The sequence below is a fragment of the Typopeltis vanoorti genome, chromosome 13 (genome assembly GCF_054136105.1).
Source record: "Typopeltis vanoorti isolate ZY-2024b chromosome 13, IOZ_Tvanoo_1.0, whole genome shotgun sequence".
NCBI lineage: Eukaryota > Metazoa > Arthropoda > Arachnida > Uropygi > Thelyphonidae > Typopeltis > Typopeltis vanoorti.
Genome location: NC_143561.1, coordinates 120,986,604 through 121,221,554, shown reverse-complemented (window position 1 = coordinate 121,221,554; position 234,951 = coordinate 120,986,604). Strand labels below are relative to the sequence as shown.

Below are 234,951 nucleotides of genomic sequence, written 5' to 3'. Positions count from 1 at the left end.
AATCTACCCTCATAGGGAACATCCCACAGACCTGCAACAATCTTTGTAACCCGCCTCTGAATCCTCTCTACCACTTCCGCATCACCAAGAAATCCTGGCGACCAGATCTGTGCACAATAGTCCAAATGCGGCCTTATTGATGCCTTATAGAGTGGAATAATAACTTCCCTATACCTGCTTGTTAGTGTGTTCCTCAACAACCATGTAATTTGATGTGATATTTTGGCAATCTTAGCAATATGCCCTTTAAACTTAAGTTCTCTGTCCACAATAACTCCCAAGTCTCTTGTCTCATCAACTTCCTGCAGTTCAGTTCCGTTAATATAGTAAACAGCATGCGATGTCATCCTCCCGAAGTGCATCTGACGTTGAAGTTGAACTGACAGCCATTTACCTCAGTCCATAGCGTCAGCCTATTTAAGTCATCCTGTAAAATATCCACATCATTTGAATTGATTATCGCTATTCCCAATTTTGCATCATCAGCAAACAAGTGGATATTTCCACTCAAAGTATTTCCAATATCATTGATGTACAAATTAAACAATAGAGGACCAAGAACTGAGCCCTGAAGTACACCACTAGTCACTTGCATTTTCCTGGACTCAGCTCCACCGTAAACCACTCTTTGATATCTGTCCTCCAGCCATCCTTTAATCCAAATCACCATCTTCGGATCCAAACCCATTTGCTCTAATTTATGTAACAGAGTTCAATGTGGAATCCTGTCAAAAGCTTTTGCAAAGTCAAGCAGTATCACTAAGTAAGGATTTCCTTTATCCAACTTTCCTTTATAAACAGATTTCTCCATTAGAATATCACGTACACGAGCAACGCGCTTTGCACTTATCGCTGACCCAGCAATAAACACTTTCTCCGATTTTATGTTCATTTTGTTTGATTGTTCGAATTGTTGATTCATTTAAATTCAAAGTCCCTGCAAAAACTCCTGGTTTTTCTCTATTTTTCAACCGATCCAAGAATTTGAATATTTTTATTTGAAAGAAATTGGTTTTGGCAAAACCAATTTATTTATAAAGGGCAAAACCAAAATTATTTGGTTTTGCCCTTTTCTTTGCAGTTTGTAGCGATTACTATAAAAATAATTTTTTTTACACAAAAAAGCAAGCATTACATATTGTACGTAACTCACCAGAAAATAAAGTGCTCAGCTTGAGATGAACACACACACATATGATTTTTAATGCACTTTCCTGGCAGAAACGAGAACAATTTTCAACAATAAACGTTTTATACGGTAAACAATTGAGGTACATGCGTGATAAACGGTACGTCCACTAATATAAATTCACTACTTATAATTACATGCGGGATACAGGCAGACACAAATTTAACGAAGATAAAATTTGATTTTTAAGTCGCGCGGTGAAAAACATGAAACGATAAAGGTTACTACAATTTGTAGACGGTGTTTTTATTGGAACCGTGTTGTATAAGTACAGCGTTCAACAAAGGTTACTACAATTTTAGACCGCGTTATACAACGGTTACCTGTATTAAGAAATTTATGTACATTTAATCATACAAATACAACATTTATTTTACAAATGATATTCTACCTTTTCAATTTAGCTACCTTAATACAAATTCTACCCTACAGTTCTACTTTATGATCTGGTCAATAACATTATCATAAAAAGTTGGTTGTAACTTAATTTTCCCAAGCAACACGCACACTTGTAAAGGCTGGCTGAAGCTTACTGGCTAGACTACTTTGACTGCGTATGGCCCGTGTTCAAGCAACAGGGTGAGATGACGTGGAGGGAGCAGAAATGGCTATGCACGCGTATGAAATCACAGTGCTGAAACGAGGACCTGGATGCTTCCACAACCGAGCAAGCCAAGGTGGCTTGACTAGCTTCGGCTTTCGATACACAACGCAAAGCTCAATTATTGCCGCGCAAGCTTAAAACGTATTCTGTCTACCTAAATGGAATTTATTTAAGTTAAGGGATATTATATCCCATATTGTTTCTTAGCCGAATAAGAAACTCAAAGAGTTTCATGCCGAATATAGAAGCTATATAAAGTTCGGCGATTCCAAGCGTAGGCAAATACCTGAATAGTGCAGTACCTGACCCTTGAAGGTAGTGCAAGCTGAGGCAACTCATAGAAAGGGAAGCTGAGACAACTCATATGAACTGCCTTAGCTTGCACCACCTTCAAGGGTCAGGTGCTGCACTATCCGGGTATTTGCTTACGCTTGGAATCACCGAACTTTATATAGTTTCTATATTCGGCATGAAACTATTTGAGTTTCTTATTCGGCTAAGAAACAATATGGGAAATAATATCCCTTAACTTAAATAAGTTCATGTCGCCGAATTGTAGCCTTTGGCTCTTCATTATAATTAGTAGCTAAATGGAATGCTTATAAATGCATCGCTTTAATAACAAATAAATATTACTTCTTTCTCAATTAATGAGCTTGCATGGCAAGCATGGAGAATTCGCCACTGCTGGTATCTCACCATCAACCAATCTCTTATCCATATCACTAGCTTTATGTCCATACACAGTTGATGTAATTTATGTGCAAAGATTCCATGCCGAATTCTATCAGACGCCTTCGCGAAGTCCGATAGTATAACGTACAGCCATTAACTTTATTAAATTCAACTGTCACCCTATAACAAAACGTGAGTAAATTACTCTGAAGCATGACCAATCCTTCACAAAGCCATGCTTCATGCAAGCCGCTAGCTGATTTTATTATTATTATTATTATTATTATTAAAAATCGGCAACTAATGTTTGTTCCCGCATAGGGAATAGGCGAGGCCGTTTTAGCTCTATCTAACTTTTGGAGACTAAGTGGGCTGTTCAATCTCCACTGGTAGCTAATCAGAGATAACTAACCCAAAACTATCACTAAATACTCGGTACACAGTGAAGAAGGCGGCTAGCAAGTGCTGCCATCTCGTGGTCCCTAACCCTAATATTATATTTTTAATGTCTGAAAATAGTGTGGGTTCGACGGCCGATTCTCTTGAGTCTACGGGACGAAAAACCCGAGTTGCCTGTGCCAGAGATCGACTAACTCGGGAACCGGTCGAGAAAAGGCTTAGAAAATGTTCCTCTAGTCGGCGGCTAGTTTCGAACCAAAGTCTTTCGTCGTGCGGTCAAGCGTCGATGAGTGCAAGCGCAACTTCTACTGATTATCAGAAAATTAATATTATCAGAATTAAAATGATCAGAATAGAATATTATCAGAAAATAAAATAGACATAAACCTAAAAATTGCAAATTATTTAAAATAACAGGTGTAATTAACTTTATATTTAAGCCAAACCTAGTAAAAATAAATAAAATAAAAAAAAACGGACTAAAAGTATACAATACATTTGCCCTACCAGTCCTATTGTATGGAAGTGAAATCTGGACAATAAAACAAAAAAGACAAACAAAGATTAATAACAGCTGAAATGGAGTTTATGAGAAAACTTGCAAAGTATACTCTATTTGATCACAAAACAAACGAGGGAATTATGAAAGAATTAAACCAGGATTCAGTAATAGAAAAAATTAAAAAATATATAAACACAAATGATTGGTACATGTTGAAAGAATGAAAACAGAAAGGGTACCAAAAAAAAAGCCTTCAAGTACAAAGCATTAAGAAAACGAACACTAGGATGTCCTCTTAAGAGATTCAACCATGACTTCTAAGGCCAGAACCACAGAAAGATTATCAATAAAACCCCTAAAGCATTAAGAAAAAAAAAAAAAAAAAACAGGACGTCCTCTTAAGAGATTCAACTATGACTTCTGAGGTCGGAACAGGCCACTCTAGGCCTAAATGGCATGATGATGATGATGATGATTATCAGAACCCTAGGAACTTACAGACAGCTGAAAGAGGCGCTATATAAATATTACAACGAGACTGCAAATTAGAGGGAAATTACAGTACTCTCTCTCTCTCTCTCTCTCTCTCTCTCTCTCACACACACACACACCTGTAACAAACCCCTCTCAAACATCATTACAAGGATAAAACACGCCATATCCAAATCTTGCAAAAAAGTTAAACCATGCACAAATAGTGGCAGTCCGTGACTGCCTGTATTCGCCTCTACATGTTAAACGAAAAAAAAAAAAATATATATATATATATATATATTAATCTTCATTATTTACTCGGTAGAACTGTATATAAAAAGGATATTAAATGACCAAGAATGACAAGTTCAATGTTAAGATACAACTAGTTTCGTTGAATATATCAACCTCTTCAGGTATCACTGGCAAAGAATTAAATAAAAAATAACAGATACATGATAAAATACATTAACAGATCTAGAAATAAAACACACAAGAACATTTACATTTAAAAGAGAGGAATGCGTGCTTGAGTTCCAACTGACGTAGACTACGTGCGACAGCTGGCGTGAGTGCGCCAGTATTGAATAGTGGCAACGTGTGCGTCCGAGATATTATAGCTAAGGCTATTGTTAATATTAGATGAATCAAGCGATATTTCTCTTGATTCAATTATTTTTTTTTTTCAAGTTCATCATAGCACACATGGATATTAGAAGTTAGTGGCCAGTCTACGAGGTGTTGGCGGCCCTCATCCGAGTTGATAGGGAAGAGAACGTGGCTAGAAAGAGCGCTGGCTCTGGTTCTCTGGATGAAGGACGCGAACTTGAAAGAAAAATAATTGAATCTAGAGAAATATCGCTTGATTCATCTCATATTAACAATAGCTTTAGCTATATTATCTCGGATGAAAAGGTTGCCACTATCCAATACTGGCGCACTCACGCCAGCTGTCGCACGTAGTCTACGTCAGTTGGAACTCAAGCACGCATTCCTCTCTTTTAAATGTAAATATACTTGTGTGTTTTATTTCTAGATCTGTTAATGTATTTTATCATGTCTCGGTTATTTTTTATTTAATTCTTTGCCAGTGATACCTGAACAAGTTGATATATTCAACGAAACTAGTTGTATCTTAACATTAAACTTGTCATTCTCGGTATAGAGTAATTTAATTTCCTTATATATATATATATATATATATATATATTATTATTATTATTATTATTTATCATAATTTACTCGGTAGAAAATATATATAAAAATGAATTTAAATGACTGTATACTGAGAAAGAAAAGTTTAATTAGTAAAGGTGGAGCAAGCTCCCTCACTAAGGAGGGAGCTCGATCCACCTTTGCTTCGAGTTGCTTTGCTGTTGTACTACCAGGTGGTTACTTACGCTTGAATTCGCCGATAGTTCTTCGGCATGAAACTCATGTCGTAGTTTTCGATCTTAGAGTTTCGCATACTGGCTGTAAAATAATAAGGGATTTTTATCCCCTTAAATAGCCGTTTGGCTTTTCATCTTAGTTATAATATAATATAATATATGAACACACCTTTCCGGCATTCGTATAGTGAAGGTATACAAGTTCTTTTCACTTAAACTTTGATATCATAGGACTTAATTAATACCATTGGAGGATAATCGATGGCAATGCTGTAGCCAATGGAGTTCTAACTGAGGCTCGGATATTCGTGTTACCCTCCTGCCATGATCAGAGCTTTAATAGCTCAATAACACCTTATCCATACATTGTCCTCTACAGATAACGGGGAAGATGAAAGCATTCTTGCTTCGCCCCTTTAAGCCAGTCCTTATAAGGATAAAGACTTTGATATCATTCAGGTCTAGCTACTCACCGATGAGACCTCATAAAAAGGTTGAAACCGGTGTGGGTAGTGACCTCTCCTCATAATGTAAAGTAATATTATATTACATCTCCTAGGAGCTGTGTGTTTTTACATTATGAGAAAATATCAAGGAAAGTGAGGGATCTTGCTCCACCTTTGCTTCGAGTTGCCTTGGTGTTGTACTACCAGGTGGTCACTTACACTTGGATTCGCCGAGAGTTCTTCGGCATGAAACTCTTAGATCGTAGTTTTCGATATTAGGGTTTCGCATACTGGCTGTAAAATAATAAGGGATTTTTATCCCCTTAATTTAATTGACTTCGCCAGAAAAAATAGCCGTTTGGCTTTTCATCTTAGTTATAATAGTAATAAATATAATACAGTATTATTATATAATAACATACCCATAAATATGGGAAAAAACCAGTTAACATATTTTAATCCAGACCTGTGTAGCTCAGTGAAAGTGGCGCATACGTCCTCTGCGTTTGGTCGCTCGAAGTTAGACTTAGGTTCAAGTCTAGTCGCCGACTGGAGAAACTTAATCTAAGCCTATTTTCGACCGGCTCCCGAGTTAATCGATTTCTGGCACAGGCAAGCGGGTTATTTCTCCCTGAAACTCGTGTTTTTCGTCCCGTAACTTCAAGAAAATCGACAGTAGTATTCACATTATTTCAGACAGTAACATATCCTGTTAGGTACCAAGAGATGGCAGCACTTCTTTGCCAGCCACTTCATCGGTGGCTGCCTATAATTAGTGATAGATAGACATGGGCCAGCTATCTCTGATTGGCTACCGATAGAGATTGAACTGCCCACTCAGTCTCCAAAAGCTAGATAGGGTATAAAGGCCTCGCCTACTCCCTGTGAGGGAATAAAAGGCGTTAGCTGATTTTCTAAATCTCTACCAGTAGCAATTCAGAGCTATCTGGCCCAAGTCTGTCACTAATTACATGGCGTCCGATGAAGAGAGGCTACTGAGAACTGCTGCCATGTCGTAGTTCCTAATCCTACTGCTATGTTTACTGTCTGAAAACAGTGTGGGTTCTACGGTTGATTTTCTTGAGGTTACGTGAGGGAAAATCTGAGTTTCCCGGAGGGGAAAAAATCGTCTTGCCCGTGCTAGAGATAAACTAACTCTGGAACCGGTGAGAAAAGGACTTAGTATAAGTTCTCCTAGTCGTCGACGAGAATCAAACTTACGATGCTCTCTTTGGGCAATTTAGCGCCTAGACCGCACACGCCACTTCCACTGAGCTACATATGTCGAAAAGGAAAGTGCACAGTGAGTGGGATGGGAGAAGGTAAAAAATGATATTGCAAGCCGAATTAGAAGAATGAAAAATTAACAAATGTATTTTAACAATCTCATAATATTTTAAATGTTAATGTGATCAACTAGTATTCCCCGTCGCCATCATCGCCCGTGAAAATAAATGTTGATGCAGACGTCATTGGTTCCTAGGAGTTTGAAGAAATACCGTCATTCGTTTGTTCAATTATATCTGCATCATGAAGTTCGGCATCAACTTATCAACATTAATAATAAAAAGGATGCATTGTATGCATCCGAAGTTAATCAGGCTCGTCCATCAACTTCACAGTGTTTTCAAATATTGCCATGTATAAACCCCTAGATCAGTTAAATTTACAATATTTCTGGTAGCTCCGATAGTTTTCTTTCTGTGGCGTTATTTTCCTCATCCTCAGATGAACCTGAAGACAATAAACGCAAAACTAATAGTTGCTTATGTCAAAAACAGGATAATATAATTTATTATCTTTTTTTTTCTTTTTAAAAATTTCGAAACAACGTAACTTTAAAGGGTAATTTCTGAATTGTCAGAAATTTCAAAAAAAATTTGAAAAATCCGTCGGCATCAAAATTTGAGTTAATCGCAAATGAAGGCTCAAAAATGAAAAGGGTTTGTTGAAACATCTTCTAAAAATAAACGAACTGGAACTCGAAGAAAAATCCCGAAGAAATTAATTATATAACATAGAGAAAAAAATTTGAAAGAAAAGTCATATAAATGCGTATAATGTAACAATGGACATGCTACTTCATTGATTTAACTGAAGATATTTCAAATACTCTGTAATATTTTACAAAGAATTTTCATATTGGATACCATGGATTTTTCCCTTATAGGAAGTAGGCAAGTCCGTTTTAACTCTATCTAGCTTTTGGAGACTGAGTATACAGTTCAATCTCGACCCGTAGCCAATCAGGGATAGCTAGCTCATTGCTATCACTAACTATAGGTGGCAACCATTGAAGAGACGGGCAAACAAGTGCTACCACCTCTTGGTACATAACCCTAACTGGATGTTTTCTGAAATAATGTGGGTTTTACGGGCGATTTTCTTGAGTTTACGGGACGAAAAATCCGAGTTTCATGGAGAAAAATCTGCTTATCAATGATAGAGGTTAGCAATATTGCAAAGGAAAGATTACAAGCAGAGTTCATGGATTTTGCAAGAAACGGAGAATATTCCAGCTCTTGCTAGAGATCTCTGAATGGAAATGTTGACACAGACAATGAGACAATGAATGACTGCTATAAAAAAAAAATATTACTAGCATTGTAAACTAAATCTGGAAAAAAACTGTACATCATGCTACTATCAGCTTTTAACTACGATTTGCAGACTTCGGCATAACAGTGTATTTCTTAACCTTGAAATATATTATTACCCTAATATTCAGTTACAATGCCCATGAGGCCTATAAGTCAGGTATGGCATTCGAACCCAGGTTATTACAACCAAAGGCATCGTGGAAACCGACTGAGATATGAAGGCTCCCAATACTTTAATGATACCTTATGTCAGCACCTTATTTTCAAAAAAGTTATCCTGTAAGAGGTCTTTTTCATAACCAAACTACACTGAAAAATTGATTTCTACAGTCACATCGTGAACGTTCATGTTAATCTCAAAAACACGCATTCAAAATGAAGTTACGATGCTTTCTCCAACCTGTTTGAGTTAGCATCTCTCATTTATTGATGAACGAATGGTATGACTTGTTCCCAGTAAACGTGTAAATAATCGTAATATGTACGAGAAGCTGTTCTTTAATAAAGTTTTGTACGCAGATTTTTGTTCTTCCACAGCGAAGAATTTTTCCAGGCCTACTAATAACAGAGGCCTTACTTTCTCTCTCAAGATTTTCTTGATGTACAGAAAGATTATTTTGAAGTGGCTTCTTTGTGTGTGTGTGTGTGTGTGTGTGTGTGTGTGTGTGTGTGTGTGTGTGTGTGTGTGTGTGTGTGTGTGTGTGTGTGTGTGTGTGTGTGTGTGTGTGTGTGTGTGTGTGTGTGTGTGTGTGTGTGTGTGTGTGTGTGTGTGTGTGTGTGTGTGTGTGTGTGTGATTTCAGTTCACTACTCAGAAACAGATCATATTTGGATTTTGTGTATTTATTTAATACTTCTTTCGTACTGGTATCATCTGTCACCGAATAGACATTCTGGCAATTGCCTGAAGACGCGCGATTTCCTGCTGTTTTAAGCCAATAATATTTTTTTTGGTACAATTCGATCCAATGAAATATTTGGGGAGCCTGACACGTTCATGTTTGCCTGCTGCAGAATTTTAGTAAAGTGTCTTTGGCAGAGTTTGAGCTTCTGTGGCAATGATACAGATTTTCTTCTGGGAAGATATGCTGCTGTTAAAGTTGCAACTGATCCTCTAGACCTTCCCTCCTCTGGCTTCCCTTCCCTTCCCTTTGTGGTATGAAGAAACGCAGATTTTTTTATACCACAAAACAGACAAACCGGCCATAAGAACGCAAAACCAAAAGACATAACACCTGGCACTCACACTTTGGTTCCTTTTGTCTTAATTACAATGTTCAAACTAGTACACATGATCCACATTCGAACGCAGAAGTGTCAGGAGATTTTGTTGTATCGTCAAGTTTTCACACACTGTGTCGTCTCTTTTCATTGCATCATTTTGTAAATCAAAGCCTGAAAGTTTTATTATGTATTCTGAATCTGAACGAAAGTCATTCTTGAAGATACCATAAATCTAGCTGTAATAGATGATTTGAGGATATTAAAATGTTTTTTAATGATTGGTTAAAGAGGCAGAGAGAGAGAGAAAGCAGAAGTCCATAACGAATATCAGAGATACTTCTGATCAAAGGACTTCATTAAAAGGTATGTTTAATGGCATGATACTTATCCATTGAACTACCAATCAGTCATGATAGGTAAATCAGCATTAGCTGTGTTACTGGGAGGTGTTATCTGAAAATGGTAGCTCCTGAAGACGCCAACAGCTCATTTATGTTTACCATTGTCTCAAGTCTGTTGGTTAATGAATTGCGATGTTCAGCCTTTTTCTCTCTGTGTATTTTCTTCAGTAGTGTTGTCAAACTTTTTCTTAATGAGAGCATGTTCTTGAAATATGACGTCGTATCAATTCTAAGTTATTTTCCATTTTTTAAATATCCTACTAAAGGGAATACACGCAAAACTCTCCTTTTAGAAAAAGGAGAGTTGTTATGTTGGAGTGAAACCGTATGAGACATATGAGTTGACTCGTTTTACGGTATTGCCTTGAAATTTCGTGGCGTAAATTCAAGAAAATTGATCGTCAAATCCACACTATTTTCAGACATTAAAAATATTGTGTTAGGGTTAGGTACCACGGAATGGTGGATCTTGTTAACCATCTCATAACTGCGTACCAATTAAATTATTGATACTCTTTGGCCAGTTATTTCTTACTGGCTACTAGTAGAGATTGAACTGTCAACTAAGTCTCCAAACATTAGATAGGGCTAAAACGGCCTCACCTACTCCCTATATGTGAAAAAAGGCATTAACTGTTTTTTTATTTGATTTATTTTTAATATACTTTTATTTTTATTCATATTACTCTGAAGCCTTTCTCTAAAGTCCAGGCGATTAATTTTTCAAGAAACTAAACACCTAGAGCGATAGCCTCACTTTGGATGTTGGAATTCAGATCACACCTAAAGACATCAAACACATCCATGAGCACAATCAAATATATATATATATTTTACGAGTTTCACAAGAAATGACCGACATCTATCCTTGAAGCTTACTGTCTTGAAATTGGTTGGGTTGGTGATGTTTCCGGACATTGTTCCTCACGTATCGTTCCATGTCATCCCACATTTATCTCCAATGTCCCTAATCCTAACAGTATGATTTTTTTTTTATAAAAATATTAAAAATAGCGTGGGTTCTACAGTCGATTTTCGTGAAGTTAAGGGACAAAAACCCACTGAGTTTCGAGAAGAAAAACCCACTTGCCCGTGCCAGAGATCGACTTCGGGATCCCGTAAAAAAAAAGACTTAATAAACTTTCTTCTATTCGGCAACTAGAACTTACGACACTCTTCCTTCGGGAGGTGTAGCTCTGCAGTGTATTAAGTTTAAAGGTCAACTCAGAAAATTCAATTTACAGGAACTGCTGAATAGGAGACGTGGTATATTATTGAGTATATAAGTTATTTAGGGGTTGTTACTAGATTAATGCAGAGGAGCTTTTGCATATAATGGAGAAAGAGAGGTGGAGAAAACAAAATGGAATCCTGGGAAGCTATATCATATAATGAGGGCATGAGCAAGAGAGTGAGGAGCAGGATTTTTGCATAGGGAGTTGTGAGTGATAGAATGCATTTCCCAAGTGTGGTGAGTGCAGAGACAGCGAACATATTTAAAGCGCTGTATTTGCGTGTGACAGTGGGACTTCCAGCGATGAGTCATTTGGAGGTTTGGTAATAATAATAGATTATTATTATTAATTTGCATATTAAATAATAATTTTATTTTAAAAATCTGCTAACGCATTTTATTCCCCTATAGAGAGTAGGTGAGGGCGTTTTAGCCCTATCGAACTTTTGGAGACTGAGGGGGAATTTCAGTGTTCACCAGTAGCTAATCAAAGATCGTTGACCCAAGACTAGCACGAATTATAAAGACATACAGTGAATAGACTGCTGAAATGTGCCGTCATTTGCGCTCCACAACAGTTAGCAGTCCACAGAAAGAACTAGTTCAATTTTAGTCACCGACTGGAGGAACTTAGATTCTCCAAACTTTTCTTCGAGCTTTTCTCGAGTTAGCTGATTCTGGAACGGGCAAGCTGGGTTTGGCTACAAGAGATTAGGATTCTTCTTCTCGTAAACTCAAGGAAATCGACCGTATAAGCCACACTACAGTATTTCAAATAATAATTAAATTTTATAATAATATCATTACGGTCGATTTTCTTGAGTTTACCGGAGAAAAACCCCAAGTTTTCGGGAGGAAAAACCCGCTTGCCCGTGCCAGAGTTAATCGATCTCTGGCACGGGCAAGCGGGTTTTTTCTCCGGTATACTCAAGAAAATCGACCGTAGTACCCACATTATTTCAGACAGTAACATATCTTGTTAAGGGGAGGTACCAAAAGATGGCAGCACTTGCTTGGCAGCCTCTTCATCGGAGACTGCTATTAGTGATAGATAGACATGGGCCAGCTATCTCTGATTGGCTACCGGTGGAGATTGAACTGCCCACTCAGTCTCCAAAAGCTAGATAGGGTATAAAGGCCTCAACAAAAAGTTAAGTAAGCTATGGGAATAAGATGATATTCTGCTTTTGGCTTTTGATGAGAACGGACGTATTATTTTAGACTGAGCATGATACATTGCATACAAGTTTTCTCAGTAATCTCACATTGCACTGGCGCTGACACAATTTGATTCCTTCTGTCTTCCCTCTGCATGAAACATGCAAGAGGTCAAATGGCCAGCAGGGCCCACCCGCAATGAGAATCTGGGGTGAGTTTAAGGTTTTATAGGAAGGTAGGTTTCCAAACTGTGGCCAAGGGAGATACTGATACCCCTTTCCCCCAATTAGTAGGTCGCAACAAGACTGAATTTTGCTAGCAGACCAACTCAGTCTACAGGACTTTTGCTAGCAGGCCCGTAGCCTGCGGGATTACATATTGCTAGTAGTCCATCTAGGTCTACAGGATAACTTTGCTGGCAGGCCCGTAGCCCTGCGGGATGATTTATAGAGCTATCAAACAATTTCTGCTGGCAGGAAATCGCCACTGATATGGAAAACATCAAAGAGCAGAACCAGATCGTTAATAAGGAGCAGTCCCTAGAGGTACTGAAACAGATAATAGGAAAGCTTGAATCTGACTGGCCGGGTGTTGTAAAACAGTACATTCACTCTACTGATCAGGATGGAGAGGAGGAGGAGAATGAGATATAACAAGAAAAACTCATTACTGCTGTGTCGCCAAAATACCCCTGTCAAAACCGCACTCAGGGAAAGTATTCTAACAAAAGACAAAGAACCACAGAGGACCAGATGGATGAAGACTCACCAACACCAGACGTCCTGAGGAACATCGAAAAGGTTCCATCTGTTATACTAAGGGACAAGGACAAATGGACCACTGTCACATTAGCCCTTACGGAACATAAAATATCATATTCCTGGGTTAAAAATCAAAATGTAGGAGGTAAAATTCAGCCAGCCTCAGTCACTGACTACAGAAAATTGACAAAACTAATGGATAACAAAAGTATTTCTTATCACACTTTTGTTTTATCCAGTGAAAAGAATCTCAAAGTAGTACTTCGCCGGGTAACCGAAGGTGTCACCTCTGAAAAAATCACTGCTGACCTTATGAGTCTGGGAATAACACCAGTAAAAGTGAGCAGGATGCTCAGGTCAGATAAACAGCCAATGCCACTGGTGCTCGTAGAAATTGACAAGGCACAGAAAGAAATATACGAATTGACAAAGCGATTTGTCAATTATGCGATCTGTGGCCTCAGAATTTCTACTGAGCCACTTAGGAAAAAGTCGTCAGCTGGGCAGTGCAATAGATGCCAAAGGTTTGGCCATGCCCAAAAACTTTGCAAGGCAAATTATAGGTGTCTGAAATGCGGCGAGGGCCACCAGACATCATGTGTACCAAGCCAAGATCCACACCAGCTAAATGCGCCAACTGTGGAGGACCTCACCCTGCCAACTACAAGGGGATGCATTACACACACCGAAAGAACCAAGGGTCAGCCAAATCTACCCTTCCAACACATTCCAGCAATGCTCAAGACAGCCTTGCAGGTCGCACCGCAGTCCAAATTATCTGCAGCTTGACAACTCAGGAAAGAAAACAAATGCCCAAAACTTATTCAGGGGAAGCACGAACAAAGGCTTCTCCATCCCATGATCAAATAAGCTCAAATCTAACATCAGTATTAACTGCCGCACTAGCTACCATGCTACAAGAATTCAGTATGACAAATCCTCCGCCATCCTCCACGAAAAGATTTCTATGAGGTACCCACTCAATTCTGACAGCCCTCAATAATGAATAAAAGAAAATTCCATCCCAACGCTCTCGTGATTGCTGCATGGAACGCCAATGGACTGAATAACAAAATCATAGAACTGCAAGAATTCACTCACAGACACAATCCTGTCATAATATTAGTAAACGAAACACATCTCAGGCCAGCTAATAACCGCAAGTTACGGAACTATATTATGTACAAAACAGACAGACTTACCAGCAGTGGAGGAGGAACAGCCATATACATTAAAAACTACCTAAGCCACAACGTTCTGACCAATCCACAAACCAAGAACCTGGAGACAACAGGCATTGAAGTTCATACCAACAATGCTGGCAGTATCAAAATCTATGCTGTATATAATCCACCTAGCATTCCATTACTGGTATCTGACTTAGACACCATTCTCAGCTTCACAGACTCCATCATCATGGCTGGTAACTTTAATGCCAAACATACAGCCTGGTATAGCTCCACAATCAACGACAAAGGTCGAACTCTAAACCATTACTCAATACAAAATTCTATTGTTGTAGTCAGACCCACCAAGCCCACCCATCATAGCTCAGCTGGAAGCTCAGATGTACTTGACTTAGTCATCCTCAAAAACATCAGATACCAATATCAGTTGGAAACATTAAATGAACTTTCGTCCGATCACAACCCTATTCTGCTTAAACTCCATACACAAATGCAGTTCTCCCCTCCCCACTCTTTCCTATCTTGGGACAAGCTCTCCAGAATTCTTCCTGATCACAGTGGCCCAGTCCCTGCTATTCACACTAAAGAGGAGATAGACTTTGCTGTAAACAACCTAGCCAGTCAAATAAAAAAAAGCAATAAAGTCAGTTATCCAAACTACAGTCTTTCACCCTAGTGGTCGGATCCCCGAGGAAATCATGGATTTAATCAGACTGAAAAACAAAACCAGAAAGAGGTACCATAACACAAGAGCCCTGCAAGGTAAAACAAACCTGAATAAATTAAACAGACAAGTCGGTGAAGCTCTCCAAAAACATTGAATCCAAGACTGGAAATCCAACTAATGAAACTAAACCCAGAGGACAACTCCATTTGGAAATTCCTGAGAACCTTCCGCACTAAAAGGCAACTTGACCCCTAATTCAGACCAAGAAGGGAATAGCCCATACTGACAAGGAAAAGGCAGAGACTCTGGTAGACAACTTGGAAACTCAATGCAACCCCTCTTATGAAAATTTGAACATCAATCTTATCTAAAAGATTCATCGCCGAGTCAGGCAGGCCATACCATAACAAAAGGATGACCTAGAACCTGTCACACCCACTTCTCCGACAAAATTTATAAATATGATAACCCACATGAACAACAATAAGGCTCCAGGTTCAGATGGAATCACAAACAAAATAATCAAACTACTACAAACAAAAAGCCATTATAAATCTAGTCAACATAATCAATGCCATCCTCAGACTCAAGTATTTTCCCTTAACATGAAATATAGCAGATATCGCGCCAATCAAAATGATTGGAAAAAACACCCAGCTTCCTGAAAGCTACAGATCTATCAGTCTTCTGTCGAGCCTTGGAAAGATCGCAGACATAGTAATCCTTACAAGGCTTCAATCAGAAACGGATAAACTAGGTATAATTCCTAATGAGCAGTTTGGATTTAGAAAAAATCACACCACCATTCAGCAGAGCCACAGGCTGATCGAATTCATCTCCGAAGGATTCAACCGGAATCTCCACACAACTGTGGTCTTTGTAGATGTTGTGAAGGCTTTTGATGAGGTGTGGCATCAGGGTCTTCTCTATAACCTCATCATATTCAATATGCCTACAAATCTAGTTAAAATAATTCACTCATACCTTAAAGACAGATTCATGCAAATAAATGAAACTGTGTCAACCAGACGCAAGGTCCTGGCAGGTGTGCTGCAGGGCTCACTCCTGGTCTTGCTGTTTTCTATGTATATATAGCTGATATCCCTCAAAACCCAAGCTCAACAATCACTGCATTATATGCAGAAAGTACTGCATTATTAGCAAGATCTCCCAGCCCCAAATTAGCCATCAAAATACTGCAAAACAGTATTCACACACTAGAGAAATGGTTGGTGGACTGAAGGATCGAAGCAAATCCACAGAAGAGTTCATCCATACTGTTCACTAGAAAGAAGCCTCAGATCAAGGAAGATATACGTTTACTAGGAGTTAAGATCCCATGTCAGAATACAATCAAATATCTCGGCGTAATGCTCGATTAAAAAACTACTATTCACCAGTCATATAAAACACATAAGCTCAAAAACATCCAAAGTAATTCCGGTGCTCTACCCCATGATCAACAGAAAAAGTAAACTGGATACTCAGAAGAAGCTACTCATATACAGGATGGTAATACGCCTAGTCATCACTTGCGCATCTCCTACATGGAGTGATACCTCGGATACAAATATTCAAATGCTACAAAGAATACAGAACAAATGTCTGAGAATGAGTTTGATGCAATGGTTTATCAGAAACTCCCAGATTCACAGCGAAGTTAACATTCGCTACATCACATCCCTCCTTCATGACCTGGCAGAAAAGTTCTTCATCAAGACAATCATCCGAATCCACTCATCAAGCAAGCGTCAGACTACAATGAATCAGATTTCTGTAAATACAAAAGACCCAAATCAATTCTATGCTCAGCTAAACACAGCTATCTCACTGCCCTTTCAGGGCGAGCTTAAAGCTCAATAATTCTCCACTCAAAGAACTTTCGTTCTCAGACAAAGGAGAATATGAAAAGCATTTATGCTTCACCCATCAAGTCAGTATTTTTCTGCTAATGGAATAAAAGACGTTAACTGATAAAATAATTATATTTTATTTCCCCAATCGCATAAATAATTATGTGTGCGATTTCTAAATATCTTCTAACAACAATAACTACTACAATTTATTTGTATCTTCATTAAAAATATAAAAAACACTAAATTTCAAATTTCAAATTACCTCTGATGGTTTATGGAAATTTATTAGTTTCTACAAGAAAGCTAAATTCGTTAGATTTTATAAAAGAAAACTATAATGTAAGCATCTGCCATATGAGTTTTTTTTTTTTTTTTTTTTAAGTTTGATGCCTTGAAATGCGCCGAGATGAAATTGGCAACTCTCGGAGATGGCATTAAAACAATGAAGCTGAGGACTGTTTTAGGATAATTTCGGGTTTACGAAAGCAGCACGTGTTATCGTGGTTTAATATTTAGTTGTCGATTGTTGTTCGTATTTAGAGTGTTTATTTTCGGTTTTGGTCCTTGTTTGTGTATGCGCAATAAACCTTTGTTATGGAATCATTCCACTTTATTTTTAATAGGTACTGCGTTGTTTTATTTAAATTCATTTCACTGTAATAAAGCTCTTGAGTAAGGAGAGGTACGTTGTTTATGATAATACAGTAATTTTCGTTTTGTCAATTAGGAACATGCTTATTCAACGTTCACAATCAGCGTAGATGTCGTATCAATGGCGCCTCGGAAACTGCCCCAATGCTTAGTGTTTCTATTCCACTATTCACAGTAATATTCATACGTTGATTTTTACTGTGAATGTTAGTTGCCATTCGATCATAAATACTACTAATTCGGTCGGAATTGCTTTTGTGTAAATGTTAATATTAAATTAGCAACTTTTTATGAGAATCTAAGCAACGATCAATCGTTTTAATACCGTGGGCCAGCTAAAAGATTCAGATAATCTGTGTATGCTGTACAGACCAACCAGGTACTTTTTTTTTTCTTTCATGCCGTTCCTCCAGTAAACAAGCTGTTGGTGTCGCATTAGTTGCCGAAAATCGTTTAGAAAGCTTTTCGTAAACGTCGATGCTGTAGTGAATTCGAAGCGACAGCTTTTTGGTTGGAGTACGGACGCAGTGTTCTGATGTACTGCATTTACTGTTGATTTCCGAAGAATTATATTGTTGCAAGTTTTAGAAACTGTTATAACGAATTTTTGAGGTTTGTGATATCGCTTAGTCATGCACACACTACTGCAATTTCCTCACGATGTACTCATAGTTCGTGTGAACGTGCACCAGCACGTTTCAAACTGCTATGTAGGCAGCTCGAGCATTTTCAATCTGCTATGTAGGCAGCAATTTTTTATAAAATACATTTAGTAACTTAAGTTTTATCAGTCTCTACTTTTCTGCCTATTAACCAAGCTTTGTAGCCTATGCATAAAAACATTTCACATACACACACAAAGTTATCTTGATTGCTTACCTCTGGATTCCATTCATCCCTTCAGCATCTTCAAGAAACCTAGCCTCATCAGATTTCTGCAGTCTACCGCCATTAAACTAATGCACAACTTGTAATCTTTTCATTTCGAAGTGTATAATCTTACTCTTTACAACATTGAACCAGCAACTATTATGATATTATGAACACATCAAATTATGTAAATCATCCTACAGGATTGCCACATCACTTTAACTGTTGTCTCCTCTAGTTCCTGCTCAAATCCTTTCATGTATCATTAATGAGGAAATTGTGGGAATAAATGATCTATGTGGACATAAGGAGCATGTGAGGGTGAATATTAGGGGGTTATTGAGAAGAGAGTGAAAGAAAACTAGTGGGAAAGGTTGTCAGTGTGTTGTTTAGGAATGACAATGATGATTTGGGAAGGATAGCTAAAATCATGAATGGTATACTAGTGGAGCTGTGTGAGGAGAAGAGAGTACAGTTTGTGGATGTATGCCATGTTTGAGGGAAGAATTAAATTATACAAGTGTGATGGATTGCATTTGAATGGCTGGAGTAAGTGTTGCTGGATGGAAGCACTGTGTGTGTGTGTAGCAATTATAGTGTGTGATGCATGCAAGAGATTAAGTGAAAAATCAGGAGAGTGGTATTGAAGAGACAGAAGTGCTTGGTGGTGAAAAGTAGAAGTAGTGGTGTGAGAGATGAGGAGAAAACAAGAATGCAAGAGGAACAGGAAAATGGGTGTGGGGGAAGCCTGGGTGGACAGGTAGACATAGCATAAGGATTGTGGATGTTGAAAGTGTCAGCGACTGTGTGTATGAAGATGGAGTATATTGCAATGTGAGTGAGGAAGCTGAGACTGAACAGATATACATGGTAAGTGGTGATAAAGGTGATTGGGCAGGTATGGTGGAGAAATCACAACCAGCAAGTGACTTGGATAGGACTGGCTATAGATCTAAAAATGAATTACTGTGTTTGTTTACAATTGCCAGAAGTATCAGATGAAGTGGTTTCACTGATTGAGTTTATTCGCCCCCAAATCATTTGAATAAGTGAAAAATGGTTGAATGAAGATGATATTCCAACGAGAATAGAAATGGAAGGATACAGTATATTTTGCAAAGATAGAAAGGACAAGAAGGGAGGGGGAGGTGCTGCTGTCCACATAAGGTAGTCATGAAAGAGGGAAATAGTGGCAATGGTTATGAGGCAGTGTGGAGGTTGACAGGAAGACATTTAGTTGAATGTTGCTATAGGCCTGGAAATGTGGATGGTGATGAAGAAATGTATAAACAACTTAGATTAGTGAACAAAGAAAGGGTAATTATTATGAGTGATTTTAATTATGATGGTAATCATAATTAAGGAGAGTGCATTTGGGAATAAGGAAATTGAATTTCTTGAGTTCTTGAGAGATAGCCATTTCAGGCAGCATGTAAAGGAGGGCACACAAAGATCAAGAGTTTTAAATCTGATCATTTCATCAGAGGATGTAATTGTGAGTGGGGTTTCACACTTTCTTCCAGCTGATGAGAATGATCATGAAGTGATCACCTAGGTTGTAGCTAGCCACATACAGACTGTTATTATTCAGACATCCATTGAGTCAAAAAGTGGGAGTGCTGGTGTCTATTGTGAGGATATTATGTGGAATTATAAGGCTGGTGATTATGACAAGCTTAGGACAGCTTGGTGCTATAGCATGGAACGAGGAGTTGAGCAGTAAAGAAATCAGTGCTGCTTGGGAACTGACAAAGAAATACATGACAGCTTCAATGGGGGAATGTATTCTGAAGCCAAAAGGCTGAATAAGGTAGGTAATATGGATGAATGAGGAACTTAAGCATGAAATCTGGAAGAAGGTACTTTGGAGACAGTTCAAGATGAATAATGGTAATAATCAGTTACATGAAGAGTATAAAGAACAAGCCTGGAGGGTGACTCAAATTACTAAGGAAAACAAAAGTGCACTATGAACAGAAATTGGCAAATCAGGTAAAGAAAGACTAGAGTTTTTTTAGATATGTGGCAAGTAGAAGCAAGAATGATCATGGTAAGATGATGTTAATGGATGAAAATGATACAATGGTAACTGCTGCAGAAGGCATTGTTGAAGTATTCAGTGATCAATTTATAAGGGTGTTTCATCCTGATCATGAACTTAAGTGCAGGGGACGTAGGAGGGGATGGTGTAATTGTGAGTGAACAGGAGGTATTTGAGGAAATAAATAACCTCGATGTCAATAAGATGATAGGATTGATGACATATCACTACACATCTTCAGGGAATTGGCATGCCTGTTAGCACAGGTTCCAAGGGGGGTGGAAGGAGCGTAAAATTGTTTCACTACATAAAGGTGGTGATAAGGCTGTATCTTCAAATTATAGGCTAATCTGTATATCTGGAGTTGTGGTGAAGGTACTGGAGAGATTGGTGAGTAGAATATAGAAATCGGTTGTATTCTGTTTGATTATTAGCATGGGTTTTTAAAGGGAGATCATGTTTTACTAACATGTACTATAAGAAGGTGACAAATATCTTGGACAGGGGAGAAGCATATACAGTGGTGCGCTTGGATTTTGCAAAAGCTTTTGATAGACTGCCACACAACAGGCTGTTAAATAAATTGAAAGGGAGGGGACTGGATAACAGACTTCTGAGTTGGATCAGTGACTGGCCATCAGATAGGTATCAGAAAGTTGTATATGGGGGTGCAGTATCTCAAAAGAGAAAGGTATCTGGTGGTGTACCGCATAGAAATGGAAGGATGCAGTATTTTTTGCAAAGATAGAAAGGACAAGAAGGGAGGGGGGAAGTGCTGCTGGCCACATAAGGTAGTCATGAAAGAGGGAAATAGTGGCAATGGTTATGAGGCAGTGTGGAGGTTGACAGGAAGACATTTAGTTGAATGTTGCTATATGCCTGGAAAGAGGTTAGTTTTGGGACCATTGTTCAATTTTTATATTAATGATATTGGGATGGGTTTAACTAGTGATATGCAGAGCCAAGTGGATATTATAGCCTTACAAGAGGACTTAAATAGATTGCATGAATGGGCATGTAAATGGAACTGTCAGTTCAATGTTGGAAAGCGTAAGGTTTTGAGATTTGGTTAGCAGTGATGAGGAAGGACAATGGAACTAAAGTTTCTCCACCAAGTGTATACCTAGTGGGGAAACTTTAAAGGAATTAGAGGAGATGAGAGATCTAGGAGTTATGGTGGACAAGGACCTGTAGTTCAGGGTCCATATTACACAAGTTGTGAAGACATCACATCGAATAATGGTAATGATGCAGAGGACCCTAACATGTAAAAAGGTTATGATGCCATTGTATAAGGTCTTGATCAGGCCTCATATGGATTATTGTGCATAGATTTGGTTGCTGGGTTTAATGGTGATGAGAATATGTTGGAAGGGGTACAGAGAAGATTCACAAGGTGGTCAGTGGTCTCTGGAATGTGGAGTACAAGGACAGAATGAGAGAATGTAAGTTGCAAAGCCTCATGAATAGGAAGGGGGGGAGGATATGGTTGAAACATATAAGTTCGTCAGGGGTTATCAGGTTGACATCCAAGAGATTTTTCAAAGGATGGGAGAAGGGGGGGGGTGAAAGAAGAGGCCATCGCTGGAAACTATATAAGGATGGTGAGGAACAGGTTTTTTGCATGGAGAATGGTTGGTGAGTGGAATGTATTACTTGAGTGTGTTGAGAATATAGACAAAGGAATTAGAGGAGATGAGACACACTGAATCAATTTAAGGGACGGTTGGATGAGTATTTTGTGCAATAGTGTGTACCTCCCACGATGAGTCTCTGACTCCCTGGAGGTCAGATGATAATAATAAATTAAATAGCATCTCTCCAAGTACAGAGTCCTGTGACATATAACCAGTGACATGCCACTGGTTATATGTTTGACTCGCATTCACACTAGTTTTCTCCCATTACCTAATAGGTTATTGTTCAGTATATCATGGGATGCTTTCACAAAGTTCATTAGTATCATAATGTAACTATTTCCCCTATCCAACCTAACTCAACTGTCACTTTATGAAAGTACAGATTGCTACGGTATGAACTTTTAAATTATTCTTAACTACTGCTCTGGAGTAGTTAAGATCAGTCTATAATTTTCCACCTTAGTCTTGGAGAGTCTCCTCTGTATAATGAACTATCTTACTTACAGTTATTATTTCTGGGAAAACTCCCATGTTACTCCTCTTAAAAACTATTATTTTTCAGACTATTTTGCCTGCTTTTGTTTAGGAGTGCTCCTTTTTTTAATGTCATTGGCTTTTTACTCAAGAATTCTTAGGGCATTGCAGATGTACTTTTAGAGACAAATATATGTAGCATAAATAAAAGAAAATTCACACCTACCTTTTCTTGGATGTTGTTGCCTGTCTTCTTTCTGTGGTGTGCATACTTCTGCTGTTATGGTGTTGAAAGGGGAAGTGGGGGGGGGTAGGCAATGTGGTAGAATTAATTTGAAAAAAAACCAGATTTTTTTATATAAAATATATGCATATATTATTTTTAAGGGTGGGAAAAAGATGAAAAAGGGGCTGAAAATAGGAACTATTTTTTAGAGAAAGGGGAAGGGTTTATGAAAATCTCCCCAGCCCCTTTTTTCCATAAACCCTTCCCCTTTCTCTATGGAGATAACTACAGTACCATGTTATAGGAATAACTTCAGTTTAATATAAATCAAAATAATCACCTGACATTTGGAATTTATATCCAGGTCATCACCTGGAGTATAACATACAAAAAGAAATGAGATATTTTACAATACACATAGGATGCAAAAGTCACGCTAATTTGGTCAATCGTTAAACTTCTGGCCTGACATCTGATGAAAAAAAATGACTATATCAAAGCTAGAGATTAGAAATTAGACTAGAAATTACTAACAGATAACAAAACTGATTAAGCAGGCAGGGATGCTGAGGTATTTGCCATCAGCAATGACCTATCTCAGATCATTAATCTTTCCACCAGAATGCTAGACAACCCCTCTCCAATTTGCTAACACACTTCGCCTCTTCCTAATAAACCTCCATTCCAGGTATACTGCAGCTGTCGGTTCTCCTCTTGGAAACTCAGACCACAACCTCATACAAGTCTCTTTTGCTGCAAAACAACCTACACCCATCAGCTCACATCCTTGAAGCCTTTGACCCTACAAGGGTGCCAACTGGGATGATCTCTGACTTCTATTCCTCCTTCCCATGTTCCAACTACTGTTTCAGTTCTTCTGATCCAAACACCTGCTCAGACCAAATAACCGAAATCATCCTCACAGGAATGAAGGCTTTCATCCACTATTCCAGTACAAACTCTCAGCCACCACCCAAACTTTGGTTCTCAAGAAAAGTGTGCCAATGCTGTAAAAGAAAAAAAGCTTCTGCTTATGACAACTGGCCCAAGACCAAAACTCCTGATGCCTTCTCTGCTTATACTTTGAAAGGACCAAATCGTAGTCGCTTCTTCTGGTCCCTTGCTAAGGCCATTGAGCACAACTTCTGCCCACCCAGGTTTCTACCACTACTACAGTACCATCCAGATGGTACTCTAGTCACCTCACCAAAAGACAAGACCAACTTACTTGCATCACCCTTCATCTCCAATTCCTGCATTTAATGATCTGGGCAAAGTTCCTTCACTTCACAAAGAATGGCTCCTTTCATGTCACCCACATTCTTCTAGCAAAAAGAAATCTGAAGAATCCTTAACATGAACACAAACAAGGCATTTGGTCCTGACGGTATCCCACCTATTGTGTTAAAAAAATTGTGCTCCAGAACTAACACCTATTCTGTATTGCCTCTTCAATCTATCCTATCTGACAACATGGAAACAGGTCCACATCCAGCCCATCCCAAAGAAAGGTGATAAAAGTCAACCTATGAACTACTGTTCAGATGCTCTCACTTCTGTTCTCTCAAAACGTATGGAGAAGGTCAACAACCAACTCTTGAACCATCTAGAGGCATATCAACTAATCAGAGACCAGCAGTATGGATTCTGCCATTCGTGATCTACATCTGATCTTGCTTTAACCACCCACCTATGGACTCGAGCCATTGAGAAATTCACATGGCTCGAATGTTTCTCTCTTTCAAAGCCATTTGAAATATTGAGGGCAATAATATCGGGTTTGGCACAAGGGCCTACTCACCAAACTGCCATCCTATGGTTTGCCTTCCCCATTCTGCAACTGGAATGCCAATTTTCTCACTGGTCGCTCGTTATGTGTCATGGTTGATACCCTACTATCCTCAGATTTCACAACTCAATGCATGAGTATCCCAGGGTTCTGTTCTTTCACTCATTCTCTTCCTCTTGTATATAAACAACCTGTTCTCATAGACTTCCAATCCTATCCAGAGCTTTGCTGACAACAGTACACCCCATTCCTACTTCTCATTCAACAAACCTGTTAATGCTTAAGCATTAGAATCCTCGAGATCTATCATGACCAGGGTCCTAAACTCCGATCCCTTAAATATATCCCAGTGGGGCAAGGACAACCTTGTAAACATCAATGCCACCAAACTCGGTTGTGTCTGAACTCGTGCATGAAAGAGCTCATATTCCCCCCCCCCTTTACATTCAGTAATATTGAGATATTGAAACATGATCAGATTTCTCTTCTTGGACTGAGTTGCACCTCCAGTCTTTTCTGTCACAACCATATTCCAACTATAGCTCCTGCGACCACCAAAAAACTTGGTGTACTTTTTTGCACAAGACACTACTTCATAGCTGCTAACTCTATACTAAGTCCAAATCTTCCCAGCCATGGAATATTGCTCCAATATTTGGGATGGTGTACCAAAATCCTCTCTAAGATTGCTCAGTTCTATCCAGAAGAGGGCAATCTGGCTAATTAATGGTCCCTCTCTCTCACAGACCCACTTCATTCCCTCTCTCATAGATATTTGGTTTCTGTCTTGTGCCTCTTCTGTAGATACTTTCATGGATAGTGCTCTGCTGAATTGGCCGTTATTACTTCTCCACTCTCCTCCAAAATCATTAAAACAAGTGCTACTGCTAACCAACACCCTTTTAACAGTCCATTTTAAAACTCACTGAGCCAACTTCACTTCCTGCTTCTTTATTCCATCTACATTGTTCTTTAGAAGTCTTCCCACTCTGCCTTCCCTCAAAGGTTACAACCAACCCTCAGCTGTTCAGCAAAATGTGAACAAACTCCATCTTTCTTGTATTCCCACACACTCAGCACTAATGTGTTATAAGTGTTATGGCCTTTCATGTGTGGACTAGATGTTAAAAAAAATTACTTTGAAGCACACAATATTTGAGGTAATAAAAGGTATCAAAAGCTTGAAATGTGGAAAGACAGCTGGAGTGGTTTATATTTGACCAGAAATGCTCAAAGATTATTATTATACAGAATCTCTGTAAAGTCTGGAGAATGTCATAGAAGAACAAAATTGACTATTATACACACAAAACCTATCATACCACTTCTTAAATTCATTCACTACTAACTAACACAAACTCAATACTAACAAAACTACTCTCTTACACAACTTCCATAGATGACCCTAGTTTTCTGAATATTTGTCATATATTGAAAAATTTTCTTTGCATCTATTTTATAAAACCCCTCTAATATCTTCGTGTCCCCCTCTTCTCTACCTATCAACTAAACTTTGTAATGCACCCAACTTCCACTGGTGCCCAAGAAACTCAGGTATCCAAATCAGTGCACAGTAGTGAAGATGTGGCTGAATCATTGCTTTATAAAGAGGGATAATAACTTCCCTATATTTACTTCTTAGCATGATTTTTAACATCCAAGTAATCCTTTGAGCTACTTTACCAAGTTTGGCAATAAGCCTTCTAAATTTTCCATTTAGTTTTCTGTCAGATGCCTTTACAAGGTCCAGCAGTATCATGGTGTAGCCATTTCCTTTATCCAATTCCATTGTCACTTTATTATAAAATGTAAATAAATTACTAACACAAGACCTATCTTTACAAAGCCATACTGTCAACTACATAGTATCTCATCCCTTTCCACCCAATGTTGGATTTTACCTTTAACTGACTTTTCAAATACTTGAACAACTACTCTCAATATGTTAATTGGTCTGTAGTTTGCTATCTCTGTCTTGGAACTATGTTTATATAATGGAACTATCTTGCCTTCTTTCTTCTTCCTTGTGTGAGCTGAGACTTAGATTGAAAAACTTCATCAGAAGCAAATTCAGTTTCTCTTGCATATTCATAGTACATGGGCTGGGATACTACCATCCGGTCCCACTGCTGTATTTGTATTGATATTTTTCAGTATGCTAAACACCTCCTGTTCATTTACCTCAAGTTTGGCATGAATCGCTGTCACATCATCAACTGATTGCCTTTGTCTCATCAGCATGTATTAGTCATCCTACCACAGTCATTTTTCCTCTGACTTGCTACATAACATAAACTCTTTTGGATTTACTTTGGGCTGCTTAGCTAATTTTCTCTCATAATCGATTTGTCTTTTCTTACCATGTTAATCTCCCTCCTTGCATTCTGTACTGCTCATGAGCATGCCGATTACCTTTTTCTTTATATTCACTCTACAGTGTCTTTTTTTTTTTTTTTGCAGCTGCTGCTTTATATCTCTACTCATCTACTTAATCTCCGTTTGGTTCATCCTCCTCTTGATCTTGGGTATGCAGTCTGATACTGTTTCTCTCAAACAATCCCTGACCACTTCCCATTCACTATTAAGATTCTTTCTTTGTAGTTTATCAAGACATAGCTCTGCTCTTAGATGACTCCTAAGTGTGTCATAATTACCAACTTATAGTCAAAATAAATCCTTTAGTGACAGAGAATTCCACATGTTTAGCAACTTTCCAGAACAAGAACATCCTGATTGGAGACAGAGTTGATGCTATAGCATGTTGTTTCAGGTAATTATCCTTTAGCAACTATATGAATTTCACTTCTATCTTTCCATATCCTCTATTTTCTCTCCAATCTATGTTCTCATAGTTGAAGTCACCCATAATAATTGTTCAGTCTGCACTGAATGTGCTAACCTGCCGATGCATGCCATCAGCATCTTTCTGTGGACTCTCCCCCTCTAGTCTATAGTAGCAACCAACAGTATATTTTGTCAAGTTGGCCTCTATTTCACACCAGACAGTTTGAAATGAAAAATCGACATAAGGACCTAAAATCCTCTTTAATTTCTAATTTTGTTGATTTTAGTTCTTCAGCTATCATCACCTCTGTATGAGATCAGTTAATCACCTTTGGTTGAAAAAGCCCATATAAAGATTTATCTCATAATGAGAATTGCAGTGTTTTCCAATCGAAAGCTGCATTGTCCCATTGTGCTTTTAGTTTTGTTACAGAGGCACTTAGAAAGAGTTACTGGAGAGACTCTCTCTCATTCTCCTTGCACAAGAAAGAGAGAGAGAGAGTAAAGACTTTAAGTTTGTTTTTAACTTTAACTTTAAGCTTCCATGGTATGATAGTAATGAATTAGGAAGAAGGGACACTTCAAATAATATTCATGCAAAGATTGTGCAGTGAAATAGTATGCAGTTTGACCAGGTATACACAACCAGTTTTTGTATATATTTGATATGATACAGTGGTTTTATCCTCGTTGAAAGTTTTTCCACTTTGTTATACTATAAATTTAAAGATGCCAAGAAATTAAATTCTTGGTCTAATTCTTTATCCAAGTGTAAGCAAACAAAGTTTCAATGTGAAGCAACTTCATGACTGGGCAACTCTTTTATAGAGGATAATGACTTCACATCACTTGCCTTTGTATCCCATAATTATGTCATTAGTCTCTATAAACGAGTTGTCCAGTTGTGAAGTTACTTCATGTGTAAACTTTGTTTGCTTACACTTGGATAAAAAATTAAACCAAGAATATAATTTCTTGGCACCTTTATGGTTTTATCCTCCATGAATTCTGATCAAACACTGAATAATAGTTATGACACCTGTAGTGACAAGTAGTGATCAATGATAACTAATCATGTCTGATTAAAAAAAAAAAAAAAAAAAAAGACCAGATTAATAGGTGACTCACTCTATAAGTGATGCATGTGTATATCAAAAATGTTTTTTAGATACATTTATTTAATTGAATTTTCTATAGTAGTCCCAAATTCAGAATATGGATGCAATTGGGCCACCAGTGCAACTTGGCACATTAAGTCCTGCGGGTAACATTTCTTAAAAAAAAAATATATATATATAAATATAAATATAAAAACAATTAGTACTTTGTATTAAATTTTAAATATTACAATTTATTTTTTACTCTATTTTTTTGTGAGAGTGATATGAGATATATAACAAGTACAATTTCAAATAATTTTTTTTTTTTGTCTAATTTTCCTATTATTATTATTATTACATAACATCTCCAGGGAGTTCAATGACTTATCGAGGGAGGGTACTCTCCATCTCCACCAACCGCAACTACCTTCATCATCTGCACCAATGCTATCTACTGTCGACTACCACCACTAGTATTTTCACAATCACAAACATCCATGCCCACAGCGGGACCCGCAGCCTTTTGGCTGGAGAGCAGACACGCTAACCACTCGGCCAGCCAGGCCGGCATATTAAAATGGTCCCATGGAAATCAAAATTATTCTAAATTTTAATAGAGATCCAAGGTTGCAGAGTTTATTAAGTTGTATGTAATATGTAATAAATTTAGTTTAATCCTTTATCCAAGTATGAGCAAACAAAGTTTGTACCTGAAAGTATCTTCAGGACTGGGGTAAGGTGGTACAACACCGGGAAACTCGTAAAGGTGGAGCAAGCTCACAACACTCCTATCTCAGTATCTCCCATAATGCAAAACACATCTCCTTGCAGATATGTATAATGTTATGCTTTAAGGGGAGGGCCACTACCCAGACTAGTTTCAACCTTTATTGAGGTTTCTTCAGTGAGAGCCAGGCCCAAGTGGAAGTACCAGGCAGAGGCATTAGCAAGGTCATCTCTACCTATAGGAGTTCCAAACGGTGTGCCACCTTTTTATTAAATTACTCTGGATTTAGAGAAAGATGTTGAAAGTTTATTTTTCACTTGGTTAGACTATAATAAATTTAGTTTAATCCTTTATCCAAGTGTGAGCAAATAAAGTTTGCGCCCTGAAAGTATCTTCAGGACTGGGGTAAGGTGGTACAATGCTTCTGCCTGGTATCTCCACTCGGGCCTGGCTCCTGCTGAAGAGACCTCAATAAAGGTCGAAACTAGTCTGGGGGTAGTGGCCCTCCCCTTAATGCATAACATTATACTTATCTGCAAGGAGATGTGTTTTGCATTATGTGAGATACTGAGATAGGAATGTTGTGAGCTTGCTCCACCTTTGCAATGAGTTGCCTGGTGTTGTACCATCTTACCCCAGTCCTGAAGATCAGGCACAAATTTGTTTGCTCACACTTGGATAAAGGATTAAGCTAAATTTATTATAGTCTAACCAAGTGAAAAATAAACTTTCAACATCTTTCTCTAAATCCAGAGTAATTTAATAAAAAGGTGGCACACCGTTTGGCAACTCCTATAGGCAGAGATGACCTTGCTAATGCTTCTGCCTGGTATCTCCACTCGGGCCTGGCTCCCACTGAAGAGACCTCAATAAAGATCAAAACTAGTCTGGGTAGTGGCTCTCCCCTTAATGCATAACATTATACATATTCGCAACGAGATGTGTTTTGCATTATGGGAGATACTGAGATGATTTTGTACTGTATTTTCAAGGACAGTGTTCTACTGAAGTGGTCATGATATTTTCTCCACTCTCTTTCAAGAATATAAGAACATGAATACCTGTTTGTCAGTATTAATTGATGTTGTCCAGCTTCAAACTTGCCAAACTAATTTCTCTTTCATTCCATCTGCCTTGGTTTTTTGGAATGTTAGAACATCTTCTTTCACTCTGTCTTCCCCAAACCATCAGTTGTTCAAGAAACACATGAACAGACCCCTTTCTCCTTAGCATTTTTCCCCACACATGGCACTGATATACTATCTTGTTTGAAAGTTTTCATATGTGTATTTGAATATATGAGGGTGGTCTGAAAAGTTCTCGGCCTAACAATGAAAAAACAAAAAGCCATCAAAGGCTTGAAATGTGGAAAGGCAGCAGGAGTAGATGATATTCGACCAGAAATGCTGAAGTATGGTGGTATAAATGTCTTACAGTGGCTGCACTCATAGTTCAGAAAGCCTGGACAGAGGGACGAATTCCCGATGATTGGAGTAGAGCTCTCATAGTACCCATATATAAAAAGGGAAATAAAACTGAATGTGAGAATTACAGAGGTATTTCCCTACTGAGTGTTCCTGGCAAGATCTATGCAAGTATACTTGAGAAACGGTTGAGAAGAATTGTGGAAGAAAAGCTTGGTGAAGAACAAGCTGGATTCAGGCCAAATAGAGGCTGTCAGGATCAGATCTTCACTTTTCAACAAATAGTCGAGAAAGCATGGGAATATAACAAAGATCTGTATTTAAGTTTTGTCGATTTGGAAAAGGCATATGACAAGGTGCAAAGAGAGAAGCTATTCAATACGCTGCAGTTATATGGTGTCAATGGGGCATTATATCAAGCAATACTTAGTCTTTATTTGAGTTGTAAGTCAGCAGTTAGAATTGAAGGAATTACAGGAAGATGGTTTAATGTTAAATCTGGTGTGAGACAAGGATGTACATTATCCCCTCTGTTATTCATTATCTATATGGATCACATTATGAAGGAAAGTGGTATTAAGCCTGATATCAAAATTGGAGATGTTAATGTCAGCTCTTTGCTTTATACGGATGATGTTATACTTCTAAATAAATCCGCTACAATTCTGCAAGATTCTCTGACTAAATTGAATAACTGTTGTAATAGATATGGTATGAAGGTCAGCAATAAAAAGACAAAGACAATGAAAATAGGCAGAATCATTGAAAATGTCAACTGTGTTGTGAATGGAGAACCTGTGAAACAAGTAAAACATTTCAGCTACTTAGGCACAATTTTTACTGAAGATGGTAAATTAAATATAGAAATAGACAACAGAATCAGCATAGCTGGTATGGTGGGAAGTCGATTGAATAAATTCATATGGAATAAGAGAGAAATTAGTCAGAACACTAAATTAGCTGTATACAAGACAGTGTTCAAACCAGTTTTAACTTATGGATCTGAGAGCTGGGTCAGAAGTAAAACACTTGACCAAAGACTAGAGACCGCAGATATGAGAGTCCTGGGCAAGATTAGAGGCGTGAACAGATGGCATCAATGGCAATATCGTATTAAAAATGAGGATATTAGGAAAGAACTTGACATTGTCAGCATCCAGGAATGCATTAACAGAGCTAATCTCAGGTGGTATGGTCACTTAAATAGAATGGGAGAGGAAAGATTAGCAAAACAAGTGTTCTCTGCCAGGTTGGCAACAAAATGACCCAGAGGAAGACCAAGATATAGGTGGATTGATACGGTACAAAATGCCTTAGACGATAGAAATATAAGATCTGATAATGTTGGAGTCTTGACAAGTAACAGACTGATTTGGGGGAAAATTGTAGATAGGAAGTTAGTAATGATGTAATTTTTTCATGTAGTACTATCATATCCTGTACACCCCTTGAGGGTACATGGCAGGAATTTGATGATGGTGACTAAATTATTTTTATTTTTCAACATAATCTCCCTTAAGACTAAAACACTTATTCCAGCGATGCTCCAGCACCATTATCCTCCCTGTAATGGTTCTCAGTAAGATCTGCAAAATACCCCTCTACAGCTGCAATCACCTCTTGATTCGAAGAAAAACGCTGACCAACGAGGAAGTTTTAGTTTTGGGAAGAGATAGAAGTCAGAGGGAGTCAAATCCAGAGAGTAGGGTGGATGTTCCAACAATTCATAGTGCAGTTCCCTTAATTTTCCCATTACCAAAACACCTTTGTTTGCAGGTGCATTGTCCTGATGAAAGATGATTTTTTTCTTTGCAAACTGGGTCTTTTCTCACAAATTTTTTCATCTAGTCTGGTTAAAAGATCAGAATAATATTCCCTGGTTATTGTTTTACCCATTTCAAGATAATTAATGAACAGAATGCCTTTAGCATCCCAAAACACCAATGCCATGACCTTTCCTGCTGATGGAATCGACTTTGTCTTCTTTGGTGCTGAACAGCGCTTCTGTTCACTGTTTTGACTGTTGTTTGGGTTCTGGTGTGTAATGGTGAATCCAAGTCTCATCCATAGTATTAAATCGATGCACAAAATCAGTTTTATTCTTGTTAAAATGCTCCAAGCACCAGCACATTCGAGAGGGTGTAGCATAGAGGCAGCCTGCCTCACTACGCTGCTTAATAAGGGCGCTCGTTCAGCCATATTGCGGCAGGTGGCGTCGCTACATTAACAATTCCTGGTAGCGTAGCAATTGCACGAAAGAAGTTTTTCCAAGCCTAAGCTGATTAAAAAAGATTTGCGAACAGTAATGACCCAAGAAAGATTGGTTGTTCTAGCAACTATATTGATAGAGGCAGACATAGTTTATTATTTAAATTTAGAAGATCTTATAAACAGTTTTATTGTGTGATATCCCCATAGAGCAAACATTGAATTCATATTATTTTATAATCGTTTTGCATTAATGTTTCTCTTATAATAAAAACAAACTAGCAATTGGACTTATCATTTCAAATTTAACTTGCAAACTCTACTAACTTGGGCTGAAGTTGCAAGCGGCCTAAAAGCAATCAGTGATGTTGACAGAAAAATATTCAATGTTGATGAAGATGAATTCTTTGATGAAGTCAGCCATATAAATATTGTTGTGAACTTCTAAATGGAAGGACACAAATGCTGAAGTGGACAAAAAGTGCTGTGACGTGTTTAAGGTGCTCCAACAAAAAAACATCCATTACAAAAACATATTGCCAGTTGCTGAGTTTGTTATGGCAATCCCACGAACTAACTCTGCTGTAGAGAGAATTTTTGTCACGTGAGTTCTTTGTGGTCTGATGAAAAGAACTGCTTCAACACCAAGACTGTGAAAGCAATAATTGTGATCAAGACACACTTTGACATTTCATATATTGACTTTTATGAGTGCATCTTGAAAGAACCAACACTTTTGGAAGAAATAATGTCTTTATATAAATATAATAATAATGATAATGCACACTTCAGTCTTATGTACTGTAATTATAATTATATATATTATTCCATTTTTATTTACAGTATACTAGAAGTGCCCCATTTTTGTCCCTTTTTTTAATTGCTGAAAAATTCAAAACGTCTCTTTTTTTCTTTTGAAAATCTGGTCACCCTGTACTAACAGCTTCGAACATTTTACCAATCTTGATCTCTGTCAAATATTTAGGTCTATGTGCTCGTTTAAATTCATTTTTAGGTTGAATGGAATGAATACAGTACAGAGAAGCAGTTACATTAATGGATCCTATATGTTTGTCTCACTCACACAGAAACACCCAAAACAAGTGGAAAAATTTAGACTAAAAGTCTCAAGTCCTATGAGGGGTGCCCTCAATGGGTGTTCTTGATTTACCTTAGCTGTTGGACAGGAGGCCTAAGAATTAGTTTCTCAAATCTTGGGAAGTTTAACACAATTATATTTAATAATTATATATATAATTAGTAGCATAGCCAAGTGAAAAAAAACTTCCCTACAGTTATATTTATTAAGATTTTTTCAAATTTGCTGCTGATTCTAAGAAAAGTCTTTCAAATTTCAAGTGGCTTGAGACATCAGTTTCAGTTACATCCTACACAGTTGTCACAACACTTGTAAAGCCATCATTAAAAGAGTAAATTTTAAATTCAACAAGGATAAATGTAGAAAGCTTGCTACTTGTGTGACTGGCAGTCATTCCTTCTCATTCCTTGTCAAAGCTATTGAGTTCAACTTTTGTCCATCTTTGCTACCTCCTCTATCTCACCCTCACAGTAGCATTGTAAGCTCACCTAAAGATAAAGCTGATCTCTTGGCTTCATTCTTTTCTTCCAAATCCTCTGTAGATGACCATGGCAAATTACCTTCTCCTTTGCCCAGTACATTTCTCCTGCCAGAAAGTCATCATAAGAATCTTGAATAACTTGGATGCCACAAAGGCAGCCAGTCCTGATGGAATCCCACCTATTGTAATGTGCTCCTGTTCTTTATCGTCTACTCACTAAACTGTACGCATCTACCCTACAGCACAGAAGAAAGCCCATATACAACCAGTTCCCATATGACATTTATCTCCTTTTTAGTGATAAATGTTTGCCATCAAGTTATCAACCTGTTGTTCTCACATCTGTTTTGTCTGAAATAATGGAGAAGGTTATCAACAGTCAACTCTTCAACACCTTGAGAACTGCTTAATTAATGACCACTGGTATGGATTTCTGCCATCCTAGATTCACATGAGATCTCCTGGCCTACTTCACTTACACATACCTTTGGACCCATTACATGGAAAGGTTTTGAGAAACTTGTGCCACTGCTTTTGACATCTCCAAGGCTTTCGATAGGATTTGGTAATGGGGGTTTTCTCACCAAGTTAGCATCATTTGAATTGCCTTCTTCCCCATGTCAAAGGATTGCCAGTTTCACTGAATTGGAAAATTAATGTGTTGTTCAGAGAGCTCACCACTTATGAACTGCTGGATTATGGTTTCACCAATTCTTTGAAGAAAACACTAAAAAGGTCCCATCATTGCCTCCTGAAATAGTTAAACTCAATCCTCCCCTCCCAGATATACAGATTGCCTAAAATTGATAAATCTAATAACCCTCTCCATCCTATAGTTTATGCTCTTACCCCTCCCCTCCCTTTTCAGTTAGTGAAACACCTAAATTTTTAACTCCACTTATCAGTCATACTTCACCTTATATTTAAAATTCCGTTCATTTCAGATATTTAATTCATTATTTAGATTTAAATAATGATATCGTGGCGAGCTTTGATGTCAGCTAATTATTTATCAGTATCTCCCTTTGCAACACTTCAGTATTTATTGAAAAATGCTCCCCCCCCCCCCCCGACATCATTAATCTTTTTAATTTTGCTATCCATGCTGGCTACTTCACTTGGAAGGATGCCATGTATAAACAGGGCAACCATGGTTCCTCCCTTTAGCCAATTTCTATATGGAACATTTTGAAAAATATGTCCTTGATACTGTTATTATCAAGCTGCCTATTTGCTAAGATGAATTGATGATGCGTTCTATATTTAGCCGCATATCTCAAGCACATTAGACTCTGTCCTCCTCCTCAGTCTCAACACAGTACCCAGAATCCAGTTCATCTTTATTTTTCAGTTTACATAAACTTTCCCATAACTCCCTCTCGTCAATATGGTGTTATCAAAACCTTGTTCCCTTGTTTAACAGCATAAAGGCATTTAGTATCCTATGCAGATTTTAACTTTTGACAAGTATCATTAACAGATTCTGTAGCTCCTTGGGTAAGGATACACAAGTAGGATCAAATCTAGGACTGGCAAACCTGGGCACTTGTCCTAAATGACAACTTAATGTGGAAGTGAAATACAAAACATTTGTGCTAAAAACAGTTACATTTTTGAAACTTTGATGTGGGTGGCAGAAATTGTTCTTTCCTCTCTCAGATTCTTTCTGGATCTTACCTCTATACATCAAGAGGTATCTTATTCATTACAACTACTTTGTTTTCTTTACTGCAATAAATTCAGTGTATTTTATCATCATCATCATATCAATAGCTTTCTCCAGTCCATTGCTGGATGAATGCCTCTCCATGCTTCCTCCATTTTAACTGGTCTTATATAACACTCCACCATAAATGTCTACAGCATCTTGTTATCACATCTTACCACTGGTCTTTCTGGTTTCCGATAAACAGTTATTGGCATCCATTCTGTTGTTCTCTTTGTCTATCTATTGTCAGACATTCTCATCACATGCCCTGTTCAGTGCCATTTGTTACCTTTTATTAATAAAGCAATGTCCATTACTTTTGTTTGCTTTGTTATCCAAGTATTATTCATTTTATCTAACAAGGTTATTCCAAAAAGATCTACAACCAGTACACACTGGTTGTAGATCTTTCTTTTTAGGCAGTTTGGTAAACTGCTCTTTAATATCTCAATAATGGATAAAAACTTTCCATCCTGCTGTTATTCTGGCTGAAATTTCATTATAAAGTTTATGTGTGTGTTTTTTGCCCACTACTAAGCTACATATGCAGCTCCTTTTTATTGTTGGTTAGTTTAAATATACCAATCAAATACAGGTGACCCTCATGTAACGTGGATGTTAGGTTCCATAGAAATTCCGCATTATATAAATCGCTTTATGCAAGACTCGGATCATATGGAAAAAGTAGGGTTATGTTCCAAACTTTCCCTGCCATTTGGTTGGATGTCATCTACTGGCATGCTATGATGTCTCTGTCCTCTTTACGAATGTCCCAATCAATAACACAATCCTTCTTTACAGAACAAATTCTCTCCAAATATCATGGCACTCTTTGCGCATGTATTACGTTCTGGTTATTTTGTATGGTAAAATGCTTTCTACCTACAAAAAGAAGTCTCAGCCATGGGCTCACCATTATCTCCCCCCCCCCCCCCATTGCTAACTTTTATATGGAACATTTTGAGCAACATGCTTTAGATTCCTCTTCTTTAAAACCCAAAGTCTGGCTTAGAGATACGTTGACGATGTTTTTGCGATCTGATCCCATGGCTGCCAGACACTAGACACCTTCCTTAGCCACCTAAACAAGCAACACAAATGCATACAGTTCACAATTGAGATTGAAAAACAGAACACACTTCCATTTCTTGATACACACGTCTTCCTTCTAGCAGTCTTTCCTTCACTGTGTACCAGAAGCTGACACATACTGGCCAATATACACATAAACTCCTACCACCACCCAACACAAAAATTAGGTGTCATTAATACTCTAAAAAACAGGGCTTTGATGATCTACTCCAATGGACAGACGAATTTAAAGTTATCAGCAATACTTTTCTAAAAAATGGTTATAGCTAAAACACTATTAACAAAATTCTCTACAAGACCTCAATAAAAAAACATTATAAACCAGACTACAATAAAACTATAACCATTCCTTACATTAAAGGAACATCAGATAAAATAAACAGAATACTACAAAATACAACCTCAAAGCCACCTTTAAACCTCCTGCAAAATTAAAAAGATTACTCAACTCATCCAAAAACTCACTCCCTCCACTGGCCCACCCTGGAGTATACCGTATTTATTGCACCTGTAACATACCATATATATAGAGGAAACAGGACACACAATTCCTATCAGTTGTTTACATCACACTAAAACATGGTATGAATGCAAATTTAAGGAAGTTTAATGTGAGATCATTGTCAACCACCCCAATCTGAACAATGATGGTCTAAAAATCCCAAACATATGGTAGGCACATATTCAACCCACGGAACCTTCCTCTCTAAGAGTGGCTACAAACAAGACTGTAGATAATCCAGGATCCTAAATCAAAAATAACAATTGTAATTCTAAAAATAGGACATCATTGCTACTGAAAGAAAGCTATCTATAAGAAAGTATGTTTGCTCATGGTATCATAAATAAAATTTAGCTTGATGTAGTTTCTAAATAATTAATTTTTTTTTTTTTTTCACTAGAGATCATGCCTGTAGAATAACAAATCATTGTTTCTCTAGCTTACTGTATGTAATGTAACTCAGCTTGTCCTGTATACAGTAATCCCTCGATTAATGCGCTCCCGATTAGTGCGTCATTTTTTTTCAATACCCAAATTCGATTAGTGTGCCTATATACATCTTAAAAATAAATGTTACAGATTTTAAAAATTTTTTATCTATACATTTTTATGGCTAACTATTTTAAAAAATCAGTCACCAGAATGAAATAATTTAGTTACCGATTTAAAACATTTTACAAAGTTATTTTAATGGCATACTACACTACTTCCATGTACACTATGTTCCAAATTTTTACCGCTAAAATTTATGTTGTCTGCTATAGTACGCCCACAGCTTCGAGACCCTTCAACACTTCTGCACACATCACAAAAAAGTAGAATCCATTCTGATAATAGGGTAATAAATTCGTCTTCTGGGATGAGTGTTTATTATTATACGTCTGAAAAATTAACTTCTCTTTTATGATCATTAGTTTTTAAAGTGGTAACTATTTTGCTTGTATAACAGTTGGGAAATTTTATCTATAAAGCACGTGATTTCGCATGTTGACGACCAATTCGTACGGCCTTCATTTCCTTCTCCCCTTCAATGATAATGTCCAATTATCATTGAAGAATTGAGTGATTCTGACCTGCTAAATTTAGATGCACAGCGGTAAGATACCGAAGAATATGAAGAAAATTAACCACTGATAGTCAGCCAAAAGAGATTTGACAGAAACATTTCAAAATATTTTCTGTACAGTCGAAGTTTTTAAGCAGCAATGCTTAAAGGCTGACCCTGATGAAGAGAGAAGCAGTAAAATTTGCAGAAGAGTAGAATAGGCAATAGGGCCATATTGTCGGTTGTATGAAAAAGCCCGCCAAACTACATTAGCTCAATTCTTTGTTAAGAAGTAGAATAATAAATTTATATTCTGAATATGTTTTATTGTCTTTCAGCTTCCTGATACCCTAATTCTTTTATAAAAAAAATTAAGGGTCAAAAAAGAAATCTGAGGAACGAATTATACATTTTCCCATAGGTTATTATATTCGATTAGTGCATTTTCAATTAATGTACCTGTTTTAAAGAACGCATTAGGCGCACTAATCGAAAGATTGCTGTATGTGTATATGCTCCAGATGATGATCTTAATATGAAGATAGAAATGTCAGGAAGTTAAAAGAGTTATTTATAACACGGTTGAAAAGTCCATAATTTCTCAAATGAATGCTGATCACTGTGGAACTAAAAGAAAGGATGAAAGTGGTAGAATTGTAACTGCTGCAGAACATTGTTGAGATATTCAGTGATCAGTTTATAAGTGTGTTTCATCCTGATCAGGGTGGAATCATGAGTAACTTAGGTGTAGAGGACATAGGAGAGGATAGCTTAATCGTGAGTGAGCAGGAGGTATTTGAGGAAATAAATAACCTTGATGTTAATAAGGCAATAGGATTTGATGACATATTACCACACATCTTAAGAGAATGTTCCAGCGAACTGGCAGTAGCATTAGTTTCAAGGGAGTGGAAGGAAGGTAAAATTGTTCCACTGCATAAAGGTGGTGATAAGGCTGTAGGTTCAAATTATAGGCCAGTCTTTATATCTGGAGTTGTGGTGAAGGTCCAGGAGAGATTGGTGAGAAGTATGTTACAGAAATAGGTTGATAACAGCAGTATTCTCTGTGGTTATCAGCATGGGTTTGTTAAGGGGAGATCATGTTTCACTAACTTATGTACTATTACAAAGTGACAAATACTTTGGACAGAGGAGATGTATATATAATGGTGTACTCAGATTTTGCAAAGGCTTTTAATAGACTGCCACATGACAAGCTCTTAAATAAATTGAAACAGATGGGTTTGGATAACAGACTTCTGTGTTGAATCAGTCACTGGCTGTCAGATAGGTATCAGAAAGTTGTATATGGGGTTGCAGTATCTCAAAAGAGAAAGGTCACTAGTGGTATGCCGCAGGGGTCAGTTTTGGGGCCATTGTTGTTCAATTTGTATGTTAATGATATTGGGTTGGGTTTAACTAGTGATATCCAGCTTTTTGCGGATGATATAAAACTGGGGAGAGTAATGCACAGTCAGGCTGATGTTAATGCCTTACAAGAGGACTTGAATAGATTGCATTAATGGGCACGTAAGTGGAACTGTCAGTTCAGTGTTGCCAAGTGTAAGTTTTGAAATTTAGTAAGCAATGATGGGATGCAAAGTATACACTTGGTGGGGAAACTTTAACAGAGGTAGAGGAGATGAGAGATTCAGGAGTTGATGGTGGACAAGGACCTGAAATTCAGGGGCCACATTGCACAAGTTGTGAAGACATCACATCAAATAATGGAAATGATGTGGAAAACCCCCGACATGGAGAAATAGAGAGGTTATGATCAGGCCATATATGGATTATTGTGCACAGATTTGGTTGCCAGGTTTTCATGGTGACGAGGATATGTTGGAAAGGGTACAGAGAAAATTCAGAAAGGTAGTCAGCAGTCTTTGGAATGTGGAGTATGAGGACAGATTGAGGGATTGTAAGTTGCAGAGCCTCGTGAATAGGAAGAAGAGGGGGGGGGGTTGATTGAGACATATAAGGTGGTCAGGGGTTGTTATCAGGTAGACATGGAAGAGATTTTTTCATAGAATGGGAGTGGAACAAGAGGCCATTGCTGGAAACTATATAAGGAAGGTGTGAGCAAAGGAGTGAGAAGCAGGTTCTTTGCATGGAGGGTGGTTGGTGAGTGGAATGCATTGCCCGAGTGTGTTATGGATGTGGACACATTGAATCAGTTTAGGACTCAGTTGGATGAGCATTGTATGCAATAGTGAGTACCTCCCACGATGAGTCTCTGACTCCATGAAAGTCAAATGCTGATAATAATAATTACCTTTGGTAGTCAGCATGGATTTGTTAAAGGAGGTCATGTTTTAGTAATCTACTTATTACAATAAGGTGATGGCTTCCTTAAACAGAAGAGAGGGATACACAGCAGTATACTTAGATTTTGCAAAGGCTTTTGATAGATTACTGCATGATAAGTTGATAGTCAAACTAGAGTGGATGGGGTTGGATATTAGACTAGTGCATTGGATTTGAGATTGGCTATCTGATAGATAGCAAGATATCATGAGGAAAGTCACTAGTGGTCTGCCTCGGAGAGGGGGGGGGTCTGTTTTACGGCCATTGCTGTTTAACCTGCATATTAATGATATTGGGGAAGATTTGGATGGGGATATTCAATTGTTTGCAGATGATGCAAAGTTGGGACAAACTATAAGGAGTAGAGCTGATGTTCTGACCTTACAAAAAGACTTGAAAGATTAAGTGAATGGCGTGGAAGTGGGGATGCCAATTCAATGTTGCAAAATGTAAGGTTTTAAAATTTGGGAAACAAAGGTGGGATATATTGTTGGAGGAAATAAGAGATTTTGGGATGATGGTAGATAAAATTTAGAGGACACATTGCCAAAATTATGAGGACAAGAAATTCTGGGACTGATGCAGAGAAACTGACTTGTAGAAGTAAGGAGATTCTGGTTCCATTGTATAAGGCCTTGATTAAGCCACATGTTGACTACCGTGCACAGATTTGGTCACCTGGTTTTCAAAAGAACGAGGAGATGTTGGAAAAGGTCCAGAGGTTATTGACTAAGGTAGTTTCTGATCTTTGGAATGCTGAATATGAGGGAAGGTTGAGAAGGTACAATTTACAGAATCTAGTGGACAGGAGGAGGAGTGATATGATAGAGATGTACAAGTTGGTAAGGGATTGTTACAGGATCAGTGTTGAAGAGGTTTTACATAAAATGATTTTTCATAAAACTGATCATCCCTCAATCTCCCCTGATGGGTGATCAGGGGAGAACGAGGGATCATTCCTGAAAGCTGTATAAGAAGAGTGTGAGCAAGGGAGCGAGAATCAGGTTTTTTGCATAGAGCATTGTGAATGATTGGAATGCATTGCCTAAGAGTGTGGTGTCTGCAGAGAATTTGAATATATTTAAGGTAAGGTATGATGAGCTTGTGTGTGTATGACAAAGGGACCTTCTAGGTGAGTCATTGACTCCAGGGAGTGTTAGGATAATAATAATAGTTGTCTGAATTCACTATTTCAATCCATCTTTGGTTTATTTCGAATTGTTTTTGTTCTAAGTATTTCCATTATATATTATTTTTGATTTATCCATAATTATTGCTTATATCCAAACCTACTTCATTTAATTCAGTCATCATATGTTCTTGCTTTTTTAGTAATGTTGCCATTAGAATGATATTCTCAGTGAATCATAGATTGCTTAAGTATTCTTCTTCAATATTCGGTCCTCTTTTCTAATAGTTTTATTTTCTCATAGCATATTCAAGGACTGTAGTAAATAATTTTGGTGAGATAGTGTCTCCCTGTCTGACTCCTTTTTATTTCTATTTCTTTCTTTTCCATTTAAATTTATTACTGATGAACATCTCATATATATTAGTTAATATATTAATATAAATATCATCTATTTCTGTATGATTTAAAGCTTCAAGCATTTTACACAGGTCTATTGAGTCAGACTTTTTCATAATCTATTAAAACCAAAGAAAGTGGTATATTATATTCTTTTGTTTTTTTCCATTACTTGATTTTGTAAATGATCTAAAGTTGAAAAGGATGTTCTGAAACCTGCCTGTTCTTTTGGTTGATGAAAATTTAATACTCTTTATTTTGCCATCTGTAATTTTTTGTAAACAGCTTATGAAGGACTGGTAGAAGGTTTATAGGTCTGTAATTTCTATAATTAATGAATAATTAATAGTATTATATTATAAAGTGCTGTTTATGATTCCTTTCCCCTGCATAAATTTTTGATGTGTCTTCTCAAGGCCATTTGAGTGACCTGCAATGCTTCATTTCTAGGGTCTCTCCATGTTTCAAAATTTCAGGGTATGCTGCTTACTTTTTCTGTGTGACACTTTCATGTTACACTATCTACTTTTAAAATAATTTTGCATTTGTTAGTGTATTTAAGTAGGTACTGCAAACTGAAATACTATATGTTAGAAGGCTAATAAATGTTAGAGTGCTGACATGATGCATTGCTACAATATATTACCATTAATCTCCTCAGATGGATGTGTTAAAGCCTCAACTAATATGGCTAGAAGGATGTTGCTATAGAAAGAATCCCCATAAAAGTGGTGGTCAGTCTTTTGTAGAAGAGACGTCATGTACTGGTAAGTGGTTTATTTATTTTATTAAGTATTAACATGCTTCCATAAAGTAAGACTCATCACAGATGATCTTACTCTACCAGTAATATTGCTGCCGTATTGTATCAAAGATTCATTTTCATACTTTGCATTGACAACACAGTTTGGTAATGCATTCCACTTTCTCACCACCTTGCTTGTAAATAATGTACTCCTCACTCACTTTCACCACACTGTACAATTTCTAAGAATGGCTTCTTATTCTTCCTGCCCTCTCTCTCTCCATATTAATTTGATAAAAACCCTCTTACAATCTTAAGTTTCCATGATATCATCTGTTCTCTACTTATTCACTAATTTACATTTTCTCAATATCTATGCATACCTAGCATTCTATACTTCTCAAATTGTCTTATTTAATTCTCTTTCGCTGTGTTCGGGGGTATTCCCCTTTCCACAAATTTCCTCATCACAACAATAAGACAGACTTGCAAGTAGTTGTCCTCTTGGTGGGGTCAGACCAAGACATTGTACAGTAGTTCATCCACCATCTTATCTTTACTTGTTATCATAGAAGCAGTCAACTATGCAATTTTCCCCAACTCTTGCAAAGTATCATTTGAATCTGCAGAAGTTCAAAATGGCACATTAAGAGAGACCTCCAGGAAGTCAGAGGCTCATCAAGGAAGGCCATACTATCTGCTTCACTATCATACTTGCACTTGAATTCATTCACAATAGTTGCAGATACCACATCCACTGCCAATCTATTCTAATCATGTACCACTATATGAGTGAAAAATCTAGCCTCCCCCCCCCCTTCTTGATAGCATTCACTCTCAACTTCCAAGGATGCAAAAGGCATCCTTAGAAGTTGAGAGTACTATTGATATTATCCTGATGACTTTTTTAGAAGTTTATGTCTCAATCATATCACATCTTTCTCCTTTTGTTACTGTCTGCAGTCTACAAATTCTCAAAAATCATTTAATAATCCTGATATCATTTTAACACTCTCCTTTACACTCTCTCCACTTTATCAAAATCACCATGAAAACCAGGAGACCAGACCTGCATACAATAGCCTGTGAGATCTTAGGAAGGGCTTTTTCCTTTATGAGCCTTAAACTTCAACTTTCTGTCTACTAAAACTCCAAGATCCCTAGCTTCATCAGTCTCTTCTTGCATAATCCCACCAATATAATATGGCATTGGTTATCTAATCACCCCAAAGTGCATGACCTTATATTTATTAACATTGAATTTCAATTGAACAGAACAGAAGTTCAATTTCCTTGCATTTGTTGTTGAACTATAGTTCTTTTGCAATCCTACATTCTTTCCTGATCTCTTTGTTTAAGTTCTTGTATTCAGGATGATTTTTGTGTTTCTTTCTTTCCTCCATCATTTTCAGTATCTTGTCATTCATCCAGGGTTTACTCATTTTCTTCTCAAATTTAGGAATTCTTTGTTTTACTGCCTTTTTTTATCATCATCATCAAATTCCTGACATGTACCCTCAAGGGGTGTATAGGATATGATAGTACTACATGAAAAATTTACATCATTACTAACTTCCTATCTACAATTTTCCTTCAAATCAGTCTGTTACTTGTCAAGATTCCAACATTATCAGATCTTATATTTCTATCATCTAAGTCACTTTGTACCGTTTCAATCCACCTATATCTTGGTCTTCCTCTGGGTCGTTTTGTTGCCAACCTGGCAGAGAACATTTGTTTTGCTAATCTTTCCTCGCCCATTCTGTATAAATGACCATACCACCTGAGATTAGCTCTGCTAACGCATTCCTGGATGCTGACAATGTCAAGTTCTTTCCTAATATCCTCGTTTTTAATATGATATTGCCATTGACGCCATCTGTTCACGCCTATAAACTTTCTCAGGACTCTCATATCTGCAGTCTCTATTCTTTGGTCAAGTGTTTTACTTCTGACCCAGCTCTCAGATCCATAAGTTAAAACTGGTTTGAACACTGTCTTGTATACAGCTAATTTAGTGTTCCGACTAATTTCTCTCTTATTCCATATGAATTTATTCAGTTGACTTCCCACCATACCAGCTTTGCTGATTCTGTTGTCTATTTTTATATTGAATTTACCATCTTCAGTAAAAATCGTGCCTAAGTAGCTGAAATGTTTTACTTGTTCCACAGGTTCTCCATTCACAACACAGTTGACATTTTCAATGATTCTGTCTATTTTCATTGTCTTTGTCTTTTTATTGCTGACCTTCATACCATATGTATTACAACAGTTATTCAATTTAGTCAGAGAATCTTGCAGACTTGTAGCGGATTTATTTAGAAGTATAACATCATCCGCATAAAGCAAAGAGCTGACATTAACATCTCCAAGTTTGATATCATGTTTAATACCACTTTCCTTCATAATGTGATCCATATAATATAGATAATGAAAAAAAACAAAGGGGATAATGTACATCCTTGTCTGATTATATTTTTCTATGTTTAGAGGTTTCATTGTTTTCTTTAATTTTATTGCTGCTTTAATGACCACAGGGTTGTGATCTGATCCAATATCAGCCCCTGGGTATGTTTTGGCTTGTAAGATGTTATTCCAGAATCTTTTTTTTAATCATTATATAGTCAATCTGCTTCCTACAGCTGTCTCCAGGACATTTCCATGTGCAAAGCAGTCTTCTAGGAAGGTGGCTAAATAAAGTATTTGCTATTACCAGATTGTTTTCTTTGCAGAACTGTATTAATATTTCTCCTCTTGGATTTCTGTGTCCCAGGCCCTGGTTTCCCATGCAGGAAGAAATCTTTTCTGAGCCTACTTTAGCATTTAGATCTCCCATAACTATAGTTATGTCATCTGATTTAGCATTGTTTAGTGCATTTTGAATGTCTTCATAGAAACATTCTACATCTTCATCTGGGTAATCAGAAGTAGGTACATATATTTGGACAATAAAAATATTAAAAGGTTGAGCTGCAATTTTAAATGCAATTATCCTGTCACTTATGGACCAAAATCCAAGTAAGGATTGCATATTTTCTTATTGCATATAATCTTATTTTTGAGTACAAATGCTACTCCATTCCTGTGACTGTCTCCACATGAGTATACAATAGAATGGTTCTTACTGTTTATTTTTCCACTATTAGTCCATTTGACTTCACTGATACCAGCAGTGTCAATTTTCATTGCTTCAAGTTCTTGTATAAAGTTATCTAACTTCCTAGCTTCATATAAGGTCCTTACATTCTAAGTTGCAAGCCTTAAGAGAAGATTCTTGGTTTTCAGACATGAAGGATCAGGAGATACCCTCTCTGGAGGGTTTATGGCATTCGTCATATTCTATTTTCATAGTATCCATCTTACATTTCCGAGTTTCTTTCTCTTCTTCCCTGTAATTTCCAGGAGACAAAAGTTGCAGAGGGTCCAACCTTGTCTCTATTACTTAAATCTGACATAGTTCTCTGTTTCATGGTTTACTACGAAAGGTTACGTGGTGAGGTTCCTGTCTCTTCCAGGGTGACTGGCCACATCTTTGTTTTGTCTCGGAGTATGCCCAGACTATATCATAGGTTGCTGTCATGCCTTCATTACCATTGTCAAATTAAATTTTGGTCATCTGCTAACTCAGCCATTCCAGTCTTCAAGCTACAAGGAGGAGACACTCTCCTTCACTACAGCATAAAATGCTGACCTACCCATTAGTAAATTCAAGTCATGCTGTTCATTGCAAAGTTTCTCTAACAACCAATTCCTGTATCCAAGTTCTAATCAACTTCACCACCACTCCAGACATGCTGATAGGTCAATAGTTGGATATATCAGTCTTTACACCAACCTTGAGCAATAGCATTGCCATACATTCTTTCCATTCCTGTCTAATCTTCTCTGTTCTGAGAATCAAATTATGTAGCATGGGCAAAAGAATAGCCAGTTCAGCTGAATACTCTTTTAGCATCTGTGTTGATATCTCAGCAGTCCCTATTTCAGAATTCTTATTCAGTTTATGCAGCAGCCCTAGTACCTCTTCCTCCTGCACCTGAATTTCTTCATGCAGTGAAGATTGCAAGTGAGCTCAATGTTGCATACACCAGGTTGATAGCTTTTAACAAAATTGAACAGTTTTACTAAACAATCTCTTTTGCATCTGTCATCCACATACTATCTGCATTCAGTAAAGTTATTCTTTCATATTAAATCTTTCTTTTACTTGCAGCATAATGATAAAATTATTTTGGGTTGTCTTGTCTTTGGCTTGCAGAGCCAGTTTCTTTTTATACTCACTTAGTTTTCTGCATGACAGTTGTGGCTCTTCTATCTGCTGCTTATAATTTTTGTAGCTGACATCATCCTTATGCACGTAGTATTGCTCCCACATCATCTTTTTCTTACAAATGTCTTGCTTAATTAAATTACACATTCATTTCATCATTTAAGTATTTTTTAAACATTTCCAATGCATTATCAACATCCTTCCCATCTAACAAGTGATATCATGCACAGAACCCATCATACTCCTCAGGTGGTAATAATTTCCTGTTTTGTAGTTCAGCATTTAACCTTGTCTGAATAGAACATTTGTAAACCTAGCCACTTTCCAGGTGAGTACTACATGATCACTGTCAACAACCAAAGGCCGAATAGTTCTTTAACTAAAATCCCCTATGACACAATAATCAGATTTAACACTTTGAACTTGAGTTCCTTCTGTCACATGCTGCTTGAGGAACTTGTCTTTCAACAACTCAATAAATTCGGTTTCATTCTTCTTATGAGATTTTACAGCTACCGAATCAGTGTTTGGATAATTAAAGTCTCCCATTATGATTACTTGTTTTTCACCCATCATCTGCATTTATTAATGCATTTCTTCATCACTAACAACTGATCCACTAGGTCTGTAACAATATTCCACTATCTATGTGATCTTGTTAGACTCCACCTCACACTAGATGGCTTCAAACTCACAACTACATGAAAAACTGTTACTAGTGCAGTCATAGGTCTCAACTCCAACTGGATTCAAGTCATCTAATATCATTAGCAGCACACTCCTCCTCTCCTATCCTATCTATCCTTAAAAATATCATACCCTTTATACCAGATAGTATGTCTGCTTCTGATAGCCAGGTCTCACTAATGCCTACAAAGAGGCAACAAGGCAATAGATCAAGAGAACACAAACTCGTGAGACACAGTTAACAACTTTCAGATCTCTGTTCTTGTATACTGCCTTACTTATGCAGACATATTTGCACATGCTTGATAGGTCCAAACTGGATGAGCACAAAATCATTCTCTCTTCATAATCATTTCATTAATAATACCCATTCCCATCATTAACACAGTTACATAACATTGTCACACTTAAACACAGACTCTCACCATTCATCCCATAATAATTTGGTTTCCCTGGCTCTCTGTGATGATGCCCAATTTTTTATTATACCAGGAATTAAAATTTGATACTTTAATTCCTGGTATAATAAAAATCTGAATCTTAATAAAAATCTTAATGGTAAAATCTGAAAGTGAAATTGTGACATCATATAAAATCACACACACACACACACACACACACACACACACACACACACTGTAAGTTACGAATTAATTATATACCACCCCCCCCAACACACACTTATTTTCCAGGTTAGAGACCAGAGCACCAGCAAAAACCAGAAATGGGCATATAGTAGAACCTAGTCTTTATTTTTGTTGCAAATGCATTTTGACTGTCAAAAAAACATAAATAAAACACCGTATATCACTTTTGAATGCATGTGAAAGCTAAATAACATACTAGGATATACATAACTACAGTAAAAATGAACAAAAACTTACCTTTAAATAAATTGATTCTTGTGAGTCGATTGAAAGAAGAAGCATGTAGAAGGTTGGCGAAAGAGCGAACCACGTGGAAAGTATAAGGATCATGATTATATTTGAAATGGGAAAAAGAGTGGAATGGTGATAAGCAGGGGACTGCTGTATTATCAGTTTGAGACATTAGTATTATTATTTTTCATCATTGGAATATTGCAGTTAATATTTCTAACAGAATTATATATTAAAAAAAAAGGCAACTGGTAGATTTCAAAACAAGTTCAAGTCAAGTAACATATATTTCGGTGTATAAGACAATTTTGAAGTTAAAAAAAAAATTGCTGAAATGAGGGGTCGTTTTCTGGGTATAAAATCTGAACCTTTGAATTGGGCAATAGTAAATCAAGTGATTGTCTAGTTCTTAGAATAATGTACTATACTGTACTGTACAGTGGTGTTATGTTAGATGTATGTACTATGTTCTATAAACTTTTGCTTTATGTTTATGTGAAACCTTATTAGCATGATGGTAGGATGGCTTGTGTAGGACTGGCCATAGACCTAAAAGGGAACTACTGTGTTTATTTCCAAATAGCACAAGGATCAGAAATAAGAGAGATGAAATTGTTTCACTGATTGAGTTTATTCATCCAGAAATCATTGGAATAAGTGAAATATGGTTGAATGAAGATGATATCCTAATGGGGAATAGAAATAGAAGTGCAGTTTTTTTCATGAGGATAGAAAGGACAAGAAAGGAGGGGGAGTGCTGGTGCTGATGATAACACGGGAATTACGTCCACATAAGGCAGATGTGAAAGTAGGAAATAGTGCTAATGGTTTTGAGTGGATATGGTTAGGTTAGGTGCAGAAGAAATGTATAAGCAACTTTGATTAGTAAACAAAGAAAGGGTGATTATTATGGGTGATCTCAGTATGGTAGTTTAGATTGGAATGAAGAGATAGCATTTGGGAATATGGAAAATAAATTTCTAAAGTTCTTGAGAGACAACTGCCTCAGGCAGCATATAAAGGAGTGCATGGGAGCATCAAGAGTTTTAGATCTGATCATTTCATTATAGGATGTAATTGTAAATGGAGTTTCACATATTGCTCTAGCTGGTTAGAGTGTGATCATAAAAGATGTTGGAAGTTTTTTTTTTTACTCCACTTGGTTAGACTAATAAATTTAGTTAATCCTTTATCCAAGTGTAAGCAAACAAAGTTTGTGCCTGAAGTATCTTCAGGACTGAGGCAGCTTGTGGTAAAGGTGGACCAAACTCTCATCACTCCTTGTATTAGTATCTCCCATAATGCAAAGCACATCTCCTTGCAGACATGTATAATGCTATGCATTAAGGGAAGGGCCACTACCCAGACCGGTTTCGACCTTTACTGAAGTCTCGTCAGTGGGAGCCAGACCCAGAGGTGGCGATACCAAGGTGGAAGCAATGGAGACGTCATCTTTACCTATACGAGTTGCCAAAAGGCAACTCGTATAGGTAAAGTCTCAGTCCTGAAGATATTTCAGGTGCAAATTTTGTTTGATTACACTTGGATACAGGATTAACTAAATTTATTATAGTCTAACCAAATGGGGGAGAAAAAAAAAATTCCAACATCTTTCTCTAAATCCAGAGTAATTTAATAATAAGCTGAGACACTTTTTGGCAACTCGTATAGGTAAAGATGACTTCTCCATTGCTTCCACCTTGGTATCGCCACCTCTGAGTCTGGCTCCCACTGACGAGACCTCAATAAAGGTCAAAACCGGTCTGGGTAGTGGCCCTTCCCTTAATGCATAACATTATACATATCCACAAGGAGATGTGCTTTGCATTATGGGAGATACTAAGACAAGGAGTGATGAGAGCTTGGTCTACCTTTACCAGAAGTTGCCTCAGTCCCGAAGATACTTTAGGCACAAACTTTGTTTGCTTACACTTGGATAAAGGATTAACTAAATTTATTTGTGATTATAATGTGATCACATGGGTGGATAGTTATACGAAGACTTCTGTGAGTTAAGGATATGTATAGAAGTACAAGACTGGTGATTATTACTATTATTATCTAAGACCTCCAGGGAGTCAAGGACTCATCAAGGGAAGCTATAAATCACCCAAACCAGCTGTCATACCTTCCCTTAAATTCATTCACTCTAGATGCACTCCCCAAAGATAAACTATTCCACCCTCTCATTGCTCTGTGAGAGAAAAACCTTACTCTTACTCCTTTCTTGACTGTTAACAAACTTAACTTCCACGGATGCCCCATGTTCTCTCCCACCTTCCATATAACGAAAAATTTCATCAGAACACTATCCAATAATATCCATTCAAAAGTTTATAGACCTCTATTATATCACCCCCTCTTTCTCCTGTTAACCAGAGTCTGTAATCTACATTCTTGCAATCTGTCCTTATAATCTAAATTCCATAATTCAGATATAATCTTTTTTAGCCCTTCTTTGTACCCTTTCCAAAGCCTCTTTATCCCATTGGAATCTGGGAGACCAAATCTACACACAGTAAGGAAGCAATTGAAAAACAGAAAAGAAAAAATTGTTGGAAGGGGCGAGAATGAAGAGTGAGAAAGTAAAAATCATCAGTATTTTACCTCAATATGATAAAAATGAATTAAGAAAAAGGGCTATAACGGCAAATGATTCGATGCTGTGTAGAAGGAATGGATGTGAGTTTTTGGATGTGTGGAGCAAGTTTGAGGGAAGCTTGGATTTGTATATGAGAGACTGCTTACACCTGAATGCATTTCGTATCAAGAGTCTTCAAAAACTAATAACTGGTATCCAGTTAGAGTTGAGACCTATGATTGTAGTACTACTACTAACAGTATTTCATGTGGCAGTGAGTTTGAAGCCATCTAGTGTGAGGTGGAATCTAACAAGATCAATTACATAGTGGAGTGTTGTTACAGACCTGGTGGATCGGTTGTTAGTGATGAAGAAATGCATCACCAAATAGTAAGGATGAGCGCTAAAAGAGTAATCATAATAGGAGACTTTAATTATCCAAAAATTGATTCAGAAACAGTAAGATCTCATGAGAAGAATGAAACTGATATTGAGCTGTTATGGGACAACTTTTTCAAGCAGCATGTGACAGAAGGAACTCTAGATTAAAGAATGTTAGATTTGATTATAGAGTCAGAGGGCATTTCAGTTAAAGGCATAACTATTCTGCCTCCAGTCAGTATCAGTGATTATGCGGTAACCACTTGGGAAGTGACTAAGTTTATGAATGCTCCATTCAGAAAAGGTTACGTGCTGAACTACAAAGCAGGAAATTATGATCAGCTGAGAAGTATACCAAGTTCAGTGGATTGGGATCGGTTTTGGATGGAAAAAATATCGACAATGCATGGGAAGCAGTGAAATAATACTTAGATGATGTGATATCAGAATGTGCCCCAAGAGTTTGAAGAATAAATAGGGTAGGAGTCAAATGGATATGTAATCTTATTAAGTAAGAGATTCATAAGAAAAGGATGATGTGTAAGGAATACCATGTGCATAAGGATGATGTCTGTTATGAAAATAATGGACATCATAAGGAGCAGGCTAGAATAGTCACAACTGCTGTACAGAAAGTAAAGTCTGAGTATGAAAAGAAACTGGCTCTGCATGCTAAAGACAACCCACAAGAATTCTATCGATATGCTGCAAGTTAAAGACAGAATGAACATGAAAAAATAACTCTTCTAAATGCAGATGATGTGAGATTACAGATGCAGAACAGGTTGTTCAACTAATGAGTGCCCATTTTGTTAAAAGCTATCAATCTGGTGTACACAACATTGAGCTCACTGCTACCTCTTCACTGGATGAAGGAACTCCTGTGTATAAGGATGAGTTGTTGTGCAACAACTTATTCAGAGTTGTTGCACAATCTGAATAAGAATTCAGCAATAGGGACTGATGGGATATCAGTCCCTATTGCTGAACTCTATTGATGGACTGATATCTTGTGTGCTAAAAGAGTGTTCAGCTGAACTGGTTATTCCTTTGACCAGGCTGTTTAATATTAGTCTCAGAACAGGAAAGATTCTGCAGGAATGGAAGGAATGTATGGTAATTCCGTTGCACAAGGGTAGTGCAAAGACCGATGTATCCAACTATCGACCAATTAGTACCTCAGGAGTGATGGTGAAGATCTTGAAAAAATTGGTGTGGGCTTGGATTCAGAAATGGTTTGAGAGTGAATCTCTACTTTGCAATAAGCAATATGGGTTTACTAAGGGAAGGTCATGTTTTAGCAACTTGCTCACATCCTATACCAGTGTTACCATTGAACTAGACAACGGGAATGGATACACCATTATACTTTTGGATTTTGTAAGGCTTTTGACAGAATTAAGCACGGCAGACTGTTGCATAAATTGGAGAATATGGGTTTAGGTTATAGAATATTAGCATGGATAAGAGGATGGCTGACTGACAGATATCAAAAAGTGGATGGGGGATGTGAGCTTGCAAGATTTAAGGTAACCAGTGGTGTACCACAAAGATCAGTGCTTGGTCCACTGTTATTCAATCTGTACATTAATGATATTGAAAAGGATTTGACAAGTGACATACAGCTATTTGCTGATGATGCAAAGATAGGTAGGTAGGATAATCAGGAATGCTGCTGATATGCAATACTTGCAGAATGATTTGAGTTAACTGAAATTGTAGGCATGAGGAAATGGATGTGAATTTAATGTCTAAGTGTAAAGTCATGCACTTTGGCATGCTTAGATATCCAATTTCGTATTGTATTGTTGGGATTATGCTAGAAGAAACTAATGAGGCTGGTGATCTAGGAGTGTTAGTAGATAGGAAGTTGAAGTTCAGGGACCATGTAGCAAAGATTGCAAATACAATTCAAAAGATAATTGCAATGCTGAAACGAACATTCGCATGTAAAGATAAGGATATGATTTTGCCTCTTTACAAGGCCTTGATAAGAGAGGTCTTATTAAAACAGACTTTTTTCCATAGGAAAAAAGTCTGTTTTAATCAGCCTGCAGAGATTATGAATCAACTATATCCCTTATCATCATCCCTCCCAGTTTTTCATTATCAGCAAATAAATCACTATTACCCTCAAATTAGAAATCCACCTGCCCACTTGTCTCTGTTACCTTGCCTGTAGTAAAGGCGAGGTAACAGAGACAAGTGACTTTTCAACTTAAGTGCACTCAGAATATATTATTTATTTATTTATTTTGCATAATTAACACTTTTTTGTCATTTTAAAACTTCTCACTTACTCTCACATAATTTGATCATGGGTGGGCTGCCAATAAATTTATTAAGGAAGTTTTATTTTCAGAGAATCAGAAATAAATCTTCTAGATCTGAAATCCTTAATTTGAACATTACATAGTTCTCACGTTTCCTTTAAAGAATCTGAGAAATGCTTGCAATTTTAGTTGCTGGTTTTCTTTAAAATTCATAACAAGCCAATTATCTTCACTTTCATCCCTCCTTTTATCTTCTTTAAGGTTCAGAACTTTATTTTGCTTTCTATATTTCTATAGACTGTTCGTTTTTTCATAGTAATTAAAAGTACATCCTGTCCCCCCCCCCCAACAGTTGTCATTTTCATAGCGTGACAATTGATAGTGTTTAAACGTTTTTCTTTCTATATGAATGACTTCATAAATATCTGCTTTTAGTTCCAAAAATCTCATTTCTCTCATATCAATATTATAAGGTTCTTTTCACACTATGCATCACATGTCCAGTTTTTATTTCATCATGAAGCTAGAAAATAAGCTGCCATTACATGTTGTGGTTATGGCACTGCACTTGAAATATTAAATCTCACACACTGGAAGTGTGGGAGAAAACATGTAAGTTTTTCATATCATATATGTATTTAAATTAAATTGCAGTTATCATTTTCAATAAATAACACCTGCTTAAATGATAAAGGTGTTGGAAGAATAAGATGTATAGATGCACTACATTAACAAAACTGGTTTATTTTGTTAATGAAATTAACAAATTATAAGAAAAGTACAATTAATTTTTTTTTTTTTTTTAAAGAATAGATTGTCTATAAATATAATGTTGGAGGCTTAATGGATTTTTTACAACACTCAGAAAGGATTAAAAAAGAATTTAATACTTCCTATATTTCGTCCTAGTCACTAGGACATCTACAGGGATTACAAAAATAACTAATGTAACATGAACACAAATATCATGCAATACTAAGCCCAACCACGTGGGTGACACTAAAGTCCTATCTAGGTGGAGCGCCCTCTAAGGGCGGTTGTAGGTGGACTGGAATGTAAGATGGGATCTCTGGTGATGAGTGTTCCCCAAATCTTCGGAAGCTTAATGCAACCATATTTATTAAGATTTGGTTGATTTCTAAGAGCTGCTGCTGCTTCTAAGAATAGTCTCTCTTTCTTGAATTTGCTGTGATGGAGCATAGTGGTTTTCTTCCATGATACCCTGTGGGTGGTGTCCAAGGTCATTCAAGCTTGGCTGACCATGTCTTGGACACCACCCACAGGGTATCATGGAAGAAAACCACCTTCTCCATCACAGCAAATTCAAGAAAGAGAGACTATTCTTAGAAGCAGCAGCAGCTCTTAGAAATCAACCAAATCTTAATAAATACGGTTGCATTAAGTTTCTGAAGATTTGGGAAACACTCATCACCAGAGATCCCACTTTACATTCCAGACCACCTATAACTGCCCTTAGAGGGCGCTCCACCTAGATAGGACTTTAGTGTCACCCACGTGGTTGGGCTTAGTATTGTATGATATTTGTGTTCATGTTACATTAGTTATTTTTGTAATCCTCGTAGATGTCCTAGTGACTTGGACGAAATATAGGAAGTATTAAATTCTTTTTTAATCCTTTCTGAGTGTTGTAAAAAAAATCCATTAAGCCTCCAACATTATGTCCTCACAGCACTTAAGCCTCTACACACGATGTCTATAAATATGTTGTGCATAATGTATATATATGTAAGGTTAATATCAAACTAAATGAATGCATTGATCTGATTAAATTTTATTTATTGAAAATGATAACTGCAATTTAATTTAAATGCATATATGATATGAAAAACTTACTTATTTTGCAATGAAAAACTTACATGTTTTCTCCCACACTGGAAGTGTGGAAGAAAACACCACATCAACACATTCAAACACAGGTTTGAGTTTGCTGATGACTCCTAGTTTTTGTGTTGGATGGTGGTATGAATTTTTATGCATGTATGTGTAGGTTTGCAGTAGACCGTGAAGGAGAGGCAGCCTGAGGGAAGGCATGTGACGAGTGTGTCTAAAAAAGGAAGAGAGTTGTTGTTTTTGATTTTGATGGTGAATTGGATATATTTGTGTTGTTTGTTCAGCTGGCTTAGGAATGTAATTGATGTTTCGTGGCCGTGGGGCCAAATGGCGAAAATATCATTCACATATCTGAGCCAGACTTTGGGTTTTAGGCTGGCCAAATCTAGAGCTTGTTGCTCGAAGTCTTCCATGTAAATGTTAACTATTTGGTGGGGGGGGGGGGGAGGAAGTGGTGAGCCCATGGCAATACTTTCTTTTTGTAGGTAAAAATTATTTTGCCACACAAAATATCTGGAGCGGAATATGTGGGCAAAAAGGGCCGTGATATCGGGTGAAAATATGTTTTTAAGAGAAGTATAGTATTATTGATAGGGACATTAATGAAAAGGGCAGTTATGTCAAAGCTGACTAATAAATCTTTGTCGTTCAGTGTGATGTTTCTAATCTTGTTTATGAAGTGTTGTGTATTTTTTATGTAGGAGGCGGGAATGACCTACCAACTCCTTGAGTGTGGCCACTAATTTCTTGGCTAAATGATAATTAGGCCTGTCGATTCCTTCAACTATCAGTCATAGTGGTGTGTTTGTTTTGTGTATTTCTGGCATACCATAAATTCTTGGAGCATGCGCTATAAGTTTTTTGGTGATCTGATTAATAGTTGTTTTCTTTTTGATGTGGTTTGTAGGGGTGTAATTTACTATTTGGTACATGTTGTGGTAGGATACCAGTAGGTTCATTTTTTCTGGGTATACTGTCCGATCAAAGACAGTGGTAGCATTACCTTTATCTGCTTTGGTAATCACAATGTCTGGGTTATTTTTTAGGGATTTAAGTGCCAATTTTTCTGTTCTGGTTAGGTTGCTACTTGGTTGTTTATTGAGTTTAATATGTACGATGTTTCCATTTGCATTATTTCGGCTAAATTGGAGGGGAGGGATTTTAAACCTCTTTCAATGTGATAAATAAAATCTAATTTTATTTATGAATTACACCATTGCAACTGACCTTGTTGCAATGTTGTAGTTCAGGCCATTCTCTAGAAGTGCGAGTTCTCCGGTGTTAAGGTTGTAGCTGGATTTGTTGATCTCTTGGCCATGGTTGGTGGTTGGTGGCTCCTAACTTCACTCGCAGGTGATTGGCTCCTCCTTGTATCATTGGTTTGTGATTGACTGTTCCTCTGGCTATTGCATCTGGATTGTCTGTTGCTTTCTAGTTGTTTTAGTGCTTGAAACTTTGCTATTAATTTGTCTTTGTTCTTAAGTAACATGTGCTTTGCCGAGTTGTCTGTAATCCTCTCTAGAAATTTAAGAGGGGATATTCAGAAGTTTACTGATTATGCAAAACTGGGGAGAACAGTAGTTGATAAAAGTGATGTAGATATCTTGCAGGATGATTTAAATAAATTCTCATTATGGAAAAAGGATAATGATTGGCAATTTAATGTTGCAAAATGTAAGGTTATGCACTTCGGTTTGAAAAAGTTGCATATGGTGTATCATATTGATGGTATTGGTTTGCAGGAAATTGATGAGGCTAGGGATTTGGGGATAATCGTGGACAAAGAGTTAAAGTTCAGAAGGCATATTGCAAAAGTTGTAACAAGTAAAGATAAAGAAATTATTTATCCCCTCTTTATAAAGCTATAATTCGGCCACATCTTGACTACTGCATGCAGATTTGTTCACCTGTTTTTTTCCTAGGGACCAGGAGGTCATCAAAGAGATTCATAGACAAGTGACCAAGATGGTGACAGCTCTGTGGAATACTTTTCATGAGGATAGGTTGAAGATTTGTGGGTTACAGAGTTTAGTTGATAGGCAGAAAAGAGGGGACATGATAGAAAGTTTTAAAATATTAAATGGGTATTATAAAATTGATGCAAGCAAATTTTTCAATATATGACAAATAGTTGGAGAACTAGAGGCCATCTGTGGTGGAAGTAGTGTGAGAATGTGGTTAGTAGGGGTGTGTGGACCAGATTTTTTGCGTGGATAGTGGTGAGTGAGTGGAATAGATTGCCAGAATTGTTTGTGAATTCCCTGATGGTGAATAATGGATTCAAGGAGAGGTATGATATGATTTGTGTGTATGATGATTGATTTGGATCTCCCTAAATTCTTGATTGATGATTGATTTGGAATTCCCTGATGGTGAATAATGGATTCAAGGAGAGGTATGATATGATTTGTGTGTATGATGATTGATTTGGATCTCCCACGATGAGTCTTCAGACTCAGTAGAGATGTCATAAAGAATAATAATTAATCTGGTAGTAACCCCTTACCAACTTATATATCTCAATCCCCCCATCCACTAGACTGTGAATTTCATTTCCTCAATCTGTCTTTAAATTCATCATTCCAGAGAAGACCAAGCACAACTTTAGTCAATTGTCTCTGGATCCCCCTTCCAGTATTTTCCAGTATCTTTCTTCCTTTCAAAAACCAGGTGACTAATTCAGTAATCCACATGTAGCCTAATCCATGCTTTATACCAGCGTTTCCCAAACTTTTCTTACTACGTTCACAAATCTTGAAATTTTAATGGAACACCTTGGTTAGAGTCGAGTATCATCGATCTCGTATTCAATGTAATGCTAAGCTCACACTACAGGTGTGCCGGCTGCAGCACATTGCATTGACCTTGCTTGTGACCACATGTTTCCTGGAATAGATATTTCCATACTTCTCTCGTGCTCGGAGGTGTCGACAACAGCGGGCGGCTGAGTCAAGGCCAGCGTGTGCTGGCCTTGATAGCACGATCTACACGCAAAGTGAGGAGCGCCTGATTTTCAAACATGTTTGAACTTGTCACAGCATTTAAAATTATTCCAAGCTCATATTATGATAATTTTTCACAGAATACTTATTCACTTTCTGCAGAACTTTATACAATAGAAGCATAGAATTCTTACTTCTCTGTATGGCATCTACATCATCACCATAATCTGCTGACCTGTCCTCAGAATTTTAGTAATGTGTTGCCAAAAGTTTGGGTCCTTTTCCATTATCACTTATAGATGCCTTATTCTCCTCCTTCCTTTAAAATATCCTACCAATTTTTTTTTTTTTTTTTTTTTTTTTTTTTCTGAATTTTAAAACCTTATACTTTGCAACATCCCAATAGTCCTCTATGGAAGTGAATGCTGGAATCTCAAAAAGGCTGAAGAGAGAAAATTATTAATTACTGAAATGGGTTGGCTAAGAAGATTACTTGTAGTATCTCTGCTGGATAGACTAAGAAACGAAGACATAACGAAACGACTAAAACAAGAAATAACAATAATAGACAAAATCCAAGAAAGAAGACTGCGATGGTTTGGCCATGTGACCAGAATAGGAACAGAAAGACTACCAGCTAAAGCCCTGAATACAACGATGGAAGGTAAAAGATCCAAAGGGTGGCCCAGAATTAGATGGATAGACAAAATAAACGAGGACCTGAAAACCATATCACAACAACCGACACAAACTGGAGAAATTCTTTGGACTCTCCAGGAACAGACAGAAGTGGAAAGAGTTCATTCGGCCTCATCATCATCCACATAGACGATGGAAGAGAGAAGAAGACACTTTGTAACATTGAACTGGTAAACCACACTCACTTGCCCAGTTATCCAGTTTATTCAAGTCCACTTGCAAAACTGCATCATTTGCTCTACTCCTCATAGTTCTTTTCAGCTTTAAATCATCTGCAAACAATGGCATATTAGCCATTGAAACCTTTCCAGATAACATTACTATACAAAATATCCTACCAATTGTTTATCTTTGCTTCATGAATTTTTAAATCTTACACTTTGGAACATTGAGCTGGTAACCACACTCACTTCCTCACTTACCCAATCTATTCAAGTCCTCTTGGAAAGCTACATCATTTACTCTATTTCTCATAGTTCTTATAAGCTTTGTGTCATCTGCAAACAGTGACATATCAACCATTCAAACCTTTCCCAATATAATCACTCTACATATTAAACAGCAATGTCCCAAAGCATTAGTGACTTTCTTCTTTTTCAGCTTCCCCATATGTTTATTGATACCTTTCAGATTCAATCTAATCTCCAATCCAGTGCACTAATCTGCTATTCAACCCTATCTGTTTCAATTTGATTACCAGCTTGTCATGTGTCATTCTATCAAAGGCTTTTGCAAATTTTATATATACGACTGTATGTGCATTTCCCTTGTTGAATGCATTTGTTGCCTTGTTATAACAAGTAGTTGCTAAAACTCACTCTTCCTTTGCCATGAATAAAATTCTTCAAAAAAAAAAAAAAACTGCTAACACCTTTTATTCCCATATAGAGATCAGGCAAGACCATTGTACCCCTATCTGACTTTTGGAGACTGAGTGGGTAGTTCAATCTCCACCGGTAGACATTCAGAGATAGCTAGCATAAGACTATCACTAATTTTAAGCAGCAAACAATGTTACCATCTTGTAGTCCTGAACCCCAACACAATATGTTATTGTCTGAAATAGTGTGGGTTCTACAGTCAAATATTCTTGAGTTCATGAGATGAAAAATCCCAGTTTCTGGGAGGAAAAAAAAAAAGCTCTCTTGCCTGTGCCAGAGATCGACTGGCTTGGGAACTGGTTGAAAAAGGCTTAGAAAATATTCCTCTAGTCAGCGACTAGAATTGAATTAGGATCTTTCTTCAGGTGGCCTAGTACTGTGGAAGCACATGCTACTTCCACTGAGTTACACAGGCCTTTTCTTTAAAAAAAAAATAAACAAAATTGGAAATAATGTAGATTACAGTAAAACTATAGCCATTCCATACATTAAAGATATCATAAAATAAATAGAATGTTACAACCTTTATACATCCTACAAAAGTGAAAAACATATTCAACATCTCCAAGGACCCCTCCCACACACACACACACTTTCCTCCCCATCCTGAGGTATAGTGAATCGAGCACCTGTAACATACTTTATATTGGCGAAACGGAGTGCACGACTCCAACCCAGAAAAAGAACACACGATGCATTAAATTTAATAATTTTGGTAATTCAGGGCTTTCTGATCATGCTCTTTGCATTCTACACCAAACTGATTGGAAAGGAACCTGTTTCTAAAACTTGGTATGAATGCAAATCTAAGAAAGCATGTGAAATTCTAATCAACCATCCTAATCTAAAAAAATAATGATGAACTAAAAATCCCAATAATATGGATTTCATACATTTAGCCCACATAACTTTTGTTTCAAGTTCTCCAGCAAACCCTCACTTCAGTACTGTTATATCTTATATTGGCCATCACTGGTTTTGTTTTGTTTTTAATTTATCTGTTAGACATTTAGTTACATTTAAATTGTTGTGTACAGATTTGATTGCACAAGTTTCATCAAAATTATAACTAGTCTTTGGAGTCATCCCTGCATGTATAGACAGAAAGCTTGTGGGTTACAAAGTTTAGCTGATAGGTGGAAAAGAGGGGCTATGATGAAAACATGTAAGTTAATAAAAGAAATTTGTAGAATAGATGAAGAAATATTTCAATACTTGACAGGATAGAAGAGAAGAGACTGTTATCTCTGGAAGTATCATAAGAGTGTGGTTAGCAAGGGTATCAAGACTAGATTAGATTTTTTTTGCTTAGAGATGATAAATGAATGGAAGATTGCAAAAAGCAGTTATGCGCACTTTCTGACTAGATGAGTTGTGCTACAATACTACTACTAATAATAACAGTTACCATTAGATTATAATAAAATTTATTAATTTATTCATAATTGTTAATGAATTAGATTATTACTAATCAGTTTTAATTTTTTTTCTTAAAAATATTAATATTTTTATTTTTAGAGATCAAGGATTCAGATTATTTTGAGGAGCCATGTAACAATATACTTATAGAAAACATTGAAGGAGGAAGACTAAAAGCTTCTATTCCAATCCCTAGTGCTTTTTATAGGTAAAGTATTTTTAGTATATTATGACCAATCGCAGTGTAGCTTCCTCCAGGGAATTACATTGTGATTGGTCAATGAATTTAGCACGCTTGTAAAAGTGATTTTTTATCTGTTTTGTTGTGATTTTCCCTTAAAAAATTAGCATTTTATAGTATGAGGGACGTCCAGAAAGTAAGTTCCAAAAAGTTATATTTACAAAAAAAAACTTTATTGGAAATTAAAGTAGACATCTTTCACTACTTTTCTACATAATTTCTGCCATTGTTCAGGCACTTATCATAACGGGGCACCAGGAGTTGTATACCTTCGTTGTAGAAGGTTGCCACCTGTGATGCAAACCATGTATTAACTGCTTCTTTGACCTTGTTGTCGTCTTGAAACTGCCTGCCACCAAGGAAAGATTTCAGATGTTTGAACAGATGAAAGTCACTTGGCATGAGGTCAGGACTATATGGGGGATGATGGAATTGTATCCAGCCGAAGGTGGTGAGAAGTTGTTGTGTTATGCCAGCCGTGTGGACGAGCGTTATCATGAATCAAAACAACACCCCTGGTAAGCATGCCATGTTGTTTATTCTGGATCGCACGATGCAGTTTCTTAAGGGTTTAGCAGTACATACTCTCGTGTTGTTTGTGGAGCCTTGACCCAAGAAGTCTACCAGCAGAATTCCTCGTTTGTCCCGAAACACAGTGCACATGATTTTCCGGGTGGAAACCATTGTCTTCAATTTTGTCTTGACTGGTGATGAGGTGTGAATAAGAACAAGACTTGGGTGTTGCATACCTTGTCCCCGGTGACAAGACTGCTCAGGAAAGCATCGCCATCCTCATGGTAGCGTGTCATGAATTCCAATGCACTGCCCAGCTGATTCATTTTGTGTTGTTCTGTAAGCAACTTTGGCACCCAGCTTGCACACAATTTTTGATAATTCAGTTTCTCTGACACAATTTCATGAAGACATGAATGTGAAACTTCTGGAAATTGCAGCGAGAGTTACATCATAGTGAATCCCCTATTCTGTTGAATCTTCTCTTCAACTGAATGCACCAAATCGTCAGTCACTAAAGATGGTTGCCCACTCCATTCATCATTGTGCACACCTGTCCTTCCTTCATTAAAAGTCTTACCCATCTTCGTACCATTGAATTACTCATTGCATGTTCTCCATAAACCTCAATAATTTGCCAATGAATTTCGGCTGCTTTAACATTCCTCGCATTCAAGAAATGGATAACTGATCTAATTTTGCATGCATTGGGCGATTTGATTTTCTTAGACATTATAACTGCTCGACACACACTGAGAAGCGAACACACTACGAGAATGTCTGAAAATGGCACCAACGCCTTGCTAATGAATCAACAAACTCAGCAATCATGCACCATTGCGATTCCTGTGCTGCAGTGAAAATATTTAAAAATGGAACTTACTTTCTGGACATCCCTTGTATATTAGTATACATTTTTGTGTTTTTAGTGTATTTAGTGTTTCATAACATATTTTTGTTAAGATATTACAGTAAAATTGCACCAAAAACACACAAGAAATGTAACGCTAAGAAGAGCAGCGAAGCTGAAAATGAGATGGCTTGCCCCGCTAAGGAAGATATTAAAGACATTGAGGAGGTCATTGAAAATGAATTAACTTTCAAAATAGTGGCATTAAAGCAGATTATTAGAGAGACGGCATGGGAATTACAGACAGTCAAGCAGCATTTGAATGAACATAAGGAGGATAAGAAAATTGAGGCAACAAAATAAGAAACAGCAAAGCATGGAATCAGGTAAGTAATGTTGAGTATAGCTGTTGATAAGCAGGTTAAACTTCAAGTTTTCCCAGATCAAAAATGAAAAACATAGCACATGCAATTCAGAAAATAAAAGAAAAATGAGATTGTAATTGTAGTGGGTACTAATGACTTAACTAGCAATAAGTTCAGTATGAAAGAAGACATGAAATGGTTGTTGGAAGAAACAAGAGTGAAGAGTAAGAAAGTGAAACCATAAGTATATTACCTCAATATGATAAAAATGAATTAAGAAGGGCTATGATGACAAATGATTCGATATGTAGGCTATATAGAAAGAATGGATGCAAGTTTTTGTATGTGTGGGGTGAATTTGATGGAAGATTGAATTTATATAAGAGGGATGGCCTACACTTGAATGCATTTGGTATCAGGGGTATTGAAACCTAATAACAAGTATGAGACCTAACATGGAGGAATGGTGAGAATATGAGGAGTGACAATGTTATGTAACTGTGTAAATGACAGGAATAGACATTATCATAGAAATAATTACAAGGAGAGAACGATTTTGATTTTGTGTTTGTCCAGTTTGGACCCATCAAACATGTTCAAAGATGTCTACGTATAAGGCACTAGAGAAGAACAGAGATCTGCACGCTGTCCAACTGTGTCATGCAGACTACAGTCAAGAGTATACAAAAGAACATGCAGGTAGCTTATTAGGTCTGTACACGAATAATAGGAGAAACAAAGTGGTAGAGTTTGTTGCCTTGGTCAATATGTATGGACCTCAGATTTTAGGTATTAGTGAGCCTTGGCTATCAGAATCAGACATACTAACTGGTATTGAGTGTAAAGGTACAGTATTTTTAGGAAGGATAGACAGGAGAGGAGGGACATGCTGCTATTGATATTGGATGACTTCAATGCAGTGAGTGTAGAGAACTATGATTTTAATACTACTAACAGTATTTAATGTGGCAGCGAGTTTGAAGACATCTGGTGTGAGGTAGAATCTAACAAGATTAAATACATTGTGAGCTGTTGTTATAAACCTAGTGGATAGGTTGCCAGTGATGAAGAAATGCATCACCAAATAGAGACGATGGGCATGAAAACAGTAATCATAATGGAGGACTTTAATTATCCAAACATTGATTGGGTAACAGTAAAATCTAATAAGAATCGAGCTAAATTTAATGAACTGTTGTGAGGCACTTTCTCAAGCAGCATGTGACAGAAGGAACTCGAGGTCAAAGAGTGTTAGATATGATTAGCGTCAGAGGGCATTTCAATTAAAGATGTAACTATTCTGGCTCTGGTTTGTGACACTGATCATGTGGTACTCACTTAGGAAGTGGCTAAGTTTATGAATGTTCCATTTGGAAAAGGTTATAAGCTAAACTACAAAGTAGGAAATTATGATTGACTGAGGAGTATACTGAGTTTCAGCTCACTGGTATCAGTTGCTGGATGGGAAGGATATTGAGAGTACATGGGAAGTATTTATTATTATTATTATGTGACACCTCCAAGGAGTCCAAAGATTCATTGAGGGAGGGAGGGCACCTATTCTACAACTCTCCGTCTGAGCCATTCAATCCACCAACTACAGCAAACTGCATCATCTATACCAATGGCATCTACCACCCACCATCACCACTATTATTTTCACAGATGTCCATGCCCATAGCGGAATTTGAACCTGCAGCCTTTTAGCTGGAAAGCGGATACACTAACCATTTGGCCAACCAGGCCAGCAAGTATTTAAAAAATACTTAAATGATTCAATATCAGAATGTGTCCCATGAGTTTGAAGAATTAAATAGGGTAGGAGTCAAATGAATGTGTAATCTTATTAAGCAAGAGATTCGTAAGAAAAGGATGATGTGAAGAAATACCATATGCATTAGGATGATGTCCATTATGAAAATTATAAGTATCAGGCACCAGAAGAGTCGCACTGGCTCTGCAAGCTAAAGACAACCCCAAAGAATTCTATTAATATACTGCAAGTAAAAGAAAGCATGAATATGAAAGAATAACTCTATTGAATGCAGATGCAAAAGAGTTTGTTCACCTAATGAGTGCCCATTTTGCTAAAAGCTATTAACCTTGTGAATGCAACATTGCACTTAATGCTGCCTCTTTGCTGGATGAAGACACTCTGGTGTATTAGGAGGAGGTATTAGAGCTGTTACACAACCTGAATAAGAATTCAGCAATAGGGACTGATGGAATATCAGCACGGATGCTAAAATAAAAGAGTGTTTAGCTGATATGGCTGTTCCTTTGAGGGCTGTATAATTTGAGTCTCTGAATAGGGAAGATTCTGCAGGAGTGTCCATATGGTTAGCCTAGTGGCTATGCACTTTGCAACCATATGCCTGGGGATGGAGTGTCCTAGGTTCGATTGCCGTTGACGACGCGAGGAGCTTAAGGATCTTCCTCAGCCATAGCCAAGTTAGCCAGTCTTGAACGTGGACAGCAGGGTTTTTTCTGCCAGTTTATCTGGGGTTTTTCATCCTGCAAGCAGGCAAACTGGCCCCATGAACATACACGGATTACAGTCAGGAATACTGACCCAGCCATAGATCTGATTTGTCAGCTATGCCGGTTCCAGAGCCTGGATAAAATTTGGGGGAGGACTAAGATGGTGCCGTACCTCCCCATAAAGGGGACTCACGGCCATGTATCATCATACAATTAGTAGTAGTCTGCAGGAGTGGAAAGAATATTTGCACAAAGCTGTTGCAATGACTCATGTATCCAATTATCGACCAACAGTATCTCAGGAGTAGTGGTGAAGATTTTGGAAAAATTGGTAATGAAAAATCATATTCAGAAATGGGTTGACAGAGAATCTCTGCTTTGCATTGAACAGGATTTGTTTACTAAGGTAACGTCATGTTTTAGCAACTGGCTCACATTCTATATTAATGTTACCACTGAGCTAGACAAGAAGAATGGATACACCATGATACTTAAGGATTTTGCTAAGGCTTTTCACAGAATACAGCATGGAAGACTGTTGCATAAATTGGAGAATATGGGATTGGATTATAAAATATTAGTGTGGATAAAAGCTGACTGACAGATATGAAGTGGTATGTGGGGGATGTGAGTCTGCAAGATTTAAGCTAACCACAAGGATCAGTGTTTGGTCTACTGTTATTCAGTCTGTACATTAATGACATTGGGAAGGATTTGACAGGTGGCATGTAGCTATTTGCTGATGATGCAAAGATATGTAGGTAATCAGGAATGCTGCTGATATTGCAATACTTGCAGAATAATTTCAGTAAGCTGGAATTGTGGGCATGGGGAAATGGATGTCACTAAATGTAAAGTCATGCACTTTATCATGATTAGATATCCAGTGTCTTATTATATTTGTAGGATTTTGCTAGAAGAAACTGATCACTCTAGGGAACTTGGAAACTGATCACTCTAGGAAGTAGAAATTGTAAATACAACTCAGAGAATAATTGCAATGCTGAACTTTGACATATAAAGATAAGGATGCTGTTTTGCCTCTTTACAAAGCTTTGATAAGACTTCACTTCGAGTATTGTGTATCTGGATTCCTCTTTTCCATTGTGATTCTGACACAGTGGAGAGAGTGTTTAAAAATGATATCAGGATTGTGGAATACTGATTATGAAGACAGATTGAGAATTTGTAGATTGCAGATACTAGCAAACTGGAGAAAGAGAGGTGATATGATAGACTTGGAAAGTTCTGAAAGAGGTGGTAAGATATTCTGGAGGTTGTTGAAGAAGCTTAGAAATGGAGAAAAGAGTGCTGTAAAAGGAGTTAGAGATTATAAAGGTGACATGAAAACAGGAGAAAAAGATATCCTTGAAGTATGGAGTAATTACTTTAAAAAATTGCTAAATGAAACAAGCAGTGATAGCACAGTGGTAAAAAAACACTCAACAGGCATACAGTCAGGAATACATATCCATACTTGAAATAGAAAAAGCCATCAAAGGCTTGAAATGTGGAAAGGCAGCAGGAGTAGATGATATTTGACCAGAAATGCTGAAGTATGGTGGTATAATAGTCTTACAGTGGCTGCACTGCATAATTCAAAAGGCCTGGACAGAGGGGTGAATTCCCAATGATTGGATCAGAGCTCTCATAGTACCCATATATATATAAAAAGGGAAATAAAACTGAATGTGAGAATTACAGAGGTATTTCCCTACTGAGTATTCCTGGTAAGATTTATGCCAGTATACTCGAGAGACGGTTGAGAAGAATTGTGGAAGAAAAGCTTGGTGAAGAATAAGCTGGATTCAGGTCAAATAGAGGCTGTCAGGATCAGATCTTCACTTTACGACAAATAGTTGAGAAAGCATGGGAATATAACAGAGATCTGTATTTAAGTTTTGTCGATCTGGAAAAGACATATGACAAGGTGCCAAGAGAGAAGCTATTTAATATGCTACAGTTATATGGTGTCAATGGGGCATTATATCAAGCAATACTTAGTCTTTATTTGAGTTGTAAGTCAGCAGTTAGAATTGAAGGAAGTACAGGAAGATGGTTTAATGTTAAATCTGGTGTGAGACAAGGATGTACATTATTGCTGCTGTTATTCATTATATATATATGGATCACATTATGAAGGAAAGTGGTATAAACATGATATCAGAATTGGAGATGTTAATGTCAGCTCTTTGCTTTATGCGGACGATATTATACTTCTAAATAAATCTGCTACAAGTTTGCAAGATTCCCTGACTAAATTGAATAACTGTTTTAATAGATATGGTATGAAGGTCAGCAATAAAAAGACAAATACAATGAAAATAGGTAGAATCATTGAAAATGTCAACTGTGTTTTGAATGATAAACCTGTGGAACAAGTAAAACATTTCAGCTACTTAGGCACGATTTTTAGTGAAGATGGTAAATTAAATATGGAAATAGACAACGCAATCAACAAAGCTGGTATGGTAGGAAGTCAATTGAATAAATTCATATGGAATAAGAGAGAAATTAGTCGGAACACTAAATTAACTGTATACAAGACAGTGTTCAAACCAGTTTTAGCTTATGGGTCTGAGATCTTGGTCAGAAGTAAAACACTTGACCAAAGACTAGAGACTGCAGATATGAGAGGCTTGAACAGATGGCATCAATGGCAATATCATATTAAAAACAAGGATATTAGGAAAGAACTTGACATTGTCAGCATCCAGGAATGCATTAATAGAGCTAATCTCATGTGGTATGGTCACTTGAACAGAATGGGTGAGGAAAGATTAGCAAAACAAGTATTCTCTGCCAGGTTGGCAGGAAAACAACCCAGAGAAAGACCAAGCTATAGGTGGATTGATACGGTACAAAGTGCCTTAGACGATAAAAATATAAGATCTGATTATGTTGGAGTCTTGACAAGTAACAGACTGATTTGGAGGAAAATTGTAAATAGGAAGTTAGTAATGATGTAAATTTTTCATGTAGTACTTTCATATTCTGTACACCCCTTGAGGGTACATGTCAGGATGATGATGATGTTGGAATTTTTCATTTTATGGAAGTTGTGAAAAGGTCAAGAGGACATCCTTGGAAGCTGAGAAGGATGAGTGCTAGATTTTTCTCTCATAGAGTGGTACTTGATTGGAATGGATTGTCATTGGATGTTCTGTGTGCAAGTAATGTGAATGAATTCAAGAACAAGTTATGATAGTTGGTGCATGTAGTATGTAGCCTCCTTTGATGAGTCCCTGACTCCCTGGAGAGCTCTCTTAATAATAATAATAATTCTGTAATTGCTGTTCAAATGATTGCAATAGTAATATTTATTATGTTAGCATTAAATGATCATGATCGGTGGTTAAAAAAAAAATAGAAGGGAACAAATTTCTTAGTTTTTGACAGTAGTACTACATATCAGTGAAAAGTAGAGAAGAAAGAAGAATTTTGATAATGCTATATTTGAAAACTTGCAGATTGTGTTTTTAGGAAATACAGTAATCCCTTCATTTCTATAGGAGAGGAGCAACGTCAGTCAGGTAATTTAAATGTTGGATAACTAACAGTATAAGTACACAGTGCTATACTAAAGTCATTTAACATACTGATTGATTCAAGAGTTGTTTAATTGAAAGTTGATATATTTGAAGATCAGATAATTGAGAGATGGATTTATTACAGTGGATAACAGTTGTACGAATGAACATAAAACTGTTCTGTTGTTTTTGGAGTTGAATTGTTGTGAAGGAATATTGAATGGTTGCACTGGGTTTTCACTGATTTTGAGGAAAGCAGGGGAATTACTGATGCCACTTATGGTGAGTGACCATGTAGAAAATGCATGCACCAGCAATGAATTACTAAGCAAGCCATTAATCAGTCAAATTACTCTTCTTTGCTACTGCTCAAGAGTAGGACATATTTTATGGGTGTACCAAATAATAATATTCAATGGTTGGATGGATTTGTGATTTGTAATGGTTTTTTTTTTTGTTGAGAAAAAAAAAAAAAGAATCCAATTTATAGGGGATGCAGCAATATTTGTGTTGTATCCTCTGCTCTATGAAAAATCTCCTCCACATTAACCTCCTCACCAACTTATACGTCTCAATCATATTCCCCTCTCTTTCTATTCACAGGGCTCTTCAATTTTCTTTCCTTTAATCTGTCCTCATATCCTACATTCCATAGACCTGAAACCGGTTTAGTAACCTTCCCTAGACCCTCTAAATATACTCATCCATTTGAAAACCAGGTGACCAAATCTGCATCCAGTAGTCTATATGTGGCCTGATTAAGGTCTTATACAAGGGAACCATAGCCTCTTTGCTTATGCATGTCAAGGTTCCTTCTCATCATTGCCTTAATCTTTTGTAATGTTCTTACAATTTGTTATAATACCAAGAAAGATTATTCTGAGAAGTGGAATCTCATCTCATTTATAGATTTGAGTATTACCAGAAGTAATGATAGGAAAAATAGTGTTTTTTTTTGTGAGAAATAAGACAAGTTTTTGCTGAAGTAAAGTTACAAGGGTGGTTTGAACTCACTGAGGAATGGTTTGGAAATATTTAATGTTGCAGAAGTGGATATTCTATTTCAGGCATTTGTGTAGTGTCAAGTTAGTCAAATGAAAAAGAGTGCAATGTGCTGTCAATTGCAGAACTATTAATTGGATTTGCAATTGACTGAAGAAAAGTCATTAATTTAGAAATAGGTGTAATTCAAAGACTGGAGCTCTTTGAGATTGTGGTATTATTTGCAGAGTTCATCATTATGTAATGATCCATTCATCATCACATAATGTGCAAAAGTAAGAAAAAAAGCTAGCAACACAGACCATAATATGAAAGCTTACTTGACATACTCTCGTGCCAAACTTGATGAAATGTCTTACACATAGCAATGCCAAATATTTGTTATTCTCCAAAATTTTCCTTGGTATTTGTCAAAAGGTAGTTGTGCGATATAAACAGGAATCTCTGTTGATTGACAGTGGCAATAATCATACTGGCACTCATTTATTACATGTAAAAGGAGGAAAGAGTATGGAAAGATAACATTAATGAATACAGATGCTGGGTGGGGAGGTAGCAAAAGAAATAGTTGAATTACTGAGTGATCACTTTGGGAGGCAGCATTATCCAGGTAGTTCTAAATGTGATAGGGAGTGAAGTGAGAATAGAGGAAATGAACTTGGAGGCATTGAGCATATTAAAAATATCAGTGTGGATACAGACTGAATGAGATATCAGCCTATGTGTTATGAGACCAGGCTGTTTAAATGCCAGTACTTTAAGAGTGGATGGTAGATCATAAGATGGTAGTTTGGTAAGTAGACCTCATCATCATCAAATTCCTGCCACATACCCTCAAGGGGTGTACAGGATATGATAGTACTAAATGAAAAATTTACATCATTACTAACTTCCTATCTACAATTTTCCTCCAAATCAGTCTGTTACTTGTCAAGACTCCAACATTACCAGATCTTATATTTCTATTGTCTGAGGCACTTTGTACCGTATCAATACACCTATAGCTTGGTCTTTCTTTGGATCGTTTTCCTGCCAACTTGGCAGAGAACACTTGTTTTGCTAATCTTTCCTCGCCCATTCTGTTTAAGTGACCATACCACCTTAGATTAGCTCTGCTAACGCATTCCTGGATGCTGACAACGTCATGTTCTTTCCTAATATTCTCGTTTTTAATATGATATTGCCATTGATGCCATCTGTTCACGCTTATAATCTTTCTCAGGACTCTCATATCTGCGGTCTCTAGTCTTTGGTCAAGTGTTTTACTTCTGACCCAGCTCTCAGATCCATAAGTTAAAACTGGTTTGAACACTGTCTTGTATTGTTATGTGCCCTTACTCTGCTTTTCCTTTTATTTCTTTTCTATATCTTACACTGCTGGTCTTTATCTTTAATTTCGTCTAATATATTACTGTAATATATACTTATTTATCTCTATTCGTCTAAGTCACTTGATATAACGTTCTTTCTCCCCTTTTTTCTACTATATACCCTTAAATAAAATATTTACTTATTAATATTTTCACAGCTGTCTTAATTCTCTCACACATGCAAATAAAGCATATACTTCCTACCAAGTATTCTTTCCATTAGTTCTTTGCAGTCTCATTGGCCTCTTTATATCTTATGTTTTATCTAATCACACAACAATCTGATGGAGTTCACCCAATAAGTATTAACAAAATTTATTTTTTTCACTGCACCAGCTAATACCTTGGATAGGCGGGATTCTTACCCAGGGTGACCCTCTCAGAGTGATACATGAAAATTAGATCGAATTTAATCTTGTCCCTCCATTTTCTTATTTCTTCCTCACAGTCGTGGCTCGCTTTATGAGTTTATATACAAGGATTTTACCTGCTTGGTTTGTTAGTATTTTATGAGCGGTAGTTTTGAATTCATAAGATAAAAGCAGATCAGGCATTTACTTGAATGAAACATTTTAATAAGCATGAGGAATTATGCAAATATACATTATAGACATTATTAGGAATGCTCTCAAGGTAAATCAAAGGCTCAATATTCAATACACTAGACACACATACAAACTTGCATTGACCACTATTACAAGCATCTTCAGCATAAATTCCTAGGCTAATATCATACTATCTTAATACACGTGATCATAAATTAACACAATAACAGACTCCTTATATTAAGTTTAGCTCGTTCAGAGATATTCTCGGCCTAGTAGGACAAACAAATCTTAACACAACCTTGGCTCGTACTAAGTCATAGGCTAATCTTACAGTTCTTTAATTTTAGTCCATTACAAAATACTTTGTTAGGGGATCACACTCTTCTATAGCTGGAAATAGGAATTCAAAGGTTTACCTTACCGTCTCTGATCTTGATTTTCTTGACCTTCTTCCTGCCTTGTCTGGTCATCAAGGTCTTCTGTTTTAGTTTCTTATGAGGATATCTCCAGTCGGACTGTACGAGTGGAATCTCAGCGGGAAAGATTGGAGGTGACACAGTAACGTCGCCTTGACCGGACGGCATCCATTTGGTTTCTCCATCGCACGACAACGCACAGCTGTCCTAGTCCAAGGATATAGCTTGGCCCATTCTTAACGCTGCGACAGATGAACCAAATGCCTTCCACAATTAGCCAGGAACTTCTCCGACGGCAAACTCGACCACTGGCTGCAAGATCTGGAACCAGGAATCCAAGGAAAAAAAGCCCGGAATGGTGCTTGCATGGCCGTTTTGTTTAATTTTCTCCTCTTGGTGTTTCTCGATCTTCGCGATGCACGCCAACACGGTCACGTGTGTTTACGTCAATCTCCTTAGCTCCCCCTATTTAGTCACACGTGTACCTGATTTCTCTTCCTGGAAGGCGCTTTGGTTTTTCTTTCCAGTACTTCTTTCCCTCCGTTCTTATGCATAATACAGGATGGCAAAGGTGACCCTTTAACCCTGACTCACAGGCTTAGCTATTTTAGTACAAGAGATGGAGTTCTTAGGTGGATTTGCCAGCTTACATTGATCTTTACATCCGGCCCTCACTTAATACAGATTATTTTTAACAGCTCTATATACAATTTTAAATTGATTTGCATTTACAAACAGCTTACACTTATTCTGTTGCCAATGTTCCATATTCTCTGCCTAAGTTGTATTAAAGTTGTGACCTGAATATTTTATTATAAACATTTTTTAGCCTTTTCAGGACACAACAGAATACCACTAATTTAGTGTTCTGAACTAATTTCTCTCTTTTTCCATATGAATTTATTCAATTGACTTAATACAATACCAGCTTTGTTGATTCTGTTGTCTATTTCTATATTGAATTTACCATCTTCACTAAAAATTGTGCCTAAGGAGCTGAAATGTTTTACTTGTTCCACAGGTTCTCCATTCACAACACAGTTGACATTTTCAATGATTCTTCCTATTTTCATTGTCTTTGTCTTTTTATTGCTGACCTTCATACCATATCTATTACAACAGTTATTTAATTTAGTCAGAGAATCTTGCAGACTTGTAGCGGATTTATTTAGAAGTATTACATCGTCCGCATGAAGCAAAGAGCTGACATAAACATCTCTAATTATGATATCATGTTTAATACCACTTTCCTTCATAATATGATCCATATAGATAATGAATAACAGAAGGGATAATGTACATCCTTGTCTCACACCAGATTTAACATTAAAGCATCTTCCTGTACTTCTTCCAATTCTAACTGCTGACTTACAACTCAAATAAAGACTAAGTATTGCTTGATATTTGACACCATATAACTGTAGCGTATTGAATAGCTTCTCTCTTGGCACCTTATCATATGCCTTTTCCAAATCGACAAAACTTAAATACAGATCTTTGTTATACTCCCATGCTTTCTTGACTATTTGTCGTAAAGTGAAGTTCCGATCCTGACAGCCTCTATTTGACCTGAATCCAGCTTGTTCTTTACGAAGCTTTTCTTCCACAATTCTTCTCAACCGTTTCTCAAGTATACTTGCATAGATCTTGCCAGAAACACTCAATAGGGATATACCTTTGTGATTCTCACATTCAGTTTTATTTCCCTTATTATATATAGGTACTATGAGAACTGACTTATTTGCTAGGAACTTTTGATATGCTCTCTTCTTTTCCCTCACTGCCTCTTTAACTTCCTGTGTCTCCACCATGGAGGTCTAATTTTTCTACCCTTGCAGACAACTTCACCATATGCCTCTCTAGCAGAATCAGTCTGGGTTTTCTTCAAGGCTTGCCACTGAATCTCCAAGGTATGGTTCCTGTTCTCAAACTGTTTCATTTTTCCTTCAATAATCTTTGTGTATTTTAGTCTACAATTCACATCTGAGAGCTGCTCAACTTTTATTCGCTTTAAAACTTTCTTACATGTCATTCTTTTCAATATGAAATTCAATTTTATCCTGCTCAAGACTAAATAGTGATCACTTCCAATTTCAAATTCCTCTATACACTCTGGTGTCCTGCACCAGGGAGAAAACATCACTATCAACAATAAGATAGTCAATGAGACTTTTCTTATTCCTTGCCTCTTCTCTCCATGTGAATTTGTACACATTTTTATGTTGGAACATGGTGTTAGTAATAACCAGTCCATGTCGTGAGCAGAAATCCAACAGGTATTTGCCATTATTATTAGCTTTGCTCTTTTCTCCAAATTTTCCCAAAACATTTTTGTATGTCTTACAATCACTTCCTAGTCTGCTATTTAGATCCCCAACAAGGGCCAACTTTTCCTTTTTCATTGTGTCAGTAGCTTTCTCTAGAGCCTCAAAAATTCCTCCACTTCTACCTTAGTAGAACCTTCTGTGAGACCATAAGCACAAATAAGTCTCATTGTCCAGTTCCCCATTCTCATATTTGCCCAAATCACTCTACTTGACACTGCCTGTGATTCAAGAAGATGAGCCTCGTATTTTGTGTTGAATACTATGGCTACACCTTCTTTTCCTTGATTGTCGTTGCCTGAATATAACATTTTGTATTTATTGCTCAGAAAGATCTGACCAGTTTTTGTCTTTTTTGTTTCAGTCACCCCTATTATGTCGATCTGGTACTTATCTAATTCCTCCTCTAGCTCCATTTCTTTGCCATTCAGGCTTCTTATGTTGATAGTACCGATCTTGAACTCTTGTGATGTTGAGTGATGATGATGGTGAAGCTGACTTTTCGCTGTTCACCCTGGTTCCCTGGCGAAAACAATGGGGGCATTATTTAACCGGGCGACGCCCCAGCCGGCATGAAATTTTGTCATGTTGCACCATCTTTTTGTATTTTGGTTTAACCAATAGGAATACAATTTGGTCGGCTAAATCCCAAATTGCCAGCCCATCCTCATTCGTTCAGTATCCAGGTAGATACCCAATAGGGTGCACCACGAGAAGGTAAGGATTGGACATTAGGTCATAAGCCCTGGTCAGTTCTCCGCATTCCTTTAAAGGCTATGTGGAGGTCTCCTCTCACTTATACTGCTTTGACCCTTAAGCACCCCGGTAAGTAGACCTTTATATATAAAAAAAAATGTTAAGTGAAATCAGGAGTTTGTCCATACTTTTCCATCAGTGGCTTTCTGTTACTTCCCTAGGAAATATAAATATTTTTTTAAAATATTACAAATGAGGCATCTGTGGTCAGCATGTATTGAATAAGTACAATATCAGTGTTTGAGTAAGTACTATATCATGTAATTATTAATAACAGAGGAAATGAAATTAATTCTAATTTTTTTTTTTATAAAAAATTTTGCTTAAGATCGTTATTTCGGCTTTTTTATTTTCTTTTATTTATTTTGTTTTACAATACTCATGATTTATCTTCATTAATTTAATTTTTAAATTATTGTAGTTACATCATAGGAAGTAAGGGTGCAACTAAAAAGCGAATTGAAATGGAAACAAGAACCAGGATAAATATTCCAAATTTTGGTCAGGCAGGTGACATTGGTAAGGTTTTATCTTTTGATGTCTTGAATTCTTATTATAATTTTCTTTCTTATCTGTTAAGGCAGGTTGAGGCTACCATGAACAATAGCTTTCCGGTCCAATCTTTCAGCAGCTAAGTAATTTAAATTTCCTCAAGAGTTCTGACAACTTATACTCTTGGTGCTTTCCTATTCATTTTCTTCTAAACCTTCTGGACAGCTTTTTTCCTTCTATTCTTCCATTTTGGAGAATTTGAGGAAACTTTTTAGTAGAAATTCTATACACTTGTTCACGCCGCTAACTATTTTTCTCTGATTCTTGTTATTGTTGAAATATTGTATTGTAATTCTTCTCTGATATCCTGATTGTTTTTTATTTCAGTCCATGATGTTTTCTTTATTTTCCTCAAACATGTTTTTGAAGATTGTCAATCTTTCTTCTTCCATCTGTTTGATAACCCCAGTCCCTGCTCATAAAGAACTCCAAAGGGAAAGTTCTTTGGAGAGAGAGAGAGAGAGAGAGTGAGAGATGCATAGTTTTCCATATTATTATGGAAAACTCTGAGGTTATGGCTGATTGTATACCTAGGGTCTGAATAGGAAAACAAGTAGCGGTTAAATGGATGAATAACACCATTAAGCTTGAGCTGCAAAAAAAGAAACAACCATGGAGGGAATTTAAAGAGAAAGGTGACCTGCAAGCACACGAACAGTATAAAGTGCAGGCCAGAAGGGTAACGAGTGTGGTAAGAAAAGCAAAAGCGGATTATGAATGGAAACTAGTTATGCAAGCTAAAGAGAATCCCAAACAGTTCTTTCAATATGCTGCAAGCAAAAAAAAAAAACTGTATGAATGATTTAAGGAATGCCAATGGTAAGGAGGTCACTGAATCAGTCGATATACTGGAACTACTGAGTGAGCACTTTGCAAGAGTATATCATCCAGGTGGTGACATTGAAAGAATGAAGGAACCATTAGTATATATTGGAATTGTGGTGAATGAAGTGGAGGTGAATAGTCTATTACAGAACCTTAATGTAATTACATTTGTGGGATTGGATGGTATACCAGCACGGGTCTTACGTGAAGCGGCTAAAGAATTATCAGCGCCCTTGACCATGTTGTTTAATCTGAGTCTTGGGTCTGGTTTAGTCCCAAAGGTGTGGAAAGAGGGGAAAATAGTTCCACTGCATAAAAGAGGATCCAAGACTACTGTTGCAAATTACCGACTGATCAGCATATCAGGAGTCGTTGTCAAGTTCCTGGAGAAAGTAATCAAGGGAAAAATACAGGAATGGATCGATGAAAATGAGATACTGTATGGGGGGACAGCATGGCTTTGTGAAGGGTAGATCATGCCTCAGTAACTTGTTAAAGTTTTATAACACATTGACGGCTGAACTTGATAATGGGTTTACAATGATACTGCTGGACCTCGCTAATGCCTTTGGCAGGATACCACATGGAATTCTAATCCATAAACTGCAACATATGGGAATTGATATAGGGTTGGTAAGATGGATAGGTTGGTGGTTGATGGAGGGATATCAGAGAGTAGTTTATTCAGGAGTTGAGTCCAAAAAATGGCCTGTGACTAGGGGTGTGCTGCAGGGTTCTGTTCTTGGACCATTACTGTTCAATTTGTTCATTAACGATATAGGGAGGGGTTTTTAAGGGTCAAAGCTGTATAACTGAGAGGAGACCTCCACTTAGCCTTTAAAGGAATGTGGAGAACCGACCAGGGCTTCTGACCTAATGTCCAATCCCCACCTTCTTGTGGTGCACCCTGTTGGGTATTTACCTAGATACTGAACGAACGAGGATGGGCTGGCAATTTGGGATTTAGCCAACCAAATTGTATTCTTATTGGTTAAGCCAAAATAAAAAATGATGGTACAACTCGATAAAATTTCATGCCGGCTGGGGCGTCGCATGGTTAAACAAGGCCCCCCGTTGTTTTCGCCAGGGAACCAGGGCGAACAGCAAAAAGTCAGCTACTGGAACAAATCTGAAAACACACCCCAACTCAACATCACCAGAGTTCAAGATTGATACTATCAACATAAGAAGCCTGAATGGCAAAGAAATGGAGCCAGCTGAGTAATTGGATGAGTACCAGATCAACCATAATAGGAGTGACCGGAAAAAAAAGGCAATAACTGGTGAGATCTTTCTGAGCAATAAATACAAAATGTTATATTCAGGCAATGACAATCAAGGAAAAGAAGGAGTAGCCGTAGTATTCAACACAAAATATGAGGCTAATCTTCTTGAATGGCAGTCAGTCTCAAGTGGAGTAATGTGGGCACATATGAGAATGGGGAACTTAACAATGAGACTTATTTATGCCTATGGTCCCACAGAAGGTTCTACTAAGGTAGAAGTGGAGGAATTTTTTGATGCTTTAGAAAAAGCAACTGACAATGAAAAAGGAAAAGTTGGTCCTTGTTGGGGATCTAAATAGCAGAGTAGGAAGTGATTGTAAGATATACAAAAATGTTTTGGGAAAATTTGGAGAAAAGAGCAAAGCTAATAATAATGGCAAATACTTGTTGGATTTCTGCTCAGGACATGGACTGGTTATTACTAGCACCATCATCCAACATAAAAATGTACACAAATTCACATGGAGAGAAGAGGCAAGGAATAAGAAAAGTCTCATTGACTATGTTATTGTTGATAGTGAGGTTTTCTCCCTGGTGCAGGACACCAGAGTGTATAGAGGAATTTGAAATTGGAAGTGATCACTATTTAGTCTTGAGCAGGATAAAATTGAATTTCATATTGAAAAGAATAACATGTAAGAAAGTTTTAAAGCGAATAAAAGTTGAGCAGCTCTCAGATGTAAACTGTAGACTAAAATACACAAAGATTATTGACAAAAAAATGAAAGAGTTTGAGAAAAGGAATCAGACCTTTGAGATTCACTGGCAAGCCTTGAAGAAAGCCCTGATTGATTCAGCTAGAGAGGCATGTGGTGAAGTTGTCTGCAAGGATAGAAAAATTAGAACTCCATGGTGGACACAGGAAGTTAAAGAGGCAGTGAAGGAAAAGAAGAAAGCATATCAAAAGTTCCTGGCAAATAAGTCAGCTTGTGCTCTTAGAGAATACAGAGAAAAATGCAAGAATGCTAAACACTGTGTCAAACTAGCTAAACAAAAGTCATGGGAGGAATTTGGCAAGAATATAGAAAATAAATATCAAGAAGGTGGCAAAATATTCTGGTGGTTGTTGAAGATGCTTAGGAATGGAGGAAAGAGTGCTGTAAAAGGAGTTAGAGATGATAAAGGTGACATGAAAACGGAAGAAAAAGATATCCTGGAAGTATGGAGTAATTACTTTGAAGAACTGCTAAATGAAACAAGCAGTGATAACAGCACAGTGGTAAAAAAACACTGACCAGGCATGCAGTCAGGAATACATATCCATACTTGAAGTAGAAAAAGCCATCAAAGGCTTGAAATGTGGAAAGGCAGCAGGAGTAGATGATATTCGACCAGAAATGCTGAAGTATGGTGGTATAAAAGTCTTACAGTGACTGCACTGCATAGTTCAGAAAGCCTGGACAGAGGGACAAATTCCCAATGATTAGAGTAGAGCTCTCATAGTACCCATATATAAAAAGGGAAATAAAACTGAATGTGAGAATTACAGAGGTATTTCCCTACTAAGTGTTTCTGGCAAGATCTATGCAAGTATACTTGAGAAACGGTTGAGAAGAATTGTGCAAGAAAAGCTTGGTGAAGAACAAGCTGGATTCATCTCAAATATATGCTGTCAGGATCAGATCTTCACTTTACGACAAATAGTCGAGAAAGCATGTGAGTATAACAAAGAGCTGTATTTAAGTTTTGTCTATTTGGAAAAGGCTTATGACAAGGTGCCAAGAGAGAAGCTATTCAATATGCTACAGTTATATGGAAGGAAGATGGTTTAATGTTAAATCTGGTGTGAGACAAGGATGTACATTATCCCCTCTGTTATTCATTATCTATATGGATCACATTATGAAGGAAAGTGGTATTAAACATGATATCAAACTTGGAGATGTTAATGTCTGTCTTTACTTTATGCAGATGATGTTATACTTCTAAATAAATCTGCTATGAGTCTGCAAGATTATCTGACTAAATTGAATAACTGTTGTAATAGATATGGTATGAAGGTCAGCAATAAAATGACAAAGACAATGAAAATAGGCAGAATCATTGAAAATGTCAACTGTGTTGTGAATGGAGAACCTGTGGAACAAGTAAAACATTTCAGCTACTTAGGCACGATTTTTAGTGAAGATGGTAAATTCAGTATAGAAATGGACAACAGAATCAGCAAAGCTGGTATGGTGGGAAGTTGATTGAATAAATTCATATGGAATAATAGAGAAATTTGTCGAAACGCTAAATTAGCTGTATACAAGACAGTGTTCAAACCAGTTTTAACTTATGGATCTGAGAGCTGGGTCAGAAGTAAACCACTTGACCCAAGACTAGAGACCGCAGATATGAGAGTCCTGAGAAAGATTAGAAGCGTGAACAGATGGCATCATTGGCAATATCATATTAAAAATGAGGATATTAGGAAAGAACTTGACATTGTCAGCATTCAGGAATGCGTTTGCAGAACTAATCTCAGGTGGTATGGTCACTTAAATAGAATGGGTGAAGAAAGATTAGCAAAACAAGTGTTCTCTGCCAGGTTGGCAGCAAAACGAACCAGAGGAAGACCAAGATATAGGTGGATTGATACGGTACAAAGTGACTTAGATGATAGAATATAAGATCTGATAATGTTGGAGTCTTGACAAGTAACAGACTGATTTGGAGGAAAATTGTAGATAGGAAGTTAGTAATGATGTAATTTTTTTCATGTATTACTATCATATCCTGTACACCCCTTGAGGGTACATAGCAGGAATTTGATGACGATGACTACATAGGGAAAGATCTAAGAGGAACAGTTCATTTGTTTGCTGATGATGCAAAGTTGGGTAGAGCAATAGTGAATGCAGATGTTAAAATCTTGCAGGATGATTTGGATAGATTGGAGTTCTGTGCTAAGGAAAATGGATGTCAATTTAATGTGAAAAAATATAAGGTTATGCATTTTGGGGTGAAAAGATTAGCAGCAGTATAGCACATTGGTGGAACTGTACTCCAGGAGATTCATGAGGTCAGGGACTTGGGAGTGTTGGTGGATAGAGAGATGAAGTTTCGGGGACACATTGCGAAATTAGCTAAATCAGCTCATCAAATCACTTGGTTGTTGAAAAATAGTTTGATGAGCAGAGACCAGCAAGTTATTGTTCCTGTATACCAAGCCTTGATAAGACCTCATCTCGACTACTGTGCCCAGATTTGGTCACCTAGGTTTCTTCTTGATGGGGAGGAGGTGGAGATGATCCAGAGGAGAGTGACCAAGATGATCGCAGGTCTATGGCATGAACCTTATGAGAACAGGTTGAAGATTTGTGGGTTGCAGAAATTGGTTGATAGGTGGAAGAGGGGAGATATGATTGAGACATTCAAATTGCTGAAGGGTTTCTATAGGAGTAATGCAGAGGATATTTTTGAGATCAGTACTGGTGGTGGGAGAACTAGTGGACATGTATGGAAGCTGGGCAAGAATGTGGTTAGCAAGGGTGTTAGAGCTGGGTTTTTTACTTTTAGAGTGGTAAATGAGTGCAGTAAGCTGCCAGTCTGTTGTGGGTGTTATGACAGTGAATGAGTTCAAGGGAAGGTATGTTAGATACTGTGTGAATGCCGAATAGTTGTGTGGACATGATGTTTAGCGCTTCCCTCGATGAGTTTAAGGACTCCCTGGAGCCGCCCATAATAATAATTATTATTATTATAATGGAAAAAATTGTCTAATTGTCTACAAATGGCTGTGTGGTTCATTTGTCAAAGTCAATGTAAACCATTTTGACATAGACAAAAATTATCAAGAAGGAAATTTTAGAGTTTATCAGTTCTAATTAAATTTTTTGTGTTGATCATATCATGAAAGGTTGGAAATTGACAAGATTGAACCATTGTTAGGTCAAGGATTAGATAACCCATGAATCCTACTCCAAAGATCAATCACATTTTTTTCATATTATTTGTGATTCAGTAAGCAATGTGGCAGTGCTTCAGTGGATGATTAGAAAACTAACACTGAAGTTAGTCTGTGTAGCTCACTCAGTATCAATGATGGTGTTTTGTTAGAATGACCTGGATTCAAATCATCTAAGATGTGAAGAGCCTTTATCAAATCTTCTTTGAACTGAAGGTGAGTTTGCTGGTCTCATATAGAAGTGGCATGGTTTCCCCTCCTTAAAACTTAGATTTTTCATCTTGAAAAACAGGCAAATTGGGCAGCAGAACATAACATAATTTACAGATACAGAAGACAATCCAAATAAGATTAACTGAGCCTATCCTAAGCAGTAATCAGGTTTCTAATAATAATAATAATAAAGAAGGGAAACTCTCATTGAAAATATTGATATTAATTTTAAAATTTCTTGCATATGTTTCACAGTTATCATCAAATACAGAAATGGAACATCAAATTATACAAATAACAGAACCATTCTAAAAAGTGCCATCATACAGTAAGGCAGTGTTTCCCAACCTTTTTGATGTCGCGGACCCCCTGTAGCGAATGTTAATTCACCGTGCTCCCATAAAATCCAAAATGGAAATTTTTTATATTTTACATATCATAAAGATGAAGTAATAAATTACAATTTTTCAATTTTACAACACTAAATGTGTCATTTATGACAATGCAATACTGTTATAAATGGAGATATTCAGAAGAATATGAACATATCAATTAGGCCAGGTGTGAGCAACATGATAAGATAAAATTTAATGAAAATAAATTATCCCACAGACCCTCTTTGAATTGCTCGTGGACCCCCAGGGGTCCGCAGACCACAGTTTGGGAAACACTGCAGTAAGGTAACAAAAGTGGTCAACAAAGGAAAGATGAGTAGATTAAAAAAGTACTATCTTCTATAAAAGAGATAAATGTAGACCATTAGATCTATTTAAGTTTGGGCAATGACAACATTTCATAAGTTTCGTTATAAAGAAGTTCATAAGAAACCTGTTCTTATGAAGGATTTCCGTCTTATTCCAGAGAACTTTGTTTGGTAGAAATAGCATGTTTAACAAACTCCAGTTGTTCAGGCTCAAGGTACGTGATATAAGACTTATGCTGTGATTGATAAAAGTAGGTCTCCTCCTTCCTCTCATCTCCTAATCAGGGCTGAATTAACCATTAAGCAAAGTAAGCACGTGCTTAGGTCATCATGAAAAGGGGGACACCACAGAATTTCTGCTTTAGTTAGATGCCGAATTTAATTTAAATTAACTTTTAATTAGTTTTTCATTGTTTTTATCTTTTCTTACTGTTACCTACTTTGTTTCAATAAATAATAACGTGTAGAAGGCCTAATAAAACTCTAACCACGTGTATGACGGTTCGTTTACACCGTATTATCACTCACAATGCTTTCTGGCACTACCATTGCATCAAATGAGGTAATTTTTTTATAATTAATGTAACCATTTTAAATTTTATTTTCCTGTCTGTTTTTGGTCTTGTTTTAATAAATTATGTCTTATAAAAGGCTCGAGAAGGAAATATAAAACAACATGTTCAGTTAAGTGGTGCACAAAAGCGAAAACTATCAAAAAAGAAACAAGAGGAGACTTTGGAATTAGATTCCAAGATTGCAAAGCTGATTGATTTCTTCACACAAGTTCCACAACATTATATACCAATTCCTGATCAGAGCCAATCTCTGTCATCAGAAGTGGACACAAATACCACTTTGATCACTTCAAAATATGATGATGTTGGAATCATCAAGGTGTCACAAGCAGGTTCATCTAGCACATGTCTCACTACTGGACCTCACTTTGTCTGTAAATTCTTTTGATATCTCTACTGCAAATGTTGATGCAAGTTAAACATTCTGAGATTGAAATAATTGCTGAAAATGAAAGTTTAGTGTGCCATGGTGATGGTGGTGAAATGATTCAGTCTGCAAAAGATGAAGTAAATATAGCAAAAGATCCAGGGTTGTGGCTTGATTTCTCTGCTGATGATGTGGCTTATTGGACCGCTTGTGGACCCAGTGACTGTCAACACCACAATGGGCCATTTGACAAGTCTTACCGACATTTCAGTAGTGGCAAACCAGTAAAATACTGTTCACAGAAACTTTTTGTTGGGACAAAAGCCAATGATGAGGAATACAACAGAGAGTGGTTATTGTATTCACCATCAACGGGATCAGTTTATTGTTTTGTATGTAAACTGTTTGCTCCTAAATATTTCTCACATTTTGTTACAAGAGAAGGGTTCAGTGACTGGCGAAATACTATTGTAATTGATCAACATGAAAAAAGCACTACTCACTGAGACTCTATGCTAACATACCTAACTCACAGACAAGGTGTAGGGTTGGGACAACAGTTGGAAAAACAAATTTAGGAAGAGTGTGATTACTGGGAACATGTCCTGAGGCGTGTCATAGCTGTTATTCGTATGTTAGCTGAACGTGGCTTGGCTTTTCGAGGAACAGAAGAAAGATTTGGATCATTGCAAAATGGGAACTTTTTAGGGCTGCTTAAGCTCATAAGTCAGTTTGATCCATTTGTAGTAGGTCACATTGCGAAATATGGAAATTGTGGCAAAAAGGAAATCCGTCTTATCTTTCCAAAGCCACCTGTGAGGAACTCATTCAACTGATGGTTCAAAAGGTCCATGTGCTTATTGTTGATGAAGTAAAATCTTCTGGTTATTTTAGTTTGTTAGTTGATTCAGCACCAGATCTGTCACATATCGAACAGTTAAGTATTGTACTCAGGTACTTAAAAGATGGACAGCCTATTGAATACTTTTTAACCTTTCTGGAAATGAAAAGCCATACTGGTGAGGAAATGGCAAATCAGGTGTTGCAGTACTTACGTAAATTTTGTCAGTTAAACTTTTCAAAATGTAGGGATCAGTCTTATGACAACGCTGCTAACATGTCTGGGTGGTATAAGTGGATGCAGCAAAAAATTTTAGAAGCAAACAAGTTTGCTATATATGTGCCCTGTGCAGCTCATTCGCTAAATTCGGTGGGCCGAAATGCTGTTGACTGCTGTCAAGAGGCAGTTAATTTCTTCTCTACAGTGGGTTTGCGCTATACCTTTTTTCAGCCTCAACCAGCAGGTGGACAATTCTTAAAGGTTGTATTGGAAATGAAAATGTCTTAAAATCCCTCTCTGATACCAGATGGAAGTCACATGCTATGGCAACAGCAGCAATTTTGAAATCTTTCCTTCAAATTTTAGAAGCATTAGACTGTATAGCTGAAAACCAGTCACAAAAGGGAGACACTAGAAGAGAAGCAGATAATATTTCAAATAAGATGCAAGAGCTAGAATTTGTTTTTATGTTGAATTTTCGGGATGAGAATTTGCAAAATTTTCAGAGTAAGCCAAGTTCTACAGAATGAGGATGTCAACTTAAAAACCTGTACAGATCTGTATGGATCATTAGCTGACCAATTTGTGCACTTCACAAAATGAATTTGAAAGATTTGAAGCAGCTACAAAGGAAGTGCTACCAGATGTTGATTACAAGGAAGCTCAAACTCGCAAACGTATCAGAAAGAAGGTACCCAAATGACGGAGATGCTCCAGAAGTATATCTGAATGCCAGAGAAATTTCGTATCACCACCTTTTACACAATTGTTGACAAACTTGAAACTGAGATGAGAAGAAGAGGAGAGATATACAAAGAAATATCAGAGAGATTTTCTTTTTCTAAGTGATGTGCAACATAATGTTACTTCAGTGACTTCATCATCTACTGAAATTGAAAGGTATTCTCAGTGTTGTCAAAAGCTGATTGATGCTTACCCAGAGGACTTGAACACTAATTTCTCAGCTGAGCTTCAGCTGTTTCACTGATATGTGTGCCATAAGTTCAGTGCAACAAAAAAATGTAAAAACAAAATTTAGTCGTGCTGAACTTTATAAAATAATTGTAGAAGACAATATTGAGTGTGCCTTTCCAAATGTAGTGTTAAATTGTGAATGAAGATATTCTGTATATTATAATACTTCATTCGTATTTAACATAATCCACCATGCCATAAGCAAGACTTGTAAATATTATTTGTTGTTAGTCTTTTACTTGTAATATATTATTCAAATAAATGCTTTGAGTTTTGTTTGTTATTAATTAATTGTATAACCTTAGGATATGTAATAGTAATAAAAAGACTCTATATAAAAATGACATTCAATTTATTTACTTAATTCTGTAAAATTTATTATAAGAAACTGTGTGTATATAAATTTAAATGTACCTTATGTGAACCACGATATATATTTTTTTGTTATTTCTATAAGTAAAGGTAATTTTATGAAATTCTACTGATGGGATTTGATTGGCTACTGACAGAGAAACAGAGTTTGTTTTAGTTAGCTCTTGCTGAGAGTGTGAGCTACTGTGTATAAAGAGAAAAGCCAGTTGATATAAGTTGAACGGGTTAGAACCAGATTTTGGCAGGAAAAGGAGAACGTAGTTGATTGGAAAGAAAAAGTAAAAAAGAGAACCCTTGGAGACAGCATAGAGATCAGTAGTGAGTGGCAGAAGGGGAATTGATATATGCCGTAAATTGACTAGGAAAGGACCGGGAATTAATAGCCGTTTCGAATTACTTCTATGGGAGTTCTGATACTACGATAAATTCTGAATGTTTAATGGAAGAATAGTGCAGAATTGAAGTTGATACATAGAAGAATATAAGGAATTAGTAGATAACTTAAACTAAGTGCTTCAAGACTTGTGTATTTCTGTGTCTATAAATCAGTTATTATAGTGGAAGATTTCTTTTGAATTGTGTTGCCATAAAGTAAAAGTCGACAAGAATTTCAAATGTGCCTATGCAAATTCGATGTGTAGAAGCTGTAACCCAGTAAGAGTTGTCCTTTCTATAACCTGTGTGAAGCAATAACAGTTAACTCCATCGGATATATTTTGACCTTAGCTGTGGTGTTATATTAATTAATGGTCGGATGTAAGATATACCGAAGTACTTTCCCCTCGAAATGATAAGTGCTATGTTGGTCTATTAAGTGTTAGCTGACTGCGAGAGAATATAGAGAAGCCTGTCATAAGATTAGTTATTGTAATATTTGGAAAGTTAAACTTTTAAGAACTATTTTCAATTTCATTGACTGAGCATAAAGAACTGAAAAGTGAATGTTTGATAGTTAAAGGATTGTAATTATTCTGAATACATTGAACTAAGCTGATATATTTATGATTTGATTCATCTAATTGGATAGAGAGAAATATGTGAAAGAAATACTAATGTTTTAAGAATTCTTCTTCTTCTGCAAACTTCTCTCACTTAAATGGGGTCACTGTTGATGATTAGTCTCCTCCACATCCTCCTGTCTTGGGCTGTCACTACATCCAAGTTCTTCATCCTCAAGTCCTCTTCTACCAGCTCCATCCATCTCTTCTTTGGCCGCCCACGCTTCCTCCTTCCTTGCACATCCATCTGCATGACCCTTCTTCCCACATATTTGTCCTCTCTCCTCATCACATGACCAAACCATCTGAACCTTGCCTCCTGTATCTTCGCTCCTAAGTTCGTAACTTTCACTGTTCCCCTCACATAGTCATTTCTCAGACAATCTTTTCTGGTCACACCGCACATCCACCTAAGCATTCTCATCTCTGCTACTTCCATCCTGCTGATGTTATTTTTCCTCAGGGCCACAGTTTCTATAGCATACGTCATAGCTGGCCTCACTACTGTTCTATAGATTTTGCCTTTCAGATTGATCGGCACCCTCTTATCTCATAACACTCCAGCCATCTTGTATCCTGCATCCCACTTTCTTCTCAGCTCCTCCAATTTCTTCCACTGTTGAACCTAAGTATCTAAAGTCGCTCACCTTCCTGATGACATTTCCTTCCAGTTCCAGGTCTGTCTCCTGGCCACCGCCCACTGTGCAACACATATACTCTGTCTTACTTCTGCTCAGTCTCATACCTCTCTCTTCCAGTACTTTTCTCCATCTTTCCAATTTAGGTCCTGCTTCTTCTCTCGAATCTGCACACAACAAGATGTCATCTGCATACAACATTGTCCAAGGCATGTCTTCTCTCACCTCCTCCGTCACCACCTCCATCACAATATTAAAGAGAAACAGACTTAATGCTGACCCTTGATGCAAGCCAACTGTTACTTGAAAACTTTCTGTCTGTCCTAGACAGATCCAAACACTTGTCTTCACGTTTCTGTACATCTCCCGCACCAACCTGACATATTTCTCCAGAACCTTCTTCTCCCTCAGACACCTCTAGACTTCTTGCCTTGGCACTCTATCGTATGCTTTCTCCAGATCAATAAATGCCAGATGTAGCTCTCATTGTTTCTCTTGAAACTTTTCCATCATCTGCCGTAACACAAAGATAGCATCTGTTGTTGATCTACCAGGCATTAAGCCAAATTGTTCCTTTGCAATCTCCACCTCCTTCCTCAATCTTCCATCAAGAACCCTTTCTAGGATTTTCATTGTGTGGGACATCAACTTTATTCCTCTGTAATTTTTAGAGTCTTGTGCATCCCCTTTACCCTTATAGATGGGGACAAGAGTACTCTCTCTCCATTCCTCGGGTATATTTTCCTGTTGGCAACCTTTCATGAACAGGTTCCACAGCAGGTCAATTCCCTCTTCCCAGTGCCTTCCATGCCTCCACTGGAATCTTGTCAGGGCCCACCGGTTTTCCATTCCTCAACCTCTTCATGGCCTCCGTCACTTCCACTCTACTGATGTTCTGCACCATCCCCTCAGAAGCTGCCCATCTTCTCTGTGAGTCCTTGCATTTTCCTCATTCAAAAGTCCCTCAAAGTATATTCTCCATCTGTTTCTTATGTCCACATCCCTCCATAATACGCTTCCTTCAGCGTCTTTGATCTGCCTCACATGTAAGATGTCCTTTGCTGCTTTATTTCTACATTTTGCTAGTTGGTAAATTTTTCTCTGTCCTTCCTTTGTTTCTAATTGATCATTCAGATCTTGATATGCCATGGCCTTCACCTGTGCCACAACTCTCTTGGCTTCTTGCTTTCTCTCTCTGTACGCCTCTCCGTCCTCTTCCACTCTAGACTCATCCCACTTCTGCTTTGCCTTCTCTTAGCTGTCACTGCCATTTGTACATTATTATTCCACCACCAACTTCTGCTCTCTAATCTTTCCAGATGTCTCACCAAGCACCTCGATTGCACAGATCAGGATTACTTTTGAATTATGTTTCCACCAATCTTGTACACTTTCCAGTCCATCTGAAATCCTCTCTAACACCCTCTCCCTAAAACGAAGTGTTAACATTAGTCATAATCCTCAAACCTAATTGAAAAGTTACTAATATTAAATGTGAATTTTTGTATTTTTTCAATTGGATAATCTTTTGCAGATAGTTATACTTTGATGTATATGTTGTATGATTCTACACTAAATGTTTTCTTTTATTGAGTTAAACATCGTGTTTGCCTGATTTTCCTTGATTGCACTGCTCATACAATTAATTTGACCTTTGCGGAAGCCTTAAATGATAATAATAACCTCGGCCTGAAGATAAAGTGATAATATAAGTATAGTTAATGGTTGATTCCGCTATATTATTTAGACTAATCTGAATATAGGGTGGCGCAGTATAATACAAATTTCTTTATATTCAGATGAGTATCAATCAACAACTAGCAAAGAAAAATGGAATTTAAAGAGGTAAAGATAAGATTAAAAAACCAACAAAAATCGAACAGTCAGTTAGGTAGGACTCGCAAACGTATCAGAAAGAAGGTACCCCAATGATGGAGATGCTCCAGAAGTATATCTGAATGCCAGAGATAAATTTCGTATCACCACCTTTTACACAATTGTTGACAAACTTGAAACTGAGATGAGAAGAAGAGGAGATATATATACAAAGAAATATCAGAGAGATTTTCTTTTCTAAGTGTTGTGCCACATAATGCTGCTTCAGTGACTTTATCATCTACTGAAATTGAAAGGAATTCTCAGTGTTGTCAAAAGCTGATTGATGCTTACCCAGAGGACTCGAACACTAATTTCTCAGTTGAGCTTCAGCAGTTTCACTCATATGTGCACCATAAGTTCAGTGCAACAAAAAATGTAAAAACAAAATTCAGTCATGCTTTATAAAATAATTGTAGAAGACAATATTGAGTGTGCCTTTCCAATGTAGACATTGCCTTTCGTATATTTTTAACATTAATGATCACAAATTGCTCAGTTGAAGTATATTAAAAAACTCATCAGAACAACTATGCAACAAGGCAAGTTGAATGCCTTATCTCTACTAAGTATGGAATCAGATGTGTTATGTAAGATTAATTTTGAGGATATGATCAAAGACTTTGCAATTAAAAAAAAGTAGGAGAAAACTTTTCAAATCTAAATAAAGTTGAAGTATACAAAAAAAACATTTTCCATCTTACTATAAGTTTTGTTTCATTTTGAAAAATAAAAATTTATTTTATGGTTTATTATTGTTTATATTTCGAATTACATATATATGGGGCACCAAAATCTTTTAAGTGCTTAGGGCTGCTATGGGTCTTAATCCGGCCCTCCTGCTAATGACAAGCTTCCCCCATTTGGTTTTCTGGGTATGCCAGATTCCTTGCTCCAGTTGCTTACCTTCTTATGGACAGTTTGGAAGATCTGCTTTTTGTAATTCAACTAGAGCAGAGTTATTTCAGTATATAATTTAGGCAAATTTTTTTGCTCTTCTGGGCAAATTTTTGTATCTATTCCAGATCTTGAATTTCAGTAAAATCCATTTACCTTAGCGAACTAGAATAACTTGCATATGAATGGGTGTGTAAAGAACCTTATTTTTTCATTGAAGGTGACATAGCCAGTCTCATGCAGGAATTTTACTACCTGGCAAGGTTTTTCATCCTATTAAACAGGCAGACTGGCAAGAAGAACACATTCAATTTGCAGATAAAATGCAATATCTCTTTTGATGTTTTGATATAATTCCATGGACGAAATAACTGATATTTGCATGTTCATTTTGCAGATTTCCATGATGGACACTGGAAGTAGCAGGTCCACTTCCAGTAGAGACTGGAGTATATAAGAAGCAGTCTCTAGAAAGAAAAAATCATATGCTGAAAGTATTCATAGTAAGATCTGTATCTCTAAGATCACATGCTAACTTATTAATAACTAGTAAGCCAACATGTTCACTTAGAGGATATAGAAAAATGTAGCAATGCAGAGGTATATGTAAAAATAACTAAACAAAAGTCTTGAAAGATTTGGGAAGGAATATAGGATATAAATATCACAAAGGTGAAAAAATCGTTTAGAGCCTAGAAATGGTTGAGTGTGACAGAGGATTCAAAAATTGAAACAGTGATATCAAAACTGAAGATAATGGTATTTATTCTGGATGTCTGGAGTAGTTATTCTGAAAAATTATTAAATGAAGTAACAAGTGATGAAACATAAAAAATATCTAGGAGGAATGCAATTAACAGTAATTGCATTTTTATTAGATATCATCATCATCAAATTCCTGCCATGTACCCTCAAGGGGTGTACAGGATATGACAGTACTACATGAAAAAATTACATCATTACTAACTTCCTATCTACAATTTTCCTCCAAATCAGTCTGTTACTTGTCAAGACTCCAACATTATCAGATCTTATATTTCTATCGTCTAAGGCACTTTGTACCGTATCAATCCACCTATATCTGGGTCTTCCTCTGGGTCGTTTTCCTGCCAACCTGGCAGAGAACACTTGTTTTGCTAATCTTTCCTCTCCCATTCTATTTAAGTGACCATACCATCTGAGATTAGCTCTGCTAATGCATTCCTGGATGCTGACAATGTCAATTTCTTTCCTAATATCCTCATTTTTAATATGATATTGCCATTGATGCCATCTGTTCACGCCTCTAATCTTTCTCAGGACTCTCATATCTGCAGTCTCTAGTCTTTGGTCAAGTGTTTTACTTCTGACCCAGCTCTCAGATCGATAAGTTAAAATTGGTTTAAACACAGTCTTGTATACAGCTAATTTAGTGTTCCGACTAATTTCTTTCTTATTCCATATGAATTTATTCAATTGACTTCCCACGATACCAGCTTTGCTGATTCTGTTGTCTATTTCTATATTTAGTTTACCATCTTCAGTAAAAATTGTGCCTAAGTAACTGAAATGTTTTACTTGTTCCACAGGTTCTCCATTCACAACACAGTTGACATTTTCGATGATTCTGCCTATTTTCATTGTCTTTGTCTTTTTATTGCTGACCTTCATACAATATCTATTACAACAGCTATTCAATTTAGTCAGAGAATCTTGCAGACTTGTAGCGGATTTATTTAGAAATATAACATCATCCGCATAAAACAAAGAGCTGACATTAACATCTCCAATTTTGATATCAGGTTTAATACCACATTCCTTCATAATGTGATCCAGATAGATAATGAATAACAGAGGGGATAATGTACATCCTTGTCTCACACCAGATTTAACATTAAACCATCTTCCTGTACTTCCTTCAATTCTAACTGCTGACTCACAACTCAAATAAAGACTAAGTATTGCTTGATATAATGCCCCATTGACTCCATATAACTGCAGCGTATTGAATAGCTTCTCTCTTGGCACCTTGTCATATGCCTTTTCCAAATCGACAAAACTTAAATACAGATCTTTGTTATATTCCCATGCTTTCTCGACTATTTGTCGTAAAGTGAAGATCTGATCCTGACAGCCTCTATTTGGCCTGAATCCAGCTTGTTCTTCACCAAGCTTTTCTTCCACAATTCTTCTCAACCGTTTCTCAAGTATACTTGCATAGATCTTGCTAGGAACACTCAGTAGGGAAATACCTCTGTAATTTTCACATTCAGTTTATTTCCCTTTTTATATAAATGGTACTATGAGAGCTCTACTCCAATCATCGGGAATTCGTCCCTCTGTCCAGGCTTTCTGAACTATGCAGTGCAGCCACTGTAAGACTCTTATACCACCATACTTCAGCATTTCTGGTCGAATATCATCTACTCCTGCTGCCTTTCCACATTTCAAGCCTTTGATGGCTTTTTCTACTTCAAGTATGGTTATGTATTCCTGACTGCATGCCTGGTCAGTGTTTTTTATCACTGTGCTGTCATCACTGCTTGTTTCATTTAGCAGTTTTTCAAAGTAATTACTCCATACTTCAAGGATATCTTTTTCTCCTGTTTTCATTTCACCTTTATCATCTCTAATTCCTTTTACAGCACTCTTTCCTCCATTCCTAAGCTTCTTCAACAACCTCCAGAATATTTTGCCACCTTCTTGATATTTATTTTCTATATTCTTGCCAAAGTCCTCCCATGACTTTTGTTTAGCTAGTTTTACACACTGTTTAGCTTTCTTACATTTGTCTCTGTATTCTGTAAGAGTAAAAGCTGACTTATTTGCCAGGAACTTTTGATATGCTTTCTTCTTTTCCTTCACTGCCTCTTTAACTTCCTGTGTCCACCAGGGAGTTCTGATTTTTCTCTCCTTGCACACAACCTCACCACATGCCTCTCTGGCAGAATCAATCAATGTTTCCTTCAGAGTTTGCTACTGAATCTCCAAGGTTTGATTCCTGTTCTGAAACTCTTTCATTTTCTTTTCAATAATATTTCTGTATTTTAGTCTACAGTTCACACCTGAGAGCTGCTCAACTTTTATTCGCTTTAAAACTTTCTTACATGTTATTCTTTTTAATATGAAATTCAATTTTATCCTGCTCAAGACTAAATAGTGATCACTTCCAATTTCAAATCCTCTGTACACTCTGGTGTCCTGCACCAGGGAGAAAACATCACTATCAACAATAACATAGTCAATGAGACTTTTCTTATTCCTAGCCTCTTCTCTCCATGTGAATTTGTGCACATTTTTATGTTGGAACATGGTGTTAGTAATAACCAGTCCATGTCCTGAGCAGAAATCCAACAGATATTTGCCATTATTATTAGCTTTGCTCTTTTCTCCAAATTTTCCCAAAATATTTTTGTATGTCTCACAATCATTTCCTACTCTACTATTTAGATCCCCAACAAGGACCAACTTTTCCTTTTTCATTGTGTTAGTTGCTTTTTCTAAAGCCTCAAAAAATTCCTCCACTTCTACCTTAGTAGAACCTTCTGTGGGACCATAGGCACAAATAAGTCTCATTGTCCAGTTCCCCATTCTCATATTTGCCCACATTACTCTACTTGAGACTGACTGCCATTCAAGAAGATTAGCCTCATATTTTGTGTTGAATACTATGGCTACTCCTTCTTTTCCTTGATTGTCATTGCCTGAATATAACATTTTGTATTTATTGCTCAGAAAGATCTCACCAGTTTTGGTCTTTTTTGTTTCAGTCACCCCTATTATGTCGATCTGGTACTTATCTAATTCCTCAGCTAGCTCCATTTCTTTGCCATTCAGGCTTCTTACGTTGATAGTACCGATCTTTAACTCTGGTGATGTTGAGTTGGGGTTTGTTTTCAGATTTGTTCCAGTAGCTGACTTTTCGCTGTTCGCCCTGGTTCCTTGGCAAAAACAACGGGGGCCTTGTTTAACCGGGCGACGCCCCAGCCGGCATGAAATTTTGTCATGTTGTACCATCATTTTTTATTTTGGTTTAACCAATAGGAATACAATTTGGTCGGCTAAATCCCAAATTGCCAGCCCATCCTCGTTCGTTCAGTATCAAAGTAGATACCCAACAGGATGCACCACGAGAAGGTGAGGATTGGACATTAGGTCAGAAGCCCTGGTCGGCTCTCCGCATTCCTTTAAAGGCTATGTGGAGGTCTCCTCTCAGTTATACAGCTTTGACCCTTAAGCACCCCTTTTATTAGATATTTATTTATTTATTTATGTTTTTGTCAGTCCCACCAATATATTACAGGGTACAACTTCTCCCACATGCACAGTACTTAGCACCATACATACTCTTGGTTTAGAGGAGACCAAATGCAGAAGTTGCAAAACCTGCTCTAGCTACCAAAAAGTACTAATGTACTAAAATATTTATTAATTCATACACAGTACATTAGTGTCATGGGTGTCCAAAGTTAGAGTACATTAAATAATTATTCTAGAGCAGGCAATTTTCAACTCGCAGCATATGCTAAACAAGGCTGCTAAAATTGTGCAGGCATGCCATCATCTTTTTTAAGGAGAAATTTTATCATTTAAACAACAAGTATTAGGAAAAAGAAAACCAGGACGTCCTCTTAAACGATTCAATGTAACTTCTAATGCCGGAACAGGCCATGCTAGGCCTAAATCCTTGATATGCATGATGATGATGATGAAAAAACAAGTATTAAGATTGTGCTTAAAAGTTCAGTAACTAAAATTTTAATTGTGTTAATTTTAAAAATAATGTTCATCATTGATTTCAAAAGATTTATTTTTAAAATTTATGTTTATATTTATTATTATTCTAGTTATTGAAGTGAGATATCATTAAAAAGATGTCATTTATAAAAAAAAAAAAAATCCTAATGACGTATTTCATAGCAAACTAATGAAATATTCCAAAAACTTTATTTTAGAAGTACAGAATGGATTTAGAAAAGGACGATCATGTTTAGAACCAGCCTTTTGCCTAAAATTAATAATAGAGAAAAGAAGAGAATACAATTTAGAAACACATATTGCATTTATTGACTGAAAAAGCATTTGACAGAGTTAAAAGAAACATATTATTTAACATATTAAAAGAAAGACAAATACCAAATAATATCCTAAAAGCTATGACAAGTACAGGGTGTTCGGGATAAATTTGACATATTTATAATTAATTATATTTTTCCGTAAGTTACATGTATTAACACACACTTCTCTTCATTTAAAAGTTTGGACCCTTCTTCATTCATATACAAGATGTCAGAAAGGATGGATAGCTGGAACCCACCTGAATCATGGAAGAGAATAACTTGTATCATGATGATTCGTGCCCGCCATCAAAATAAGGATATTACGACTGCTGCCCAGTGCTCCCTGAATACAGTAAAAACAATCAGGCATGAACTAGAGACTTGCAATGGTGACTACGAGGATGTAGCAAGAAGAAAGATCCCTAGCAGACGATCTGATTGCGTTCGTACAGCAGAATTCCTCGCAAATCTGCAGGAACAGGTGTTGAAGAACCCTGGCATTGGAATTCGGGCTTTGTTCGTGGAGTTGCTAACTGTAGTCAAGCCCTGGATAACAAGGGTAGCCAATGGTAGGCCGTATGTATGGCAGCAGGATTCGGCCCCTTGCCACACCTCTGGGAAAAGTCAAAAATGGTTGTCTGAAAATTTCTACGACTTCACCAGTCCAAATGTTTGGCCTCCAAACTCCCCAGACCTTAACCCCATGGATTATTTTGTATGGGGCGCAGTTGAAAAAGACACCAATCGCATTTCCAGTAATACAAAAGCCCAGTTAATGGATAAAATTAAAACAGTTTTTGCGGCCCTTCCCAGGGAGACTGTAGCATCAGCTTGTTCGAGGTTCCGAAGCTGTGATCGATGCTAATGGTGGTTATTTTGAGTAAATCTGTGATTAAAGCTGTGATCGATGCTAATGGTGGTTATTTTGAGTAAATCTTGTTGATAGTATTGTAATTAACTCTGCCTGTAATGTTTTTTTGTCAATTCATTAAATTTAATAGATACAAAGAAGATTTTCTTTTTCCTTACGAAACTGTCAAATTTATCCCGAACACCCTGTATATATAAAAATAATCAAATACAAATAAGATTAAATCACGAGCTATCATATACGAGAGAGATAAACCAAGGAGTCCAACAGGGATGTCCCCTCTCAGCAACTCTTTTTAATATTTACTTAAATGAAATAATAATAAAATGGAATAAAAATATACATCAAGGAATTAAACTTTCTCCTACAGTGAACTTAAACACCTCCTTTTTGCCGACGACCAAATAATAATTACAAATTCTGAAGATAACTTACAGAAAGCCATTTTAGATCTAAATGAGATAGCCAAAGATTATGGTATGATAGTATCAACAGAAAAATCAAAAACTATGGCCTTTAAAGGACAAGATCCAGCAAGAACTAAAATAGTAATAGATAACAAGATCTTAGAACAGGTGAATTCATTTAACTACCTAGTATGTATGATCACATATGAAAAAGATATAAATGTAAAAATTGCAAAATATTTAAAAATAACAGGTATAATTAACCTTATATTTAAACCAAACCTAGTTCAAAAACAAACCAGACTAAAAGGTATACAATACATTAGCCTTACCACTCTTAATGTATGGAAGCGAAATCTGGACAATAAAACAAAAAGATAAACAAAGATTAATAACAGCAGAAATGACGTTTATGAGAAAAACTGCAAAGTATACCCTATTTGATCACAAAAGAAATGAAGAAATTATTATTATTATTCAGGCCTCCATGGAGTCAAAAGACTCATCGTGGGAGGTCCTTCCTAAGAAACACAGTCTATCAAGACTCATCGAGGAGAGATCCCCCCCCCCCCCTGAATAACACAAAGTCTATCATACCACTCCTTGAACTCATTGACCATTCTCGCTTGCACCACTCCATCAGCAAATCATTCCATGGTTCAACTACCCTCCATGCAAAGAAACCACTCCTCATCCTCTTGCTCACAGTTTCCTTTCATAACTTCCAGGGATGGCCTCTTGTCATCACTCTTTCCCGCTGTTCAACCAAGCGAAAGAACTCCCCAGTGTCAACCCTGTGACCACCTCTCACCAGTTTAAAAGTCTCAATCATATCACCTCTCCTTCTTCTATCCACCAAACTCTGCAGTCCACATTCCCTCAGCCGATCCTCATAACTATCATTGTACATTCCTGAAACCATCTTTGTTACCATTATGAAAGAATTAAACCAAGAACCAGTAATAGAAAAAATTAAAAAATATGAACATAAATGGATGGAACACGTTCAAAGAATGAAAACAGAAAGATTACCAAAAGAAACCTTAAAGTAGAAGCCATTAGGAAAAAGAAAACCAGGACGACCTCTTAAACGATTCAACTATGACTTCTAAGGCCGGAACAGGCCTAAATCCTTGATACACATGATGATGACGACGTATTTCATTAGCCTCAAAAATCTGTCCCCTTATTTGGAATTATTGCTTGGTTTACCAGTTAACAACACACCTAGTTTGTGGCTTCTCTTCTCGAGTTGAAATTAATCCAAAGGACAAATAATCTTAATTAGAGCGGCAATGTTATATAACTGTGTTAATGACAAGAATGGGCTTTATCATGGAAATGTTGACGAGGAGAGAATAATTTCATCTTTGTGTTCATCCATTTCTGACCCATCAAATGTGTGCAAAGATGTCACATTAGAGAAGAATAGAGATCTGCAAGTTGTCCAATTGCAGGTAGATTATTATGTCAGCACATGAATGCTAGGAGTATCAGAAAGAAAAGGGTAGCTTTAGTCAATATGTTAGGACCTCAGATTGTAGGCATTAGTGAGACGGATATCAGAATCAAATGTACTAACTGGTATCGAGTGTAACGGGTACACTTTTTTTAGGAAGGATAGGGGGGGTGCTGCTAATGATATTGGATGACTTGAATCCAGTTAGATTTGAGACCTATGATTATAGTACTTCTACTAACAGTATTTCATGTGGCAGTGAGTTGGAAGTCATCTGTTGTGAGGTAGAATCCAACAAGCTCAATTACATAGTGGGGTGTTGTAACAGACCTGGTGGATCGGTTGCTAGTGATGAAGAAATGCATCACCCAATAGAAAAGATGAATACAAAAAAAGTAATCATAATGGGAGACTTTAATTATCCAAATATTGATTGGGTAGCAGTAGAATCTCATGAAAAGAATGAAAATGCATTTATTGAGCTGTTGCAGGACAACTTTCTCAATAGCATATGACATATGGCAATTCCATTGCACAAGTGTGGTGCAAAGATTGATGTATCCCACTATCAACCAAAAAGAATGTGACAGAAGGAACTGGAGATCAAAGAGTGTTACATTTGATTATAGTGTCAGAGGACGTTTGAGTTAAAGATGTAACTATTCTGTCTCTGTTTGGTGACGGTGATCATGCAGTACTGGTACACTTGGGAAGTGGCTAAGTTTATAAATGTTCCATTCAGAAAAGGTTACAGAAGAACTATAAAGCAGAAAATTATGACCAACTGAGGAATATTCTTCCCATCCAGCAACTGAGATCAGTTTGTGGATGGGAAGAATATCGACAGTGCGTGGGAAGCATTTAAATAATACTTAAATGATGCGATAGCAGAATGTGTCCCAAGAGTTCACAAAATAAATAGAGTAGGAGTCAAATGAACGTGTAATCATATAAAGCAAGAGATTCATAAGAAAAGGATGATGTCCGTTATGAAAATTATAAGTATCAGACACCAGAAGAGTCGCAACTATTGTATGGAAAGCATAGTCTCAGTGTAAAAAGAAACTGGCTCTGCAAGCTAAATACAACATAAGAGAATTCTGTTGATATGCTGCAAGTAAAAGAAAGATTGAATATGAAAGAATAACTGTTGAATGCAGATGGTGTGAGGGGTGATAGGTGATAGATGCAGAAGAGTTTGTTCAACTGAGTGCCCATTTTGCTAAAAGCTATTAATCTTGTGCATGCAACATCGCACTTAAATGCTGCCTCTTCGCTGGATGAAGACACGCGGGCATATGAGGATGAGGTATTAGAGTTGTTGCATAATCTGAATAAGAATTCAGCAATAAGGACTGATGGGATATCCACACAGAACTTGATTCATTGTCATCATCAAGCTTATGTTTTTATTTATAAATTTGTGCTAGTCTTATAAGCCCTAAAATAAACAAAACAGAAATACATTAGCTCAAACTTGCACATAATGACACATCTGATCCAAACAACAGCTGACACTGGTGGCTTGACAAGGGTGACAGACAGGGTGGTAAAAGTATGCTGCAGAGTTATTTTGGGATTGGGAACAATAAGAACGAAAGTACTTGGATATTACAATTTAACAACAACAAAAAAAGTTTTTTTTGTTAAATTGTTATTGTTTTCATACTTATCGGCCTCTTATGAAAAATATACAGTACTTCTAAAATTCACTTTGATAATTTTTTTTTTATTTCTCACTTCTTTTCTATCCTCTGCAAACTCCTGTAACACAGCAGTTGAAAATTACTGCCCTCGAGACTAAACATAGAACTAGCAAAATCAATTTTAGTCTGTAATTGATGTGGTGATCTCACACCACTTAGTGAGAGTGTAAAGACACTGTTGACTTTGCTTTCTAGGCTACACCCAGAACAGCAAAAAATCAGAACCCCTGAAATGCATAAAGATAGATGGATAAATGGCATTCAGTCTGAATGTTATCTACTCCATCTTAAGCAAAATGATGGTACAAAAGATTTTGTAGTGGCTAAATGACATAATTCCGACTGCTTTATTACAAGGTTAGATTTCAGGTGATTTGAGTAGTGATTTCATTGTACGAATTTATATATATATAAAAAAATAAATAAAGGTAGGAAATAAAACAGATGTGGAAATCATAGAGGCACATCACTTTTGTGTTTCCAGGAAAGATTTATGTAAACACACATGAGAGAATGATAAGAAAAATCAATAAAGAACAAGCTTGATTTAGACCTGGGATTGCCAGATCAGATTTTTCATTTATGACAAATAGTTAAGAAATCTTGAAAAATATAATATTGTATCATTGTGATTTATCATGATGGTAAAGCATAACAGAGCAGAGTTGCTTTCCTACTAAGCATGTCCTAATGGGCTTCAAATAATGAATATATAATTTTAGGACTGCTGCAGGAGAAAAAATTGTGCCATCTCTGTACAAGACTGGCTCACCTTTCAGTAAAAAAAGCCCTGTTAAATTCTCTGCATTCTAGACAGGTTTCTTTCTAACCATAGGGCATTGTCAAAACCAATGAAATACAAAGACTCTGAGTAATGATTTATAGATTGAAAGTATAGACATGTAAAGAAAGACATTTTCATTCCAAGACTATAGAGCCAAAGAGAGATGTTTAAGAAGTGGTCATTTAAGAAAATTGCAGTGTAGCAATGATAAATATTGCAAGAATATTCTGTTGTGGAAGAAAAGATATTATACACAGAGAAAAGGTAGTAATAGCTATTCAAAAGAATAATAAAAATGAAATAATATAGATCAGTATTATCATAGATAATAACTCTAAGCACAAAAGGAAGCAAAAGATAAAATTCTTTCACAGTTTTGCTTCACACTCCATCCATGACAATTCAGAATGAGAAAGTCTCTTCAAAGCATTATAAGAAGAAGTAAGTCCATTACATTCAAAACCAGTCATTGTCTAAGTGAACTGTGCCTTCACCTGACAGGTGTGGGTTTAATTCTAGTTCGGCACGTAAGCTTATGAATGTGTTGAGTTGGTGGATGAATATCATTGCCCAATGTAAGACAACTACCATCTCATATAGGATGTGTGTTCTTGAACACAACACAACATCAGGACCACAATATCCACAGGAGGTGTGATGCACCATTTCAGGTAAGTTGAAAGTGATTTGCTTGTCATTAGTGCAGGTGTCGATGAAGAATGATTCCAGGAATTAGTTTTAGTTATTGTTACAATGGTGGCTATCTGAATGAGAGAGAGAGAGAGATGGAAGCACAGAATGGAATTTCACCCAGTAGCTTTTGCAGAAGATGAGAAGGCACAACTGATATTGTTGCAAGTTATGAGTTTCTGCATTTTGCTCTTTCACAATTAGGTTTATTGATGGTGGTTTTTCCAGTTTTTGTCTCAAGCCATTTGCATTATGCTGATGTGTGTCAACTCCCTGGTTGGCATTATATACTATAGTAGAGTGCCAGAGTGCTTAATAACTTTTTAGCTAACATCTCAGATTATGATCTGGGATATTATTATAATATTATTACTATTATAATAAGTTAACTTGAGAGAGTGAGAGACAAAGAAAATACAAAAATAATATCTTTATTTACAGACAATTAATATTAGTGTAAATTTATGGAATTGTTTTAACTGTGTGTGTAAAATGTTTGTTTCACAAATACTATATACAACCTTGCATTATAAACAAAAACTTATATCCTAAAGAGCAAAGCACCCACACATCTTAACATCAGACATAAAGAACATAAACATCACAAGGATTTCTTGTTTCTTCTGTTCAAGATCACAGGATTTGATGAGAATACACAAACTTATAAGGTACAGTTACTTCTGCTCTTAATAATGGCCATTAAAATATAATTAGCTTGTATCTGTTTTTCTTTAAAAGCAAAAAGAAAGAAAATATTTCTTCTTTCACATCTCTCTGCAATATCATTTCCTTTTCTATTTCCTTGAAATACAAAGATAATTTTAAAGTTTTCTTTTTCCTTGTGGAAACTTCTTTCTTGACCTTTAATACAAAAAATAATTCATCTCTTTCAGGTTTATAACACTTAAAACAAATCAAAAGGAACTATTCGTTGCTTTGGGAGAAACTATATATCATTATCATCATCAAATTCCTGACATGTACCCTCAAGGGGTGTACAGGATATGATAGTATTACATGAAAAATTTACATCATTACTAACTTCCTATCTACAATTTTTCTCCAAATCAGTCTGTTACTTGCCAAGACTCCAACATTATCAGATCTTATATTTCTATCGTCTAAGGCACTTTGTATCGTATCAACCACCTATATCTTGGTCTTCCTCTGGGTTGTTTTGCTGCCAACCTGGCAGAGGACGCTTGTTTTTATTATTATTATTAAACAAGACCTCATGGAGTCAAAGCCTCATCTGGGAGGTCCTTTTATCTCGCACACATCTCATCATCATCTTTATACCCTCTTTTACCTTGTGGTGTCGAGGGTCCATTGATCATCGGACCTCAATCCGTTTACAGGATAAGGTGGTCAGCCCTATGCCCCAGTATATCCTATGGCCTGTAGTGTTAAGTTCTCAAGGCCAGTTTGCCTGCTTTGCGGGATGAAAAACCTCAGAATAAACTGGGGAAAAAACCCTGCTGTCCACGCCCAAGACTGGCTAACTGGGCTATGGCTGAGGAAGATCCTTCAGCTCCTCACGTCACCGACGGGAATCGAACCTAGGACACTTCTTCCCCAGGCATACGGTTGCGAAGCGCATAGCCACTAGGCTAACTGCGCAGACCACATCTCATCATACCATGTCTTAAACACACTCAAACTCCTTGCAGATACACACTCTCAGGCAAGGCATTCCAATCATTCACAACTCTGCATGAAAAAACCTGCCTCTCACTCCCCTGCTCACACCCTCATTATTATACAGTTTCCAGGGATGACCTCTGGTTCTCCCCTGATCTCCCACTATTCTCTGTAGAACTTCTCCACCATTGATCTTATAACAACCCCCCACCAACTTGTAGGTCTCTATCATATCTCCCCTCTTCTTTCTCTCCACTAGACTCTGCAAATTACATCTTCTCAATCTTTCCTCATACTCAACATTCCAGAGGTCAGAAACTACTCCTTTGGACCCTTTCCAACATCTCTTCATCCTTATGAAAACCCGGTGACCAAATCTGGACACAATAGTCCATGTGTGGCCTGATCAAAGCCTTATACAATGGAACAAGAATCTCCCTACTTCTACACGGCAGTGTCCTCCACATCATTCCCAGAAGTCTTTGTGTTGTCTTCACAATTTTGGTGATGTGTCACCTAAATTTTAGATCCTTATCCACTATCACCCCTAGATCTCTTATTTCCTCTACTTCCAACAATATATTCTCACCAAGCATAAATTCTGCATTCCATCTTTGTTTTCCAAATTTTAAAACCTTACATTTTGCAACATTGAACTCACATCCCCATTTGCTTGCCCATTCACTCAATTTATTCAAGTCTTGCAAGGCCACAACATCTTCACTACTCTTTATGGTTCGTCCCAACTTTGGATCATCTGCAAACAACTGAATATCTCCATCCAAATCTTCGCCAGTATCATTAATATACCAGTTAAATAGTAATGGCCTTAAAACAGACCCCTGAGGCACTCCACTAGTGACTTTCCTTTTCCTGGATATCGCACCCCATACACAACTTGTTGATCGATACCTATCAGATAGCCAGTCTCCAATCCAATGCACTAATCTAATATCCAACCCCATCTGCTCTAGTTTGACTGTCAACTTATCATGAGGTACTCTATCAAAAGCTTTTGCAAAATCCAAGTATATTACTGTGTATCCTTCTCCTCTGTCCAAGGAAGTAGTCACTTTATTGTAATAAGTAAGTAGATTACTAAAACATGACCTCTCTTTAGCAAATCCATGCTGTCCATCAAAGATTATACCATTGTTGTCAACCCAACTCTGGATCCTAGTTCTCACAAGCTTCTCCAACAACTTAACCACAACACCTGACACACAGATAGGCCTATAGTTTGATGCTTGAGTTCGATCACCTCCTTTATGAAGTGGCACAATCTTGCCCTCTTTCCACTCTTTAGGAACTTGACCAAGTGCAAGACTCGTATTAAAAAAATATGTCAAGGCAGGTGTCAATTCTCTAGCACATTCCTTCAGAATATGTGGTGATATATTATCAAGTCCCACAGCCTTATTTATATCTAGTTTACTCAACTCCCCAAACACCTCTTGCTCACTGACAGTCAGTCTCTCCTCCCCATCATCACCTGCTCTCAATTACTCGATGAAGTCACATTCACAAGATTTAAAGATCTTTATGAACTGTTTATTAAGTATCTCCACCACACATTCTGCATCAGCTGTCTTTATACCATTTCCTCCAATCAATGTCATCCTTCCATAATCATTCTTTCTTTTGCTGGCTACATATCGAAAGAACTCCCTAGGATTCTTTTTGCTTCATTAACTAACTGCTGTTCATACCTCTCTTTAGCTACTCTCACCAACCAAGTCACCCTCCTTGCCTGGTCTTTGTAGACCTCATGAAATTGGTTATTTCCACTTCTCTTATGCTGCCGCCACAATGCCCTTTTTCTCTGTATCGCATGCTTAATCTCTTTATTCATCCATCTCACACCTACCTTATTTAACCTTCTCACCCATAGTATACATTTAGACATTGCATCTACTAAATAGTTTTTGAAAATCCCCCAAGTTGCATTGATCTCTTTTCCAGCTAACTCCTCATTCCATGCTACACCTGCAAGCTGTCTCCTGAGCTCTTCACAATCATCCCCCCCCCCCTTGTAGTTCCACATATACCCATTTTTCACAGCAGTCCTTGCACTGCTGGTAACCACCCAGTTGCCAGCATTGCAAGGACAATTTCACCAATTGGTGGATGATTTGACACCTCATTTATAGTTACATTCTCTGATGAGATGACCAAATCCAAGACCCTTAATCCTCGTGTGCCCTCTGTTATATACTGTCTGAGGTAGTTATCCCTCAAAAACTCAAGAAACTCATTTTCTTTACTTCTAGTTGCTATCTCTTCATTCCCATCTATATTGCCATAATTAAAATCACCCATAATGATCACCCTTTTCTTATTTGCTTGGCTTATTTGACTATACATTTCACTATCACCACCATCCACATTACCAGGTCTATAACAACATCCCACCAAGTAATTGATTCTATTCACCTCTATCTCACACCATACTGCCTCAAAACCACTGGCCCTATTTCCCTCTTGCATCTCTACCTTGTATGGACATAACTCTTTCTCTATGATCAATAGCACTCCCCCTCCCTTTTTACCTCTTCTATCCTCACGAAACACATCATATCTTTCTATCTCTATTCCTGTCAGGATGCCGTCCTCATCTAAGCATGTCTCACATTCCAACAATCTTTGGGTGCACAGACGCAATTAGTGCAACCATTTCATCCGCCTTGTTTCTTATACTTCTAGCATTTGTATACAAACGCAACAGCTCATTTCTGGATCTACAGAGAGTTCCACTGATACCACTCACTCGATGTGATCTCTCCATGCTGTACTGGGGCCATTTCCCTTTCTGCTTCTTCATTTCAGAACCCTTTGCAATTCCATCTGTTTCCTTTTGATCCCTGGTCATCCCATTTCTTTCCTGCCTACACATGCTCTCACCTCCTCTTGGAGCATCCGCCTTTCTCATGCTGTGTACCCCTGTCCACCCTGAGCCTCCCCGTTTCCCTGCTCCTCTTGCATACCCATTCTCTCATTTTCTATACTCATACCACTCACTTCCCCATTCATTTCCACTTCTTCAATCTCTCCTGTCTTACTCTCCTGCTCTTCCAAATCACTCCCCTCTCTCGATCTGATTCATTCTCTCTATTCACTTCTCTACCTTCCAGCAGCAATCTCTCCAAGCGACTCACACCATAACCACTCAAATGCAGTTCATCACTCCCATACAGCTCACTTCGTCCCTCAAACTCATTCGACACATTAACAATTGTAATCCTATCTCCTCACACATTTGAGCCAGAATATCATTCATAATCCTTGCTCTCCACCGCATTTCACCACAATCATACCTAGGTAACACACTGACTACCCTTCCTGTCACACTATTCTCTTTTATCTTTCCAAGCAGTCTCCTGACATTCATTTTGACATGCTCTTTGTTCTCTCTCAAATCATTTGTACCAATTAATACAATTAACTCTTTTGCTTGCTCCCGCCTCATATCCAATGCCTCAATCACTCTACTCATTTTACCGCCTGGAAAACATACCTTGTGCATTTTATCCTCTAGCACACCTTTAATAATGGAGTCGCCATACAACGCCACTCGCTCATCTTTCGTTAACTCTTTCATGCCATCATGATTTTTTTTAATAGTTTTGACCTGAATTCTCTTAATTTCATTTCTTGCCTCATCCAATCCAATTCACCTTCCGAATCTCGCGACACATTCTCTCTATCATTAAATTTTTCTAACTTTCTAACTCTCGACCCCCTCTTCTCACTTTCCCTCTCATTCATCCTTCTTTGTTTCCGTACTTTCGGTCCAACATACATCCAACTTTCACTATCATTCTTCTCACTTTCACTCTCATTTATCTTTCTCTCTTTCCATACTTTTGGACTAACATGTGTCCAACTTTCGCTATCATTCTTCTCACTTTTACTGTCATTCATCTTTCTTTGTTTCAGTACTTTCGGTCCAACTTTCGCCATCATTCATTCTTTTTTCGCTATCATTTATTCTTTCGATTTTTTCCACTTGCGATTTCTGCATCACGCCATTTCTACTTTCATTCGTTTTCTTCAATTTCATTACTTTCCGCCTCACTTTTGTCCCTTTTAACATCCGTTACGGTTTTCAAATCGTTCTTTTTTTTTTTTCCTGATTTTTTTAACATTTTTTTGCTTCTCTTTCTCACCATCCTCCTCTTTCAAGCGTGCACTCGCGACGCAATCGGTACTAACACTTTCTGTCATCAATTTCATATTTGCATTCATCAGTTCCTCATTCAGGTCACACTTTGCACACACCCTTCTTCCATCCGCACTAAACATCCACAAATCATTTATGTAATCGAAGGAATACATATAACAGACCTCACACTTAACGAAACGACTGAAATCTAAATTAAAATCATGGAATGACAATGCCGCCGCCATTTTTTTTTTTTTTCTCTCTGCAGGTTACTAGGTCTAATAATAACGATTTCGTAATTTAGTTTAGGCAAGAAAAATCACCCACACTAATAATACCAGTAGCATACAACGTTCACAGCTGCTCTTACTAACAATTACGCATATATACTTAATTATTCCTAGTAATACTTATCTGAATCAGGAGCTCTTCAAATCGCGTATATCCTGTTTAAGTGACCATACCACCTGAGATTAGCTCTGCTAAAGCATTCCTGGATGCTGACAATGTCAAGTTCTTTTAAGGAATCTCATATCTGCAGTCTCTAGTCTTGGGTCAAATGGTTTACTTCTGACCCAGCTCTCAGATCCATAAGTTAAAACTGGTTTGAACACTGTCTTGTATACAGCTAATTTAGCGTTTCAACTAATTTCTCTCTTATTCCATATGAATTTATTCAATCGACTTCCCACCATACCAGCTTTGCTGATTCTGTTGTCCATTTCTATATTGAATTTACCATCTTCAGTAATAATCGTGCCTAAGTAGCTGAAATGTTTTACTTGTTCCACAGTTTCCCCATTAACAACATAGTTGACATTTTCAACAATTCTACCTATTTTCATTGTCTTTGTCTTTTTAATGCTGACCTTCATACCATATCTATTACAACAGTTATTCAATTTAGTCAGGGAATCTTGCAAACTTGTAGCGGATTTATTTAGAAGTATGACATCGTCCGCATAAAGCAAAGAGCTTATATTAACATCTTCCATATAGATAATGAATAATAGAGGGGATAATGTACATCCTTGTCTCAAACCAGATTTAACATTAACCCATCTTCCTGTAATTCCTTCAATTCTAACTGCTGACTTATCAAATAAAGACTAAGTATTGCTTGATATAATGCTCCATTGACACCATATAATTCTAGCGTATTGAATAGCTACTCTCTTGGCACCTTGTCTTATGCCTTTTGTCTTAGGCTGTCAGGATCAGATCGACAAAACTTAAATACAGATCTTTGTTATATTCTTCTCAACTGTTTGTCGTAAAGTGAAGATCTGATCCTGACAGCCTCTATTTGGCCTGAATCCAGCTTGTTCTTCACCAAGCTTTTCTTCCACAATTCTTCTCAACCGTTTCTCAAGTATACTTGCATAGATCTTGCCAGGAACACTCAGTAGGGAAATACCTCTGTAATTTTCGCATTCAGTTTTAGTTCCCTTTTTATATATGGGTACTATTAGAGCTCTACTCCAATCATCGGGAATTCGTCACTCTGTCCAGGCTTTCTGAACTATTCAGTGTAGCCACTGTAAGACTTTTATACCACTATACTTAATCATTTCTGGTCGAATATTATCTACTTCTGCTGCCTTTCCACATTTCAAGCCTTCGATGGCTTTTCTACTTCAAGGATGGATATATGTTCATGACTGTATGCTTGAGTGTTTTGTACCACTGTGCTCTCACTACTTGTTTCATTTAGCAATTTTTTGAAGTAATTACTCCATACTTCAAAGATATCTTTTTCTCCTGTTTTCGTGTCACCTTTGTCATCTCTAACTCCTTTTACAGCACTTTTTCCTCCATTTCTAAGCTTCTTCAACAACCTCCAGAATATCTTACCACATTCTTGATATTTATTTTCTATGTTCTTGCCAAAGTCCTCCCATGACTTTTGTTTAGCTAGTTTTACACAGTATTTTGCTTGCTTACATTTGTCTCTGTTCTCTAAGAGCAAAAGCTGGCTTATTTGCCAGGAACTTTTGATATGCTTTCTTCTTTTCCTTCATTGCATCTTTAACTTCCTGTGTCCACCATGGAGTTCTGATTTTTCTCTCCTTGCAGAAAACCTCACCACATGCCTCTCTAGCTGAATTAATCACAGTTTTCTTCAAGGCTTGCCACTGAATCTCCAGGGTTTGATTCCTATTCTCAAATTCTTTCATTTTTTCTTCAATAATCTTTGTGTATTTTAGTCTTCAGTTCACATCTGAGAGCTGCTCAACTTTTATTCGCTTTAAAACCTTCTTACATGTTATTCTTTTCAATATGAAATTCAATTTTATCCTGCTCAAGACTAAATAGTGATCACTTCCAATTTCAAATCCTCTGTACATTCTGGTGTCATGCAGCAGGGAGGAAACATCACTATCAACAATAACATAGTCGATGAGACTTTTCTTATTCCTAGCCTCTTCTCTCCATGTGAATTTGTGCACATTTTTATGTTGGAACATGGTGTTAGTAATAACCAGTCCATGTCCTGAGCAGAAATCCAACAAGTTTTTGCCATTATTATTAGCTTTGCTCTTTTCTTCAAATTTTCCGAAAATATTTTTGTATGTCTCACAATCATTTTCTACTCTGCCATTTAGATCCCCAACAAGGACCAACTTTTCCCTTTTCATTGTGTCAGTTGCTTTTTCTAAAGCATCAAAAAATTCCTCCACTTCTACCTTAGTAGAACTTTCTGTGGGACCATAGGCACAAATATGTCTCATTGTTCAATTCCCCATTCTGATATTTGCCCACATTACTCTACTTGAGACTACCTGCCATTGAAGAAGATTAACCTCGTATTTTGTGTTGAATACTATGGCTACTCCTTCTTTTCCTTGATTGTCGTATCCTGAATATAACATTTTGTATTTATTGCTCAGAAAGATCTGACCAGTTTTTGTCTTTTTTGTTTCAGTCACCCCTATTATGTCGATCTGGTACTTATCTAATTCTTCAGCTAGCTCCATTTCTTTGCCATTCAGGCTTCTTATGTTGATAGTACCGATCTTTAACTCTGGTGATGTTGAGTTGGGGTGTGCTTTCAGATTTGTTCCAGTAGCTGACTTTTCGCTGTTTGCCCTTGTTCCCTGGCGAAAACAACGGGGGCCTTGTTTAACCGGGCGATGTCCCAGCCGGCATGAAATTTTGTCATGTTGTACCATCATTTTGTATATTGGTTTAAGCCAATAAGAATACAATTTGGTCAGCTAAATCCCAAATTGCCAGCCCATACTCGTTCGTTCAGTATCCAGTTAGATACCCAACAGGGTGCACCACGAGAAGGTGAGGATTGGACATTAGGTCTGATGCCCTGGTTGGTTCTCCACATTCCTTTAAAGGCTATGTAGAGGTCTCCTCTCAGTTATACTGCTTTGACCCTTAAGCATCCGAACTATATATCACTTTTATGTAACTACAACTTAGCTTCCTTTGAAAGAAATTCATCTTAATTTTGGGATAACTGTTTGTTTCCCTTATAACACTCTTTACCTTTTTTAGCTTAAAAATCCCTTTAAACTATTTCTACCCCAAACTCTCAACTTTTAAGAACGTCGGCTCTATTCTCCTCAATGCAACAGCTATTTTCTTCCTCTCTCACGTAATTCAGCTTTCTCTTCAGAATGATAAACTTTGTGCAAGTTCGCTACTGCTGGACGTGGTAAGCAACATAGCAGTGAGATGAAAGTCACTTCTTGTAAACAAAACTGTAGTTCTTCAGTAGTGTGAAAACGTCGTCAGAAAGTTCAGTATTTTCTTCTCTCACAGTCAAGGTACAGAAATAAAAAACTAAATTAGACGCGAGTCCTTTTTACAAATAAATATCAAAGTAAAAGTTTGCAACAGGCTATAACTATACAAAGATTTCTTTTATATATAACATTAGTAGAGACATCTCTGATTATAAAAAATAATGCATTTTTGCTATACATTTAGGAAATATTTACAGAAATAAATAAAACAAAGATTTTTCCCTTTCCTTTTTTATTTTTGTACTTATGGAAAATTGGCTGCTGCTAAGAATTAAAAAAAAATAATATTAGATAATCTGATATTGCTAAATAGCAGATATCCTACAAGTTTCTGCATTTTTCTCTTTCACAATCAGGTTTATTGATGGTGGTTTTGCAGTTTTTGTCTCAAGCCACTTGCACTATACTGCTTCCACCCCCCCAAATTCCTTTGCATGGTTATTAGAAAACTAAGGTTTGGATATTACTATTATTATTAAGAGAGTTCCTGGAGGTCTCTCTTAATAATAATAGTAATGAGGGAGACCATGCTATTAGCACCAGCTGTCTTACCTGTTCTTGAATTCATTCACATTATTTGCACACACAACACCCAATGGCAGTCCATCTAATCATGCACTACTCTATAAGAGAAAAATTTAGCCCTCACCCTCATCTTAATAGCATTCATTCTCATCTTCCAATGATGCTCACATCCTTTCCCCATCATCTATAAAATGAAAAATTCCATTTACTGAAATGCTATATAACCATTTCAGAAGTTTGTGACTCTCAATCATATTACCCCTCCTTCTGTTTGCAGCCTACAAATTCTCAGTCTGTCTTTATAATCAGTATTCACAATCCTGATATCATTTTTTCACTATATTAAAATCACCACAGAAACCAGACTTGCACACAGTAGCCAAAGTGAAGTCTTATCAAGGCTTTGTAAAGGAGAAAAATGACTTCCTTATCTTTATGTGTCAAAATTCGTTTCAGCATTGCATTTATTCTCCGAGTTGTATTTACAATATTTTCTATGTATGACCTTTGAACATCCTGTCTACTAAAACTCCAAGATCCCTAGCCTGATAAGTTTCTTTTCTCATAGTCCCACCAAAATAATACAGCATTGGATATCTAATCACATCAAAGTGCATGACCTTACATTTATTAACATTGAATTGACAGTCATTTTCACATGTCCACAATTCTAGCCTATTCAAATCATTCTGCAAGTACTGCATATCACAGCTCCTGATTAGCCTACCTATCTTTGCATCATCAGAAAATAACTGTTTGTCGCATGTCAAATACTTCCCAGTGTCATTAATGTACAGATTGAATAATATGGACTAAGTACTGATACTTGAGGCACTCCACTGGTTACCTTGAATCTTTCAGATTCACATCCTCATACACGACTCTTTGATATCTGTCAGTCAGCTGTCCTCTTATCCATGCCAGCAGTCCATAATTTAATCCCATATTTTCCAATTTATGCAACAGTCTTCTGCTGTATTCTGTCAAAAGCCTTCTGTCCTAAAGTATCATGGCATATCTGTTCCCCTAAGTATGTCTAACTCTGTGGTAACATTATTATAGAATGCGAGTAAGTTGCTGAAACATGAACTTTCCTTAATAAATTCTTGCTGTTCGTTGCAAAGTAGAGATTCTCTATCAACCTATTTCTGAATGTGAGTCCTAACCAATGTTTCCTAAATCTTCATCCCCACTCCTGAGATATTGATTGGTTGATAGTTGGATGCAATGGTCATTGTACCACCTTTGTGCAATGGGATTACCATACATTCTTTCCACTCCTGTAGAATCTTCCCTGTTCTGAGACTCAAATTATGTAGCCTAGTCAAAGAAATAGCTAGTTCAGCTGAACACTCTTTTAGCATCTGTGCTGATATTCTATCAGTTCCTATTGCAGAATTCTTATTCACTTTGTGCAACAGCTCTAGTACTTCCTCCTCATACAGTGAAGAGGTAGTGGTGAATTCAATGTTGTATATACCTGGTAGATAGCTTTTAGCAAAATTATTGCTACTCATAAGTTGGCAATCACTTCTGCGTCAGTCACCTGCATACCATATGCATTCAGTAGAGTTATTTTTTCACATTCGTTCTTTCTTTTACTTGCAGCATATGAATAGAATTCTTTTCAGTTGTCTTTAACTTCAGGGCCAGTTTCTCTCCATACTCAGACTTAGCTTTCTGTACAATGCTTATGACTCTTCTGGCCTGCTGCTTATAATTATCATAACTGACATCATCCTTATGTACATGGTATTCCTTCCACATCATTGTTTTCTTGATTAGATTACACATCTGTTTCACTCCTACTTTATTTATTTTTTGAACTCTAACAACACATTCTGATATTGCATCATTTAAGTATTTTTTAAACGCTTCCTATGCACTGTTGATATCCCACCCATTCAACAACTGAAACAATTGCACAGAACCCAGCTTACTTCTCAGTTGGTAATACTTTCCTGCTTTGTAGGAAAGTATTACGGAACATTCATAAACTTGTCCGCTTCCCAAGTGAGTATTGCATGATCACTGTCACCAACTTGAGGATGAATAGTTAAATCTTTAACTGAAACGTCCTCTGACACACTGTAATCAAATCTAACACTCTTTGACCTTGAACTCTTACTGTCACATGCTCTGTGTGAGGAAGTTGTTTCACAACAGTTCAATAAATTTAGTTTTATTCTTCTCATGATATTTTACTGCAACCCAGTCAATGTTTGGATAATTAAAGTTCCCCATTATGATTATTTTTTTTTTCTCTTTTTATTTTATTTGATGATGCATTTCTTTGTCATTAGCAACCGATTCTCCATGTCTATAGCAACACCCCAGTATGTATTTGATCTTGTTAGACTCCACCTAACACGAGATGGATTCAAACTCGCTGTCACTTAAAAAAACTGTTACTATTATTGCAGTCACAGATCTCAACTCTAACTAGATTCAAGTCATCAGATATCATTAGCAGCATGGCTCCTCCTCTCCTATCCTGTCTATCCTTCCTAAAAGTACTATGTCCTTTGCATTTGATACTAGTTGGTACGTCTGATTCTGATAGCCAGGTATCACTAATGCCTACAATATGATGTCCCACTGTATTAACCAAGTCAGCAAATTCTACTCCTTTGTTTCTGATACTCATAGCATTCGTGTACAGACATAATATCTGCATGGTCTTCTGCATATTCTTGTCTATGGTCCACATGACACAGTTCAACAACTTGCAGATCTCTGTTCTTATCTAGTTTCTTAGTTATGCAGTTATGCTGATATCTTTACATATGCATGATAGGTCCCAACCAGATGAACACAGAATCGTTCTCTCTTCATAATCATTTCCATAATAATAGCTATTCCCATCATTAACACAATTAACTAACATTGTCGCTCTTACACACAGATTTTTGCAGTTCCTCCCATCAGAATTCAGTTTTTCTGATGCTTTGCATTAGGCCTCATATTAATTAATAATTTTTCAAGCACTCCTGATGCCAAAGACATTTAAGTGTAGTCCATTCTTCTTATACAAATAAAATCTCCTCAAACTCATTCCACACATTCCAAAAACTCGCATCCATTCCTTCTACACTGCCTATGCATTGTTTGCTATCATAGCCAGGTAATATACTAACGATTTTTACTTTCTCACTTTTCACTCTCGCTTCTTCCAACAATTTGTATCCTCTCCTCATCCTGAATTTATCGCCAGTTAAGTCATTGGTACCTACCAGAGTTACGACCTCTTTTGCTTTGCTTTTCTGTTTTTCAATTGCTTGCGTTAGATTTTTAATTTTTTCTCTGGGAAAACTTGACACTATAATCCACTCATCAATGACATGCTTTATGATAGTCACCATACCAAAGAACATCTTTCTTTTTATAATCAACTTTACTTTCCAGAATTTTGCTGTTATATTACACACTAACTTGCCTGATTCTGTGCTTGGTTGTTTTCCATTTTGTTGCTAAACTTTTTTTATTCTTTCTGTGTTCCTCTAAATGCCACTTGACTTTCTGTAATTCCCTCAATGTCTGTCTAATAATCTGCTTTAACTTAGCAGTCTTGGAGGTTAAATTATTTTCAGTATCATCTTTAGTGGAGAAAATCTTTTTCATTACTTCACTGTTCTTGTTAGCTTTCCGTTTCTTCTGCATTTTTGGTGCTATTTTATATAAATGTTGAAGTTCTTTGACTAGTTTGTCCTTGTCAGTCAGCAGGCCCTTGCTCCTAGTGTGGAAATGATACTCAATTTTTGAGGTCTATAATGATGGGATAAGGCATGTAGATATTTTTCAGCTTGTGTAGGCTTTCGAAATATAGACTTTTAATTTACCCAATTCCTTAGTTAGTAGAAGGTCCAGAAATGGGAGTGAACCATTAGATACTAATTCATAGGTGAATTTTATGTTAGGGTGTTGATGATTCAGGTACTCATGAAAAGCAGAAGTGAAGGTAGTCCATGGTTAAGACTAAGAATATATCATCGACATACCTTTCCATAATTTTGGTTTATGATGATATTCTTCTAGGGCCTTGTTTTCAAATGTTTCCATATAAAGATTTGCTAAAACTGGCTAAAGAAGTCTGCTGTGGCTAGACCTGAGTTTTGTTTGTATATTGTATTTTTATATTGGTATCCAGATGACATATAGTGTTTGAGGAGTGCCATAACCTTCTTAGAGAATTTATCTTGAAGCAATGCAAGTAGATCATCAGTAGGAACATTGGTAAACAAATTGATTATATCAAAGCTTCTTAAAATGTCATGTTCATCAAGGATAATATTGCTGATGCTTGAAACAAAATGCTCAGAATTTTTAATAAAGGATTGTCCACTTAGACCCTTTAGTAGTTTGGCAAGAAGATATGTCAGAGAATCTATCCCTTCTACTATTGGACATAGGGATGTCTGCTTTGTGAATTTTGGGTGTCCTGTATAGACGAGGTGGGAGAGGATGACTAGAACAGAGAGCTAGTCTGGTTTCTCTGATAAATTCATAGGTTGTGTTTAAAATGTTATTGGTGCAATTTTGAAGCTCTCTAGTAGCCCTCATGATCCATAATGAAATAAGTGTCAGTGTTAAGAAGCTGTCTAATTTTATAGTCATAACCATCTGAGCCATCACCTTTACCACTGAACTCTTGGTCGGTGCATAAAGTATTTACTAAAATAAAGAGCCAAAAGGCTTCAATTCATTTCGAAGCCAAAAGCTGATCTTTAGTATTGAGAGTTTTTGCTCTCTAAGGTTTCTGCCTGGTCTCTGACAAAAATCAATGAGTTTGAAAAAGCTGTCAGACCAGTGAAACCTAATCAAAATGGCGAGTATATTCCCTCAAGCTCTCTGGTAAATTTTTGCATGAAACTTTTATAGTCTCTGCATTTGCAGCTTTGAAATTATGTTGGATTTAATATCCGCTTAATTTATATAATTTTGCATCGCCGAAGTGAAGCCTTTTGGCTCCTTTATTTTAGTAACTGATTTATATTGATCATAACTGTTTATCAAGAAAGTTCAAGGAAGCCTCTGAAATGCTGTGGATCTCCACACATTGTAGAGAAATCAAGGCTTAATCCTACACCAAGTGTGGTCTGCTTTCATTAAAAATCTAACTATTGCAGACTTACAATATGATATGTGCAATGCTACAGAGAGTGACAGCAACAACTAGTATTGTTCCAACACATGCAGTGATTAATTTAATGTTTCTATTCTGGTTATTTATTTATATGTGTGAATTGTGAAGTTCTGATAACATCTGTGTAATTAATTGTGTTTCTAGTCTCTCTTCTGTACAACTTTTGTTAATATCCCATTAAATCTGATGGCATGAAACTCATATAGTTATATTTTATGAAACTTGTTAATTATCTGAAAACGTGTTCTCAATACTGAAAACTATCTACAAAACCTAAGCCACAGAAACTTATGCATTCATTTAAAGCATATTCTCTGATAAATTTCTATCTTTTTTGATACATTATAGTAATACAAAAAACTGCTCAAAAGTCCAAAATAAGCAAGAAGCATCCCAATTTCATATACATAAAATAAAACTATCTCATAAAAAGAAGAAAACTACATACAAAAAGTAATCAGAAGTTTCCTTCTTTTTTTGAGATAGTTTTATTTTATGTATATGAAATTGGGATGCTTCTTGCTTATTTTGGACTTTTAAGCAGAAGGGTGGAGTTTTTCTTATTGCGCATTATTTTATAACCTACTGCTATTTTTTTCTTTTTTCATCTCATAATTGTTTATTTTTCATGTGATCAGTCAAAATCTTATTTCATCAACAAGAACAAGGATAGCCAGCTGAAAACCATCACTTACTATGAGGAAAAAATTCAACATTATGAACTTTCAAAATCTTATATAATATCAGCCATGCACACATGCAAGCAAGAGAGGTCCCTGGACCCATGATATAATGGTGCAGTGTGTGGACAAGTGGTTAAAAAAGAAAGGAATTTGTTGATGTGAATTTTTTTGAAGTTTGTAAAGTTGAATTTTTTTTTTCCTCACAAAATAAGGGACATGAAGAACCTCTATACAGACTATTCATTGAAAGTGAATTAACCATTCTCACATGGAGGTTGCAAGGCCCTCTCCTGGAAACTCAGTTTTTTCATTAGACAAACTGGCCAGAAGAACACATGCAATTGACAACCATAATACAACATACAGATATCATTAACTACCCTGTGAAAGCATTAATTAGCTTTTTAACTGTGGCATGCTATTGAGTGTAACATGCAAAGGAACAATGGGAAATACAAAAATGAAAGAATAAAAGTACCAAAAAGTTATTTTTCAAAAAGGTAGAAGAAATACTTTGAACTACATTTCATAATTTGAAAAGTGAAAATTTAAAAAAAATGGCCTTTTTTTGTATTTACTTTTTTTTACTAATTTTGCATTACTGATTTGTTAATTAAATTTAAAGGTATGACTTACTTAGAAAAGCCTATACATTCCTTGAACTTTTAATCTTTAATGCTATTTTTTAAAATTAACAGATGTTTATTACATATGAAATATTTATCTATTTTCACAATAGTAATTACTGGATTGGATCACAAAGGTATAATATCAGCATGTACAAGAATTGAAGTGGTTGCCAACTCATTACGTCAAAAAATGGATTTTACCCACTTTCTTTCTTTGCCTTTCAATATGGAAAATATCAAGAATGCTTTTATAGAGTTCAAAGAAGATGTTTTGCGATCGTGTCATAGGGTAAAGTATTATATATATATCAATATAAATTTGAATATGATAGGATCACAAGAACTTGATAAAATAGTGTTATTTAAGCCATTTTGTTTCCTTTCATTAAGTTGCTATTTTTGGTAAGCTTTTAATGAAAATTGCTAAGTTTATATCAATTGATCAATTATAAACTGACAGTCTTTAAATAAATTTAAATAAGTTAAAGTTGCTTAGCTTTAAATTAACAAGTGTAGAAATGATTTGATGGTTCAAGATATCATAAAAAAATGTTCCACAGTAGCATTCTTGTGGTAAAAATCTCTATTTTTCACAGTCAAATTCAGATAATTTGTAATATATCATTTTGCATTGTTTCAATTAATTTTACTTAATTTTGCTACTAAAAATATCAGCATGTACAAGAATGGAAGTCATTGAAAACTCATTATGTCAACTGATTTAAACTGAAATTCAACTGAAAGTAGAATTTGTCCACAACAACATGGAAGCTTTATCTAACACAGATCCCCTGTACTAGATAAACTTCCCATGTACTGTACTTCATTAGAATACCTCCAAAGAGATATGTCAACAGAGAAGACATGAGTATTCTGATAAGCACATATATAAATATTTTATGAAATACTCCTAAAGCTTGCTGAATTTAATTTTCCCTTTTAAAGGAAAGAACCTAACTGCTTCAATTTGATGTTGTACTATTAAACTGAAAGATGATTAATTAAACTTCTGTTTGTGTTAGATATTATTATTATTATTATATGGATCTCACACAATGATTCAGAAATCCATCATCCTGAGAAATCCATCATTCACACAATACCTATCATATCTCTCCTTAAGCTCATTTACTGATGAAGCACCCACATCCACCTCTGGCAACCCGTTCCACCCATTCACCATCCCCCAAGCAAAAAATCTACTCCTAACACTAAAAATAATAAATAATAAATTACATGATAAATAATTAATTACACAATAACCACAGTAATTACCGTGTTTGCCGGCATATAAGATGCACTTTTTTTCTTTGAAAATAGTTCTGAAAAACAGGGTGCATCTTATACGCCAATACTCAGATTTTTATTACTTTCTTTTCTGAAAATTTTCTCTGTTTCGAGTTACGCAATTTCTTTCTTGCTTCCTTGCAGTGTGCGAGAGCATTTCGGTTACATAGAGTTCAGTGGATGCGCATGCACTGTCATCGACTATCACAGCTGTGTTCCTGTTCGTTTAAACTTTCCATTTGTTGTTGCGGTTGTTGTGATAAATTTCTGCCATTAAATGTTCTTTAAATTTCTTGGCAAGTTAAGGCTGAAAAACGTCGGCATTGCTACAGTATTGCATACAAGCTACGTGTGATTGCGTATGCTAAAGAATATGGAAACAGGACTGCAGAGAGGCATTTCCGGTCACCCCCAACTGAGAAAATGATAAGAACTTGGCGGAATCAGGAAGAGGATCTAAAAAAAAATATTTTTTTCCTAAAAAATGTGTACAAAAAAGGGGGTGCATCTTATACGCCAGCAAATACAGTAACTTTAATAATGAAATAAAGGTACAAATATTTCATACTGAAATTAACAGTACATCATCAGTGTAGACAACAAACAATTCAAAGGAGGGTGTTTGTGGCGGTTTGTTCTTGTACCCCCATGATCTTTTACATACTACGTTATCGTACACGACCCAATTTTCATCTCCCATAATCATCCACTTCAAAAATGGGTCGTTTTCTTGGTGACGTCATGGCGAATCACAGATGGATATGCGAGCAGTCATATTGGCCTCAGTCAATTCATGCGGCACACAAACATTGAGTTTTGAAACATATCCCAGCTTGTGCAAACGGTTTTCAACACTTGTATGGGATATTTTCAGTACTGCAGCAATCTCCTGCACTGTTTGTGATGGATTTTTGTCGACGATATCCTTCACAACACTCAAATCAATCTCAGTCGGGCGACCGGTGAGAGACGCATCACTGATGTCGAAATCTCCAGAATGGAATTTGGCAAGCCACTTTTGGCATACGTGTTCTGTTAAGGCACCATCCCCATATACACTGCATATTTTTTATGGACCTCCACAACTTGTTTGCCTTTTTTGAAATAAAAAAGCAAAATATACCAGTAATATACGTTATTTCCTTCCATTTCTAAAAATATGTTACACACGTGCAACTGAAGTAGGCCGAGCAAAAATTCACTGAAAGGTTATGTGAAATGTCACCTTTCAGCTGCGCAATAGCACAACAATAGCAACAGGCGAAGCGGCTTAAACTTGTACTAATGCATAAACCAAATGAACTTATTTGCCAACCCAGTATATATATTTTTTTAAGTTTGAATGTTGAATTAAAAGGGAGGATTATAAATATCTATTTGTTTTATATACAGTGTGGGCATACTATGTTTGGGCGTTGAAGCTTTAAAAGAAATTACTTGAAATTTAAAAGCAATTGATAGCTTAATTGGTATTGTCATGTCCTTTGATTACAAAGACTAGGTTCTAACCCAGTCTCTCTAAACAAAAGAATGGTTCCATGAAAATTCATCAAAAACTGTTTATGGAAAGACAGTTAACCAAATGAGAATTCATTAAAAAAGCAAATCATTGATTAAACAATTAATTGAACAACAATTGAATGAATGGCAATTTATCAAATAAACAATTTGTCAAATGACAGTTCATCGCATGATAATTTGTTGCAAATTGATCGAAAACACAATTCACCGATAATTTTTCAATTAAGTCTCATAATTCATCGAAAGATTAATTTCTTGAAAACTATTGTTTTAAAGTGTTTGGTAAGAATACCTAAAGTCATCCAAGATGGTCATTGAGACGTTAATTATTTTGGTGTTTTTACAACATTATTCGGTAAGTGTAGCTGCTTGTAAATAGTGATTTATCTCTAGAAAAAAGTTCATTCTGCCTAATATTTTCACAACAACAAAGATCAGATCAAAATCAAAACAGACAAATTTTAATATAGATCTTAGGTTAAAGATACCAAGCTATTTTAAATATAAACCTGGTTTTAATCCATTTCCCAAGTAAGCAAACAGACAAGTAAGTCAAGTTTGCACCTGGAAGTAGTGCAAGTCTGGGTGACCCGTATGTAGTGCAAGTCTTAGGCAACTCGTGATAAAGGTGGAATAAGCTCTGAACACTATTCTTACTATATTTACCCTTAATGTAAAGCACATCTCCTTGAGGAGATGTATGATACTATGCATTAAAGGCAAGGGCCACTACCCAGACCAGTTTCGACCTTTATTGAGGTCTCATCAGTGGGAGCAAGGCTTAGAGATACCAAGGTTTAAGTAATACAGAGCTTATAAATATTTTACCAAAATAAGTTACCATAAGGTGCTTTGACCTTATTAAATAAAAATCTCAGGATGAGAGATAGATGTAAAAAGTTTTTTACCTTGGGTATAATATACATTAAAGATACTTAGCTTTTAAATATAAACCTGGTTTTAATCCATTTCCCAAGTATGTCAAGACAAGTATTGGCCCTGCAAGTAGTGCATCTTATGGTGTTACATCTTTTTGTAGTGTGGCTCACCGCCATTGTTACATTGCCATGTGCGCCATTTTTATGTCGTTGCTTTTCCTACAATATTTTAACTTTACTTCCCTTATGAATTCAATCTCTCTCTCCTTTAACTACAAGACTTCCCTGACTAATATCACTTCTTACGTGTTCATTCTGTAAGGAAAGTAAATTCTATATCTCTAGCCGATTCCTAATTTTACTCACATGCTTACCCTGACTGTTAAGGTTATTCCTTGCTAAAAGAAACGAATCCTCTAATTTCTTTCTGGGGACGTCTCCTCTTCTGATATTGACAAATTTATTTTTTAATGCTGCGCCAGCCAATATCTTAGAATAGAATGGACTCTTATTCAGGAGACTTTTCCAGACCTTTGGTGCACATAGGTGAATAAATTAAATGCTCTACTGTGGCTAAGTAAATTCTGGTTTGCAGTCGTAACCTCTATAACAATATGTTATACCTTTGAAAGGGATAAAAATCCTATGTTGTTATATAGCCAGTAAGTGAAACTCAAGATTGAGAACTACGATCTATGAGTTTAAATGCCGAAAAACTATCGGCAAAGGCAATTCGAAGCAAAGGTGGAGCAAGCTCCCTCACTATTCTTGATATTCTCTCACAATGTTATTACATCATATTATCTCACAATATTACGTCTCCTAAGAGCTGTGTTTTACATTGTGAGAGAATATCAAGAATAGTGAGGAAGCTTGCTCCACCTTTGCTTCGAATTGCCTTCGCTGATAGTTTTTCGGCATTTAAACTCATAGATCGTAGTTCTCGATCTTGAGTTTCACTTATTGGCTATATAACAACATAGGATTTTTATCCCTTTCATATCTATTAAGTTGCCAGAAAACTAGCCGTTTGGCTTTTCATTTTAATTATGTTATAACTTTCTTTCAATTCCTCCCCCGCTATGGTTCAGATTAATGAGGGGTAGTTTTGGTTCATATCACAGGCAAATCTCAGGTATAAAAGAAAAAACATATTTATTGCAATCTAAAGATATAATATACACTTAGACCAATCTCACTTTCAATTAGTTCAATGACATGCTAAATCAGACCCTTTCAAACTGATTAATACTCTATACATGAACAATAAATCCTTCTCTTAAGTTAAAGACTAAACACACATAATATACACATTATACACTTCTAATCTATATTCTACCTACTATGTTTGTGTTGAATATTAAACTAGTCACAATCATCTATAATCATTCCTAACAATTTGTCTTATGGACATTAGCCACTGCCAAATAATCACTTAAATTTCTTAAATACTGTTCATACTCAATTAATACACTACAAACACACATAATATACACATTATACTCTTCTAATCGATATTCTACCCACTGTGTTAGTCTTACATATTAAACTAGACACAATCATCTATAATCATTTCTAGCAATTTGTCATGGATATTAGCCACTGCTAAACAATCGCTTAAAATTCTTAAATACTGTACACACTCATTTAATACACTACAATGATCTTTTCCTTTTTCCGACTGGATAGTTATACAACAAAATCTGTACATTACCATTTCTTGGGGTAGGGTCTCCAGGTCCGTCGGAACTGTCCTTCTTTGTTTGAATTACCTTTCGAATCCACCATAAGCCTGTGTCCACGTGGTGGGTCACTATGGTCATCAGTTTCCCTCGTCTATTCTCGATTTGTTTCGGGCCATCCTCAATTCTAGCTGCCGGTTAATAATGTACGTATGCGATAGTATTCCGTTGGTACTTTCAGCGAAGGCAGCATGTGCCTTCATCTCGCGCTTTAGCACCGGCAGAAATTCAGACATCGAAGGGAAAGGCGCACCCTCCGATATCAAACTATCGCCACGAAACACCATCAGGGACCACCGGTCCACGAGAGAAGTCAAATCTTCATCCAGGAAAACAGGCAAAAAAAGCCTTGAGAAAGGGATGCAAACTCTTTTTATTCTCCATTCACTTCCCCCTTTTTGCACCCTGTTCTTACCACAATAGCGCCCTCTTACTTTTTTTTTCTGCGATCTTTTCCTGCCCGCTACTTTCTTCGTCCTTGGCAACTTCGGTACATCGCGAGATTTCTCGCAGCGTCTTCCGGGAAACGAATGTGCGTCACTTTCCGAGATTAAAAATGCCCCAGGCCTGCCCATGACCTTTGGACTACTGTTTACATCTGATTTACCCATTCATTGTATACATGATGCATTTTATATAATACTAATTTATACACAAAGTTCTTTACATGGTATTACAATTCTACTAAAAGGAAGTAATTCCATTTCCATTTCTATTTAGTACTTTAGTTCGTCTGCTCCAGTACAAGTTTTATCTCTCAGCTGATTTTTTCTGACTTGTTAAATCCTGAATGAATTATTTCTTTAATAAAGTTCTTCATTCAGGATGTAACAGTGGTAACTTATTTTGGTGAAATATTTATAAGCTCTGTATTACTTAAACCTTGGTATCTCTAAGCCTGGCTCCCGCTGATGAGACCTCAATAAAGATCGAAACTTGTCTGGGTAGTGGCCCCTCTCCTTTAATGCATAACATCATTTACCCTTAATGCTTTATATTAAGGGTAAATGATCAGAGCTTATTCCACCTTTACCACGAGTTGCCTAAGACTTGCACTACGTGTGGGTCACCCAGACTTGCACTACTTGCAGGTTCAAACTTGACTTACTTGTCTGTTTTTGCTTGCTTGGGAAATGGATTAAAACCAGGTTTATATTTAAAATTTAAAATAGCTTGGTATCTTTAACGTATATTATACTCAAGGTAAAAAACTTTTTACAATATAGATCTTAGCTATTAAATTTCATCCAGCTAGAGCAGAATTATTAATATAATTTCAAAACTTTTTTAGCAAAATTTTCTAATAAAAGTGATCCTGTTTGAACTAAAGCTGAACCACACAGACTTCGTGTACATTTTATAAATTCCAACTTTGTGCATATTCCACTAAGTCAGAGAGTTATTGCAATATAAAATGTGAACATGTTGCCCTTTGTAGCCCCAAATATAGTTGAACTGAAAACTGGAACGGTTCAACAAATTTTTATGAAAGGTCATCATCAAATTCTTACAAGGGGCGTACAAGATATGATAGTGCTACATGAAAAACTTAAATCGTTTGCTAACTTCCTATCTACAATTTTCCTCCAAATCAATCTGTTACCTGTCAAGACTCCAACATTATCAGTACTTATATTTCTGTCTTCTAAGGTACTTTTTACCATATCAATCCACCTACATCTTGGTCTTTCTCTGGGTCTTTTTTCTGCCAACCTGGCATAGAACACTTGTTTTGCTAATTTTTCTTCTCCAATTCTGTTAAATGGCCATACCACCTGAGATTAGCTCTGCTAGTTCTTTCCTGAATGCTAACGATGTCAAGTTCTTTCCTGATATCCTCATTTTTAATATGATTTTGCCAATGATGTCATCCATTCATGCCCCTAATCTTTCTCAGGACTCTCATATCTGTGGTCTCTATCTTTGGTCAAGTGTTTTATTTTTAACTCGGCTCTCAGATCTATAAGTTAAAATTGAACACTGTCATGTATACAGCTAATTTAGTGCTTTGACTAATTTCTCTCTTATTCCATATAAATTTATTCAGTTGACTTCCTACCATACCAGCTCTGTTGATTCTATTGTCTATTCCATATTTATCTTTCTTTTAAGCTTACACGGTGATCCGAATACATTTTTAAAAATTAAGGAGACAACTACCGTGTTTGAATAAAAACTTTAGTTTAATATAACTAAAATCTACATTCGACGTTTAGACCTTTATGTCAAGGTCATCTTCTGGAGCATACAACTATACACAGAAAACAAGCTACACTACAATCAAACTGGTTTGTTAAAGACACTGACCAACCGCTACAACAATTGTTGGCCTGACCTCTGGTGAAAAAAAAATATATATATATATATATATATATATATATATATATATAAAAATTATACATCAACGCTAGAGTCCTATTATTAGTAGTGCATGGCACACATTCAGCCTACCTAATATATAAGATCCAGCATAAGTCAGGACTCTAGCCAATCTTCAGTTAGTATTAGAAACCATACCATACCAACTGGTTGGAATGTACATGATGTTAATATATGTATATAGATAGATACTTGTTGTTGTGCCCAATGTATTTCTACAACCAACAGATAACACTAATAATAGGACTCTACCGTTGATGTATAATAATTTTTTTTTTTTTTTTTTTTTTTTTTCACCAGAGGTCAGGCCAACAATTGTTGTAGCGGTTGGTCAGTGTCTTTAACAAACCAGTTTGATTGTAGTGTAGCTTGTTTTCTGTGTATAGTTGTATGCTCCAGAAGATGACCTTGACATAAAGGTCTAAACGTCGAATGTAGATTTTAGTTATATTAAACAAAAGTTTTTATTCAAACACGGTAGTTGTCTCCATAATTTTCAAAAATGCATTCGGATCACCGTGTAAGCTTAAAAGAAAGGATTCAGATCATCCATGGAAATGATACCCATAAGCGCTGCAATCGCTGTGGTAAGTTAAAGATTCTTATTTCCCTCTTGATCAATCGGCTGGCCTTTTTAAAGAGATGCGGAGACAATAACCTTATTCCTATCTGCATCAGGCTAAAAAAGAAATTTATCCGCTAAGGCACGCCGTATTTATGACTGCACAGAAAAAGCAATGCTTAGAGAACAGATTCAAACAGCCTGCCAAAACCTAGCTACAACACAAAATCTGATTTCAAAATTACAATCCGAACCATCGAACTATATTAATCCAGACATTCTACAAGTACTTGAAACAATTACTGACAGTGAACAACAAACAAGGGAGACAAGGAGCGACCAACCACCGGCAAGCAAGAACCATGTGATCAACCTATTAAGCCACACCCTGAACAACAGCGAACTTACGCTACTGAATAAAAGACTTAACTACGCAACTACTACTGGAGAAGGGAAGCCAATATAACTTGTAGTGCCAGAGGACACAAGAGAGAGAGAACTGGGTGATGGTTGTTTTGTGGCAAAAGAGACTTGTATGAGGTTGTGATCTGAGTTACCAAGAGGAGAACTGACAGCCACAATATACTTGGAAAGAGAGCTTGTTAGGAAGAGGTGAAGTGTGATGGCAAATTGGATGGTGGATCTTCAGATATTCTGGTCAGGAGATTGATGATCTGTGATAGGTCATTGCTAATGGCAAACATCTTGGCATCCTTGCCTGCATAATCAGTGAAACTGGAGAAGGGAAGCCAATATAAGTTGTGGACATTGAAATCCTTAAGAAGGATGACCTCACTACTTGGATATTTTGAGTGTAGAAAATTTAGAGAGAGAAAGTTGAAGAGGTCAGAGTGGTTAACGGAGTTTGGAGAGCAATACAGAGAGCATATTAAAAGGGTCATTGCTAATGCAATGCCAAAACCAATCAAATTGTCGGGATTCTAGGGTTTGCAATCTTGGACATGGTATGGGACTTCTGATGAATGGACAAGTGCTTTCCTTGTGGTGGAAAGAACTGTGTTATGTGTAATTTGGATATTTGAAGCAGACATTTGTTGAGGTTGTTAATTGGGGTTCTGATAGGGATAGTAATTCGGATTTAGATGACTATAGGTCATTTATATTGCTGTTTAGCCACAAATGTTGGCGAAGTGAATGTGGAAACTTGTTTTTGGTAAGAATTAATGTTGGTGGGCTGTTTTTTTTTTAAATTATTTTTTTGTGATCAGCAGTAAAATTGCACTTTTTTTGGGTCGTGATCCATTGTATGTGGCGAGAAAAATAAAAAGGAACGTGGGCTAGCAGTGAGCTGTGACAGACTCGCAAACATACCGCTCACACAGAGGGAACTCGGCCTACTGTCTATACGTGGCCTCGACAGTTTCCTCCTGTGGCCACTGTATCTGGTCTCCCTCCATTCACTAACTGGCAAAATACAAGGTGCTATTAAAAAAGAAATCAGACTAGGCAAATAACATCTTTACAACTTACCCAGTTTAAATTTGGACTCAACCTCCTTCAAAGTAGTCTCTTTCTGAGTTCATGCAGTAAACTTGCCACTTTAGCCATGCTCCAAATGCTTCTGAACGCCTTTTTGTTGAAGCGCATCAAGCACTGCTTGCGATTCGTCTTGGATCTTCTTAATCACAAGGGACTAAATCTGGCAAGTAAGGTGGATATGGGACGACCTCCAAAAACTGTCATGTTGTTAAGGTGCTGTGGTAAGGATTGTTGTTGTGGTGGTGAAGCCATTTGTAGCTTCACCACAGTTCCAGTCTTTTGTGACAGACGTCTTCCTCCAACCACCTTAAAACGTTGCAGTAGAATTCTGTATTGACTGCCTGATTAGGTGGGACAAATTCTCAGCATACAGTCCCTCTTAACGTCAAAAAAGGTGATTAACATGCTCTTTGTTGCACTCCTGACTTGCCTTCTTTGCTCTTGGGGAATGTGGACTATTTCCACTGTGACAGTTGTTGTTTTGTCTGTGGGTTGTAGCCTGTAAACCCAAGTCTCATCCCCTGTGATGACCCCTTGAAATGAAGGTTGGGTCATCAATGGCTTTTTTTGAAGAAGATCTTGACAGATGTTCACACAGTGCTCCTTCTGATCAGAGGTCAAGAGACAGGGAACAAATTTGACAGCAATGCAATACATGTTCAAATCTCTCTCTCTTGATCATTGCTTGATCTGATACATATGAAATCCCAATTCTGTCAGCAACTTCCTGGATGGTGATGCATCGATCTGCATAGATGATCTGTTGAATTACTCAAAATACTGAGTTCAGCTCATGGCTTCATTTTCATATGCCTTACGAAGTAATTCAAGGGTCTCTCTCTCTAGAAGATTTCCCCAGTTTTATGCAAAATTTTACATTTGCTCTTTGTTCTAGTTTCGTGTTCATGGCTAAATCACAGAACAGCACAAACCCATGATAAGAATAATGTGCATTACATGAGTTATACAGTTTAATGCCATGTTGCAGGCTGACTCAACAATGTCTATGGCACTGACAGTTGGCAGTGTGAGACTGTAACTCAATCTGTCATCAAGTATTTGACACAGTCCGGTTTCTTTTTGATAGCACCTCATATGTGGCTGCAGATTTAAAGCTAGCTTGATTGGGAAGCCTCCAGATTCATTACTAACTGGTTTGGTTCCATGTGCTAACCAGCAGCCGGCTTACAGAACCATTTTATTGTTACACACTCAAATCACAAGGTGATTGGTATGTCATTGAAAGATCATTCTTACTGCATGTGGTAAGAGGGGGGACAAAAACTAGAACTCTTGAAAGGTGGTGGTATTTCACTAGGCAATGAAAGACATCCACCACCTAGAGGTTTGATTGGCATTTCCTCCACCTAGGGAAGTTATACTTTTGTGGGTGCAATGCTTGCCAGGTTCACGAGAACCCTATTGTGAAAGTACGCTATACTGTATGAAGGTGAAGATGACTTCACTGCAAGAGGCTATATATTGTGCATCAACCACTCCTCTGTATTTGTATATTTTATCTGAGTATGTTGTTATTTCTTTACATATTTCTGTGCTTCCCCCTCCCCACACACACACTAGTTCAGTTCCTGCAGTTTTTATGTTCCATATGTCATTGCCACACAATAGAGAAGGTCTTGCAAAAGCTTTATAAATGTGTATTCTTTATGATTTGAAAACTTTTAAGTTTATAAACATTATTAATCATCCCAGTTGTATTTATGAAGTGCAGACAGCCCCTGACTTACATAAGAGTTACATTCCACAAACTTTACATAACTTGATATTGATACTTATGACTTTTGCCTATTTTCATGAGTACCCTTTGTATTACCTCATTGTTTTTTTTAATATATATTCAAGCAAACCTACTATAAATTAGTGTTTGCTACTAGTTGCAAATTGGCAACTTTTCTAAAACCTACCAAATCTCACTCATACAAGGAAATTTTAGAATACCATAACTTGGTGTACAAATTTCCTTGCAAACATGACTGTAATGTCACCTATACAGGTTCCATGATTAGATCATTATGGGCAAGATTACAGGAAGACTTCTGTGATTGCAATATACTAATTCCAGAACATCTAAGAAATAAGAAGAGTAAAACCAAAAATAAGAACAAAAGCAAAATACCGGGAAAACATGTTGGAAGTTTATTTTGCACTTGGTTGGACTAGAATAAATTTAGTTTAATCCTTTATCCAAGTGTAAACAAACAAAGTTTGTGCCTGAAAATATCTTGAGGACTGAGGTAAGGTGGTACATCCCTTGGCAACCCATAGCAAAAACTCGTATCAACTTTGTTTGCTTACACTTGGATAAAGGATTAAACTAAATTTATTATAGTCTAACCAAGTGCAAAATAAACTTCCAACATCTTTCTCTAAATCCAGAGTAATTTAATAATAAGGTGGTACACCAGTTGGCAACTCGTATAGGTAAATATGACCTCTCCATTGCTTCTGCCTTAGTATCACCACTCTGGGTCTGCCTCCCACTGACGAGACCTCAATAAAGGTTGAAGCCAGTCTGGGTAGTGGCCCTTCACTTAATGCATAGCAGTATATATGTCCACAAGGAGATGTGCTTTGCATTATGGGAGATACTGAGACAAGGAGTGATGAGAGATTGGTCCACCTTTACCACAAGCTGCCTCAGTCCTGAAGATACTTCAGGCACAAACTTTGTTTGCTTACACTTGGATAAAGGATTAAACTAAATTTATTATAACAGGAAAACAGAAATTGCAGTCCATATGCTTGAACAGAAGCATACCCCCACAAATCGAAAAAACCATCATATCAGACTTGCAGAATAATGAAACAATGCTAAGGATATCAGAAACTATAAATATATTACATGAAACAAAAACTCCATAAACTTCTACTTGCCCCTATGTAATCTCAGAGAGTTGGAAGCTGCACACAGTCATATTAGACCAAGATTCCCACCAATAGAAATCAACACAGAAAATTCAGTGCAAATATGAAGCCAACGTGACATAGACTCCACTTTGCCCATGAGCTCCGAAGACGACAATTATCAAAAGCAGAGGTCAAATGGAAGAATAAAAAGATTAAGCATGAAATTTGAAGAAGAGGATACTGTGGAGGCAGCACATGATAAAGAATGGTAGGAGTCAGTTGCATGAGGAGTATAAAGTCAGGCCAGGAAGGTGACTGAGTTGATAAGAACAGCAAAACTATAATATGAGCAGAAATTAGCAAATCAGGTCAAGAAAACCCTAGAGTTTTTAAGGTATGTGACAAGTATAAGAAAGAATGATTATGCTAAGTTGATATTAATGGATGAAAATGGTAGAATGGTAACTGCTGCAGAAGACATTGAGGTATTCAGTGAATAATTTATAAGGGTATTTCATCCTCTTCAAGGTGAAATCACAATAATCTCAAGTGTAGAAGGCATAGGAGAGGATGGCTTAATTGTGAATGCGTAGGAGGTATATGAGGAAATTAATAAGCTTCATGCCAATAAGGTGAAAGGATTTGATGACATATCGCCAAATATCCTAGGGAATATTCTAGGGAATCGGCAATATCATTAGCCTACCTGTTTAATAAGTCTTACAAAGCACAGATTCCAAGAGAGTGGAAAAAAGGTAAAATTGTTCCATTGCATAAAGGTGGTGATAAGGCTGTGGCCAATCTGTATATTTGGGGTTGTGGTGAAGGTGTTAGAAAGATTGGTGAGAACTAGGATACAGAAATAGGTTGATAACAGCATGGGTTTGTTAAAGGGAGATCATGTTTTACCAACTTATTTACTATAACAAGGTGAAAAATGTCATGGACAAGAGAGATGCATATGTAGTGGTATACTTTGATTTTGCAAAAGCTTTTGATAGGCTGCCACACCATAAGCTGCTAAATAAGCTGAAACAGATGGGATTGGATAACAGACTAGTGAAATAGATATCAGAGAGTGGGAGGTACAGTATTCCAAAAGAGGAAAGTCACTAATGGAGCTATTGTGGTTCAATTTATTAATGATATTGGGATGGATTTAACTGGCAGTAGCATTGATGTTAATATGCAACTATTTGTAGATGATGCAAAATTAGGGAGAGCAATGCAGAGTCAAGCAGATGTTTTGACTTTACAGGAGGACTTGAATAAGTTGTACGAGTTGGGAAAAGGCAACAGTATGGAACTGTCAGTTCAATGTTACGAAGTTTTGAAATTTTGGTGGGGAACTTTAAATGAGGTCGAGTAGTTGAGAGTTTGGGATAGGTGGTGGACAAGGACCTGAATATCAGGTGCCATATTGCACAAGTGTTTTGAAGTTGTCACATTGGATAATGACAATGATATGGAGCACCTTGACCTGCAGAACTAAGAGGTTATGATTCCATTGTATGAGCCTTTGATCAGGCTTGAATGGTGATGACGATATATCAGAAAAGGTACAAAAAATATTCACAAAGATGGTAAGTGGTCTTTGGAATGTGAAATATGAAGACAGATTGAAAGAATGTAAATTGCAAAGCCTCATGAATAGGAGGAGGAGGATATGATTGAGACTTACATGTCTCAATCAGAGGAATGAGGAGAAGGTTCTTTGCATGGAGAATGGTTGGTGAGTGGAATGCATTGCCTGAGTGTGTTGTGAATGTTGGCACATTGAGTCACTTTAAGGCACTGTTGGATGAGCTTTGTGTGTGATAGTGTACACCTTTCACCATTAGTTGGTGACTTAATGAGGTCAGATGTTTATTATTATGATTATTAATATGATAGAGGTAAACAGATAGCATTATGGCAAAATCATATTAAAAATGAAGATATCATAAAGGAACTTGACAAGAACATATGCACAGAGCTAATCTAAATGGGTACTTAAATAGAATGGATGCGGAAAGGTTAGTCAAACAGACGTTTGAAGCCAAGATGGCAGGAAAGAGATCCAGAGGAAGACAAGGTCTACATGGATTGATTCAGTCAGAAGTGCCTTAGAAGAACAAAATGTTAGATACAACAATATTGGGGTGTTGACAAGTAATAGACCAATTTTGAGCAAAATTGTTAATAGGAGATCAGTAATAATGTAAAGTTAATCATGTAGTGCTGTCATAGTAACCTGAACAGCCCTTGAGGATACATATCAGAAAATTGCTGATGATGATGATCCATAGTTGAGAATTCATGAAAATGTAACAAGAATCTAACAGAGAAATTTTTAACAAATAAAACAATTCATAATACACATGAATTTATTAGTCGTTATATTAAATAACATAAACCGATTAGTTTCACCAGCTGAAATATAATTTGTGGCTTCTTCAGGGTTAGACATCTCAAAACAACTAACTACAAAGATCACAAAGTTTATTAAATGTGCTGAATAGCTGTTAGAAAGGTAAATTCATGTTACACAATAAACATAAAAACATGTAATATGCATTAGCTGTCTGCGATTAGCAATAGAAGGTAATTGTTGGCAAAGTCGAAATGTCTAATGTTAAAGATTTAATGAGCAAGAAATTTCCATATGTTACTTAGTATCAGTCCTTGGTTTTGATTCAGTGATACATGTGAATGAATAACTAACCTATTCCTTTAGAAGTCTGGAATAAAAGTTTTTTTTCCTATAAAAATGATTGGTTAAAACTTTCCAATCAACTGTGGTTGGTATTAAAAGTATGTTGGACAAACCAGATCTATCTTTACTTTTATTGTCAGCACCTGCAACTTTTCTTTGTGATCTGGCTCTTTCTTTCTAATCTCAATTCCACAGCTTGTCTGTCCTATGCAGGCTAAACCACACAAACATGGAATTCTATATACTCCCGAGTATTTGTAGAAAGGCCGTTGTTTTTAGGAGATCTCAGAAGTCTATGAACAGCTTGGATCAGTTTAAAAGTTATTCAGATGTTGCCATCTTTGAAAAGTGATGCTATTTTAATTAATAGACTTCCAATATGTATTATTGTAATGGAGTCGGTATTGGATATTCTCGTTATTGGGAGCAGTAGGGATTGAAAATAAAATCCTTTCAACTGGTTTTAATTGGAATTACCATCTGGAACAACAAAAAAAAAAAAAAAATAGAGTCTGGAGTTCTGTCTTGAGTCGACTATCATTTTGTATAATAAAAGCTACTGTATTCTTTAGAGTGTTCATTATGCCTAATTTTTGAGAAGGATGGTGAAGGGATGAGCCATGAAGATTAAATCTTGTATGTGAAGGTTTATGATACACATAATAAGAAAAACACCCCTTTCAAGCTCTTTAGTGATGAGAATATCAAGGAAAGGGAGTTTTTTTTTTTCTCAAGCTCTAATGTAATTTTGATAGTAGGTTTGTAAGAGTTAAGATAATGTAGGAATTGTTGCAGGCTTTGAAAGGCCATGTTTCCAAATAATAAAGATGTCATCCACATATCTCCACCAAACTGCTGGTTTTAGACTCATTTCTGTTAGAAAAGTGTTCTCAAAATTATCGATGAGAGGGTCAACTGAAAGAAGAGGGTGGAAGAGCTGCCCATAGATAGACCAGACAGGTGAAACTAGTCAATGTATTTTATTTAATGTAACGACTAATAAATTCTTGTGTTTTATGAATAATAAGATTTTGTATTTAAGATTTCTAGATCAGAAAAATGCATATGGCAGGATGCCAAGAGAAAAGCTATTGAGCAACACTACAATTATGATGTAAATTGGGTATTATATAGAGCGATACATAGTCTGTGTTGTTTAGTTATACTTCAGCAATTAGCATTGAAGGTGGTATACAAGAAAGTAGGTTTATTGACACAAGAACACAAAGGTCATACTGCTCCATAGCAAAGGTTACAGCAATACTCAAGGGCCAAGGCCCCCCCCCCCCCAAAAAAAAAGTAAAAGGGAAAAAACACTAGAAAATTTTCCAAAAATCTTTTCGTAATTAAAATTCAGTTTTTTATTTATTTTGTGTCGTGTCTTCTATTTCTATACTACTTATGAATTAGCAGTCACATAACGTGGGAATACCCTATAGCTCTCGGAAATCATGGCCACTGTGAATTCAAAGCGAACGAAGTAGTGATTGGGCGGTCCAAGCGCTACTTCGTTTGCCTGAGCCAGGCCGGAGGAGATCGAGTGTCATGTATTGGCGATCACTGTAGATGCTCAGTCATGGGTCATATGCAATGCATAGTATGTATTCTCAACTTGTCTACTCAACTCGCTCCTCCCCCCCCCTAAGATTAAATCCTGAGTGTGTCACTGGTTACAGCAATACACTAATAAACAATATGCATGTACTAAAACTAAGCCAAGCAATGCAGTATATACACATAAATAGAATTACAGCCAGAGGCATATTAAGCAAGTGTCAGCACTGACAGCCGCCAGGGACCCTGAATGTGAAAAAATTAAAAGAGATTTATAAGAATGATACTGATATAACACATTTTGATGATGAATTAGAACAGTGCTGTTTTTAAAAGAAGATAAAGACAAATTAAACACTGTCACACAAATATACCAGGCTGCAAGAGAAATATCACCTTTTCCAAATGTAGAATTTTTTTTAGGGATCCTGTAAATATCACTGCCAGGTGTCCCCAGTTTGCTTAATCTGCTGCTAATTATAGCAAAGGTTACAGCAGTACATAAATACTCAAAGAGAAATTAGTAAACAATATGCATGCACTAAATTAAAGATGCCAAGAAATTATATTCTTGATTTCATCCTTTATCCAAGTGTAAGTATCTGGCTCCCACTGATGAGACCTCAATAAAGGTCTGGGTGGTGGCCCTTCCCATAATGCATAGCATTATACATGTCTATAAGATATGTTCATTGCATTGTGGGATATTAAGGCAATTGATATGAAGTCATTAGCCTCTATATATATGAGTTGCCTTGACATGAAGTTACTTCATGCGAACTTTGTTTGCTTACACTTGGATAAAGAATGAAAGCAAGAATATAATTTTTGGCATCTTTAATTTATAATATAATCAAGTGGAAAAACTTTCAACAAATATGCATGCGCAAAAATTAAGTTTAGCAGTGTAGTATCTATATATAAACAAAATTATAGTAAAGGTCACAGCAATACACAAAGTCAAAATGTATGTGCAAAATTAAGGTAAACAATGCAGAATCTACATATAAATAAAATTACAGCAATACCCTATAGCGCTCAGAAATCATGGCTGCTCACAGGCAAAGAGAAATCAGTAAATAATATGTATGTACAAAAATTAAGTTAAGCAATGCAGTATTCACATATAAACAAAATTACTGTCAAAAGTATTTTTGCAAAATAATTCTTTGGAGATTAAATTCATCAGGCATTCTGAGCGATAATATCTGCCTGAGTGTATATGACTTGGCTCGATAGGTAAAAGTTTCATGCCTCTCTCATCTAAAGTGCTGGCACTTCACCACAATATGACAAATAGTAAGACACATATTGCATTTTTCACACATGGGAGCATTATCAGCCGTCAATAAATAAGAATCTGTAAGATGACTGCGAGTTATGTGGAGCCTAGCAAGAACAACTTCCTCTCTTCTCCTTGTAAGTTGACCAGAATGCCAGTACTTCATTTCAGGTTTAACGACATATAATTTGTTTGTCAATGCTTCCTGCCATGATAACTGCTACTGAGCAATTAGCTTTGATCTTATAAACTGTCTGTAGTCTGTATATGGTACTGTCAAACAGTATGTGGAGAAAGTATGAGCTGATCTATCGGCTGCATCAGCAGTCTCATTTCCTTTAATTCCAATGCGGCTGGCAATCCAGCAAAACCGAACATAAAAATTGAGGGTTTTCATTTTGTACACAGGTGCATGACGCCTCATACAGCACTATACATGTATTATACATAGAAGAGGAGATAGCCTATGAAGAGCTCAATGAGTTTCTATGAATTACACACCTTTGGTAGCAGTTTTCTTTTATATATACACTTGCAAGCTGAATGATATTCAACTCTTCCATATAATTACTGCAGTCAGGTGGGATCTGGTTGGAGAGAGTAACGTCAGAAAACACAGCAGCACAGATATCAGTTCCTGAGCCATCAATATACATGGACAAAAAATCGGAGTGGTTTGTTCTGTGTGCATCATCTGTGTACCTGCAACTGTTTAATATGAGATTTCTGTAGTTGACAAAGTGAAGGGTTGCAGAATGGAGTGCAAACCCGCCAGGGAGGGGATACTGTTATGTTTGGTGTAGGCAGTGTTGTTAATATTCATCCCAACAGCTTCCACAGGCCCCTTAACACTCATAGCAAAAGGACATACAACACTCTTATGTGTGTGATGTTGAGCTTCTCAAAACAGAGAAAAGAGACTAGTTCATGTAGGATGATCTGAATGAGACTTTATCTTCATAGAATAATTAATAGACAACTCTTTCATCTCAGTGATAGACCCAGTTCATTTACTTTACCATAAAGATTTTGAGTGGATAATGTGCAAAAGGCATCAGTAGCTATCTGTATGCACTGATGACGATGATGATGATGATGATGAAAGGGATCCAACCATCACAGGTTGTTCTGCCTTGCAGAACCATAGACTTGAGACCCATAATCCAGCTATGAACGTATAAGTTCATGATAAAGATTAAGCTGCGAAGATTGATCAGGACCCCCATTCAGCAGAGGATAGAATGCAAAGGTGATTCAATGTTTAGTTGAAGAATGTGTGATGTAAATTTTCTGTCAAAGATGAGTCCCAAGAACTTGGCTTTAGTTGCTACTGGAACAACAGTTCGTCCCATTCTTAATTCAGGATATGGATGAACAGTGCATTTTTGACAGTAATGTACACAGACACTTTTTTCTGTTGAAAACTTGATGAACCCATTATTAAGAGCCCATAGAGAAATATTATCAACTGCTTGCTGAAGTTGTCTTTCAATTACCCTTGTGTTATGAGAGTGTGACAGTAAATTGTGAAGTCATCAAAATATGGCTCATTGTCTACAATGAAAGGAAGCTGTTCAGTGATCATCATCAGCCATATCATCAATAGCAGGATTGCTGTTGATGATATGGCTGATTTTTTTTTTTTTTTTAATGTCGGGGGCCCATGCACAGGAGGTTGGTTGGTCAACCTGTAGTACATTAGTACCATGTATGGGTAGTGGGTTGGAAAAGGAGAAATTTGTTTACATTTGATTTGAATGACTTTAAATTGTATTCCTTGGGAAGCACAGCAGGTGGGAGACTGTTCCACAGTGCAGCAGTTGCAGGGATGAAGGAAGAGGAAAAGAAACTTGTTCTGTTTGTTTGTAGGTGTACTGTGAAGGGATGTTGTGCAGCCGCTGCACATGTTCCAATGAGCTTTGTACTGAGCAGAGGAATTATTGATGTTATTTCGGATGGGCATTTCCCATGGAAATATTTGTAGAATATACATACTGCAGGGACCATACGTCTGTGTGAAAGTGTGTGTGTGTGTGGGGGGGGGAGAGTTGGTAAGGGATGGATCATTGATAAGTCTAATTGCTGTCCTCTGTATTGAGTCGAGCATTTTGAGAGAGCTTTTAGGGGCCCCACCCCATATGTGGGAGCAGTATTCAATAGCTGGGTGGATTTGTGATTTGTATAATGTTAGTAGCTGTTCGGGGGTGAAGTAACTTCTTGAGCGAAAGAGAAATCCTAGTTTTTTTGAGGCTGAGGATGCAATGGTTGTGATATGTTTATGCCAGGAGAGGTTTGATGTGAGGGTGATTCCAAGAAGCGAGATCTCAGACTGTCTGGAAATTTGGGTATCATCAAAAAGGATACTGGGGAAAAATGGTTCTTTTTTATGTGAAATAGTACAGAACTGGGTTTTATTGGCGTTGAAATTTATGAGGTTATCTGAACCCTATTGTAGGATGGCTTGGAGATTGAAGTTGAGGGTGGTGGTGGTGGTGGTTGATGTTCTGTGGGTTGAGGTGAGTTGTGAAGGGTAAGGATTATCAAATGCAAGCGAGGAGTGAAGTGTGCTGTCATCTGCAAAACTGTGTATTGTGTTGGAGGTCAATTGCAGTAGGTCATTGATATACATAGCAGGAAGAGGGTTGGTGAGAGAACAGAACCTTGTGGGACCCCAGCATTAATTGAGTGGTGAGAGGATAGGGAGCTGTCCAACCATCACACACATTGTGTGTCCTGGCAATCCAACTACAGAAGTCCTGGGTCAGACCAAATGATGGTAGTTTGCCTAGTAGGCCTTTGTGCCAGACCTAGTCAAAGGCTTTGGAGATATCTAGTGCAACCACTTGAGATTTGCCAAACCCCTCAATAGCATTTGTGTATGTGAGTAGATCTCCTGTTGATCGGCAGTGGTGGAATCCATACTGACAGTCATTTATTTGGTGAGTGTCTTCAAGATAGTTTAGGAGTTGGGAATTGGTGATTTTTTTCCATTACTTTTGACAGGACTGAGGTAAGCGAGATAGAGGGTAATTTAGGTACACAATAAATAAAGGAAAAAACTCACATAGAAAGATTATTTATTAGTATAATTTTCGCCTGTGTGTCACAGGCATCCTCAGTACATTAAGCTCAAAATTAAACACTAACTGACAATTCCAAAAAGCGCCACCTAAGTAGCTGGTGTAAGATAACTAAAAAGGTCAATAACTTTCCTAAAAAAAAAAAAAATTAATATAATAAAAAGTTAGGAAAGATTAGCTGATTTGTAAAGTACTATCTCCCATAAAGGGGACAGATGGCTTCTGTCCCCTTTATGGGAGATAGTACTTTACAAATCAGCTAATCTTTCCTAACTTTTTATTATATTAATTTTTTTTTTTTTTAGGAAAGTTATTGACCTTTTTAGTTATCTTACACCAGCTACTTAGGTGGCGCTTTTTGGAATTGTCAGTTAGTGTTTAATTTTGAGCCTAATGTACTGAGGATGCCTGTGATACACAGGCAAAAATTATACTAATAAATAATCTTTCTACGTGAGTTTTTTCCGTTATTTATTGTGTACCTATATGTCTACTCATGGTTTACCTCTCTTAAAACTTAGGGCGGTAATTGGATGGCAGTGACTTGTCACCCTTCTTGGGAATGGGCTGAATATAGGCCAATTTCCAGTTTGTGGGCTAGATTCCAGTGGAGTAAGAGAGTGTTATAGGTGACATAGGATAGGGGTCAGTTCTGGAGCACAAACTTTCAGAACAATTGGGAGAATGCCATCAGGGCCAGGAGACTTTTTTGTGTCTAATTTGGACATTATTTTTCTGATCTCATCCTGGCAAAAGGATATAGGGGGCATTGTATGTTGGGTGTCTGGAATGGTTGGGGGACATTTACCATTGTCAGTTATGCATGCATTTGAAGCAAAATATGAAGCCAGAAGATTGGCTTCTTCTGTGGGTGATGATGCAGTAGAGCCATCTGGGTATGATAGGGGTGGGAATAGTGTTGGACAGAAGTTACGGCCAATTGCTTTGCTGAGAGACCAAAAGGCTCGGCTGCCATTTGGACAGGCTGCTAGTTTCCTGCTTTTTGCTCTTTCAAACTCTGTTTTGGAAGCATTGATTGTTTTTTTGCATCTATTATGGGCTTCGGTGTAAGCTTTGAAGGAGGATGAGGTTCTTGATTTCAGCCAGTTGTATGTCTGGTGTTTCTTCTCTACAGCCTTGGCATATCTTTTGGAGAACCAGGATTTCATTAGGAAATGGCATTTCAGAGTGCTGTGTGGAATGTATGTATTCATGCCGGTGAGGATTACTTTGGTAATAAGCTCAGTGCATATGTTTGGGTTGGAATGCCGGAAGCAATAGTCCAACCATGGGAATGCGGCATAGAAGTTGCGGAGACCGTCCCACTTGGAACTGTTATAGTGCCAAACTACTCTTGTATGGGAGGGGGTGTCTGTGTAAATGTTGTTGCATGGGGGAGGAGATGAGCATTAGGTTGTGGTCAGAATTGCCCAGGGGGGGGGATCACTACTTTCACTGTGTATTTGGGAGGATCATTGGGTAAGGAAGAGATCTAGGGTGTTTGGGGAGTGGTTTGAGTTATCTGGTATTCTGGTTGGCATCTGGACAAGTTGTGTAAGGTCGTTAGTGATGGCAAATGTTTTAGCATCTCTGCCTGCAAGATCTGTATAACTGGAGGAGGAAAGCCAGCTAGTGTTGTGGACGTTAAAATCTCCTAGGAGGACGATTTCGCTGTTGGGAAAGTAGGATTGGAGAAAGTCGATTTTTAGGGAGAGGAAATTAAAGAGCTCAGGGTGGTTGGTTGTGTTGTGGAAGCGATAGAGACAGCAGATGAATTGGACTGAATGGGGAAGGGATATTTTCAACCAAAGAAGATCAAAGTTGGGTGATTCTAGGTTGGGTGCTCTCTGGCAAGGTATGTCAGAGCAGATGTATGCACAGACACCACCCTTAGGACGAAAGTTGTTAAAGAGTGAGTAGTTTGGAAGGTTGAGATAAGTGGTGCTGGGGGAAGATGAGATTTGAGTTTCTGCCAGGAAGAGTAGGTGAGGTTTGGTAGACTGTTGGTGGTAGTGGACACTATTCAGGTTGGAGTTTAGGCCACGGATGTTGGTGAAGTGGATGGGTAGGGTTTTTATGTGTCATATGTTGGACTGCATGGGTCTTGCACATTTCCTATGCGGTGCCTGTATGCCGTGGTGGCTGCTAGTGACATAGCTACAGGAAGATGTCCTCTGAGATATCAGTTATAGAGCTCTTTTAATATGCCATATCTCCAGACTGTCATAAACTTTTCCATGTGGAAGAAAACCAAATGTTCATTCTTCAGAAATGTTTCTCTTATACAAGTTTCTAAATGAACGAAATGGTCTAAAGTTGAACAATGTCTGTGGAACCCACATTGTATATTGGAGAGAAGATCATTGCTTTCTAAATACCTGGCATTAATCGTTTTCTCTAATATCTTACAATGACCATGATCAGAGCAAACGGTTGATAATTATTTGCTTGTGTTGGATCCTTGTTTTGAGATGGCAATGAAAACTGACATATGCCAAGAATCTCTCATATGTCAGTTGTCATATGCCAGATTGCACTAGATTGAGTCAGTAAAGCAGCTCCTTTTAGTTCCTCCTTAACAAATGGCTGATTGTTAAGTCCATTGTAGAAAAATTTAGCCTTTGTTTCTCTTGCTGCTCTTTCAGCATTAAAAATTCAGATATGAAGCTATTGCTGAGATTCTCTGAGATTCTGGCAAAAGTTTCTCCCAAAGTATCAGCAATAGCTTTGTGATCACCAATAACACTTCCATTATGGTCTAAGGTAGACAAACAGGGTGTTTTATATCTACCCTTTAATTTCTGGATTTTATCCCTTACAATTTTTGCACTGGTCATTGGATTAATTGATAAGGTAATTGGATCCAAGATTGTTTTTGACTCTGATGTCTCACCTAACATGCTTTGGCCTGAGCGTGCTTAAAAGCTATTAAGTTTGATGTAGTAGGGGGTATCTACGAAATATACCCATGCTCTGTGTTGACTTTGTTTGGCTGTCTGGCATTCTGGGTTCCACCAAGGCTTTGGGTAGAGTGGAAATCGAGATGATGTTCTTGGAATGGAGGCTGTTGCTGCCTGGACAATGCAGTCTGTTACATAGTTTACTGCTTCAATGATAGGTGTTTCACTGATGGTATCAGCATTCAATTTTGCAAGAGGAAAAAGTGTTCCAGTCAGCCTGGTCCATTTTTCATATGGGCATCTGTGTCCCTGTAAAGACATTGTGCAAAGAGCAGGAAAGTGATCACTTCCATATGTTCTCTTTGACATCCCATATGAGCAGTGAAAGAATGGAAGAGTAGCAGATTATAAGAGCGAATGCAGAATATGAGTGGGTAGGCATATGGAAGAAAGTATTGAGTCTATCTTTCAAATTGGAGAGTTCGTTATTGTCAAGAATTCGTTCAGTGATTTGACCTTGTCTGTTTGTGTTGGCATCGTCTGTTGTGTTAGTCACAATACTCCACAGAGTATTGTGACCATTAAAGTCAGTCATAAGAAGTATGGGTGAGGAGTTCTGCTGAAACAAAAACTCCTTGAGCATAAATTCTTCATCTTCCAATGTTTTAGGAGCCTTAACAAAGTCCCAACTAAGTACTGATACCGTAGATACAGCTTTTGGTAATAGAAGTAAGAAACAAAAATATATGATACTATTATAAATGTACCAGTGTTTCTGATCATCCAGGCAACAGGTGAAAAACTAATAGGGAAAATGTTAGCCTTCTTTATTCAAAAGGGTTAAGAAAGCCTGGCAGGACCTCTCTGAACTGTTAAGAAAATACATCATCAGCAACATTCCAAGAACCTACTGGGAGTAACATCAACAGGAGGAATGCTAATCACAGTAACACATAAAACATTCAATTCTTGTAGAGGAGTGATATGAGAATGGGATTTCCTTGATGTTCCTGATGTGTTCAGAGCTTAAAGATCAGGGAATGACAGGTGTGTGAAACATCCTGATATGTAGAGATGGTTATCTAGTTCCAACCAGAAACATCATCCTTACTTTTGATATACCTAAGCCTCCACCATCTGTTAAAACAGGTTATATTCTAACTGCTTGTTAGAACGTACATACCTAATCCACTAAGATATTTTAAATGTCAGAAATATGGGCATGTCCAAACTGCCTGTCATAGCTCTGCCACCTGTGTCTGATATGGTCATAAAAAGCATGATAACAAATCTTGTTCTGCAAAACAAGCTAAATATATTAACTGTCAGGGAGATCATCCAGCTTACTCTTGTGTATGTCAGAAGTGGAAAGATAAAAAAGAAATACAAAAAATTAAAACCGAACAAAACTTATCATATATCAGGATGCAAAAAGAAAGTGACCCACCACGACCTCAGAATATAAGGATCTCAGAGCAGGTGAGTCACTCACCTGCTCTGAGATCCTTATATTCTGAGAAGGTAACAATTAAGAAAATATCAACAGCAACTCAAACTGATATGTCTATTACACCAGCTGATAATTTTTCCTTACTTAAACTTTATGATCGCTAGTGCTTCTCTGTTAAGCACATCAATCACATGACCTATGGTCTTACTCCAGAGACAACTCCAAAAATGGTTCCATTCAATGAGAACCCACTTGTCAAATAAAAATTATGGGAAAGATATCACTTAAAGATAAAACACCAGACACCCCACAGAAAAAATGGATATGTTAGTATCCATTGAAAGTAAATTAAACTTTCAAACTGACCCTGACACAGAGGTATTGAATATTTTACCAGAGGAGGAGATGGACACTGGTCATCCATGCTCCCAAAGCAATTGATAAATATAAACCTGACAAAGGTAAGCCTTCATCCTCCCAAAAAATAGACATGCCTATAAAGCCAAAATAATAGGAAAACTTATACAATGGAACTGTCATGGGTTTTTCCAGAATATTGATGATATCAACATTTTGTTGCAGACACACAAACCTTTCTGTTTCCCTACAGGAAACATACTTCCCAATGAGAACCCTAACCCTACCTTAAGGAATTTCACTGTTGTATGCAAGGACAGAACTGAAGGTGGTCTTTCTCTTGGAGGAGTACTATCCTAGTGAGCAGTCATACTCATTTCCATCATGTCCAGCTTAATACTGATCTGGAAGCAGTAGTGATTTGCCTATCTGTGGGATTTCTTATTACAGCAAATTTATTTACCACCAAGTACTGAGTTAAATGAAATTGATCTTGATATCCCTGTCTTGCAGTTGAACCTCTACTCTCTCTCTCTTTTGGTTGCAGTTCATCGACTGTCATCAGTAATACTCCTCTCCCCATTCTTTTCTCTCTATCCTCCCTGAACACACTATAACCTTCACATTCTCTCCCACTAACTATATAATCTTTATTAACTATGTTTCACTAATGCCAAAAATTCCTACTGCTTGTTCAGAATGGGATAGTTATACCAACTATTCCATTCTGGTTTGTTACCAGTGGTACTAACTTAGGCATATTATACATATTCTTACACTCAACTGCTCCACTGATGTCTGCATATCCACTCAACTTCTTCCCCCCTCTCCCCTTAAAAACTCTAGTTTCCCTGATTGCACATCAAATCCATTCAGATGCAAACCATCCTTGTATAAGTCCTTTCACCTGTCAAATTCCCTTCACACCACTCTTCCTGCATAACCTACAGATAAAGTCATTTGCTATTATGGCTCTCCTTCTCAGCTCTACTCTGTCATACCATGGCAAAAGACTCGTTCTCTTAATGCTCTCACTCTTTTTCTTTTCTGCTTCCAGGAATTTTTCATGTTCTCTCTCTCTCATGCCTTACTTTTCTCCTTCCAAATCATTCATTCCAGCCAGTACGATCATCCCTTTCACCCTACCCTTTTGTACTCTAATAGCCTCACTATCACCATTAATTTTTGCACCTGGAAAGCACAATTTTGTCAATCTGTTGTCGATCACACATTTTATGACTGAATCATCGTACATGACTCGCTCCTTAAGCTATTATCAAGCTATCTTTCTCATTATAGCCAATTCTTCATTCTTTACATCAGTCATACTATTCTTTTGTTCAACACTTTTACTCTCTCTCTCAGTCATGTCATATTTTATCTCTTTCAATCCTATCTGCCATTACATCACACACATTTTCAAGGCATATTCTGAGTTCCATCTACTACTTCACTCTTGCGACCTGAGACACACTTTTGATCCTTGCTCCCATAGCATTTTCGACATACTTTCCCACCACTATCACTTTCAAACCAAATGCCATTTGCAAAATATAAAGATTTCTCTAATCACGACAAGAATGGAACTTGAGTCTTTTCAAGTCAAAGAGGCCAAGGCCTAGTCTTTCTTCCAGTTGTACCATGGAGGCACTTATACAGCAGAGTTGCATGCCATTCAGCTTGCACTTGTTCGTATAAAAGAAAACTACTACCAAAAATGAGTAATTTATGCAGATTCATTGAACTCTTTAAGGCTATATCCTTTCCTATGTATAATTCACATCCAGTGTTATATGAGATGTTACACCCCCTGTTGTACAAAATGAAATCCTAAATTTTGATGTTTGGTTGTGCTGGATTCCCAGCCACATTGGAATTAAGAGAAATGAGACTGCTGATAGATCAGTTCATACTTTCTCCACATACTGTTTGACAGTACCATATACAGACAGTTTATAAGATCAAAGCTAATTGCTCAGTGGCAGTCATAATGGCAGGAAATATTGACAAACAAATTATATGTTGTTAAACCTGAAACGAAGCTGGCATTGTAGTCGACTTACAAGGAGAAGAGAGGAAATTGTTCTTGCTAGGTTCCACATAGGTCACAGTCATCTTACAGATTCTTATTTACTGAGAGCTGATGACTCTTCTATGTGTGAAAAATGCATTATGGGTCTTACTGTTTGTCATATTGTGGTGACGTACCAGCACTTTAAATGAGAGAAGAATGAAATTTGTACCTATCTAGCCAAGCCATATATACATTCAGGCAGATGTTATCAGACTCAGACAGCTTGCATGATGTTTTTAACCTTCTATAAAGAATTAATTTGCAAAAACACTTTTGCAAAACACTTAACTTAATTTTTGTACATACATATTATTTACTAATTTCTCTTTGACTATTTATGTGCTACTGTAACCTTTGCTGGAATTTTATTTATATGTAGTTACTGCATTGCTTGGCTAGATAGGTTCAAATAGATGAGTTCTGTTGTTCTATAGACAGTATGGCAAGATTTCTTAAATGAAAACTGCCGCCCCTGGCACTCCCCTCCCCTCCCGCCACGCCACTGGGTGAAAGTAATCTTGTCAACTTCACTGCTTCCAAAATGTGGTTTTACTTGTTTTCTCATTAAAAAGATCTCATCTTCTCCACTTACTTTTGATAATGCTCAATTCAACCATTGAGAACAAATCTCTCTTCTCAAGCTGACTCTTACTCCACACCTTTCCTGGTACAATCACATCACTTCTATAGCATCATCAGCTTTCAAAGGGCATAATGTTCCATTTTTCCAATTGCATTGTGGAGGCACTTATATATATGTAAACAGAACTCATCTATTGTGGTATGAGCACTTAATGGAAGAGTAAGGATTAGTGAAGCAGGTGTTTGATGTCAGGATAGTAGGAGTAATACCCCAAGCAGTAGCAAGATATAGATGTATATTGATGTAATTAGAGTGCTCCAGAAGACTGAAATATAATATTTGACAATCTTGGAGTTGTGGCAAACGAACAGACTGATTTGGTGAACAGACATATATTAGGCATTTAATAATGTTATTTGCAAGGACAGCAATTATTAGTAGGCTTAAGTCACAATTTGAGTGTGTTGTGCCTATTAATTTCTGATATGTTGGTTCAGTCTTAATAAAGGTAACTCATATCTTGGATACCCTAGATCTTTTTAACCATCACTTTGTCTTGTTCTTTTTGATTGTGGTATAGCAGTATTTTTTGATTAGTGTGAGACTACTTGTTATATGATGGTTAAGTAAATAATTTTCAGCAAAACTTCAAAATTTATACAAAGAAACACATGCAAAGAGCATATTTACCCATGAAAAAGTATGATTAGTGTGATGACAATCTGTATTTCATTTGATCTATTTTTGTGGATCAAAGTTTCAATCCATTTGAACTGTAAACTATTTAATGCACAAATCAGTTCATAATAGTTTATTCTAGAGAATTGTTAATTTGGTCACAAACTACCAGTTTCTATAAATGTGCATAAAATTTGGCTGTTTTTAGTTTGGAACGGATATTTCTCTAATTAGTATACTGAGGAAATTGCTTTATTGAAAAGAAAGGTCAAGATTCATCTGTGTTCAGAAGTAATATTTTCTGCTGTGTAACTGGTTAAGTCAGAGTTACACAAATGAATAAAATATACACTTTATCTTCTTTCTAGTTTGTGTTAATGGTTTCTTCTATCTTCTCATATAACTTTTCATATATATTGTGAAGTAATAAAAATAATCTGCCTCTCTTTCCCATTTAGACACGTGGATTAGATGAAAGTTTATTTCAAAACCCTGATAAACTTCACCTTACAATTGGTACATTAGTGTTACTGGATGATAAAGAGCGTCAGAAAGCTGGTCATTTACTCAAAGAATGTGAAGAACAGATTATCAGGTTTGTACAACAATATACTGTACTATTTGTAAAATATGCTGTAATTATGCATCAAAATGTTTCTTGTCAGGTTTAAAATACAAGACCATAGCTGTCTGTTGTGGTTTCTTAAATATGTGTTTCAATGATATGTGTTAAACTAATTAGAATTAAAAGTGGCTCTGCAGTTTTAATGCATGAATAAATATGCTTTGCATTGTTTTTAGGTATACTTTGTGAAATGTTAAGCATTTTTTAGATTTGTCTTATGCATCAGCTACCCCTTCTATTTGAGGTCACAGTGTGTGTTAATTGTGCTAAGGCTAGAATGCATAATTGGCACAATTACACATTGCTCTTCACATTTAGATAAAATCCCATCATAAGTTAATAAAACAGATTTCTTATTTAACATCATTAATCAAGGCAGAATTTCCATCCAGGTTTCCTGAGTGTGTTTCATGCCAGAAGGGTTACAAAAAATCTTCCTCCTGTGAACAATTATATGCTTATTGTTATTAGCACCTCCATAGCACATTTGGAAGAGCAACAGGACATTGCACACTTCGATTGGAAAAGACCTTGAATTCCATTTTCGTTGCCATGAGAGGAATCTTTATATGGCTTTTTCAGCTGAAGGTGAGTTAGCCAATCTCATATGGAGATAGCAGGGTTTCCCCCCCTGAAAATTGGCTATTTCATCCCACATACAAGCAAATCTTACATTTGCCTGTATGTGGGATATATAAAAGTCTGTAAATATATAATTTACAGACCTGAACTTATTTGTGCCTATTTGTTACAGAGAAGGTTCTCCTTAATGCAGTCATTACAGCAGGCAGCTAACATAAAGAAAATAGAAAAAGTGGTCCATGTCGGAGATATAAACAGCAGAGTAAGAAATTAATCCCACCAGGAATATGGAAACATTTTGTGAAAATTTAGAGAAAAGGGCAAGGCTAATAATAATAATGGTAAGTATATGCTGGATTTCTGCTCAGGATACAGACTATTAATCACCAACACTGCATTCCAACATAAAGATATGCACTACTTCATATGGACAGAAAACACAAGAAATAAGAAAAGCCTCATTGACTATGTAATTGTTGATACATATATTATCTAGCTAGTTTTCAGCTTAATGATATACGGAGGATTTAGTTTTGAGTAGGATAAAAATGAATATCACATCGAAAAAGAACAATATGTAAAAAAATGTTATAAAAGAGAATTAAAGTGGAGCATCTTTTACAGGTCAACTGTATGCCCGACTATACAAGCATTATTGAAAAAAATTTGAAGCAGTTTGAAAACCATAACTAAACCTTGGAGTCTCAGTGCCAAACTCATCAACTGATTCGGCTAGGGAGGTTGTGGTGAAGCTGTCTCTAAGGGTAGAAAAATAAGAACTTCATGGTGGACACAAGAAGTTAAAGAAGTAATTCTGGAAAAGAAGAAAGCATACCAAAATTTCCAAATATGTGAATAGATGCCTTAAAAGAATACTTAGAAAAATGTAAAGTAGCTAAGCTATGTGTAAAAATAGCTAACAAAAGTCATGGGAAGACTATGGTAAGAATATAGAAGGTGAATATCAGGAAGGAAGGAGGCTGTTGAAAAAGTTAATGAAGTAATTACTAAAATAAAGAGCCAAAAGGCTTCAGTTTGGCAATGCAAAATTATATAAGCAAAGTGGATGTTAGATCCAGCATTATTTCAAAGCTGAATTTAGAAACTATGAAAGTTCCGTAAAGTAAGTTGACCAGAAAGCTTATGGGAATATACTACTGGAATTTATGAAAACTTGAAATGTGGATAGGCAGCTGGATTAGATAATATTTGACCAGAAATATGGGGGTATAAAAGTTTTTCAGTAGATACTCTGAATAATTCAGAGGCCTGGTCAGAGGGTGGAATTCGAGATGATGGAAGTAGAGCTCTTGAGTTTCCATTCCTAAAAAAGAAAAAACAAAAGGAATAAAGCTAAATGTGAAAATTGGAGAAGAATTTCTCTACTAAGTGTTGCAGTCAAGATTTACATGAGCATTCTTGAAAATAGGCTGAGAAAAATTGTGGAAGAGAAACTTGGAGAAGACCATGCTGAATTCAGGCCAAGTAAAGGTGTTAAAAATAATGATGAATAAATACATAAACCATAGAACTGTCAAAGTTGAAAACCATGAAATAGAACAAGTTACTTCATATGTATATTTGGGCCAATTGTCCTTTGAGGATTACCAAAGAAAAGAGATTGAACGAAGAATTCACCTTGGATGGATGGCTTATGGGAAAATGAGAGACATCTTTTTATTATTATTATTATTATTTGACACCTCCAGGTAGTCCACAGACTCATCGAGGGAGGGCACCTGCTCTGCAACTGTCTCCACCAACTGACCGCAACTACACCAACGCCATCTACTGCCGACCACCACAACTAGTATTTCCACAGACAATCACAAACATCAATGCCAACGGCGGGATTCGAACCCACAGCCTTTTGACTGGAGAGCGGATATGCTAACCACTCGGCCAGCCAGGTTGGCCTAGTAGTTAGCATATCCACGAGATATTCAGGGCATCATACGAAGCTCATCTTCTTGAATGGCAGGCAGTGTCAAGTAGAGTGATTTGGGCAAATATCAGAATGGGGAACTGGACAATGAGACTTATTTGTGCTGGTCCCACAGAAGGCTCTACTAAGGTAGAAATGGAGGAATTTTTTGAGGCTCTAGAGAAAGCCACTGACACAATCAAAAAGGAAAAGTTGGTCCTTGTTCGGGATCTAAATAGCAGAGTAGGAAGTGATTGTAAGATATACAAAAATGTTTTGGGAAAATTTGGAGAAAAGAGCAAAGCTAATAATAATGGCAAATACTTGTTGGATTTCTGCTCAGGACATGAACTGGTTATTACTAACACCATGTTCCAACATAAAAATGCACACAAATTCACATGGAGAGAAGAGGCAAGGAATAAGAAAAGTCTCATTGACTATGTTATTGTTGATAGTGATGTTTTCTCTGTGGTATAGGACACCAGAGTGTATAGAGGAATTTGAAATTGGAAGTGATCACTATTTATTCTTGAGCAGAATAAAATTGAATTTCATATTGAAAAGAATGACATGTAAGAAAGTTTTAAAGCGAATAAAAGTTGAGCAGTTCTCAAATGTGACCTGTAGACTAAAATACACAAAGATTATTGAAGGAAAAATTAAAGAGTTTGAGAACAAGAACCAAATCTTGCAGATTCAGTGGCAAACCTTGAAATAAACCCTGATTGATTCAACTAGAGAGGCATGTGGTGAGGTTGTCTGCAAGGATAGAAAAATCAGTACCCCATGGTGGACACAGTAAGTTAAAGAGGCAGTGAAGGAAAAGAAGAAAGCATATCAAAAGTTCCTGGCAAATAAGTCAGCTTGTGCACTTAGAAAATACAGAGACAAATGTAAGAAAGCTAAGCACTGTGTAAAACTAGCTAAACAAAAGTCATGGGAGGACCTTGGCAAGAACATAGAAAATAAATATCAAGAAGGTGGTAAGAAATGCTGAAGTATGGTGTTATAAAAGTCTTACAGTGACTGCACTGCATAGTTCAGAAGGCATGGACAGAGGGATGAATTCCTTATGATTGGAGTAGAGCTCTAATACTACCCATATATAAAATGGGAAATAAAACTGAATGTGAGAATTACAGAGGTATTTCCCTACTGAGTGTTCTGTGCAAGATTTATGCCAGTATACTTGAGAAATGGTTGAGAAGAATTGTGGAAGAAAAGCTTGGTGAAGAACAAGCCGGATTCAGGCCAACTAGAGGCTGTCAGGATCAGATCTTCACTTTACGATTAGTTGAGAAAGCATGGGAATATAACAAAGATCTGTATTTAAGTTTTGTCAATCTGGAAAAGGCATATAACAAGGTGCCAAGAGAGAAGCTATTCAATATGCTACAGTTATATGGTATCAGCGGGGCATTATATCAAGCAATACTTAGTCTTTATTTGGTAAGTCAGCAGTACTGAAGGAAGTACAGGAAGATGGTTTAATGTTAAATCTGGTGTGAGACAAGGATGTACATTATCCCCTCTGTTATTCATTATCTATATGGATTATATTATGAAGGAAAGTGGTATTAAACATGATATCAGAATTGGAGATGTTAATGTCAGCTCTTTGCTTTATGCGGACGATGTTATACTTCAAAATAAATCCACTACAAGTTTGCAAGATTCCCTGACTAAATTCAATAACTGTTGTAATAGATATGGTATGAAAATAGGTAGAATTGTTGAAAATGTCAACTGTGTTTTTAATGGGGAACCTGTGGAACAAGTAAAACATTTCAGCTACTTAGGCACGATTTTTAGTGAAGATGGTAAATTAAATATGGAAATAGACAACAGAATCAACAAAGCTGGTATTGTAGGAAGTCAATTGAATAAATTCATATGGAATAAGAGAGAAATTAGTCGGAACACTAAATTAACTGTATACAAGACAGTGTTCAAACCAGTTTTAGCTTATGGGTCTGAGAGCTGGCTCAGAAGTAAAACACTTGACCAAAGACTAGAGACCGCAGATATGAGATTCCTGAGAAAGATTACAGGTGTGAACAGATGTCATCAATGGCAATATCATATTAAAAACGAGGATATTAGGAAAAAATTTACATTGTCAGCATCCAGGAATATATTAGCAGAGCTAATCTCAGGTGGTATAGTCACTTGAACAGAATGGGCAAGGAAAGATTAGCAAAACAAGTGTTCTCTGACAGGTTGGCAGGAAATCGACCCAGAGGAAGACCAAGATATAGGTGGATTGATATGGTACAAAGTGCCTTTGACGACAGAAATATAAGATCTGATAATGTTGGGGTCTTGACAAGTAACAGACTGACGTGGCGGAAAATTGTAGATAGGAAGTAGTAATGAAGTAAATTTTTCATGAAGTACTATCATATCCTGTACCCCCCCTTTGAGGGTACATGTCAGGAATTTGATGATGATAAAAAAAACATGTAAGAAATATCATCTAATCTCGCTGTCGTTCTACATTTCAGGCTTTTGATGGCTTTTTCCACTTGAAGAATGGATATGTGTTCCTGATTGCATGTCTGCTGATTGTTTTTACTACTATGCTGTCATCACTGCTTGTTTCATTTAGCAATTTTCGAAGTAATTACTCCATACCTCAAGGATATCTTTTTCAACAGTTTTTATCACCTTTATCATCTTAATTCCTTTTACATCACTCTATCCTCCATCTGAGCTTTTTCAACAACCTCCGAAATATTTTGCCACCTTATTGATATTTATTTTGTATGTTCTTACCAAAGTCTTCCCATGACTTTTGTTTAGCTAGTTTTACACAGCATTTTGCTTTCTTACATTTGTCTGTATTCTCTAAGAGCACAAGCTGATTTATTTGCTAGGAGCTTTTGTTATGCTTTCTTCTTTTCCTTTATTGCCTCTTTAACTTCCTTTGTTCACCATGTTGTTCTGATTTTTCTATCCTTGCAAAGTACCTCACCACATGCTTCTCTGGCTGAATCAGTCAATGTTTTCTTCAGGATTTGCCACTGACTCTCCAAGGTTTGGTTCCTGTTCTCAAACTCTTTCCTTTTTTCTTAAATAATGTTTGTGTATTTTAGTCTACAGTTCACATCTGAGAGCTGCTCAACTTTTATTTGCTTTAAAACTTTCTTACATCTTATTCTTTTCAATATGAAATTCAATTTTATCCTGCTCAAGACTAAATAGTGATCACTTCCAATTTCAAATCCTCTGTACACTCTGGTGTCCTGCACCAGGGAGAAAACATCACTATCAACAATAACATGGTCAATGAGACTTTTCTTATTCCTTGCCTCTTCTCTCCATTTAAATTTGTCCACATTTTTATGTTAAAACATTGTGTTAGTAATAACCAGTCCATGTCCTGAGCAGAAATCCAGCTGGTATTTGCTATTATTATTAACTTTGCTCTTTTCTCAAAATTTTCCCAGAATTTTTTTATATTTCTGATAATCATTTCCTACTCTTCTATTTAGATCCCCAACTTGTCCTTTTTCATTGTGTCAGTTGCTTTTTCTAAAACCTCAAAAAATTCCTCCACTTCTACCTTAGTAGAACCTTCTGTGGGACCATGGGCACAAATAAGTCTCGATGTTTTAAGGATACTTGTGACATAAAGACTGAATAAAATATGCACGTAAACACAGGAGAGATATTTAATAAACCAAATATTTCGATCTGGAAATAGCAGACAATCTTCGGTGGCACTACAAGAACAGTTTTAAAAAAATACAAGGTGGAGTACTAACAATAGGTCATTTAAAAATAGAACAAGCCGCATGATGTTATATCACTCAGTATTAAAGGGAATATTTTTAAGCAGAGACATGATCGAAATAAAGATATTAATTAATAATATTAAATAACATAAAATTAATATGAATTAATGAGTTATCCTGATTAGACTTTCCCAGATTTTTAATATAGATATACAGTCATTCCGATTCATGTTAGGACGATGGAGTTCTTTGAATAGACATTCAAATTTATAATGGGACCTATGTAAGAGGAGAGTTTTTGACCAAAGGATGTTGTGGTTAGTTTCAATCCCGTGCTGAGCCAATCCAGATTTTTCAGGTTTGTTGTGGTGAATGGAGGATTGATGTTCTTGGATTTTTTTTCAAGAGAACGTCCAGTTTGTTCAAAATAGGAGAGATCACAGTTGCAGGGAATTTGATAAACTCCAGGAAGAGAGATAGTTGAGTGTTTATGAGAAGGAAAATGGGAAGATAATTTGTTAATAGGTGAATACGTAGCTGTTAACTGATATTTCTTCAGAATTTTTGCGATAGGTTCTAAAATCGCGGAGATGTAAGGAATTGGAACTCGACGTATTGAATCTTTGTTGTTGTGTGGTGGATTATAAGAATCGAGAAGATGTTGAGTACTCTTTTCTGAAAAGCCATTGAGTTTCATGTGTTGTTGGATAGTAGAAAGTTCTTTCTGTAGAAAATTAGAAGTAGAACGATTAGTTTTGGCCTTCTGATTAGACATTTTATGATTCCTGTTTTTTTGACAAGGATGATGGGCTGATTCTTTAAGGATATAACGACCTGTGAACGTTGGTTTCTTGTAAACTGTAGTTGTAAGAATATTTGAAGGTGACCGGATGAGGAGAACGTCTAAAAAAAGATAACTGGATGTTTTCTTCCATTTCCATAATAAACTTTATATGATGATGTAAGGAATTAACGCTGTTTAAAAAAGAAGGTAAGGAGTCTTTGTTGTGCGGCCATACAGTAAAGATGTCATCTATATATTTTACCCAAAAGGATGGTTGAGGGAAAATAGATGAGAAGAGGACTTTTTCTAGATGTTCGAAATAAAAGTTGGCTAAAGCAGGAGAGAGAGGACTTCCCATGGCTGTTCCTTCTACTTGGCTGTAAAATTTGTTTTGACATAAGAAATATCCAGAGTGTATTACAAAATCAAATAGTTTTATAATGTCTTCTGGAAAGATGTCAGCAAGTAATTTTAAAGTCTTCTTGAGAGGTACATTTGTATATAAAGATTCTATATCAAAGCTCACCATAAGATCTGTAGGTTGCGATGAGATATTTTTTAATTTTTCTAAGAAATCTGAGGAGTTTTTTTTAGAAGGGAACTAGAGTTGCCTATGTGTCGGATTTCAATAATTTAGCTAGATATTTGGCTATTTGGTAAGTAGGAGAATCAATACAATCTACTATTGGATGAAGAGGAAAGTCAATCTTATGTATTTTAGGAAGACCATAAAATCTAGGAGGTCTTGCAAAATGAGTTTTAAGTCTTTCAATTGCATCTCTATCTAAACTGATGACTTCATTTAAGAGAGAATTTAATTTCTTTAGTTGTCTGTTGGTTGGATTATAATGGAGTTCTTGATATGTGGAGCAATCTCGAAGTAAAAGAGAAAGTTTTCTTCTGTAATTTGCTGAGTCCATAACCTTGTCAGCTTTGGTGATAATGAGGTAATTGTTTTTTTCTCAAGGACTGTAAAGATTTCATTTTAGAAAGAGATATATTGGAAGGAGGAAGTTTGGCCTTAAGTAGAGAAGAAGCTACTTCTAGGCGAAGAGCATTAGCTTTATCACTAGTTAGATGACTGAGATTCCGTTCAATGTTAACTAGGAAATCTAGATAGGATATCTTATTAGGAACAATAGAAAAATCATGTCCTTTTGACAGGATGAGGGTTTCACTATCAGTTAGAGGACTTCCGGATATATTGACAATCCAATTATCTGGAGTTTTGAAGGGCTTGAATTGTTTAGACGAAAGAGCTTCGTATTTTGTTTAGATGTTGACTTAGTTTATTATATGTTCATTGAGTAGAACGTTTAGCCACATTTAGAACTATGTGTGAAAGATGTGGATCCAAGTTTGTGGAAATATAGGTGCGAAGATCAGAAATATGATGACTGTGAATAGCAAGATCACATTTAGCAGTTTTAAGTTGGTTATGGATTAACGATAAACTGGTGTTCCAGTAAATATTATGAGCTCCAGAGATTTTATAGTTTCTTTAATCTTAGCGAAATTGGGAATAATCTTGTTGTCGCGGCATTTTTTTAAAAAATTGATCTTTGCTTGATCGCAACCTACCTTGTATAACTGAAAGTTTTCCTAATTTACCAGTTATTTTGGTGGCATTTTCCCTGTGAAGGATTAAAATTTGATGTTTTAAGGATACTTGTGACATAAAGACCGAATAATATATGCACGTAAACACAAGAAAGATATTTAATTAACAAATATTTTGGAAATTTATGTGATATTCAAGAAATAATAATCAAGGAAAGGAAAGAGTAGCAGTAGTATTCAACACCAAACATTGAAGATAAAGTTCTTGATTGCAAGGCAGTTTCAAGTAGAATGATGTGGGAAAAATGGAGAAATGGACAATGAAACATATTTATACGTTCCCACAGAAGGTTCTTCTCAGGAAGAAGGAGAAGAATTTTTCAAGTCATTAAGAAAATGGAAAAGTGGTTCATGTTGGAGATCTAAACAGCAAAGTAAGAAAGAAAGAAATCCCATAGAGCAAATAGGAAAGTTTTGAGAAAATTTGGAGAAAAGGACAAAGCTAATAATAATGTAAGTATCTGATATATTTCTGCTCAGGACATGGACTAGTCATTACTGACACCATGTTCCAATATAAAGATGTCTGCTACTTGATGTAGCGAGAAAACACAAGTAATAAGAAAAGCCTCATTGGCCGTGTAATTGTAAATAGGTATAACTTCATTCTGGTTCAGGATTTTATTATTATTATTATTCCTGATACCTCCAAGGAGTCCGAAGACTCATTGCGGGAGGACACCTACAACTGTCTCAACCACTACACCGAACCTCTACTACTAATCATCTCCATCAGTGCCATCTACCGCCCACATCCACCACCACCACCACCACCACCACAACTGGTATTCTTTGTCTGTAAATTGCTTGTGTTCTGAAGGGCCGATTTGTCTGTATGTGGGATGAAAAACCCGAGTTTCCGGGAGGGGAAACTCTGCTACCTCCGTATGAGATCGGCTAACTCACCTTCGATTGAAATCATCCAGATAAAGAATTTAAGGATACAAGATCATACAGAGGATTTCAAATTGGAAGTGATATCACTTAGTTTTAAGTAGGAAAAAAAGAATATTACGTTGCAAAAGAACAGTAAAAAAAAAAAATATTTTAAAAACAATTAAAGTCGAACAGCTTTTACACATAAACTGTAGACTCAACTCTCTCTCTCTCTCTCTCGGATCTCGTCATGTCTGAGGACTCATGACCTTCCCAATGATGCTTTGCCATTTCTTTTTCTCATGTGCTTCTCTTATTGCTTGTTCTAGTTTAAGTCCAGTGATTATTGATATTTGGTCAATCCGCCTGTAGGGTGGTTTTCCTTTTTTTTTCTTTTCCCACAATGTTTACCCTGGATGATTATTTTTTCCATACAGTTGCCTTCCCTTCTACATATGTGTCCAAAATATTGCACTATTCTCTTGTCAGTTATGTTTATCAGTCTTGTGTGGATATTCATTTCTTCTAGGATACTTTTGTTTGTTCATTTTTCTGTCCAAGACACTCTTAACAATTTTCTCCAGCACCAAAGCTTGAACTCCTCAATTCTTCTTCTGTCATCTTTTGTCATTGTCCCAGATTCAGAAGCATAGTGAAAGATCGAATAAACTAAGGTTTCTACAAGCTTAATTTTGGTCTTTTTGGAGATGTGCCAGTCTTTCTAGATCTTAGTTAAATCAGTCATCGCTTTCTTAGCTAGTGCTGTCCTTCTTCTTATCTCTTTTTTACATCCATCTTTTTTTGTTATTATCTAGGTAATTGAAATTGTCAACAATTTCAATTACTTCTACATCTGTCTCTTCTGCATTGTTTATAACCATTATTTTAGTTTTGTCTTGATTTATTCATACGTGGCTTAAGCTTTCCCATTCTAATTGATTTAGGATGGATTTTAATTCCTGTTCATTTGTTGCTATTATCACTGTGTCATTTGCGTATCGTAAGTTAGTGATTGTTCGGCCACCTAATTTTATGCCTCCATTCCACTTTTCTAGAGATCTTTTCATTATAGTTTCGCTGTAAAGGTTGAATAGTAATGGTGAGAGTATGCATCCTTGTCTTGATCCTTTTTCAAATTGGAATGCAGGGGACACTGAGTTTTCAATTCTTACTGTTGCTTGATTTTGTTGATATAAGTTCTTTATGAGGATTACTAGATGGTTTGGTACCCCTGATTCTTGCATGATGTCCCATAAAATATCCTATCTCATAGAGTCAAAGCCCTTGGAGTAATCTATAAAGCATAGATAAAGGCTTAAGTTGAATTCCCTTGCTTTTTTGATTATTTGTCTGATGTTAGATGTATCCTCGACCTTTTCTGAATCCTGCTTGTTCTTCTGTTCACCTATACAAACATTATTGAAGAAATTAAACCGTTTGAAAACAAGAACCAAACCTTGGAGCCTCATTGGCAAACTCTAAAGAAGACATTGATTGATTTAGGTAGTGGGGGGAGAATTGGATGAAATTGTCTGTAAAGATAAAAAAAATATGAACACCATACTGGACACAAGAAGTTAAAGAGGCAGTTCTGGAAAAGAAGAAAGAATACCAAAAGTTCCTAGCAAATAACTGGCCAGATTCCCTAAAAGAATATAGAGAAAAATGTAAGAGAGCTATAAATAAAGTAGCTAAACAAAAGTCATGGGAAGACTTTGGTAAGAGTACAAAAAATAAATATCAGGAAGGTGGCAAAGATATTCTGGAGCTTAGAAATGGAGGAAAGAGTACTATAAAAGGAATCAGAGATGATAAAGGTGAAATGAAGATATGTCACCTTTATGCCACTCTTTATGTCAATGATCTTGTCACAAACTACAGGAAGATATTCAGTTGTTTGTTCTTTGACATCCAAGAGATTAAGCTTTTTCTTTTGATCGAAGTGTTACTTTACTTCTGAACATTTATTAACTCTATTCATATTACAAATCTGTTCAACCATTGAATACTCTTCTCACCTTTGTAGTGGTGTGCCTACGAGTTTTTTAAAAAATAGTTAACTTGTTATTGACTGAACTCTCTCACCATCTTTGGCTTGCATTTTCTACAGATCTTTCCAATCATCACTCTCCTCCTCAAGCTTTGTGACTTGGGGCATTGGTAGTTAAGGTATATTCACTGGCAATGAGGGAACCCAGATTTGTGGGGATTGTTCTGTAAGAACAATCCCCACAAGATACTTCTGCCAACTGGTCTGTTTCTTGCCAATTGTGCAGCCTAATTAGCTGGAAACAGGCCAGGCAGTCATGTTTTGGCTCATTAGGGTATTTTGGAGCATATGAAAGGTATTACACAAAATGTGTGTAATCAAATTCAAAAGTCTTAATACATGGGTTAGAGAAGATGGAGCAGGACTAGAAAAAATATTTTAGTATCATTTGGTTTCAGTCAAAGGAACAGACAGATTAATCGATTTTTGCATGAGAAATTAGCTGAAGATATGATACACCTGGTTCATGAAGTGAAAAAGCCCAGAATTTTATGGCATAGTTGGGAATAAGAAGTCTTCTTGTAGCCACCTTTAATAAGGTGACCATGGAAAATGTGGTAAGGAAAAAGGGGAGATAGACTGAGATAAAGCTAAAATGTGTCTTGGATCAGGAAAAATGACAGTAACATGAATGAAGTTTCAAGTATCTGATGGGAAGTTGAAGAGGTGTATGGAAAGAGAAATGGAAATAGTAGAAGAAAGGAAAAACAATGGAATGATAGAGTTAAAGAAGCAGTTAAGTCAAAGAATAAGACTTTTTTTTTTAATTTATAAAGATTAGGTCAAATGCTAATAGAATTGTTTATAATGAGAGAAAGAATCATGCAGTGAAAATAGTTGAGGACAACAAGATAAAAAGCTGAGTTGAATTTACACCAAACATGGAGGACAACAAGAATATTTTTGCCAACAAGAAAATGTTATATGAATTAATGCAAAATAGAAGTAATAAGAAACTATTTATTAATATGGGTTAAATGGATAAATAACACCATTAAACTTGAGTTGCAAAAAAAGAAACAACTGTGGAAAGAATTTAAGGAGAAAGGTGACATGCAGGCACATGAACGGTATAAAGCGCAGGCCAGAAGGGTAACGAGTGTGGTGAGAAAAACAAAAACGGATTATGAAAGGAAATTAGCCATGCGAGCTAAAGAGAATCCCAAACAGTTCATTCAATATGCTGTTGTAAAAGAAAATTGTACACGGCAAAATGATTTTAAGGAACGCCGATAGTAGGGAGGTCACTGAATCAGTCGGTATAGTGGAATTACTGAGTGAGCACTTTGCAAGAGTATATCATCCAGGTGGTGATGTTGAAGGAATCATTAGTTTATATGGGAATTGTGGTGAATGAAGTGGAGGTGAATAGTATAGTTCAGAACCTTAATGTGAATACATCTGTGGGATTGGATGGTATATCAGCACGGGATCTTACATGAAGCGGCTAAAGAATTGTCAGTGCCCTTGACCTTATTGCTTAATCTGAGTCTCAGGTCTGGTTTAGTCCTGAAGCGGTGGAAAGAGGGGAAAATAGTTCCACTGCATAAAGGAGGATCCAAGACTGCTGTTACAAATTACTAACCAATCGGCATATCGGAGTCGTTGTCAAGTCTTGGAGAAAGTAGTCTTGGAATGGATTGATGAAAATGAGATACTGTATGGGGGACAGCATGGTTTTGTGAAGGGTAGATCATGCCTCAGTAACTTGCTCAGGTTTTATAACGCAGTGATGGCTTAACTAGATAAGGGTAATGGGTTGACATATATAATAGTTGGGTTTACAGTGATACTGCTGGACCTGGCTAAGGGCTTTGACAGGATACCACATGGAAGTCTAATCTGTAAACTGCAATATATGAGAATGGATATAGGGTTGGCGAGATGGATAGGAGGGTGGTTGATGGAGAGATACCAGAGAGTAGTTTACTCAGGAGTAAAGTCCAAAAGACGGCCTGTGAGTAGTGGTGTGCCGCAGGGTTCTGGTTCTTGGACCACTGCTGTTTAATTTGTTCATTAACGATATAGGGAAGGAACTGAGAGGAACGGTTCATTTGTTCGCAGATGATGCTAAGTTGAGTAGGGCAATAGTTAATGCAGAAGATGTCAAAATTTTGCAGGATGATTTAGATAGATTGGAGGTCTGGGCTAAGGAGAATGGATGTCAATTTAATGTGGCAAAATGTGAGGTTATGCATTTTGGAGTGAAAAGATTAGCAGCAGTATATCACATTGGTGGAACTGTACTCCAGGAGATTGATGAGGCCAGGGACTTGGGAGTGTTGGTGGATAGGGAGTTGAAGTTTAGGGGGCACATTGCAAAAGTGGCTAAATCAGCTCATCAAATTACTTGGATGCTGAAGAATACTTTGACGAGCAGAGATAAGCAAGTTATTGTTCCTCTATATCGAGCCTTGATAAGACCCATCTTGATTACTGTGCCCAGATCTGGTCACCTAGGTTTCTTTTTGATGGAGAGGAGGTTGAGAGGATACAGAGGCAAGTGACCAAGATGATAGCAGGTCTATGGAATGAACCTTATGAAAATAGGTTGAAGATTTGTGGGTTGCAGAAATTGGTTGATTGGCAGAAAAGGGGAGATATGATTGAGACATTCAAATTGCTGAAGGGTTTCTATAGGATTAATTCAGAGGATATTTTTGAGAACAGGACTGGTGGTGGGAGGACTAGGGGACATCCATGGAAGCTGGGTAAGAGTGTGGTTAGTAAGGATGTTAGAGCTGGGTTTTTTACTTTTAGAGTGGTGAATGAGTGGAATAAGCTGCCTGAGTCTGTTGTGGGTGCTATGACAGTGAATGAGTTCAAGGCAAAGTATGATAGATACTGTGTGAATGGCGAATCGTTGTGATGGACATGATGTTTAGGGCCTCCCTCGATGAGTCTAAGGACTCCTTGGAGTCGCCCGTAATAATAATATAATTTAAATATTAATATTAATATTAAAGTATTTATTAATATCAATATATTAATAAATAGTGATCCTTGAGAGAGATTAAGATGTTGTAACAACATTGTTTTAAAGATCTCATAAATAAAAATGAAAATAGGAGTAACTTAATAAATTAGAATGAATATAGATGTATGAATGATATAGAAATGGATCTGGCAGAGCATGAATAAGCAGAAGAATGGAAAATCCTATTAGATATTATTGTATGCATATTTAGTTTGATAGGATTTCATGGTAGTCAGATTAAAATAGTTGTTTTTCATATATAGATTGATCTTGAAAAGAAAATAACACTTGCTGAATAGACAATGGAGATTAAAGGGTTAGAGGGATTCCAGTATACATTGCTTGGAAAGAAGTCAATGGACACCATAGTGTGAGGAATAAACAGCCATGGTGGCTCTCCTTAATAAGATGTAGGATCTCCTTTCATTGTGATCCCTGTACAACTGCTACAGGCATAACAATGAAAGGCGATCCTATGGATGTCGATTTAATCTCACAAGCATGTAATAGTGATCACTGGGAATTGTGGGGGATAGACATCCTTTGACCTCGTCTGACACTTCAGTTCATCCCACAGATGTTCAGTAGGATTGAGACTCTCAGCTCTTTAGAGACCAGTCATATGTAGTAACATTTCATATCCAAAAATCACACAGTTACAGTAGCAGCACTTATGACACAGTGCATTTTCTCTGTTGTTACTTTCTATTTCTGTTGTGAATTGGATTCTTGGATGTTGGCTGTTGAAATGAGATAGGAACGTGTGTCCAGTTTAATTTTACACAATTGGGAATGAAATTCCCATTTGTGTAAAATGAAAACACTGGTTCCATTTAAGCAGGGCACTCCGCATTTACAAGCACACTAGCTTTGCCCTACTATGGGAGCAAATTAGCTCACTGCCTGCTGTGCTTGCCAAAATTAAAAAGATATCTGTATGCTACAAGAGGAGCTCTCTGTTATGCTGAACTAACCTTTGGACGATCCTCTTAGATGCCGGAACACATTGACTGCAAGGAATTTATAAAAGTAAAAAGTCAGCACATCAAAAAGTTCAGCTACCTAGTAAAAAATATGCCATTGCCTGCAAGATCCCTGAAAACGTTGTTAATCTATTCACTGCTTTCCTCAAAGTAGATGCCATCAACACCCTCTTGTGGCCAACATGTCATCATTGCACCTAGACATGTACTGACCAAAGATTTCATGATCCAAATCATAATAATAATAAATTGAGCATGGAATCTACAACCTTTCTATCAGTGAGGGCAACAGTATTAGGCTTGATGTAGCCAACGTGCCGTCACAGGCCCTCCTGAAAGCAACCTGCCCAACAGAGAATATAAAGCCCTTCTACATCTTAGAATAGCAAAAAACAATCCTGAAATTGGACAAGGGCAATGCTACTGTCATTCTAAATCTACAGATCATAATAAAAAAACGACCACCCTTCTTAAAGAACAGTTCACCTACCACCAACTAAATTTTGACTCCACCTATGTACAAATTACAACCATCCATAGACTCCTAAAAATACTTCTTGGCCAGCAATTGTGACCAACAAACTAAAACCTTACAATTCTAGACCCCCCCCCATATTTATGGACTTCCAAAAATTCATAAAGAGGATGCACCACTGCACCCAAATATAGATGGTATAGACTTGCTCACCTACAAACTAGCCAAACATTTAGCCAAAATTTTTTCTCAAACTACTGGCAATACTTCATCACATATAAAAAAACTCATTCCAGTACACAAGACCTTATGCTCCTCAACATTGACTTAATGGTCAGTTTTGATGTCTTCTCCGTATTTGCCAATGTCCCACTTAAGGACATTGGTAAATACAGCTGTTATCCAGACAGAATTTCCTCCTGATATCTCCACCCTTTTCAGTTCACCATGAACTCAGGCTTTTCAAATATCTCCATGACAAAGTTAGCCTGTTTGGGAAGGAAAATTCTGCTACCCTTAAACTCACCATTTGGCTATGCTATGTGAATGATGTGTTCTGTTACCCTTAAACTGATTATTTGAATACCCTGAATTCTGCTACTTACTATCTATTTGGTATTTGGCTATGCTATGTGGACAACATGCTACCCTTAAGCTCACTCTTTAGCTACCCTGAATTCTGCTACCCTTAAACTCACTATTTGGCTACGCTGTGTGGACGATATGTTCACAACTTGGCCATGTGGCTTTGAACAGCTGACACATTTTTCTATCCCATTTAAACAAACAACATCCAAGGATCCAATTCACAACAGAAGTAGAAAGTAACAACAGTCTGCCCTTCCGAGACACCCTCTGACCTTCACTGTCTGCAGAAAACTGACAAAACACAGAACTATAAAAACTTTAGTCCACCAGGCAAAATTAATATGCTCAGATAACACTGCACTCACCACAGAACTCATCTACATAAACACCTTTTTGACTTATGGCTCCCACAAGATAAAAATAATTCTATCACCATGTATCCACATTCCCACTTGCCTGATCCAAATATAGATGGGGTAAGTGGAAGTGCCTGTGTCTTAAATATAAAAATTTTCTGCAGACACCACACTCTTAGGCATTGCATTCCAATCATTCAGAACTCTTCACGCAAGAAAACTGCTTCTCACTCCCTTGCTCATGCCCTTCTTATACAGCTTTCATGGATGACCTTTTGTTCCCCCCTACCCATATCCTACCATTTTATGAAAAACCTCTTCAACATCAAACTTATAACAATCCCATACCAACTTGTACATCTCTATCATATCACTCCTATCCACTAGATTTTGCAAATTGCATCCTCTCAACCTTTCTTCATTCTCAGCATTCCAGGGCTCGAAACTACCTTAACCAATTGCCTCTAGACTCTTTCCAATATCTCTTCATCCTTTTGGAAACCAGGTGACCAACATCTGTGCACAGTAATCCATATGTGGCATAATCAAGACCTTATACAATGGAACATGAATCTCCTTACTTCTACAAGTCGATGTCCTCTGCATCATAGCCAGAATTCATTGTGTTGTCCTCACAGTTTTGGCAATGTATTCTCTAAATTTTAAATCCTTACCCATCATCGCCCCAGGATCTCTTATTTTCTCCACTTTCAGTAATATATCTCCACCAGGAGTAAATTCTACATCCCATTTTGTTTTCCAAATTTTAAAACCTTACATTTCACAACAATGAACTGGTATCCTCACTCCCATGCCTATTCACTCAGTCTATTCATGTCTTGTAAGGTCACAACATCTGTTCTCATCTCCACATAGGTTGTCCAACTTTTCACCATCTACAAACAGCTGCATATCCCCTTCAAATCTTTCCCAGTATCATTAACATACAGATTAAACAGCAATGGCCCTAAAACAGACCCCTGAGGCACACCACTAGTGACTTTCCTCTTCTAGGATATTGCTCTCCCATACATTGCTGATATCTATCAGATAGCCAATCTCCAATCTATTGCACCAGTCTAATATTCAACCCCACTCTAGTTTGACTGTCAACTTACTATGTAGTAATCTATCAAAAGCCTTTACAAAATCTAAATATACCACTATATATCCATCTCCCTCATCCAGTACAGCTATTACCTTATTGTAATAAGACAGTAGAATACTAAAACATGACCTCCCTATAGCAAATCCATGCTGTCCATGAAAGATAATACCACTACTGCCCACACAATTCTGGATTCTGTTTCTTACTAGCCTCTCCAACAATTTAACCACAACACCTGATATGCTCATATCGACCTATAATTTGATGCTTGAATTCTGTTGCCTTCCTTATGAAGCAGTACAATTTTGTCTTCCTTCCACTCAAATTCAAAACTTGACTATTTGAATTTGATGTTAATAAGGCTGTGGGACACCTTATTAACATCAAATTTGCACTATTCCCCATATACTTCTTACTCACACACAGTCAATTTCTTCTCCTTATCATCCACTGCTCTCAGAATCTCTAATGGTGATGTCACATTCCCAAGCATGAAAAACCTTGAAAAACTGCTCATTAAATCTCTCAACTATATCCTTCACAGCAGTTGCCCTTTTGCTATTTTCTCCGGTCAATTATCCTACCATAATCATTCTTTTTTATTTATTTTTTTGCTGGCTACATATCGAAAGAACTCCCTTTGGGTTTTTTTGGCTTCATTTGCTGATTGCTGATTATACTGTACTTTTGCTACCCTTACCAAGCCAATAACTCTCCTTGCATGTTCTTTGTACTCCTCATTAAATTAAGTATGACGACTCATCTTATGTTGCCTCCATATGACCACTCATTTTATGTTGCCTTCTTTTTCTGTATTGCATGCTTAATCTCTTCATTCATCCATTTTGTACCTACCTTATTTAACTTTCTGACCCTTGAAATACATTTAGACATTGCTTCTACTATTTGCTGTGTATAATTAATGAAGACAAACTCTCACGTTGGAGTAATTACTTTACTGAAGCAAATTACACTCAGCGTTCAATTTCTATATCATGGTCATCATCAGGAATACATAAATATGTACAGGACACACGCTAAATGATGCCACACAAAAGTAAGCTAAATGTAAATGTTTTGTTAATCATTTATGCTAGCCTGACATCTAATAAAAAAAATTTAATAAAAATAAATGTGTAATATATATATTTACACACACACATATTAGGGTTACCAAGTAATTTTATAAACTTGGTTATTTTATATATATATATATATATATATATATTTACACACACACATATACCTCTGTCCAAAAAGAAAGTGGACTTTTCGAAAATAGAATAAACTAGTGGCGCCACCTGTTCTATCTTTTTGTTGTCAAAAGAAGCAACCTTCATTAGTGTTGTGTCAACTGTTTATTATTATTATTTATTATTACGTGACACCTCCAGGGACAAAGACTCATTGAGGGAGAGCACCTGCTCTACAACTCTGTCTCCACCAATGCCATCTACTGCCCACCACCACTAGTATCTTCACAGACAATCACAAATATCCATGCCCACAGCGGGATTTGAACACGTAGCCTTTTGACTGGAGAGCAGATGCACTAACCACTCGACCAACCAGACTGGCGTGACATTTGTTTCATTAGAAGCCGAGTTATAGTGCCAAGAGTGATAGTGTGTTTTGACGAATGTCGAAAAATGAGTTTCAAACAGAGAGCTACTATTGACTTTTGCGTTAAACTTGGTAAAGGTTTTACCGAAATGCATCAAATGCTTCAAAAAGCATGCAGTGATGAATGCTTATCCCGTACTAGAATTTACAAGTGGTTGAAGCGATTTCAAAGTGGTCGTGAGACGCTTGAGTACAGCGAAAAGCCAGGCCGTCCAAAAACTGGACTGAGTGAAGTTAACATCCAAAAAAGTGTGTGATTTCTTCAAAGAAAACCTGAAATCATCCATGAGATTGATTGAAGATGAATTTTGGATTCCAAAATCAACTGTGCACAACATTCTGACCGAGAGTTTGGGCCTTCGTAAATTGAATTCGCAATTTGTTCTCCACGGGTTGACCGACGACCAAAAAATGTATCGAATTGAACACTGCAAGTACCTCATTAAAATCGCTTGTAAGGACTCAAACTTCCTTGAAGCGATTGTTACTAGTAATAAAACGTGGTATTTTGAGTATGAGCTCGAAACAAAGCACCAGAGTGCTGAGTGGAGACCACCAGAAGAGGGGCATCCAAAAAAAAGTCGCTTGGAGAAGTCAAAAGTAAAGCCAATGCTGATTTGTTTCTATGATTCCAAGGGCATTATCCACAAAGAATTTTTTCCACCTGGCCAAACTGTCAGTGGTGAGTTTTATCTCAAAGTTTTGAAGTGATTGATAATGAGAATTCATCGTGCATGGCATGAATATCATGACGACCAACCGTTTGTCAAAACACACTGTTACTCTTGGCACTATAACTCGACTTCTAATTAAACAAATGTCATAAACAGTTGACACAACACTAATGAAGGTTGCTACTTTCGACAACAAAAAGATACAACAGGGAATCCCATATATACCTGGAATTGATAAAGAAAGTAGTTGATCTTTAGGGTAATGGATATTGGCAGCCCATTTCAAATGAGTTTGAAGGCAGTACAGAAGCTGCATTTATTTATTTATTTTATTATTATTATTTTTTTTTGACATATCCCAGACATAGTGACTATTACTATTACTATTATCAATATGTAGAGAAGGCAAAGGACCGAGAAAGGATTATTTTACTAGTTCTGTTGGAATTGTGTCCATTCGTTAAGAAAGAAAGGGTAGTGTGTGTGTGTGTGTGTGTGTGTGTGTGTGTATAGTTAAGTTCAGCTATGAGGAATGCTCATTGGAACAGACATTGATGTCTCTATTAGTTACTTTTAGTAATACTATAATGCTGAGAGTGCATGATGGGAAAGTTTATGAACTTATCTCTCCTATGTATGTTTTCCATATACTGTAAAAGAAAGACAGACTTGTCTTAAGATATCTAGAAATGTTATACTAATCTCTGTTCTATGTGAGATTCTTGGATATTGATTGTTGAGGTGTGTGTGTGTGGTGTTGTGTTGGGGGGGGGGGGTGTCAAGTGTCTAAGCCAGCATTTCCCAAAGTGTGAGGTGGTCTTAGCTGTTGTGCTGGATATCTAAAAATGAGTGCCTTCCAAATGTGGAGTGATTTCATGCACCCAAATTGGTTGATGTTTGTGTTAAATTGTGAATGAAGATATTTGTAAATAATAATACTTCATTCATAATTAACATGACCTACCATATCATGACCAGGACTTATTTAAATCTATTTTGTTAGTCTCTTGCTTATAAAATGTTATTCATGTAATTCCTTTTGAGTTTTGTTAGTTAATTTTATTTATGTAATTTTAAAATATATTATAGACATGAAAAGCCTCTATATTAAAGTGTCATTTATTTTATTTGCTTTATTCTTGTAATATCATTTGATTGGTTGTTGTGAGAAAACATGCAAATTTCTCCTAGCGCGTGTTGAAGCGTGAAATATACGAAAGGAAAAACAAGTTTGATGTGAGCCTAACCGGTGAGAACCAGTTATTGGCAGGAAAAGGGAAGGAATGGATACGAAAACAAAAGTAAAGGGAGAATTGAGTAGGGGAGTATAGAGAATGGTAGCTGGAGACTAGAGGGAAATTTTGACGTGCCAAAAACGGAATTTAAAGGATTGGAAATCGCATGGCAATTTAACTTATCTTTTTCTGAGTTGGATTTTTACCAAAACTTCCTAACCCCTAAGAGTGAAATAGTGCTAGAAATAGGTAATACATATAAGAAAAAGAAGAAAAAGGTGGATAATTTAAACCAAGTGCATAAAGGTTATATTCTCCCAAGTCTATAAATCAGTCGCGGAAATGGAAGATTCTTTTAAGTTTGTGTTACTACAAAGTAAAAGTCAGCAAGGAATTTAAAAATTGTTGTTCGATCTCCTTAAGATGTATGAAGGTATATTCTGGTAAGATTACCTATACTATACTTAGTGAGAAGTAACGAAAATTAATTCTGCCGAAAGTAAATTGTTCCTAGTTGTTGCATTCAGCGAGTCAAAATTTAATGTGTGATGTGCTAAGACTTTTCCATCTTCAAGTGACAAGTGCTATTTTATTGAATTGAATTATTTTAATTTAGGAATCTCGAACTTACAAGAACTAATTTTCATTAATTGAGCTTAGAGAATTACAAATAAATGTCTGATGGTTCACGAGTTGTATTCTTTCTGAATATCTTGAACTGATTTGATATTTAAATGTTTTGAGATGTAACCTTGATCAGAGTAAGGTTATGATAGAAGTTCTCTGTAATAAGAAGAATAAGATCTGTTAAATATAATCTTTAATTATAAAGTTTAAGCTCAGCTGAGTAGTATACTAGAATCTTAATGAGAGCTTTATATTCATTTTATTATAATGTCCCTGTTGGAATACTGTGTTATGATGTAATTTGGTAATTAGTTTACGGAATTAACAACGCATATAAAGTATATTAATTAAAGGTAACTTTAATGAATAACTTCTATATTTCGGCAATGTCACATTGCCATCTTCAGGAACATAAAGATATGGTATGTGCACTCAGGAACTAACACAAAGCAAATGAGGAAGAAAGCAAGAAACTAATATTGTTCCTAAAGTCCTAATGGTGCCCTCTTGCAGGCTAATTTGGTAGTCTTGGCAGTTGGGCTGAAGTTCTCATAATGAAAGTCTCCCAAATTTGGGGCAGTTTCATGCACCTAAATTTGTTGAGGTTAGGAACGTTTTTTAGAGCTGCTGAAGATTCTTTGAATAATCTTTCGTATTTAAACTTGCTGCGATGAATTATTTTTGTTTTCTTCCAACGAATTTTATGGTGGGTATCCAAGACATGGTCTGCCAGCTACACTGGCACACTACACTGGCAACACACCATCACACACAAAAAACTCAGCCCACTTTAAAGCCAGTATAGAAAACCTCACACTCCAACACACTGACATAATGGTCAGTTTTGACGTCTCCTCCCTATTCACTAATGTCCCACTCAAAGAAACCCTTGAGCTCATCCAAGCCAAGTTTCCTCCCGATATCTCAGCCCTATTTCAGTTCACAATGAACTTAGGCTATTTCGTTTGGCAAGGAAAGTTCTACAAACAGATAGAGGGGACAGCCATGGGTTCACCACTTTCCCCACCCTTGGCCAATTTCTTTATGGAGACATTTGAAGAGAAAGCCTTAAACTCCGCCCCACAAAAACCCACTATTTGGCTTCGTTATGTGGATGATGTGTTTGCTATTTGGCCACATGGCTCAGACACACTCCACTCCTTCCTAGCACACTTAAACAACCAACACCCCAGAGTCCAGTTCACCTTAGAAAAAGAGGAAAACAACACCCTCCCCTTCCTAGACACTTTAATCACCCGCCAGCTTGATGGATCTTTGGTTTTCTCTGTTTACAGAAAACCCACCCACACTGGCAGATACATTCACCAGCAATCCCTCCCCCCTCACAACAATATGGGGTGATAAAAACACTATATAACAGGGCAAAATTAATCTGCTCAGATGACAAGGCCCTGACTATTGAACTAAACCACATCCTCAACACTTTCTTAGCCAATGGCTATAACTCCAAAAAAAATCCAAAAAATACTAAAACCTGTAAACCACAACCCCCCTCCCCCCTTCCACAATAAAGATTACACCAAGTCTATCACCATCCCCTACATCCAGGGCACCTCTGAGAAAATAACCAATATCCTCAAAAAATATGACCTTACTTCCTGTTACAGACCATATAAAAAGTTGGCATCCCTTATCCGCTCTACCAAAGACCAACCACTTCCCCTAGACCTACCTGGTGTATACCAGGTCCCTTGCAGCTGCAAATTGTCCTACTTTGGCCAAACAGGCAGAACAACAAATATCAGGATTTCAGAACACCAAGACTACATCCGGTTTCACCAGTACAGCCGCTCTGGGCTGGCAGACCATGCCTTAGATACCCACCATAAAATTCGTTGGAAGAAAAACAAAAATAATTCATCACAGCAAGTTTAAATACGAAAGATTATTCAAAGAATCTTCAGCAGCTCTAAAAAACGTTCCTAACCTCAACAAATTTAGGTGCATGAAACTGCCCCAAATTTGGGAGACTTTCATTATGAGAACCTCAGCCCAACTGCCAAGACCACCAAATTAGCCCACAAGAGGGCACCATTAGGACTTTAGGAACAATATTAGTTTCTTGCTTTCTTCCTCATTTGCTTTGTGTTAGTTCCTGAGTGCACATACCATATCTTTATGTTCCTGAAGATGGCAATGTGACATTGCCGAAATATAGAAGTTATTCATTAAAGTTACCTTTAATTAATATACTTTATATGCGTTGTTAATTCCGTAAACTAATTACCAGTTATGTCTAACCAACGTATAAGTCTTGCTACTAGAATGATGTAATTTATGTAACTGCATTAAATAATTTTTTTGAATTGAATCTTGTATTTGCCTGATTGTTTCATTGCACCGCTCATTAAAATAATACGAATCTTAGCGGGAGCCCTATGTAGTAAGAATAAAAACCTTGGCCTAAAATTAGCTTATGATAACCTAATACAGTTGAAGGTTGATTTATCTAAATTGCTCTTGCAATTCAGAATATGGAGTGGCACAGTATAATATAAATTTTCTTCATATTCGATTGATATATCAGCCTGCAACCAGTTAAATACTAAAGAGAGAGAATTGTAAGATGATATAACGTGATTGAGAAGAAATTACAATCTAACATTTGGAAAGCTTGTCAGGGCTGAGGCAGATTCCAGGAATACTCTCTAATATTTGTATTTGTTATTGTGGAGTAAAATGGCCTTCCAGTGTATCCTGTGATGGGCGTCCAAAGCATGGTCAAGAAGTCCAGAATGGCTGTAATGGTGGAACTGGATGTAGTCCAGTTGCATGTGTGAGTGCAATGGCTACATCTTCAAGGAAAGAATATGAAGCTTGATTGGAAATAAAAAAAAAAATAATAACATCAATAGAATAGTAATTATAAAAGTGGATAAGAGGAATGCTACTGTAGTTTTAAACCAAAAAGATTACGCAGGTCAGCTTGCTTCTTAGAGATCACTCTATCTACCTTCCTTTAGACCATAATCCCACCAATATGCCGATTTGAACACTTTACAGGCTCATTAAAAAGGTCACCTCTTGGCCTGTGGTGGTCACTGATAAAAACCATATAACTCTAGACCCACCTTCTCCTGGATATATATGGGCTACTAAAAATGTATAAACAAATGTAACATTACGCTCCATTGTGAATACCATTGTTCACCGACATGTGAATTAGCCAAACATTTGGCCAAAGTGCTCTCAAAATATACTGGCAATGCTCCTTCACACATAAAAAAAAAACTCAGCCCACTTTAAAGCCAGTATAGTAAACCTCACACTGACATGTGACTTCATGGAGACTTTCAAAGAGAAAGCCTTAAACTCTGTCCCACACAAACCCACTTTTGCATATGATATGTAGAGCATTATTCATGTTAATGAATATTCTCAACATTTTCTTAACACATTTAAAAAATAAAGATCCCAGGATCCAGTTCACCTTAGAAAAGGAAAGCAACACAGTCTTCTCTTCTTAGACACACTGATTACACACCTGCCTAATATATCCCTGGCTTTCTCTGTTTACAGAAAACCCACATATACTGGTAGATACATTCGCTTATAGTCATCCCCCCCTCTCTCCTCCAACAGTATGGGATTATAAAAACTATATAACAGGACAAAATATATCAGTTCTGATAAGTTGAAGCTAGTAATTGTCATTATCATCAGCAGATTCCTCATGTACCCTCAATGCAATGTACAAAAATATATATATATAAAGGACAAAAAAAACACTGTCTAATTAAAACAAAGCATTGTGATGGCCATTGAGAGGTGTTGATGCAATGTGATTTCTGCCCAGTGCTCTGAACTTGACTACATTCTCAACACTTTCTTAACCAATGGTTACAGTGTCCACTAAATCAAAAAAATATTAAAACTCCATAACTGCAACCCCGCCCTTACCGCCAGAATAGTGACTACACACAGTCTGTCACCATTCCATATATTCAAAAAATTAACAAAAATCCTAAAGAAATGCAACCTTACAGCCACTTACAGATATAAAAAATTAGCATCCCTTATCTGCTCCACCAAAGACCTACCAGGTGTTTACCTGATTCCTTACAGTTGCAATCTGTCCTACTGCATCCAAACAGGCAGGACAGCCAATATCAGAATTTCTGATATTGGTCCACTATTATGGCCATTCTGGACTTGCTCACCATGCTTTGGACACCCACCACAGGATATGCTGGAAGAAGGCCACTCTACTCCACTGTAGCAAATATGAACATAAGAGACTATTTCTAGAATCTGCCTCTGCCCTGAGAAACTTTCCAAACATCAACAAATTTGGGTGCATGAAACTGGAAAATGCTTGTCCTCAGATCTTTAGTCCAACGGCCAAACTACCCAATTTAGTCCACTAGGGAGTTGCCATTTAGTACAGTAGGCCCAACCAAGTTGCCTTGCTTCAGCCTCATTGTTAGTACTGCATGCACATATAACTGTTCTGTGTTCTCTGATGATGTCACTTTGCCAGAATATCAGAAATATTAATTAAAGTTATTGTAATTAATATTCAATATACATTGTAATTTCCTCAAAAATAATAGGAATAGTTTGCTACAATGAATTTCTTTCATCATTGTTATTTGTAGATGGTGGTTAGGAGTTCTCAGTGGTTTGCTAAAGGGAGCAATGTTTACTATTGTGAGAGGCAACTATAATATGAAATAAGTAATACAGTAATCTAACCATTAATCTATCTTGCCCTTCAATTATCTGAATGATGAGCTCAGATAATTAAAAGGTTGAATAATTAAAGTACTATAACATGGTGCTCTACAGGGAAGTCAGTTGGCATGCAAAGGTTGGTTAATTGAAGGGTCGTTGTTTTGAAGATTGAATATGTACCCTCAGGGGTATATAGAAAATAAATTAAATTATTATTACATTAATAAAATAATATATTGTAAATTATTAATGAAAAGTCTTGCATGCATTTTAGAAATAAGTTGTTGGTAGAAATAAAAATGATTTGGCACATCATCAGTATAGTTTCATACTGGTCATACCCAAATAGAAGACTTTTTTTTTTAAGATATGATTTGTTTGTTGTTATTCAAATATGCATTTTATTTGTAATTTTTTTTAAAGTAAAACCAACTAAATGTTTTATTTATATATCTTTTTCTTCCCAGGTCTCTATTGGAAGGCTCTCCATTACATGTTGTTGTAGAGGGTATTGAATATATGAATGATGATCCTGCAGAAATAGATGTTCTGTATGTGAAATTGCGAGATGCTGATGGTTTAGATAGGTAAGATACTGTTCATATGATGCCGAATAGAAAATTAGAAAACCATGAACTTTTGTATCCAAGCATTTCCTTTTTATGTGACTCCCACCTAAGAAAGGTTGCAAAATTAGTAGTATATCAGTACTATGATACATAATTTGGAAACCCAGCTCTAGATACTAAATACAGGTTTTTGTGGTTCCATTATAAAGATTACTTAACCAATTAAGAGGAAAAAAAATATTATTAGTTCTACAATTTCTACTCATTTGTATATAGCAAAGAGGTGTTTACCATATTATAATATAATTTCTTTATGGAGACCTTTGAAGAAAAAGCCTTAGCCTCTGCCCCACAAAAACCAACCATATGGCTTCGCTACGTTGATGATGTGTTTGCTATTTGGCCACATGGCTCTGAAACACTTCTCTCCTTCTTAACACACTTAAACAACCAACACCCCAGAATCAAATTCACTCTGGAAAAAGAGGAAACAACAGCCTCCCTTTCCTAGACACACTAGTCACCTGCCAGCCTAATGGATCCTTGGTTTTCTCAGTTTACAGAAAACCCACCCATACAGGCAGATACATTAACCAACAATCCCCCCCCCCCCTCACAACAATATGGAGTAGTGAAAACACTATACAACAGGGCTAAACTAATCTGTTCAAACGACTTGGCCCTAAACACTGAACTAAATCACATCCTCAACACTTTCTCAGCCAATGGCTACCCTCCCAAAAAAATCCAAAAAATATTAGAACCTACAAACCACAGATCCCCCCTCCCACAACAAGGATTACTCTAAATCCATCACTATTCCCTACATCCAAGGCACCTCGGAAAAGATTACCAAAATCTTAAAAAAACATGACCTGACCTCCTGTTACAAACCTTACAGAAAATTGGCATCCCTTATTCGCTCCACTAAAGACCAACCACTTCCCCTAGACCTACCTGGTGTTTACCAGGTCCCTTGCAGTTGTAAACTGTCTTACTTTGGCCAAACAGGCAGGACAGCGAATATCAGAATTTCGGAACACAAGGACTACATCCGTTTTCACAAATACAGTCATTCTGGGCTTGCGGACCATGCTCTGGATACACACCACAGAATACGGTGGAAGAAAACTACAGTGATACACCGTAGCAAATACAAATTTGAAAGACTCTTTATGGAATCAGCCTCAGCCCTAAGAAATTCTCCAAACCTCAACAAATTTGGTTGTATGCGACTGCCCCAAATTTGGGAGGCCTACATATGCAGACCTTCAGCCCAACGGCCAAGAACACCTACTTAATCCGCTAGAGGGCACCATCAGGACTGTTAGGAGAACAATAGCTTCATCTCTTCATTCCCAGTTTCTGTGTTGTAGTGCCTACGTGCACGTAACTTTTGTGTAAGTTCCTTTAGAAAATGGCAATGTGACGTTGCCGAAATATCGGAAAATATTTATTAAAGTTTAATTTAATTTATATCCTTAACTACGTTGTTCTGTTCCTTAAGTGTTTTAATAAAGTGATCTTTCTATTAGTATTTTTAGTTCCAGGATAGCATTAATGGTTCCCATTTCTCTTCTGAAGCCTTTCTGTTGTTCATTCAATTCATGTGGTGAGGTTGTCTGCAAGAAAGCATCGATCAATGTTTTCTTCAGGGCTTGCCACTGAATCTCCAAGGTTTGGTTCTGTTCTCCAACTCTTTTTTTTTTTACTTACCATATATTATCGCATATAATGCGAACTAGAAATTTTGTTTGAAAACTACCCTAAAATGCCATGTCCATGTATAATGCAATCTGTTAATTTTGTTCCCTAACATTATAAATAAAACAATACAAATTAACGAAATAAATATTTATTTTAAAACAAAATGTCAAAATACAATACGAATTAACGAAAGAAATATTTATTTTAAAACGAAATGTCAAAATCCTTTAAATTCTTCATCTTTTGAGTCATCAAACATTTCATTTATAAATTCATCTGTAGGCATTGCATCATCAGTGTAGCAGTTATCGTCATCATGCTCTCCATTTTGTTGTGCGTCATCCTTGCTTTCGTATATGATGTCATCTTCGGATCTATCTATTGAATTACTTATTCCACATTTAAGAAATGAGTGTTGAATCATTTCAGATGGTATCGACTCCCAAGCTTCTTTAACCCAGCTGGTGACTAGGGTGATCTCAGGCTTCTGAAAATTCCCACCCTTTGTCATCTTCACCAAACCAGATGACATCCATTCTCTCCATTTTTCACGTGAGCGATCTTTAAACGGCTTAATCAAGCTGACATCAAGCTGCTGCAAAACGGAAGTTAGACCACCCGGTATGACTGCTAGGTCTGTACATAGCTCACGTGCTCTCTCTTTACTTACCTCCATTAAATGCACCCGGAACATATCCCAGACTAGCATGCTTTGTTGACGTAACAAGCTGCCTGGACGTATGTTCCATACTTGATACAGCCACAATTGTACACCTTCATCCATCCAACCTTTCTGATTGGCACAAACAACGACACCTGGTGGAAATTACATATGCTTCGGAATTGTCTTCCTTTTAAATATCACTGTTGGCTTTAATTTGTTTCCATCTGCCATGCATGCTAGAACAATGGTAAAATGGGTTTTTTCATGTCCCGTTGTTTTTATGAGGACACTCTTTTCACCAAATGAGTTTACTGTTCGATTCCCAGGCATATCAAAGTACATGGGCATCTCATCCATATTGCCTATTTGGGAAAGTTCATATCTGTAACACTTCTGTAATTTTATGATAAATTTATGGAAGGACTCCACTTTTTCTTCAAGCTGCTTTGGTAACTTCTGCACAATTTTTGTTCGGTGTCATAATGTTAATGCTTTGCATTCCATAAATCTGTTGCACCACCCAGGTGAAGCAAGACAAGATGAAATACTTAGTGTGTCCTTGAATTTACCATTCTTGAGTTGTAGAGCTCGAAAACGAATTGCATTTCTTGTTACTATAATGCTATCTTGTCGTTACGTCAAAATCCATTCATTTAGCTCTTCTTCGAGTTCTAGAAAGGTTGCTACATCTCCACGACGGGCACGTTTCGTTTTGGGGATTTTTTCAAGACTCTTTTTGTTTACGCCAAAGTCTAATATTACTCTCTGCTACACCAAATTCTCTCATAGCAACACTGTTATTATTCTGCAAATTGCACGTGCAATTTAAATCCCTTCAAAAGATGAAGATTTACATTTCTGTTGGCTCATTTTCAAGCTAGGTTTGTTTAACGAATAATATTTAAAATGAACTGTGGTTAAACCGATATAATGTAAGTGTAACGTTAATATAAATATAATGTTAATGTAAGTAGTGCTAATATCCCGCCAAGGGGGGCGGGATGTTAGCACTACTTACATTACCGGCTTTATGTGCAGATACGATGTGCGCTCGGTTGCTAAATGCGAGTGGATCAAGTAGATTTGGTTGCATAGGCATTAGGTAGTATATATTGTGTGTGCAAGTCTAATAAGATCTTATATTTTTTAAGATCCGCATATAATGCGAACCCCTAACTTTAGACCATAAATTTTAACCATAAATTTTTTGCATTCTACATGATAATATACAATAAATAATGTTTCTGTGTTTTAGTCTACAGTTCACATGAGAGCTGCTCAACTTTTGTTTGCTTTAAAACATTCTTACGTGTTCTTATTTTCAATATGAAATTCAATTTTATTCTGCTCAAGACTAAATGCTGATCTCTTTCTATGACTCTTCATTCAACAATCATCTCAACAATCTGAGGGAATTATAATTTACAGTGACTCAAGATCAGCTATGGAGGCAATACCAAGTCACACAAGACACCCATAAACTCTTAAATCAACTAAAATGTTTAGGGAAAAGTTGCATTTTACAATTGATTCCTGCTCATGTAGGTATTGATTACGATGAAGCAGCTGATAAATTAGCAGAGACCAGAGAACTCAACCAAGAAACTCACATGATAACTCTTGCTAATGATAACACACTAGCAAAGGCTAAACTGATTTCACTGAAATCAGTGATACAACATCAAATTCCCAAAATCAATGCTGACAGAAAAACCTCCACCACGATAGCAAGACTACGAACAGGACATTATAGAGGAATGAAGATCAATACAGATGATACGAGAACATATAGAAACTTCAACAACTGCCCCAATACTGAACCGACACCCACTCACATCTTTACCTGTCCAGCAATTACAGCAGCCTTGCAAGAAATAGATCCTAATCCTGAACAGCAGCTCTATACAAACAAAATCATCGACATAGCCAAAGCAGTTCAAGGAGCACATGAAAACATAAGATTCTCTTCAAAGGACAAGAGAACAACAACTAAATGGATCACTTCCAATTTCAAATCCTCTGTGCACTCTAGTGTCTTGCACCAGTGAGAAAATATCACTATCAACAATAACATAGTCAATGAGACTTTTCTTATTCCTTGCCTCTTCTCTGCATGTGAATTTGTGCACATTTTTATGTTGGGACATTGTGTTCCAACAAGGACTAATTTTTCCTTTTTCATTGTGTCAGTTTCTTTTTATAAAACCTCAAAAAATTCCTCCACTTCTACCTTAGTAGAATCTTCTGTGGGACCATAGGCATAAATAAATCTCATTGTCCAGTTCCCCATTCTGATATTTTCCCACATCACTCTACTTGATATTGCTTGCCATTCAAGAAGATTAGTCTCATATTTTGTGTTCAATACTATAGCTATACCTTCTTTTCCCTGATTGTCATTGCCTGAATATAACATTTTGTATTTATTGCTCAGAAAGATCTCACCAGTTTTTGTCTTTTTTTGTTTCAGTCACCCCTATTATGTCAATCTGGTACTTATCCAATTTCTCAGCTAGTTCCATTTCTTTGCCATTCAGGCTTCTTAAGTACCGATCTTGAACTCTGGTGATGTCGAGTTAGGGTGTGTTTCATGATTTCTTCCAGTAGCTGACATTTTGCTGTTTGTCCTGGTTCCCTGGCAAAAACAACAGGGGCATGAAATTCTGTCATGTTGTACTATCATTTTATATTGTGGTTTAAACCGATAAGAATACAATTTGGTCAGCTAAATCCCAAATTGCCAGCCCATCCTCGTTTGTTCAGTATCCAGGTAGATACCTAACAGGGTGCACCACAAGAAGGAGTGGATTGGACATTAGGTCAGAAGCCTTGATCAGTTCTCCACATTCTTTACATGGAGGCCTCCTCCCAGTTATACAGCTTTGACTCTTATGCACCCCATTTTTCAAATATCTTTGTTATTTATTATTACTGACACCAGATCTCCATGAATTCAAATGACTTATGGGAAGTATACACTGTAACACACAAAACTCATCAAACTGTGCTTTAAACTTATTCACTGTGTCTGCATTCATCACACTGTCAAGCAATGCATTTCACTCATCAGCCACTCTCCAGGCAAATAACCTGCTCCTCACTTTCTTGCTCATGTTCTTATACAATTTCCAGGAATGGCCTCGTGTTCTAACTGCTCCTCCCATTCTGTGAACAATTTGATTAATCCAGTAACAACTCCTTATCAACTTATGTCTCAATGAAATCTCCCCCTCTCCTCTGCCTATTCACGAAGCTTTGCAAATTGCATTCTTTCAATTTGTCTCCATACCCAACACTCCAAAGCCCAGTTACCACTTTAGTTAAATCTTCTCTAGATCTTTTCTAATATATTCTCATCATTAAAAAAAAATAAATAAAAACAGGTGACCAAATCTGTGTAATAATTCACACTGAGGCCTGATTGAGGCTTTATGCATTGGAACCATAACCTCTTTATTTCTGCATGTCATGGTCCTATGCATCATTGCCATTATTCAATGTGATGACCTCACAACTTGTGCAGTGTGACCCACAAACTTCAAGTCCTTAACCACCACTTCTAGATCTCTCATCTCCTCTGTCTCCTTCAAAATTTCCCTACCAAGTGTATATTTTGCATTCCATTGTTGCATACCAAATTTCAAAATTTTCCACTTTGCAACATTGGACTGATAATTCCACTTGCTTGTTAATCATACAATCGGTTCAAATCCTCCTGCAAGGCCGCATCATCTGCTTGAATCTTCATCATTCTCCCGAATTTGGTATCATCTGCAAAGAGTTGCATCAGTTAAACCTTCCCTAATAGCATTATATACAAGTTAAATAACAATACTTTGAAACGGATCCCCCCCCCCCTGTAGCACATAACTAGTTATTTTCCTCTTTCAGTGTACATACTGTACCCCATACACAACTTGCTCATACCTGTCTGACAGCCAGTCACCTATCCAACTCAGTAATATAGTATCTAATCTCATCTGTTCCTATCTAGTTATTAAGTTGTTCTGTGGCAATTTATCAAAAGCTATGCAATATGGTAAGAATCTGTGTGTAAGAGCAACAGTGTTCTGTAGCTGTGTCTGGTTCGGATTTATCAAGCATATGCAAGGATATATGCATAAGTAAGGCACTAGATAAGAACAGATATCTGCAAGTTGTCCAAGTGTGTCACACAGACTACAGAGAAGAGTATACAAAAAAAAGCATTGAGACCTTGCATTGTAGGCATTAGTGAGACCTGGCTATCAGAGGCTGACATACTAACTAGTATCGAATGTAAAGCATACATTATTTTTATGAAGGATAGACAGGAGAAGAGGAGGTGTGTTGCTAATGATATTACATTACTTGAATCCAGTTAGAATTGAGACTTATGACTGCAATACCAGTAACAGTTTTTCATGTAGCATTGGTGTGAGGTGGAATCCAACTAGATCAAATACATAGAGGGGGTGTAGATCATTGCTAGTGACAAAGAAATGCATTACCAAGTAAAGACGATGGGTGAGAAATGAGTTATCATAATGGGAGACTTCAACTATCTGAACATTAATTGGGTAGTTGTGAAATCTCATGAGAAGAATGAAACTGAATTTGTAAGATTCATAAGAAGGTGATATGGAAGGAATACTGTGTGTATAAGGATGGTGTTGTCAGTTGTGAAAATTATAAGCAGCAGGCCAGAAGTGTCACAACTGTTGTATGGAAAGCTAAAACTAAGTATGAAAAGAAATTGGCTCTGCATGCTAAAGACCCAGAAGAATTCTGTCGTTATGCTGCAAGTAAAAGAAAGAACGAATGTGAAAAAATAACTCTACTGAATGCAGTTAGTGTGAGGGTGAGATGGAGGAGAGATTGTTCAACTAACGACTGGCAATTTTGATAAAAGCCATCAACCTGGAGTAACATTGTGCTTACTGCTACCTTTTCACTGGATGAAGAAACTCAGATGTGTGAGGAGGAAGTGCTAAAGCTGTTGCACAAACTGATTAAGAATTCTGCAGTAAGGACTGATGGGATATTAGCATGAATGTTAAGTGTGTTCAGCTGCACTGACTATTCCTTTGACCAAGCTATATAATTTCAGTCTCAGAACAGGAAGGGATATTGTTGAAAATGATATCAGGAGTGTGGAATAGTAATTATGAAGACAGATTGAAAATTTGTAGCCTGCAGATACCAACAAGAAGAAAGAAGGGTGATATGATTGAGAATTACAAACTTCTGAAATTGCCATACAGGAGCTCATTAGATGGAATTTTTCATTTTATGGAATGTGGAGAAATGAAGAGAGGAAATCCTTGGAAATTGAAAATGAATGCTGTCAGGAGGGGGGGTGGGGTGAGGGCTTGGTTTTTCTCTCATAGAGTGGTTCATGATTGGAATGGATTGCCACTGGATGTTGCATGTGTGTGTGCATGCAAGTAGTGTGAATGAATTGAACAGGTATGACAACTGGTGTCGATAGTATGTGGCCTCCGCCAATAAGCCCTGACTTCCTGGAGGCCTCTCTCTCTCTTAATAATAATAATACTTAAGTATACCACTGTATATGCATCTCCCTTGTCTAATGCATTCATCATTTTGTTATAGTACATAAATAAATTGGTAAAGTATGACCTCCTTTTAACAAATGAATGTTGACAGTCACTGAGAATACTACTGTTATCAACCCACTATTTCTCTATCACCAACTTCTCCAACACCTTAATTGCAACTCCAGATATTCAGATTAGTGTAAACTTTGTAGCATTAGTCTTATCACTATCTTTGTGAAGTGGAATGATTTTTATCTTTCTTCTACTACTTTGGGACTTGCAAGACCTGATGCTATCTCCCATGAACATTCCCTTAAGACATATGATGATATGTCATCATTTCACATTGTCTTTTTGACATTAAGCTGAATTCTTCATATATCCCTTGCTCACTCACCAATAAGTCATCTTCTCCCACTCTTGCTACACTTAACTTCCCATGATTTCACACTGATAATGATGAAATACCATGATGAACTGCTCACTGAATAACTTCACTGTGTCCTCTGTTGTGCAATCTACCATTAACATCATCTCACCATAATCATTCTTCCTTCTACTTGCCACATATCAAAAATATAATACTCTGGGATTTTTCTAGGCCTCATTTGTTGCTTTCTACTCAACCTACAATTTTTGTTCTCCTTACCCACTGAATCACCTTTCTGGCTTATCTTTTATACTCTTTGTGCAACTGAATATTACCATTATTCATCTTGTACTGCCTCCACAGTGCTGCCTTTTTTAAAATTTCATGCTTAATCTCTTCATTCACCAACATGGCACCAACCTTTAGATCTTTGGAATATATTCACACACTGATGCTGTTAAAATCTCTAAGTCAGTGCTCAAGATCCCCCCTTCCCACTTAACTCCTTATTCATGCTCTAGCTTCAAGCTGTCTCCTGTGCTTTCCATAGTCACTGGCCTTCTAGTTCCAAGCATTATCCTTTGCTCACAGAAGTTTTGATAGTACTGGCCACTTTATGATCACTTTCACCAACTGGAGGAAAATGGGACACCACACTCACATCCCCTATTGTAGTGATCGGATCTAACACACTTGATCCTTAGGTGCCCTTCTTATAAAGGAGGTCACCTGATGATCTAGTGTCTTAGATCCAGTCACTACATTAGAGAATGTGTGTGTGTGTTGTCGCATTTTCCTCCATAATTAAAATCACCCATTAAGATCATTTCTTCCTCTTCTTCACTAACCCAAGTTGCTTATACATTTCTTCATTACCACTCTCTATATTTCCTGACTTATAGCAACTTCCAACTAAATATCTCTTCCTGTCAACCTCCACCTCACAACATACTGCCTCAAAACCATTGCCACTAACATCATTATTTCTCCCTATCCAACTATTTCCCTCTTGCATCTATAATTTAGTGGACATAATTTTATTGCTGTCATCAGTAGCACTCCCTCCTCCTTCTTTCCTTTTCTATTCTTATAAAAAGCATTGTATATTTCCGTTTCTATTTCTGTCAGGATATCATCCAATCAACCATGTTCTACTTATTCCAATAGTTTTTGGATAAGTAAGTAAACTCAATATGTGAAACAATTTCATCTCCCTTATTTCTGATAATCCTGGCATTCATAAGTAAACAGAGCACTTTACTTTTAGATCTGTAACCAGTCCTACCCATGTTATCTATTGGTGGTAATTTCTCCACACCTGCCCATGCCCAATCACTTTTATCACCTCTTACCTCATATATCTCTTCAGATTCAACTATTCCCCTTACATCCCAGGCCATTCCATTCTTGTGCTGACTATCCCCTACACACATTCATCATTGCTTCCAACATCCACTCTCCTTATGCCACATCTCCCTGTATACACCCTGACTCCCCCCCCTCCCATTTCCCTATCCATCTTGTACAAGATCAGAAGAAGTAAGAGATGTGAAAGAACAGAAGAGTGGAACAGGTGAGACTGAAGTACTTCTTACATTACTGCTATTTCCATTAACAAGCACTTCATTCTCACTCATTCCACTCTCCTGATCTTTCACTTCATCTCTTACTTCTTCCGATCTCTTGCTTACATCATTCATTGCACTTCCTCCTAGCAACAGCCTCTCCAGTGAACTAATATAAAATCCATTTAATATATAATGTCATTAAATGCCTAATTTCACTGTGCATATTAATCTGATTTCTCATTCTGATGAATCGAATCGTTAGATCTTTCATCCCAGCAGCCTCATTTCATAATTTTTGCTTTCACACTTCCACAGCCTTGCTAGATTTTGATCCATCTGTTTCACATTCACTGTTAACTTCTACTCTAACAAAACATTTACAGACCCACATCATCTTTTGTCTCCTGTTCAGTCTCCTTACAAACACGTCTTCCTTTCTGCCTTCCACATTCTGCCATGCTAATGACAATGAACCATTTTCATGAAATCTATTAATAGCATTTGATCTTCTGAGTACACAGTGTGCAGATCTCATTTGTATTGTAATTTTGTTGTTCAGAACAAGTTAGAAATTTAGTAAGAAACATTAGTAACAAAGCTCCAGTTATGCTACACTATCAAAAATAAACTAAATTTCACTAAAATACAATCACTGTTATCAATTAGTACACAGTTTTTTCAGAGCTGTTTCCCAATGGCTTGATGCTAGGTAACATGATAAAAAAAATTGCATACAGGGTATTTATTATTATTATTAGCCTAACTACAATCAGACTTCTAGTCTGCTTGTAGTTAGGTTAAGTTGCAGACATATAGAAATTTTTTACACTTTGGGATGTGTCCTTCAGATATACCTTGGATATAAGAGATGGAATCGGTTTGTTGTGATCCTGTGTGTCAGATGAGGAACAGATGTGAGTGGAGCATCTGTGTTTTATAGGGATTGTAAGTTGGCTAAAAAGGTGCAACAAAGATAACTGAGTTCTGTTACAAGAGCTGTATCACCAGAACAAATAGCCCTAACTATGTAAAAGTGTATTTGAGGATATTGTGCTGTTAGTCTACATGATGGTCTGACTGCAATGTAAGTATACTCTTCTAGCATGTTTTATTGCTTTTGTTATTTGTATACCAAGTAATTTATTAACTAGTGTTATCCAGTTAATAAAACAAATTTGCATCCAGATATTATTTATCTAGGTTGGTATTATTATTACTTTATTCACATAATTGATACACAGTCAAAACAAGATATCATTTAAACAAAATTTGACTGGCGATACAGAACAGTTCAGATTCTACCCAAGAATCTAAGAATAGTCTGTCAGATAGCGTCATAAAATATGGACTGTTCCAAGTAATGCTGTTTTTTGTGGATCATATGGGGTTGCTTCGTTGATGTTTAATTCCTGTAAATAGTTGGATAGCTTCTTTGAAATTGCACCAAGTGCACCAATAAATATTGGATTGACTTTGGTGTGTTTAAGCCACAGCCGGCCAACTTCAATTGACAGATCTTGATATTTATTCATTTTTTCCAGTTCTTTGTTGTTCATGTTATCACTGGGTACTGCAATATCAATAATCGACATGTTCGATAATTGTGATGTCAGGTCTATTGTGTTCCAAATGCCAATCAGTTTGTATTCTAAAGTCCCAGAGAATTTTTGCTATTTTGTTTTCCAGTGCTGTCTATTTTATGTTGCCAACAGTTATCAGAATTAGGAAAGCCATATTTTTTTGCATACATGCCAATGAATTATTTTGGTCACTTGATCATAGCGGTATTTGTAGTCAGTTTGAGCTATCTTGCTGCAGGCACTGATTAGATGTATTACAGTCTTATCTTTCTGATCACATAATCTGCATTTGCTGTTATTATTGATATTCAAAATTTTTGCTTTCATTGCATTAGTTTGTAATGCCTGTTCTTGAGCTGCTAGAAGAAATCCTTCTGTCTCTTTTTTAATATATCCATATTGTAGCCATTGCCACGTCTTGTTCACGTCAATTTTGTCCTCAGTATCTCGAAGAAATTGGCCACGTAAGGGTTTATTTTTCCAGTGCACATATCGGTTATTTTGCTGTTCCTTTTTGTAATTGGATTTGTTTCCTTTTGATTTTAGAAGGCCCTCTTGTGTAATTACTTGAAGTATTTGCTCAGAACTATTGTCGATGTAACTTTTTAAGTTAATTTCTTCTTCTTCCACACTCTGCCTCACTTGCAGCAGACCCCATCCACCTATTCTCCTTGGTAGGTACAACTGTTCAACATCACTTCGTGGATGTAATGCATGATGCATAGTGATTAATTTTGTCTAGTTTTGTTTGGACAACAAATTGGACCACAAAACCAATCTAGTTTTGTGGTCCAATTTGTCCAGGTCTTTTTTTGTCCAATCTATTATGCCAGCTGCATATTGGATCACTGGTGTAGCCCAAGAATTCATTGCTCAAATGGTGTTTAATCCATTTAGTTTTGTTTTCAGAATATTTCAAACTCTTTTGGTGTATTCTGCTGCTGCCTGTTGTTTAACTTTCGAGTGGAGAATATCACTGGCTTCTAATATTCCTAGGTATTTATAGCGTTTATCAGCTGAAATTGCTTTTATATATTTCTCATTATCAAAATTAAAATAGCTAGTGTCATTCATTTTTCCTCGTTTATTTGATAAAATTGCACATTTATCTAAACCAAATTCTATTTTGATGTCCTGACTGAAAATACAAACTGTGATCAGTCCACTTTTTCTAACTAATTCACACCATGGAATAGCTATCATCAGTTCCCCCCTCACGAATGACGAACTCTCTAGTGTGCTTGTCATTCCCATACCATCGAATGGTATAATCTTGGGTGTACTCCATCCAGCTGCCCACGCCACTGCAGGCAATTGAAGAAAGCACATTAGAAAAAAGCATTAGAGAAACTGTGTTCAGTAAAGAGTATGTGCTGGGCTGATTTTTCATATAACTTCAAGTCATCCATATACAACAGATGGGAAATTTTAATATTATATTTAGGAATTTCATATTCAAGTTTTCATTTCTGAAAAATCATAGACAAAAGTATTAAAGAAATGTTGAAGAGCAATGGCGACAAGAAATCACCTTGGAAAATCCCACATTTAATGTTAATATCTCTGAATCATTCAGTAATGAATGATTTGGAGATATTAACATAAAGTTGTTTTCCATGATTTCATAGCAGCAGCCAGAATGTTTTTGCTAATTCCAAATATCTGTAGTGATTTTAGGATCCAGGAGTGTATGGGAGGGAATCGAATGCTTTCTCATAATATATCCATGCCATGTTTAAGTTAGTTTTTTTGTCTTTTTAAATTTCTATGAATCATGTTATTAATAAGGATCTGGTCTTTTTGTTCCTCTAGATTTTTGAAAACTGCCTTTTTGTTCGATTGGATCAATTTGATTATCTGACAAGTAGTGGTATGTGGAATTTACTCTGATTGCAGTGAACAGCTTAAGCATAGTTGGTAGGCATATTATTGGACGTTACTTGGGTCTGCACCCTTATCCTTATCTTTCATGAATAGAAAAGTGCACCCAGATATCATCCTGTCTTCTACTGACTTCTGACTGTAACAAATAATTAAATTGTTCTGCCATTCGATCATGGCAGAACAACTTACATAGAGTGGTTAGATGCTTTAATCAAAATCCATGCAGGTCGTCTTTGCAGGTGCATTCCAGTTTTTCTAGCTTGTACACTGACCATTTCTTTAATGATAATGACATTTTGCATTTGTTTTTGTTTTATATCTGATTCTATTTCCTTAATCCATGAGGCATCTTTATTATGTTCAATAGGATTATCCCAGATTGACTTCCAAAATTTGACTGTTTCTTTTTTTTCTGGTGAATGATTGTTTGCATTTGCATTTATCTGGAGATACTCAAAAAATTGACGTTGGTTCTGTCGGAATTGCATATTTTGTACATATTGGTTTATTCTTGCTACATATCTTTTAATTTTCTGTGCAGTCGCTAATTCTTTGTTTTAGTGTTAATCAGTTTTTTTTATGTTATTATTTTTCAGATATCCTTCTTTAAAACTCTTTAAGTTGTTCAGATGTTTCTACCTGGATACTGAACGAACGAGGATGGGCTGGCAATTTGGGATTTAGCTGACCAAATTGTATTTTATTGGCTTAAACCAAAATATAGAATGATGGTACAACATGACAAAATTTCATGCTGGCATGACTGAAACAAAAAAGGCAATAACTGGTGAGATCTTTCTGAGCAATAAATACAAAATGTTATATTCAGACAATGACAATCAAGGAAAAGAAGGAGTAGCCATAGTATTCAACACAAAATATGAGGATAATCTTCTTGAATGGCAGGCAGTCTCAAGTAGAGTGATATGGGTAAATATGAGAATGGAAACTGGACAATGAGATTTATTTGTGCCTATGGTCCCACAGATGGTTCTACTAAGGTAGAAGTGGAGGAATTTCTTAAGCTTTAGAGAAAGCAACTGACAGTTAAAAAGGAAAAGTTGGTCCTTGTTGGGGATCTAAATAGCAGAGTAGGAAATGATTGTCAGACACAAAAATATATTGGAAAATTTGGAGAAAAGAGCAAAGCTAATAATAATGGCAAATACCTGTTGGATTTCTAATCAGGACATGGACTGGTTATTACTAACACCATGTTCCAACATAAAAATGTGCACAAATTTAAATGGAGAGAAGAGGCAAGGAATAAGAAAAGTCTCATTGACCATGTTATTGTTGATAGTGATGTTTTCTCCCTGGTGCAGGACACCAGAGTGTACAGAGGATTTGAAATTGGAAGTGATCACTATTTAGTCTTGAGCAGGATAAAATTGAATTTCATATTGAAAAGAATAAGATGTAAGAAAGTTTTAAAGCAAATAAAAGTTGAGCAGCTCTCAGATGTGAACTGTAGACTAAAATACACAAACATTATTTAAGAAAAAAGGAAAGAGTTTGAGAACAGGAACCAAACCTTGGAGAGTCAGTGGCAAATCCTGAAGAAAACATTGACTGATTCAGCCAGAGAAGCATGTGGTGAGGTACTTTGCAAGGATAGAAAAATCAGAACAACATGGTGAACAAAGGAAGTTAAAGAGGCAATAAAGGAAAAGAAGAAAGCATAACAAAAGCTCCTAGCAAATAAATCAGCTTGTGCTCTTAGAGAATACAGAGACAAATGTAAGAAAGCTAAACACTGTGTAAAACTAGCTAAGAAAAAGTCATGGGAGGACTTTGGTAAGAACATAGAAAATAAATAACAAGAAGTGGCAAGATATTCTGGAGGCTGTTGAAGAAGCTCAGAAATGGAGGAAAGAGTACTGTAAAAGGAATTAGAAATGATAAAGCTGACATGAAAACAGGAGAAAAAGATATTCTTGAAGTATGGAGTAATTACTTCAAAAAATTACTAAATGAAACAAGGAGTGATGAAAGTACGGTGGTAAAAACAATGATCAGGCATGCAATTAGGAATACATATTCATACTTGAAGTAAAACACGCCATCAAAAGCCTGAAATGTGGAAAGGCAGCAGGAATAGATGATGTTTGACTAGAAATGCTCATGTATGGAAGTATAAAAGTCTTACAGTGACTGCACTGCATAGTTCAGAAAGCCTGGACAGAGGGACGAATTCCAGATGATTGGAGTAGTACCCATATATAAAAAGAGAAATAAAACTGAATGTGAGAATTACAGAGGTAATTTTTCTATTGAGTGTTCCTGGTAAGATATATGCAAGTATACCTGAGAAGAATTGTGGAAAAGAAGCTTGGTGAAGAACAAGCTGGATTCAGGCCAAATAGAGGCTTTCAGGATCTGATTTTCACTTTACAACAGATAGTTGAGAAATCATGGAAATATAACAACGATCCGTATTTAAGTTTTGTCGATCTGGAAAAGGCATATGACAAGGTGTCAAGAGAGAAGCTATTCAATACGCTACAGTTATATGGTGTCAATGGGGCATTATATCAAGCAATAGGTGGTTTAATGTTAAATCTGTCAGACAAGTATATACATTATACCCTCTGTTATTCATTATCTATATGGATCACATTATGAAGGAAAGTGGTATTAAACCTGATATCAAAATTGGTGATGTTGATCTCAGCTCTTTGCTTTATGTTGATGATGTTATACTTCTAAATAAATCCACTACAAGTCTGCAAGATTCCCTGACTAAAGTGAATAACTGTTGTAATAGATATGGTATGAAGGTCAGCATTAAAAAGACAAAGACAATGAAAATAGGCAGAAACATTGAAAATATCAACTGCATTATAAATGGAGAACCTATAGAACAAGTAAAACATTTCAGCTACTTAGCCACGATTTTTAAATATGGAAATGGACAACAGAATCAACAAAGCCAGTATGGTAGGAAGTCAACTGAATAAATTTATATGGAATAAGAGAGAAATTAGTCAAAACACTAAATTAGCTGTATACAAGACAGTATTCAAGCCAATTTTAGCTTATGGATCTGAGAGCTGGGTCAGATGTAAAACGCTTGACCAAAGACTAGAGACCGTAGATATGAGAGTCCTGAGAAAGATTAGAGGAACAGATAGACATGAACAGATCGCATCAATGGCAATATCATATTAAAAATGAGGATATTAGGAAAGAACTTGACATTGTCAGCATCGTTAGCTGAGCTAATCTCAGGTAGTATGGTCGCTTAAACAGAATGGGAGAGAAAAGATTAGGAAAACAGGTGTTCTCTGCTAGGTTTTCAGGAAAAAACCCAAGGAAGACCAAGATATGGGTGGATTGATACAGTAAAAAGTGCCTTAGAAGATAGAAATATGAGATCTGATAATGTTGGAGTATTGACAGGTAACAGACTGATTTTGAGGAAAATACTAGATAGGAAGTTAGTAACAATGTAGTTTTTCATGTAGTGCCATCATATCCTGTACACCCCCTTGAAGGTATATATCAGGAATTTGATGATGAAGTTGCTCAGATCAGCTCAAAGTTTATTGACTTTTCGTTCCAACCAGATTTTCCATGGTGCAGATTGTTTCATCTTGATTTTTGCAACCAAGCTTCACTATAATGATATAGGCTGTGCTGTATAGGAGCTGATTTGGTTCCTTTATACTGTTAGTTGTGATAGTTTTTATCATAGCATTTGCATCCAAGAGGAGCTGTTTAAGCTTAGATTTATGTAAAGCTATTAATGGTGATAGTCTTATATGGTCGTTTATGGAGTTCATATGTTCCAATATCCCTGGCTTCATTTTACACTGCACTTCTGTCAAAACATTCTGAGGTATGTTGTCAGCTTGATGCTTACTGAGTTGAATTTCAAAGTTTGTTATAGTTGCCTCCTGATGATTTGCTGTTACTGGAGTTGTTGGTTTATTATGTAACTCTTGCAGTTCATGTTCAGTAAATATTTTCTTAGGGAAAATTAAATTCTTTTGTTCCGTAAGTCTTTGTTCTGTTATTGTAGATCCTGGGAATTTTTGTTTCCGAATTAAATGCATACACTTTTTAAAACCCCGTTTTTCTGGGTTCCATGAAAATTCATCGAAAAAAACAGTTAATCAAAAGGCAATTCATTGAATGAACAGTTCATCAAACAACAATTCGTCGAAAATGCAATACATCAAAAAACCAAATCACCTTAAATTTTAACTAAAATTTCATTAAATTGATTCAGCCAAAGCAGAATTGCTAATATCATTTCGAAAATTTTATGATAAAAGTGATTCATTTAGAACAAAAACTGGAACGTGCAGCAGCTTCTTGTACCGATAACTTCTACTAATTCCGCTATGTCAGAGAGTTATTGTAATACATAATTTGGACACGTTATTCCTTTGCTGTCCCAAATACAGCTGAACTGAAAACTGTAATGGTTCAACATTTTCTTGTAAAAGTTTCAAATAGCGAATCTGAATCAAATTCGCTATTTGAAACTTTTATTCATCCCATAATAATTTCTGTATTGAAGTCGCATATTACTACTAGTAACAATAATAATAATGGAGCCTGCGTAGGCTGGGCTTTTCCTCCCAGAACAAGCAAATCAGTCCCATGAACAGACATGAAACAGTTATCGGACAAGAAAGACAATAAGAAACCATACTGTTCTATAATTATTCCCCATTAAAGTAGCATTGCTTTCTCACTTCACAGTTCAGTATTTGTTCTAAATGGATCACTTTTATCATAACATTTTCGAAAAGTTAAAATTTTCGGTGAATTGCATTTTCGACAAATTGTCGTTCGATGAATTGTTCATTCGATTAATTGTCGTTCGATGAATTGTTCATTCGATTAATTGCCTTTTCAATGAATTATCTTTCAATTAATTGCCTTTTCAATGAACTCTCCGGTTACCATTTTTCTGGTGTTGATCTGTAAAAGCATTTCATATGTTCTGTTTTCTTCTACAGTCCATTTTTTACATTTTGTTTCTTCCAGTTGCTTTTCAGTTTCCTGCTCTGATTGCTCAGCAAGGAGAGCTGGGTCCTGTAGGCCACTTGTCGCCTGATGCCCAGGATCCCCAACATCTGATCCAGTATGGATTTCTTCTTAGTTTTCACCATTAAGATGGGGGATGGAACACTGTTAGTCTGGCTCCTCAGTTGAGACCTGTCTGACAAGGGTGGCCCTGCTGGCAGCTATGCTAATACCAGAATAGCTCTCAATATCACTGAAGCACACAAGTCCCAACACCACAACGAGGCCGTGTGCTTCAGTGATGGGACTCGTGTGCTTCAGTGATATTGCAGCACACAAGTCCCAACACCACAACAAGGCCGTGTTCCTTGGGGGGGGGGGGAAGCTTGTTGTTGTTGTTATTATTATTATTATTATTACATCACACCTCCAGGGAGTCCAAAGACTCATCGAGGGAGGGCATCTACTCTACAGCTCTTCATCTCACTACTCCACCAACCTTCATCATCTAACATCAACACCATCTAAATTTAACAAAAAAAAAAAGATAACCAAAGTTTCAGGGAGAGATGAAATAAATGCAAACTTAATATCTTATTTACAAATAAATATCAATGTAATTATGGAATGCATGGATGTAACTCTGTTTGTGTGTTAGTGTTTCCCAAGTACCATATACATTTTAATCTTACAAGTAAAGCAAATTATATAAATTTCAAACATAAATGTCTCACTATAGAATCAGTTTTTTCATCAATTTTTAACTTGAATCCAACAAAACTTCACAGTAAATTCCTGTAAATGTCATAAGCAGAGTAATTCCTCCCTTGGTGCTGGATTCTAGATTGTATCTTGTATATTCCAGGATGTTTATAAAATGGAATTTTGTCTTTAGGGGAACTTAGGAAGGCTCATAAGATGTTGACTGGTTTTAATATTTGAGTTATTTTTCTTGATTCATTTCCAATGTATGGTATGAATATTTTGCCTTTATAATTAATTTCTAGGTTATCTTGGGATGGTTCATCAGAAAAAAATTTCTTTAGTACCTTTTTTTAGTAGCCATTTTGGAAGAATTGATTAAATAGGATATGAAATTCTTTTCTTTTAATTTAATCATTTATTAGTACATTTAAAGCTCTATTTTTAATGTTTTTGCTATACCTAATTTTTGTCGAAGGTGATGGAACAAGCTTCCATGTAGGTGCTTGCCTCTTCCAGCGGGTTTTTTTTTTTTTTTTTTTTGATAAGGATGTCTAGGAATGGCAATTTTCCATCCTTTTCTACATGTAATGTTAATTCGATTTTCAGTTATTGATTATTCAGAAAATGTACAAAATCTTCAAGGTCTTTGTGGGTATGTTTCCAAATGATAACGATGTCATCTATCTCCACAGACAAGGATTTTCCTCAAATTTCCTTTGGCCTGCTTGGCTGCAAGGTAGGTTCCAAAAGTTTCCAACCTGACATACAAAATCACGTGAAGTACTGTATTGCGGCGGTCAGTCTCGGGCCAAAAGAGGGCGCCAAGGGTAGAGATAAAAAGTAGAATAAAAGGAGTTTGCACCCCTCCCTCTCTCCGTTTTTTGCTTGTTCGTTCCCTCCCATGGACCGGCAGATCTCAGATAGATTCAAGATGTTATTCCAATGCCGGACAGTGAGCTTATCTCCTTGATGATCGAAGTTCTGGATGGCACTAAGCACAAGATATCGGCATGTGCTGCCCACGTTCTTTCGCTGGAGATTTTGTCTAAATGAATCATGGCAGAATACCAGGAATGGTATTCTGCCAAGCAGAACCAGAATGTCGTGGATATAATGCCAGGAGCAGAGCAGATGTTTGAATGGACGACTAGCTAAATTCCCACCATGTAGAAGCAAGCGTATGGATGTTGCATGTCGTGTTTGGTCAAAGAAGGTAGAACTAGACCGATCTAAAGATCCTGTTGCGGACATGGTAATGTAGAAATTTTGATATTTGTTCCCCGTTAGATAAGAAAAGGAAGTTCATAAAGTAATAATCAAGTGTGGACTGAATTAGAGAACTTTAAGTATTTGTTTAGTAGCAGATAGACAGATTGTCCGGAAATGATTATAGAAGTTTGTGTCATAGTTAGTTAGTGAGTGTAATTAACCTTGTAAGCAGAATAGTAATTGGATATATTTGGTGTATATAATCATCATCATCAGCCATTATCAATCCACTGCTGGATGAAGGCCTTTCCAAGATTACTCCAACACTCTCTGTCCATGGCTCCTTTTCCATGTCACTCCTGCAAATCTGATGATATCATCAATCCACCGTGATTTCGGTCTGCATTGTGGGCGTTTTTCCTCTCGTGGAATCCAGTCCAATACTTTTTTTGTCCATCGCTGATCTTGTCTTCGGGCAATATGCCCAGCCCATTGCCATTTCAGATGTTTCACTCTTCCTATGATGTCAGACTTTGGTTTGATTTCTTATCCATGTATTCCTTTTGTGATCCAATTTTGTGATACCTAGCATACTTCTTTCTATACTAAATTGTGTTGTTCTTAATTTTTGAATTTCCTTTGCATTCAGTGTCCATGTTTCACAGCCATATGTCAGTATAGGAAGAACACACTAGTTAAAAACCTTTCTCTTTAGGCACAATGGTAGTTGGCTTTTGAATATTAAATGTAATTTTCCAAATGCTTTCCACCCACGCATCACATGCCTTTTAATTTCATCCATGATATCTGTTGTCCTAAGTATATGTAATGATCTACTTGCTTAATTTCCTCATTATTGATTTTTATTATTTCTGGTTGGACATAACTATTTAACATAACTTGGGTCTTCTTTAGGCCTGCTGTTCTGCTAGCAATTTGGAGCTCATGGATACGAGTCTGTAATTCATGTGCAGTTGAAGTAAAGATAACTATGTCATCTGCAAAGTATAAATGGCTTAAATATCTTCCATTTATCTGCAGACCTTTCCCTTCCTGACAAGAAGTTTGAATATTTCTTCTAGACATGTTGTGAATAATTTTGGAGATATTGTGTCACCCTGTCTTATACCTTTCTGTATTCCCACAGTAGAGATGTTTCCATTGAAATGAATTGCTGCTGTGGCATTGGTGTATGCTGATTTGATTGTGTATATAATATGTGTGTTTTAATGATTTAACTTAAAGGAATGTGTTTATTTTCATGTGCTAGAATGTCAGTTAGTTTCACATAGTTTGATTGAATATAGCATTGACATAGTTGAATATAAGATATGATTAGCTGTATATGATTTAAGATTCCCAATAAATATGATGTTTCTTGTATATCTGTGAGTTGCCTATAATATGAACCAAAACCACCACTCATAAAATCTGAACCATAGCGGGAGAAAGGGGAAAGAAAGTATAATATGTTGTAATAGAGGTCATGACTGCAAACAAGGATTATATAACTTAGTAGAGTGTTTACTTTAATGAGTGAGGATACTAAATTGTTCAAAAATGTGCTTTTAAAGTCTGGAAAAGTTCCCCTGAATAAGAGTCTTGTATTATAGGAATATTGGCTGGCGCAGCAAAAAAAATAAATTTTGCCAAGATCCAAAAAGGGACTGCCCCAGACAGCTAGATGAAAGGATTAATCTTTACTAATTGGAATAAGCACGTGTACAATCTAGAGATCAGCCAGAGTAGTTTAGTTTGCCTCCCATATAGAATAAGAACATAGGAAGTGATAGAGATATTAAAGTCAGTAAGATATTGGAAGTCTGATAGTAATTGTAGAGAGGCAAGATTATAATTAAACTAAACCAAATATAAGGAAAAATGTCGACATAACAATGGCGCAACCGACAGGATGTGATTAGGTCCCGAAAAATTAAGTGAATTGATTATCACCGTGAGTTGGTCTTTGGTTCATATCGGGCAGATCAGAAATTTGTTGGGAATATTAGAAATATTTTGTTATCTTAGTGTAAGCTCAAGTACAAGCATGTCTCTCCCAACTAATTCGGAGATGAATGACACTGAATTTTTTCGTACGATAAACCTACAGCAAGTATTTCCACAGTTCTCTGGAGAGGAATCAGATGATGTAATAACGTTTTTTGGGTATATTGAGGAACTGAGAAAAATCGGTAGATGGAGTGATTTCCAACTCCTTATTCTGCTACACAGCAAGCTAGTGGGGAAGGCCAAAATCTTTTTCTACTCCTCACCAATTCTGAAAGAGACTCTGAGCTACTTAGAATTCAAAGGAATCCTTATATCTCAGTTCTCGAGGATAAAGAATGTAGGGCCTAATTTATGGAAGCTGCAGAAAATGGTGTAAAAGGATAAGGAGAGAGTGTCTGACTTCCATAACAGGTTGCTGACCCTTCAAGTACCCTAAATGTCTCAAGTGAAGACAAGCACCATTTGGACTGGGCAGTTTTCCAACACTTTAGGATTGGATTAAGACCAGAACTGAGGGAGATGGCTTTCGGTAAGGAAATAACCAATTTGGAAGAATGCTATGCTGCCGTGAAAGAGAAAGAACTACTGCTTAGTGACATCTGTCCTGCAGCTAACATAGGGTCGGTTAATGTAATTAGGGAAGAGGGAGATAACAATAGGGATCCAGGGGTTATGAAGGAAAGGCAGAAAGCCCCAAAAGGAAATGAGGGAAGTAGAGCCGAGTCAGTTTTGCCAGGTTTCTACTAATGTTCCTGATCTAAGCAAAGTTTCGCTCATTAATCGGGCAGGAAGTAGAAAAATTACAGCAGCCTGTCATGGAACGCCTAGGCGAAAAACTTCATAATCACATGTAGAGGATAAGTGTGAATCTCTTCTGATTCACTAGATTCCATGATGGTTATATAATGCTAATATTTTTAATTCTATGTATATGAAACTCTTTGATAGGTTGCAAAAGCTAGCTGACAGCCTAGTTGGAAAATTTGTGTCATCTGGTCTTATGCAGCAGCAGTATGAGAGAGTCAAATTGCATGTTACTGCCCTCAATACACTCTTTCGTACTGACAGATCTGGTGTTGCTAGTTTTATCAATAAGAAGAAGAAACTAAGAGAATCATTTGATGGCCGGACCATTTTACAGGTATGTTAAGAGTTGAAATTAATATTTTGAGTTTATTAATTTCAATAATCAGATTCTAATATTATGCAGATATAATTATAGTATAAATAATTTCAGTTGTCACTACACGTGGAAAGAAAAAGACAACTGAAATTTATTGTGAAAAATATATTATCAGAAATTGATTTTTCACAGATCATGAAAATTGTACATTCATCCAGTCTTTGCACAGTGTACACGTACACACACAAATGATCAAATAAGTGCATTGTGTCACTTTGATTGCATTTGCAAATCTTAATTACATGATGTGTAAATTAACAAATTTGTCAAACACTTTGAAGTAATTATTAATTTATCACTTGAAGATCCTACGTAGTATTTGAAACTAAAAAATTGAAATACTTTTTAGCTGTTATTAAAATGATGTGATGCTTATGCCATTTTGGCCATTGTTCTGGGATATGCTATATGCCAGTGGTGTTCAACCTTTTTTACTTCGTGAGCTATTTCTCTATAAAAAGTTATTAGGCGATCTACTCTCTTATATAAATCATGTTCCCCCAACCTGATATCTGATTACGCACAAATAAACAACTAAAAAAAAAATATATATATATATATTGGAATAAAATATTTATTTCTCTATTTTGGAAAACCAAAGTTAGAAAAAACAGATTGATTACAAACTACAAGTTACAGGAAATGCTTGTTGATTAAAAAGAAAAAAAGTTAATGTGAAATTTGGCATTGTTTGGACCTCGCAATATTTTCATAGTCAAGTTCATATGAAGAAGTGGCCAATCGCAGACAATCATCCAAATGATCATTTGTAATTTGGTTTCTTAATTGATTTTTTATGACGGTCATATTTAAAAAGCGGATTCTGACAAGTATGTCGATCCGAAACACGACAGAATTTTCCGCGCAATATCAGTTAATATTGGGAATTTTTCATTTTACGTTGATTTTAAATGTAAACTATTCTGAATGTTTATTATCTCAAGTTCTACTTCAGCTTGGTTTATATCGAACAGCCCACTACTTTTATTTGAAATTTCTGTGATGTTCAAGTTTTCTTGAAATGGATTATTGATAAAAGATACAATCATTTCAGTTTTATTAAAATCTTTAAATCTTGAATTTATTTCTTCCTCAACTAATTCTATTTCACTAATAAATTCTTTTAAATCATAGTGAAGCATTTCTTGATTTTGTTCAAAAAATGTTAATAAATATGGGAGATGTCTAAATTTGCAGTCATTTATATTTTTCTTTAATAAAAGTAAGTATTGTTGGAAAGTTTTTATTGAACTTAACATGTCAATTAAATTTTTATCGCTACCTTGTAACTCTAAATTTAAATTGCTTAATTTTGTACAGAAATCTACTAAAAATGATAAGTGTAACAACCATCTTTTATCATTGTGGATAAATATCTCCTTTTTCATCAAGAAAAATTTTTATATCGTTAATTAATACAAGAAATCGTTCTAAAAATTTACTTCTGCTGAGCCAGCGAACATTATTATACAACAGAAGTTCCCTATCATCATCTGCCTGTAATTTAAATAACTGCCGTTGCAGGGCTTTTCCTCAAACAGAATTTACAATTTTAAATGTAATATCCAAAACATCTTTTGTGTTTAATCTTTTACTACGTAGTACTTGTTGGTGAATAATACAGTGGTACGTTAAAAAATCTGGATATTTGTCATCGTTTTTACATAATGAAATGAAGCCTGATTTATTACCTATCATTGCAGGAGCACCATCAGTAGTAATAGACACAAGTTTAAAAAGCGGAAGTTTGTGTGTTGTTTCACAAATTCATCAAATGCCAAAAAAATGTCTTCTCCCCTAGTCCTTCCCAATAATGGTATAATTTTCAAAAGTTTTTATTTACTTTAATAATCTTGAAATACTGTGCGAATAAATACCATTAGCTGAGTAATATCAGTGAAGTTGTTTGATTCATCAAATTGTAATGAAAACGCAAACACTGGTGAATGTCTGACATTAACCTGGCCTGGAAACTTTTCTCCGGCAATTTGAAACTGCGGCCTAGAAGTAGTCTCTCTCTAGCGATGTCTTGAACCGAGAAGCTCCTTTCTGGAAGTGGGAAACTCCTCTCTCAAGCAACGTGGATCTGTGCAGTCTCTCTGATGGCGACTCCGGACTGGACGGCCTCCTCTGTGACAGCAATTCTGGAACTGGGACCCCTTCTGCTTGCTTCACTCCCTTTTTATTAGGCCTCCTCTGAGACCTCGCATGAAGTTTGGCACACCTTTTGTTCTTCTCAGCTTTCTTTTGATTGTAAGCTGCCAGCCATCAGAAAGTTGTTTGAACTCTTTCTAACTGACTTCAGAGATGTTTACACTTAGAGCCTTCAAGCCTTTCTCATACATACAAGTTTCAATAACAATCTTTCTAATGCTGCCCTTTACAGCTTAAAGCAGTATATACAGTTAGCTTCAAAAGAGTTATTTACAAAAACATCTAATACAAACTATACCGAGACAAACAAGGTTTATTTTTTTACAATATTCACATGGGACTTAACCTAAGTAAAAAATTGATGTAACGTGCTTTGGAATATTTAATATTTAAGCTACAATCGACTTTTTACACTTTGCTTATAATTGTATTCACTCGCTCGCTGTTTGACTTCCACTAATCCAAATTAATTCATTTACCCAGACGGATTTAACAATTTTAACGAAAAATAAACAATAGCAATACACTTAAAGCAAATTAAAAATAATACAAAATAATGATAAATAAAATATTATGTTTTCAGTTTTAATTAAATTTGTAAGGAGGAATACACAAGAGGTCGACCAAAAATCGCTCCACGATCAACGGGTTGAACACCCCTGCTATATATGCCATTTCATATATACATTCTCTGACAACTTCTGGCAAAGGTAGAATAATGGTAGTTTTCCATTGTCTGATATGGATATTCCACTTTACTAAATATACATGCACATTAATTTTTAGGTATGTATTCGCAAGAATAGGTTTTTTATTTAAATTAATAGTTAAATACAGGTATCCCTCAATTAACGCGGTTAATTAATCCCTTGATGTTACCGCGTATATCAAAATCGCGTTAATCAAATATAATAATCAATGTAAAAAGTACAATTCGTCCATGATCGATTACTGTATTAATAATTCGTTTTATATGGTACTCTTTTAGGAAAGATAAAAAATGAATGCAAAGTAAATGTTTAATAAATGCTTATACCTATGTTAGTTACTGCAATTTTTTTATCAAAAGAAGTTATCAAGAGTCTTTTGAACAATTTTAGTTTTTTTCTTATCGGCATAAATTCTACAAGATAACAAGCAAAATGACTCTCTAGACTCGGCAAACAAGCATTCCTCGATTAACATCTGGATCCATATCCATTCCTTGCTGCTTAAGCGATTCTAAAGTGCGAAATATTCCATCGCGTTCTTTGACTGTTATCTCCTTTGGAACCTCATCTTCATATTCCATTTGTTCAATGAAGATGAAGGAACAACAACGTGCATATCTTCATATGCACGTTGTTGTTCAATTTCAAGATCGCTGTCTTTGAAATCTTTTGAATTTGAATCCAATAATTCTTCAACAGCTTCTGCATCAAAACCAAGGTCTTCACCAATTGCAATGATTTCTTTGACCACGTTGTTCACAGGATTTTGAAAACGACCTAAGTCATTAGCGCATTCTGGCAAAAGGTTTTACTATGCAGCTAGAAGACACTTTCTCCTACGAGTCATGAATGTTTTCAATCGCGTGTTTAATGTTAAATTTTTTCCAAAATTCTTTGAGTGTAAACGCATTTTCTTCTGTTGTTGTTTCTACTGCCTTTGAGAATGTCTTTTTAAGAAAATAGGCTTTGAAAGTATGACGCCCATGTCCATAGGTTGTAGCAATGATGTCCTATTTGGTGGGAAAATAAAACTTTCACATTTCAGACCATTAAAAGAATTTGGATGACCAGGTGCGTTATCTAAAAGCAAGAGCTTTGAAAGCCAAGTTATTTCTCTTGCAATAAGCATCAACTGCTGGGCAAAAATAAGACTTAAACCAATCTTCGAATAGACTTTGGGTAACCCAAGCCTTCTGATTCGCCTGCCAAATTACAGGTATAGAGTTCTTGTTACATCCTTTTAATGTCCTTGGGTTCTGAGTTCGATAGACAAGCAGCAGCTTCAAATTAAAATCTCCATTAGCATTCCCTCCAAGCATAACAGTTAAGCGATCTTTTGATACTTTACAGCCAGGCTGCACTGCTTCTTTTTTTAATATAAAAGTTCTGGATGGCATTTTTTTCCAATAGAGGCCAGTTTCATCTACATTGAAAATTTGGCAGTAATCGTAATCATTTTCTTCGATAAATGTCTGCAGTTCAGCAGGAAATGTGGATGCACCATCTTCATCGGCACTTGCAGCTTAACCTGTTATTTTCACATTCTTTAGTCCAGCCCTAGATTTAAAATTTTCAAGCCAGCCTTTGCTAGCTGCGAATTTTGAATTGTCTTCTTTATATTTAGTCTCTTTAAGTCTTGAAAACAGACTTAAAGCTTTGGCCATGATATTATACGCACTAATTGGAATTCTCTTTTGATTGCAGTCTTCCAGCCAAATAATCAACAGATCTTCCATTTCAACCATTATAGCACTCCGGTTACGTGTGCATTGCATACTTGCAGATGTAGATGCAACTTTACCTTGCTCGCAGTACTCATCAGCTTTGGATAAAATAGTCCGTATGTAGACTCATTAAAACCAAATTCGCTTCCGATCTTACTTTTACTTTCACAATTTATAAATCTTTTAATTATATCAAGATTTGTATCTAAGGTAATTACTTTCCTCTTCTTTTTTTCACTGAATGACCCGATTGTGGGATTGTTCATATTCTTTGACATGATTAATGGGCTGTAAAATTTACGAAGAACGTAATTTGTAAATATGTACAGCAGAGCAACTGGAGCTTGTAATACACCCACCCTTAATGCTGGCAGCAAAGTAATTGGGTGGCACTCAGGCGATGTCATCATGCTCATGCTATGAGGCTTGCATGTTTTTGCGTGGTAAATTTAAAGGCGAGTTAATCAAAACTCTTACTGCGTATATCAAGGGATTGCTGCAATTAATTTTAGCGCGGTAATCAAATTACTGCGTTAAGCAAGGGATACCTGTACTTGGAAAAATGCTCATGAATGTGGTTTTCTATGTGCAAATTAAATAACAAACAAATGTAACTATATTATGGAAAACATGGGAACTATAAATTTTTTATAGATACTCTGTTATTGAATTAAATAATTATTTTCATTAATATAATTAACGGCTATTTTAGCCTGTTTTTGTTTAGGAGTGTCCCTTATATTTAATACATTGGCTAACATAACTCAAAAGGGGTATATATATATTTTAGGGCATTATGGGCGAGTATAGAAGGCAATTATGGCAGAATAAAAAATGTGTAAAAATTATGTACATACCTTGTTTTTGGTTTAGAGATGCCTTCTAAATCCAAGCTCTTGTTGAAAGGTTGTGTGTAAACGGGGGGGGGGGGAGAACATGGGGATGTACTGGAGACACTGGAAATAAGTTTGGGAACCCGGGTTACTATTAATAATATATATATAAATATATATATATATATTATTTTGTTGTGGGGAGAGGGAGGGGGGAGGGTATCCTTATGTGGAAACTGGGGCAAGGGTTTACAGGGTATGGACCGTTTCGGTCATCATCTGACCATCGGCGGAACTTTGTGGGAATGACTGTAGGGGTATGTCAAGGTTGCAGCCTTGACATAGCCCTACAGTCAACCTTTCCAATGCATTAAATATAAGGGACACTCCTAAACAAAAACAGGCTAAAATAGCCGTTAATTATATTAATAGTGTTTAAGAGGAGTAGCATGGGAATTTCCCAGAAATTATACTTAATCATTATTTTCCTTTTTTTAATTTAGAATTAATAGAAATTCATTTATTGCTTTGTGTGCGTGCGCGCATGATACATAACCTTCTTAAATGATAAACTCTTCAAGTAAAGTTTCATTAAGGAAATAGCTGTGCTGTATTCTTAAGGATTTATAAGAAAGTCTTATGCACTTCAACAACAAGCTATTCCAATATTCTTAGCTGCACACAAACTCAACTTCTTCAGATGCTCACTTGTCCCCTCTGCACCATTCCATATAATAAAAAATTTCATCACTGGTATCCCATAATATCCTTTCAGAAGTGTGTAGGTCTCTATATCATCTCTCTTATTCTTGCTTAATGGTGTAAACACTGTCTGTCCTCGTAATCTATATTCCATAATCCTGACATCTTTATAACTGCACATCTTCTGCATCCCCTCAGGAGACCAAATCTTTGCAATAGTATTCCAGGTGCAGTTGTATATGTAACATTGCTGAAATATAAGTAGTTATTAATTAAAGTTTTTATAATTAATAATTGAGTTTATGTTGTCATTTCCTAAAAAATTAGAAGTAAGTTCATCAACAACTAGCTTCTTCACTTCTTTACAGTTACCCTTTCCCATGAAATATTCCCCAAGGACTACAACACCAGCTCTTTAAGACACAGCATTTATTTGCTATTGGCCTGTTTTGTGGGAAGAAAGAACCTAGAGACTATTGGTTAATTAGTGATCAGCAATATGGAATGATAAACATATCACACAATTCTTGTTCGTAGACCTCTCGCTAATTATACCCATCTTTGGATCTTTGGATACAAGCCATGTGTCAACTCATGCAGTCAGTAATGATGTTTCCATGGTATTCAATCAAGTCTGGCACCATGGCTTTTTTTTAATATGCCAAATTTTTGGCATTAGAAAAATTAGATGAATACCATTATGAAGTCAATAATGATGAATATCTGCCAATTAGGACATCAGGAAGAAAAGATTTTCTTCTTATCCTTGAGAATACAGCACAGGTTATTCATTAATGAAGGTGTACTTCAAGAGTTTTATTTTTCTTTTAGCACAACTCTTCAAATATCCAAACTCCATTTTTCTCTCTTTCACCTCATTATTTTTCTGTCAACCATAACGACATCTCCTTTCATGTCTTTCTCTGGTCACATAACTCCTGATGAATCAATTGCCTGTATGTGTTGTTTGCAGAAGAAATTTTACACAGTGTCTGACTGTGGTTATCACATAATACATTTATTATCTACACAAAAAGAAATAAAATTACTTGAAACACCATGTGATGGTATATGAAAGTGTTGGATTTGGTTATAGGATCAGATGCCCACATTGCTTCCAACTAGTGGAAGCAATCATTCAGTCTTGACTTGGCAGATGGTGAAATGTGGAACTACAGTGCTACATGGGAAGTGGTCAAGAGGTATCTGAACGAAGCAATATCAGAGTGTATGCCCAAATTCTGGAAGATAAATTAAGCAGGAAGATGGATGAGTACTATCATTAGGCAGAAACTGGAAAAAAGAAAAGCTTGTATATAAGGAGAAAACTGATCAGCATACTCATAAGTGATAGAAGATTCAGACAAGAAAGGTGACCAGCATGGTAATGAAGACAAAATCAGATCATGATAAGAAATCAGCTGAGCAAGCCAAACAAAATCCCAAAGAGTTCTTTTGTTATGTGGCAAGTAAAAGGAAAAATGATTATGGAAGGATAACTTTAACAAGTTCTGGTGGTAGTGAAGTGACAGAAGCAGATCAAATAGTTGAACTGTCAGTGACCATTTTGAAAAAGTATCATCAAAGTGAGGATATTGATGTGAGAATAGAAGTTGATGATTTGGAAGTACTTAGAATATTACATCTCAATGCAAATATGACCATAGGATTAGATAGCATACCAGCTATTACTTATTATGAGAACGTGCAAAGGAATTGGTGTCGCCTCTGACTAGGCTGTTTAACTTAAGTTTCAACTCTAGTAAAGCCCGTAGTGGAAGGAAAACGAAATAGTCCCTTTGCATACAGGATGCTCCAAGACAACAGTAACAAATTATAGTCTAATCGGTATTTTGTGAATGGTGAAAGTATTGGAAAAGATGGTCAAAGATAGAATCAGGAATGGGTGAATTAAGAATGATACTTTATGGGGACAGCATGGCTTTCTGAAGGGATGGAATTGCCTTAGTACAGATAGAATGACAGTTAAGTTTGGTAACAGGGAATGGACACACAGTGATACTGCTGGATTTTGCAAGGCCATTTGACAGGATACCACATCGAACCCAGGTGTTCCAATTTGAACAAATGGCAATGGACATGAAACTTGATATGGATACGAGGATGGCTGATGAACAAGTATCAAAAAGTAGTATATGAAGGAGTAAAGTCCAGAAGAAAGTTGAGGTGCCGAGGTCATGTTGCTAAAGTGGCTAAGGTATTCCATAGGATTATTTGATTATTGAAGAACCTGGGTGACCAGATCTAACTACAGTAATCTAGAGGTGAGGAAATGGTGGAGAGGATCCAGAGGGTAGTGACCAAGATAGTGAGTGATCTGTGGATTGCAAAAGTTGGTTGATAGGCAGAAAAGAGAGGATATGGTAAACAAAATAAGCTATTAATGTGGTTTTATGGGATTGATGCAGAGGAAATATTTCAGCACTTGACTAGAGCAGCAGGAAAGCAGAGTCCTGGAAATTGAGTTAGCAAGTGTCAGGACTAAATTTTTTGCTTGGAAAGTGGTGAATGAGTTGCCAGAATCAGGGAGAGGAGAGGTACGATAGATATTGTGTGCATAGTTAGGGTCTCCTGTAACAAGTCTTCGGACTGTATGGAGTTGCCTTTGTAATAATAATATTTATTTCTACAAATTCTAAACAAATAAAATATATTAATTCAATAACAGACTATTTTATTTATCTTGTTTTCCATAATACAGCTATCTTCCTTTGTCATCTGATTCTAACATCTAAGTGATGATGTTCAGTTTATATATCTGTGATACTGGAAATGATTTGTGGAGTAATATTGTTATTACCCCACAGTTATTACATGTTATGTAGAGTTCTTATAGGACGATCTAAAGCAAATGGCAGTTTGGGAAAAGGATAATGGCTATCAGTTCAGTGAGTCAAAGTGTAGTCATGCACTTCAGAATGAAAAAAGGACAGGTGGTGTAGTTGTAAGAAATTAATAAGCCTAGAGATTTTAAAGAAATGATGGGAAAAATATCTCAAAGGGTTACATAGATATTGAGAAGCACACTGAAAAGAGTGCTTCTTAATATTAATGTTGTCTTCCTCCTAACACGGATTTTAGACCAGGTGGCCTATTCCAGTCTCAGGCCATCTCTTTCTTGATCTTCCAATTCTTCTTTTTCCACTTATTCTATATTTGTATAATATTTTCGGTAGTCTGCTGTTGTCCATTCGATTTAAACATTCTATTCGATTTTTGTTTATACCGTCTTATGCGGTAATTAATTGGTTTTATATTCAGGGATTGTAAAATTTCTTCATTTGTTTTATGGTCCCACTTGGTATATCCAGCTGTTTTTCTGAGAATTTTGTTCTGCTGTTTTAATTGTTTCTCATCTTTCTTTTTTATGGTCCATGTTTTGCTTCTATATAGTATAGCAGACTTGGTTTTGACTTTACATTACATAGTCTGATTGTAGTGTGTTTTTGTACTAGAGTTGGCTTAAATATATTATTTATTATGCCATTTACTTTGGCAAAGTTTGATATTTTAGTGTCTGTCTTTTTCTTCTTTGTATGATAAGTCACATCCCAAGTATTTGAAAGTACTTACTTGTTCTAATACAGTAAACCCCAAAGTTACGCGGTAGGTGGGACCAACAAAAAGCGCGTAAGTCGAATTCGCGTAACTCGGGGTATAATTTTGCATGTAATTTATATATACAAACATACAATTGGGACCAAAGGTTTACAAAAACACCTATATCTTTTAAGAAATATAATCATAATTGTAGTTTTTCGTACATAAAAAAAGAAAGTTATTTCGATGTCAATGGTTTTGTTATTTTTTATATATATATAGTATATTAACTATTTAGTCTACCGGCTGTGCCTTTGTTAATAATTATACTATATACTTATGAGGTTCCAGAAGTTATACGGCTCTGTACTTCATTTTCAGGATCCTTTTCATCAATCAATGTAACACACATAAAAGTCTTCTTGACTAAATCTTGTTCCTTTTAGTAGCAATACTCATCAGATCATGCATCCTTAATACCTATAAATCTTCTTAATCAATATATTTTCTAAACATTCACTTTCAGGCATCCTTAATACTTATAGAACTTCTTTATCAATATTTTCTCTAAGAAAAACATTCACTTTAGAGTGTAAGCAACAAGTTCTTCTTTCATTCACAATACTAAATGACAGTCTTAACTTTTTCCACTTTAAAAAAACTTACAGTCAAGATTCCCTTTTATTCATTACTTATTCCTCCTTGAAACCTATTATTTCCACTATTCCTTTTTCGGAATACACTATAAAATTTCTTCCGACTGCCACACACAAAAAAAATCAAGTTCCTTCCAACTTGAATATTTACCGGCCAGTGTTCTAAAAACTTCCGAACGCTCTCTTGTTTACAACCGTTACTTGGATACGCAACGCTTTCCTTGTCAGCTGTCAATCACACATCAAATCCTCTCCGGGAGCATGCGCACTCCACAAAAGTCAGAAACTACGCACTGCAATAAAATGGCTGACTCGCTGTATCCATTAGCGCTAAGAGAAAGTCTTTCACAAAACACAAAATTCAACATTTTTAAACCACAACAAACTTTCTTATAAGTTTTCTCAAATATTCAGTTTAGTAAGTACATCAAATTTTTTTACTTCTTTACATGTTACTTCTAATATAACATTTTCATAACGAGCACATCATAAGTGCAGACACTGCGTGTATGAAAACAAAACTAACAAGCATAATTAATACGTAAAAATATTCAGAATTTTTAATATGATTATTTTTACAGTTTCATAAAATCTAATAGTCTGACGGCATAATGTCTTTTTTTGTCACGCAAAATTTCTTCATAGCAAGCTAATGATTTTTTTATTCCTTTCCTTGTGGCTACAATTCGTTCCTCGTTAGAATCTATGTCCTCCAAAATCTGTAAACCTTTCTTTTATGATTGTTCTTACTGTGGATTCCTGTAGATCGAACTTCTTTGCTAGCTCACAAATTTTCATTCTGCCTTCAAAATCCTTAATAATGTTGAGTTTTGTTTCCAAAGTCAATGTTTTTCTTTTCTTGCTAGCTGTAGAAGAATCAGACTTGCTTCTTTTGGATGACATTATTATTTTTTATTTGATAAAATGTTTATCAAGAACATAACATTAAACAATAGTAAGGTTTGTAGACTATAAAAATCGTGTATGAATGGAGATCGTGCGAAACACGTCAGTGCTTGTTCACAGCATGTGTGACACTGGCAAATGTGGCCAGCGCCTGAAAGATACAACTAGTGGTGAGACATGAAGCGGGATGGGAATACGTACATATAAGAAACCGTGTAACTCCGGATTAGCGTAAGTCGGGGTATGGCTGTATTTTATTATCTATCACTATTTTACTTCTTATTGGGTTTTCTCCTTAGATATTGTTTTGAGATATCATTTAATGATTTTAATGATCTTTGTAAAACATCTTCTGATGTAGTTAATACTATTTGATCATCTGCAAATTGTAAAACAATATCTATCTTCATTTGTGGGGTTATTTGTATACCAAATGCTTATTCTGTTTCCAGATTGTTATAATTTTATTTATATATATATATATATTGGAAAGCAGAGGTGAGAGGGTACATCCTTGTCTTACTCCTCTTGATATATCTTCCATTCTGAGATGTGTTTTAATTTAACTGCTATTTTATTTCCTGTATATATTTCTTGAATGAATTGTAAAAGTTGATTTGGTATATTTAAATCGGTTAATATTTTAAACAATTTTTGTCAAAAGATTTTTTCATAATTAATAAAGGCCTACAAGTGTTTCTTTTTGAAATTGTCTTCTATTTTCTATTAATATTTAGAGTAAAAATTGGATCCATGCAGGATCGGCCTTTTCAAAAACCGTTTTGTTTTTCTAATAGTTTGTCCTCTACAATACTGTTTAGCTTCTAATAAATTTAGTTTAATCCTTTATTCAAGTGTGAGCAAACAAAGTTTGTGCCTGAAAGTATCTTCAGGACTGGGATAAGGTAGTGCAACTCATTGCAAAGATGGAGCAAGCTAACATCACTCCTATCTCAGTATCTCCCATAATGCAAAACACATCTCCTTGTGGATATGTATAATGTTATGCATTAAGGGAAGGGCCACTACCCAGATTAGTTTCGACCTTTATTGAGGTCTCGTCTCTTCAGTGGGAGCCAGGCCCTTCTGACTGGTATCTCCAACTCTGGGCCTGGCTCCCACTGAAGAGACCTCAATAAAGGTCGAAACTAGTCTGGGTAGTAGCCCTTCCCTTAATGCATAACATTATACATATCCGCAAGGAGATGTGTTTTGCATTATGGGAGATACCGAGATAGGAGTGATGTTAGCTTGGTCCACCTTTGCAATGAGTTGCCCGGTGTTGTTACTACCTTACCCCAGTCCTGAAGATACTTTCAGGCACAAACTTTGTTTGCTCACATTTGAATAAAGGATTAAACTTTCAACTGTTTAGCTTCTCTTTTAATATTCCTGCATATATTTTATATCCTGTATTTATGTAAACATAAAAGACACTTGCAAAGAGAGTGATGCAAGCAATTTACAAAATTGGACAAAGACTTATTTGTGTCTTTAGCTACAAACAGGAAATGTTTAGGAAATAATGTCAATGTAATTGTATTACAACTACATTACTATAATGTCTAAATTTAGTCTTATCTGGCTATCAATCAGTAGGGAAGATTCAGACATGAGTGAGGTGACCAGAATGGTGACTGGTTTCTATTTCAGTCTGTTCTTATTGGATACAGAAAAACAAAAAAAGATTGATGTATACTGTTACTAAAATAAACTATAGAAGTTGGTTGTGTTGTGCAAAATATTTATTTTGGCAGTTAGCTATTGCTGGAATATACAGACAGGATAAACATCAGACACAAAGTCCATACCTTATTAGAATTTCTACATGCATTTCTTCTTTACTAACCACCAAATTCCTGATATGTACGCTTGGGGATATACAGGATATTATGAAAGAATAACACAAAAAGTTCTCATCATTACTAACTTCCTGTCAACAATGTCAGTGGTTTCTGTTGAGTGGCCTTGTGAGTGGATAACCATTGCTGACTCTGAGGTTGCAGGCACTGAAATTGTGCTCTGTGTAAGCCATCTAGCTCTTGTCCCATTCAATATGGTGGTGAGTGGGATCAGCGAAAAGCTAGACCTGAGCTGTCTTCGCTCTTGATAGGATACTTTCTATTAGGCTTAAGGCTCAGCCTGCCAATGTATCAATCATGGTAGTTTATGCACCCCACATGGATAGGCCTGAAGAAGAGAGTGAGGAATTCTATGAAAACTTACAAACTGTTTTGAATGGCCTACCAAGGAGAGACATACTTTACATCTTAGGGGATTTAAATGCAAAAGTGGGAAAGAGTATGAGAGTTAGGCCTGAGTGTGGCATGTTTGGTCTAGGTGAACACAACACCCATGGTGAAAGACTGTTGGAATTTGCCCATGCTAACAGATTAGTTATTACCAATATCTGCTTTCAGAAACACCCATGATGGATCTATACTTGGATATCTAACATTGATGGGTCAAGGCACCAGATTGATTACATCCTGGCTCTCCAGCAATGGAAGACAAGCATCTCCTATGTGGACACTTGTCCTGAAGCAGATTGTGGTACAGACCATCAGCTAGTAAGAGCCAAAGTAAGACTAAGACTCCGAAAACTTCCAGGTCAGGCACATTCCACCAGATTGGAAGTTAGAGTAATTCCTAGTGGATTCACAGAAGAAACATCAACTCGGTCGGATGATTTTCTGGAGACCAGTGAGGAGAACTCACCAGTAATGCTTTGGGAAGGAGTTAAGGTGATAATACAGAATACAGCCAAGAAGTATCTCAGCCCAATAAGAAGACCAAGAGACCCATGGATATCAGATTCAACATGGGAATCAATCAAAAGAAAGTGGTTGGAAAAAACAGAGACACAGGGACTGAAGAATATAAGAGATTACATAAAGAAGTCAGAAGAGCCATGAAGCAGGACAAGGAAAAGTTCTATATTAATAAATGTGAAGAGATGGAGTTCCAGATGAGGAGGTTCAATTATAAAAGGATGTTTTATTTAGTTCATGACTTAAAGCAAAAGTTTAAGCCCAAAATTAAATGTTATCAAAGAGGAATGGAGCAAGAAGAACTGGAAATCAAAAACAGATGTAAAGAAAATGTGGAGGAACCTCCTCCACTTAGACAAAAAGTTGAAAGAGCAATTAAACAGCTTAACAGCTAAGGCCCCAGGAGCAGATGGAATCCTAGCAGAGTTAATTAAGGCCACGGGGGATGGAGGGATAAGAGGGTTTCACAGATTGATTACAAGGATACGGGAGACAGGATCATGGCCTAGAGACTGGAAGAAGTCTGTTTTCATACCACTACATAAGAAAGAGGATATGAAAGTATGCAAGAACTATAGAACTATTAGTTTAATATCTCATGCAAGCAAAATTTTATTAAAAATCATGCAAAATAGAATTGAGGCCAAAGTTGAGGTAGAGATGCCCGAGGAACAAGCAAGTTTTAGGAAAGGTAAGGGCACCAGAAATCAGATCCTTTGCCTTAGACAGATCATAGAAAAATATAAAGAATTTAGACTTCCTCTGGTAACGTGTTTCTTAGACTACTCTGAATCTTTTGACTGTGTTCAGCATGTAAAACTGTGGGAAGTAATGAAAAGAATGGGTTTTCCTCAACACACTATCCAGTTGATAGCCAACTTGTACAGGGAGCAGAAAGCCACAGTAAGAACAGGTGTTGGATTGACTGAATCGCTTCAGGTTGGAAAAGGAGTAAGACAAGAATGTTTACTTACTCCTCACTTGTTTAGTATATATCAGAGGACATCATGTGTGAAGCATTGGATAAGCTCAAGACAGGAATTAGGATAGGAGATAGATTGATCAGTAATCTGAGGTATGCTGATGATACAGTACTCCTTTGTAATGACATAGAAGAACTAGGACAAAGTTAACAGAAGACTTCAACTCAATCCTAGCAAGACGAAGATTATTGTTCTCAAAGGAAATACAAACAGAGAAACTCTTGAGAAACAAGTGTACCTTAATGGAGAAAGAATTGAGGAAGTCAGCAAGTTTGAGTACCTGGGATTTATTAATGAGAAGAATTGCTTTTCACAAGAAGGTTAAGAATTGCTAAAACAGCCAGTCAGAGACTTGTCTAAAATCTGGAAGGATGGATTTATCTCCGTGCGAACAAAGTTGAGGATTTTGGATGCAGTTATTTTTCTAACAGCAATTATGAATGTGAGACTTGGAACCTAAAGACATCAGATAAGGAAAGGATATCTGCTTAGATATGGTGCTACAGAAGGCTGTTGAGGATATCATATACTGAAAGGCGTAGAAAAGATCAGTACAACTTTAAGGTTCCTTAAGGATAATGACAAAAGAAAGTTCAAATATTTTGGACACATTGAAAGGATGGAAGGTGGACTTCTCAGAACAGTAATAGAAGGGGTAGACCATCAATGAGATGGATGGATGGTGTGTGTGGAGCAACTGATCTTCAGAGAGTTGAAGTCTCCAGAAAAGCAAACAATAGGGCTACATGGCGAGGCCTGGCGTGGCATATCACCAAGCATTGGAGTGACCATACAGCATCTGTGGATGCCCAGTGAACATATAGAGTTTTCTCTTTTTGTCTTCTTTGTTTCAGTATGTTGATCTGGTAATTATCCAATTCTTCTGGTAGTTCAAATTATTTCATCTTGGCACCAATCTGTAACTCTGCTAATGCTGAGTTGGAGTTTGCCTTATTAGCTGACTTTTCACCGTTTGCTCTGGTTCCCTGACAAAATGAAGTCTTGTTTAACTGGGAAGTATCCCAGTCAGCATAAAATTCCATCATTTTGTTTGGGCTCATGTCAATAAGAAGACAGTTTGGTCAGGTAAATTCCAAATCGCCAGCCCATCCTCTTTAGTTTAGTACCCACGTAACCTACAAATGAGGTGCACCACAAGAAGGTGAGGATTGGAAATTAGGTCAGAAGTCCAATTAGCTTTTCTCCCATTCTGTGAAAGCTATGTGAGGGTCTCCTGACAGTTATCCAGCTTCACTAGAAATATAAATGTCTGGGTTGCTTATGAGCTTTTTATCTGCAGTGGCATCCTGAAAATTGCATTTTAAACAGTTATCTTCAAAATCTACTGCAAATTATTTACATTGACTAAATTCAGAAATTTACACATTCGAGAAGGTGAATATCATAGGTGGCTGCTCATAAAAGACAAGTCAGGTCTATGCATTACATATATTTGTAAACCACATTATGGACACAGTGGCTGTGTTCATAGTGTACAACAGTTAATTAACTTAATATTTAAGAAGTGTAATGAGATTAACCACTCATGGGAAATATTGACATCAATTATTCCACTTATCAGACAGTAATGCAAGATATCTGATTGCAGTACAAGACTCAGACATTCTACAGTTTATATATATATTATCCATCAGCATCCTTTGCATTTGTGTTAATTTATTAGTATTACTATCTCCTTTAGTCTGTGCTATTTAGGTAGCAAAACTTGTGGGTATTATTTCATGCATTAAATCATTAAACCCATTTGAGTTTACAGCATTTCACTTATAACCATGGCTTTAGAAGAATCAGAAATAACCATATTGACATAATTAGTATATGTAAACAAAAAATGAGTTAGATACTACTATTATTTAGTAGTATCTAAATACTACTAAATAATAGTAGTATTTAGTATTATATCCTATATATAACTATAAGATGTTATATTTGGGAAAGAGTGAACAGGGAAAGGAAGGAGTAGATATAGCAGTCAATATTCAAGTTAAACATAAAAGACACTTGCAAAGAGAGTGATGCAAGCAATTTGCAAAATTGGACAAAGACTTATTTGTGCCTTTAGCTACAAACAGAAAATAGCAAAGACGATAACAATAAACACCTGCTGGATTTTTGTTCATGACATGGACTATTACCATGCTCCAACATAAAAGTATGCATAACCTCACATGTTTGATAGGTAACAGACTGATCTGGAGGAAAATTGTAGATAGGAAGTTAGTAATTATGTAAATTTTTCATGTAGTACTCTCATATCCTGTACACCCCATACATGGCAGGAATTTGATGATGATGATAAACTCACATGGAGAGAAGACATAAGAAATAAGAAAAGTATGTTGATTGCTATTGTGAATATCTTCACACTGCTTTATAATACAAGAATATACAGATGTGAGATAGGTGATCACCATTTAGTTTCACAGCAACTTAATGCTGTGGGGGTGAACAGGTGGACTCTAACAAGCAGTGACAAAATGATAGAATATATTAAAGAAGAAGAATGCATTTATGAATACATAATACAATACTAGCAGAAAAACTTAAATATGGAGGTATAAAAGCTACTGTAGTTACAGTGTACAATTCAGAAAATCTTGGTAAGGAGGTTGAATTCCAGATGATTATCATTGAGCTCTCATAATACCCATCAATAAAAAAAAGAAATAATACATGTGAGAATTACAGAGGAATTTTTATATTGAGAACCTAAAAAATAAAGAAGTGGAAGAACAAGCTGGATTGAGGTTAAATAGGGGTTGTCAGGATCAATTTTTTAAGACATGAGAATATAACAGATTTATTGTAGATCTGCAAAAGGCATACGAAAAGAGTCCAAGAAAAAACTGTTGAAACTGTTACAAGTATGGAGTAAATGGGAAGTTATACAGAGTTATACACAGACAGTATTTAAGTTGTAATTCATCCGTAAAATTGGAGATAATAAACTCATTACTTTTTGCAGATAAATAAATTAATAATACCTCTAAATAAATTAAGCCTTCAGGACTACTTAACTAAACTGAATAACTGCTGTAAAAAGTTAAAGCCAAAAGTAGGCAGAACCAGGGAAAAAACATCAGCTCTGTTTTCAATGGAGGACCTACACAACAAATAAAATGTTCATTATTTTCAGTGAAGACAGTAAATTTCAAAATACATAATGAAATAAATAATGCAAATGTTGTGGGAAGCCAAATGAATAATTTCATATGGATTTATTCATTTAGAGAGAGAATAGAAAGAAAATGCTAAACCAGAAGCATACAAGACAATTTTCTAACCAGTTTTAACTTATAGATCAGAAATGAGAGTTCTGAGAAAAATTAGGGAAAGGCAGTAAATCAGTGATAAAAGCATATTAAAAATAAACTGAGCACTGTTAGCATTTAAACTTAATCATGTTGTACTAGTATTTTGCACATTTGTTGTAAGTATATACAGTTGACTCACTACAAAAAACTTAATAGTGATCACAGAAATATTATGCTTATTTTGGCTGGGATTTTTCAGTAGTTTATTATAGTTAGAGCCGACTATCAGAAATTGGAGGAAGACTGTTTTTGACCTGTGTTTGTTCAGATGTAGAGTACATACCTTTTCATCACCTTAAATGCCTCATAGTTGTATCATTGTTTAACTCCCCCCCCCAATACTTGTAAGATGGTACTTCGTGAGACTAATTACAATAGAAATTTGTTTACTTTTACTGCGATTTCTATTTCTAGTCAAAGAAGCAAAATTAATAGACAAAAGTACTTTGTGGTGCTGAGTAAGATTACAGGGTGATAGACTGCATTAATCTAACCACTAAAAGTTAGTTAAATAACTATAAATGCCTTTATCCTGATTCTACATGGTCTTTTGTATGTCTCTCAATTGCATATGCTGACCAATTTGTTTAGAATGTATTAAAAAAAATTATGGGAAGAAAAAGCTTCTCACTTCTGCATGAAAGTGCATAAGTCATTTTCTATTGAAAACCTCCAATAACAGTTCTTTATATCCTACATGGAATTTGGTCTTTCTAACCCAATCTTTGCTACTTTAAGGTACTCTGGATATCCAACTAAAAGAGAAATAAGACAATAACTTGTCTGTATTTCTCTAAAAGAGAAATACAAACAAGTTTTTGTCTGCCTATATTTCGTACAAAAAAGTGTTATCAAGATACTGTTGATTCTTGCTACATTTGAACTTATTCATTATCTACTACTGTAACAACAACAAAAAAAAAAAAAAAAAAAAAAAATCACCACTTTTTATAACCAAGCGGGAAAAATATTTCATCTATCTCTAATACAGAGTATTTTAATAAGATGTGGGAAATATATGACTTATGCATTACTTCAATGGTATCTCTCTGGGTAGTGCCCTTCCCATAATACATAGCATTATACATGTCCATAAGGATATGTGCTTTGCATTATGGGATACTAAGGCAATTTCAAAAGCATTTGATCGGGTTTGGCACAGGGGCCTACTCACGAAACTGCCATCCTATGGTCTGCCTTTGTAACTGGTTGCGCACTACATGTCATGGTGGATGGTTTACTCTCCTCAGATTTCCCACCAATGCTGAGGTTCTGTTCCTTCAACCACTCTCTTTCTCTTGTATATAAATGACCTGCTCTCACGACTTTCAATCCTATCTATAGCTTTGCTGAGGGGAGTATACTCCATTCCTCCTTTACATTTGACAAACCTTGTAGTGCTCAAGTATTAGAATCCTCAAGCTCTACCACAACCAGAAATCTGAGCTCAGATCTCCTAGCTATATCCCAGAGGGGTAAAGACAACCTTGCTAACTTCAATGCCATCAAATCTCAATTCTGTCTGATCTCTCGCAAGAAAGAGCTTGCATCTCTCCCTCTTACCATCAGTAATACTTAGAGATCCAGACACGATCAGATTTTTCTTCTTGGACTGACCTGCACAAACATATTTCAACTATGGCTTCTGCAGCCACCCAAAAACTTGGCATACTTTTTAACACCTGCTAACTCTATGCAAATCCCAAATCTGCCCAGTCATGGGATGGTGCACCAATTCACGATGACTCTTGTGTAATGAATAAGATCATTATTCATTCCATTAAATTTGCAACTAGCATTATGACACCTATACATTTGGAGAAGCTCTGATAATCTCAGATGAAATACAGTAATTCCTCAATTACCCAACTGCAGTGTGAGATAAATTAAGAGTTAGTTAACAAAGTAGAGTTTCATAGTGATAAACCAGTCTATTTATCCAATCAACTTGAGTAGAACGTTTTAGATTCATATCTGTTATAGTGCACTGACTTCAAAATCAGAACTTAAAAAAATTATTTACTGTGAACAAATATATAAGATATGACTTACGATTCATTCTATATGTTTTTTTCTTGTTTTTTTTTTCCAAGGAGATCTGACAGTCATATTCTCTGTCTTAAATACAAAATATGTGGCCATTATAAGAATTACACAACATGAGCTAAAAGAAAAATATCTCTCACAGTTCAATTCATTTCTGAGTGATGACAACAAATACCATATAAAAAATTGAATATTGATTCAGCTAAGTTTTATAGCTTTTTTTTTTTTTTTTTTTTGTTATATGGAACCTCAGCTTCTGTTGTAGCATTTATCTCCTCACTGTTCTCTTTATTTTCCTACTCATTTAGCATGTCTTACCTCTCAGATATCTTTAATCACAACAAAAGGAATTGAAAATATCTCACTTCATAATGTTTACATATTGAAGAATCTAGCAAGCAAGTTTGATGGAAAAAACATCTTCCCTCCATTTCCTGATGTGGACATTTAGATAAATAAGAGTATAACAATTGAGCATAGGCAGCTCCAAGGAAAATAAAGCTATTGCAGTTTTCATTTCCCTCACTGATATATATATAAACAACATTGTATTGTTCTTCCATATACAAGGGTTGTCTGAAAAGTTCTCAGCCTAACAATGAAAAAATGGATTTATAATTTCCAAATTATATTTTTATTTTTCAACATACATAATCTCCCTTAAGACTAATACATTTATTCCAGCGATGCCCCAGTGCCATTATCCCGTCCCTGTAGTGGTTCTCGGTAAGATCTGCAAAATACCCCTCTACAGCTGCAATCACCTCTTGATTCGAAGAAAAACGCTGACCAGCGAGGAAGAGATAGAAGTCAGAGGGAGCCAAATCTGGGGAATAGAGTGAATTCCAACAATTCATAATGCAGATTCCTTAATTTTCCCATTGCCAAAACACCATTGTAGGCAGGTGCATTGTCCTGATGAAAGATGATTTTTTTCTTCTGCAAACCGGGTCTTTTCTCATGAATTTTTTCACCTAGTCTGGTTAAAAGATCAGAATAATATTCCCCAGTTATTGTTTTACCCTTTTCAAGATAATTAATAAACAAAAGGCCTTTAGCATCCCAAAACACCAGTGCCATGACCTTTCCTGCTGAGGGAACTGACTTTGTCTTCTTTGGCACTAAACAACTGGCTTCTGTTCACTGTTTTGACTGCTGTCTAATCAAGTCTCATCCATAGAAATAAATTGATGCACAAAATGTTTTATTCTTGTAAAAATGTCCACGCACTGTTCAGAGATTTTAATGCGAGTGCATTTTTGATCCGCTGTGACCAAGCATGGTGTCCATCTTGCACAAAGCTTTTTCATTTGCAATTCTTCATGCAAAATATATCCTACATGTTCTTCTGAAATGCCTATAGTCTGAGCAATTTCACGGACTTTGACTCGTCAGTCATCCAATACCATATCGTGCACTTCATCAATGATTTCTGGTGGTGTTACACTTTTTGGATGTCCTTCACATGAATCATCTGCAAGGCTGGTATGGCCACGTTTAAACTCAGCAGCCCATTTCTTAATTGTTGAAAGCAAAAGAAAAGAGTGCCCATAAACTTTTATGAACTTTGAATGAATTTCTTTTACAAAGAATTTTATAACTGCATGATATTCAATTTTATCCATTTCAAGGGATAAAGGCAACACTTTTGCTTGAGACATCTATATAAAACAAACTACTTGATAGAATGACTTGTAATTTCACATGAATGCTTATGACAGGTGTACCAACTTGGCAACACTATCAGTATGATTTTTTTTTTCTATCTATGGTCGAGGCCGAGAACGTTTGAGACCACCCTCGTATATACTCTAAATTAGCGTTTCTCAACCTTTCTAAACCCAAGGATCAGCAAAATGCCTAAAACAATTCTATGGACCACTAATTTATGTAATTTTTTTAAAACCCTATGTGGGGAAAAACTGTGCATTTATAACATAATAAATCTAAAAGCATGTTTTGAATACATATGGAAACATAATTAGATTAAAAGTGTATCATCATTGAACAATTTTAATTTTTATTAAACAAATAATATGATATAATTAGTTAAATTATACATATTTTTGGTCATAAAATGTTAAAAAATATAAGACTTATTGATAAACTGACCATAGATTTTTAATTCGTACGTATGTTCGTACAATATTGCCTACCGGTTTCGCTAGTAACTGACTAACTTTTTCAAGGCTTGCACAGTACAAAAAAGAAATGATAAATGCAAAAAAGGTTTAAGAATACAAAAAACGTTACCTCTTAGCTACCTAACAGGTACTAACGTTTTTTGTATTCTTAAACCTTTTTTGCATTTATCATTTTTTTTGCACTGTGCAAGCCTTGAAAAAGTTAGTCAGTTACTAGCGAAACCGGTAGGCAATATTGTACGAACGTACGTACGAATTAAAAATCTATGGTCAGTTTATCAATAAGTCTTATATTTTTTATGATATAATCTCGGCCCTTGCAGAGTTGCTGGATATCTGGCTCAATATTGGTCAACTTCAGTCGAGGTTTGGTGCACACACACTAAGACGATTTCTGTATTTTGTTTTTATTTGAAGGAGCGATAAAAATCCTTTCTCATAAAGATAGGTTGTAGAATACTGCATGACAATTTTCAATGCTTCTTCAGATAATTCGGGAAATTCACTTGTCACTGAAGGCGAGTTCCAGAATCAAGCTAAATCAAGATCACAGAATTGAATTTTAAGCCCACTGTCACTTGAAAGCTCGATTAACTGTTCTTTTTTTGATAATGAAAGGTCATTCTTGTGACTATAAGCCTGAAATGGGTCGCGAACCCATAGAAATTTCTTATAAAAGTTATTCGGAAAACATGTTTCAAAATTCTGTTTCAGAGTTTTGAGGTGGTCACAAACCCTTTCCAGAAACTCAGAATCAACAAAAATATCATTTTACACTAAAAAGGATTCCAATGTTGAAAAAGGTGCAAATTGTCTGTCTTTTACGTAACTAATCCATAGCACCAGGTTTTTCTCGAATGCCTTTATTTTTTCGTAGGCATCAAGAACAGTTGAAGAATTTCCCTGAAGGGAGAGATTCATTTAATTCGAAAAAATGTCTGAAAGATAGGATAGTGTTGATAACCATGCTTCTTCAACAAGGAGTGATACAAAATCAGAATAATGTTCATTTTCAAACAATAAAACTTCATGTCTTAATTGAAATAACCTTGTTAGTACTTTGCCCCTAGAAAGCCAGCGAATTTCAGAATGAAGCAAAAGTTGTATATATTCACTGTCCATTTCATTGCAGAGTACTGAAAATAACCTGTTACTTAAAGGTCGAGCCTTAATAAAAATTAAATAGCTTTACAGCATTGTATAGCACAGATTTAAATGCTAGCGGCATTCCTTTGGAGGCTAATGCTTCCTTATGTATGAAATAACGTACTCAATTCATATCCGGAGCTACTTCCTTGACCTTAGAAACAACCCCATTATGCCTGCCTGTAAGGGTGCGAGCTCTATCCAAACAGCCCATACATCTTTCCCACTAGATCCCTTTTCGTATTATATAATTATTCAGAGTGCGAAATATTTCTTCTCCCCTTGTTCGGGATTGACAGAGTGCTACAAAACAGAATATCATCATGAATGTTGTTATCATGCGCATATCTTGCGTAGCATCAGTAGTCTTGTCTGTTTGTAACGCATAATAAGGGCACTTCTTAACTCTTTCGATTAACTGAGATTCTATGTCATGCCATTTGAAAGAGGAATTAAATCAACATCGTTTAGTAACTTGTTGCCAAACGGTTTTTACCACATCTTTTATAGCTGGAAGTAGCAAATTTTCCCCGATAGAATGAGGTTTCCTGTTTTTGCTATGTGCAAACTTAAGAGATAGGATGTTACCACTGCCTTGCTGTTAATCGAACTCATGGCTGAAACTATATCTTTTCCATGATTTAATATCCCTAGTCCCTAAGCATCGCTGAAAAAATTCAATTGGCTTATCTTTCAGATCACGTTTCGTTTCTAAATGTCAGAGTTTCGCAGGTTTCATGCACTCGTTCGACAAATTGAGGTTTCTATTCACTTTCATCTTCACACCAAGTAAACTCTAATTCCAACTACTATATTTCCTACTGTATTTTTTCTTTGAACTGCTTATTTCTTCTACTTTAATAGTATCAGATTTACTCGCCGTTACAACAATTGTATCTCAACTAGGGTTAACATTACCTGTTTCATCTGCTTTTCTTTTCAGAATCCTAGTTCTATGCCACTTTTCCATTATTAAAAATGTTTTTGAAAAATATATAAATACTGGGTTAAGAAAAGAAGATACACCTGGAAGGCACCCGGAGACACAAATAGATACCAAAATTGATTATATAATGGTTAAAGCAAGATTTAAAAACCAAGTCAAGTTTAGTAAATCCTTCCCAGGAGCAGATGATGATATGACCCCACAACCTTGTATTAATGATAACACAATTGAAATTCAAAAAACAACCAAAAGAATAACAACACACAAAGATCAACATATTGAAACTAAAAAATGAAAATATCAAAAGCCAATTTCAGGAAACCATCAAAAAACTAACACAAGAAAATGCAAAGAAAAATACAAATAACGATAAGTGGAATCAAATAAAAGAATATCCTGAAAGCTAGTAACAAAATGCTAGAAAGAGAAAAGCAAAATATAAAAAACCATGGATAACTGAAGGAATGTTAGATTTAATGGGGAAAAGGTGGTTATACAGAAAAAGTAGAACACAAAGAAAAATACAAGAAATTAAAAAAAAATCTGATAAGAAAATGTAAGCAAGCAAAAGAAGAATACCGCCAGGAAGAATGTAAGAAAACTGGAGAACTGTTTAATGAAGGAAATCTAGAAATAGCTTATAACCAAATAACAAAAATCAGCAACAAACTGAAAAAGGCCTCACATAATAATGCCTTAATAGATGAGAATGGTAAACTAATTATTTATTTTGAAGAAATATTACAAGTATGGAAAAAATATCTTGAACACCTATATCAAGGAGAAGAACAGGAAGAAAATGACACAGAAGCTGAAGACAATAGTGGACCATCAATAATAAAAGAAGAGTTTGAAAAAAAGCACTTAAAGACTTATGCCAGAAGAAAAGCCAAAGCCTAGGAATCGATAACATCCCAAGTGAAGCTCTTCAAAATCTGGATGAGGAAACAAAAAATGATATAGTTAAATAGCTAAAATATATGAAAATGGAGATCTCCCAGAAGACTTCACAAAATCCTTGATAATACGAATCCCCAAGAAAGCAAATGCTCTCCAATGTAACCAACACAGAACAAAAGCCCTAATTACACACATTAGCAAAATCCTTAAAAAATAATACAAAACCGAATATATAAAAGAATAGATTCACAACTAGAGGAAGACCAATATGGATTCAGGAAAGGGAACAAGAGAAGCAATGCTAAGCCTGAGAACTATAATCGAGCTAAACCAAACATACAAGTATATGTATATATATATATACATGTATGTTTGGTTTAGCTCGATTATATATATATATATATATATGTGTGTGTGTGTGTGTGTGTGTGTGTATGCTTAATGGATTTAGAAAAAACATTTGACAAAGTTAATTGGAAGATGATGTGGAATATTATGAAGAAAAGTCACATTGACTATAATGATAGAAGAGTAAACAAACAGATATATGTAAGACAAATGGGATACATAAGAGCAAATAATAAGGAAGAAACCGCACATATTAGATGTGGAGTAAGACAAGGGTGCATAGAAGTTGAAGAAAAAACAATGGCTAAGAATGGTGGAGAGGAAATATTTTGCCTCAGATTTGCAGATGATATTGCATTAATAGCAAAAAGAAGACTATGACTAAAAAAGTTGATCAAAACAAGAAATGAAAGATTTAATAAATACCACATGAAAATAAAGGTTGGAAAAACCAAAGATCATAAAGAAAATTAAATTAAAAGGGAAAGAGATAAAACAAGTAAAGAATTACAATAAATGAGGAAGGAAGATCGAAAGAAGGCATAGCAAAAAACTAATTCAATAAAATGGAAAAGGCGTTAAAAAGAAACTTAAGTCTAGAACTATGGAAAAAATTTATATATGGAGTACAGCAGTTTACAGCAGCGAAACTTGGACAATGGGGACAGGAGATATTAGAAGACTTGGAGGCATTTGAAATGTGGTGTTGGAGACGAATGCAAAAGATAAAATGGACAGACAACAAATAAATTTATTAGATATTTTATTTAAACATTAAATAAAATATCTAATGAAGAAGTGCTTAAGGAAGAAAATTAACCTAGAACACTGATAAAGATATTAATAACAAGAAAAGACAGATGGATTGGACATCTCTTACGACAAAATAAAGTCTGATGAGAACAATAATAGAATGCAAAATCAAAGGGAAAGATACTTTGATCAAATAAAATAAAACACTGGAATAAAAACATACTTCTTCTGCAGTTTGTCCCACTTAAGTGGGATTGCTGTTAATGATGAGTCTCCTCCACATCCTCCTGTCTTGGGCTGTCACCACACATCCTCAAGGCCTCTTCTACTAGCTCCCTCCATCTCTTCTTTGGCTGCACACACTTCCTCCTTCCTTGCACATTCATCTGTATGACCTTTCTTCCCACATATTCATCCTCCCTCCTCATCACATGATATGCGGGAAGAAAGGTCATGCCATCTCAACCTTGCCTCCTGTATCTTCGCTCTTAAGTTCGTAACTTTCACTGTTCCTCTCACATAGTCATTTCTCAGATGATCCTTTCTGGTCACACTGCACATCTACTTAAGCATTCTCATCTCTGCTACCTCCATCCTGATAGTGTTATTTTTCCTCAGGGCCACAGTTTCTATAGCATACATCATAGCTGGCCTCACTGCTGTCCTATAGATTTTGCCTTTCAGATTGATCGGCACCATCTTATCGCATAGCACTCCAGCCAGATCCTGCATCCCACTTCCTTCTCAGCCCTTCCATCTTCTTCCACTGTTGAACCTAAGTATCTAAAGTCCCTCACCTTCCTGATGACATTTCCTTCCAGCTCCGTCTCCTGGCTGCCATCCACTTTGCAACACATATACTCTGTGTTACTTCTGTTCAGTCTCATACCTCTCTCTTCCAGTACTCTCCTCCATCTTTCCAGTTTAGCTGCCACTTCTTCTCTTGAATCTGCATACAACATTGTACAAGGTGAATCTTCTCTCACCACCTCCATCACAATATTAAACAGAAACAGACTTAATGCTGACCCTTGATGCAAGCCAACTGTTACTTGAAAACTTTCTGTCTGTCCCAGACAGGTCCGAACTTTTGTCTTCACATTTCTGTACATCTCCTGCACCAACCTGACATATTTCTCCGGTACCTTCTTCTCCCTCAGACACCTCCAAACTTCTTGCGTTGGTACTCTATCATATGCTTTCTCTAGATCAATAAACACTAGATGTAGCTCCCGTTGTTTCTCTTGAAACTTTTCCATCATCTGTCATAGATCTACCAGACATGAAGCCATATTGTTCCTTTGCAATCTCCACCTCCTTCCGCAATCTTCCATCAAGAACCCTTTCTAGGATTTTCATTGTGTGGGACATCAGCTTTATTCCTCTGTAATTCTTACCTTTAGCCTTGTAGATGGGGACAAGAGTACTTTCCCTCCATTCCTCGGGTATATTTTCCTGTTGACAAACTTTCATGAACAGGTGCTACAGCAGGTCAATTCCCTCTTCCCCAAGTGCCTTTCATGCCTCTACTGGAATCCTGTCTGGGCCCACCGATTTTCCATTCTTCATCCTCTTCATGGCCTCCTTCACTTCCACTCTACTGATGTTCTGCACCATCCCCTCAGAAGGCTGCCCATCTTCTCTGTGAGGCCTCGCATTTTCCTCATTCAAAAGTCCCTCAAAGTATATTCTCCATCTGTTTCTTATATCCACATCCCTCCATAATACTCTTCCTTCAGTGTCTTTGATCTGCCTCACATTAAATGTCCTTTGCTGCTTTATTTCTACATTTTGCTAGTTGGTAAATTTTTCTCTGTCCTTCCTTTGTTTCTAATTGATCATACAGATTTGATATGCCATGGCCTTCACCTGTGCCACATCTCTCTTGGCTTCTTGCTTTCTCTCTCTCTCTCAGTCCTCTTCCACTCTTGACTGATCCCACTTCTGCTTAGCCTTCCTCTTAGCTGTCAGTGCTTCTTGTACATTTTTATTCCACCACCAATCCTCCTCCTGCTCTTTAATCTTTCCAGATGTCTCACCAAGCACCTCGATTGCACAGCTCAGGATTACTTTTGAATTATGTTTCCACCAATCTTGTACACTTTCCGGTCCATCCAAAATCCTCTCTAACACCCTCTCCCTAAAACGATTCCTCACACTCTCTTCTTTTAAGTGAAACCACTTAATTGTCTTCATCCCATGCCTTCCAGAGGTTCTTATCTTCGATCTTATTTTAAAGTCTGCACACAGCAGTCGGTGTTGCTGTGGCACTTGATCTGTTGGAATTACCTTACAATTTGTCACAACCTGAAGATGTTTTCTTCTAGTCAATTTGTGAACTGTTGTTACCACTTCTAAATGTTATCAAATGTTATTCCCTCCTGTAGAAAAACGAGTTCACAATTGCCAGATCAAACGCTACTGCAAGGTCCACAACTCTCTCTCTCTCCTTCCTGGTTCATCATTCCTACTCTATGGCCACCATGCACCCTTTCACAGTCTCTATTCTGTCTTCCTATGTGTCCGTTCAGGTCTCCTCCGACAATCACCATCTCGTTTTCTTCCAGTTTCCGCATTCTTCATCTAACACGTTCCAGAACTCATCTTTCTCCTCTGCTGTACAGCCAACTTTCGGGGTATATACACATAAGACAACCATTTGTTCTTCTCCAAGACCCAATTTCATTCGCATGATCCTGTTGTTCCTTCTATCCAGTACTTCACCCTTCATTCTGCCACACACCACAATTCCGACACCATTTTTTCCCTCTTTATTCGCTCCAGAGTAGAACAATTTATATCCATCTCCCAGTTCCTTTGCCTTTTCCCCTTTCCACCTTGTCTCCTGCACACAAATGTCGAACTTCCTCATCATGCCACCTCTCTTCCCCTTCCAGTCATGCTTCCAACATTCAGTGTTCCCACTCACAACAGCCTCTCCACCTGTTGGGCTTGCTTCTTTAACCACACCCGCCCTTGTCCACTTCTCGCAGCTGTAGGGCGATGTGGCTGCACATCGCTTAAGGGGGTACACCCTAGCCCTTATATTACTTTCTCTTTGACTCATTAGATCATAGCTAGAGCTGGCAGTGAAGTTTTACAACCAGATGCCCTTCCTGACATCACCCCATGCCATTTATCTGGGCTTGGGCCAGCACCTTGAGGCTAGCTTGCCTCCTTCGGTAGCTGCATAAGACGAAATGACTTAGCAAGATAGGAAAGATTCACCCTTAGTCCTCGCATACTCTTTTGGGGAAGATATACTGAGCCTTGGTTGAAGGAGGAAAACCTTCAATAATAAAAATCAATAAACAACAAGCAATTGGTTGAAATGTGGATAACACATTTATTTCAAATCTGACAAAACAACAAGGGAAGGCAGAAGCAATAAAACCATATTGTTTGCTTCACCCTTCTTTTATTACTCTGCTACAATGTCCATGCAATGAACATTCTGCTACTATTTGTTGGATTTTTATAAGTATCCATGTTATTTCAATAATTTTTACTTACTTACTCAAATTTTAATTTGTTTTGTTCAGATAATTAAAAAATATTTATTTAATTTAAGTCTGCCTGCAGACCACCTGTCCCATCATTGTGGACCCCAGGTTCTGACAGAGAAACACTGTCAGAACCTGTTGAGAAACACTGCTCTAAATCATCGGTTCCCAACCGATGTATGTACTGGGCCATTCAGAGGTACACAAAAAATAATTAGTAATGGTGAGAAAACAAGTAAACTATTTTACATTCAGATATGCACTGAACAAAAGTGTCGGTATTTAAAAACAGCTATTTTTAAAACAAGGGGTACAATTTATAGAGATGGGTTTAACCCGACACTGGTGAGGTGAGAAAATGTAACAAAAGTGGTAAGGTGGGACCCACCCAAATAATATAGTGTATTATAGAAATCCATATCTTTTTAATCAATATTAGATTATGTATTGTGTAAGTGTCTTATAATTTTACAGAATAAAACGCAGACCCACCAAATTAACTCATGGTTACTAATTCTAAATCAATTTCACTATCATCTCTGCTAAATGGCTCCTCGTTTGTCAAAGTGTCATCTATAAGTTGACATAACCTCTGTTCTTCCTGCTCATAACTCATCTGGTAAAAAAAAGATATTCTCAAAATACCTTCTAAATATTTACGAAAACGTAATTGCTTATAGTTGATATGTAAAAATATAGAAAACACAGCAGTAACGATAATATTTTAGTAGAATATACATGAAAACTTACCTTTCGGAAGGAAATATAGTCACACTTTTGGTAAGGTGGGATCTGGTGGACCCCAGCACGCTAAACTTGCTTGCGCACAACAGCCTGTCATCTATGGTGTTGAGTAGCGGGTTACAGGAGGGGAAGCTATACTGTGGCATGACTCACTGCCATGCGTTGTTTAAAAGTTAGTCAAATTAAAATCTTTGAGGTCTGTGACACCCCACCTTACTAACACCGGGTTAAAAGGGGTACGCAAGTGCAAAAAGGTTGGGAATACTGCTCTAAATAAATCACAAGAATTGTGATTTACTTATGAGAGAGCATGATAGTGAGAGACTATTAGGAACCAATCTCTAAAAATGAGAAGAGGAACGTGTGCATTCTCCCTAAATGATTTAGCTTGTGTAGAAATGTGATAACGATACAGGGGCTTGATAGTAACACTGGTGCTGAGTAAATGTTTATTTTACACTGTTTAAATTATTATCTTCCTTTTTTACATATAAAACTGAAATGTTTTATTTAAGGAATATTTTTTTTTTTTAAACTAACTGCATTTTTGATTTCAGAAATTTGAGAAGCATGTTTTTGGAGAAACAAGGATTTCTGCTGTTCATCTTTCTGTACTTCATTCAACAGGTGAAGATGGATATTATGTTAATTCTGCAACAATAAACTTACCATAAAAAAAAATGTAGATAATGCATCTTGCTCAAACATGGCACTGTCATGTTGTAAGTCTTATGACTTTTAATACGTGAGGTTGATATATAATAAAAATTCCTTCCCATTCGTATTCATTTGACTCAAAGAGAATATATTACAGGATTGGTTTAAAAACATTTGTATAAATTCAAAGTTGTGAGCATGCCTACACATTACATACTCACTCAGGAATTGTAATTATTTGTTAATTTTATTCAGTGAACTACTGAAACGTTCCTCAGAGAATCAGTTCTGTTCTAAAATATATACGAAACTTCCACATAAGAAACTGTTGATCCCTACAAGTTCACTGTGTTGAGATGGTTTTATTCTTTACTTGTAAAGATCAACTTTTCCTTTTAAGAAACTGAACAAACTAAAACTAGAAATAGAATATCAAATAATCATCTTCACTACTTATCAGTTGATTTCTTATTTGGAATCCCAATGAAATGTGCATATTGATTTTGACTTAATGTGTCATTGATGACCTTATGACAACAGCTAAGTCATAAGACTGGAATGATGAAATGCAAGCAAACAGGGAGACCTATAACTCAGTAGTACTATATATGTGCTTTCTTTTAATTGGCAGATATATAGTACTACTGATAGTAATTGCAGCATAAAATGCTGTATTATATTATTAATAAACAGTAATTAGTAAAATTGTTATACTGGAGAAAGTAAGGGAACATGACATTTTTAAAAAATGATTTTTCGTGCATCTGGAAATGCTGTTTAATGTGCCTGTATTCCTCCTGTTGTAATAAAATTATTTTCTTGTATTTGGTTGAGTTTATTATTAATACACTGAAGAGCCAAAACATTATGACTACCTACTTAATATTATGTTGGTCCTCCAGATGTTGCCAAAACAGCTGTTATCTGCTATGCCATTGACCCTACAAGAATTCTAAAGGTTTCTTGTGGTATCTGGTACCAGCAAATCCTTTAACTCTTGTAAGTTACTTGGTTCATCTACCACAGAGCGGATGTGCTGTTACAATACAAACTGTGGATGCTTGATAGATTTAATTTTCCCATTGCCAAAACACCTTTGTGGACAGGTGTATTGTCCTGATCAATGATTTTTGTTTCTTCTGCAAACTGGATCTTTTCTCACGAATTTTTTCATCTAGTTTGGTTAAAAGATCGGAATAATATTCCCCGGTTATCGTTTTACTCTTTTAAGATAATTAATAAACAAAATGCCTTTAGCATCCCAAACACAGATGCCATGACCTTTCATGCTGATGGAACCAACTTGGTCTTCTTTGACACTGAACAACTGGCTTCTGTCTACTGTTTTGACTGCTGTATCGATTCTGGTGTGTAATGGTGAATCCAAGTCTCATCCATAGTAATAAACAGACACACAAAATCAGTTTTATTCTTGTTAAAATGCTCGAAGTCTTGTTCAGATTTTCATGCGAGTGCGTCTTTGATCTGCAGTGAGCAAGTGCGGCACCCATCTTGCGCAAAGCTTTTTCTTTTGCAATTCTTCATGCCAAAACATATCCTATTGAAATGCCTATAGTCTCAGCAATTTCACTCACTTTGACTCGCCCGTCATCCAATACCATATCATGCACTTGATCAATGGTTTCTGGTGTTGTTACACTTTTTGGACGTCCTTCACGTGAATCATCTTCAAGGCTGGTACAGCTACGTTTAAACTCGGCAGCCCATTTCTTAATTGTCAAAAATGAATCCAAATCTGCTGCTTGAGCAAATAACATGTATCAAAATCAAAACAACCAAATAGCTGTAAGGATCAATGAAAAAGTTACAGAATGGAAACTAATAAACAGGAGACCATCAAGGATGTCCAATGTCATCACTCTTATTTAATATCTTTATAAGATGAAATAGTACAAGGAAATGGAAGAAAAATATAAAACCTGCATTTGAACTGCACTTTATACCCTGCTTAATACCACTAATGACTGGAGAAAAAAAAAAAAAAAAAAATAGAATAGAAACTGGAGAAATGAAATTCCTACCAAGGACAGCAGGCTAATTCTCTGGAACAAAAAAAACAAAAGCACAGAAATATGCAAACAACTTAAAATAAACTCAGTATTGGATATTCGGTATATAAATACCGAAACAAGGGGATTGAATATACTGAAAGAATATATTGAATATACTGAAAGAATATATAGCTCAAGACTATCAAAAAAGACACTCCAATACCACCTTGTTGGAGGATAGGTCAGGGAAAGGTGGAATGACACTGGAACAGGCCACTGGGCTTAAATTTCTGAAAGGATGATGATCTGCAAGTGATTATTACCAATATTCATATTGTGTTGTCTCTGAAGTTTCTTCTTGCAGATTTCATTCTTCATCCCTTCATTTTATTTAGCCTTTTCACCTTTGGAATACTCTGTAAACTGCTGTAAAACATCTTTTGATCCGTGCCCAAGCAACATCTATCTTCTTTCTAAGCTGTACATCCAATTTGTCTCCTAAGCATAATTTTCATAATCACCACTTGGTGATTATTAAAGTCCTCTGGTCCCACATATATCTTTTCTTCACCAAGTAACCATATGACTGGCAACAACTAAAACTTTCAACCTTTGTGTACTGTCTGTTCCATATTGTGTAAGATAATTTCTGGAATTCCTTAAGAACAAGAAATTCATTCCCCTTATTCAACGGGGATGCTTAAGGGTCAACGCTGTATACCCAAGAGGAGATCCCCACATAGCCTTTAAAGGAATGCGGAGAACCGACCAGGGTTTCTGACCTAATGTCCAGTCCTCACCTTCTTGTGGTGCACCCTGTCAGGTATCTACTGATCAAATTGGATTCTTATTGGCTTAAACCAAAATACAGAAGAATTTTTTGAGGGAAAAGAAAGCAACTGATACAATGAAAAAGGAAAAGTGGGTCCTGGTTGGGAATCTAAATAGCAGATTAGGAAATGATTGTCAGACATACAAAAATATTTTGGGAAAATTTGGAGAAAAGAGCAAAGCTAATAATAATAATGACAAATACCTGTGGGATTTCTGCTCAGGACATGGACTGGTTATTACTAACACAATGTTACAACATAAAAACATACACAAATTCGCATGGAGAGAAGAGGCAAGGAATAAGAAAGTCTCATTGACAATGTTATTGTAAATAGTGATGTGTTTCTTCCTGGTGCATGACACCTGAGTGTACAGAGGATTTGAAATTGGAAGTAATCACTCTTGAGCAGAATAATATTGAAAAGAAAAAGATAAGAAAGTTTTAAAGTGAATAAAAGTTGAGCAGCCCTCAGATATGAACTGCAAACA

General features: G+C 36.5%; 1 protein-coding gene across 3 annotated transcripts; it reads left to right on the top strand.

Annotated features, from left to right (window-relative positions):
* The first annotated feature begins 17,196 nt into the window (after nucleotides 1–17,196).
* LOC150100506 (activating signal cointegrator 1 complex subunit 1) lies at nucleotides 17,197–232,440 on the top strand. 3 transcript variants are annotated; one of them, XM_090403290.1, is made up of 9 exons: nucleotides 17,197–17,389; nucleotides 43,124–43,229; nucleotides 62,172–62,280; nucleotides 76,890–76,987; nucleotides 119,304–119,482; nucleotides 149,042–149,178; nucleotides 176,593–176,712; nucleotides 199,860–200,052; nucleotides 231,517–232,440. In XM_090403290.1, the coding sequence occupies exons 2-9, from the start codon at nucleotides 43,124–43,126 to the stop codon at nucleotides 231,631–231,633; spliced, it is 1,059 nt and encodes a 352-aa protein (XP_090259416.1). In that variant the 5' UTR covers nucleotides 17,197–17,389; the 3' UTR covers nucleotides 231,634–232,440. The 3 variants fall into 3 exon arrangements, with proteins under 3 accessions (XP_090259416.1, XP_090259415.1, XP_090259417.1); XM_090403289.1 differs by having other exon boundaries at nucleotides 17,197–17,448; XM_090403291.1 differs by lacking the exon at nucleotides 17,197–17,389 and adding an exon at nucleotides 17,560–17,796.
* Nucleotides 232,441–234,951: the final 2,511 nt, after the last annotated feature.

Coding starts and splice junctions, on each gene's coding strand:
- LOC150100506 (XM_090403290.1), top strand. CDS start 43,124: ATGGATGTGTTAAAGCCTCAACTAATATGGCTAGAAGGATGTTGCTAT. Junction 43,230..62,171: donor AGAAGAGACGTCATGTACTG/GTAAGTGGTTTA, acceptor TTTTATTTTTAG/AGATCAAGGATTCAGATTAT. Junction 149,179..176,592: donor TGTGAAGAACAGATTATCAG/GTTTGTACAACA, acceptor TTTTCTTCCCAG/GTCTCTATTGGAAGGCTCTC.